This window comes from Chelon labrosus (assembly GCF_963514085.1).
Source record: "Chelon labrosus genome assembly, chromosome: 3".
Taxonomy (NCBI): Eukaryota; Metazoa; Chordata; class Actinopteri; order Mugiliformes; family Mugilidae; genus Chelon; species Chelon labrosus.
The window spans coordinates 9,711,349-9,948,110 of record NC_140339.1 but is presented as its reverse complement, the minus strand read 5'-3'; the positions used below and the strand labels follow the sequence as shown (position 1 = coordinate 9,948,110).

The 236,762-nt window shown below is 40.6% G+C and overlaps 7 protein-coding genes across 17 annotated transcripts in view; 4 read left to right on the top strand and 3 right to left on the bottom strand.

Annotated features, from left to right (window-relative positions):
* Positions 1-3,723: 3,723 nt before the first annotated feature.
* Positions 3,724-51,506, bottom strand: itga11a (integrin, alpha 11a). The gene is made up of 30 exons (XM_084540837.1): positions 50,564-51,506; positions 43,450-43,564; positions 31,638-31,750; positions 30,944-31,035; positions 30,551-30,665; positions 30,301-30,428; positions 29,633-29,781; positions 29,405-29,549; positions 28,717-28,882; positions 28,191-28,261; positions 25,458-25,602; positions 24,452-24,600; positions 22,055-22,198; positions 17,828-18,031; positions 16,358-16,488; positions 16,028-16,194; positions 14,165-14,304; positions 13,546-13,656; positions 13,318-13,403; positions 12,981-13,191; positions 12,422-12,520; positions 9,040-9,116; positions 8,706-8,789; positions 8,440-8,530; positions 8,246-8,359; positions 7,797-7,880; positions 7,594-7,704; positions 7,379-7,474; positions 5,864-5,977; positions 3,724-4,946 (listed from the first exon to the last, which is right to left on the bottom strand). Exons 1-30 carry the CDS (start codon positions 50,634-50,636, stop codon positions 4,869-4,871), a joined length of 3,603 nt encoding a protein of 1,200 aa, XP_084396963.1. The 5' UTR covers positions 50,637-51,506; the 3' UTR covers positions 3,724-4,868.
* An 18,901-nt stretch (positions 51,507-70,407) lies between these two features.
* coro2ba (coronin, actin binding protein, 2Ba) lies at positions 70,408-114,485 on the top strand. 3 transcript variants are annotated; one of them, XM_084541640.1, is made up of 12 exons: positions 70,408-70,546; positions 95,981-96,181; positions 103,188-103,304; positions 103,958-104,107; positions 104,272-104,436; positions 106,448-106,564; positions 106,662-106,766; positions 108,037-108,133; positions 108,506-108,618; positions 110,161-110,251; positions 111,663-111,802; positions 112,498-114,485. In XM_084541640.1, exons 1-12 carry the CDS (start codon positions 70,532-70,534, stop codon positions 112,630-112,632), a joined length of 1,446 nt encoding a protein of 481 aa, XP_084397766.1. In that variant the 5' UTR covers positions 70,408-70,531; the 3' UTR covers positions 112,633-114,485. The 3 variants fall into 3 exon arrangements, with proteins under 3 accessions (XP_084397766.1, XP_084397768.1, XP_084397767.1); XM_084541642.1 differs by lacking the exon at positions 70,408-70,546 and adding an exon at positions 93,653-93,749; XM_084541641.1 differs by lacking the exon at positions 70,408-70,546 and adding an exon at positions 93,657-93,754.
* anp32a (acidic (leucine-rich) nuclear phosphoprotein 32 family, member A) lies at positions 112,728-121,797 on the bottom strand. Its single transcript, XM_084541643.1, has 7 exons — positions 121,145-121,797; positions 118,206-118,355; positions 118,004-118,126; positions 117,718-117,916; positions 117,520-117,635; positions 117,385-117,439; positions 112,728-115,953 (listed from the first exon to the last, which is right to left on the bottom strand). Exons 1-7 carry the CDS (start codon positions 121,196-121,198, stop codon positions 115,886-115,888), a joined length of 765 nt encoding a protein of 254 aa, XP_084397769.1. The 5' UTR covers positions 121,199-121,797; the 3' UTR covers positions 112,728-115,885.
* Positions 121,798-142,456: 20,659 nt separating this feature from the next.
* On the top strand, positions 142,457-190,357 carry glceb (glucuronic acid epimerase b). 2 transcript variants are annotated; one of them, XM_084541810.1, is made up of 6 exons: positions 142,457-142,633; positions 162,126-162,230; positions 170,728-171,257; positions 178,024-178,269; positions 185,234-185,526; positions 185,885-190,357. In XM_084541810.1, the coding sequence occupies exons 3-6, from the start codon at positions 170,741-170,743 to the stop codon at positions 186,614-186,616; spliced, it is 1,788 nt and encodes a 595-aa protein (XP_084397936.1). In that variant the 5' UTR covers positions 142,457-142,633; positions 162,126-162,230; positions 170,728-170,740; the 3' UTR covers positions 186,617-190,357. The 2 variants fall into 2 exon arrangements, with proteins under 2 accessions (XP_084397936.1, XP_084397937.1); XM_084541811.1 differs by lacking the exon at positions 142,457-142,633 and having other exon boundaries at positions 161,885-162,230.
* Positions 190,358-200,819: 10,462 nt separating this feature from the next.
* Positions 200,820-211,536, top strand: LOC311485622 (membrane progestin receptor gamma-B-like). Of its 2 annotated transcripts, XM_084541162.1 has the most exons (8): positions 200,823-200,891; positions 201,250-201,377; positions 204,814-205,019; positions 205,342-205,468; positions 206,869-206,913; positions 208,058-208,154; positions 209,371-209,515; positions 210,342-211,536. In XM_084541162.1, the coding sequence occupies exons 1-8, from the start codon at positions 200,838-200,840 to the stop codon at positions 210,620-210,622; spliced, it is 1,083 nt and encodes a 360-aa protein (XP_084397288.1). In that variant the 5' UTR covers positions 200,823-200,837; the 3' UTR covers positions 210,623-211,536. The 2 variants fall into 2 exon arrangements, with proteins under 2 accessions (XP_084397287.1, XP_084397288.1); XM_084541161.1 differs by lacking the exon at positions 206,869-206,913 and having other exon boundaries at positions 200,820-200,891; positions 210,342-211,534.
* A 443-nt stretch (positions 211,537-211,979) lies between these two features.
* On the top strand, positions 211,980-222,851 carry LOC311485501 (kinesin-like protein KIF23). Of its 6 annotated transcripts, XM_084540959.1 has the most exons (23): positions 211,980-212,035; positions 212,725-212,791; positions 213,535-213,663; positions 213,914-214,019; positions 214,250-214,386; positions 214,517-214,629; positions 214,737-214,907; positions 215,573-215,685; positions 216,048-216,169; positions 216,359-216,461; positions 216,570-216,649; positions 216,753-216,872; positions 217,071-217,230; positions 217,367-217,528; positions 217,713-217,879; positions 217,959-218,132; positions 218,369-218,575; positions 218,814-219,116; positions 220,761-220,994; positions 221,196-221,284; positions 221,957-222,017; positions 222,123-222,163; positions 222,255-222,851. In XM_084540959.1, the coding sequence occupies exons 1-23, from the start codon at positions 212,022-212,024 to the stop codon at positions 222,268-222,270; spliced, it is 2,889 nt and encodes a 962-aa protein (XP_084397085.1). In that variant the 5' UTR covers positions 211,980-212,021; the 3' UTR covers positions 222,271-222,851. The 6 variants fall into 6 exon arrangements, 5 of the variants coding, with proteins under 5 accessions (XP_084397085.1, XP_084397084.1, XP_084397087.1 ...); XM_084540958.1 differs by lacking the exon at positions 211,980-212,035 and having other exon boundaries at positions 212,488-212,791; XR_014698965.1 differs by lacking the exons at positions 211,980-212,035; positions 222,123-222,163; positions 222,255-222,851 and having other exon boundaries at positions 212,487-212,791; positions 220,761-220,892; positions 220,954-220,994; positions 221,957-222,001.
* A 12,621-nt stretch (positions 222,852-235,472) lies between these two features.
* LOC311510047 (uncharacterized protein) overlaps positions 235,473-236,762 on the bottom strand; it is a 5,316-nt gene continuing 4,026 nt past the window's right edge. For both annotated transcript variants that reach the window (XM_084574977.1, XM_084574976.1), the window contains exon 3: positions 235,473-236,185. In XM_084574977.1, the coding sequence (XP_084431103.1) occupies positions 235,678-236,185 (508 nt within the window). In that variant the 3' untranslated portion in view covers positions 235,473-235,677. The remainder of the gene's footprint in view (positions 236,186-236,762) is intronic.

Sequence of the window (236,762 nt, the reverse complement as noted above, 5' to 3'; positions counted from 1 at the left end):
AGAGCAGCTGAGCGGTGACATCTATTTTTGGTTTGGTATCTGGAGCACTATTTCAATAAAGACTGAATGAATCAGGCAGGAATAATTCAGGAATATACATCGATCAGCCACAACATTAAAACCACTGACAGGAGAAGTTAATAACATTGACCATCTTGTGACAATTCAATGTTCTGCTGGGAAACTTTTGGACCTAGCATTCGTGTGGATGTAACTTAGACATGTAGCACCCACCTAGACCAGACCAGGCACCCCCACCCCATAGCAATGACACTCCTTGATGGCAGCAGCCATCCCCAGCAGGATGCAGCCTGACACAGGCACACACACAAAAACATGAAGAACAGGGCAAGGTGTTGACCTGGCCTCCAAATTCACTAGATCCCAAACTGATCAAGTATCTGTGGGATGATCCACAGAGGCCCCTCCCCTCAACACATAGGACCCAAAGGCCCCCACTAATAACATTCTGCTGCCAGACACCACAGGACACCCTCAAAAGGCCCATGTCCATTCTCTGATGAGTCACAACTGTTTTGGAGGCACAAGGGAGACCTACACAATATTAGGAAGGTGGTCATAATGTTATGTCTGATCAGTGTATATCTTCAGCCATGCTCGATCAATTGGTTTTCTATTGACTTCAGCTGTAAGACGTATTTAGCTTCATCTGACTTCTGCACTCTAAGAGGATTAACCTCACTTCTCTGACATTTAAAGAGAGTACGCACATACTGTAGGCCCCACGTCACGTATAATATACCGTACACAAATATTTCATCAGCTTCCGCGTAGCTAAAGTTGGAGGCGTTGACTTCAAGACCTTTTGAATTGTGATTCAGTGAGTGCAGACTAATGAGTGTGTAATCATGCTGCCAAGCCATATCAATCAGTGCGCAGCAGGCATCCATCTTGAATTATGATCATTATTTCCAGGGTTTTATTTGTTTTTCTTGTTCTTGTAGTTCTGGCACTGAACAGATACACTTGAAGAAACAATCCGAGCTTGAATTGCATTCATCTTCTTGCATTTAAGTCTATTAAGTCTGTAATGACATTCAGCACATAATTCATGTCTACTAATCTGCACATTCTTATAGTCTCTTTATGGTAATATATTCTAGAGCATGTTTATATATTCTTGCATTTACTGCTTGTCTTTAATTGTGTTTGTTTGTCTGCTTTCCTTCTCTCGGTGTCTCTCGTTACATTTGCATCTGCAACAATCTGATCCGCCCTCAGGGATCAATATATTTTCACGGAAGCACTGTCAGCGGCAGATGGTTTGCGCTTGTCAGCTGGCTTAATTACGGCTGCATCTTTCCACACAAATGACTGAAGAAGATCACAACACTGCATGGGAACCCGCCTTAATTTACGAGACATGTATACGTGTATATTATTTCACTGACAGAATTGGAGCCAAAACAAAATAGTCTTGGTCAGCAGGTGGCTCCACGGTCAGTATTGTGTTTGAAGACAGATTGCTCTTTGTAATATGGAAAATAATGAGGTGGGGTCTGAAGTGGGATCCATGTGGCTTTACCAAGACCTGGCTTTAGACCACAGATTTATTGGTTATATTCAACACAAAGCTTTAAACTCACTTGTTCTGTGCTGAAATAACTGACCAGAAATAGTTTGTTCATTTACTCCTGATCGTTTTCCAGTAAAATCTGCTTAAAGCTGTGGATACCCTAAGATTATGTTGTATACTGCTGTTCACTGGATATTTATATAGTCTACAAACGTATTATTATCATCCACTATGATTATCTGCTGATTTAATACTGGACGAATCAAACTTACTTAGGCTGCGGTTCAGTTTGTTCTCTTGACAAACACTGCCTCCTACCGGTGAATACAGGCAATTACAGAAATTAACTTCAAGTTATTTTTGTTGAAGGGCCGTTTTAAATCCTTATATTGTACAGCAGTTCTTTAAGTACATTATTAATAAGCTGAGGATATGTGAGCTTGAAAGATGCTGCTTGTTTGCATTATGGGAAATGTAGGAGTCCCACACCTTGATTGAGGTGGAAAACAGAGTTAGTCAAAGGTACTGCTTCACTTTCTGGCAGATAGAGAATAAATATGTTGCTAGAATTCAGTTCAATTAGCACCCACTTGTGGCCTGGTAATCACCTAAAAGCCTAAAATCCTCATAAAAATCCTCATTAAATGGGAATTTTGTTACACAAACTGACATAAAGTGAAGTTATGTTAAAGTAACAAGCTAACAGCTGCATAGGGGTTTATGTTAAGCTATGCTAGCAGCTCGTTAGCTCACGAATGAACAGGTGTAGCACAAAGATCTGGGGCCCGTACAAATTGTGTCTGAGGGCCTCCCTTGCTATGGCTGGGTTTACCTCATGAGAGGAGGCCCCTAGCTGGGCAGAAAAATAGTTGTTGGTGTCATGGTGTTGGAAGTGCATTGCTGCGCTAGAAAACAACAACAACAACAAAAAGGACAGATTTCACGTTATACATTATAAAGTGATACTGACCTGGTTTTCTTTTCTTGCCTGGCTGACTTTTCTGGTTGGTTTTTCATTATTTCCTGTTTTATTTTGAAATGCTCCCTTCAACTGTGTCTTTCAGGTCGTTGTACTTCCTGTCTTTTGATTGTTTGCTCCTCCCTAATTGGTCTCACCTGTGTCTTGTTTCCTCCTTAGCTCTCAGCATATAGTCCTGCCACTTCCTTTATCACTACGTTTTTCTTACCCTATCTGTACTTGCGTTGTGACTTTTGCTTTCTCCATTGTAAGACACATTAAACTGAACTTTATTATTTGATCCTGCCTTGCCTCGTCGCGTGTCCCCGCACCTGTGTCCTCTCTTTCCTCGGCCGTCCCGTTTATGGGCTATGTGTCTGTTTAATGGTTTCCCCTGCCACCCAGAAACCAGCCTGCACCAGCAGATTATTTTGACTTGTTATATTGGGGAAAGCACAGGATTATTTATGGCTCAGTTCCATTAAGTGTCTCAGTAAAACCACAGTGAACCAGCAGGTACAAAACACAAGACCTCCCTTAAACAGAACACAGTATGACAAGTCAGAAGGTTAACAGATAATTAATGGCAAGGTTTTCACATTTTTCAAAAACAGAAAAAATTAAGAAGATATGCTTGTTAGGTTCACTGGTGATTCTAAATTGGCCGTAGGTGTTAGTGTGAATGGCTGTCTGTCTCTCTGTGTTAGCCCTGCGATAGATTGGTGACCTGTCCAGGGTGTAACCCACCTCTCAATGACAGCTGGGATAGGGTTCAACGCCTCCGCGACCCTCCAGAAGACAAACGGTTATAGAAAATCAATGAATGAGTAGAGCAAACCTTGATTACTGTAGCCACAAAGGGTCTGGGGAAACTGTCTCTGCAGTGGTCAACATCAGATTATATATGAACCCTCTTTTCTGAGCATTTACAGCATTATGTGTCTATTCTTCAGGTCTTTCTTTCAGGCCCTGTATTCCTGTTTTCGTTTCAGCAGTGCAGGAAGAAAGAAAGAAAGAAAGAAAGAAAAACTATGTTATATTCAGGGCTTCAGTTGCAGTTGAAACTCAGACTTACATTAAAAGAAAAAAAACCAAGCCCACTTTGTAGGTGCACCATTGGCTCTGATCTATATGTGGATGTTTCTGATTGGTTGTTTTGTTTTAAGTTGAACATTTCTGTTGCTGGAGTTCATAAAAGAGAGACACTCGGACATATACACTGTTTTATTTGTAGGCATATTGCAGCTCATTCACACCTCATCAAAATAAGACATTCTTTGGTAACACCAGGAATAACTTGTATCCCCTGGACTCACGTTCACGGCATCTGATTTTCATTTCGTTACAGTCCCGTTTAAAATGACTTCTCATCAGAATCAGATCTCGCTGCCGTATTTTATGCACGCCCTTTGCTCTGATGCAGTGCATGTTAAAAGGCATGCAACCGTCTCATGCTCTGACAGGTTCAGTAACAACACAGCTGACTTGTTCAGTTTAAGTTACAAAGTAATGCCATAAACCTTGTGAAAAAAAAAATACTAGAGACCATTATGATACTGAAAGGGTATACAAAGGTATTTACAAAATTCAAGTTAATTTTGTACAACGTAGAAAGTGCATCAATGTTTAAAGACCACCCAGTATGATTTCCAGGATGTAAATATTAAAAATAGAGGATGCTAATTTAGAAAAAAAGTCTCTGAAGGTTAAACATCATGAATCTTCTTTGTACTCTGGTGACTTTAGTTCAGCTTTGTTTCTTCATAAATTATTATGCAAGTCAGGTGAACATGTTGCAGATAGCAATCGAATTCAATATACAGCATAACAACTTTACATCTGCGGTAGGTTTCGGATGACAAATCACCCTTGAGGTTTTTCACGTATTTCAAAATTGACTGTAAGAGATAAATAAATACACATTAGGAAGAGACAAAAGAGTTATTGACTAACATTCGCCTTAAAGGCAAAGAGTGGCCTGAAATTCTTGGCACAGGCTGACAAAAGCTCGCTCTATTCTTCTCTACAAACAGCCAGAAAAAGCACCAGAGCTCCAGCCCGAAGCCAAGAAAACGAGAGCTCCAAGATCTGTGAAGGGACGACATTGAGGGCAGTGGAATACGTAGACAAAGAAGGCCCTGATGTCGTAACAGTGCAGGAATGCTAAGTGAGTGTGACAGTGCTGACTCTCGGGGGTCAGGGGTCGTGGCGTGGGACAGATCCAGTGCACTGAACAAGCCTTGCTTCAGCGATCATACGGAGCCGTTTATGCGGTGCCACTGTGGCGATGGGGAGGCAGGAGGGGAGGTGGGTTGGTCCCTGAGTGTCGGGTCCCCTGTGGAAAAGGTGTCTGCTGGGGGCCCTCAGCCTGCGTTACCGCTCTTCGGCCACTTTCCCGTTGGCCTCCTGTTCATCCTCATCTCTTCGCTTCTGCCTCCTGAAGAAGCCGAGCTGAGTGGGAACGAAATCAGACAAGTGATGCAACAGCCTCAGACCCCATCATAGTGTAAATTCATTTAACTGCTATGCTACACACAGACTAAGTAGTTTTCTTGTGATATCAAATGCTGTGTAGGTTTAGCAAAATTCAAATGTATCTTAACAAAAACCTCATGGATTAAGAGGCTGAAACCATTCTTGCTGCTCTGTGATATTAGAAACAACTTCAGAAAGCAAAGGTCATCATGCTAACATGCTAATGTTTACCTGATACAATGCTGACTATGCTAACGTTAGTGCTAGGCTGATGGGAATATCCAAATGGATGCAAACGATTCATCTTCTGAGTGCAATGAACATCTGTACCCATTTTAATTTTTCAGGAAATTTATTACTGTAATTGCGGGAGTAGCTATAATAGTCTGATTACATTTGTTTTTAACCAACATTATAATTATAATGCTCTAAACACAGACATCCGGACTGGTTTGGGGTTCAGTGTCTTGGTCAAGGATGCATCAATTATGATTAATAATAATTATGATTTTTCTTAAACACGTCAAAGTAGGTAGAACAGACAACCTGCTGTATATACAGTATTTATATACATATATACAATATGTACAATGAGTTTGCACATATAGTGCAGCAACAAACAAAAAACGTGCACATCAGCATCGTCACATGGACAAAAGTCATTAGGACGTTGGCTGTTTACAGGCGTTATTTCATAACCCTACACTAAAGTACTGATTTAACTATAGCTAATACTTGAGGAGGGTTTCATATGATAATATTTACCAAAAGACTTTGTTTGGTGCTAGACAAATAGTCTGCTAAAACTGAAGGTAAACAAAACAGTCTACCAAAGCAGTAATAACTTTCTCTAATAAGTCTGATTAGTAGCTGTGCATGGCATGATATCTTACCTTCCACAGAGCGAGGCTGAGCAGGGCTAACAATAAGAGTCCTCCTAGCGTGCTACCAATGATAATCCATGTAGGGATTCTGTAATCTCCTTCCTTCCTGATCTCCAGTATTATCTGTCAGACAAAATGAGATGAGATGAGACCATAGAAAAATATTTTTCAAGACTAACACTAAACTGTTATAACACATAATCAGTTTGTTCATCCTGCATCAGTCACAGTGAAGTGAATAACACCGATGAGCTCATTACAATGCAATGTCCCTCTGGGAAACCTGGGCCCTGGCATTTATACGGATGTTACTACAACATGCACCACCACCACCTGAACATTGTTGCAGCATAAGCACATCCCCATGAAAACTGGACCGAGGCGTTCAGTGCATCAGTTACCAAGCTAAGCGACGCACCCACCCATTCCAATGATGTGAAGGAAAATGTAATGCATCAGAGTAGTCCAGCCATTGGTTCATGGTCCAGTTCTGATACTTATGCTCCCATTGAAGGCACCTTCAGAACTGGTAAGCCCCCCCTTATCTAACACTGACTGGTATCCAGCCACAAAACAAAGTTCTGAGACTTTCTATCAGAATTTGAGCAACAGTTGCTCCTCTGTTGGTTCAGAACACAATGCCTCAATGAGCCTTTCGTTCCTTTCTTGGACCATTTTTGGGAAAACCACACAAGAGCTGCACTTTCAGAGATTTTCTGAGCCTCTCGTCAAGCCATCAAAACATGGCCCTTGTCAAAGTTGGTCAAATACTTCCACTTGCCCATTTTTCCTGCTTCTAACAAATCAACTTTGAGGACAAAATGTTCACTTGCTGTCTAAAATACAACGAGCTAATCTGTGTTATTCAGTTGACCAGTGTTACGCAACCTAAGAGAAATAGAACAAGCCTTTAAAAAAAGAACTGAAAACCTTTCAGCAATCGTTCTTTCTTAGCAAATTTATTCAAATTCAATTAAAACAAAACTTTCATTCTCCCCTTTTTCTTTATATCAACAATAAATTTATTATATCAGCAAGTATTTGCAGCATGATGAAGAGCTACTATATGACTGTCTGTAATGGCCAACAGGTGGCAGCAGAGAGTGGTGTTTGAGTTCAGACTGTTACATGTTGTGCCGCTGGTCCTTTCGGTCCCTAAGCACCACACTGCACATGTGCTCCAGTACCAACCTTTACTGTGTGATTATACACCACTCTAGTTATGCACTGGCATGCCCGCCTCTGGCAGAAAGTAGTCTCATTTTAAAAGAAGAAGTGACTGCTGCAAAATATGTTCTTGACTGGTTTTAAATGTCATATTTTAATACTTACAGTCCAGACATAGACTTTTTGAAGGCTGATATAAAGAACAGACTGTTAACACACATGGTAAAGATAAAAAACAACACAAGGACCAGACTGTGGCTAAATATAATCAAAGTATGAAGTTGCTGTGTTCTCAGATCTGAGTCGGGTCAAACCCAGGGCAGAGGCAGTTTATAGCGTTGGTTGTTGTTGACTCACATGTCTAACAGGCCTCTCTTCATGTAAAAACATGGGGCTGGAGGAAGGGAGCTCCACTGATGCGCTGGTTACCAGTTCCAGGATTTTAAACTTCAGCTGAAATCAAAACAGGCAACCGGTTCACACAAACACATCACACAGCTGAAATCAAGTCACAGCAGAGCAACCGTGAGGTAAACAGAGACATTGCATGCAACTTTTAGTTTTATACTCACTGCATGTAGGGTATCTATTTTCAGTGCTCCTGTGATTCTAACTGTAATCTCTCTGTAATAAGCCACATTGACCGTGCACTGGATTGGCAGAGTTAGCGTGTTGGACCGGTTCTGTGACGAGAAAAGGGGAAGAAAACACACAAACCTGAGAATGAAACTCATATTTCTTATTCGGGAGTGGATTTATTTGGTTTGCGCTTTACCAGGCGAGAGAAGCGTGAAAGGTCTTCAGGAGACGCCCTGCTCTGGGCCACATGCTGGGGTGGTAAACACTGTGTGCCGTCTCTCTGAGAGTTGACATGAGAGTAAAAATGCCCATTAGTATGTTATAATCTTATTAGTATTAAATTACAAACACTAATTAATATTGTTCTGTATTACAAGGAACCTGCTGAAATAAAAAAATACGAGAAAACTAATATAAATCTCATGTTTGTTTGTGAAGTAGAAGTCTGTTGAGCAAGCTAGCGACGTAGTGACAAGGTGAGGCCACTGGGAAAACCCACATTTCCTTTAAACACGTCATGAAATTAGGGCATGACTAAATTAACGTATACTAACCATCCACCTCCACCATTTCCACCATAAACTTAGACCGCTTTCCAGTTATTCACGAGGGATTTACACGACGCCATGTGAGGGCAGCACTCACCTGGTCAATGTGGAATTCATTAATCTGCAGGAGCTGGTTTCCATTTTTTGTCATTTCTGGGATCTCGATGTTCAGCTGCAGATCCTTAACTGGAAAGTATCCAAGGTTCTGGATCTGAGAGACGGCAAGGGGTTAAATCTTCCTGCGTTAATAAATAAATGTTATTCTGCAGATAACGTCGGCTCGTCTCTCACCTGGAAAGTGAAGTTGAAAGGAGGGCCGATGACGCCGGGCTCCTCCAGTGACAACTCTGATTTGATATCATATCGAGTCGGATTCGAATCCCTTACAAAGTTAAAAAATAAACACGTAGCGCAGGTTGTCAATCAACCACACGATAAAGTCTCCATCACACCTCCAGCATCAAGAGCTCATAATCTCCTCAGTACTTTATTATTCAGTATTTTACTGATGAAATCGAATTACTTTTAAAGATGCAGCAACTGGAAACTTGACAAACCTGGTGAAGAGAAGATCGGCTTCATATTTCAGTGAGTAATAGATATCGTTGAAATTATCAGATGTGCTCAGTTCCTCGCCATCGCTGTTGAGAGGACAAAAATATTCAAGGAATGTGAGTAATGATGTTACAGAGGGACTCTTCGGCTGAAATATTTACCCTTGGAGCTCAATTTGTGTTATCTGGAGCTCACCGCGTGTTATGTATCACACTTCATTATTATTTTTAGAACGTCTTAGTTGGTCCTTAGTGTCAGTAAGGCTACAAAGCACAGACCACTTCCCATGCAAACACATAGTTTAAGCATCAAATAAGTTTAAACTGATGTTCCCACCTGCTGGCTTCCAGGATGACCCTGAGGTGCTCGAGGAAGACAGTGCGACTGAACTCAAACTCCAGACGAAATGATACCTGCACAGGAAGAAAAATAAGAATTAATAAATCCGTCCTTTAATGTTTAGCAATCCATTATTTTATTTTCAATACAAAAACAAAACACAAAAGCACCAGTCAGAAATGTCTTTAGAATCAAAATGCTGCTGTATATATATATATCCTCCCCAAGGCCCTGCACCACGGATTAAGGAAGTAAAGTCTGCAATAACCTGCTGTAATTCCCCGGGCTTTGGCCTCAGCCAGCTGGTTGCACAGTTGGTGCTGCCTTAAAGATATCCTGGGAATTTCCCCTTAGTTGACACACAAATATCCACAAGAGGCTAAATGTGAGCAGAGCAGTCGAAAGGGGACAGAAAAAGAGGAGGCGTGTGAAATAATAAAAAGGGAAGCTATGCAGGAATCCTAAACAAAAACCGAGGGAGAACCTAAGCCTGGCGAGAGGAGGAGGTTTGATTGGCAGCAGGAATCCGATCAGGAGGAGCAGAGATCGTTGTGCCGTAATGAAATCCTGACGGGCACTGTCTGACCCGAGAGAAATGCATAACAAGGGTTACTGTAGCTTCCCTCTTTCGTTTAGATGGACTTATCCATGAGAGCTCACAGATACGGCTCAAAAAATGATGACCTCTTTGTCTATAATCATATCCCAGTAGTGAAAAATATTCTCTTTTGTTCTGAATACAAGAAAAATATGCTTAATCTTTATTCCAGGCTTTGCAAGATAATGATGTTGTTTCAGAAGAACATTAGATGAAACACACACACACACACGAGAATGCACAGAGACACACACACACACGCATGTAATTGGTATGGGTTTGGAAGACGCGATTGTCCGTGGCTGGAGCACGTTAGTGTGCCAGCATGAGCGGCAGAGCATGGAAACTCAGACAGCGCATGACGCTACTCTTCCTCCTCTGGGTTGCACGCAGTCTATCCGCCTCCTCGAGCCGCATTCATTGTCAGTCGTCAAACAACTGATTGCAATAATTAGTCAGTCTCCCGTCTCTTGCATGCACCCACAAAACACATTTGTCACAACCAATAAGCACACAGAATGAGATTGCTAGACCTCGCTTTGTTGCAGCAGTAGTAAAGTTTACAGTACAGGCTTGTTTTACGCAGGTCAAACGCAACCGGAAAAGTCAAAACAAGAGTGATAAGTGGCCCTTTCAAAAAAAAAAGTTCCTTCAGCTAAACAGTGGTCTGAGCTGGTTTGGCAGCCTCGTTGAACTCTTTGCCACATTTTTTATTTATTTTTTTTCTTTTAATCGAAGGAGATCTGCCTTGTGGCTCTGGATGCTGTTCAGGCTGAATGAGGAAGAATGAATCACCCGGCGGAGAGACCGGGCTTTCTCGGTTCAGTTGTTGGGGAATGTTACAGAAAAATGTGGTAATATTTTTGTTGCCCTGGAGATGATTATTGTTTGAGAAAATGACGTGGTTAGGACGCGCCATGAACTCTTTCAGGCACCTTCACTCGTTCATTTCTAAAGCATCCGTACAAAACGCAAAGACGCCAATGGAAAAACACGGCTTGCACACAAAAGACGACGGTGCGACGGCTTTGAATTGAGCCGCGTGATGAACGGTCGGTGCCATCCCCATCGCCGTTCGTTCAAGCATCACCCTCTTAAAAATAAAACGTAATGTCTCGCTGTAAAATACACTGGAAAGTGCAGTCTCATAAATACTGTTGACATTACAAGCCTGTGGAAAGGCTTGGTAACCTGCAGAATTGGATGTGAGAATGAGTACCAGATGAGAAGAAGAAGTACATCCCAGTGTCTCCCACTCAGTCTCACCTGCTGCACCGGGATAAAGAAGACAGGACGGGAAAGGCTTTTTGTGTTGTTTACCCTGTTGCTAAGACTGCTAAGAACAATGAAATAACCACTAAAGAGCATAATGTGGGAGGCTTTTACAGTGCAATGAAGAAGAAGTTCAAAAAACATGCAAAGCCACTTAGTGATGGCTCAAATATGTAATGGCCTCTATCCTAGAAACTCCATTGTACGTTTTTAGTTACACAAATGAGATTTCCTTCGTTCTGTCTCACAGTGCGGAGGTTAATTTTTGACACATACACATAAAAGATAGCCACAAATATTACATAACAACAGGAAAGAAATTAAATTAGCTAAAGAAACACAGAAGTAAACACACATAAACACCAGTGATATTCAAAATCTCTTATCTGGCACAGATGTTAGCTAAAGAAACACAGAAGTAAACACACATGAACACCAGTGATATTCAAAATCTCTTATCTGGCAAACTGAAGCAAGTTTCCACTACTTTAATGGTCATGCACCTTATTAGTCTTGTGTTTAAGTCCCTAAATTTAGAGACTGGCAAAATGTGAACGTGCAACCTAAAGCATCCCCCCCCCCCCCCACTTTGTCCCTTTTGCACTTCCTGCTTGGACTGTGCAGCAGCTTGAACTTTAAAGTCTTCAGATTTATTAGCACGTCACTGGTCGGGGAAACTGAATAAATATTATGCTTCAACGCTGTAATGGTCTTTGTGATTATTACTGTGAATAATGTTGAGTTACACATGAAAGCTTGGAGGATCATCATTTTTAATGTGTTGTTTTGTCTTGATAAGAACTTTAAACTGACATAATATTAAAATACGAGTTTCAGCCATTTACATTACAGCCGCTCCCCTTCTTACATTTGTTGCATTTATAAAGATAATACGGACGGACAGTTTAATGTCAACACTTTGACGTCAGACTAAAAAAGAAGGGATTTCACAAACCAGAACTAAACCGGGCTTTTCTGGTTGGTTTGTGGTTCTTCCATTAACCAGTGTGGTCTGTCATGGCCATCTAAAGCCTGCAGCGTGTGTTTTGGGCCCCTGCGGTCTAATATGGCCGTGTGTTCTCAGGCACAATGCGAGCTGTAGGATGACTCAGACACGCATCCAGATTTTTATTTAAAGCAGAGCTGCGAGCATTTCAGCTGATTTTCACCTTATTTGGGAATCAATGTAAAAACTGTATAATGAATCCAGCTTTTATGTCTGCTTTTCGCTCTGTTAAATAAATGAAAACAAATAGTGTCATCTAATACATTCAGCATTTTTAAAGATATAACACATGAATAATCAGGCACAAGTGTGAGTCAAAACACAGGAAACCGTGTTTTGATTTTTATGTGTTTTCACATAAAACCAGCACCACAGCCAACACCACCTTCATCTAATTGAGCTGAGGAGAGTTCATTATTGAGGAGCATTAAAGTCACTACGCCATAAAGTCAACTTTAAAGCATGTTAAGGCTTTTAAGGGGTCAGAAGTGTGCTCATCTCACCTGTGATTTGGCCCTCATGAACGGCGCGCTGACGTTGCAGATCTTCTCGTTCCTCAGCTTGTCCTCCGTGTGACACTCAATTTTGATGTCAGAGTTGTCCTGATTTAAAAAAAATAATAACAGCAGAATTCAGTACTGTGAGCTTCCACGTAAAATTTGTCTTATTGTGTGGTTAAACCTGTAGGTCTGCATTAGATCTACTCTGTATTTTAGATTCTGTGTAGCTTGGTGACTCTTCCCAAGAAATGTGATTACAAGTCCCAGTGACACAAACTGCAACAGCTGTGATTTGTCCTAAAAGCATTTTCTTGTCCACGTGTCTTAGTGAAGGCCTCCCTCCGCCTCCTACACATCACCTACTCCAACATATTTTCTCTGTTGTGCAGTCATTTCAGTAAAAGGAACTATAACTTGCCGCCGTTTTGAGTTTTAACAATGGAAAAATGTCTGCAGAAGCATATATGCTTACCTATAACATAGGTATCTTGTATAGAGTTTGACATAAATCTACTTTAAAATCTGTCCTCACAAATCACAGGATGAGTTTACACAGATTTACCTTGACTATGAGGCTAGAGAAGCGTAGATTGGGCGTGTACGTGATATTGAGCCGAGCATCGTAGGCATTCTCTCCTTTGTTCTCCAGTCGGACGTCCACCACCATCCTCCTCCTGTTTCCCTCGAGCACCCGCAGAGATCCCTCCGTCCCTCCTTCACTTTGGTGGCGACAGAAAGCGCCGCGAGACTGAACGGGGTGAGCGCAGAACTGACTGAGAGGCAGTGAAGAAGGGGGACACAGATGAGTTTACTTGTGCTGCAGGCGTATAAATACAGTTATATACGCAATTGCTTGTGTGTGCGCGCGTGTCTCGGTATGTTTTGTGATGAATACTTACTTTGGCGTCATCAGGTCGGTCATACTCTGCAGCGCCAGGTCAGGGGTGCAGCGGTCGTCTTCGTCACAGCCGTTCCAGAACGGCAGCTTAACAAACCAAATGATTTTTATTAGGGATGCACTGAAAATTTCCGGTGCATCCCTACTTTTTATTTAAGTCACAGCAATCATTTACATTTGTCACACAATTAGATAAAAACTTAAAGACAAGATGAACTGAGTCTCTCACCTCAGTCCTCACAACAGTAGGCCAGCTGTCGTCTAGAACCGGTCCCTGCTCTGGATCTTGAAGCCCCACTTGTGCAGCAAACACTATAGGCCTCGCGTAGTCTGTTGTCTCCTAATATATAACACACATTACATCCAGAAATTAGCCTGTGGATTTGCTCTGCCATGGCTCTTTAGCTATGGCATTTTTTTTTTCTCCTTTCAAATGTTTTATACAAATGTGCAAGAAATGCTCAGAAGACATAATTATAATCTCCCTGAAACGTACAGTGTGCGTGTTGGATTTAACCAGTGAGGCAGATCAATGCCAGTAATGATGTTTTAAGACTAAGGTCTGTTAAAATTTATTAGCAGAAAATAAGAAATATACTTGAACTGAAATGATCTGACAGGAGAAAATCATCCAGAACAGGATTTTAACCTATGAGCTTACATTTTCCACAGAATCCATCCCAGTTGCTCATAAGACGAGTAAAGCTACGGGATTCATTAGTCTTGGAATAAATACTTGATTGACTGGAGAACATTGACACAATTACATAAACAAATACAAGTTAATTGTGAGTCTCCAACGTCTTTGCAGACACTGGTCCTGAGGTTTTAAGTGACGTGGTCCTCACCATGACGTGGAAGTAGATGTGTTCGCAGGCCTCTTCTCCGGGAAGGAGGGTCAAGTTCTGAGGCTGCAGCTTAGCCGGGTTGTCCATTATGGCCCGAGGATTAAAACGACGCTCCACAATGGAGACGTTATACTTGATCACTAGAGGGTTGCAGAAAAAATGTTGGCGTTATACCTCAACATATGCAGAATGCAAAACAATGAGTTGAAATGTTAGGAACATAGATGGGCTTCTGTTCTTAGTTTAGTGCAGACTAATCAACAAATGTCAGCAACACTCTATGGTAAATGACATCACTGTAGCAGTGGGATGCAGTGTTAGCTTGACTGTGAACATATGATGAATGTGTGACCAACATGTAGAGGAATCCAAACCCTCTGGCTTCAAGACCGAGCCATTTCCAAAACCACATTGTTTTAGAGGCTTTCCATTTATCGGCATGTGTTTTCATGGCATGAGGGAAAATCTACTAACTTATGCATGTGTTATGTTTGAGGTGAACTAAAGAATTAGAGAGCTGGAGAAGTCCTAATGTGTTTGTCAAACCGATCTGGGCAGATAACGGGCACTATATTGGAAAATTGTCTCTATATGTCACCACGTCACGATTATCTGTGGCAACGGAAAAGTATTACCTTTCTTTTGATGACAGAAGCGCTAAGTTACACTTTTTCATTTGCTGTCAGTAAAATGCCTTAAATTCTTGCAAAAGTAATCGAAAACCGAGTTGCATTCATATACACTAGATACATATTTGCATAACTAAGCTTTACTTAACTGAGATTTAAAAAAATTAAATTATATATTATGAAACAGACCACAGCGATCTCACAAACACCAGCACATCTGCCATGCATTACAAGCCAGACACGACAATGAGAGTAAATTAAATAAACATGTTCCACTGTATGCAACCATGGAAGACATGATAACTCCTTCTGTTTTTCCTCTGCTCTGTTTTGGCACATCTAATAGATTTGATAAAGATGTCAGCGGGTCATGAGGTTAACTCGGAACACGCTCCCCCGCACCCCTGCTCCCCCCTCACCCCAAATACCCTGAGAAACCGGACCCTGACATGATAGCTCCTAAAACAAATTGTAAGCAGAGAAACCCTGCACTTAGATCCAGGTGGGTTACTTCTGGTGGCACAACAGACTTGAGTTGTGCTTTCTCCACTCCCAACTTAATTTTACTCTCTTTTGAACTGCATTCCTATCAGCGTTCTCACACTAAAAGGAACATCTGATGGCACCAGAATTGTAAAGATATACAGCTTTTGAATGCAGCAGCACTGGCAGAGAAACAGCAATGAGATCAGAACCTATTACTGCCAGTAAACATTTCGCTTTGGGGCCACTCCGAGGGAGGCGTCACAGTTTTTACAAGCAGCAGTATGCTGAAAAGTCTATTTGTGCCAGGACATGAAGGATATATATTCAGAGGGATGAAACCAGTCACATTTGATCTTGCTCTGCACCAGACACCAAACAACAGATGAACTATATTGCAACTACGGATTAAAAAAAATAAATAAACCACTAAGCAATCAGTAAAAGTGGCCTGTTAAAGGTCTGAGAATGTCCAGATGGCTTACAAGACAGCTGGATGTGTAAGTCTCATTTTCTTCACATTTGTTCCACATTAAAATCAACCAACATGCATTTTTTTCTTTTCTTAACGCTTGCTTTTAATATGTAGATTTGATCGGTTGTGCAATTAGTAAAACGTTGTGGTTTACAAATAGACCAATTGCGGTTTTATTCACTTTGGGAAGATGACAGCTTTGGACAAAGACACAAGGAGAAACTAGGAAACTTGACTGAGATGCTTGACAGCAGTGGATTATTTTTCCTGGCTTACCAATTTCCTGTGTGGGAGGAATGGCTGTCCTGGCAGTGATGTTGAAACATACAATGGCTGACATACAGGTCACGTCTTTGCCACCTCTCTGACAGTCTTTCACAAAGATGTTGATCTTACTGGGCTCAAACCTGACGGTGGTATATATCCTGACAACACTCTGTGACCTGTGGGAGCAGAAAGGTGTGACAGATGAAGTGAACCCATGAGCTTTGAAGCTAAAGAATATTTCTGAAAATACAGGTCTCTATAGACAGGATGTATTACTTTAAGTAAATTCATTGGAATAGCTACAATAACGTAATAATAATTATTGGTTGAAATACCAACCAAAGCAGAACGGCTGCACCAAGGGAGCCTACTGCCAGGTCCACTAAACCATCATCATTCATGTCCATTGTGCCGTGGATACTGCGGCCAAAGTACTGCAGGCCAGGAGCCAAGTCTGCTGCTGCTATTCTCTGGAAAACAGACAGGGTAGAGAATCTGAGTACACAAGCATCACAGTGACGACAAGCACAGTTTACAATTATATTCAAATTAAAAGAGCCCTCATATGTGCACTTTCCCTGTCATTTAAATATTTGTAAAATACAGCGTGTAAGTGTACAATTATAGTAGTGAAAGATCAAGATCATGTCAAGATTAATCTCTAAACCAAAAGTTTTTGTGCAACTGTCTCTGGAGTACATCGCTGACTCGGGTTGTTTCCCATAGGTACCTGTATTATTGCTGCATAGTCTGTCTCAGGTTAATTAATTTTGCCCATTATTTACATTTCTAATTTCTGACAGTCACACAGATACTTTTATTGTCCACCTGTGGAGAAGCAGCCCTCAATGTATTTCCATCATCTCAACAGACAGATCACCTCCCCACTCCCGCCTGCACACCTGTCCCTTATTCCCTTATTAGTCACTGTGTGAATTATCGTACTGCAGTGGAATCTTTAACTCTACTCTATGTTTCAACCTTGTATTGCCTCTTGAACCTTGTCTGACGTTGTTTGACCTTTCTAGGTTGGACTGCTTTACTGACCTTGATCCTGATTTTTGACCAAGTAAACACCTCACACACTTAAATACAGAGCTGTTAGAAGGGAGAAATAATATTTTTTTATATAACCATACTTGGATAAAATTTAAATTAGTCGTAAATTACTACATTTAGTGGCAACCAAACGTAGAAGTGCCACAACCTGCAGTTCCTCTAATGTCCACTTGAGGCTAGCTCAAAAAATTAGTCAGTCCCCATAGACAAGGGAAAGGGCAAACGTTTTGGCTCAAGGGCCACACTGGGACAAATGGGCCAAGCCAGTAACAGATGTGAGTAGAGACGAAAAGCCATTAGTGTTGGGATCAAATAAAAAGCACGGTATTGCAGGATAGATGCAAAATGAATGCGGCTGTTAACGGCAATTTTATAAAAGCTCAACAGGCCAAATGAAACCGGGTTGTAGTTTGCCCACCTCTACCGTAGAGCTTCAGTCTATGGCCTGGGGTCCATTCATACTTCTTTGACCATTTCTGAATTAGCCAGGAGTTAGGGAGTTAGTCAGGCAATGCCAAGATGATGAGAAATAACTAATTAATTCACAAAACCTATGGATGCCATTGGAGAATTGACATCCTTCTATAGAGTCTGTGCTTAAATCAAATGAAAAACATAAATTATGCTTTGGACAATGATCAGTAGCAATGTGTACAGATATATATAGATATAACCGGCAAGTAAAAGGATTAAAATGCATCAAAATTGTCACTGTTTTTTTTTTTATTTGTACTCTTTGCACTGCCCTACCTGTTTATATTTGCGTAATATTCTGTTGTGCTGGCTGAAGAAAACATAAATGGCTCCTTTGTGGTCATCCTCCAGCGGGGCTCCCACCACCAAGTCATTGAAGCCGTCTCCGTTCAGATCAGGCACAGGAGCTAGAGATGAGCCAAAGCGGGCGTTCTGTCCACCATTGTGGATTTCCAATGCTCCTTCGAAAACGAAACGATTCTGAAGGATGAAGGGGAAAATAAATATATATTAGTTGTATATGTTACACAAAGCATCGTTGTCTAAGTGTGTCTGAAGGCAAATCACGCTCTGAGGAATAGCTTAGCGTGTTTTTGGCACAAGCATTTGTGAGTATACACTCTGATACTGATGCTGATAAACAGACATTAGCGGGGGATTCCCGGGGCGGATATCTGGCGACTCATCTCAACAATATGAGGAGCAACAAACAGGGTCAGTGAACAAAAACACTGTTAAAGCACAACACAAGATGAAAAAAACCTTTCATGCATATCCAAAGCTTGATTTTCCTCTCAAACATCTGTTAACGTGCAGTAATAACAGCTGGAGTAAATGCTGCATCTTGAGAACTAGATCTGTTTTATTTTTATAGTTAATCGGTTATCACTGTACTGATATGATAACTCAACTAGAAACACATAATAATTGCTTCAGATCTGTTCTTTTAAAATCCAAGTACTGTTTTATTTTGACCATCACCACTGATTCTCAGTTCTTCCACCAGCCAGGTAACTTGCCACAGTTCACTCTAGAGCATTTCGGTAATAAACCTGCAAAAAGCCCCTTTGTTTGAGCTTCTCAAATAGCGTTCAGATTGGGCTGAGGCTTGTGTTTGTTTGGTTCCATTAGTGCCTGTTGTAGAGCTTTTTCCAATATTTGTGTCTGCTATCCTGGTTTACTGAATGTTTGTATACTGTATTATATACACTGCCTGGCCAAAACAAAAGTCACCACCTGGATTTCACTAAGCAAATAGGTACAAGCCTCCTATTGGATAATTACTGCATGGGTGATTATATTTCAGCTGACAACAAGTTATTTAACCTCAACTGATGCAATGAGTAGCTTCTCATTTCTTAAACAACCATGTTGAAAGACGTCTATTTGAGAAGGGTCAAATCATTGGCATGCATCAAGCAGAGAAAACATCTAAGGAGATTGAAGAAACTACTTAAATTGGGTTAAGAACTGTCCAATGCATTATTAAAACTGGAAGGATAGTGGGGAACCAGCGCATCAGGGTAAGAAGAGAGGCAGATGAAGTGATGCACCCATCATGTCTAGTGTCTACTGTACAAGCCTGTGGGGGCAGTGCTATGATCTGGGGTTGCTGCAGTTGCTCAGGTCTAGGTTCAGCAACATTATGTGTCCAAAGAATGAGGTCAGCTGACTACCTGAATATACTGAATGACCAGGTTATTCCATCAGTGGATGTTTTCTTCCCTGATGTTCACGGGCATATTCCAAGATGACAATGCCAGGATTCATGGGGCTCAAATTGTGAAAGAGTGGTTCAGGGAGCATGAGACATCATTTTCACACATGGATTGGCCACCACAGAGTCCAGACCTTAACTCCATTGAGAATCTTTGGGATGTGTAGGAGAAGGCTTTGCGAAGTGGTCAGACTCTCCCATCATCAATACAAGATCTTGGTGAAAAATGAATGCAACACTGGATGGAAATAAATCTTGAGACATTACAGAAGCTTACTGAAACAATGCCACAGCCAATGTGTGCTGTAATCAAAGCTAAAGGCTGTCCAAAGGCTGTATTACGTAGTGGAATTGGAAAACTGGCCCTTTGGCACAACTTAAGAAAAAAAACAGCAACATAAATATACTCCGCTTTTGTTGATGTAGCTACCAACATGTTCCAGAGATAATATATTCCTTTTTCCAAATGTTATAATGTCACTCCATCAGAACTGATACCAGAAAGGAACTCATTGCTTCTCAGAAACACTGAATTACCCTTTAAGGGTTTAAGAATGCCGTATCATCCTGTGCACGTGCACAGATGACACAGAGTAAGCATTTATAATACACATTGTGCATAGTATGAATACATACACACATACAGGCTGGGCAGCACAAAAGCCTCATTAGAAACAGAAGCCAAGAGGACATTTTTCAAAATACCACATTTATTGTTTGTTAGTTAAAAAAGACCTACTCTAATGTATGGCCTATTTATCTATGCCTCCTGGCGCAGCGAGGCTTTCCACTAAAAGGACCGATCTGTTCGTTAAGCGATCCAACCATCAGTTTATTTTGACATCTCACAATAAAACCAACGAACTTACTGCCCTCCATCCAGTCGGGTTTGTTGACTCAATTATGTGAAAAACATCTTCAGACAACTAAACACGCTGTAGTTTACACAGGAAGAGCAACAAATAAGATTTAGAAAAAAGACAAATAGAAGTCAAAGTTTGGATCAGCTTCTGTGTTTTCCTCATAGTCCTTTAAATCCTTCCTGTTTGAACTCAGATACCTCGAACATCTGGCAACAAAAAAGTGAGGAATTTTACCTCCGGGTAGTAAAAGAACTGAAGAATGCCATATAGGTTTAGTATATTTATCTTAAGTTCTATTCTTAGCGAGTGTTAAGGCCGATGGAAGATATCCACGTCTTTGAAAGCAACGACTCAACTGGAAAAAATGTTCTGGGGAGCAAAATACTTCAGTCCGTCAGTAGTCGTGCATATCATTGCTCCACTTGGCATCCCGCTTCATAATATAATTTAGGGCTGGCAGACGGAACATGAGATCACTTGTTATTTCAGTCGAATAAATGGGAATGGAGTTGATTTAGGAAGGTAGCTTTTACGTCTCGGCTACCTGATGCGTGCATATGCGACAAAGAAGGAGATTGATGGAGAAGCAGGAAAATAATATATTCAGCGTTAAATTTGGAACATATGGTTTGTGAAGAGGCCGTGAAGGTCACAACCAGTTTGCCTTGGCTGGGGAGTAGCAACTTCTCGATGCGTTAAGACGGCGAGTGGAATTTTATTTTCGCCCAGCTGCCAGACTTGAGGCAACTTTGTTTGGCTTTTGACTGGGTTAATATCCCTCAAGTTAAGGTCAGAGCCCTCAGTGCTGTACTTATCCTGTACTTAAAATCATCTTCATCATTTGTTCCGGCTGCGTCCCACATACATTTCTCATAAAAGAAGTTATCCTTCCTGGGTAATAAACGAGATGGAATCAAAATCTACATACACCATTCAAATTTCTGCCCACGGTGGAATATTAAAACTGTCGTAAAAATATAACAGAAGAAGAAGCTTTCTTCCCAAATGCATCGGCAACCCTGAAACACTTATTGGAACAACTTTTTGTGTTGCTACCTCAAAAGCGCCGGAGCAAACTGCACAAGCAGAGCACATCCAGTACTGTCTTGGAAGATGTAAATTAACTTTGGCTTTGTTTCAAATCAGTATTAAAAAGTAATAAGAAAAAACGCAGAGAATCAATAACCGGGCCAAATTGTAGTCGCCCGCCCCAACTCTATTTTTATCTACAAAATTAGATTCAAAACCGCAGAGTCCAAACCCAAGTAGTTTGCCAGACCCGTATTCAGAGCAGCATCTCCAGCAGCACCTGAATCAACCACATCAAGATTATTAATTGCCTAGAACATGTGGTATTTCTGTCTTAATGGTGATAGACACCTTTAATGAGTCACTTCAGTTTGTGTTTTGTTTTCAAGCTGCCACCTTTGATGTGATGTGGTTTGGGCCACGCGAGACATTTAAATCCCTCGTCTGTAGCCTGCCCAGCGGATTCAAAACAGACATTTATTATTCCAAAATGAGCAAGACAGACCTGGAACATCGGCAAACGGCCTTCTATTAAGGAAAGTTCTCGCCTCCAAATACTTTGGTGGAAATGGGTTTAGAAGGGGCAGAATACTTTCCTCTTGAGTTCACTGTACACGTCCAATAACGTCTGCACCCTGGCATGGCAGCGTTTTCTCATTTGATCTGCGCATTTAATCTGGATATGGTCAAATGTCGAATGTCTGCCTGCAGCATGTGGCGCTGGTATTCAGCAGAGGGGTCTGGTTCGGTGAGGTGTGTTAGAAATTACTGGGAATGTCTGGAGTTTGAACAGGTGTTAACCCAGTTCCATGTATTGCTTGGCCCGTAGTTGATTAATACCTGTATGTGGCCAGCCTCCGTGTGTTTGTTTAAGACTGTAGAGTTTATACCTACCAGCTCTGTTACTCTGTAGATGTAGACCTTTCCTTTCTCCAGGCCTCCGCTGAAGAACATCGGCGCTGCCACCAAGAGGTTGTCAGTTATCCCGTCTCCATCAATATCCACAGGCGCTATCTCGCTGCCGTAGTACGAGCCGATCTGAAAGAAACAACATAAATAAATCCATGAAAATGTATTTATGGACGCAATAGTATCCGAGCTAAAAATTATTTCTAAAGGATTTCTTTGCTGCGTGCTGAACCACATGCTGTCAGATGATTTGCTGCTTGACTCTAGTGTCTTTTAAGCTCGAATATTGTGTGCAAATGTTGGCCTGCGTTGAATAACAGCAAGTGGTCGGCGTCCTGGTGCTTTTGTAGATGCTCTGCTCAGACCGTGAGAGTTTTACAGACAGTTTGGATCAGTCACTGGAATGGATAATACATTAACTATTGGTTTTCAGATTAGAAACATCTGCCCTTAAAAAAGAGAAGCTGCTTTGCTCAACAGTTGTGAGATCAAGAAAGTTTTCTGCAGGAAAACATCTGCTGTCCTGGATGTGCTGTTGCTGACAATGGTACAATGTACGATCACTTTAGGACCGTGGCCTGTGAACAGTTGCCAGTTATGAGTGTAGCGGTCATTAACACACAGAGCCACTTCCCCTCGAAATAATGACTGCTTTTAAACTTAATGTGATTCAGACAGAGGGATTTAATCCCATCAAATGATTTGCTGTAAACTCAAAATCTTAAAGTCGACATTTTATAACAACAGCAATAAAAAATTTACCAGATACGAAATCGCACAAAAACATAAACCCTAAAAGAGCCCGTGGCCTTTCATATGCAGGCATTTCATCTTCATGTCAACCTGCTGCATCAGCGCAGTTTGTTATGTGAATGCTGTTTGGACTGCTGCAGTGGAACACAACCATTTTCATTAAGCTCAAATTTCATAATGAAAATCCTTTTGGCTGTCGGCCTTTTCCGCTGAAATATACAACACGTCATAATTACTTTTCCAGGTACTTTATTCGTGCGTGATTTAGTCTAGTTTAGGAATTAGTCTAATGCTTTCTAAACACACACTGTGATCCTGGTTTATATGCACATTATGTAGTGCACGAAGAGATGCCTCTTGAGGATAGTCTTATTTCTTTTCCTAAAAGCCTACTATAAATGTCTAAAATATGACTGAAGCACCTAGACAGGCATTTTTTTGGAATAAAGATCTGCATAGAAAAGAAGCTTTCCATTGATAAGTGATGAAAATGTATAGTCCTATTGGCACGGGACTAGTTTTATCTGGGGACCTCTGGTAATTTGTAATAGCTGCGGAGGTCGTCTGTGATGTTAATCCCGTGCGAATCGGCCATGTCCATAATTTGTAAGAATTACACCACAAATTACCTACCTTATTTCTCGTAACACAGAGCTCCTGTGATAAAACTAATCCAGTGCGAATTGGCATCTCTGTGATTTGGGGGTGTCTTTTGTTTGATTCACAGCTTACTTTTCTGCCTCTTATCGCTTAAGAATTGTGAAGGATGTGCTGTAAATCAGAGTTTGGATAGATTTTAGGGTGACAAGTCGAGATGTCGCTGACCCATTCATCCATTGAGATAGATGAAATCATTAAATCAAGCACTAATTTGTTCATCAGCAAAGGTGGGGCTGATTTAAATACTGCCAAAGAAATTGAAGCTGTCAGAAAGTGTAAAATGTCCTCTGACACACAGTGGGGTGAAGCGGAAAGTAGCAGAGACATAACTATGGACAGTAAAACAGAGTTTGCTTATCCTGTGCAAATGCACCACATGAAACACAGACGTAGGGGGCTAATTTCTAAATCACATGACGTCCCCAGGTAAAGCTTATTCCGTATGAATAGGTCTTAAGTGATAAACTTAGACAAAGGAGCTATAATCTGCTGGTTTTCTTTATAGTAACCAAACACAGTTCTGTTTTTAATATTTTGTGCAAGTGTCTTCATTTAATATAGTTCATCTTTATAAATGTTATTTGACTAATAAATTTAAAGCGACTATGAACAAACATAATTTGATGTGCTTTGTTGCCCACTCGAGGGACAGCATCAAAAGTGACAATGTGGCAAACAGCAGTGTTGCTGAAGGGATGAAAAGACCTTCTGTCACACACTGGTTTTACAAAAAAAAATAAAAAAACATATTTAACTAACTACTGGGATGTTAGTGAATAATTACTTGAAAATCCACACATGGGAGCTTCAAAGACTCTAATAATTAACACTCAGTGGAAGTGCACAATATTTTATGACATTCCTTGAAGCCCTGTGTTGTACTTCTAAAGCAGACTTGAGGCCTGCATCGGCGTGCAGCTGAACATGGAGCTGATAAATTCTTTCCTGAGAAGCTGGAGGCAACAGTACCTGCTGGCCTTTGAGGGAGTGCAGGATGGTGAGATTGCCCGAGTTCTTCAGAGTGAAGATGATGACTTTGCCCGTGTGGTTAAACCGCGGCGCTCCCGCTACGAGCAGGCGACCGTTTCTGGCCGACACCACAGACGTCACGGTGTAGCCTGGTTACATGAAACACACACATTATTAAAGCTTCTATTCAAGGGCGACACAAATACTAAAGCATGTAGATTTGTCTTTCCAGTCTTCACCAAACTATAACATGTAGGATGTTTTCTGCAGTTTACAGTGGATCTGCAAATTTCTGCTAAAATATAATCTATCACACATTGTCCTGCTCTACACTTTGCTTCAATGTTTCTGTGTGAGAAAACGGATGGACCTTCAGGCCTAGTTTTATAGCAGTGATTTGCATGACACAAGGAAAAATTGTAAAACGTTGTAATCTGAGGAGTTAACACTCAGTAAGCTGCATTCAGTTACTTGATGTTCTGGTTTCTCAGGTTCCTCAGATTTCTTCTTCTATTTCCTTTACTATTAATTTTCCTATTTAAAAAAAAAAATCCACTTTCTCCCTTTATGTTTTTCCACCTTCATCTCTCATCTTCATACCTCTTTTTTTCCCCCCTAGCTTTAACTTTCTCCCCGTCTGTCCAAAATTATACTTCTGCACCTCATATTACTACTGAGAACGGCTCCCATTGGCAGCTCGGCGGATAAGCTCAGACACAAACCGCTGATGGTAAAAGCAGAGGTCTGTGGTGGGGTGACATGGGGTTGGATATGATGGGAAGCCCTCGAGCAGCGGGTACACTTCAGTGATGGGATGAGGCTAGGGGAGCTGGTGCTAAACCGCAGGTCTCCTGCCAGCACAGCCATACATCTCGCCACCAAAAAGAGGATGTAAACTGAACCTAAATGTTGATCCCCATGAGAGCATAGGCCTTGAAACATTTCACTGTCCCTACATTTCTCTGTTTAATCATTTTTTTTAATATTTCTTTAGGGTGTTACTCACCCAAGTAGGCACCGTGGTTTTTTAGCTCCTCTGGGAACTCTTGAGTGTAGGACGACTTAGGAGGAACCACCTTCCCCTGTCGAGTTTCCTTCAGCACCGCTCCATTCCAGTCGTAAGCCCCGACAGCACCCACCAGAATCCCATCCTGTAGGTGACATACGTTTATATGGTTACTTCTATATTTTGCAACAACAGAGTCACGAAGAGAACGATCCGATTGTATTGACTGTGCTGCACAGCCACACAGCACGGTAATTGCTGTGCATAATGATGATGCAGTCATGGAACATAATACCCTCTAACCACCGTTTTGGAGCACAGCCTGTGCGTTTGGCTCACCTTAGTCTCAGTCAGATTAATGATGGTGTGTCTCCGCTTGTGGTGAAATGTAATCTTGGTAACAGTGACACACACAAACTCTGAGGGGGGTTCTCACAAAACAGTTGCATTACTTTATAAGGATATATTTCTCTCTCTCCAGCAGGCCATTAGTTGTCTTTCATGCAGAGGCAAAAATTTGTCTGAATTTTATTTACGTCTCCCCATGGGCCAACCCTTATGGAGACAATAAGAGACCTTGAAAAACCTGGATATTTGTGGGTAAACAGTGGACAACTAAACAGGCAGTTTCCATTTTGAAGGACGCTCTTTTTAAAACAACTATTTCAGGTAAATTGAGTCGCTACACAAAAGATCACAGACTTTCCCATGCAAAAGGGGGTGAGGAAAAACCAAATTACTCTCCTGGATCACTCATTGGATCAGAAGTAAAATCTCACTGATGCATACCTTCCTGTTTCAAGAGTCACGACAAGTCTTCCACTCAAATGGACGTATCTTCTGTTACTGCTAAGCTAAAGTTAAAAGCAATAACTGAGGCATTTGCAGATAATAATAACAAACCACAACACCAGCGATCATATCTGCCTCAAAGTCTGTTATCAAACTGCTAAATGCAGCTCTTTGTATTCTTAACTCGTCATTCCACAAAAGAAACAAACCAGCAAGTGCAATTAGCCGTAGACACGAGAAAGGATAGAGGAGGGATTTTCTATATTCCATGGTTTGTATCACTGACACTGTAATTGCAGGGTTCCTCTGCTTAATGAGCTCAGGTTTTTTTATTTTTTTCTTGCCGTACACAATATGCCGACAATACACTTTCCAGCGTTTGAGCATGTGCTGGAAGGTTTGCGATTACTTTCCGAAAGATGGAACTGAGCGCTTACCACGCTCGCACTACGTCACTCGCTAACAGCAGCATTATGCCGTTGTGGTTATCTGTTTTGGTAAAAATGGTCTCCATGGCGAACGAATGAAGCCCCAAAACAGTTCAACCTCATAAGACAGAGACCTATTTCTGCTGCTTATGCATGTATGGACATATGCCAGAGCTGTGGTTCTACATAAACACACAGCAGTGTGTAGGGGACATATGCTCTTTATACCAACTCAGAAAAAGTATTTTATGAATGGTGATAAAATTTAAAATCCGTTTATGAGCTCATCTATCACTGGGCCAACATTAGACAGATCTCCAGGCTATCACAAGGCTAAAACAGAGAGACAAACAACAATTCATACTCATTTACTTTGCATACAGCCAGTTTAAAATCAACAATTAACGTAGCATGCATGTCTCTGGAATGTGAAAGGAAGCGTACCCAAAAAGAGTACCCAGAAAAAAAACATTCATGCACAGGGAGAAAATCCAAAAGTTCAAACCCAGAACTTTCATACCACTGTGCCACTGTTCCTTGTCTAAAATCTATGTTGCAAAAATGCAGCAAGCTAAACAATTTCCCAACAAATGTGGACATAGCCTTGAGAGTATTTTCTTTTGTTGTTTTTTAGTTTCAGTAAACAAACATGGAGGAATGTCTATGGATGTATGCAGAAGCATGAGAAGTCTGAAAAGTATTTCACATAATCAGCCCTCAGATTTAGCACTTGTCACATTCAGCAAAGCCATCTGGGCCTCCGGGTGTTTTTCTCCTTTAAAGCCCCGGCATTCTTTCCAGTAAGTTATCCTGCCCTCAAAACTCAGGTTGGTGCTGTCGAGCATCTCTGGAATCTGGCCTTGTGGACAAAGTTTCCAGCCATTCCTGCCACCCAGCTGCAAACGCTGCTATGTATTTAATCTTCATCATAAACTGGATATATTTATTTCTCCCTCGACAAATCACGCTGTGTAGGGGAACTGGAAAATCAAAGCGGTTGCATCAGCAAATGCCTCTGAAGAGCCAGAGAGAGAGGAATGAAAATCAGCGAAATGGTATGCACAGCGGCCAGTACAGGAGAGGAGATGAGGCTTATCTTCTGCTTCCAGCTGTTTCATCATGAAAGCCAGCACACCTGTAACCATTTGCTCTCAGATGCAATCAAAAACTTCTAGGAACGAAGAAGAAAAACAAGCCATTCTGAAGCAGAACTGTCTCAATCTCATCTCAGCTTCTCTCTAATATGTTTCCCCGGGGAACAAGTGGTGTCTTATTTCCCATCACCGCAGGGCTGAAGTGGAAAAATGGCCTGTTACCCTTGTCAGGGGCTCCTAAATCAGGATGACCTAAACCTTTAGGGGCCACACAGCAGGAACCTCAGGGGGCACAGGAGAGTGATAAATGGCAGGTTGTGGGGAGGAGTTATTGATGCACCAGAAATTGAGACAATGTGTGTTGTTCTACATGTTGACAGATGGTATGAGACGAACGTGGTAGCCGGAGTCACACTAACCTCAACGTTGTGCGCGGAAAATCCAGCCTGGGACATCTGGAGGCCAAACGCTGTTCCATTCTTACTGGTCCCTGTGTAAACAAGTCAGTCATTTAGAGTTCTGAAGAAGTGCAGCAGGAGAGAAATGTGATCGTCCATCCATGGTCACTCTAAGAAGAATTGAATTGGAGCCTCAATGTGAACATTTAAAGGATATTTCAAGGTGAACACTTGGACAGGAACAAATGATCGCTTTCATTTTCCATTGAATGTACCTTGCTGATAAATCATTTAACCAACAAATGTCAGGAAATGGCAAATACAACGAGCAATGTGACATTTTCGAAGTGTTCAATATGGTAACATTTACAAGCTTTGAACAGCATGTTTTAGTATTTTTGCTTCATCGATAATTCAATAGTTTAAATGTCCATCCACTGTATTCTTCAGTGAATCTCTTTTTAGAGCTTATTGAGGTCTACGTTTCTCAGATTTTCTTCCACACAGTGGTATATTTCTGAGCTGCAAAATTAATCTGTTGCACAACCTTCTAAACTGAAGATGCGTTCCCCAAGTGCATCCACGATATCCTTCAGCGCCGACTCATCTGTCACATTAAAGAAGTGTTTGTCATCCGGGTCGCTGGCAATGTACTTGATTTCATTGAGGAAGGCCTCGGGATTGATTCCTCTCCGGTTGTAGTAGCCAAGCACCTGTGAAGATAAGATTAGACGATCTGTCACTGTGCACATTAAGTACTTGAATGTCAATGAGTCTATTTAATCTGTCACATTTATAGAGGCCTTTAAGAGCTTAACATTGGCTCTCTTTGGGAAGAGTTCAGAGGATTTTGCTTTTCTATGTCAGTGCCAGTGCTGTCACCAATTTCCAGTTGGAGTTCAAAGTAAAGACTAGAACGTTTTGGCTCAGATGCATGTTTCCAGATCAGTCATTGGAAGCAACCAAGTGTGACATTGGCTGTACCAGCAGTGGCACAAACCAAAGAGCTATGTGGTCTGGAGGAGATCATTTGCACCTTTAACTGCACTTCCACTAAGTGTATGTTTGGAGCCGTCAGATGGGTCCATTCTGACTCTTGAGAGACCTGCTTTACCCCATGAAGTCACCTCATTAATGTTTATGGTGCTTCAGTGGAGCACAGGAGACGTATTAGCCATCAGAAAACCAAATTAAAGCATTTACACTCAGGTGAATAGTGGGTGTAGAAGACTCACAGCAATAGCGTAACGGGTGATGCCATCCTTCTCACTGTCCTCAATGACTTGCTGGAGGTCGGCGCTGTCATGTGACTCTCCATCAGTTATCACTATCATCACCTTCTTGGCGCCACGCCGACCTCCTTGTTTGAAAGCTTGTGAGCTGTGAGAACATGTTTGATGGAGTTGGTAAAATGAGTTACAGAATGGACTAGCTGCTCATTTGTGTGAATTTAGATAGTCTACCGTGCCGTGTTGATGCCAAGAGCCGTGTTGGTCTCCTCTCCACCTCGCTGGTCGATACTGCGCGCCCTCTTCACCACCTCCTCCACTGATTTGTAGTCGCTGAGTTTGAATTCGTGCACCACCTTCTCGCCATACTGAACAACTCCAACCTGGCCAAAGATGCACAAGAAGGATGAACTATGACAGCTAATGAGAGCTTGGTTTTCTTGCAGTTAACTGCAGTTTTAACTTAATTAGCATTATTATAACTTCAAGAACAAGACCATGACTTAGCTATAAAGATGAGTCTAACCCCTGCTCTCTTTTTCTTTTGCTTCCTCTTCCTTCTTTGATTACAGAAACCAGGAAACCAGGCCTTTCAGAATTGTCACTCATTCTTTCCTTTCGACCCCTTTCGCTCCATCCCCTCAAATCTTCTTGTCCGTTTTTCAATTTCCCTCAGGCCTTTTAAATGAATAAACTGCCTCTAATCAGTTAAAGCAAGATTTTCTTTAACTGAAAATTAAGATTGTGATGGCCAAGAAAAAGCCAACTTTTATGAAAGAATCACGAACACAACATACACCAGACAGAATTTGCTCAAGTAAAAAAGTATAAAAAGAATTACAGGGTTTGGTTATAGCCGACATATCTTATCTTCCTCTGGTATTCTTTCCTTTATTACACACCTGTATTTGACCTGGCCCAATGTAGAACTTTTGAAGAATGTTGATGAGAAAAGCCTGCACTTCATACCAGGGGTAGATGGAGTTGGAGCCGTCGAGAACAATCACTATGTCCATATAGGTTTCACATCCTGAAAAAAATGAGACTTAATCATGAGAGACACGTGGAGAAAACAGATGTTCGCAAACGAGGAAATAATCCCTAGCTGTGGACTTGAGAATCGTGTCGAACACGACATATTTGAAAGCTTACTCTGAAAGGCGGGGGCAATCGTTCTGGAGAACTTGAAGCTTGCATTGACTCTGGAGCATATGCCAGTGCTGTAGTAAGAGCTGCCACACTCATAGGACCATAGCGGCCCACAGGCCTGAAACATGAAAGAAAGCATTTATACAAGCAACATTTTCAACCTCAGCACATTAGGAAAGGTCAAGCTTAAGCTGTCTGGGAACTTATGTAGGGAGAGCAGCAGTATGACAACCGTATAATCAAAAGACGATCTTGTGGGATTGTTCTTTTTCCATTTTGAAGGCGGCAGTGTTATTAAATGTGTTCTTATTTAAAAGGTTCTGCAACAGTAGACAAATACTGTACGTCATTATATATCATGAAAATGAATCCAGTGAGTTTCAGTGTCATTCTCACCACAAAGCTGTTGTCTCTAGGGTTAGATGTGAGCGTCATTCCCAGCCTCATCTTGTCCTTCCGCTCTGATACGTTGGTCAAAGATATCCTTCCTTGAGGGAAAATGAGAGGATCTCAGATGCACATACATAAATGCATGGACTATCCCTCAGAGAACAAACACAAGTTCCACCATCTGGGACTTGGGTTTGTTATTGCTGTCTGGCCAGCCGAGGCAGCGTCTACATGCTCAGATCTAAATGTTTACTCGACAAAACTTCATGTGAGTACCTAACCAACACAACACGTGCGACCCGTATGAGGAAGCACGCGGTAAAGTGTGCGGTGAAACACACATGTGGAAAGGTACATAAACCTTTTTTATTAAAATAATAAAGCGTGGAATGACTGGTATGGTACCCACACTCCTGTCTCACATATGTCACCATGATGCTGACAGACACTAGTGCAGAAATTTTACTTTTTTCCAGATTCTATCACAGTTGGACAACCAGGATTGGTAAAACAACACCTCTATGTGTCACAAGAAGAACATTTTAAGCTTTTATAGGGGTACTTTTTACTGATTAAGCAACATATATCTTCCAGGGTTTTGATTTACTGCTAAAAACCTGAATGAATACACATTTACCCAAGAGTTGTACGTATGAAGTGTGCTTTGGTAAAAATGGAGTTCTGTTTTATGACACCATACCTAGGTTGAGCTTGGAGCAACCATTGCCGTTGGTCCGTTTGCTCAGCGAACATTTATACACATCCCCCGTCTGGTAAGGGCCATTCATTTCATACGGAGCTCCCACTAATAACCTGCAAAAATACAGAATTCAGAAGTTAGAATTGTTTTATTGCTATTTCAGAGTGAGTCTGAGGTCTGACTCCCAGTCGGAATGTGACTGTTAACATCAGTGACCCACACGAAAACAAACCGGCTGACCTTGAAGTTCTGCACCTTTTTTCCAGGGAAGTAACCATGTTTAATCATCATCCAGCAGCACTTGCCTCATATTCATAAACAGTCCCACACAGGCACACCCAGTAGCTGGCTAGTGCAGCCAGTCGTATCTTGGGAGTGATATTGTCATCATACAACTTAGATAATTTATGAAAAGTAGAGCCAGAAATGTCATTAACATTTAATCATGAACAGAATGGAGTCACACCTGGATATCTGTCAGCTGCTTCAACTGCGCATTTCCTTCAGTGATCATAAAATTAAACATGCTAAAAGAAATTCACCGCAGCTGGAGTCTCTATTGCCTTCAATATTGGCAGACGTACGGCTGAAGTCAGCTGGAAGGGAAGAGAGGGTGTCTGTCATGCACAGCTGCAGGATTTCAGGATGGCTAAACCTGTTCAACTACAGCGCAGAAAATAAAATAAAAATAATACAGAACCTGATTTGTGTGTCCGAGAATAGACAAGTCAGTGAAGAGAAACAGTACCAGACCATAAACCTTTTTACTGAAATTTGTTCTAGTGCAGCTGGAACAAATTTCAGTAATGATGGTTCAGTTCCAGTGAGAAAGTCACGATATGGAGCCAGGACACGGGAACTACCTCACCTAAAGAGAAGACAGTTGTTTCATCATTTATTCTGTTCATTATTTATTCTTTTCCTGCTTTGACAGGCCAAATGTCTGCAGTGATAAATACCAATAAAGAGAGACACTAGTTGGCTTAAGTTGCTGTGGTAACTGTATCAACTATTTCCTGTATTTTAAACTGCAACCTACTCTCGTACAATGAGTTTACACTGGGTGGATAGCAGCGGTCTGTATATAGTACTGTGTATGTACTAACTGTAGGATCCGAGGTCATGCTGTCAATGATTCAGATTACTAAAAACAGAAGCTGTTGGATGACAACAGCATGAGCAATTGTCTGAAACCCTGAAAGACTTTCACTTAAGTTACTACAGTTTATCCCGAGGTGACTTTTGAACCAAATATCCTTCTGATTCATCCAAGAGTTATCGAGAAACACATGTCGGCCTCAGTGGTGCACTTCAGGAAAGGTCAGGGGATCGCCAAAGTAGGACTCATCCTCAGGTCTGTAAGATTACCCAATTTCATATCAATAAAGCCAATTTTTGTAACTGCCTCACAGTCAAGGAGAAGACAGGCAACCACTTAAGCCAATAGTTTTTCATCCCCTGGGGAACCATATATGTGTGGATATTGTTTCGTAGTAAGCCAAGCCAAAAAAAAAAAAGCGTGGGATATTTCAGTGGACAAGTATGTAAGTGTTTTGGCACCAGTTGTAGTAAAGAAATGTAAACCTAACAATATACGATGAATAACACTCAATAGTTGTTTATGAATGTTGACTGCAGGTGTCGACTGCTGGATTCAGCCGTACCTAAGAAATCCAATGACTCCATTCTCTAAACTCTCAAGGTCTAAAGGCTGCTGCAGTGATACTTTCTTTGGACGCTTTGAGGGAAACAACTACTGTATTTAACTCCACGGGCCCTGTCAGATCAGATTAATAAACTGATATCCAAGGAATTCTGCCGTAACAGACGACCACAGGATTTAAATGTCCTGAAAGAGCAGTGCAGAGCCCTGGACATTCTTTGCACATGACGCAGCGTTCGTGAGGACTCAGACCTTAACTTGACTTCACAATGGGGTTCTCGTGCAAGGCCAGTGTGGCCTTATAAATGTCACTAAAAGGTTTTAGACATCTTGATGTGATGGAGAATTTAAGTCGTCTGGAGTGTTTACTTCAGGGCTGATGGAGGGCAATAAGACGTGAAGGGTCTATAATTCAAATATATTTCAGAGATAAGGACTCTGCGTTGCGTAAACATGGGAAAGTGTGTTAATCCTGTTTTATTCAATTTGGAGGATATACTATACTTAAGATGTACTTTCTTGTTATAATACTTTCTATTTCTAATCCACTATGTTTTGGAGGGAGACATTACCATAATTAATTTGAAAGATTTTGCACAATTAATTGTTATTGCAGCATTAATTTAAGACAGACTACTAGTATAGAGAGTAATCAGAAGTATATTTAAAGGCAACATGAAATTAATTAATAATTATGATTTGATAATATACAATTCTGAAAGGGGTTATTGATAGTACTTTTAATTTACTCAAACTATATTTTAAAGTTAATACTCTCGTGTTTGAATATGATTTTGAATGCAGAACTTAACTGTAACAGTTAAGACTGTTGTAAACACTGTAGTATTCCTGCTCAGTGATGACCTTTGGGGTTTCCAGCCATATCTTGTGATGTGTTTAGATTGAACGGCTCACCATTTCTACATCCAAACACTGCCTTGTTATCACAAGGTTAACAATCCAGTTACCCCAGGTTTTAACACATCTCAAATACCATAACACAACTATAATGCCTTCAGCTCCATCCCTCCGTGGTATTTTTCATGTGCAGTGCACACAATAGAACCCATAGTATACATATATACAGAAATAAACTTGCTACGCCTGAAACGCAAATAGATAAAACAACATGAGTATTTAAAATTATAGACACGCCATAAAATCACACTGAGTTATCTGAAGCGGTATTGTTTCATCCTCTACTATAATAAATCAGATCTTAAACAGCAAGTTCATAAAATGTTATCAGAGTAAATCTCTGTAAACAGTTATGTGCGTATGGATATGTAGAATTTCTAGGAAAGAGACAAGAAGCTTTTCTTGCTTCTATTTGTATTCCCAGTAAAATTAACAATGACATTTGCCTTGCTTTTTAACACTGTTATCTGAGTTTAAACTGTTGTCTCTCAACCTCAACTCCACGTCTAAGGTTATTAGTCTGACTCTCTATCCCCCGTCCTATGCAAACGCTGCCATTTACCATTTAAAGGATACTCACATGCTCATAAAGTAGTTTTTATGTTGACCTAAAGAGGGGCCACCAATGTGTGCACTGGAATCAGTATATGATAGATAACAGTAACAATTTTGGATCATAAGTTTAATGAGTTTAATGGAACTTTTTTGTCTTCACTTGATTTCATTAATATTTTTTTAACAAAAAAAAATAAATTATTAGTGTCCTTATTTGTGGTGAAATTGGTACTTGATAATATCGAAATTAATTGTAATGACATTAAATTAGATACATGACTTTTTTCATATAGGAAATAGCAAAACCTTTCTACAGGTTTCACATGAGTTTTAGTGAGGCAAGCTTCAAACTGCAACTTGTATCCTAAACTAACTCCTGGAAAACCTTAAATGCAAATAACAGTGCAGTCCAAGTAAAAATCGGGGGAAAAGCGGTGAGCAAAGGAGCGACTCCCAGTTCAGTGGTGCCCCATGGGAAGACACTCGACACCACTTTATTGCAAAAACAGACCACAGCCAACCTCCCGCGTAGACTTCCAGGTCAAAGGCTAATAATTAAAGAAAGACAGATCTTCAGCCAAAGGATTTCTAAGTCAGGCTCATGATCCCTAGAGTTTCCAGTGCACATTGAGAACTGCGTATGGTTTGCATGACATAATATGGAGTGCATATGAGTGGAAACCAAAATTGTTCAGGGGACATTAATAATATTAAGTATTTATTGTTGTATTGACAGTTGCCAGGTAACTAATTACAAGTAAATAGGTCTCAAGAGGGAGCTCTCCAAAACAGTGGATTGTCCAAAATATGCTTTCTTTCTTTCTGCGAGTTAGCCTCATGAGTACAGCCTGTAATAAATGAAATACTGTAAAAGAAATATTTTTATTTGGACACCGGATAAAGGCTTTATGATACTACTATCCCGATGTTTAATCGACAATTAAATTCAGCATAACACTTTGACCTTTATGGATTTCTTCTATGGCGGCTGCGCATGTGATGTAAGCTTATTGTAAGTCGAGGGCACACTCACAGAAAGTTCAGCACCAGTTATGATTTGACATTTTACAGCAGCAACTGAGGACAAGGGGAAATGTTGTTTCAACAGTCCATCACTGCACATCAAAGACTGACTCATATGGAAGTAAGCTTCGTTGTTATTGCTCCTGAAGCCAACTTTTAAAGTCTCACAGACTCTGGAAGTTGTTTCACCACAGCGGTTCCTGCAGTGCTCTTATTTTCATAGCTATTAATATCATGATTATTACTTCAGTTATTGCTATCCCTTGGCAAGAGCAGACACTGCAGCCTAGGTTCAGGTCAGGATACAGTTACCTTGATGAAAACGGGACCACTGTTGCCTTAGACTTGGACGCCTGCCTCGCCACCTCCTGAATTCCACCAGAAGCTGTTTAAACGATCATGTTCAAGCGCTCATTAGGGTCAAACTCTAGCCTCGGTCCATCATCTCTGCAAGAACGGTAATGACATTGAAAGAAATAACTTGACACGAGATGAACGCATGGACATTTTCTACCATGGTTACCACGGCATACAGGATTTTGGGGTTTGAGGAAGTGCCATCCCAAAGCACAGGCTGTCATTAATGCGGTAATGTTTTTCATATTTGGACGGAGGAGATGTATACGCTGTGAAACCACATCCCTGCACCAAACATGAGTGTGCTGCTCCAGTGTCACGCTTGTTCATCACATTCCATTCATCTGCATTAATCAGGATACGTGTTCTTGTATTAATGCTGCCTCATAAATCGGGGGAGTTGTAATAGTCACATAATCATTTTCAAGGCAAAGGCATTCATTTTGTACGTCTACTTCACCCGGGAGCATTGAAAAGACAGTGACAGGCAAATCAGAAGAAGAGAAATTTGAAGAAGGGCGCAGTAGTTGCTTTAATTTATTTTCCTTCCCTAAAGCACTTTTCAGCTTGTTCCTTTCATTTTTCATTTTTTAGATCAATATTTTTAGTTACATTAGTGGTATAACTCTCAGAAAAGCGCTGACATTAGTTTGCTGCAATACTCTAGACTCAAGTTTTTCGAACAAATATTTGATGGATTTATAGACTTTGGTAATCCTTTGTCTTTTAGCACCACCAGCAGGTCAAAGTTTTTACTCACGCAGTAAACTACCTCAAAATCTACATACATGATGCCCTTGTGGCTTCACAATTAAGATCCCGACCTGAACACTTAATGTCCCTGGTTTGAGTTCAGCCGAGATCTTTGCCGAACCTGAATGTCTAATCTACAGGGATTACCACAAATTTGCTAATAGACATTTATGGTTCTCAGATGATAAATCACAATGACTTTGGTGGTCCATGAATTGTCGTTGACATTTGTGGCAGCTGAATCAACAACTAGTGGATGCATTGTCAAATAATTTGGTAGACTAATGTTGCTCCTCAGGATGAAATGTAGTATTTCTGCTGATCGCTTAACTTTCCATTCATTGACAAAGTCATCCATTTGTCTAATAGATTGGTTTGTGTCCAAATACTTAACTTGCAGAACAAGTGACCTTCCCATTAGCATGTTGATATGAGCATTAAGCTACTATCTGCAGCATCAGAGGTTGTATCTGAATCACTCCATTCATGACTCCTTATATAACGGCTATTCACTAGTTCACTCACTAGTGAGTCAGCGAAGTGAGAATTCACACACTCACTCATCTTTTTGCATCAGCATTGTTAGCTGTTGAGTCATTATGCGGCCTCCGGTATAAGATATGCTGCAGCGCATAATGTTAGAAAGTAGTCTGTGGATAAATTTAGTACACATGGAAATAGAATGATTCTGGACACAGCCACAGCCCAGTTTTTTATTTGTTTTATTTTTATTTTTCTGCAGCCTGATCTCTCTCTCTCTATTTTAAATGTAGAATTTATACTCGACAATATGGCACTGTGTCTGAGCTAAAAGCGAATAGAATGAATTCAGTCAAGCTAATACGCAGAGCCTAGCGGCGTAGCTGACAGAAATGTAACTACGCGCTGCGGAGATGCAGAGCACAAAAGCTGTGATAGGGCCGCTTGGTAGTAGCGCGTTTCCGCTTTAGTATTTCGGCTGCTTCTTCATCACCGCACTTTTTGAATTGATTGTTTTGGATCAATAAGGAATCGGTAAGGTTAAATGAAGAGGTTTGGAGATACAGACATTTGTATGGCTTGAAATCTCGGCGAAAGTTTCAGTCGCCATTGTTGCAAGTGAAGCAGGAAGTGGAAACAAAAATTAACCCGACTGGCAAAAAAGACACAATGCCGAACTATAAATGACTCGCACCGATGTAGGCTACATGCGTAGGTCTTTAACTTTCTCAGGGCAGTCAAAAAAATGGGAGCATTATTTCAGGCCAGTGGTTAAAGACTTCATACACTCCCTGTCATTGTTTGTGGTGTGCAACTTTCAACTGAGGTAAGGAGTAAAGGTCAGGTCTCAACTGAGGAGACCTGGTACAACTATAGAAAAATAAACAGCGGAATACAAAGAGGGAGGCTTCTGTGGTGTGCGGCTAAAGTATGCAGGCCCGTGTCTCCCATCAGGTCTAAAGAACCAAGCTCTTCACCAGTTGGAGGTGATGTGGGCTCTGGTCGGCTCCCCAAAGACTGTCTGCTCTGGCAGAGTGTTTAGAGCGCCATAATGTTGAGTAGACACATGAGGAAATGGCACATTCTTGACATGTGACCTTTCCTCATCTCGGTAGCCTCATCAGCAGTCGTAGACAGAAACTGTCGACAGGCACGAGATGGCTCAACCGTTTCATGTCTCTTAAGTCAAAAAGATGGAAAACAGTAATATTTCCAGCTCACTTAGAAAATACTGCACACAGGCTTGGCTTAGGGGAAAAACCTAAAGACTCAAATAAGCCTTCCTTTACACGCGCTGTTGTAATGTCACTGATAGATGAAAGCTGTGGTAAATAATGAAAAATATATCATCAACTTTTCTAATTTGATATTCAAAGCAAGCACTTTAAATGTAGCTGCGTGTCTGTCTTACTTCAGGTTTGGGTCAAAAAAGCTTTTTTTTTTTAACACAGTCATTTTCCAGCTGTGATCCAGTTCTTATGCAAACACACACACACGCAGACACAGCTGAGGGTTTTTTAGAAATCAGACAACTCTGGAAAAGTTGACAGCACTGGAGTTTGGCACAGATGCTCATGGGAAACCTCAGTAATTGTTACAATTTCAATTCTCTTGAAAGCTCAGTTGAGGTGAAACCACTTGACGGCAAAGTAGAGGTTAGAAAGTTAAGAGGCACAAATGGCCAGGGACAATTCAGACTGTCCAGTGCAATAAACAGTGTTTGTATGCTCTGAAAAACCTTTTTCTAAATCTGTGCTGCACGGGCTGTCGGATAACAGAAATCCCCCCCGAGGTCCTGACACTTGGTGCGCACATGCTCATCTGCAGTGTTGTGGTCTGAAACTTCAAAGACGCGTCGTCATTCTACAGATTTTGTCCTAATCTGCAGAAATATTTGCATCGTCGACACATTTGTTGCAAGCAAAACACATAAATTCATGCCAAAATTCGTCGACGCACATGAAGATGAAAGACTTACACCGAAGTCATCACTGCCAGGCAAAGCTTCAGGGGTAGCACTGATCTGATACTAGAGGTAGAAATGAGTTTCGTCTAAATGTACCCCTACTTTGGCAAATTTAAATCCCTGTCCATTATAACCCACACCTTTAGGCTACTAGTCTATTCTCTTTGGATATTACCATTTTATTTAAAACATATGACTATAATACAATCCTATAATTTAATTTGACAAACATTATATAAATCAGTTCCAGAGAACAGCATTCACTGTAAGGAGGGCAGTCAGCATAGCAAGCGGTTAGTTTTGATACTATTCTGAAGAAAAGGAAGACGGAAGACGCTCACATTCTTTCGATAAGCTACCACTGGAGACTGATAACACCACCCTTGCTTATCCTGTTTAGAGCGTTTGCACTGGTCTGTGGAGCAAGCCAGAGCGGATGAAACCAATCAAGGCAAAAACATGTTTTGCCCATTTCAATGAAGCTTTAACGACCAGTAACGCAGCCCTTTCCCATTCACTCGGAATTAAGCAACATTCCTTAGTCCAGCTGAGAGCTGTCAAACAGCACACACACTCCCACAGATATCACACATACAGATATACAGACAGCCCAGGACAAGTGGTCTTGCAGCTCATGCAGCTGTTGGTTCACGGTTTACATGCCTACACCTACGTACCCTGCTGCACTGATACTAAAATGTGACGACTACATTTTCTGCAGAGCAGACAGGCGAGTCATGACCCATAGAAGTAAACGTGGTGAGAGGATCAAGAGCTGAAGGCCACAGTAGGTTAAGGATATTCAAGCAACACTTAGCGGTAATATTAACAGATAACACACGAAGCAGAAATCTACAAACTTGCTACCATGTTAGCCATCTTCCACCAGATTTTATTCCTTACAAATAAAATGATATTATTATGAGGTGCACAGACAGCTAATAAAAATGCCAAACTCTGATCCCTCCAGCTTCACTTTCACTTGGACACTACTAAGCACGGATCTGGGCTGCCCTCTTCTTCTTCTGCAGCAAATGTTTCCACCTCGTTCTCAGACATTTACCTCAGCTGAGTCAGGGCCTCGGGGGACCTTTACTCCACACATGTCAGCCTCATCAGACCTTTTCAGATCTGGCGGATATGGTTGACTGACAGTGGCTCAGAAGGGTGAAGAAGTTGGATTTTACAGTGTGATGGACAATGTGTTGCAGAGGAAGATTTTGAGTTTTGGTGTGCTGACAGCTCTTACTAGTTTGTCATTCCAACCGCATTCTCTACACAAACGGGACAATGTTTGCATTTTCATACTCCATGCTTTTATCTTGCTTATTGCTTCCTGAAAAGTAAGGTCCCAGTCTCATGATCAAAAACTTGCTTTCTATCAGCTTCTAACATCCCTGACTTCAAGGTAACGAAGAGAAATTGTGATCTATGCTGGTATCGGGTCTGATTTTATCAGCTAGTAGAATATTGGAGTTATTGCAATTCTAGCTAGAAAATCCTAAAGCTGCTTCATGTGAACACAACACTCTCTCTGTCTTCGTACACTCACTCACCACGTACAACACTACAGGCATCATAACCCTGAGTGATGGAGGGCGGATAACTTGCCAAGAGGAACAGTAAAAACTATCACCATGGGACAGTACGTCCAGTATGGTATTTACTGCGTACATTGGTGCTCTTGTATTAGAGTAAAAGCACTGGCATGTAACCACAGGTTTGTACTTTGAAGGAAATAATGGCCAATAATTCCCTAATGAGTTAAACCATACAGTTGTTGGAACATTAATTAGATTAAGCGTATGTTTTGATTACGCTGTCGGAGCTGCAAGAAAAGAAGAAAAGAAGAAAAGAAACGGCAGCATCGGTGTGCCAAAAAACCTCAGTTCCTGAAATGGCCACTTGAGGCTGACTCCAAAACCCATGTCACCATAGACCTCCATGTTAAAATGCTGAACTTTACAGCAGAAATAAACATGTTTACAGCCTGACAGTTTGGTGTTTGTTGCATAGTTAATTATGCAGAGTTACTCATCCTTCCAAACTATATCAAGGCTTATAGTTATTCACAATTAATGTAGTGGCTACTTTGTTACTACTTTGAAGTAACCAAGTGACATTTTTAGGATGCCAGGAACTAATTTTGGCTACCACATGGTGCTGGTTGGCCTAATATTAGTGTGAATCAGCAGTCAGTTTGTGTTTGAGGTAATATGATGAATGTGAGGTATTCGTCTCAGGACTACAGTTTGTTTTCCAAGCACAAATTAATGGGAGGAAACTTTGAAAGCCACAGGAAGGTACAGTAGATCACTATCTTTCCAGGGGGAAAATAAAGGAGACATCTCACTCTCTCTGCCAAGACAGATGCTCTGTCAGCACTACAGCTTGTCAGCATGTGTTTTACTGTCGTAATGTTCTTGACCTCTAAATCTTGGCCATTGATCACTAACGTAATTCTGGCTGTTTTACAGGAACTAAAAAGATACGTCACACAAAGAGATACAGATATAATTTCACATCATAAAGTACAAGTGTTAAAAACTAAAAACTTTAAAATCTAGCTGCTAGTTCACAAATATAAATTGCTCATTTATCCATGGGATTGCTGTTCGTGAGTGATTTGCAATAACCACTGATTAATGATGTGATTTAAAGATGGAGAGAAGAGAAGAGAGACGTTCTGATGCTCAATGTGGGCTTTGGTTGTCACCATCTTGGCAGTGCCTGACTCCACATAATAGGCGGTTTAGGCTTCTGCGTCAATTTGGCACCTTAGGTATTTTTGAATTGATTGTTTTGGATCAATATAGATGGAAAACATTGAGGAAAGGTTAACTAGGGAGGCTCGGAGATACCAGCAGGGAGCAGAAACAAAAATTAACTCGTCTGACAAAAAAGACACAGCACCGACTAGTGTTTGGGTGGCGTTTTTACAGAGTGAGTCAGTCTGACAAGCGCACAAGTATAAAGCACCGGTGTAGACTATGTGTGTAAGTTATGGCGTCTAGCCCCGCAGTACTTCAATGAGCCTTAACTTTGACTGGTGGTTAAATAGGTGCACCGTGTGTGGAGCTGAGGCAGTCAATTCAACCCCTGTACAGTTGTCATGAATGAGGAAATTGGCGATACATACCAAAAAGTTCTTCTTCACCAAGGTTCCAGATTCATGATTCTTTACCGTCACAATTCATGTGCACCATTATGCAATAAATAAATATGTAGAAAAAGTTTAGAAATGGAAAAATAGAAATCAGTACCTATGTACACACACATTTACACACACACACGCTCTCATGCAGACACAACACATATCCACTGTTCATTACACACGCATTGCCATCCATCGTATGCACTGCAGCCCTTACTGCACAGTAGTGTCCATCCTGCTCATGTGATTTCAGTGTATCATTAAGGATGGTGATGACTTGGGAGTTGAATGTTTCTACATCTGGTGGTGCGTGTTTATATTGGTAGCGCCTTCTAGAGGGCAACAGAGGTGGTGGTCGTGGTGGGATAATTCCCTAAGGATGCCGTGTGCCTTCTTCAGGGAGTGGGAGGTGAAGATATCATCCAGGGCAGGCGGCTGTAGTTTTTTGATGTGTTCTGCCGTCATAATTATTCTCTGCAGTGCTTTTTTCTCTCCTGTAGTGCTGCCATACATGATAATGCTCTCTATGGAGCACTGGTAGAAAGACACTTGAATATGTTTTGACAGGTTTTCCTTCCTGGGCACTCTCAGGAAGTACGGCCACTTCTGTGGTTTCTTAATTAATCAATGCCATGGTGTTTCATGTCCATGAGAGTCAGGATACCCAGGAAGTTAACGGTAGACCAACTCAGCAGTAAACATGTTTATTATGGTTGTAAAGTTGAGCATTTTAACATGGAGGTCTATGGGGACTGACTCCCTTTTGTTATCATTTCCAAGTGGCCATTTCAGGGACTGCAATGTGTTTTCCAACACTAGCACATTAGCTTCATTTATCAGTACAGGAGGTTGCCCCTTGGCGACGATTCAACAATGGTTTGATTTAACAGAACACAATCCTTGCGAAGGTACATACGAGGAACCCATCAGGAAGCTCTCTTACCATTTTTCTCCCCCAGCAGCCACATGTTGCTGAACAGTGTATCCAAACTGCGCTTGCTTGGGGCCTTTGATGATCCTGGGTTTCTTTATGTCGATATTAAAGCAGTCGTGGAATCCTTAAAAGAGAGAAGACAAATAATAGTCAGCAGTCGTGCAGGAAGGACTGAATTCCTGACCATCTAGGTTTCAGTGTCAAATAGTAGCATCTCAGCAGTTTTAAGGATGCCTGTGCCAAATTAGACCTCGGCATCTGGCCTTAGTGCAACAAACAGCAGTGAAAGTCACCCTTACTCATCCTTAAATAATCCCCCCATCTTCGCTCCTGTCTCGTTTGCCTCCTGCTCCAGCCTAAACACAGACTTCCCTCACAACGAAACAAATATTATTCAGATAGACCGAGATGTCTGTCACTTTTGACCGACATGTTTCCATCAGGCATGTGCAGACCCAGAGGAGTTTTTGTTAAACAGCCTAGTATCAACATGGCCACCTACACAGCCAAGACGTCTCTGACAAACACCACTGTGGCTTACCTCATCGCATAAATATAAGTCTAAGGCAAATATGTAAAATCTGTTATTTACAATTCAGCGGTGAATTCAGCTCAAATACCGCAAGAAATTTCCTTTTCCTGTGAAGAAATAGAAAAGTGCTGCACTATATTGGTTCCTAATATATATTGCAACTGAATACTTGGCAGTGAGTTCTATTTTGTTGTTACAGTTAATAGATGGTGAAGCGTAACCTTGTGTCTTAAGAGGGTAAGAAGTTAAAGCTGCTGTGGGACTTGATCAAAGCAAATCTGTTTTCCCGATTGCACACTTAAGTTTCTCTCACATCTGCAGGGATCTTACAAAGGTGGTAGAGGAGAGCGGTGAGGGTCTGTTTTCAATTAAAATACCAATCAGAGAAGGTATTTTTTTTTTATTCTTTGTATCACCAGCTTACCCTGAATAGTTTATTAATGTTGACAGCATCATTTGGCTTTTAAATTTCCATTGAAACAGGAGGATCTTTGCGCGAGGCTGACATGGAGGTGATGAAATTCTGCGTTTGGCAAAGAAGAGGGGGAAAAAAAATGTAATCGTCTATGAATCTTGACTTCCTCCCGGTTCATCTCACTCAGTTCATCCGTCTTGCACATAATCCCCTGCTGATCTCTGTTTGATTAGCTGCCAGGCTTATCAGTACTGTAAGTGTGATTTGTGTTGCTTCATTGATGTTTCAGCTACTGTACGTTCACGGATCACTTCAACCTTTACACTGCCGCTTACTCGTATAACAACTCACTTTTCGGAGCCAAGAAAAATGCATAAGGATAAGAAAGTACGAACGGAATCTCCCTTGGTGCTCAATGAGATGCAGGGATTTGTTTTGTAGGAGATTAGTGTTTACAAATTTAAAGTGTTTTCTCACAGTTTCAGCTGAGAGCACCGAGGCCTTCGCTTTTAACCACCACAAACTCCCCCCACTTCTTACATCTCTGTGGTTCTGGTCCATTCACTGTTGGGTTTATTCGCCCTCACGCTAAACAGCCACGCTCAAGGGTCACTCTCCATCTGTGAGACTTTGAGGTCAAATCAAGTCAAGTGAGCCTTTTTTTCCCCTGCTCTGTGAAGTTTAATGTAAGCCATGAGGCGAAGAAATGCTCAACATAGTTGGACATGTGTAAAATTCTAATTAATCCAAAACAAATAACAGCTGAGTTAAAAATGAAGACAGCTGAGCAGATGATTGTCTCATAATGATCTGGAGTCAAACTCGATGAACTTTCTTTGGTTTGTGGCAGCAAACTGATTCTACATGCAGTACCTATTGAACAAAGTTATGTATTTGTACCACATCATTAAAACCCCCCACCTTATATGACCCTTGTGCCTCCAAAACAGTTCTGACTCATCTGGGAATGAACATGAGCATATTGATTGTGTCCTGTGGTGTCTGGCACCAGGACCTAGGACTCTGTGCATCAGGCTTGTTGCAGTGCATCCCTCAGATAATCCATTAGCAGGTTGAGATCTGGAGAGTAAACACCTTGAGCCATTTTTATCTAGTTTGAGCTTTTCAGACCACTATTGTCCTGCTAGGGGTGGCTGCTGCTGTCAGGGAGTGTCGTAGCAATGGGGTGGGCAGTGCCTTGTCAGCAACAACAAGGTTTAGGTAGGCAGTACACGTCTAAGTAACATCCACATCAATGCCAGGACCAGGACCACTTCATCTGTGGTTTTAATGTTATGCCTAATCGATGGAGATAAATATGGAGATGAAAACAACCTTGTGAGTTACACCAGTTATGGAAAGCAAACATGTTGCTTTTCAATAACCAATAAAAATCTATTATGAGCATAGTGTCTTGTCAGTTGCATTGCATAAATTAACGCTGGCTAAAGTTGAGTCATTTTCAACACACCATTCAGGGAATGATTGACATTCTTGGCTGTCCACAGAAACCAAAAGGTTTACCACTCTCTGCTATAAAAAGACAACAAAAAACTCTAATGGCAGAGATAAAGCTGGAAGTTCAGGTAATTAACTACTACAGTACCTCAAATCTGAGTCCTCTTTTGAGCTTAAGTTTCAGAAATGACATATGTAGATGTGTCACAGCTTTGGTTTGGAACCAGGTCAAATAAAAGAGTTTGTGGTTTAATTTAATAATCAAGGCCAGTCTTAGTTGTTTCGCTGACCCCGAGTGTGATTTTAGTCTCGAAACCACCCCAAATTTTTCACCACCCTTACAAAACCGTTGACAAATTGTCACTTATTTTATTACATCTGGAAAGCTCTGCTGGTAGCCTTTCCCCTGGCTGCTATCTTTGGAGCTAACAGTGACTGATAGGAGTTGAGTGATGAGAGTCTGGATGGAACACAGTATTTCAGACATGGTTTATTATACGTTATAACAGATTTGCAGAACAGTAGGATTATTACCACTAGTCACTCTATGATGATGATGACCTTTACCGTTGGAAACCACTAGTTTCATACCAGTTACATACATTTATTGTGTTGAGAATATGGGGTTAATATATTCTACCTTTTCAGAACATAAAAATCTGTTTCCTTTCAGTTATACATGTTGAAGAAATATGCAGAGCAGCTTAAACTCAGCTTCAATTTGCTGCACAAACGATTTATTTGTTTGGCAGTGCAGCTGCATGTGCTTTGAGATGCAGAGGAGAGGTGACATATCGAGCAGCTGGTTTCCTTGAAGAAAAATTATCCTTTAACAGAAATGTGAGGTTGTCTGCATTCCTTAGATAGGGGATATTTAGGAGTGTTAAGAGGTTGCCTAAACAAACAGCAAACCAAATACTTACTCCCACTGTTTTTGTAAACCTGGGACAGAAACTGAGAGCTTCGGGGGCGGCATGCAGCATCAAAATTATCAAGACCACAGCTTTGCCACAGCCATCATGTTACTTGATTGCCAGCTACCGAATGAATGAGCCATTCATTTATTTTTTTTTTCTCCTGTCAAGTGACCACAAGTGTATCGCACCTTGATTGGCATGACCATAGACCATTTGTTCTGCTTCATGAAAACCTCCATTAAAATAAATGGCCATCTCTGCCATGCGCACTCTTCATGTAAATATTGACACATTCTCCATATTGCTCATTTCCCGTCGTATGAATGGTCCTCATGTTCAGCTGAGAGGCCTTTCATCCTATCCCCAAACATCCTCCTGATGTTTCTGTTTATCTAGAAACAAGACTGAAAATAGATTGTTGGGAACAGATAGGTGTATGAACAATAAATAAAAAAATCAGTGGAAAACTGTTGACGGTGTACTGGAGCACAAATCCCTTCACAGAGACTATACTTTGGAGTCTTTCCATTATTCATACGAAGAATTTAGATGTTAAGTCTTCTAGAAGCTGATTTAGTGCTACACTGACACTTAGGGATTGAAAATAACTGTCCCCGTGACACAAAAGAAATCAGGGAAAGTGAATAATATCTTGTATTTTGTAGGGCAGGGACAAGGAGAGAAGTGTCAGGGTGAAAGCATGAGAACGGAGGTTATGAAGTTTCCATTTGAAGCTACTAACGTGGTACAGCAATTTAATATTCCCAGTAATATCAGCAGCTTCTAACGCAAGGTCGGAGGCTTGCTGGGTTTCCTGTGTACCGGCTCTCGTGCCCAGATAAATAAACCTCAGGCCGGTGGCTGCCGGTGCAACCCGCATAAGTCCGCTGCTGCCTTTGGCCCGACACCAAGCCCCTGGAGCTCCACCACAGACCCACTGACACACAGCAGCCGTGCGGGTATATTGTGAAAACGGCCTGCTTGGAGACATCCCCAAATCAGATTTAGGATTTATGAAAACATACAGCGTCATGGTATTTGCTTTCCTTTAGTGTTTAACCATATTTACAATAATGTTCTGATATGAATATGCCAGCGTGAAAATATTGCATGTGACTGGTGTTACAGGGCCAGTAGCATGAGCTTTAATATATGCGAGTCTTCTCACAAAAATATAATGTCATGAATTTCCATTGATCTATTTCAGGGTTTCATTCCAATGGTTTTCTCTGGAACGATACAATACTTTAAAGTGGACAATATACTTTCAAACATTTTGGCACCTTATATTACTATTGCCCTTTGCCAAAGTAAATTCTCTGGGAGGTACATGGTATCTAAAACCAGATGTTCCGAGTACACAACAGCCAACTGGGCACTGCTTAACAAGCTGTTAACCCTCTGAGCCAACAAAAAGCCCTGCAGGGATTCAGACTGGGTCTCAGTGGCAGGACAATACACGATACCTACTGTCAGCTACCATATACAAATACTCAAATAATGACACCGACAGAGTTACTAAGTACTAGGTTTGTTAATATACTAGCAATATGATATGTAATTACTTATTCGGAGGTATGGTATTAATTGCTTTTGGCAGAGTCACGTTAATTAACTCTAATACTAAAACTTAAACAGTTTTAATATTATGAATAGAGTCACACAAAACTAATAAATGATTAATGAGTAGGTATTTTCAAACTACCTGACTTTAATTCAAGCAGTAAAATTGCTTTAATAAATCAATCTGATGGGATATTAACTACTCCTGGAATATCTGTTGCTAACAACATATTTAATGTTGATGAATGCTAACAGACCAGCCTCCTTTGGTAGAGACAGCTAAGCCAGCTGTTCCAGCAAATCTTTATTTGTTCAGCACTGTTCATTTTCATTAGAAAAGTGCTCCACAAAGACATAAAACTTCAAAACGACAAACAGTAGGTAGCACTTAGCAGGACATCTCATCTCTGCATAAACCCACACATACCTTAACCGAAGCATTGCCCCTAGAGATGATTAATATTTGTATATCATCTGTGTAATATGTGAAATCAACAGTATGTGTTGTTCTGGAGGGAATCTTGGTATTTAATTATGTAACCTAAGGGATATTTGTCTACAATCTACAAATCACAAGCTAGTGAAGGCAATGGAGCACTGTGGAGATGAAAAGGTGTATTTTCCTCAGGCGTTTGTGAAGTCTCATATTCGTCAGGAGCAAAATTAATACTAGTGTTCTTCCATTAAATGCAGTTTTAACTTCGATATCAGTGCTGTGCAATATCAACTAACTTGTGGCTTAAAGACAGGGTTATACAGACAACAAAACTTATATGTAGACGATGAAGAAGTTTCCTTTGAGGCTCACCCAGTATGGGTGCTGACATCTATATTATGTGGACACACATAATATATGTACACCTCTTGGAGTATTGCTGTTTACTAAATCCAGACTGTAATATTTGTCATTTTCATTTTTCTTGGCATCCAGTTACAGTTAATTAATTGAGATAATGTCCCTAATTGGTTATCTTTGTCATTTGCTATGCACTCTTCACCTTTTGCTTCAATATGGAAGCCACTGTGGGAACTTTCTGTGGCATCCAGATTATCCCTGCATGAAGAGACCCCAGTGAATGGCTCCCAAAAGAAGGACAAAGTTCTCATAAGAACTTTTACACATGAGATATCTGTGTCTGTAAAAGACTGTGCAAGTACTCAAAGTTGTGTGAACGCGATCGCTGGTCCAAATGTCCCCAGAGTCCACAAACAGCAGACTGAAATCCAGACTCCTTCTCACGTTCTATCCAAAACATCTTCCACCACAACCAGCATCAAGTCTTTCTCCACAGACTCCAGCTACAAGGTCAGCGTCTCCCTCACTGGTGGCGTCAGTCCAAAATTGTGTTCCAGCAAATTCCAAAATAAAACCAAATATTTACAATAGAGATTTCCTCCCCTCCACTCCTTGGTTTTGTATTATTTACCAATATGTCTAAATTGCAGAGTGATTAATTTCTTCTTCAGAATAGTTCCCCTCAACATATAGTGTTCAGCTATGGTGACAAAATGCACACAACATGTTTGAACTATGTGGTTGTGGTTCACAGTATGCTGAGATCAGAATCATACAGATCTCTACTGTGGCACAGCATCATATTAATTTATGAGTCTCGTGTTAACTTTGAAAAAACACATACAAAGGCTTTTGGTTGCTTTTATTCACTCTGTCTCTTCGCTCTCCTGCCTTCATCCTGTCTGAATGTGTTACTGTTAGAGTGATTTCACTGGCAATTGACCACATTTCTGGCTCAGCACCAACAACTCTCCAGTCGCTGGAAACTCGACTTTGAAACGATAGCACCGACTTTCGTTTGAGCGAATATGCGTAAGCACCTCTGCGTACCAAAGAGGGACTGAGCTCTGCCTTCCTGTGCCTGACCGCAATACTGGGTCAAGATGTCAGATCATGATGCCATTCACATAAACAGCCATGCATTCACTTCAGATGTTACACTTCTAGTAAATAAAGAATACGCATGTCTAGATTTGCAAGCTAAATTCTCACAAAAACAGCTTTTTAAATGCAGTTCCAAGCAACAGTCTCAAAGTTTCCAGTAGCTGTTGGAACAAGTCAAAGTATAACCAACAATTAGGGAACCATTATTATACTGGGCAACAACGTGGATAAAGAAAGAAGGTCAGAATCACACACAAAAATAACACAAGCTTGGGAAGATGCATGCAGCGCACACACTTAAAAACAATAACTCGCTTACACAAACACCTTTCACTCACCTAACTGCTGGCTGCAGATCCAGAGCAGGAGGAAGCAGTAGTACTCCATATGTTTGCCGGTGCAAGCGAGCATGTGATGCTGTGTGTGTGTTATGACTGCTGTGAGTGCGTATGGGGAGGGGAGGGGGGGCTGAGGCACAGAGACCCAGTGGTAAGCACAGTTAAAGGTCCCACTATGATTGACTCTAAGTCTACGTTAAAGCTCTGCCTATATCTCGGAGAAGTAGGAGGGGACTGTAGAAGAAGGAGGTCCACTTTTGAGACAGCAGGCAGGGATACTTTGTATCTCACACACTCATTCAGCTCAGTCTGGATGAAAACTCTCAAATGACTCATCGTTAGGCTGCTGCTTTAGTTTTTTTGTTGCAGACACTTCCCATTTGGATATTTATGACGACAGACGTTTAAGGGGAATCAGTCTTTAGGCTTGTTAAGGTGTGAAGGATTAAATTATATCTACTTTCCCAAAACTTAAAAAAAGAAAACAAGAGAATAGTCACATCATCAGTGTCACACCATCATTTCAAAAGATATGTGAAAATGTCTAACAGTAAACCTAAAAAAAATACACAGTGGCTCAACAGCACTGCCATTCCTTTTCCCATTACAAACCTAAATCGTCCTGGAGCTACGCACTGCACATACCATCATCGTGGCACAACCACAAACTAACCAGCGTATTAACAGTGGAACGAAAATGTGGGGTTTGTATGTTACCTCATATCCTTGCAGTTGAACCATCCAGTCCTCAGTGCAGAATCTATAATGATCCCATTTACGTAATAAGACATAGTTTGTGTACATTAGCTCTCCTGAAATCAATCTGTGGTCAACTAGTAGATCTTTGCTTCGCTACGTAACCACTGCATGTCACACAACTGCTCGACATTTCTTTATATAGGCCTCGTTTCGTCTGGAAATTTTTTTACTCCTTGCAATGTTTGTAGACTATGTTATGAATAAAATACATTAACACCTGTTTTAGGTATTATACTGTACCTATACTCAAAAAAGTACCCTGATATACAAAGTATATCAACTTGGGAGGGGATGCGTCTGCAGATGACAGTGTTGGAGTGATGTAGGAAGTAATAGCAAGTCTGTAAAAATAGGTTTCTCATTGTGCATTATTCAGCAAGTAGCTCTAACACACTGTCTGTGAGGATCTAGAGTTACCTGGTAAACCGATCAGGCATAACATTATGACCATTTTCCTAATATTGTGTAGGTCTCCCTTGTGCCTCCGAAACAGTTGTGACTCATCATAGAATAGACATTGGGCTTCTGAGGGTGTCCTGTGGTGTCTGGCAACAGAATGTTGTTAGTGGGGGCCTTTGGGTCCAATGGGTTGAGGGGAGAGGCCTCTGTGGATCATCCTACAGATACTTTATCAGTTTGGGATCTAGTGAATTTGGAGGCCAAGTCAACACCTTGTGCTGTTCATGTTTTTTGAGTTGTTCCTAAACTGTTTTTGTGTGTGTGTCTGTGTCAGGCTGCATCCTGCTGGGGATGGCTGCTGCCATCAAGGAGTGTCATTGCCATGGGTTGGGGGTGCCTGGTCTGGTCTAGGTGGGTGGTACATGTCTAAGTAACATCCACATGAATGCCAGGTCCAAAAGTTTCCCAGCAGAACACTGAATTGTCACAAGATGGTCAATGTTATTCACTTCTCCTGTCAGTGGTTTTAATGTTGTGATTGATTGGTGTATGTTTCCTGTTTTATCTTGAAATGGCTCTTGATTAGTTCCTTGAGTTTATATATATACTCCTGTCTTTCCCTTTGTTCTCTGTCTATTTTTAGTTTTTTGTTTCTTGACTCTCTTTTGTTTTTGGATTACTTTGTTTCTTCAGTTGGATTATCTTTTGTGGATTGCACCTTTTGTTGGACTTATTAGACTTCCATGTCACTGCAATTTTCATTAAGCTTTTTTCTTTATTTTCTTCTCCTGCCTCCTCCTGTGAGCTTCATTTGGGACCTACCAGCCTTTTGTTCAACCTCAAACGTAACACTATCCTCATCAGGTCCTTGCGAAACTGGGGAGAGCCTGTGAAACTCATCATGGAGTTCATCCATGATTTCCGGATCTGATTCCTATCTCATGAACAGCCGTTATTCTGAAAATCAGCAAAACGGATAAATCAACATCTTTGGCTCTGACACGCACTTCCTTTTAATTTGCAATCACAGCCTAATTCCTTTTCATCACACGACAACCACAGATCACGCAAGTCAAGCCAGTGTGTGTACTGAATCTGCTTAAGAAAAAAAAAGTCAAGACTTGCTTTAATTAAGAGTGCTTAAAAGCTCATTGGATTTATTCCTCTTTCATCACTTCTCCGTAGACTAGTGGCCCCCTTGTTTTTTCTTTTAAGTCAGGAAATTAAGGCCTGTGCCTACTGTGGCACTGCCTTGAGGACTATTTGTCCGCACAGTAATTCTGGTGTACATCTTGGAATGACTGCTCCCTCTTAGGTGAGTGAAAGTAAGCGATATTCAGTGGTCGGATATAGCCCAAATGGTCTGCATTTGTTTTTTTTTCCTATGTCTTAAACTATAAAAACATCAATGTGACACTGACATTATGATGTGCTTCCTGCTGATATTATACTGTTTGAAGGCAAAATCAAGTCTACAGGGTATACTGGGTTACATCATGACAGCAGAGTCATTTCCTCAAGCAGACTAACGAGACAATACAACAAAGGAATGTTTTAAAAGGCAGCATTCCTTGCCCATCAAACTTGAAGGGAATAAAACATACCCTAATTGGAGGGGAAATAAAGAATTTATAGAGGTTTGGCAGTGTTTACGACATAAAAAAAAAGTTCGCCATAAACATGAAAAGTTTCATAACAAGAATTGTTTCATTCAGTTTTGTGGGTTAAAACACACAGCTCAAGAATCTCCTTCTGTCAGCTTGTAAGACAAATGATATATATCGGAGAGGAACCTGCAATTAAGATTAAGGCCTGGTGCTCTCAATGGAGGCAGTGTGCCAGTGGCGTTTAGGGACTCTTTCTGTCAGAGTTTCAAGACCAATGAGGGTGGTAAGCAGTTCTCCCTAATGCTTTGCTGCCAACCACAATTGCCATGTAGATATTCTTTACTGTGAAGGGGACTGGGTTTATGGGGGCGAGAGGCGGACTTTACAGAGTGTGAAGAATTAAGTTTGGAAATTCTATTTTTTTTCCTACTTAAGACCATTTGAGTCATACAGAGTCCCTCTGTGGAGCGCAGCCTGAAATCAATACTGAACAGGAGCTACACTTTCCTCACCTCTGCAGGGCCCTCCTCAACACCATACCACAACTGCAAGCAATTACCTCAATCACCTCTGGATTATCTGTTTGTGTGTGATACTTGGCTGTCTCCTCGGGCTAGAATGGGACAAGTCCTCTGGGATCAGACAAAAAGAAGCAAATGGCCAACCCTCCTCAGAGTTCAGGCTGCGTGCATGGCTCATGTTAAGACCCGGCACCTATCAGACAATGTCATGTCTGGGAGATTCAAGGCCAGTTTCTGGGACTTTGTTCAACCGCTTCTGTCTGAGACGTCATAGCATTGGTTCGACAGCCAAGTTCAGAGTTGAATGACTTGTGAATGAATGAGATTTTTAAGGGCCACTAAAATTCACATGTAACGTCTTCAGATTTGATGAAGCGCCTGGAACTGTGCTATTGCATTTTCACAGTTTGGGATATGAAGTTCATTAAATGGCAGGTTGGCAGCATTTTAAAACTGCATCAATCGATTGCTTACAAATCCGCATTAATATCTCAACAATTCCAATAAAACAAGATGGAACTGTTTGAATGTAAATAGTGCTGTCCATGAATACTCTTTAGAATAAAAGACATTTTCTCTCAGCCCAATATACCAAAGCCAAACAGACACAAAGGCTTTTGTTGTGAACTAAGGAAACTGTTTTCCTTTTCTCTGCTTCTCTCTTACATCTTTTTTTTTTCTCAGAGGACGGACTTCCCCAAAGGAAATAGGATCTTAAGAAGCAAGACAGTGCGATAGATTGTTCACCAAGTGACTCAACGCGATGAACCAACTGCGGGGGCAGGTTCTGGGTGTGAAGCACTGACCATCTCCTGATACTAGAAGTTCCATATGAATTCTCTAATCCCAAATCCCATATTTAGTTGTCAGAAGTCATGTGCAGTTCTCTGTTACTGTCCAGTATATTCCTTGGAAATTGTTCCTCAAACATTCAGTTGTACTTCCGAGGCTTATTGTCCGTGGAGATGTTACTTTCCATAAATAACAGCCAAGCAAGGCAGGAGCAGGATGAAACAATGAATGTTTTTTAGGCAATAGAGTGCTCAGTCAAAGCCCTCCAAGGAACTTTCTCAAACATTGTTTCTGTTCCAGCAGCTTGTTTTTGGCCATATCATCTGGTGTGAGGACAGCAGGGAGAGATTTCTGCCCTGTTCCAGCAAGTAGCCCTGCACAAACCATTAACCTGGAGAAAGTGTTGAGAAGAGCTCTCAGTCAGGCATTATGTGCCGCAGGATACGTGAACCAAGTGAGACCCCATCGATTACACACACACGTGCTTTTTCCATTTAAAATGACTGGTTAACATGCCTTAACGTTACGATGTGTGTGCATTATCACCAATTTTATTATGAAAAGATGACTAAAATGTAAATACAGCATTGGACATGAGAACAATCTCTATGCCGCATACAGTAGACTTAACATCTGGCTTTTGTCTTCAACGCAAAGGGTACAATTAGCATTAACTTCTAGGTCAAACGTTTCTGCAGCAGTCACTGGTATTTATTGGCTAAAGATTTATTTGGTCACCCTTTCCTTTTATGACATAACACTATGACACAATGAAGGCTTATGCCCTCTGTCCATAACCCTGCGGTACTCATTTCATTCAAGTACCACCTGTTCAGTTGGTAAGAAGAGACAAAAATAAAATATTCATGGGAAATAAATCGAGCGCCTTTTTTAGCAGGTTTACCTGCATTTTTTTAAGCATCTTCTAATCCCCCTTCTAGTTCAATTACAACTGAATGCATCACATGTACATTAAAGGTAATTTAAATATATTGTAATAAATCTAATAGAAAACTGTTCTTTCACCAAGAAAATATTTATATATTACTGTAACAGTGTGAAACTGCTTACCTCCTGTACACATGCCAATAAAATATTTTAAATGCATTGAAAAAAATAGGCTTTAATGTCCTATATTTTAATGCAGATACATAATTTGCTGGTCTTGTTCAGTTTAAGCTTTATGGTTGGTATGACACATTAAGCATTAAATTGAGACTTGTAAAATCAGGATTCAATAGGTACAAAACAGTGATTGCAGGAAAGAGTAGAGATGCATCTGAATGTTAACTTTTCGGATAAAAGAAAACCTAAAGTTGCACATGTTTATGCTTAAGATGCTAAAAGCTAAAATTCCATATAGCATCGGTTTCTATAGTTGCCCTAGTAATTATGGTTACATATTTAAACCTGGGCTTTTTGTTTTCCAAAAATATTACATTGTCTTTCACCAGTTGGAGGAGATGGTGAACCAGTGATGAAGCAATACAAATCAAAGCAATGTGAGCCGATTTGGATGAGGAGAACTTGAGTGACAGAGTGCAGGCTGGGAGAAATTCAGTGGTTTTTGGGCCGCCATGCAGAAATCCTATTACTCTACAGAATGCAGACTCTGTTTTTTGAATTAACTTTTGGGGTCACAGTTTGTCTTTAAATCTTTCTTGCTGTTAGTGTGTATTGTGAAGATGCATTCGAATCAAAATGATTCCTCTGTTGTAGGAAAGTGGTGTGTATTCCACATGTAAGCAAGCTTATACTTTTGATGAGTAAATAAACAGAGCTGGGGACTCTTTTCCTCATGTGTGTGTTAGGCAAAAACAATCATTGCTTTGGCTGTTCTTTATATGCTCTGTGGATGTTTTCTAAAGATGGCATTTTGAATAAACAGTCTATCATGGATGTAAACTCAATCTGAGATCTATGGTTTAGAGCTTCAAAGAAGGTCTACCCACAGCTAAGCTGAAGTGGAAACATGTCACGCATCCCACGTATCATTATGTGCAAGTCATTGTGGTATCTTCTGGGAATGGCAAATCAGAAACACAGAGTTATACCGTAGACTGAGTTTCTGTTCATTTAGAGGTAAACAAGCAGAACTGGCCAAAAAAATACAGGCACCTTACTCCCATCATTGATTTTCTTTCTAATTATTCCTTTCAGCATCATGGACGCTTGTCTGATTCAATCAAATATCACCAAGCAGTCAGACCTATAGTAAAATGAACGCGCTGTGTACTTTATAGTAAATTTGTCGAATTGAGGAGAATTTAATTACCAGTCACTTCCATTCAGTGGTGATTTTTTTCTACAATGCATTCATTGGTCATTAGAAGACATGCATCTTGTTATTTTGTTTTTTTATTATTGCATCTAGGATTTACAGATGTCCTATCATCTAAGCATCCTAGTTGGGCAAAGGAGTATCTGAAGAGGTCAACCGCTCAGAGCTGGCTCAGACGGTGGGACAGAGAGGATCAAACACTGTGGAAACTGTAAGGCTTCAGCAATTATTATTATTAATTCATTATCTGTTCCGCATATCCTCTAGAGCAGGAGCGTCCAAACTTTTCTGATTGAGATCCACATGCGAAAGAATAAACGACAGACCGGGCCATTCAGGAGTCAAATAAAAGTACGTAAATTTTGGTTGATAAATGAACATGCTTAAAGAAAAAGAAAACTAGCTTACATCACAGCTTTTAACATGTTTTAATTTAAATTTTTTGTTTTTGTCTTGTTTTGTGGAGAAGCTGCCTTGTTTAGGGCAGTATCTTCACACAGCTGGCCCTGCCTTCTCTAGACAAGTCAAGATGGGGCTGGAGCCTATCTCAGCTGTCAACTCTATCCCAACTTTTGGACCTGGTATTCATGTGGATGTTACTAAAACATGTACCACCCACCTAGACCAGATAAGGCACCCCTACCCCATACCATAGCAATGACACTGCTCGATGGCAGCAGCCATCCCCAGCAGGATGCAGCCTGACACAGACACACACACAAAAACGCTTTAGGAACAACTTAAAATAACATGAAGAACAGTACAAGGTGTTGACCTGTCCTCCAAATTCACTAGATCCCAAACTGATCAAGTATCTGTGGGATGATCAACAGAGGCCCCTCCCCTCAATCCATAGGACCCAAAGGCCCACACTAACAACATCCACAGGACACCCTCAGAAGGCCCATGTCCATTCTCTGATGAGTCACAACTGTTTTGGAGGCACAAGGGAGACCTACGCAATATTAGGAAAATGGTCATAATATTATGCTTGATCGGTGTATATGTGTAAAAGCTTGGCTCACGTTCAATTGTGCCTCATTCTTCTGTCTCAGTCAGGTGTATGTCAGGACTATGTCAGTTTGCCCAGTGAAAAAAATAATTATAAAGCAGGTTTTTCAGAACTTTACTTCCTTAATGTTTTATCCAAGTACCGGTCCTCATAATGTAATGTTTCTGGACACAATAAATTAACGTCTCAATTTGACCTTAAATCCCCAAATGACAGTGTGATTGACGCTGCATTATTAGCCAGGTGAAATAAATACACCAATTTCAGTGTCAGAGGACCTTGCTCAGCATATTTGGCCAGTATAGAGGTCCCCCTCTGTTTAAAAGTTTAAAGGGAAACTCACTTTAAAGGGAATTATCACAGGGCACAAAGATCAAAGTCAAATTTTTTTCACCAATATTAACTTTACTTATGTCACTAGGACACAGTTTGACTGCTTTGTCTCATTATTTGGTAACTGATACTATCTCATTAATAGTTGAATACTGATGGAAAATCCCAGTATACTGTATAGTAAAAATGAACATATTAAAGAGCCACATACAGAGAATGAGAGAAGTGAATGTTTCTGTCTGAGCTTGAGTGAGTCATGCTAACTTTTCCAGATCTCTGGCAGTGCTGTGTGCAAGTTGAGTTGTGCCAGTAGCAATAGTGGGAAATAGACTAATGTGGAAACTAAAGCCACACGCCACAAGATGGACGACAATGGAACGCCGCAAAGCTCACACATCCAGATTCAAGGCAAAGCCGTCTCTCGACACCCAGTTTAAACACATAGCCCTGGAGCACATGTGAAGCTACTTCCACAGACGTAATGTGCTATATGTCAGTAAAGATATTTTCACAATCTGTTCCCTAATAATGGATGTAATAATATTTGTTTTTGAGTGAGAGATGGTATATACTGTATAATATACAATCTCTCTCTTAGGGATGTCACACTCTTGTAGTGCAGGGTAGACACACAAAAAAAAAAATTAATTGTCGTCACTCACCACAATCCTATATCCAATCACGCAACTCACAACTCTAACAGAGACTTAAGTCATACTGTCTTGTGGTCTAACATAAACTTCTACCTAAGTCTTCATCATGAGAGAACACATACTCCTGTTTCATTGCATTTGGGTTTACGTTCATTGTGAGACAGATGGATAAACTGTACCGGGCTTTTTTCCTCCTTTTTGGATCTCAATGGAAAACCAAAATGTCTCCAATTTTCTGCTTGTAATTATTAGGTTTCAGAACGCTTATACGCAATTATCTGTTGCAGGTTGACCACTCATACACCAAGTTAAGCCTCTCTCACAGACCTTTTAAATGCAAACCTTATGACAGCACATCAACGGTTAATTTGACACATCGTGTGGCGTGGTGTTTCCAACAGGAAAGTCTATGTGTGACGGTATTTTCTGTTGTTTTACACCCTGACAGCTACTGTTCCAATGAGGATTTAAACCCTCTGTTTATTATCGTACCAGGCTTGGCAGTTCATTTACTCAAGAGAAGACAGATTCAGTTTCTCTAACTATGTTTGTATTTTTCAAATAACTATTTCATTTGGCAAGCGTGGAAGGTGTTTGCCCTAAATGGGCTTTAATGCAGTTATAATCTGGGCTGTGCATTGTGTTTAAAAACATCTGCCAAGGCTGATTTTAGATGAGGGGCCTCTGAAGGAGAATAAGTTGCATTCAATGCTTAAGGGGCATACACACAGGAAGAGTGAGTTAGCAGTAATGTGGCGAAAAGAGACCATAGATTTTTAATCAAATTCAGCAAGTTGTAGTGATGATAGGTGGAAAAAACGTTTGGTAATGTGAAGTAGACATGTACCAAGTTGAACTAACCTCAACTATGAGGCAATGCAATTGAGGAAAAAATATATTTAGTTTTGATTCTATTATTCTATTTATTCTGAGCCTGCAGCAGTGTTGCACATATTGTCACTTTATGATATTTATATTATTCATATGAGTTATTTTTTCATTCAAAGAAAACACTGCTTTATGTTCTGCTCGTGGGTGCAATATCTGTTTTGCACTAAATAAAAGCTTGTGCAACTCACAGATGGTTGGATCTGCTTTCACTGGCTTGGCTGTGCATTCTCCCTTCTCGTACTTGGGGATGTTCACTGGGCGTCCAGCGTTTTCATCAAAGTATGCCAGGTAGAGTCTTTGGAGGAAAAATGTATTCAACAGGCATAAATTAAATGAAAAAAAGTTCATATATGTCCACAGACACAAGGCTTACTTTGACAGAGTGAACAGGGTTAGTGCACCAGCTCTTAACCACTTGTCCCCTGCAGTCCATAGTGGAGGCAAACACCGGCAAGGAAACAGGATCTTCATGTGTGTATATATTGTACATGATTAAGAATTGAAGTCCACTTTGTTACACTCTGGTCCTGCAGGGGAAAAAGAAGAAGCGTTTTCATTTATGTGTATATGTATGTTTTGTCATGAAGGGTAGCGAGGTATGGGGGTTAGGACCCAGATGCAGGACTGAGAAGGCTGAGGCAGGAGTTGGCGAAAAGGTATTTAATTAACAAAAAAAAAAAAGACAAAACTTAAAGCGCTGCAGACCTGGCAGGATATTCCAAATGTGAGAAAACAAAAACTTCATTGAAATATAATCAACAAAAAAATTAGCTACATGCGACAAGACAAAAACTAAGACAAGACATGAATGACAAGAAACAAGAATCAGGCATGAAAACGGGGCTTGGAACAAGTACGACCAAACAGGGAACAAAGGGGAAGGCAGGGTTATATATACACACAGGGGACAGAGGGACAACAAGACACAGGTGACACAAATCAAGACAAAACACAAGGAGAAACCAATGACCTAATCAAAAACGGGAAAACACAGGGAGTAACACAAAACAGGAAACCAAAAACTTAACAAAATAAAACAGGAAACTGAAAACAGAAAAACTTAACACCAAACCATGACTGTAAAAAAACAAGAACTTAAAATACAAGAAACAGAAACCCAGGAAAACTAATCACAAAACATGATATGTTTAAGATAAGATTGATCCCTGTGGGGAAATGAAGGTGTTAGTTACAGTTAGATACAAAACAGAAGGTAAGAGAAGAAAATTATGTAATAGTAAATATATTAAGTGTACAGAACATATTTACAAACTGGATCAAGTTTTAAATACCATCTAACTAACTAATAACAATAATAACTACAGTATGGTTTCATGTCTTTTCCTATCAAATGTTACAAAAGGCTACACACTACTCAATGTTTTAGACAGGTTTGACCAGAAAAAGCTCTTGTTCTTGCCATTCACGAGCAAATAACTGACTTTGTAACATAAATGACTGTCAAAGAAGGTATGAAATGCTTGAACGGAGAGCTGTGCCTTGAATCACAGGCAGCTGCAACCTGTTAACACCCCCAAGCCTTTTCGCAAAGTAATCGTATGGATAAAAGAACAAGAAATCACAGAAATGCCAAGCCACAAGCATTAGAGCACTAGAATACTAAAATATGTTAACAGAGATTCTTACACAAAGACTAAGTAGCACTCTATCAGTTAGCAGACAATGGGCTAAATTGGTTTGCCTAATGGTCCACAGTAGCACATATGGCTAAATAAAAACATAATGACAACACCACTATAGCTAAGCACCAGCAGGTTAACAAACACACTTACATACGGACACACTGAAAGCGCCCTTTGGCCAAACAACAGATGAATATTGAGCACGTTTAACACTGCCCTAACATGCTAACTTAGCTCTGTGGTTAGCCCTGCTCCACACCACCGGGTTAGCCCCACTAGCAAATTCTTAAAGTAACCATATTGTGAAGTGTCACGCTCACAATTTCTTTATTAAAAAAAATAAAAATCACGTTAGCGCACACAGACTGTAAGCTATTAACCTCAAGTATGAATATTAGCGTTAGCCGCTCCAGTTATAAGATACCAACCCAGATGTTGGTGTTTCTTTCAGAGTTAACCGAAAGAAACAATTTATTATTTAAAACAATTATGTTTATGATTCTCCTGACACTTGGATTCGGTGTAAAGATCTCTGTATTTACAGTCGCGCACAGAGCAGCTTGCATGCCAGGACAACTTCACTGTCGATGCTTGCTGGAGGCGGCGGTCTGAAGCCTGGCTCACAGGCAGTCTTATGCAAAGAACTAACTTTCTATGTAGAAACTGGCTCAAAAACAACCCCTACTAAATGTACAAAAGGCTACAAAAGTGAGAATTTTATCCAATGTCCCCTTTAAAAATACTTAATGAACATTACATAGGTTCCAAAACAAAGTCTGAAAATAAAGTACTGAAACCCAGCATAGCTACCAACACCAAAAACCACTAATATACTGTGCGATATACTATATACTATCAGGCTGGTGCCCCATTTTCACTCTGCCAAACAGCTGGTGTCCAGGAATGAGATGTTTAGCTGGAAATACCAACTCAGACTTTTTAAAATTTTCAACAACCCCTACTTCTCTGTGATTTACTGTAAGGGGACGGCACGATTCCCGAGGCAGGTTCCAGAGCTGCACAGGGTCCCTGCATGCTGAGTGTCTTTCTTCTGCCAGGAACAGGTAAATATGTCCCCTGTGGATGTCGACAGTGGGAACTCGCTGTACAATTACGCAGTTTACGAGCACTGACTCACTTATGTACCTGAAGATGTCTGACAAACAGGGATGTTACAAACAGGGTCTTCAGTTTCATAAACTGTTCTTGTGGCTCGTGTTTTGATCATAAACTCAACCAAAACACATTGCTGGTCTTCAACCCAGAAAAAAATGCAGGCCTTTCATCCAATTAGTGTATTCTCTCTCACACAGCTTCAAATGCTTGTTCCTAACACCAGCTGTTTCCACACAGATGTCAGAGTGCATATGCGCTATTAGCTCTAACACATTGAAGCATTAGAGGGGGAAATACACCCTCATAAAGCAAAGCTGATTGCAGAGGGACAGTCTTACTCACAATGTCAAAACAAACGTGTTTAATCTGTTTTTCATCAAACATGCCTCATGCTATTCGACAACAACAGACTCTCCAACTGTTTGCATTTCTCTCATTTGTCAGACTGGAGCAAGACTTGAACATTTGAAATGTTTATTTTAGTTATTAAGTCACTTACATTTTGACCAAGCGTGTTCACACTCTCCTGTGCGTACACAGAACATAAATGCCCATAATGTATTCAGAGAGTACATCACCTGGAGTAAGGTTCTGATTGTGTACTGTAATATCTTTGTGATATACGCGTGTCTTCCAGGGAGGTTTTAATATGATCCAGTACCTCAGCTGTACAAAAATTGCATCTAAATTGCTTCATGTCATACTTAATCAAAGCAACTGCAGAGACTGAACAACAGTGTGTACTTGTTCCATGTGGTAGAAATATGCCACTGGTTTCAGGCGGCTGGCAGCAATCAGGCTTTTTACTGTATGTGTTCCTCGTTTGATTACCAGCTCAATCAAACACAGTCAAGAGGAAAGTTGGGGTGCAATCAAACCCTAGCAGTCAGGATTCTAGTATATCAGATATAAACAATGCAACATGAACAGAAAACAGAAGGAGCCACAGAGCAGAAAGAAATCTACATAGTTAGTACATTTTCTTTTACAGATCACAAAGATATCTGTCAGAAATGTTGGTTTTTGTTCAGACATTTTTAAGCTTCTAAGTAACTGACCAGATTTTTGACCCTCAATTGCAGGGAAACACGATTAAAGAGCCTTTTGCTTTCACTTTTGGCAGCATACTGCCAAAGGTTCAATAGCATTCCATGGCTTTTATGATAAGCCACAGTCTGTTAGTGCTAAGCTTGGGAGTGAAAACGTCAGGCTGGCCAACAAGCTGTGTAAGCAATGACAGGAGCTGCACTAATTGAAGAAAGAGCATTGGACTTTTGGAAGTTAGCCTGTCTACCTTTGCCGCTTTTGAGATAGAAAGACCACACAATCACCTCAAAACCGTCTCTGTTTTTGTTACACCAACATCTCAGCAGAGGATCGAAACAACGAAGGCCCATCATTTTTGGACCAATGGAGGACAAAATGGGATTCAATGGGATTATGACCCAATTTTTTAATACACATTTTATTTCAAAGGATATGTTTCTAATAAAATCACCATACAAATGCAGGGTCTTACTCTTGCCTAAAAGATATTCAGATGCAGCTCAACCAGGCTTTAAAACCTCTTCAGGAAGACGTGCCGACCCGCTGGCTGGAAAAGCAAATACTACGGTTCAATGGCATGTGGCATTATGCTACAGTTACTCACTGAGGCTGCAACTGGGAAACTTTGATTCCAAATGTGAGCTCCTGAAAAAGACGCTGCCTAATCTGACTCCATTTGAGGAGTAAATTGAGCTATGATTCCTGCTGAGAGCATGCGTCACAGACTTCTAATCAGAGGAACAGATGAGGACCACGGAATCAAATCCATGAAAGCAACTTTAGTTGCAGTTGTTAAATGACGCTTCACGGCAATGCAACTCTACTAGTATATACCAATGTACAGTTACGTACAATACCCTTATATCAGCAAGTAACGGAATATCAGTATTTGTACTCAGTCTGATAAATTGGTACATCCCCATACAAAAGGAAGATTAACACCGTTGCTGAGTCATGTATCATGGGTGATTAATCATAATATCTTTCATGGCTATCGTATTTCTTCATAAATTGGTGAATGTCTGAGTCATCTGTGACATATATGCCTGCCTCAGCAGCTTCATGGCATAAGAAAAAACTCTGATATAAAGAAACAAGTTTAAAAGTTGGTGGTGTGGTACCCTTTAACTTGGCCCCAAATGGAAACCAAATGGACATAAAATGCACTTCAGATTCATTGGATTCATTGGTGGGGACGGAGCTGACCAAAGGATTATTTAAATGTCAAGTGCTTGCCAAACTGACTCAACCGATCAGTTCAGTGAATGGTCTTCAGGGACTTAGAACATTTGAATGTGTTTTCCCCTTGCTTATTGAATTTTACGAGACCCAAATATATAGACTTTGGCTATCGTAAAGATAAAAGGATTGAACTAGAGCAGCGTGGAAGTTTCTTCTTTTCATATAATGAAGTATTTATACCAGAACCTGATTAAACGTATGGAGCAAAAGGTATCTCTTTCTTCTGTCATATTGGTGCGGTGTGCAATTTCCAGTCATTTTCTTCTTTATTTTATGTCTACTGGATTGGAAAGGTCTGCTTAACTGCTACCACATGTTAAGCCTTTGTACTGCTGTCACTGACTTAACTGAGTGTGTTGTTTTCCAGACTCTGTGTGTGGTGGATGTGTATGATAGAAAAGAAGCAGATATACAATGACAAAGAGAAAGAAATAAAGAAAGAATATGTTCATGCGTCTGGTTACTCAGTTTGAGGCTTTTTCCGAATGGGAGCAACACAAAACCCTGAATCACCTCACTCCTTAAACATGATAATCAAATAATTAATGACTTTCTTAAGCTTTCTGAACCTTTTCACCGTTACAAATGTCAAAAATAAAATAAAAAAGTAGGAAATTTTAAGGACAGCAGAAGAGGTGCTGAAGCGTCTCACCTTAACACTGACATGATTCAGACTCTTGGAAAGTCTTGGAGTGAAAGCAGCGTTTTTTCACCAGAGGACTCTAAATCTGCCCCAATGACCGGCAGGTGAAAAAATAGAGTAAATGAGAGGCCAGTGGAAAATGACTTCAAGAGAAGGCGAGACTGGAGCAATAGGTTCATGTCCTGGGTGAACAAACCGTGGAAGTGTCTGCTCATGGTTGAGCTATTCATCACCTTCACAAAGTGAGACACGCTTTTGAGAAATCTGGAGAGTGGAACATTTATTGATTTAAAACTCAATCACTCGCTTTTTGACTTCTCTCTGTTTCTGTACACCTCTACTCTATCAGCTGCCTTCTTTGGCTCTACATCTTGGCCCAATGCATGCCCTCCCCTGATATTCTTCCTCTTCACTTTGCCTTAGATAGACGAAGTGGTTTGTGTGCAGACTGTGGCTGGCTGGAACACTGTACTGTGCACTGGGGAAGCCGAAATTTGAGCCCCTGTGCATTAAATGTTCCACTAGAGCAACAATTTCTGTGAGGGGAAATCATGCGGTGGTCTAGTGTTAGAGGATACGAAGGAGGAGGGGGCTCACTCAGGGTACAAAGGAGACACAGAGAAAGTTGGGCTAACGGTGGGAATTGCTCATTACTATAAATAAGAACTTGGCCATCCTGACGGTTGAGTTGGTTTCGGTACACGCCATATACCGTAGAATGTGGATATAAAAATCAGACCACATACCTTTGCTGCATATCATCATGTCCTTTCTCTTGCACCATTCCTATCACTCTCTCTCCCTCTGCTGTCAGATGGCAAGTAGAGCAGAAAAATGAAAAGAAAAACTGATGATTCTGTGGACTCACATTTCAGGTCACAGAAACACAGCGCCACCTGTGGATATGCTCTGAGACATATTGTGTTTGGATCACTGTCAATTTACAAGGCTCAGTGTGGATTACAACACAAGGGTCTGTTAGGGAACACGTTATTAATAACTACTTAGAACTATTTCTCTTGATAAGAAAAGAACATGTTAGCACATATATATCCTGATTGATTAAGAGGAAATTATAGCAAAAACTTAAACTGCAGATAGAAACCATTTTTAGTACAGCTCAGTTTCTGGGATGCCACATTGGACGTTTCAACCCAATGTGTCAGCCTCACATTGAGCATTAAATTGCTTTAACACTTCATCTCTTGAGTTGCCTCTTCAAGCCGCCTTTAGTCTGGAAGATTCGTCATTCCACCGACTGTTATTACAATGTGGTTTTTCGAATGGTGCGTCAGCTGATGGGTTAAGGAACAGCAGCCCCTAGGCGAACTTCTTGCACGTCTTTTCCTATTTTCTATGAGAGGCAGCCAGTTTGAGGCAGCGGCACAGTGGTTGGTTTCATCTGATTATTGTGTTTTATCTTTTGTAGCAGTCATCTGCTGAGCGGATGGATTAAATAATGCCAACATAATAATAACGCTGCTTCGCACTTAAGTTAGAGAATGAATCATGTGGGATTCCACTGAGCACCAATGTGCGTCAACGGGGATAATGATCATGTACCAGTGTATTGTGGCTTCTGCTGGCAGAGGTTCGGGTTTCTGGAAAGCTAACAACATATGTTATTGCTGCCAATTGTTATCTTAAGTGATGCAATTTGGGGTTTATCAGCTCTGATGAACTCAGGGGCTGTACTAAGGGATAGATAGATAGATAGATAGGTAGGTAGATGCCTTGTTTGTTTGACTGTGAAAATTTGCCAAAGAATCGTGAGAGGTGAGTGATAACTACACATAATCATAATTAATCCATAAATATGAATTGGCTGGATGAAAGACGCATATGAACATGCAAGCCTACACAAAACTTGATATAACATGTGTCTTGAGGGTTTGCTAGCTCTCTTCATCTGAAATATCAGATGTGATGTAGCCTAACATCTGGATTTAAGAAGCTAGATGCAGTTACACTACAATGAAATTCCTCCAGCACTATGAACAAAACTTCAACAAAAACTATTTATGAAATCCTGTTTTGATTATAAGCAGCTAATGGTTAATTGACGAGTCTTTCTAAGAATAAAGCTTGTAGGCTGCTAGTTTAGCTAACATTAACAATATTAGCTTGTGTGGCTTGGATTATTAGCTAGCTAACTAAATGCTAAAGATGCTAAATGATAGCGTAGGATACAAAATAAAAACAAAACGTTTCCCTATTTTCTAAGCTTGTGCTTCAGTTTTAACAGTTATTTTTAGTTTGTTCTGATGTTTAACTAATATACAACACAAAGATAAAACAAGACAAAAGTAATTTTGTGACACCTACCTGTATTCCACAGACAGTTCAGGTGGTTTGAGGACTCCGCTAACAACCTGAAACAAAAAACTATCACGTAAAAAAAATTCCAACTTTTCTTATCACCGTGAACGTATCATTTGTCACTTCCGGTCGCCATCTTTTTTGAAGAGGATCATCTTTGAATTTCATCTTCATCTGCTGTAACAGCTTATTCCTGTTAAGGGTCTTCGAATTTCCTACCAAGGAAATTAGTTAAAATGCCTAAAATGCCTTTAAAATAGCAGTAAGTATTGTCAAATGAGCTATTATTATTTTCTGGATAAGATTTGCTTTTGCTAATGACCAATGCCCTGATTATTGTCCCCACAATAATATCTTTCATTAACTGACGTTGGGGGATGATGGCAGATTTTATTTCTCGCATAGAATTCGCACTGTACTCTTTGTAGAGTAATATTGTTTTTTATTGCCGTTTTTTTTACTGCTTTGTATAATATAAACTTACTCTACATTAGAAAATAATTGATCAGAAAGTAAGAGATAGAAGCCCTATTGTTATTTTGTCTTAAAACCAAAACTACTTCATAGATTTAGGCTACATCCTTTTAAGGTAATGATATCATTCTGCCACAAGATGGCAGCAAACTGTTAATTTTGCTGGGTTCCTTGTGGTTATAAAGCTGTCTGAGACTAGTAAACAAGGAGCTGAAATCCCTAATCCAAAACAGACATTGTATAATTCACTGGAAAAGAAGAGAATGATGGATGTCAAGAATAAAGCTAAGCCGGATAATGAATGTTATTTATTAAAATGAATGTGTTTATAATTTATAATTATAATTTTCTGTTCTCTCCTTCCACCTCTCTTTCTTTGAATAGGAGCATGTAGGCATGTGGTGGAACATATGAGACATGGTGGCTCCTCCAGGTCTGCAGGTTCCCACATTTGCCACCTCCACCCTGCGGATGATGTATTTTCCCCCCACACCTTTTTAATGGTGTAAACTGGAAAGATTACGTACGTGAATCTGTATTACGGCAAAACATGTAAGTTTCAAACTTGTGTGTGAGAGAACAGGTCAAACAAATGCGTGTTTTGTTCTTTTAAATGCCAAACCTCATCAGACTTTATTGAATTAGGGCCAATGATCTCACAATCAGCTTTAGTAACACATTGTATTCCATGTATTTTCTCATAGATTTTTAAGACATTCTCCCCTCACCCATAGCATGCAATCAGACACAGGAAATAGTATTGTTCCAGACAGGAAATGCTGAGAATGGGGCCCAGATGACACTCCTAAAGATGGTGCTTTAGAGCGAAGTGACCACTGAATGACAATATGAGGGGCTGCAAAAAAACAAAAACAAAACAAACAAACGAAAAAAACAGAAAGAAAACCATAACACTCTGCCTGCAATGGACAGTGACCTTTACTCCAGCATGTGCAGGCTCTTACAGTGCTTTTGCAGTGCTTACATGTAGATGCACACAACAAAGCCAGTATTGTGGGTTGCAGCCACTAGAGAAGATTCTCACTCAGCTGTGGGAAGTTAAGCCATGGTAACTGAGTTGGAATCTTGGCCTCTCTCGAGCATCCCTCTTTTCAGACAATTATTCTGTCAAAGATGTGTTACACTGTGAGTGTGGCTGGATACGCTTGTGAGGGGAAAAAAAAAAAACAAAGCAAAAGACAAGTACTCCAGAATGAACGTGTCACACCATATCTGCTTTGTTTGAGAGATTAATCCAGATATAGACATGATGACAGCATTTAAAGTAAAAGTACATGGTTGAGCTTGATGTTAGTTACAGTTTGCACTGTCATCAAGTGTAGGGTACATCAAAATCATCAGTTGGTTTCACAGTTTGATTCCAATGCCATTTTGATGAGCGATAACATCAAGACTAAAGTAAAGAGTTAGGTTAAAGTATGCATGAAGAAATTGAAGGTTACGGTAAATTAAGATTAACTAAAGAGTGTCCACATAAGAACAGATTTCAATGTCCAGCTGTGTGTGTGCGTCTTTTGTGCGTCCATTTGTACGTGCCCTTGTATGCGCCTAGTTCCGAGAACTGTTTTTCAGTTGTTGTCTCTTGTCTCTTCTCATTAATGCACTAACACAGCCACACACACACACATATATGCATACACACCGGATGACGTGCAGCTAGCTCCATGCCTGAGCAGCAGACTGCGACACAGCGTCCAACTCCCTCCCTCCCTCCCTCCCTCCCTCCTCTCTGTTTCTGCAGTCCTCTCCTGTCCCAGGCAGTACTGATTCCTCCTGCAGCCCTGCCAGACTGCTCATCAATAATCTGTATTAGCCCATCACTAATCATATTGCGAGAGACGCTCTGCCGGGGAGAGAGAGGGAGAGAGAGAGAGTAGGGCAGCCAGACTTTGAGTGCATCATCACTGTGCGTGTGTGCAGTTGGTGAGGGAAGAGGGAGGGGTGTATCCTAGCGGGGAGCTTTTCCCTGTTGTAGTAACCAACCGCACGCCGACTGCCAGCCATTACTTCACTGCAGCAGCAATCTGCCCCTCCGTACTTAGTGAGCCAGACACTCTAACCTGTCTGTCCCCTCCTCTTTTCTCTCTCTCTCTCTCTCTCTCTCTGCATATTCAGCAGCGCTGCCCTCCTCTCCTCCTCATCACTTTGCCACTCCTGCGGCATTGCTCTTTGCTTGTAGGGGACACCGGCCCTGCTCCTCACTCACTGATTCTGCATGACTGTCACAAAGGTAAGACCGCTTGGGATGGAGAACAACTTTAAGGATGTCACTGCTGATTTTAGGTCAGAGTTGCAACTGTAAAGGTTATTTTAAGAGCTATTCTCGTGTGTATGGGTGTGTTTGTGTGTGTGTGTCTGTCAGTGGGCGAGTTAGGAGGAGTTTTTAAGCTGTGTTGGAGTTCCCGTGTGGAGCCGGGTCATCAGACTGCCTGAGGATGTGTGTTCATGTGTGTTCGTGTAGTTGTCCTCTCATTAATAAGGCAGCCCGGTTGTGATAAGACCACAATCAATTACATTCTCACATCTGCAGTGTTTTACCGGGTGGTGACAATTCATTCCGGACATGAGGAAGTTATTATTTTATGTGCGTAGGAGCAGTTTAAACTTTATTTTATTTTTGAATCAGGCCTGACATCTGAAGACAGAATTGGAGCTATAATCTTCTGCATGTTTTATTGTAGTAATATTGGTAATATTTTTTGACTGTTTTGTTCTTTTCACGTGTTTAATTCATTTGTTTCGTCAGATAATCGCTTCCATTCTGATTTGGTGTTTTGTTCATTTGCAGAGTCTTCTAAAGCTTTCGCAGCTTAGACAAATTGTGATTTTATGGCACTAATTAACAGAAATATTATCATATGCGAACTGAGGACAAGTTCTTCGCACAGAAACAAAGCTTGAGTGTTTCGGATTTTGGTGGAGTCAGTGTGCTACTGCGGTGTCTGCCTAATGAACAGATGGAAAAGTGACACACAAAACAGTCACATTGTAGAGACTGAAGCTACATAAGGGATTAGAGGGAGGCAGACTACAACTTTTGAAGCTTAAGACTTGGTTTTGATCAATCATAAATCAGTCTGGTGAAAATGACGCTGCGTCCAGTGTAGATATAGGTCATTGCAGTCCTCTCTCAAGGGAGAACGTCAGCGTTTGTGTGTGTGCATTAGCAGTCTCAAGCTGGTCTTAGTAGTAGGGTGAGTGTTTGTGTACTCAGGTGTGCGTTGGTGGTCGTAGTCTGTGCTTAACATGCAGCAGCCAGTTGAATCCTCTTAATCAATTAACAGAGAGAGAGACTGAGGAAACTGGCGCACCTACTCCTATGTAGAGAATTAACTTGGACCAAAATAGATGACCCACTGTAGGCACAGGACAATGTCCTATTTACTCATATTTATGCCAACAGCTGCAAAGTTTCACCCAAGTTCTTTTTTATTGGAGAATGGTGAGAATCGTTTTTCCAGGCTGCAATCCTCTGGCTAATTCACAGACAGTTGCTCTGAAAGTACAATTTACACACTGCTGGTGTGCGAGCGAGATCATGTGGGAGGTGTGTGTGCTGCTGCGTGGGTGGACGTTCTCCACCGTGAGAGCTGGAAGAGGAAAAGGTCAGGTGCTCATGTGCTGGCACCGAGCCTCAACCCAAATCTGATTATAGACAAGGTCGAAGGCAGCCTTTGCTTGAATTTTGATTCCTACATGCAATTATTGAAATGAGCAGAGGAGGAAGGCATTTAGTTGTAAGAGGAAAAAAAAAGAAGGAAGACTGAAACACGCTTTGCCATCTTCGTAAAAAATAAAAAAAGGTATGAAAGCAAATTACCCAGTGGTGTCTGATAGATGGTGTGTGGGAGAAGCAGAGAGAGAGTCTGGCTCTGCCTGCCAACAGCAGGGAAGTCACCTTGGGACGGATACAGGACAAGAGCTTCTATGCTGACAGGGCTAAACAGCCTTCTTCCCCTCTGCACATAGACACAGGCCGACAAGAGAAAGGCCCCGCAATGATACGTCGTCAGTATCAGATTAAGGCTTGTATTGTCTGACCTGACCTCTTCTTGTTACAGCATAGATTTGTAATGGGGGCATAGACATTTACACAATGATGCTGCTGTCATCTCTTTAAAGTAGCCACAATGTAGCATGTACTGTTCATGTTGTGTTAGCTTATGAGCATCAGTCAACTACAAACAACACAAAAGTACAAATTAGTACATTTATGGGAGAACCTCCACTTTGCATGATGAAAAATTCATGGGACAGCACCAGAAAAATATCTGTATTTGTCAGGAGTGTCAACGTTAAGGTATTAATGCAAAGCTACGCTGATCAATGCAAACATGTTCTCTTATTTTGACCTTTGGGAAATCAACAAGTGATCAAAGCAGCAGAGTTGATCAGATAAGAATATAAAAAACACGGAAATCGTACCATTACTTCCAATTGTATTTCTATTCCCAGCCTGGGGATTTGTCCAGATACTGCAGCTGTTGGACACGTTTTGAGTATTGTTCATGTCTAAGGGCGCACCAAGCCAATGGTTTTCTGGTGTTGGGCTGTCGGTCAGCGTCCGTGGCCCTGGTTTTTGTGGTGTGTCCAGCACCGTTGGCACTAGTCGGAGCCATGTCGCTGGCTTTGATTTGGAGGCAGAACAAGTTGAGAGATCAGAGAGAGCTCTCTGATGGCCTTTTTACATCTTAGAGAATCAGGGATCATTTTTGAGCTTCGTCACATCTGAACATTAGAATACACAAACATTTTCATGACGACATGATCATCCAGAATGAACAAACTGCGGAGCTTCCTTTCATGCAAACAGAAAACATGTTTACCAATAGGTTTTTATTGTCAGTTTGGTGTTTCCATACCTTAAAATGTACATCCAGGATTAGAGTTGATGAATGCAAACCTGTGAGCATGTGCAGAACTAGAAGCTGATTTGATAAGCTGGCCGAGACAAGCAAACATTTGCTCTACTAAAAAATAAATAAATAAATAAATCAACACTGACGGAGGAAATAGGTCACTGCAAGTTTAAATCCATTGCTTTTGCTTTCAAGCACGGCCCAAGTCCTCAGTGAGACAGCACTATAAGCTCTTTAAGACCAACACTTTAGTCTGCTGGCAGTGATGTCTTGGGGCCCGGAGGTTTAGCCCGTATATTGCCACCAAATATCGTAATACCTCAAATTGAAAATTATAATATGATTTGTAAAATACCTGGAGCTACTGCTTCCCTAGATTGCTGGATGATGTCATTATATTTTATATTTATAACAGAGGAGCTTCTAAGAACTTGGATGATCCACAGCTTAGTGGTTTTCATCAATCAAAATAAAAAGTAATGCAAAGACTGTCCTTTTTAGAGATGTCTATTCTTTTTAGTACATGGCACGTATGGTTGCCCATGGGCGCTCCGTAGCATCCCACAAATATTTATTCTCTCTGGACGTATTCAGTACTTGTATCCTGACTTATGTATGCCTGTTTTGTCCCTAAAAGAAAGTCAATGTGTGCAGTTTTTAAACTATTTTAATTTGATATTCACTTTCAGCTCCACTGAAATCATCATTTTGCAAATACAGTAGTCAGTTATCCTATCACTGTGTGTACATCTGGACCAAGGGAAGGGCTGTTGAGATTTATCGTAGCATATCTACAAACCACTGATATCTAAAATCTTGTGGTCATGACGTGGAATATTGCAAATGAAAATTAATAACAGGATATGTGCTTCTTGAGTGAGGTGCTTTGTGCAGCACAACATGAAATAATTAATACTATATCCTGCACACTGTCTTTGCATCTGCTTTGTGATTACTGTGATTACATGTTTGTGTGTGTATGAGTGTGTGGACATGGATGGAAGTGGCACAAATGTGACTTGGCAGACATATTATGTGTAGGTGGGTGGATAATGCCCATTACTGCTAAATAGGCGCAGAGTATGAGAGATATTATGACACCAGCCAAAGAACAAACCTGCTTTTCTGCTTTCTTTTGACTTAAAACCAACTGAATATGTGTGTGCATCCACAGGCCTGTACAGTTATAGCTTGATCACATGATCAAATGAAAGCCTGCATCTCAAAGCTGCTCTTTTAAATCCAATAAGAAGGAGCAACAGTATAATAAAAATAACCAGCTTCAGTTTGTGCCATAAAAGACCCCCCTCCAACAACACAGGGGGCAACAGAAGCTGCCCCTAGCATTGATTGTTGCCCTGCGTTACCTTCCTGTCAGTTTTAGTTTCGCTCACAATCCACAGGCCTCAAGGGAGAGGCAAAATGGCCACAACGGGACTTCTCTGTGAAAGAAAGTGACCTCTCCAGAAGACTGAGGTCACCCAGCCCAGAGTCTAACCAAACTGGCTCCAGCCAGAGACTTTGGGCAGTAAAAGCACAGAAGGACTGAATTTTATTTCATATTAAGAACCATTTCCAAGCATTTATCAAACTACTCAAATGTGCCATAAAGCATAATGGCAACTTGCTGGCACTGAAATAGTTGCACAGACCATTCGGGCTGTTCTATTGAATACCCCCTTGATTAGAAAGCTGCAACTTGCACAGCGACCCCTTAAATGGTCCAGTTGTTTTTGGTAGGATACCACAGAAAGAGCAGTGTGCCAGGGCTGGAGATGGAAGGGGGGAGGGAAGAAGGACAGAGGGACAGAGGGACGCTGAGGGAGGAGAAGAGTGACCATGATAAGGAGGGGGAGAACTGGCCTTTGGAGTACCCCCTTTTTGTTCCTTGAGACACCAGCAAAAACGCTCCCCGAGGGATTCCATGTGGTGATAAATGATGTCTGTTCCCAGAGGACACACACACACACAACCTTGTCTAAAACCCGGTCCTCACAAAGTCCAAGAACACATGCACATAAATGCACGTTTCTTTCCAGCAAAGTCTTTGGATTCAACCCACTGACGAGAATCCTATATAATTCAAAGTAGCATTCCAGCTGTGTTGAGTGTGTTTGCAATTACATATCTGCAAACACCCCAATTATGAAGGAGGCCCACTCTGCTCTGATGTCGGGCACACATATGTGGTTGGAAAGACGTCTGAAAGCCATTTTCGGAGTGTTTATGGTACAGCTTCTGCTGTTAACTGTAAGGCTGTTAAGACCCTCAGAGCATAAAACTATTCAAGATTAGATCCGAGATACAAACACTAGCTATTCTTCTCTTGTTTGATATGCATTTATATTGAGTTTATATCAAAATAAATTAGAAAACAAACATTTGCTGTAGGTAAGCTGTAGACATTCAAGCAATGGCACACTCAAACTGTCTAGATTCGTTATTCGGTGCACCTCGCCCACCACAAATCTTCATTGAGTCTTATTTAGATCATTGATAGTCATAGATAGACTATTAAGCTATTTTTCAAGCTTAATGTTTACCCCCACGCTCTCTCAGACTCACATTAAACTGAGAGCTAAATCACTAACCTAGCAACCCAAAACCTGCTGGTCTCGCAGTGGGAAAATCCACAACAGCTAAATCCAGAATTAAGCTTTTTTTGTTTGTTTGTTTGTTTATATTTGCTCTAAATGGCGTTAATAAAAGAATCAGTTGTAAAGAGGAGGACGGGCGGACAAAACGTGTGAGTAAAAAGAGGGGGAATAGTTGTGAGAAAGTCACAGAAAAGCATTCACCACAGGAAGACATTCAGGTCTCATGAGCTCATTGCCTGTCAGAAAGCTTCCTTACCCTGCTCAGTGTGTTTGAGTGTGTGCGTCTGTGTGACTCTGTAAAAAAAATCTACTTTACAATTCCATGTGAAAAATCTGAAATGTACTTTCACAAGAGTTGGGAAACTCTTCTTTTCCTTGTGCAACTGCATAAATCATTCCTCCACTGCGAATGCATTCACACAGTGCAGAATCCTGAATAGGTGATAGCCGTTTGCCAAAATATGACTTGAATTCAGCGAGGGAAGCACACAGGGGAACGCTTTGTTGTGGCTTTTGTTGGATGAAAGTGCTCATTTTTGGATTCCCCTTTGGGAGAGTTGCTGAAATGAAAGAGGAGGAAGGAATCATGTGAAATTATTTGTGAACCTCCCTTAGAGGACATAAAAACACAGAAGAGGGTGAGCATTAGTAGCATTCCCCTTTAGCTGAGATTAAGTACACGTCCTGTGTGTGTGTGTGTGTGTGTGCTCTTGTACAGCTATCTTTCTGAGGACCAGTTTTACACCATCCGAGTGAGGATACTTGTGCAAAGTGAGGACATTTTGGCTGGTCCTCACTTCTTTACAAGGCTATTTGAGGGTTAAGAACTGGTTTTAGGGTGAAGGTTACAATTTGGTTATGGCTAGGATTAGGATTAGGTTTAGGCACTTAGTTGAGAGGGTTAGGGTAAGGGGCTAGGGAATGGATCAATGAATGTCCTCACAAAGATAGCTATACAAACGTATTTGTGTGCAGTCTGTACAGTCAGGACATAGGATGTGCTTCCTGTTTGTGGGCCTGGGGACAAAGCAATAAGTTCATCATGAAAGATGGGAGTTTTACTTTGTATGTGGATGAGTGTGGGATTCTGTATATACTGACACATACTGACTGGTGGTAAAAAGTATTTTAACAGTGTATGATCGGCTGGTACTTCCAACATGACCATGAGATAATAGATGAATCCCTCCACATCTTCAGTACATTTGTAGAAAATTATTTTGCACAATTGATGGAGTTAATCACTGCCCTAGATGGTGAGTTTATATGTTAGAATTTAGTTGTATACAGTTTTTTTCATAATTTTTATAATTTCCTTTAGGGATATGCTGATACTACCAGCTGTATCCAAACCTTTGCATTTCAAACATTACGTTACCAGCTTATCTTGCAAAATTGTTAGCCTCATTGGCTTCTAGGTGCCAACAGTTGCCTAGCAGCAGTGTTCTCTCAACTTACGGCTGATGTTATCACTTGAAGGTCGCCGCACATTTTGTGTACACGATTTCTCATGATGTAACCACAAGCTCAGGAGGTCCTCGTGGCTAGCTTCCTGCCATAAAAAACACATGCTGCCTTCAAGTGGGGTCCTGTTTGTTGTGTTCACAAGAAAAGTCCATATGAACGGCTCCCTTGTGCTGTGATGTGTGGTGAGGAGGTGGAGGTGAGAATCCAGATAAAAGGGGAGACAGAAACAAGAAACAAACAAAAAAAAACTTTAATGAAAATGTACTGATTCTGGAACAAAAAACGGTGCTGGGTAGGCAACGTATCCAAAAACAAAAGCGAGACAAGAACAGGGAAGAAACAAGGAACGGAAACCAGAAACACTAGAAAACATCAATGGTGGTAACCCCACCGACAAAGAGAAAGGCAGGACTATATACTAGTGATGAGAAACTAAATTCTTTTTACTGACTCAGGTTCATATGAGTCACTCACCAAAACCATATGGGATGCCCAACCAAGCAAGAAATATAGACAGTAAGTCGATTAGACAGGTTTAAGAAAAAAATTGATTTTAGGCAGTTTTAGACCGCACAACGGGATTATTCCATGTGTGAGGGAGATTCAAAACATGACAGAAGCTACAACCCTCAGAGCACCGTCAAGCCTGAAAGCTCATTGGATTTAAAAAGTATAACGCCTTGAAAGAGCTGAACAAAAGCGAATTCATACTTAAGATGTTCCAAATGGAGGGAAAATATTGCAGAAATAGCACGCATCTTTGATTCCACTAGTTTTAAGTAAAATTGTTTTTGAAACTCTAAATTAATTAATAATTAACATTACATTTAGACCAACGTCTTGCTTCCTCATCCTTCCCTTTGCAGTGCAGTTACAGATGTGCTGTACCTCAGGTTGCTTACTGGGTTCTTTCCACTAAATAAAGTGGTAGCTATGCTGATAAAAAAAAAAAATGGCAACAAGCGGGCATTGTTTACGCTCTCTTTAATTGTCACATTTCTTTTTCCATCACCTGGTGTGATGATGTTGCCACGTCCCAGATCTTTGAATTGCACTTTGTATTAAAATGTCCCCTTATGAGCAACGGGACCAATGACATAACTCAAATTTTAACATTTAATATAATCAAAATTGTACTATTTAGGAAAGACAGGCACAGAAAAAAATGTGTATCATCATGTTTCATCCCTAAAGTTGCAGTGGTGAAGCTGCAGTGTCCAGTGCATGTCAACGATGCAGGACATTGCAGTGCAGCCACTGCAGTGAGAATGAGGGTGGTCCATTTTCTCAGTTAAACAGTAGCTGCCCAGTTGGGACCCTTAATGAAGTGCCATGGATGATGTTATCCCACATCACATTCCCAGGCTTAGGCTGACAGTAGCAATGCTGCGTTTCCATGCAGCGTGTTTTTTTTTTATGTGTTGTAACATCACATTTAAGGTGTTATCATCAGTGCGGCTTAATGTGATTTGTTTATTGCTTGGTATGCTGTTGGTTAAGATGGATGCTCTGTGATGTTCTATGACATACATACCACATCTGGCATAACATACAGATTATGGATTTATCCTTGTGTGCATCATGCTGCAGGGATTTTACTCGAGGGCTATGAGCTGAAGAGTTGAGTGTACGTAAGAGTGCAACGTGTGCGCGTTGAAAAAACATGATACTACCACCCACACTCCCTCTCTCGCACACACACAAACTCTCAGACATCCGCATCAGAGTTCACCGGGGTCGGATTCAGCTCAGTATTTTGCCTATGGGCACTGAACGCTGTGTAAATATAGATGTTAGTATCTAGCAGAGAATACTTCAGTTTTGTCCTACCTCGCTTTTCTACTACTCATTCTTAATATCAGACATATTTTTAATAACCATGCAACTATCTGTGTTACAGTTAGAGATGCTCTAAAAAAATATATTTTACGGTGGGTCCTGAACAAACCGTGTTCAGCACATGAGAAGATCACTTGACCCATAAATACATAAGCCTCTTAAAAAGGCTCCAGGATATGGTGAAAGTGCCAGCTTTGAGCTGCAGATAAAGCCTGGTGTGTCAGCAGTTTGTATGATGAGTTTGGCCAAATCAATCCAGTTTAATAGCGAAACCTGTTTAAGTTCAATTGCAATTTGAGGAGATCAGGACCCAGGTGGTGCAGGAGGAAAGAGAGAGATGCAGTAGAATCCCAAGTGAGGTTCGGTGGTCTTTAAGACTTTGGGGTGTTGGTGCTGCTGTGTTGGCAGTGTTCACGCAGCGGGAGGGAGTTAAAGGATAGTTTGGTTTCTTTGAAGAGGGGTTGTATGAGGTACTTATTCATCGTCAGTGTATTGCCTACAGTATGGTGGTGGTTGGCACGCTCCCAGCTTTTGAGAAGCGGATGAGAGCAATGGAAGAGTGGACTGTCAGCACCTGATCAGGGTGAGAAAGTACTGTATATACTGTGATCTGACACTCCAAAAGCAGACATGAGCACAAACACACCAGTAAAAATAGTGTTTTTGGCAATGCAATCTAAATGCAATCTAAAATATTACCTGCTGACCACGTCCACAGCAATTCATTGCTTGACTTTCATGTCGGTACTCTTGTATGCTTCTCTAAAGTGGGAGAGTAAGAGTACCTCATGCAAGTCCACCTCAAAGAAACGACACTATCTCTTTAAGGTACTGAAGAGTCTACTTTATGTTACACCAGTGACTGAAAGTGGTCAGTCAGGGTGTTTTGCAGAGAGAAGAAGTTAAGACCGAGCATTTCGCCCTTTTTGTAAGCAGGTGGAAGCTTTTTATTGATCAAGAATCATATAACCAAATAGCTCCTTGAAGAAAGAAAGAAAGAAAGAAAGAAAGAACAAAACAATTTTAAATATTCTTAATCTTAAAGCAACCAGCCTAAATGGGATATATACACCGCTCAGGTATAACATTATGACCACCTTCCTAATATTGTGTAGGTCTCCCTTGTCCCTCCAAAACAGTCATCAGAGAATGTACATGGACCTTCTGAGGGTGTCCTGTGGTGTCTGACAACAGAATGTTGTTTGTGGGCCTTTGGGTCCTGTGGGTTGAGGGGAGGGCCTTCTGTGGATCATCCCATAGACACTTGAGCAGTTTGGGATCTAGTGTATTTGGAGGCCAGGTCAACGCCTTGTGCTGTTCTTCATGTTTTTTTGAGTTGTTCCTAAAGCGTTTTTGTGTGTGTGTCTGCGTCAGGCTGCATCCTGCTGGGGATGGCTGCTGTCATCAAGTAGTGTCATTGCTATGTGGTGGTCTAGGTGGGTGGAACATGTCTAAGTAACATCCACATGTCCAGAAGTTTCCCAGCAGAACATCGAATTGTCACAAGATGGTCGATGTTATTCACTTCTTCTGTAAAGCTTGAAACCTTTGTGTAGGCACAGTTTGACACTGCTTCACTGGGTTTGATTTACACAGGAATTCATTTCACAGTACTATTAAGTCCTCCTTCAGAGTCGTTGCCAGATATTTTTCATCACAACTGAGAAACGTTGGCATAAATGTCGGTCGGCTCTTATTTTTGGAGAAATTCTTATTAATTCCAGCTGTCTGAATTTCAATTGCTGCCACTATGGTAACACAGTGGGTATGTCTGTCCGTTAAAAAAAGGAACAGTCCAACAATGGAGACGAGAAAACAAAGAGCTTTTAGAAATTATTGGACATTAGTATTCATACTTCTCCACTTATGTCAAACACGAACTGTGCTGGCTGTAGTTGTGTACTCCTCAACATTTTCACACTGTTTTATAGCATTCAGAAAACACATGTGATAATAAAAGACATCGGTCTGCTCATTCATGTCAACGCCTTGTTTAGAAATCTACTCCAACCTTTTTTCTAATTTAGTGTCAAGCTTTAGGGCAACAAGAAATTGTTAAAAGGAAGGTCGACACACTTTGTGTTAAAGGACCACAAGGCCTGTTGCTCAGGGAAATCCTTTGGACTCCACATGTCCAACCATTGTATGCATTTTCCTTGTGTGTTATTGTTTACAGGATGGATTCACCAGCTGAGAGCCAGCTGCGTCTGCATTCCAGCCGCAAGCTTCTTCAGTGCGGGGGCCGACTGCAGCTGAGAGGCTTTGCTGAGTCTGTATTGACGTGCCAAGTTATTTTATGTAGATATTTATGTAGATTGTTCATGGAAAGGCATGTTGCAGAAAGGAAGAGAGAGGAAAAGAGACTGTAAGGACATAATATGGGTTATATACATTTATATTCATATTTTGTGACATAAGTAATAATGAATCTGCTCCAAGATTTTGGACCCAAGGATGAGATTTGAATGAATTTATTACACTTTTGTCTCTGACTATAAGAACAATAAGTTTTGAGTAAAATATATTTGTCAGTATAGTTGAATATAACCTGTCACGTAAAATGATTTTCAGTGCTGCCACTGAGAACAGACACCTAATTCTGAGCTCTTTGGAAATTTTAGATTGTTATTTTGCTGATGTTTACAATGTGTATCTCAACTGAGCCAAGGAGACATAGAAATTGTATTGTTATGATAATGCAGTAAGTAGACCAGTACACAGCCCGTGTTATTTCAAATTGTTGAACAGACAGTCCTTGAATTTCTTTTGTTTGCTAAACAGTGTAATCACCATATTTGCATTTGCTTCTGACAGTGAAGAATGAAAGCAGTAAACTTCTGAGCTTATAAATGAAGTTAAAATGCACGATCCTGCTGCATAAAGGGCAGAAAAGCACTTCTGAACTTCTGAAAAGGGCATTTCTGATTTTGAGTATATGGCAATGGTCCTGACAGATAACTGCTTAAGCTTTAAGGACCATGACAATGTCTGACCTGAGCATATGTGACTCTAGTTTTTGCAGAACGAGACAGTCAGAGAGATCACTAAGATTGGCTGTTCAGCTTAGAGAACCAGTGCACAATAAGAGAAACGGATGTGATCAAACTAAACAAATCAATGAAGCTCTAAGAGCGTAAAACAAATTCCCATTTTACATCTTCATCTAACTCCGGCTTCCTACCCACTGTCCAAAGACATGCTTGTTAGGTTAATTGGTGATTCTAAATTGGCTGTAGGTGTGAGTGTGAATGGTTGTCTGTCTCTCTGTGTTAGCCCTGTGATAGACTGGCGACCTGTCCAGGGTGTACCCTGCCTCTCGCCCGATTACTGGGATAGGCTCCAGCCGACACCGCGACCCTTAACAGGAACAAGCGGTTACAGAAGATGAATGAATGAATGAATACATCTTCATCTAATCTGAACATTAAAATGAACAAATATTTCCACAACAACCTGATCACCTAGAATGAATGAACTGTAGACCGATTTATCAGCATGTTCCAAGAGAGACCAGCACTGTACGACAGTTTGTCGTAGTTGCTCTTCTGGTTTCCCCTTTTGAATGTTGAATATGAACTACTGCCTCCTGCTGGTATAAAGTTATTTCCTCTGTACGAAATATGTGCCAGCTGGCCGTTGACTGTAGTCTTTGCAGCGTGTTCAAGCGCATCAACAGTGTCTGTACCATTAAAGGTCCAGTATGTAGAATTTAGTGACCTCTAATGGCAACACTGTAGATTGCAGCCGACTAATAATCGTCCTTGTCTCAACCTCCCTTTCCACTTATGTAGGAGAACATCCTATGACTCTGCCAGTGAAATTAGCTTCTATGGAAATTGCCGAAGCAGATGTAGAAATGTCTTGCTTTTCTTTATTGAACTTTGTTACCTCCAACTCCCTGTCTATCTAGTTTCCAACAAAAAAAAAACAAACCAACAAAGAACACAAACCATTAAACGGAGCACACCACCCACACAGAAAGAATAACACATAATGGCGTGTAGGACGTACACCGAACAAACATTATAGTAAATTATGTCCCTACACTAGTCCACTACACTGTTGTGCTTTTGAGCATTGTTCATCAGTTGAAGTAGCTCGTGATTTTTAAAGGCTGAAAAAAACAACTCTGTGAAATCAGAAAGAAAAAATTTGAACTAGTTTTACTACATGTAGACTGTACTGTAAATGCAATATAGTATAGTATAGTATAATATCGACGAATATGTAATTGTGGGAAACAGAAATTAATAAACTGTATCCCTTATTTGAAATGGGTTTTCTGCATTTAACCCGTCCATTTGAGGGGGTTAGGTACCTAGCCCAAGGGCTCTTCAGCCATGGATTTAGGGGGATTCAAACCACTTCTCTAAGATCCTCTGCCAATTTATTAGTTACACTTAAAATTAATGCAGGCTAATAACACAAACATCTGTCACTATCATAAAGTTAGATTTTAATTGCAGAACTATTAACAAGTTAAAGTATATTAATACAATGTGACTAGTTGAAGGGAGATTGAAAGTGCGTCATACAGATCATTTTATAACCTGCATGTCTTTGATCTGGTGACAGGTTTGCCATCCAGTCCACATAAAACAGTTCAATACAGAAAATCTGTGACACAGAGAAACGAGGATGATACAGATCACACAATAAGCTAAAGTATGACTTCGGAAGTGAGCAAATTCATCAGGGACTAGAGGGCTCTAATAAAGCTCCCCTCATGGAATAATATCTAAAATTAAATATTTGACTCCATAGACGATCTGGAAATTAGGTCTGTGTTTTACATCTGGCTTTTTAAACTAGGACACATACGCTTACTGTACTGTAGTTCAATTGACAGAAAGTCAATGGTTGGATCAATGCAACAGAGTGGAAAGATATGCATGAGTGACCCTACAGTAATTACCCCGCATATTGCTGTAGCTACCAAAGACCGCCATGCTCTTATATAAGCCTTATAATAAAGCTCTTCAGCAGTGGAAAATTTACATTTTACGTATGGAGACACGTGGAGGTGGGATGACAGAAGCATTAGCCCTGCAGTCCTGTGGTAGGTTTCCTCTGGGTGATCTCATCAACATGCTGACTTCTCAGAAATAGGTCAGATTCACAACACATTAACCTTCACCCACATATGGGAACACTGTCATTTCAAATGTGGCTTAGCGAGCTCACACATAGATGAGAAGGTGATTACTGCTGTCTATTTTTGTGTGTGTTTGTGTTTGTAGACATGCACTTTTGGTTGGCATTTTTTAATTACAACAGAAAGCTGAAGAAGACGGCAGTATTGTACAGACATTCTCAGTCAGAAATCCTGCGAGGTAGAGAGTATTATCTCCTTGATCATGTAATCTGTCAGATTTTAAACACTCTTAATGTTCTTAATGCTACCAATCTTAATATTTAATGGCTTGATTTGTCAGTGTATCATTACAAACAACTCACTGTAGTTCAACCTGCTTATTTTAGTAGAAAAACACATTAGGAGTCTTTCCTCTTGACCTTCTCCCTGAATAAATAGGAACATCTGGAGTTCCTCCCCCTCTTTAAAGCTGGCAGAGGTGCCAGAATTTCTGCAGCCTCTTGTACATTAACCCTCTTTGTGCCCTGCCCATCCTGCCCATGATAGCAGTCTGTTATGTCTTTCATACTCTTTTAATATTATTACATTTTTATTCCCGACCTCCCTTCTTGTCTGGTGACTCTGTGGTCCAACTTCTCCAGCATCAGCAAACCACAGCTCAGCTTGTCCGAATGATAAATTAAATCCATAATACGGATGGAAATTACAGCTCATGTCATAGAGCTGGCCACTACTCTATAGGCCCCGCTTTCCATGTGAATTGATTTGTCCATTAAACTGGAAGTAAGGAGATTGCAGAGTACTGACCTGGCACACTAATATAATATGGACATGTTCGAGGTTCAAGTATGAGGATGTTATTTACCTTATTGCCTTGGGTACCTCTGTCAGACAAACAGCTTTACTCAGGTATCCGGTATCTACACCTATTGTCAGCCAGTTAAGGTTGTTATACTCTGCAGAAGCGAGAAGTTTGTTCTCGTTCCTGTAGCCGCGAGAACAAAATCTTCTCCCACATCTCCCACAATGCTTAGCACATGTGACGTATGCTGCAGTGGGAGGACCCTATGAGGACTTCCTGGAGTTCGGCACTGGAGTTTCTCATCAAGCATAAATTACCTGGCCAAAACGGACTTTATTCTTGTTCTCGCAGCCCTAAGAGAGAGAACAAATTTCTTGCTTCTCGCAGAGTATTTAACAAGCTTTAGTCTCTGCAATACTCTGGTCCAGAGCAGAACATCTCAACAGCTACCAAACAGACCACACATACAACACTTTCATATTGTGATAAGGTCTCCTGGTGACCCTATGAAGCTCCAGTGAGACTTTGGACTCTTATTCTTTTATTTTTGTGTTCTTTTTTTTAACATATATGCAGTAGAACAGGCTTAACAAGGCACTATTAAAAATCAATTGAATGTACGATCATATTTTAAAATATGTGTTCAAATCATCTAAAAGTACTACCTGAAATGAAAACCACATATGATTTATATATTTTTTGGCATTTAGTTAGTTATACTGGAAAATCTGTCGATACATTTTAGATAGTTCTGTTCTGTTCCTTCTTGTATTAATTATCATATTACGAGAGGATCAGTATTCTAGCAGCGCAAGTGATTGTTGCCAAGGTTCAGACGGTCACTGTCTGGAATGGAGAAGCCCTCAGCTCGGCAGATGGTTTGGCACTTCTCTGTTTAGGTTTGCTTTTTCGCACTTTCCATCCCTCCGATCCTGTGAAGAGAGACAGAGTGAGTGAAAGAGAAAGGGAAAGGACATGGAAGAGAGGAAAGACGGAGAGAGCAAAACAGACAGTGAAAGATTTAGGAGGTAGGAATAGAAAAAGCGTGTTCAGTCCGTCTGGTCACTGACAAGCAGGATTGTCAGGATTATCATAATGTGGCTCTACAGTTCTGAACTTCTAAGCCTCGTCCAGTTTATGTAAGAAAGTAGCTTTTCTCAGACTGGTGAAAAACTGAATAATATATGATGTTCCGGAGAAGTAATGGCCATATTGTAGCACCATTATGATCCACAATAATGAGCCAGGTTAGGTCTTTCCTCAGAGGAGACATTTTGTGACACTTGTCATAGCAATAGAATTAACACATGTCCCAGTAAAGCCAGATTTATGCTTCTACACAGAGTCTACGTGACAGCCTATGCTGCTTCTATTGGCAGTAGTTCTGTAATTACGCTACTAAAGTGCTGAGCGACCGTTGCTTTTACTAAAATCACTGCAATGCAGAAAAGCCTTGATAGTTTTTGTAGGAGGCAGGACGATGGCGAATTCTCTGTCAGACGTTGACGAGGGAATGTATTTCAGAACAGCTGTCGCAGTCTACGTCGACACAAGGTGTGGTTTTATTTCTTGTGAGGTGCGTGTGAAGCTACAGCGTAGGCTAAGACATAGATCTGAAGTAGAAGCTTAAGGCATGACAGTACGACAGCGAGGCAGAAACATCCAACCCTCATTGCTTTCCTGCTGTGACTGAGATGCTGCAGTGCTTAACTTGCTCATAGGCTCGTTATTAAAATTTGTGGAATGATTGGTCACCTAATAACTGAAAAGAAAACAGACAGGATCATTTGTGTTGTACACTTGAAGACAGCAAAAAGACACAAGCACAATGAAAACAGCTCACCCACCTACAGTCTCTCAAGATGCTTTAGGCTACAACGTCAGACACCAGACAGACCTACTGTCTGTGTTAAACTCATAAGAGGGTACTGGCCCTCTTCAAGGACTGCGTTAAATCAACAATGATCCCGGTGCCTGGAAGTCAACGTGCTCCATCAGCAGTCACCGGACGTAATATCTTTACAGATCTGAAATCATAGCTCGCTGTCTGATCAATCATTCCACACAGCTGATGGATTTCAATAATCTGATGAAAGTGGCTCAGTGCCATTTTGTTTTCCGAGTTTGAACCGAGGCCAGAGCTGTTTCATTTCAGAGCAGATGAGATTTGTGCACTCAGACATAAATCAGCTTGCTTTCATGTTGCCCGTTTTTGAAATTTTCTCTTAAAACACAATTTCAATTATCTTTACTTAAAGGCTATATTCAAACGCATGCAAACTCCTAATGTTTTCAACATTTATATGTCGATAAATACTCATGTTTGCCTTGCATTAGCATTTGTGTATCAGGGATAAGAAGACATCTGAAGCCATTGCTGTCAGGATATTGTCCGTTAGAAAATAAAGCTTAAGTTCTTCAAGTGACGTTAATATTGAAATCTTTTTGATGCTAACGTTGAGAGTGTTTCAATCGGGAAAATATCAATATTTAATGGCGTTTAAATTGGCTCGGTGTGTAGATGTGTGTGTGCTGTAGAGCAGGCAGGTGGTCTGACAGAGAGGAGTTAATCTCTGTCTGGTAAGAGCCTCCTCTGCTCCTCCTCTCTGTCTGCTACTTTCTTTGTTCCCTTAAATATTTCATCATTCTTCGGCGGCCAGCTTGCCCTTTCTTCTTTTCTTTCCTCTTCATATCTTGTATTCTCTTTAACCTTATTCTCTCTTTTTCTTTATCTGTATGTGACTACTCTCTCTCTACCTTCCTTTGTTTCTTTGTCTCTCCTCTGGACTTTTCCTTCACCTTGAGTCCACAGCCCCCTCTCTGTCATTTAGGGTGAGAGGCCCAGCTTGCATCATTATGCTCCAAAAAGCATGTGGCAGAAACTCCTGGGGGGAAAGGAAAGGCAAGCACAGGGGAGATTATTAATTTAGACCTTTATGCTGGACTGTTAAGGACGACTGACCTTATGAGTGGAAATAAATGTGTCTCTGATTTGTGTTTAAATTTGGAAATATGGCATGCGTTAGTGAGAGGGATGGAGAAAAACTAGTATTTTGGAGCATATCAGAATATCTAGGAAAAAACATGGTATATATGATTATCAAACCTAACGATAACACTACTGCCACTGATAAGAAACCACTTTTACCCTCCGGGAGCGATGGATGGATTCCGGGACACCCACTCCTCCGTGTACTTGTTCTCTGATAAGTGCCCTTCAGCTGGGTTTCTGTGTTTCCTCTGCTTGGGTTGTGTGCTCTTTGCATTACAGCTGCTTAATGGGGCCTGGCTTAAGGCCTATGAGAGCTGCCATTAGTTGTGCTTCACCATCTCCTGTCATTATCTCTGTGTAATGCCGTATCATCATGAACACATACTTCAAAACTTGTGCAGCACTCGTTGCTGTTTCACCCTGCTCTCTGATAGAAGTTTGTCCACTGTTCTGAATAAGAAATTAACAAAGATAGATTTCCAGACTCTTGTTACAGTATATATATGCTATTTTTTTCTGAAATTGTAACGAGCCCACATCTGTAGGCCTAATACCACTGACTGAATTTTATTGACTAATATTATAGACTGTATAAATATGGACAAAGTGTCGCCACTTTTCGCCGTTGCACTGGCCAAACTGATGCTATTTTGGAGCCAGAGTCTGCGCAGTACGGTCCGAGATTGGAGCCACGCAATACCGCGATATCAATGACCTGACCACACAAGCTGTAAGCTCTAGAGCGATGGACTCACTTTTGAAGCTAACCTCAAGTGGTCATTAAGAGAACTGCAATTTTAGACTTTGGGATTATTCTTTAGACCTGGAGATTGAGACTGCTGGTTCATCAAAGACCAAAGTGTGATTCATTTTCTGAGGGCCATGTAGTCACTGACAGACCAACATAATTCTGCCTTTAAATGGGGTCCTGCTGACTGTGTTCATGAGAAACGTCCATATGAACAGCGCCCACGATCTCGGAAGTAGAAATTAATGGAAAGGTCGGAGTTCAGGAGTCGTGACGTGTTTGCTGACATTTTCAGCAATGATGGAAGTGAATATTAAGTTTACTTACTGCAATGTAGTTGCATAAACAGTTTTCTTTATGATTTTTGTGACTGGGTCATTAGCTTGCTAAACTGTTGGACCTGGTTGCCTAGCAGCAGTCTTACCACTTGACCACCTGTCATTGTGTGCACTAGACTTACATTTGAGTCCCATGTGAAGGCGACATAACGTGTCCCTGAGCTCACAATTGAACTACCACACCGTTAAGCAGTACAATGCATACATCACCTGTCATTGCCTCTGAAGTACTTTTATGTTTATGCTTGCTCTTCAAGCTGTCAAACATAAAGCAAGAGCCATCAGTAGCTACACTGCCACCCTCCACCTGCCATTTGAATACATGAGATACTATTAAATGAAGGGTTGACATGAAACCCTATTGTTCACATTGTGCTGTTTTACATTTTTTGCATTCTGGACATGTTTGTGCACGTTCTTAATTTTCTGAGAAACTCCAGAAATAATATAATCGACGATAATGGCCCAGATACATGAGAGTCAGTGGGTTCCAACAGCTCCTGTGACCTTCCATTTCAGCTGATTGAAATTAATGCAGGCTCAAATAAAAGATTACCTTTCCAGCATTCCTGAGCAGGCCATCTGGAAAATCTGACTCCAGAGGCACAGATTCAGTTTGGGCTGCTGGAGCAGGTGTGTTAAATCTATTCTGTTCGTTTTTATTGTCTTCCATTCGCCACTAAGTCACAGCTTTTATCCCGTTCAGCGCTGTCTGCGCGTTTCCTTCGCTTCTGATATGATTGTTTAGGCAAATGTTGTAGGCATGGCTTTTGTTTGAGTGTTAATAGTGTCTTTCCGGTCTGCACCAGGCATTGTTCTTCAGTTGCAGCTGATGTGGTCCGTAAGTGTGCGCAAGGTCTATTGTCTCATAGGGACATTTACTCTCTCCTTTAGTCCTTGCTCATATTTTAGTTATGGCTTACAGCTGCCAGACTTTGGCTTGATTAGTTTAATGTGTTTCTTACAGAGAGTTGACACATCCTGGCTAGCCTTTAGTTCCTCTAGTTTTTGCAACTCAATGCAGTCAACTCAGTATAAGTCTTTCTGAACAAATGAATTACGTTCCTGTCGTTTTTTTTTATTTTGTTGCTGCAAGAGGAGTTGGCATTCACGAAGCACTCCCAATTGTAGATTAATTCCTTTTTCAATTTTATTAAAGTGTCAACAGAATACTTCTGATTAACTGGATGTTAGAGGGAATACTCATGGGAAATATTTATCTGAGATATATAACACCATAAAAACACAGTCGTTGAAGAAGATGTGGTGAAAAGGAAAAAAACAACTCATGATTTTTATGCTGAAAATATTACAAATATGCCAGGTATGAACAAAATGAGAGTTCAAAAATTACAAACAAGGCTTTAAAACTTTATGGTATAAAAGAAAACTGCTGCTCACATGAAAACTCACAAGTGTGGCAGCGCAGGTATAAACTGTACTACATAATAACTTGGATGTGTTCATATCCATAATAATCTAAAGACAGACACCATTCATTCTTCCCTGTCCTGGCTTTATTGCAGACGCGACCCGAAGACTCGACCATGAACTTGTCTCTTTGTTGATGTTTAGCTTATAGAAAAATATATAATACCAACTCTTTTGCAATTCATACATTTCAATTGAAGAGTCTTGCTCGGACATTGTTACCAACATTTTAATGTTTGCATCCATAAGGCTTTAGGTGAAGCCTTACAGAGTGAAGTGGTCTGAGACAAATAACATGGTACTAATTATGTCAATGCATATTAATGTTTGATAATGCAATAATAAAAGTAGCAGGAAATGTGGCTTATCTGTATGAGAGGATTGCTGCTCTGATGGGGATTAATGCCAACAAATGATGCTGACTGTCAGCTGATAGCTAGTAAAATGCAAATACTTTGCTTTAGTAATCGGCAGCTTCACACCACACAAAGGCCTTTTATAACCACTACCGTTCCATGAGGCATTGCCATAGCAGAGTAGAAGAGATTCTAACACTTCCAGTCAAGCTGTGAAACTTCCTGTGTGAGTCAGAAATGGAGAGCCCACTTCACGCTGAGAGAGAATTTGGCCAACTGGATGTCACCCTTTTCTGTGAAATTTACTCCTTGCAGAGATGGGAAGACATCATAAATGACTGTACAGTATCGCTGCCAAGCGGGCGGAAGAAAAGACAGAACATGGCATGGTGGCTTGACAGGGATTCACTGTGCCTGAGTGACAACTGTGGATTTCCCTTTTGTGTCCATTGATGGGAGTTCAGATGGCCCTACTTCCTTAATTGGCGTCGACATCGAGCATTGGAATATTTTAACCAGTTGATTTGATTATGGTGCTGTTTGAATGGCCTTCATTGTGAGTCAGTGCTGTGTATAGTTTGAGAAGAGAGATGTTTTACTGCTGCTGGGATAATGGAAGAGTACAGCTGAGTGTGTAAATGTAAAAGCATGAAGCTTGACTTATAGTCGATCAAACCGCTGTGATTTGACTAAAATTAATTTCCATGTTCACGTGTCTCAGCGGCCGGACAAGCTCAGAAACTTCTCCGTTCTTCTTCTGCCTCCTCTACACCATCTACTCAGGTGTCTTCTCTATGAATGTGTGTTAAAGTGAACTTCAACACAACATGATGCTTAGTTTAACTCGTCAGTGGGTGAAGTACACAGAGAAACAACGAAACTTAAATTAATCATTGACTGACGCTCTTTGTAAACAGTCAATGGCATTACTAATGTTTTTATGTAGTTTGCAGCCGTTAGATAAGTGGTTTTATTATCTAACGATTCTTTTCAAATGAAAAAAAAAAATGAAGATCTGCTGCAGGAAAAAAAGATTTGAAAATTTTTCCTCTGTGCACGGAGCACCAGCAGTAGTGTCCCGAGGCAACATGTAAAAACACTCAATAACAGACTCTGCTCTCTGGAGTGCTCTCCCTTACAGCCATGAGCACTACAATAAATGTCGGTGCAAACAGACAACACATGGTCCGACGTGGACTTGCACTCAAATCAACACACACACACATGCAATGCACACAAGCCAAGAGGCCAAGGCAAACCTCCTTCACAGCAAACCTGCAGGGCTCCATCCACATTTCAAACACACAGTCATCAGGGGATGCGGTTTTCACTATAACACCTGCCTCGGTGTATCGACCTGACTGGAGGGTTGTTTTGGGAGCTGTCTGTAGTGAAGAAGCAGAGACTCTAGGGTTTGTCAGTTTGTCAGAGGAACAGGCAGTGATTTGAACAACTCCAGATCTCCGGCTCCATTAAATCTCTTAATTATTCATTGGAAAAGGAGGAGGAGAGTAGTTTTAGGAATTAAAGGTTCACTTGTATCATTTTTACAAAGCGTAATTATTGTTTCTGAGGATGCCCACTCCTCCAGGTCATGGTAAATCTGAAAACGAAGCTTAAACAAAGGCAACGAGACTCATTTGAAATCGTTTCATTACTCATCTAAGTTGCTAGGCTGGATGTCAGACTAAAGGTGGCCTGGAACCGCTCTGTTGGGACCTGATTATGCCCTGGCAAAGATCTGCCGGGGCAGTCGAATCCTTTGGGTGGGCTTCAACAGAAGAGTAACCACAACAAAGCCATCCACGTCATCTGAGCAGCGTGGTGTTGAATTTGTTTACAGCAAAATGGTTCGAAATGGGTCTTATAGAACCATTAATTGTACAAAAAAAGGATACCACGCAGGTTGATATCAATAAATACCTCTAAATTGCAAGTGAGTATTGGGTCGTTAACCGACTCTAGTTTCAGATGAACAGATATTCCACATAAAAACCTGAACTCGCCAAAGGTCACTTAGCGCTGAAGTAGACACTTGGATCATCGGGAAAACTCATACAAGCCCAGCTGCCTTTAGTCTTTAGCTTTGTTTTTAGAAACATAATTATTCTTCCTAATGAAGTCACCTTGCTAAATAGGAACAAACACTGATGCTCAAATTAACGTTCAGCTATTTCAAGTGTTGATGGCACTTTGTTGACACATTTCAAACCACAGTAACACAGTGACCATAATATGTGTTAGAGATGTTACGAAGCATGAATCAGACTTATTGTAAGTCACTTTTAACTTTTAATAATAATTATAACGATATATATGTGGCTTAAACATACAGTACTTGAGACTGAATTGCTGCAGCTGCCAACAAGGTGCACAGTTTCAGATAGGTGGGATCCATGTGTCTTTGCAAAAAGAATTAGGTAGTGAAGGTTTAGACTGAAAAGTGTGGCGATAAGAGATTAAGAGAAAGCAAAGGGTGGTGTTAGGAATCAGCCAGAAGAGCCTTGTGATTGCAAACAAGCAGCAGGTGGGAGAGGAAAGAGGATGAAAGGCTACTACTCTAACGCTGTTGCTCTGTCTGAGCTGAAGCTGCAGTGGAGACTGACAGAGATGCTGAGGGCTGATGGGAGAGTGGCAGGATGGGAGAGGAGGGTGAGAGGAGGAAGGGGCAAGTGCTAGGCCTACAGCTATCAGTACAAGTAGGAGGAGAAGAGGGTGGGAAGAGCGAGTTTAAAGGGGAGGGGGGAGAAAAACATGAGAGAGAAAGAAGGCAGACACAGGCCGCCTGCTTACATTCGAAAGGGAAGGAAGGAAGAGAGGAGATCCTGGCGGCCTGTTTGGAAAGGAGGGTGGATGTTTGCAGTCTGAGAAGGCCACAGCAACACTTGAGTGTCACCGTAAGGACACTGGTAAGGTAAGGTGACATTTACAGCGACGTGATTGCTACGACGCGAGAGTGCTGCAGAGATATGTGATGTTTATCAGACATGAAGGATGCACAAAACAATCTTACGGTGAAAATGTTAAAAAGGAAGGAAGGCCTCACAGTGTGCAGCGCAAGAGGGAATCATGCTCTCAGCCCACAAGTCTTGTGATGTGATGGATACAAGGCCAGCGCTTCTCTGAGTCGCTGTGTTTTTTTGCGTACGCCGTTCCTCATGATCCGTTCCTGCGCTGCGAAGCCTCGTGAGATGAGAAAGACACAAACACGCTCAGACAGACTTCCTCTCTGTGCCATAGCGCCGGTGACCAATGAATGAGCATCCTTGTGAAGAGGGCTCAAAGCTGGGCGAGCCTCCTCTAACTGTCCCTCGGGCCACTTTCCTGCTGCTCCTCTGTTTTGCATTAGTCCTTTAACAAGCTGACATTATGCTGCTCATACAGACATGACTTCAGAGCGGTTTGTGTGCGTTTAAATCGGATGAGTGCGCTGTTTACATGATGCTTTTGTAAAATTCTTACCTTTAAGACGAGCAAAAGGGACAAAAGTGTTTCAAAATAAAAATTAAGACAGATACAGTTAATACAGTTAATTCAAATTACTTCCGTGTGGTATAGGAGTGATTTTAAACATATATTCCAGTTATTCCTTTAATTTTAGATATTTTTTCTGCACTTCCTTTTGCTTGTTTATTGTCTTCTAAGAATTTCACAGCAGGTATGCAGGTGTATGACCATCATGCACCTGGGAAGGTTTACGGTTTGTTACTAGAAGAAGAAGGGTAGACGCAACAATTTGTTCTCCGTTTGATCGCTTAGGATAAATAATCTGCAGAAACATCTGTATTACAAATGGACTTGTGTGCATTTAATTTCTAAGATGAATTGTTCACTCATCGTATAACCAGCCAAAGCTGTTAGATGCATGTGGTGGAATAAATAGAGCAACGTTCAATGCAGTTTCACAGAAAATTCAGATACTCAACAGTGCAGCTATCCCAAAATTGTCAATCTAAATATACTTAGCCTGACAAGTGATTGAAACAGATATATAAAGTGATGATTCACACTCGCGTAGCCAGCTGGATGTAATTTCTACAGGCTGGTTTGCAACTGGGAAAGACAATGGCAACCAGCTTGGTAAGGGGATGTTTCTATTTGCATGCGTACACCACTCCCTCCAGTTCCCCTCCTTATCCAAAGAACAATGATGAATAGAGGATTTGCCTGATGTCATCCGGCATTGCTGCCACTGATCTGACCCGAGTCATAAATCCTCTCCCCGCCAGTTCCTGTCGCAAACTGATATAGTGCTCATCCGTAATGTCCCAGAAAATAACCTCATCCGGTTTCAAAAAAATGTCCAAACATGATGTGATTCCCCACAGCTTCTGTCTTTATCGAACAAAGGTCACTTCATTTCCACGTCCAGTGTCTGAGTCAAACTTTTGAGTCCTTGAGCGGAGACAGCTCATATCAAAAAATCAAGAGTGCATTCTTGTGGCGAAGTTACAAACTAAAGAAGCGTCTTGAGCCGAACACAATCGCTTCTCTTTTGTTGTGTGCGGTAGCTGCAAACAATGGCTGCTCTTTGTGCCAACCAAAATAGAGTGACAAACAACGGGGCATATTGAAATCCGCTGTGTTTGTCAGAAATGAATCATCTCGTCTGTGATTAAAGTTATTTGGAAGATATGTTTTTACTATTGCTCTTGCTTCCTGGTGCATTAATGTCTGTGTGCAATGTGAAATAGTGTCAAGACAGGTTTCACCCAGTTTTTCACCCTTTTAAAGTCTCACACCCATGACTGATTTGGACGATTTCCCACTACTGCATGTGTGACCGTTATCATGTCTGCACAGATGGGCAGCCCACCCTGCAACTGTGGGTTTGCACCATAGGAAAGTGACATTACACTTTACTGATTATTTCTTAGCAGCCAAGTCCATTCTTAATAAATCTCACAGTAAGAAGTGAGGTAGCTTCTTAGTCAACTTCTGCCAGATGTTACAAGAACAAAAGCATCTCAGAAAAAGAGGGACTCGTTTCCTTTTAGTGTTTATATCATTGCAAATCTGACATCTTTGGGGTTTGGACTGTTGTTGGATAAAGCTTCATCTGTGGTGGTCATTTTCCAGTGCTCTCTTTAGTAAATAAAACGATCTAAATGTTTGTCTTTGACGTTTTCTCCCTCCTCAGATGTCATGGCGTCCGACCTACCGAAGCTCCAAGTTTCGAAATGTGTATGGAAAAGTAGGCAACCGGGAGCACTGCTACGACGGCATCCCCATCACCAAGAACGTCCATGACAACCACTTCTGCGCCGTCAACTCCAAGTTCGTGGCGGTCGTCACCGAGAGCGCCGGCGGGGGCTCCTTTATTGTTATACCTGTTTCCCAGGTAACCGACACGCTGGATTTAATGTTTGTTGCCAACAAGCATCAAAAATGAATGGGGCCTTCAGATATTTTGCTGGGGTTGTTAGTTTCCATTACTGTTGGATGAGTGATTTTTGATTAGATGGCGTTAAAATACTTATTTGTTCTTTATTCCCAAAAAATATCTGAGTGTTTGAGCTTTGTAAGTCGACAAAATACACCAACGTTCAGGAATTATTCACACTCATTTAAAGCTTTTATTGTGGAATATCTCTGTGTAACGTCAAAGTGGTTAAAATGGCAAGCCTTGCCACTCGGCAGCCATCTTGGCGCCCCATCTTAACACACCCGCGGTAGTTATTTTGGTTTAACAAGACCAGCCCCCTATCTAAATGAATAGGCAGGGAGCCATAACTCCTACAGCATATCTAATAAAAATGCTTTAAAGGTTTGGTGGCTCTATAATACGACACATACTACACATTTCACCACACCAGCTTAATTTACGACTCATTTCAGGGTGCCACGATGTGACCATAGTCTTTGGCTCATGCCACCAGACTACTTAAATAAATGCCACGCTCATTTGGGTTATAGATAATGTAAGGCAAGAAAATTTTCAATATGTTGTGCAAAGTCTGTCTGCACCTGCTGCTGCAACCACACAACCAAGCATGGTTGGGTTGATATGTTCAGCTCTTATAAAGGAAACAATTGAAACTTGTTTGGGGGAGGGGTGGGATATGTAACACACAACACAACCGCCATCTGTGACAGATTTTTCTCAAAGATGTCTATTCTGGATTCTTCAAGTGGTTTGGGGTCTCCCGTTTACCGTATCTGGTAATGTACTCTTTTTTTCTAGCAGCTTCATAAAATTCCTCCTACTTTCAGCCACTTCACGGCGCAGTAAAATCTGAAGCTGCAGAACTGTTTCCACACAAATGAAGCACAGACAGTAACTGCTATTGAAAAGCATGCTGGTCTTAAATCTTCGAGCCAGAATCAAAAGCCAGCCTCGTGACTGGGTGGTGTTGCCAGGCATAGTGGTATTGCCCATAAATACAACAAAAGGACCCAGTTGTCTAAAAGGTGTGAAATTCTTTTTCTTATAATAGGAAAAGGAGAATAGGTTTCTTTTTTCATTCAGCGAATAAATTCTGCTTTATTGCTTTTTATACACTGTTGCTGATTTTAGCGTGGAAAGTAATTTTTCACCAACAAGACCACATTTTAATTAGTCAAGAAAGTACAAGAAAGTTTATCGATGATGGGATTCAAGGGGTCTAATTAATAGGAAGATGATGAATCACGTGGGATGGAGGAGTGAGATTCAAAATGGAGCTACTTCTCAAGAAGCTTCAGCTCCTGTAACGATGGAGGGAAGAGTGAGAAAAGAAACGAAAGGGTTGGGGTGGGCAGGGTTAGAGAACTGAGACAAACTGAGAATGAAGGGAAAGGCACACATTCACCGATCAGCCACAACATTAAAACCACTGACAGGAGACGTAAATAACATTGACCTTCTTGTGACAATTCAGTGTTCTGCTGGGAAACTTTTGGACCTGGCATTCATTCATGTGGATGTTACTTAGACATGTACCACCCACCTAGACCAGACCAGGCACCCCCACCCCGTAGCAATGACACTCCTTGATGGCAGCAGCCATCCCCAGCAGGAAGCAGCCTGACACAGACACACACACAAAAACGGTTCAGGAACAACTAAAAAAAAAAAAAACATGAAAAACAGCACAAGGTGTTGACCTGGCCTCCAAATTCACTAGATCCCAAACTGATCAAGTATCTGTAGGATGACCCACAGAGACCCCTCCCCTCAACACATACGACGCAAAGTCCCCCACTAACAACACTGTGTTGCCAGACACCACAGGACACCCTCAGAAGACCCATGTCCATTCTCTGATGAGTCACAACTGTTTTGGAGGCACAAGAGAGACCTGCACAATATTAGGAAGGTGGTCATAATGTTAAGCCTGGTCGGTGTATATTGGTAGGCACAAAAAATTCCATGTGGTGTGGTCTTGTCCCTGAAGTTATTGTAACTTAATTGTATGAACTGCATTTAACTGAAAATGTGGTCACATTTAAAGTGTGACCTGATAGTTTCTAATAATCATCTTCAGACACTTATCTAGTCATCAAGGCAAGTGAACAAGAAATGCTAGTATTGTTTTCCCTTACTTTGCATCCTACTCGCCTTTGACGACACCATTGTGGGCCTGAGAGAACGTGAAGTGCTTTGTCTCTTTAAGAGAGACTGTGCCAAGGTACTCGAAAAGCTCTTGGCTGCCAGGCAGTGTCGAGTCGAGCTGTTATCAGGCTGGAGAAGTATTCAGCAAGCTGAGCGGTGTGTGTTTGAAACAGAGCGACTTCAGCTGCATTTTATTTTAAATCATCATGAGCTGAGGTTCTCAGTCATTTGGGCGTTTAGATAGCTGGTGTGAATCTCTCTAAGGATGTCAGTCGTTTCCATGATTTTCTCAAGATTAGTTTTAGTCTCAAGCTAACATTGGTGCTCACTGAGATATCAGCAATCTCTGTCCTCTGTTCTCACATGTTGTCATTTTATATACAGACCAGTCTTGTGAGTCAGATTCACATACAAAACAAAAAAAAACATAAAAGAAGGTGGTAGTGACAGCAAAACGTAGTGTGTTTAATGTTAAATACATTTTCAGAATTAATTTCAGGAAAATGTATAAAAATAGTTTAAATCTTCACTTTAAAGTCTTGTCCCTGACCTTTAATATTATACTCTGAACATAAAATAATGGTTGCACATTTTAATTTTTCATGCTGTGTAATGACTTTAAACGTGAAAGGTCCAAAGGAAACCCGATCAATTTCCTCTGGGTCTCAAAGTATCGCACTAAAGCATTTCCTTGGGTTTCTGCTGAGCTGACAGGTTCAGAAATGGCATGTATCATATTCAGCAGCTTCTGTGTGATGATGACAGCATCCTCAGGTCTAAACAACAGATCAGCAAGACAGTCCACAAGGCTGAGCATTAAAAAAACAAAAAAAAAAAACAAAAAAACTTATTTTATGGTATCAATGATTAAATGAAGAGACAAACAAATAATTATTTGCTTTAAGAAACTTCATTATGAGAAAATGTTTATACAACTTCAAGACAATTATGTTTACTTTGTGATGTTGAAAAATTAAAGAATCTATTAATTCCAAATACAGCAAATTATAATAAGACATATTTACACTTTATGTGTTAAGGTGTTCCATACAATGCACATTATGCTAAATGAAAAAATATGCAATCTGCTCCAGTGAATGTGCTTGAATCTTAATTTGAACGTAGGTGGTATGTAACTGTATCCTTTCAGTTGTTCCTTCTTTACAAAAGGAACCCCTAAAATTTCAAAATGAGCTCCTCTTTATTCGTAAAAACAAACAGTCTAATTTGGCAGACATATCACTATGACAGCCGGAGACACAGCCATATGGTTGTCCACAGACGAAGCTTCTAGCCAGTAGACGGACTGCTGCTGGCACCAGCTGGTCCTCAGACAGGCCCAGAATCACAAGGTCACAAACACCGTTTCATGACCCCCGACACAGTAGAGAGACCAGTGGGTGTGGTGCTTTTTGTTATCACTGCCCAACACGTTATTCAGGCCAAAAATAATCTGTGCTTCCAGCTTCTTAGTTATTAGAATCTATTGTTGTCCCTTGTCTTATGTGACTGTAAAATAATATACTGTAGAGTTGACCTGGCAGTTGGACTCAACTCAACTCAGCTTGAGTGAACATCAACTCATTTATTCTCATTTTATATCACCTCGTCTCTACTTAATTTAACTTATCAGCTCAACTCAACTCATCTCAACTTCAGCTCATCACACCCTGTATGATTTAATATAATCTCAAATTAAGTAATTTATCAATTTATCTCAGTTTATCTCAAATTGAACTCAGCTAAACTCATCACATCTCAAATTATCAATTCAACTCAACACAATTCATGTCATCTCATCTCTCATTGTTCTTCATCAGAGTCTACTTTGATGACCATTTTCCTTCTGTCTGGTGACATTTTATAAACCAAAAATGTTAGCTGAAGCCCCTACTGTGCTGCAAAAATGTTTCACAGGTTATTTTAAATTGGTTAAACTGGTTTACCAGCATAAAATGATGTCATATTTGATATGATATTTGTATGGTTGCCTACGCTAAAATAAACCAATATACAGTGCATCCGGAAAGTATTCACAGCACTTCACTTCCACATTTTGTTATGTTACAGCCTTATTCCAAACTTCTACACACAAAACTCCATAATTACAAGATGAACAAAGTTTTTTTGAGATTTTTACAAATTTGTTAAAAATAAAAAACTAAGAAATCACATGTACATAAGTATTCACAGCCTTTGCTCAATACTTTGTTAATGCACCTTTGACAGCAATTACATCCTCAAGTCTTTTTGAATGTGATGCCACAATCTTGGCACACATATCTTCGGGCAGTTTTGCCCATTCCTCTTTGCAGCGCCTCTCAAGCTCATTCAGGTTGGATGGGAAGCATCGGTGCACAGCCATTTTCAGATCTTCAGTCAGATTCAAGTCTGGGCTCTAGATGGGCCACTCTGGGCCGATGTGAATACTTATGTGCATGTTACTTCTTAGTTTTTTATTTTTAATAAATCTGCAAAATTCTTAAAACATAACAAAATGTGGAAAAAGTAAAGCGCTGTGAATACTTTCTAGATGCACTGTAGAATGATGAACTTCAATTTAGTGATTTTTTATTGGTATATAATATGGATAAATAAATCCCAACAAGAAGTAGAAGGGATGTTATTCTGTCACAGTGTACTATGATCACCAGGCTCTGGTCACTATAAATAATACCCTACTGTACCTAGTGACCAAACCACAGAGTCCAAACACTACAGAGAGAACTGACATGTATAGACCAGCACGTGTCAGCGTGTATCAGAACATCAACGTGATATAAACCACAGCAGCAGTATATTCAGTCCAGTCAACTTCATAATCATGACTCAGCATGTTCCTTTCAGTTCACTGAGGCGTGGCAGGGAGAGTATGCCACAGAATATTTATAACAGCTTCTTCTAAGAGTGATGGTGTTTTTAATTAAGCTGCAGCAACACGGACATGCAACTGCACCATCAGAGAAGAAACCGACAATCACAGCAGCATATGTAATACAAAATTACAGACTTGAAACATAAACTAGTCAACAAATTAGTTGCTGAGTGAGTTTATCCTATTCTATAATTCATGAATCTGTTTTATAATTACAAAGCTCGGAGGAAATACAGGACACAGGTCACATTATCAAAGATTTACTGGGAAATTCAGATCGATAAATGTTGGTAGCAATCACAGCATGCTGCCCCTGGCATATTGGACATGTTGGTACCTGGCCAGCACATCTGTGCGTCACTGAAAGTACTCATCTGTGCCCCAGCCTCAGGAAATGAGCAGCACAAAGAGGCTTAATGTAGAGCGATATCGTTTTCTTGTCAGATAAACGCTTGCCGAATAGTTATCATTATGATTTTCTATTAAATTGTAGTGTGTGGTGGGGAGGTAGATGTTGAGACTGTGACATTTATGAAATCCAAGCTGTAGAGAGTGTTTAATTTGCCTTCCTCATTATACCTCGTGGACCTTCTGAACCCTAGATTTCCCAGTAGACGTTTCATCTTTGTAGGTAATTAGCTAAAGCAGCTAAATAAGGTGTCCCTTAGATCCCATGTTATTAATGTTTTGAGGCCGCGTTAAAAACCTCCCAGTCACTGAAACACTTGCAGAAAAATGTAATGTCAGAAGCTTTATTGGACATGTTTAACATTTAGACACATTTGATGTTGGCATTAAGTATAAAATTATATCTGACGTTCATTGAATTGCTCTGTCTTGCTGAGTCCGCTCTTTTCTTTTCCTCTCATATTGACTTGAAATGTCGTTCCATTTCACAGTGTCTGTGTTTTGGCAAAGGTTGATTTCTATTGGTTTTGGCCTCTGCCTCTTGATCTTGTTAGCAAAGCCCTCGCTGTCTTTGGCAGCGTGTTACCTTGGGACCTCAATCATTTTTCTGGCATTGGACTTCAGACTTCGCTGCCTTTTGTTTACTCTCTTTCTATTTGTATATCTGTTATGTATGTTGCTGTGATTATACTGATGTGAATCACGGCTCAGATTATGAACCCCTCTTTGTGTCCTCTTATTCATAGTTATCAGACTTGAAAAATTTTAATACAGCTAACCTCTAGTCTTACTGGATGCGTGTGATTCACCATTTTGCTTCCTGCTGTTATAAAATGAAAAGTTTTTCTTTTGTTTTTAGTTTGAAAATTCACGTTTCACCCTCTCTTTGCGGATTAAGGTGCAAATGCATGCAGAGGACTTGCATCATAAACATTTTTCTTTATTTCTAATTAAAAGTAGATTTTATTAGAGCTCCATTCATGGTTCAGTGAGAAGAGTGCATGCAAACACACACATACGCACTGAGGCATGGCCTGACGCTCCTAAACAAATCTCAGAGGAAATAAAAAACGAGGTCAGTGGATTGAAGTGGCATCAAACATTCATGACATCATGACCGACATTAAGAGGTTTCTGTCATCTGTTGCTATGAGCCAGTGCCCCTCTGTGGACTCTGTGGGTTATTGCAATAACAATTATTGTGCCTCAGACGTCCCTGTACAATAACCAGGTCTGCTCTGTTCAGCTCCGGCTTTATGGAGTCATCTCAGCAATGTGATTTCAGTTTTATTAAGTTTTATGTTCACATCAATAGAACACAGGAACGGTTTTGTTCAGTAATGTTCTCTGTAGATGGAAACAGATTATTTAGTTGTCATTTTTATCGTTGCTAGGTTACTATGTTCTGCTCTGTTCCTTTCTACTGTTGTTTTGGGTTTCAAGTTTTACTGAATCCTACTCCCACTTACATTGTTTTATATTAATGTTGCAGCAAACAGTAGTTCATGTGCCTCTGCCGCTCTGTTTCAGTCTGGCCGTCTGGACTCTCACTACCCAAAAGTGTGTGGCCACCAAGGCAATGTGCTGGATATCAAGTGGAACCCCTTCTTTGAAAACATCATAGCATCCTGCTCTGAGGACACCTCGGTAAGTCACCCACAACCTTTTATTTCACCTGTTTTTTTTTTTTTTTGAAGACAGTCAGTTCATGAGACACAAAAGGTGAAGAATTTGTCAGTTTATTGTGGTGGGAGGGTCCGTGATTCAGTGAGTTTGTCTGTGGTTTTATGAGTCAGTGGCTTGAAAATGACAAAACGACAGATGTGATAAAGACTTTGAGCAAGGCACAAATTACATTAGACTCATCAAATCTCAGTCACCATTACTCTTAATCTCACGTTTTACATTGTATACACTAAAACCTCTGCTTGGTCTTTTGCCCTAAGTACATGTTGCATTACAGCACAGTAAAAAGCCATAGTAGCACCGTGCCCTGTGTAGTGCTTTCACTTGTTGAAGGATAATCTGGTTCAACAGAGCCTCCAGCCATAGCTGTAATCCAGACTAATCCTGATGCAATGGTCTACATTGATAGCTTGTGCTATTTTTGATCAGACTGATCTCAGGCTGTGCCGTACTGATTGTGGTTTTGATCTCATAGAGTTTTGAAAAACACGTAGAAGCTCCTGACAAAACAATAACTTATAAAAACTTAATAATCAGAATAATCCTTCTGTTAAAAAAAAAGTCTGTATGTGTGTTTGTGTATTCATTTATATTCTGTGTGTGTTTATGAACAGGTCAGAGTGTGGGAGATCCCCGAGGGCGGTCTGAGACGCAACATGACGGAGGCAGTGCTGGAGCTGTACGGTCACAGCAGACGGGTTGGACTCGTAGAGTGGCACCCCACCTCCAGCGGCATCCTCTTCAGTGCAGGCTACGACTATAAGGTATCACATCGGTAGCACGACGAGTTTAAACCAACACAGACCCGCATCAGCAGCACAGTGATCGCATTAAATTTTTTATAGTCTATTACTGTAACTACAGAATTGCAGAAAGTTCAATTAACAAGGTCACAACATAATCACATCATCCCTCCTGACTGTGTCAGATCCTGATCTGGAACCTGGAGATTGGAGAGCCGGTAAAAATGATCGACTGCCACACTGACGTCATCCTCAGCATGTCCTTCAACACAGACGGCAGCCTGCTGGCCACCAGCTGCAAAGACAAGAATCTGCGTGTCATTGAGCCGCGCTCCGGGAGAGTCCTTCAGGTTAGAAAGAGATGGCTGATAGTTTATGGGAGTGTGTTAGACTGTAGTTGGAACAGTTAACACAGCTTTATGTACACCGATCAGCCACAACATTAAAACCACTGACAGGAGAAGTGAATAACATTGACCATCTTGTGACAATTCAGTGTTCTGCTGGGAAACTTTTGGTTCTGGCATTCGTGTGAATGTTACTTAGACATGTAGCACCCACCTAGACCAGACCAGACACCCCTACCCAATAGCAATGACACTCCTTGATGGCAGCAGCCATCCCCAGCAGGATGCAGCCTGACACAAGCACACACACAAAAACGGTTTAGGAACAACTCAAAAAACATGAAAAACAGCACAAAGTGTAGACATGGCCTCTAAATTTCCTAGATCCCAAACTGATCAAGTATCTGTGGGATGCACTGGAACAAGCCTGATCCACAGAGGCCCCTTCCCTCGACCCATAGGAACCAAACTAACATTTTGTTCCCAGACACCACAGGACACCCTCAGAAGGCCCATGTCCATTCTCTGATGAGTCACAAAGGAAGGTTATGCCTGATCGGTGTATGTCCAAAATATGTTTTTTGCTGGATGACATAAGAGGTGATCATTAAAATGTATTTTAGTTTTACTCAACATACAGTATGTCACTGTAATTTAAAATTATAGTACACATAAAGTAGTGACTGGCAAGTACTTTCAGCTTTAAGGACAGTTTCTTTTTTTTTTTAAACAATGTCTATTCCATTTCAAAAAAACATTTTTGTTTTAACAAATAATAAACCGGTGTATAATGTTTTCATGAAAAATAAGCTCTGAATGGAGGACATGAGAGAAATGAGGCAGGATGAGAAAACAAAAGTGGATTTAATAAGATTTATTGGTGGTAACAAAAAGATGTTGCGGTGATACACCAGTTTCACAGCAGACATTTTGACTTGTCAGAAGGAAGACACTGGGCATATTAATGATGGCTGGGTTCCATTAAGAGTGTCGGTAAGCTATGATAGCTAGCCAGCATTTATAAAAGCAAGACTCCTTGTGCTTTCTGGAGTGTGTCAAAATATCTGTCCAACGTCCCAAAAAAAAAAAAAAAGCAACCCAAAAATAAAAATAATCAAAAGAAGCCAAATCATAGAACAAGAAGATACCAGGGGATCCACAGCAACTCTTGGAAAACACATAAAGGGAAAAAGCAGCAGTTACAGATAGATCAACAACTCGGCAAAACAGATAAAGAAAGAGGGAGAGACACAAAACACAAGTGAGACTAATCGCAAGGGTGGTAAAAGCATGAGGGCTGGAAGTAAAACTAATTCACCAAGGCATCAGATTACTAAATAAAACAGAAACACAACCTAAAGTGGAATCAAAAACCAAAACCCATGACAACCGTGCATGGATAAGGGGAGGGAAAGCTTCACTGGCCTGCACCAAACCCTCATCTCAAACTCCTTTGGGATGAACTGAATTCAGTGGCTCGCCCTGCTCATGTGCATGTAGCAAACTCCTTCTGCCGTGATCTAAAATCTTGTTGCCAGCCCTGCTCAGACTTTAAATATTTGACCTTGGTGATGTTGGTTCTGTAAATGGCTTTAAAGGACACCTTCCTTAACTGTTTAAGCACATGCAGCCCATCCTTATTTCTTGCACGTCATCGTCATTTTTCTCTCGCTGCACTTTCTATGTCTCTGCTGCAGCTATGAGAGGAAGGCAAAAACTCCAGGAACAACGTGTTTAAAAAAAGAAAGGGCTTCTGATTAGGCACTTATGCTCTACCCCTGCTGCACTGAGTGGAGGTGATCAAGTAGGAGAAGCAGGAGAGGGGAAAATCATGAAAATGTTCTGTACCTGAAATACTGATTCCAAAAGAGGACAACAAACAGCTCTGTGTTGCCATCCTGTTTCAGTACAAGTTATGAGACAGATTATTCTCTTTGTGCAAAACTCTCCAACACTGCTATTCATTTTTGAGTCTTAAAGCCTCGCTATCTATCTCTGTCTTCTTCTCAACCAGCAAGCCAGTTATAAGAACCACCGTGTAAACCGAGTGGTCTTCCTGGGCAACATGAAGCGACTGCTCACAACAGGAGTTTCTCGCTGGAATACCCGGCAGATTGCTCTCTGGGATCAGGTCAGGCAACACCTCCATATGGCCTGCGTCTACACTGGCACAGTGGGTGGATGGGCAGTGCGTGTGTTTAAATCCCTGTATGTGTTGCTCTTCCCAGGAGGATTTAGCCATGCCAATTGTAGAAGAGGATATAGACGGCCTCTCGGGGCTGTTGTTTCCCTTCTATGATGCTGACACACACATGTTGTACTTGGCCGGCAAGGTAAGAAATAAAGCTCCTTGATGTGTTACACGGTTGGTTTTTACTGCTACTGTAATTGTTGTATTCTGCATATTTTCCACAGAATGAACACGTGTGAAATGTATTTTTATTTTTGTAGGATATTTGAACAAGATACAGGGAGAAATTTTGCACTGTTATGCAGAAGGACAGACCAATAGAGACCCCTAATCTGGTGACAGTGTGAAACACCACTTCTTGAAAATTGCTATACAAATGAAGATTCTTCTAATTATCTAAATATAAATATCTATTATTATTTCCTATGTGCAATAAAGCCAACCCCTCAACTGACACTGAGAACTGTTTACATATTTAAATTATCTCATCTCATCTCATCTCATCTCATCGTCATCGTGTTTTATCTTCTACTATTTTTGTGTTGTCTTGTCTCATCTCGTCATATCTAATCTCGTCTAACTCTCATTTTATCGTCTTATCTCATCTCATGTTGTTGACTTCTGATCTTATATTCTTTCCGTAATGTTCTCACCTCATCTCATGTCAGCTCATCTCATCTCACCATATCTCATCATTATCTAATGTCATTGTCTTCTTTCTGTAATATTCTCACCTCATCTTCTTCTCATCTCATTTTACCTCATCTCATCATTATCTTCTTCTCATCTCATATCATCTTATGTCATGTTTTTGTCATCGTGTCTTATCTTGTGCTATCTTCTTGTTTTATCTCACCTTGTGTTATCTTATCTTCTTGTTTTGTTTTGTTTTGTTTTGTTTTGTCTTGTTCATCTCGTCATATCTAATCTCATATCTCATTCTGTCTTCTTATCACATCTCATGCTACTGTCTTCTTATCTCATCTTCTTTCTGTTAATTTCTCATCTCATTTCATCTCATCTTATAAACTCTGTCTTATTTGAAGTCAGAAGAGCATAGACGCAGACAAGAAGATAGCTGTGTTTGAAACAAAAAGATAATGTGCTACCATTAATCGTATTAAGACAAATTACAGATAATATGATATATAGGTGATACAAATGGAATAAATGGGGCACAGTCACAATAAGAGATAATGTAGACTTACTGTGTGTATACATTTAACAGGTGTAATTAAAGTATACCTAGGTTTTAGGTAATTCTCTCATCTTAAATTCCTGTCATTCATTTGAACTTAATTTCAGTGACTTAAAGTCGTGGGTAAAGAAGCAGAGTCACTCAGAGCGCAGCAGCAATTGAGACGTCTTTCAAGTATTGAGAATGTAATAGTGTGATTCTGCTGCTGTGGCAGGGGGACGGCAACATCCGTTACTTTGAAATTACCACGGAGAAGCCATACATCCAATACCTAATGGAGTTCCGGTCTCCGGCCCCACAGAAGGGACTGGGTAAGTAATTTGTTGATGAGCAGTATGTGAATGAGAAACCACTTGGTTAGCAGCCTTTAGAGATGGAAGGAGGGGATGAATCACTGTGGCAAAAGAGGTTTTGCTAAAGGACTACTCTATAAATGGTGCTGCATGCCTGACAGGATACAATTTTAGAAGTAATAAAGAGCAAGATTAATCGAAATAATCCCACAATGAAGTTTAATGAGCTCCACTATCTTGTCCGGCGATGCAATTTTGCAGCAGGTAGATTTTTATTTTCATTTCTTCTGTGTTTTGTTGATGAGACTCCAATTAGTGATCAACTCTGGGAAGGTTATTTCCTGTTGTCAGAGGGATTGTTTCGCCACATGTTTCTGTTCTCGTCTGCAGGTGTGATGCCAAAGCACGGGCTGGATGTGTCAGCCTGCGAGGTGTACCGCTTCTACAAACTAGTCACGCTGAAGGGTTTGATTGAGCCCATTTCGATGATTGTGCCAAGGAGGGTGAGTGGAAAGGAAATAATGGAATGAACCGATTCTCCTCTCTCATTTAAAATCATATCTGAGCATATTCATTTATCCAGCACTTAACGAGTTAAGATGCTGTTAAGTGTTTGTCTGACTTTAATTAACATCTCTTGGCAACACTTCTACATACAGCGTTCTGGCGTGTAATCGCCAAAAACACAGAGCAAACTAGTCACAGCTGAGAACAAACAAGGACAGAGGGAATTTATCAGAATGTGGTTGGTAGACAAATGGAAAGAAGGAGCTTCTGAAATCAGAATACGAGCAAGGTGAGGACTGAGGCTTCGTTATTTGTATAAAGTTTCTGCAGATCAGTGCAAAGAAAATGCATATGACCATTTGAGTTAATACATAAAATTTAATGTAAAACACCATGCATGCCTGTTTATCCAGACTTTTAGATAATCAGCTGCATCAGATTAAATACACTCTGAATGTACACATGAAATTTATAAAATCCCAAATAGCCCTTTGTATGCAAACACCTTTAAAAATATATTTTGGTCTATAGCTGCAACATATGTGCACAACTAACTACCTACTCCTTACATATATGATAAACAGAGGAAATTAAAATGCACAGCAACCATGAAGCGCTTAAAACTGATTCACAGCTATTTTACAGTGTAAGGTAGCACAATGTTCAGTGTAGTGAGCTTGCACTAGGTCGTATCTTCTGGAGCTGTCAGAGGAAATCAGATTATTGAAGAAAGACTGTCTGCCTTTGTGAAAACAGTTCTACAGAACCACTGATAAAGATCATTTGATGGCAATTCTGGGAGTTACACACTCTCTACCATGATATGAAACAGAATACGGTATCATTTGTTATCCTGCTGGCACAAAGATTGATCTTGCTAAACTGGAAAACAGAAAAATCACACCAACACTATTAAACCTAATAAATGAGGTGGTGAAATACCAAGGAACAGACTCATTTCAACCCCCTACTTCCCATATCTGGCACTTAATTTATTTATGTACTTATTTATTTAGTAGTGATAATGGCATAATTTTTACTGATTATGTACGGAGACTCTTTGACGATTAGAGTTGCGAAGGCATCAAACGTAAGGAGGAGGGAGTAATGACGTGCTTCAATACCGGAATGGGTCTAGACACTGATGTTGGTGGTGAGAATAAAAGACTGGTGGAGATCTCTGTGGGATAAGGAGTCGACTCTAATGAGCTCGATGTGGAGACTGGAGGTGAACGGGGTGAACGATGGTCACAGCAGTTTCAGATTTAAAAATGGTGACTGACAGCAGCAGAGGAGAACATCTTTAATGTTTGACAGCCATGACATGATTTGCTGATTGAGGTTGTCTGAACAGTTAAGCTGGAGATGCCTACAGGGATGTTGGATAACTTCTGAGTATACAACTCTTGGACACTCACATGGACACTGAGAGACAAGTACAAACAATATGGACATATGTTTTGTTTTAAGTTAATAAATGAGTATTTTATAAAAAAATTATTTGTACCGAATACAGATGTGAAAATGTGTGTTTACAGTCAGACACATACCAGGAGGACATCTACCCCATGACAGCAGGAACAGAACCTGCCGTGTCCGCCAGCGAATGGCTGAGCGGCATTAACAGAGGTAAACTACACAGTAACCACTCACCAGACCCATTTTAATAACGGACACTCTCTGCCAAATTTGCATATTTTATATGATTCTGCTTTTCATCTGATGGGCTTGCATACCCATTTTATGAAAAGCAGGACTGTATTCATGAGCTGGAACTGAATTACCAGGTATGTAGTACATTAAGTTTAAACCTGAGAAGTAAAGCTGAGGCAGACCATGGTGATTACAAAACAGCCGACTGAATCTGTGTTTTCTTGGCTCGCATTGTGACCAAAATGGTAAAAACTCCCACAGATAGTGTCTTTAATCAGCGTTATACAACCTGAACTAGGCTTTTGATTTGCATTTCTATTCAGCTTTAAAATTTCAAAATCAGCCAAGGGAACATTGAATCCAGGAGGTGACTGTGTTTTTAGCTGTACATAGGAATATTTTTTTTTTCTTTTCATTACCCGAGTCCTTCGTGATCTGCCTGCTCTTATCATTAGTATACATCATAATAAAGGGGAAGCTCTGCTATTGATTAGCGACCTGTCCAGGGTGTACAACGCCTCTTGCCCGATGACAGGTTTAGGTGTTTACCAAACCATGCTGAAAATACAATTAGAAATATGATGGGCTTTAATTTGAGGGTATTCACATCCAATTAGGAAGAAAAGTGAACAATTTTTTAGACACAGTCCCATATTTTCAGGGCCTCAAACGTAATTAGACAAATGAACTTAATCATAAATAAAATGTTTTTTTATTTTATTTTGTTTTATTTTATTGGCCTTTGTGCCTTTATTGGGTTGTTGTCAGCAGAGAGAGACAAGGAGTAACAGGGTGAGTAAGTGGACGACATGCAGTGAAGGGTAGAGGCTACAATCCCCTGCATTAAACGCTATAGCTTCAGTTCACAAGTACTTTCTTAACCAGATGAGCTACAGGAACACCCCTAAAAGATTTTTAATATGTGGTCGAGAGTCAGTTGTGGGATTTGCTGGATCCCATGGACATAATCACAGATCGTGGCTCTTTCCTCCTTTAGTTTTAACTTCAGCTATACATGCTCGATCGGGTTCAGATCAGTTGACTGACTCAGCCATTGCCAATTGGTGAGGAAATAATGAAAGAATGTCCCACATCTGTCCACTGTATAGCTTCTGAGTGAAGACTCCAGTCCCTCTTGAGCCTATGAAAATAAGTGACCGTTTATATTCCTACATCTTTACATATTTTCTCCAGTTTGAATGTGAATCACCCTCAGGTTAAAGTCTGCACCTAGTTCCATGTTCATTAAATAACTGCAACGCAAATATAATTTGATAAACAGCTAAAATAACAAATAGATGTGTCAGTGTCCAAACACGTCTGGTTTACCGATGTGTAAACCTCTTGTGTTGGTTTTAAATTGTTTTATGCTCCTTGGTTCACACAGACCCAGTCTTGATGTCGCTGAAAGACGGTTACAACCGGCCAAACCAGTTAGTGTTCAAGGCCCCAGTGAAGGAAAAGAAGAGCGTGGTAGTCAATGGCATCGACCTGCTGGAGAACGTGCCACCCAGGACAGAGAACGAGGTGTGTGAAGAGCTAATGCTACGGTCGCTCACTGTGGTGTCCCTCTTTTCTACAAGCTCTTAAAGAGTTTTATACTTTGAATGGGTCTAATAATGCTGCAATTAACGGACAATATGTCTTTCTCGCACATTTGATTTCCGTGAAATGAACGGTGGGGGGTATTTGTGCTCCCTACCACAGTGTGTAATGCATATTTCCTGGACTATTTTTATTTATGGACCCAACAAAGAGAGCTTACAATAGAAAAGAAAACAGGAGAGAAATGGGAAATGAGAACATATACAGGACTGGTTGATTCATGTCGTCCCCCAGGTTCAACGAGCAGGAGGATTATTTAGTTACACTAGCGATCATATTGAATTTTACAGTTAAGTCTTAAACCATTTCATCTCAAGGTCCTTTTAGCAGCATTTCCAAGGCTTTCAACCATTTTACTTAATATTATAATAGTACAATGTGATGCAATGGTGTGATTAGATTCAGAAAAAAAGTCACCAAAATTGACTATTATTTTCAAAAAATGCAGAAGATATGAATCCACATAGCAGGTGCAATCCAGTTTTGAGATGGTGTGAGTGTAATGCCAACCTGACATAACTTCCCGAGTTACTTCTCCAAATGTCCTCATCAATCCTTTTTTCTAGCTTTCCTGCTTGCATGAAAGTATATTGGTGTTTTTGTCTTTCTTCACGCAGCTCCTGCGGATGTTCTTCCGGCAGCAGGATGAGCTGCGGCGGCTGAAGGAGGAGCTGACCACCAAGGATGTGCGAATACGCCAGTTGGAGCTGGAGCTCAACAACCTGAAGAACGTTAGCCCCAACAACGTCTGACCTCTCAGCCTTCTGGACTGGCAAAGCTGCTTCCTTTGCCCCCCTCAATATTTCTGACCTCCAACAAGCTTCTGAGCCCTCCCACCCTGCTTTTTTGATATACCACATGATATCATAACTTCATTCCTGCAGCCCTGCATATGCACACAATAAGATGCTAACTGTTGGATTATGTCTTAACTGATGCAATTACTGGAATATTGTAGTGGAGACCGGTCAGGGGTTGCCACTTTAACATTGAAGAGATGATAGGGAAAAATTAGAGATCAAGTCCGTTTTTATAAATTGATATTATTAAGTGTAATGACCACTTCTTGAATATTTTCAGCCACACCGCCTCGGTATTTGTCTTATTATGCCTGCCCTACTGTCCATGTGGCAATGCCTTGATTGCCTTGCAACAGTCCCCAGACTCTGGAGGATAAAAAAGACTACCACTGGCTCCTGTTTTTCTTTCCCAATGCCTTAGTCCCTGCTGCAGACCCACTTTGCAGCGAGCTGCAACATCATGTCAAAATGGAGGACGTGAAGTAGTTCTGCACCTTTCAGACGAGGAGAGTTCTGCAGACACGGGATCTTGTTTTTCACAAAGCTGCTCATCCTGTAACTTTTTTTTTCTCAGATACAAATATTGGCTATAAATTTACTCCACTGACACGTAGATCCCCTAAATGCAGTTTTTATTCCCAATGATAGCAGTAATTTTAGTCTTTATTTAAATAGTGGGAAAGCAGCAGAGGAGACGTGGAAGCACGGCTGGAAAACTTGTGTAACTAGAATAGTCTCAAGGGCAGATTTGCTGATTGCTTCTGGTTTTTAGGGCTAATCTTGAGGATGGGGGGGGGGTGTTAATGTATATTTGCTTCTATTTATTTCTCACCTCTTACCCTTTAAGATAATAACATGGATACTTGTTAATCCCACTGTTTTTGTACGATGTGGTCACGCAAGTGATGATTGTGACGCTTGATTTTGGTTTTGCTGAGTGTTTCTGACTGAAAAGGTTTTAGATCTTTGACGCATAACTTCAGATAAGTTACGAAGCTATTGCCTACTCCTGACAGAACAAACCGTAACAATTGCCATCCTTTTACATTTAAACTAGTAGTATATTACCATTACTGAGACGTGTATGCCTGTAGATGTGTTGCTCTTAGGACTTAAGGTCGATTGCCTCTCCTCTCCTCCACGTGTACCATCAACAGACTTAAATGCATCTTTATAAAAAAATAGACTGTTTTCCTCCAGCTTTATATTTAAGAGACATGAATTAAGTAACATTTAATTGGGACTATTAGAACAGCAAAGTTACCAGGAAGATACTGTGAATGTGTCGTTAAGTCATCAGTTTCAATCATCATATAACTGAGTCTGCTGTAGGAGGGGTTTAAGAAAAGTAAAAAGATGAATCCAATACATGCGTGGAACAATGTAATTTGTAAGTAACAAGTATGTTAAGGACTGAAGGTCGTAGTAGTGACATTATAGGTGCAAAGCTTAGCTTAGCTAAGCTTAGCTTCAGTTAAACTAATCAATGGTTAACCACATGTATGATGTATGTTTCTTGCAGGTAAAAATGAAAGGTTGCACTGAAGGTAGACAGTGGGAAAAGGATCTTCCAGATAGATGAGCAGCAGAGAAAGACATGGAGCGAGAGTTTCAGGGCCTTTGACGTAGGTAACTGGGGACTTAAATCAGCCTCTTAAATGTTTGCTTCAGGATAACAAGGCAGAAATGCTCTTATGCTTTTAAAATATCTCTTTAAATGGCATTTAAGATGGCAGAACTCCAGATTTGTCTGGTCTCTGAACCTTTAGGGAATCAAATAAACCCCGGCTTAAATTTGCTCAATCTTTTGGTAGTATTGTGGGTCTATACTGAACATTTAATATGATCTGTTTTGTGAAAAGTTCTTCCTGGATTGATTGATTGTCTGTGTGAAAAATGAAAGACTCATCGCCATCGATACCTGGAAACCTGTCGACACATTTCGACTTTACTGCTGCTGCACAAGGACCACAAACGTCAAAAACATATATAAAAGGGATTTATTGAAGTGAATGGGAGGGAAAAAAAAGAAACAGAATTTGGCTGATGACAGTGGATTTAACATAGAGTGAAAAATCACTGAGGTAGGCCAATTTGACCATTGCGTACACTAGAGAAAACAAAGTCCAAATAACTGACCGTTTTCCAGAGTTTACACTTTGAAACAAATAAATTTTCAATGCACATAAGTTGCGGTTGTAACCTCCATTTATATCAAGCACTTCTCTACACTACCACCACAAATTCAAACGTTGCCACCTGTGTGTCACGGAAAAGAACATGGAAAATAATGAGCTCTGATGTTCTCTTTATGGAAAGATTATGCATACAAAGTTATGTTCAAATTCAAGAAATTTCACACTGCGTATTTTTAGAATAAAGCAGCATACATATTTAATATCTTATTACAATTCATAGTTTCACCTCAGTTGTCTGTTCAATGTCTGCCGTCATCAAAGAGAATACAAAAAAATAGATTTGGTCATTATTTACAAGAACACGTAATTTCCGAACTATCAAAGCTGAGGGTTTGAGGAGGAGGAGCAGCTTTGACAAGGGCAGACATTTTTTTGCTATGATTTAAAAATATGCCCTGCGAGGGTCACACTGTGCATGTTCAGACACAAGTTTCACACCAGGACAGCAGAGAGTATTGGCATACTGGTGACACTACAAACACATAACTTACATTTAAAAAATAAAAATAAAATACAATGCAGAAAAAAAAAAACAAGTTTAAGACAAGGAGAGGACAGCCATACATGAAATCCAGTAGTTGACTTTAAAATGTATTAGACATGCACTCTTTTTTTGTTTCATTTTGTTGTTTTTTTAACTTTTGAAGGAGGGGGGGTCTTAAAATACATCAGAAACTGGTCTTACACAAAACGGTGAGAAAACAAAAACATTTCTCAAAAAAGGTTTTTTATCTTTGCTAATATTTGATATTACAAAACTGGTGTCCACAGAGCCGTTAAAAGTGGACCGTAAAGACTGGAACACAGGAGCATCAAAGGTACAGAAATTTTACTTTTTTTTTTTCCTTTTCCTCCAGGAAACCCCGTCTGTCTACCTGACTGGCCGATAACAAAAAGCACTCCTACTGCAATATGAAACTGGGGCGGGGCGGGGCGGGGGGAAAATACATGGGGTTGTTGGGAGATACGAGTTTAAAACAGTTCACAACTTAGCTTCGAGAGGATTCTCAATCGTCTTCGTCCTCCTCCCCTTCTTCATCCAGTTCCCTTTTTCTCTTCTGACCTCGCTCCTCTTCTACAAAACGGGACAAATTTAGAGACACAAATGAACATTTACAGCAAAGAAATAAGGTGTCTCACACAATAGATAATGGAGATTATTGTCCAAAATCCATCCTATATACCAGTTATATTATAAATTATACACTGCCTGGCCAAAAAAAGGGTTGCACTCTCTAATATTTCGTTGGACTGCCTTTAGCTTTGATTACAGCTCGCATTCACTGTGGCATTGTTTCAATAAGCTTCTGCAACGTCACCAGATTTATTTCCATCCAGTGTTGCATCAATTTTCCACCAAGATCTTGTATTGATGATGTAAGAATCTGACCACTGCGCAAAGCCTTCTCCAGCACATCCCAAAGATTCTCAATGGGGTTAAGGTCTGGACTCTGTGGTGGCCAATCCATGTGTGAAAATGATGTCTCATGCTCCCTGAACCACTCTTTCGCAATTTGAGCCCCATGAATCCTGACATTGTCATCTTGGAATATGCCCGTGAACATCAGGGAAGAAAAAAATCCATTGATGGAATAACCTGGTCATTCAGTATATTCAGGTAGTCAGCTGACCTCATTCATTGTCCACATAATGTTGCTGAACCTAGACCTGACCAACTGCAGCAAACCCCAGATCATAGCACTGCCCCCACAGACTTGTACAGTAGGCACTAGGCATGGTGGGTGCATCACTTCATCTGCCTCTCTTCTTACCCTGATGCCCCCATCACTCTGAAACAGGGTAAATCTGGACTCATCAGACCACATGACCTTCTTCCATTGCTCCAGAGTCTAATCTTTATGCTCCCTAGAAAATTGAAGCCTTTTTTTTCCAGTTAGCCTCACTGATTAGTGGTTTTCTTCAGGCTGCACAGCTGTTCAGTTGAGGTTAAATAACTTGTTGCCAGCTGAAAGATAATTACCCATGCAGCACTTATCCAATAGGAGGCTCGTACCTATTTGCTTAGTTAAATAAAGGTGGCGACTTGGCAGTGTATATTATACTTCTTGATTCTCACTAGAGAGAAACATAAATGGGACCAAGTCATTGTTTATGTAAGTCAATATTAAGTCAGATCTCAAGTACTAAACAAAGCTGAAATGCAGACAACTTGACTTGTACGAGTTTTCTTGAAGACGTTTCAGAAGAAGCTTGAACGAGTGATGAAACATCATCTTCAAAAGTTCATCTTCAATAAAATTCAAACAAGTCCAGTTGCCTTTGTTTGTTTCATTGTGAACTTAAGAGTTTTGTCCTACACAAATCATGTAATGCAGCTTTCAGCAAATCCCACAAAGCCACGGAAACCGGTACGCCAATTTGTGGTATACCAACAACACAGTTTATTATAAATATTGTGTTATTCACTTCACCTGTCATCATAATGTTCTGGCTGATCAGTGTTTATATATTGTATGGAGTAGGGAAACAGATTTGACAGGCTCACCTTCATCATCCTCGTCGTCAACCTCTCTGTCGTTCAGATCTTCTTCCTCTTCCTCCTTAAGATAAAAGACATAATACAGTTACTTCAAACATTTCTAATTTAAAAAAATTGCAATCTCATTTAGCCTTGTCCTACCTCTGCACTGAGATCCTCCTCTTCCTCATCTTCATTCTCCTCTTCATCCTCCTCGCCTTCTTCCTCCTCCTCGTCTCCCGGTGCTGCATCTTCGTCATACTCTTCCTCGTCTACATCTGGTTACAAGTAGTCGGTGGTTAATTATTTGCCAACATTACAAAGTTTGAAGAGAAGATGCAGGGAAACGGTCCAACTCACCGTCCTCGTCGTCATCATCGTCATCCAAGCCCTCTGCGTACACCTCGGCGTCGGAGTCCGGCGCCTCTTTGTCGTCTTTGTCGTACCCGTCCAGGTACGTGAGCTGGGGTAATAGCTTGAACACGTTGTCTCTGTATTCGTTCAGGTTTGTCACTTCACAGTTAAACAGATCTAGACTCTTCAGGGTCCCCAACTCTTTCTGTCAAAAGAAAAAATGAAGTCTGATGAACAAAACGTCCGGCTGCTTTGTATTTTTTTTCCCAAAGTACTTTGGGGTCTCACTCACCAGCGGTTCTATTGTGCTGAGGTCTTTAATCTTGTTGCCACTGAGATTGAGATGCGTTAGGTTGGGACACTTATCTGCCAGAACTTCCAACCCTCCTGAGATCCTGTTATCGCTGAGTTCAAGCTGTTGATCAATTAAACAATCAAAATGTGGAAAAGCCCAAAGTTGTACTCGTGTGTTGCGTGGGAAGAAAAACACCCACCTTTTTGAGTTTATTTAGCTTCGGCAAATGGGCAACTGTTGTCAGACCAACGTTGATTGTGCTTAGGAATTCCAGCTCCTCAAATTCGTCCGTTAGACCCTCGATCTTGCCTTCATTTGAGCGACAGTTGTCTAGCACAAGTTCTTTGACCTGTAGGACAAACAAATACATCTGGTCGGCATTTGTCAAATATGAGAAGTCACACAATGTAAAAAGGTCGAACACAGAGCAGAAGTATTTTTAATTTTCTGTCTGAATACGGACTGATTAGGCTAAAAAGAAATCTTGGGACAAATAACAATAGCTGCCTAATTTAGCTACCTCAATCAATTCAGACCTGCACTAATAACCATTTAAACACTTGATGTGATAATTTCGCTCCTCTTGGAACAAATCCAGCTTTTCTGAGCACCTTTGCCCCAACATCGGGTGATTTCTGGGAGGGACAGAAACACGAAACGAGTTGTTCAAACTAATCTTTGAACGGATGTACAAACCCAGAATCAATGTGAGCAGCAATGCTGAAAAATCTCAGTCCACCAAACCCACGTTGCTTGTGTCAGAAAAGTTTTATTCTGACTGATATACTGAGACACGTACACACTGTTGATGACTTCTATAGGCCTTTATTCCTAATGATGTTCAATTAGACTTTGGGCAATGTAGCCAGCAACTCCGTTCGTGGACTTTTCCTGCTTAGTCTTCTTATTTTAAATAGTTCTTAAGCAAATCAACAAAAGAGGATTTCTTTTAAAACCATATTGGCAGTCGACGTGGCTTACGATCAGCACTTTGCAACCTTTCTCTTCCACTCAGAGAGATATTGTACTTGTACAACGCATTTACATGACCACACTGACTTTAGTTATTTTTTTGTAAATACTAATTTTAAATATAATCCATTACAAAAATGTCCAGTCCTGCACATCGACATTTACATCAAAAATGTACAGTATATTTAATTATATAAATGGGTTATATAACACTGATTATGTTGTGATTTAAATATCAATAAAAGCAATGTAAATAAGATCTAACAGAATGCCAGTATACACTCACTTGCCAGTTTATTAGGAACACTATTGAAAACAAATATACCCTAATATAACAGTTCTGCACTAAATCTTAGCTTCAGGAAGGTTAAGTTATTCTGCATTTGTTGTACTTTTTTAGTACTTTCATTATGTTTTTATTATTTTGACAAACACATATAATTAGTGGGCTAGACTACATAACAGAAACACTTTCAATATGGTTTAACAACACCACAAACTACATCTTCCAAAGTGATCACACAGTTGAATCGCCACCTTTCTGACACCGTTTCAACATAAACTGAACATTATAACACTCATTAAGTGTTATAATTTAATGAGCAGTCCGATTTAGAGCCGGACTGTTCACTAGTGTCCCTAATGTTTTGGGCAGTCCTATCTTTTTTTTCCCCCAGTGTACAGTATGAGTATAAGCTGCGCATTGATATTTAAATATCAGGGTGATATGCGGTCACAGGTGCGCCGTTATCGGACATTTCACCTCGGCCTCGAACGTGACTCAGCCAATCAGCGGCGAGGACCGGAACTATATTCTTTGGAGAAAAAAAAATAAATAAATAAAAAAAATAAACTGTCCATCAATATTCAGTGGTCAGCGCACATATCGCGATGCAATGGCGCCGCTTCCGTTACGTAAATATCACATTCAGCTACTTTTATTCGGTAGAAACAGACAAAGCAGGGCGGCTGCGGGGGTTTTTGTTTGACCGGTGACCGAGCTGAAGTGTAATATGAGCGGCGCATTAGTCAAAACAAAGTGGGAGCCAAGCAGACCTACGAGTCGTGCACAGGGTCATTTGTGAGTAGGAGGGGCCGCTAAAGCCGATTAGATAGCTGCCAGGCAAACGTTTTCATTGTTGCTTGTGCTAAACAGTCGCCGATTGGAGTGACGGCGAGTATATTCTTCAATTATTAAGAAGGTATGATGAATGGTTCGTCGTTTGTGTCGAATAAACGGGAGGTTTTCGGTGTATTTCCAATTGCCTTTGTTTCTCGGTAAAATGGCGGCGTGTCCTAGTTCCGAGGGGGGGAGAGAGAACTGGAGCAACGGCTGCGCTGCTCCACAAAAAGAAATACGTTTCTGTTTTAATTAGTTGCCTCCGTGTCGAAAAACGACAAGCCCCCGATTAAAAACGACGGGTTAATAACGACGCGGTTTGTGTCCCGTCCCTGCGTGTTTCTCGACCCCCTCCCCACCACCACCACCACCCCCCTCCTCCTCTGAGCTTTGGTGGCCGCTAACGGTCCACACCAACGCCGCTTTATTTCGGCCATCTGTGCGTACCGTGGCGGCTCCAGTTGGAGGGCTGCGGGCTCCGCGCTTTGAACGCACTTCCCGCAGAAATAATAAAAGCACCCGAGCTGGACGGTCCGAGTAAACTAAACGTTGCAGGAAGGAGGCGATAATTCCAGGCGGTGATCTTTACGCATCACTGATAATTTCTTTTGAGTATCCGCATCCTTAACGCGCCAAGTGCGTAAAAATGTTAAGCCTTTCCCCCCCTCTAGTCAAAGCATGCGAGACAGCACACAAAACAAGCGGCGACTAACAACAACACGGATGCATTTGTGGATCAAAAGTTACAAATATGGCTTCTCATGCCGCTTGCCTTGTTTATTACCAAAAAAAAAAAAAAAAAAAAGCTGTGCTGCATTCTCAAACTGCACATCAAAACCGCGGAGCTGGAGCAGCACACAAAAAGTTCCTGCAGCACCTGCCCACTGTAAACACGACGGCAAAGCAACACCGTGAGCCGACGTCTCCATCAGCCTTTTAAACTTGCAAGAAACTTTGTGTCCCCACGCCAAGGCATCACACGGAATATTCTCCATTAGCTGAAGAGAGTGAAGCGTCAACAAGCGAAGACGTGAGGTCCAACTTACATCTGACGGAGTGCGGTTCCGCAACTCTAGGTGAATTCTTTTCTTCATGTCCATCCTGGATCGGCGCGCCCGCGACACGATACACACTTTTAATAATTACTGCAAATGCAACTACCACCTCCGGAGCAGACTGCTGTTGTTCATTCAAACTTGATCCGCTCGGTGGGCGGGAGCAGGGCGCAGGATTGTCGTCACCGCCGGCCAATGGGACGCGAGAAATAAAGAGGGAACGGATTTACAGACGCTCCGGCCAATGGAGCCGCCCTTATAAAACTGGGTGGGGTTTTGTTGTCGAAGTTTGGTTGTTTGTTAACTTAAGTTTACATGGAAATACTATTAACTGTAATGTTTTACACTGAGCGCCATCAATGCGTAACCATCACAAATAAACCCTCCACCTATGCCGAAGTCCGTGTGTTGGAGCTGTTGGGTTTTATTTGTTTCTTTTCACAACATGCACGTAATACATTTATTCATATATTCATGAAGCAAAATAATAAAACACATCCTACAAGGACATGCAAGGAAAGAAAGACAAAACTGAGGAATGATAGGGGTGAAATTAATAAATTACAGAAAATTACACTAAAATATGAGTGAAATACACAAAAATTGGCAAAAATATACAAAATTGACATTTTTTTCTGATAACTCCCATAATAAATATGTTAAAATATTCATAAAATAGGAACTAAAATAATTATAAAAACACATCCTACATGCACATGAAAAAAATAAAAAAAATCAACATCAAATAGTAGCCTACATAACACAAACAAACCTCAAATTTGAAGAATGTCATAAGACTATGAAAACCAAAATACCAGACATTTACACACAATATGAGAAAATTTATAAAAAATGCTATATTTCATAGAAAACTAGGGTGATGACGGTCATAATCCATGTGTTCCAATGCTCCTAAAACATTGAACACGGACATGCAGGTAAAGAAAGAAAATTAATGGTATATAACAAGGGGAAATTAAACAAAATAAAAACAATAAGGTGAAATTAAAGTTACACAACGATATGGAGAAAATAAAATGACCAGTTTTCCTGGTAACTCCCATAATAAATGTGTTCCATTATCATAGAACTAAAACTGAAGGATAACATGGGTCAATTACATTAAAATATGAAAAAATACACAAATTATGTAAAATATTGAGTTGCATAATATGATGACAAGATTGTATAATATAAAAAATACATAAAGTCCAGAAGTTGTCATACAGAAGACATACATACAGCCAAAATAATGAGAAAATCATCCTACATGGGACATGGATTTGAAGAGAAAAAAAATAGTATATAACACATACAAAACTATGAACAATGATGAGGGAAAAATACAGAAAATCTGTATATTAAAAAGGCCTAGTACACAAAACCACAGCAACCAAAAAAAAAATGATTTCACTTCTATCATGCACAGAAAGAAAAAACTGTTGAGCAAGACACTCCAAACAAATAAACTCATTCATTTGTGCAGTCAGCTCTCCATTGAGTAACAAGATAAACGATTAGCTCAGTCTGAGGCTGTATAGAGCTTCTCCACAAGAGGGAGGCAAAGCCACAAGTCTGGAGCAAGAGATCAACAGCAGGTTGTTGAAATCATCATTTTCAGCTGAACTCTTAATACAACTTCTTTGTTTAACTGGTCCAGAGTAGCTGCAAACACCCAGAGAGTAAATTAAAACCAACAGGAAATGATGGACTATATTAGCTTAAGTGAAGCTTTTGTCTTCCAAATGTAAAATACATGTTTGTGAGGAGGGAGGACCGTTTGACTTGTGTGATAAATAATGTGCATTCTCGTGATAAGAAGAAGACGTCAGCCAGTAACGGTCTGCATTGGTCTTGCCAGCCTCTGAGACAGTTGTACTTCTCCTCTCTGCTCATAGTACAAGTCAAACACAGACTAGTGTCGAACAAGCTGCATGTGGTTAATGAAGCTAATCTTGACGACAGGGAAGTGCAGCCATTTAACTTATTAATCTTTCATTAATTTGGCATAAAGGCAAAGTCGTTAGAAAACATGACTGTGTCTACTTCACCAAGACAAAGTCTACGACTAATAGAGGTGTAATCTGTTTAATGCAGTTTAATTATTACTAAATACTGAGTGAACAGTGAATTAAAGAGCCATCATTGGGAATCACTGGGATGTAGAACGACAACAAGGGAATAAAAGATTACCTCAAAGAGGAGCAAAAATGACTCCAAAGGAATTTATAATAAGTACCAGCAGAAATAGTTGCAAACCACGTGTTCTCTTGCACTAGGGTAACACTCGCTGCCACAGAGTCAAAATGGTTTAGGGACAGGGGCTTGAAAGCTAAGGTTCTTTTCACTGCTCAAATGTTTTTGGAGCATAAAAAGTCTGCCGTTGAGTGTAATCAGTTATCACTTTGTTTACTGCTCATTGATAGAAAAGCCAATAACTGAAATGTGTATGCTTATAGTACTACTACTTTTAGTAAAACTGCAGATGGCCGGAGTCTATCTGAGCTGGTATCGGACAGGACGCTCATTTTGTGTCCTGTCATTAATCTTTCTGTTATTTTGACATGTACCACCTTCCTAAGCATCGTTGCATACACCCTTTCACTGAAATCGTATAACCCGATCACGGTGGCCTCTTTAAGCAGGATAATGCTCCCCGTCCTGTGTTTGAGAAACACATCCATGAGTTTAAGGTACTGACTTCCCAAATTCGCCAGATGTCGGTCCAATCTATCATCTGTGTGACGTGCTGGACAAACAAATCCCAACCACGGAGGCCCCACCTTGCAACCTGCAGGACTTAAATGATCTGCTGCTAGGGCCTTGGTGCTAGACACCACAGCACACCTTCAGAGGTCTAGTGGAGTCCATGACTTGATGGGTCAGAGGTGCCAGGCCGACCTACACACTGTTAGGCAGGTGGATGTAATGTTATCACTAAGTAGTGTATATTGTAAAGTCTTCTTGTTAAGTAAGGCCTTTATACTCTCACACATTTGCCCCAGCATGGCTAGACAAGCACAGGTGTTACTAATAACATTAATGATGGCTCCGCTATATTCAAGTGTCCCAGTGAAGCATCCATCAATTATCTCTACAGCTGTCGCAGGGGGCTGGAGCCTATCCCAGCTGTCATTGGGTGAGAAGTGTGTCACAGAGCTAACACAACGAGACAAACAAGCATTCACACTCACGTCCGCACCAACGGCCAATTTTATAATCACTAGTTATCACTAGTAACATCCAGAAATAGTCACAAAACACCTGCAGAGAAGACAAAGAGACATAAATAAACACAAAGAGATGTAGAATCACCACATAAAAATGTATAATGACCCCAATAACCAGGCCTAATGAACTCAAGGAGACCTAAAATGATCATAAAGAGAACTGAAATTACCACAAAGCAACATAAAATGCACACAAAGATGAGTCTGATAACCTCTAACACAAGCAAAATAACCCCGTAGACATTTAAATGACCCCAAAGAGTAAAAAATGATCAGTGAGAGAAGTAAAGCAACCACAAACAGATGTAACCAGACAGCAAGGAGACATAAAATAAACACTGGGATGTAGCGTGACCACAAAGCAACGTAAAACGGCAACAAAGAGACTTAAAACAAACACAATGATGTAAAATAACCACAGAGAGGTCTAACCTGACAGCAGAGAGATGTAAAACAGCCAATAAGATTTGTTAAATAACCTAAAGAACAAGCACCACAGAGACAAAAATAATAATAATAATAATAAGAAGAAGAAGTATGCAAATATGCATCTTTGCATGATGGAAATATTAGACTTTTTCTAGTTAATCAGTCTGATATGATTAGCATTCTTATAATCCTTTCTCAAAATAGTATTTCTGAGGGACACTGAAGTCTGGCAGCACAGTGTGACCTTATACTGACTGAGTGGAGAGTGTGAGGTAAGGAACCTGCCACTAGAGGGCGACAGAGTCGTTTTCCAACCTGTCTAGATGAGATAAGATAGGTTTTGTTTGTCACACGCACAGTTATATATAGTGCAATGCACAGTGAAATGTACCTGCGGCCAGTAGTAAAAAAGTAATACAGAAAAATAAAATTAAAGGGTGGTAGCTCGTGTATACATTTAGGTCCGGTTAAGGCTCAGAGTTGAGCAGATGGATGGCAAGTGGAGTAGATAATGATGATCGACATGATGACAGTAGGGAGAAGACAGAGTGTCCGGGGTGACTGGGCTGTTCCAGGATCTTCTTGGCCTTTATCCTGCAACGCTTTGTATAAATGTCCTGCAGGATGGGGAGGGAGGTTCTGATGGTCCGCTCCGCTGAACGGACCACCCTTTAAAGGGCCAGGAAGTCCTGCCTGGTGCAATTTCACATCCAGGTGGTGATGCTCCCACAACAAGATGCTCTCTATGGTGCAGGTGTAAAAGTTCCTGAGCACCTTGAGAGGGAGCTTAAAGTCTTCTGAGGCGTCTAAGGAGGTATAGATGCTGTCTGGCCTTCTTCACGATGGTGTTCAGGTGATGAGTCCATGACAGGTCCTTAGTATCTGAAAGTGTTCACTCTTTCCATCTCAGAGCCGCTGATGCAAGTCCCTCTGCTGTTTCCTGTTGAAGTCCACTATCGGCTCCTTTGTTTTCCTGTCTGACTTCTAGACACATTTGGATGCCACTAATATTTTCAGAACAGACATATTTTTGTACTTGGATCATTTATAAAATTAAGAACATGTCATGTTCGCACTATAAAACAAATTCTGCCATTCTAGATGTTTTCTACAACATTGTCTAAACTATGCTGGATGTTTCTGTACATTTATTTGTTTTTATATCATTATAAATAGCTCAAATGTATTCAGTTTTAAATTCAGCTTGAAATTGATAACTGGGTAAAACTGATCCGTAGTAGAAACAAAAGCAACGATACTCAGACTGTGTTTATGTTAGTCTCTGTATGTTTTACAAATGACTGTCAAGATTCAAGATCAGCGGCACAGTGGTGTGGTGGTTAGAACTGATGCCTCACAGCAAGAAGGTTCTGGGTTCGAATCCAGGCCGACTGAGGCCTTTCTGTGTGAAACTGAAATGTAAACATAAATGTGACATATAGGCATTTGTGCAGGTGATGTGTATTTGCATATTTGTTTTAGTAAGTAAACCACCGCTTCACTTTTATACTGAAACCTTCAGATTCGCATTCACAGGTTTTAAAAACATCCAGTTGTGCTCCGTCACCCACTTCCTAAAACTGTCCAGCCTGTTCAGGTTCCAACACATGCTGAAAAGAGTTTAGATGTGTGTGCTGCATTTTTCATTTGCTTCTGATTCACTCATTTTGCTGACTCATTTGAACTCTTCTCAGGACTGTGTGGACATGTCCAGACTGAGGCCAAGGAGAAGACATGTTGACATGTCACAATAGGAAAAGTAGAGTTGGAAAAAAATGTCTGTGAGCTCAGTCAGATTACTAGATCAAATAAAAGTTGTATGTTTTACTGGAGGCAGCATGGTCGTGGGCACTGCCTGCCTCCTCAAAGCAACAAAGTTCTGGGTTTGAACCCTTCTGGAGTCTTGAATGTTCTCCTTGTCTGCATGGGTTTTGTCCAGTGGCTTCGGCTTCATCCCATAATTTAGAATCTGTTATATGTGATTCTAAATTGTCTGTAGGTGTAGCATGTTATTGGTTGTTTGTCTCTCTATGTTAGCCCTGTGATACTGGCAACCTGTCCAGAATGCCAGCTGGGATGAGATCCAGCCTCCATGCAGTCCCCAGGTAAGAAGTGATAGATAATGGATGGATGTTTTACTGAGACATTGTTGTACACCAATCAGGCATAACATTATGACCACTAACAAGAGAAGTAAATAACATTGACCATCTTGTGACAATTTAAATGTTCTGGAGGAGACGTTTGGACCTGGCATTCATTCATGTGGATGTTACTTAGACATGCACCACCCACCTAGACCAGACCAGGCACCCCCACCCCATAGCAATGACACTGATCAAGTATCTGTGGGATGATCCACAGAGGCCCCTCCCCTCAACCCATAGGACCCAAAGGCCCCCACTAACAACATTTCCTAACGTTTCCTTCAGTTTCCTTCCAACAATAATGAAGACTTGTTAATAACACACTTGTGGATGAGTTTGCGTACCACCAGAGGGAGATATTTGTTAAGAAGAAAAGGCTGTGTTGACCAGTACTTCGAAATAATCGAGATTTCTTGTCAATTTGTTAACCAATGTGTATTAAAATAAAAAACATTTTAAATATATTAAATATAATAAAGCAGGAAACAACAACAAAAAGCCTCGTGTGCTATTTCACTGTTGAGATAAATTCAACACACCTCCGGAAATCTTTAGACGTTTAAAAACATATAAAACTCATTTTAACAAGTGTGCGTGTTGTTTTCGTGCTGATGAGAGGGAGGAAGCATCACTGCAGAAATAATCAAGCTCCTCCACTTTTCTCCACATGGCAGCACTTTATGCCAGAGCTCACACACAGCAAATTCTTCATTAAATCTTTCCTCGTAACGTTACTTAGCTGTCGGTTTTAATTAACTCGTCTCCCACCAGCAGCTGTCTGCAAATTTAACAGAAACCTGAATTTTTAGATGCAGAAATCAGTCATGTGTGCCTTCAGTTTGTGTGTGTGAAGTCTAAACAGATGCTGTGCTGTCTAGATATCATTTAGGGACGTACATTATACTCCATGAAGCTCGGGGAATCATTCTGCTGTCAAAATAACACCCAATCTGGACATAGAAATCGGATTTGTCTACTCTCTTGGTATGTCGTAGATATTCTGAGAACATAATGGTTCATAAATAATCCTTTTTTCCAGAAAGGGGCAGATTTGTTTTGAACTGATCTGCATTTATGAGAATTCTGAGCGTATCCACTTGGCCAACTCATAGTCAATTCATGCATCATCTATGAACACTTATTCTGTAGAAGGTCGTATGGGCTGGAGTCTATCTGAGCTGGCATTGGACAGGACGCACATTCTGGGTATGTGGAGGTTATTCTGACACGTACCACCTACCTAAGCATAGTTGCACACACCCTTTCACTGCAGTGGTATTCCCCGATCACAGTGGCCTCGTTCAGCAGGATAATAAGGCTCCTTGCCTCAAAGCCAAACTGATTTATGAATGGTTCGAGGAACACGACAGCAAGTTCAACGTGTTGACTTGAACTTCCAACTTCCCCAGGTCTCAGTCCAATCGAACATCTGTGGGATGTGCAGGACAAACTGAGGAAGCTCCACCTCGCAACTTGCAGGACCTACATAAATCTAGGAGTTTTTTGTATATATCACCGTCAGCACCACCTTAAATATAATTTGAATAAAACCAAACCAAAACCAATAACACAAACATATGATATCAACTTGATGCATTCCTGCTGGTTGGATGTTTTCAATTGATACATACAGAGACGGTTCACATGTAGAGCCTCCTTCTAACACTGGACAAAACTCTTTGATGGAACTGATAGGATGCTATTTTTAGCTTTGCTAGTGGCATTGCTTTAGGAGAGACAATGCTGGCCTTTCAGGCAGTCCACCATTTCTCTCCATGAATGAGTATCTCAACAGTTAATGGTTAAATTGCCATGAAATTTTCCACAGATATTTATGGTTTGCAGAGTACAGAGTCGTCTATGGGCCGGTGTTCCTCAAGGCACCACCCTGGGGTTTATATTTTTGTTTTTAAATGATGATTAGATGATGTATAACTGTGAGGTCAGCATTTGTCGCTTTGGCTTAAATATCTTGATCGTTTGATGACAGATTGTCATGAAATCTGGTGTGCAGGCTGGGGAAATTAAGCTAACATGGATAAACAGTACCAAATTTTGGAGTTCCTCAAATGACTCCAAAAGTTAGTTAAATACCAAAGACGTTAAAATGTCTAAATTTACACCAGAAATAAACAGCCATGATACAATAGTTAAGTTAGTTCATTCATGACAACTGGCCTAATCAAGGACTCATGGGTTGCAAGGTGCCTCAGAGTCACCCGCATATCTTAGCTTATTTCACAGACCACTATATTTTAAAATTAGCCAGGAGGGAGGCGGAGTCAGGTACTTCCAAGATGGCGACGGCTGAAGCTGCCACACTGAGCTTCAAAACTGCTCTTCAGGAATCTATTTGTCCACCTTTATATGCAGCCAATGTTTATAACCAAATACCTGCAAAACTAATGACACTTACCTTTAGCTGTCCTTATTGTTTGGGGTTTATTAGCTAATGCTAACGCACACTGTGCTAAGCTGGTGAACTTAGCTCATTATAGCTGCTTAACCTCCCCAAGTTGGAAATGTCATTGTAAGCCTGTGGGCATGCTCATATTAGCATGTAGGTTAAACACAACGCTGTGCTTAAAATTGTTTTTCATTCCTTGATTTGTTTTGATTTAATTCATTATCTTACTGTAATCACTTACCAAATTGTCTGTAATGGACCGTATAAACATATTTGATATTTTTGGTCTCACTGTGCAGGATATAATTATTCTGAAGTAGCAGTAAAAGGCTGAATGTTTACTGGAGCACCGTGACCGCTGGTTAATGCCAGTTGTGTGTTGGCTCATAAGTGTGAGTCCTGCAGCTGAGGGTGCTGGAGCGTGTAAAGTGATCTTAGCGGGGCGAGTGATGCTTCATCAGTGGTCCTTGATTTTCGTGGATCGCTTTCCTTCCTCTCCTAGCTGTTGTGGTGCAGAGTGCAGAGTTTGAGGCTCGTGTGCGATGCCTTATGAAGATCTTCTACCTTTTATCTGTAAAAGAATTAGCTCCTTGTACCTGATGCAAAATTCAACCGCTCTGGATGCGGAGGAACAATGTGAGCTGGAACAAAATGAGCACTCAAGACCAACAGCGTCAGTAGGCATTCATTATTCATGTTAATTGATTCTGGCAGTTTGGAGACAGTACCTTGTAATGCAACACCCATCCTGGACAGGAAGACGATAAACACACACAAATCTCCTCCAGCGAGAATACTGAACAGGCCGCTTCCTGCTCATATGACTCCGTCTTCTCACATCAAACTGGAACTGTGACGGGCCGTGTGACTCAGGTTTTATTCTTAATGCTAGGAGTGTGATTTGTATTGTTACTGCCTATATGCGCAAGTCTTGAAATGCAGCCTCTGAGAATGGCTTTGGAGCGCTTTTTGGTTCATTGTTTTTAAAAATCTAAACTGTGAAATTAACTATGTTTTTTTTTTTTCACAAGATGGTTTCATTTAACCACACGCTGCCGAGCAGACAAGAGATGAGATGCACAAGCTCATTCGGTAGAAGTGAACTGGGGAAAAAGAAGGTCACATGCATCTTGATGTAGATGGCAATGCACTCAACATCGTGCCGCAATTAAAATTTAATGAGGCCTCTCCATTCTGCTCAACTAGAGCAGTCAGATGTTACTGTGCAGACTCTCCGCTTCCCATCACCCACAAGCTTTTTTTTTTTTTTTTCTCTCTCCCACTGGTGTGCAATTTCAAAACAAACCACTTGAAAAACACTATTCAGGCTTCTTTAAAAAGAATTCATGCATGGGCAAGTCTTTGGAGACGGTGCTTGTGTTTAATCTGCTGTAGGATTTTCTTTAAATTATCAATGTGAGCTCTGGTTCAGACAAGAAAAGGGAAAACCGACTTCTCAGAGACGTATGAGAAAGTTAGAAGTATTAATTAGAGTAAAAGCAACCGATACGTTCATCTACCCTGAATACACAACATGTTCTGCTTCATTTGATTCAAACTCACTCCCAAAACTCTCCATCTACAGTGTTGTTGTGCACATACACACACAAACACACACACACACGTAATCCATCTCTCTTTCTATCTGACTCACACACTTTCACACCAAATATCCCCGCCTGAGGCTAATCGTATTGCAGCGCAGTGGATGAGGCATAATTACATATTTGCCATGTGCTAATCTGCAGCAGTGTCCTCGTGTTAATTACGAAGCGGACGAGCGTTTGACACAGATCTGATCATCTCTACAGTGTGCTGGAATGAGGCTTGGAGGCTCCACTGCTGCAGTTAAAGCAAAGTGCAGAGTCTGTAGTTAGTGTTTCTAAGCACGCTGGCGACGCGGCTGCATGGATGGCAATGCCAATCGGACAGACTAAATTTGGATGATAATGACTTTTGACTCAGCTCGTGCCACCAGCACCTGTTCAGTGAAATATTAAACTGATGGGCACAAAAGATTGTATAGTTTTTTTTTATACTGCCTTTAAGTACAATTCTGTCTCTTATTTTATTCATTCATTCATCTTCTGTAACCGCTTGTCCTGTGAAGGGTCGCAGGGGGGCTGAAACCTATTCCACCTGTCCTCTTATTTTATTTTATGAAGTACTTACTTAATTTACCACATGAAGATCTCCTGAATTTTCCGTGGACAACTACCTGTACATAGAGGCCTCTCCCTTTCAAGGGGAGAAACATATCCTTTGACCTACAAGCCTGTTTAAAACAAGTCAGAAATGTACAATGATCTACACCGATCAGTCCTCTTAGTGTAAAGCTGCACCAAGATCGTGTATTGATGATGGGAGAGTCTGACCACTGCACAAAGCCTTCTTCAGCACATCCCAAAGATTCTCAATGGGGCTAAGGTCTGGACTCTGTGGTGGCCAATCCATGTGTGAAAATGATGTCTCATGCTCCCTGAACCACTCTTTCACAATCTGAGCCCCATGAATCCTGACATTGTCATCTTGGAATATGCCCGTGAACATCAGGGAAGAAAAAAATCCATTGATGGAATAACCTGGTCATTCAGTATATTCAGGTAGTCAGCTGACCTCATTCTTTGGACACATAATGTTGCTGAACCTAGACCTGAGCAACTGCAGCAACCCCAGATCATAGCACTGCCCCCACAGCCACAGGCTCGTACAGTAGACACTAGGCATGATGGGTGCATCACTTCATCTGCCTCTCTTCTTACCCTGATGCGGTGGTTCTCCACTATCCTTCCAGTTTTTAATAATGCGTTGGACAGTTCTTAACCCAGTTTTAGTAGTTTCTACAATCTCCTTAGATATTTTCTCTGCTTGATGCATGCCAGTGATTTGACCCTTCTCAAATAGACGTCTTTCAACATGGTTGTTTAAGAAATGAGAAGCTACTCATTGCATCAGTTGAGGTTAAATAACTTGTTGCCATCTGAAATATAATCACCCATGCAGTAATTATCCAATAGGAGGCTCGTACCTACTTGCTTAGTGAAATCCAGGTGGTGACTTTTGTTTTTTTGTTTTTTTTTTTGGCCAGGCAGTGTAAAACAGAGGGTTATTCCTTTGCGTTTCTTTGTATCTTAACGAATTTCAAAGTGAAGTGATTTTCCTGGATCAGCATTGTCACTGAGTAAAGCAGTAGCTCTGTTAGTAGAGGTCCTCTCAGTGGCTCTTCACAGTTTGTTACTTTAAAACGTTACTTAAAAAAGGCAGTAAACGCCTCAAAAGAAACAATTATAAACTGATAACCCAGTCACGCTTAGATGTGTTGTTTATTTTGGCAAATCCCCACAAATCCCCTTGACTTAAAGTGATTTGTAATCTCGAATGACTTCAATTTAATGTCCACTTCATCACACGTTATTTACCATTAATAAACATCAAATAAATAAAGCAAATCCTTGTAAACCACAGATTAGTTTCAGAAGTATGCAAAGAAATATATTTTATAAATAAACTCTGGCTGTAGTCGTAGCTCCAGCTTATTTTTTGGGGGATTTTTTATTCTTTATATTTGGTCAAACTTCTTTCACAGCAGTGGCCTTTGCTACATGACTGACATTTTTCCTCTCAGACAGATGCATCGTCTCAGAGTCCTCGGAGAACAAAAAAAAAAAAAAAAAAAATGATGAGCTTCAGTGGAACCTCTCCTGAAAATCACTGCAGTAAAAGAGAGGATCCGGGGAGATTAATTCAGTTATAATTTTTTCTGGTATGAAGAGCTTTTGTAATTTGCATGACTTCTCCCCGTGTTAATGTTTTTAAAGTCTTAAAGTCTGGCCCTCATTTGCATAATTTCCATTATGCCATAGGAAGTGGTCCCAGCTTCATAAAGCCACTCTGCTTTTTCTCCTCCTGTAGAAAAATTGCCTGCTCGTCTAATTTTAGTGTTCACGACGGAAAAAAAAGTACTAAAGTTATATTTTGTGATTTCAGAGACTTGTGTGTTGACGTGTTGCTTCCTTTTAGTCTGTTTCATGGTCCTTAGAATAAGTCTGTGATAAGTGTGAGAAGAAATTCCAAGAATTTCGAGCCAGAATAGATTGTATGAATTGTATTTGACCTCTCAGCCTCTTGCACGTGGAAAGAATTGACTGCTCTGAAGCACTGTTATTTAAATTCCTCACCGATACTCCCTCGGTGTCTGTATAGCTGCAACAATGGCAGCACTGATTTGCTGTCACAGTGCAGCTGTACCATCTCACTCTTGCTGTCTCTTGACTTCTCGCCAGTAGGAGGTAAAGACGGAGAGTAGGTGGAGAAATGTGTCAGGCTTGACAGTTGTCTCACCGCTGGAAAACTGGACGGAATAAAAGGAACTTATTATTTAGTAAAAGAAACAAAAACCAGCGACGCACTTCTCACTAACTGCCTCCCTTGATGGGAGATCATCTGCTCGAATGGCAACCATGTAATCAGTTTGTGTTGTGGTTTTGTTTTGTCTTTAGGTTATATGTAATGTTTTGTCGCCTCCTTGTCTTTTACTTCCTGCCATTGTGTTTTTTTTCCGCCCTGTTTTCATTATACCATCAGCTGCTTCGTGTGTTTCTGCCTTCAAGTGGAACAACACGGGGAGTTATGTATAATAAACGCACGGTGTTGAAGTGGTGTCATCAGCCCTCAAGTCGTCCGAAGACCGTTGCTAGGCGATAGCTGGCATCTAGAATCCAAGCTAACGACGGCCAGGTAACTTTGTGTAGCAAATGCAAAAGCATTATAATACGATGAGGCCACTGGTAATATCAGCAATTTTAATCAGACATTCATTCATTCATCTTCTGTAAGGGGGGGCTGGAGCCTATCCCAGCTGTCATCGGTACATCCTGGACAGGTCGCCAGTCTATCGCAGAGAGACAGACAACCATTCACACTCATATGCACAACTACGGCCAATTTATTCATTCATTCATTTATTTTCTGTAACCGCTTGTTCCTGTGAAGGGTCGCGGGATCTGCCGGAGCCTATCCCAGCTGTCATCGGGCAAGAGGCGGGGTACATCCTGGACAGGTCCCCAGTCTATCGCAGGGCTAACACAGAGAGACAGACAACCGTTCACACTCACACCTATGGCCAATTAAGATTCACCAGTTAACCTAATGAGCATGTCTTTGGATGTGGGAGGAAGCAGGAGTACCCGGAGAGAACCCATGCAGACACAGGGAGAACATGCAAACTCGGCCCATGGATTCGAACCCAGAACCTTCTTGCTGTGAGGCATCAGTGCTAACCACCACTCCACTGTGCCGCCTGACTAGATTTCAGTATATTAACTTACCATTAACCTCCACCATTTCTAAAACTGTCAACAAATACGATACATCTCCTGAGCTTGGATCTCTCTGAAAATTTTGTATGAATACCACGATCGGGTGCTGTTCATAGTTGACCTGTGACCACTGGTCAAAAGAAACTGGTGAGAATATGGTAAGTAACATGGGAAGTCGTGTATGCGCTGACCTTGCCAAACTGTCCACTTTTCAGGGTCATGCATACCCCAAGAGGGGGGCTTTCATATAACATGACCCCCTTTGCATATATTCCAAATGAGGATTAAACTAAAGGATCCTTGAATGTCAATTAGACTGACTCTTAACATAAACTAGAAAAGCTCCTTAAAGACTGTCTACTCTTCCACTATTACAGCAAAAACCACTGTGCACGTGTACGACTGATTCAAGAAGTTTTAAGTGTGTCTGTCACGTTTCCTACAGTCTCCGCTGTTGGTCTGTCGAGGAGGATGGAGCCTGGTGAGAATGACTCATGGGCTGAAATGATCCCCTTCCTGCATTATTCAAGTATCTCCCTGAGGTTTTTGGTGGAGCTGTAGCTGTGTTTATGTCCAAGAGCGGCCATTCACTTTCACCGTCGCCATGGGAATTATTACATATTTTAATACAGCGCTCTACATTTCAAATAAAGTTGTCTTCGCTGTCCTAGATCAGTGAAAATGAGGACTATAAGATGTATGCACCCTCTGAAAAGTGCACAGGCTCAGATTTGTCAAAGCACGCTTTAGCTCGGTGATGGATCGCAGCTGAAAAAGCTGAGCTATCATTTGGCTGTCAGGGGGAGCTGCCAGCTTCAGCACTTCTGAAACGTCTTTAAAAAATGAGCAGCTTTGTGGTCATTTCCTCAGAAGTATTAGGGTATGAAAGTTTCAACTCATGGTGTTAATTATTACCTGTTAATTTAGATTATTCTCAGTCTGACAACTCTTTTCTCTCAGTTTCTAAATCTGCAGTATAGTTAGCTGCAGTAATTTAAATTGAGAGAAAAGTGAGTGGGAGTGGATTTGCATATGTGGATAAAAAGATTAAATTTCTCCTTGGATAGTTTGCCTTAAAAAGCTTGTTTTCCTCACTCATCAGCCATCTTACTTTTGCATGTTCGCTGGCTAAACAGAACTTTAAGCAGGTGGAGGACGCCTTAAAAATATTTATAAAATCGTCTCTCCCTTTGTGTGTCTCTGCAGTGCTCTACTTAAAGTAAATTAAATAACACTGGAAGCCATGGTGCATGAATCTTTTATGATCCGGAGACAGCAGATAAAGTGAAACACAAAAGAAGCTCTGCTCATAGTGCATTCCGGACGCTGAGATCAATCAAATGTCAGTCGGACAGACTCATCCGTCTCATGTCTGCGAGGAATCTTAATCCCTGAGACGGTGACTCAGTGAATTTGAGGGGAGCTGTGTGCTGAAAGGACTAAAGTGCTGTTGTTTTATGCAGAAGAACGGTAATGACATGAAGTAAAGTGGCTGATCTGACAGTTGCTGAACTGGAGCTCTGTTTAATCGTCACATCCCGACGTGTTGTGTGTTAAATCCCAAGTGTTGATTCACAGATCGGAGACAACATCAACTGCATATATTCATGTGACATACATGTGGTGTGATCAGACTTGAGGATATGTCTGTAAAACACATCAAAGCTCTTTAACTGAGACGCCCCGGAGATGATTATGTTTATTTTTCAATGACAATGTGCATAATGCTTAGCACATAATCTTGATTATGTGACGCGATTCGTTTCAAGACAGCTGGGACCCGGACCAAAATGCAGCCTGAACCAAGCAGGAGTAGCATATTAAAAAACGCTGAGATGGCGATCATGGACCAAACAGACATGCATCATTTATGTCATGAAGTCTCGTTTGTACCGTGCTGCGTGGTGCATGAATGCTTCATCCAGATGTACGTCGATCATGCATAACATTATGACCACCTTCCTTGGGTTGAGGGGAAGGGGGCCCTCTGTGGATCAGATTTGTTCCAGTGAATCCCACAGATACTTGATCAGTTTGGGATCTAGTGAATTTAGAGGCCAGGTCAACACCTTGTGCTGTTCTTCATGTTTTTTTTTTAGTTGTTCCTAAAGCGTATTTGTGTGTGTGTCTGTGTCAGGCTGCATCCTGCTGGGGATGGCTGATGCCATCAAGGAGTGTCATTGCTATGGGGTGGGGGTTCCTGGTCTGGTCTAGGTGGGTTATGCATGTCTCAGTAACATCCACATGAATGCCAGGTCCAAACGTTTCCCAGCAGAACACTGAATTGTCACAAGATGGTTAATGTTATTCATTTCTCCTGTCAGCGGTTTTAATGTTGTGGCTGATTGTTGTACATATAAATTCATCTCATTCCTTCTGCTGCTCTCTTCTCCTCCCTCTTTTTTTCTGTCTCTACTCAGCCGCCCTCAAGCAGATGGTTCCTCCATTATTAGCTGGGTTCTGCTCAAGGTTTCTTCCCGTTGAAAGGAAGGTTTTTCCTGCTGCCGTCTTAGTATTTGCTCTGGAGGCTTCAGACGGTGGGTTCTGTAAAGCATCTCGACACAGTTTGAGTTGTTACTGACGCTATATTAATAAAATTTAATAAAATTGAACTGAATTGAACAGCAGACGGGAGCTGAACAGGAATTGGGTGCAGATCTGGTGGGTGGAGGCACGAGCTAATGACCGGGTAACTTAATGTAGGAAATGTGAAAGGCATAATGAAAGGATGAGGCCGTTGGGAATGTCAGCATTTTCCTCAGACATGTTATTAAATCATGAAAATGACTAAATTGCTCAATTACAATCTACAGCAATTTAACTCACCATCCATATCCACCACCTCTGAACGTGTTGGTAAACACGTCACAGATTTTGAACTCTGACCTTCCAGAAAATTTTCTCTTATGTGAATAGCACATTATTCATGTTATGGTCTATTCTTCTTCATATAGTCACAATGATGACGACCTCATTAAAAGGCAACGTGACTCTCAGTCTAACTTGATCATCTGCGCTCTGAAACACTCACTTTTCCAGCGGTAACTAACTCCCTCACTCACTTTGTTACGTGCTGTTGATAAATCAGTTTCACTTATAAATATAAAACAGAACAGCTTGCAGGCATATTAATTTCTTAAGCTAACTGCATCTTGGTCTGTATCAGTTAAGTCCCAGCGTGCCTTGTGTGAAAATTAGCATTTGATTATTTCCCTTTGCTCTCCTTCTTCTTCCATTAGCAACACAGCGTTGCTGTTCTCAAGGACTAAAAATGTAAATTAGCAATCTAACTAACAAACTGTTATCAATCCGAAGGGCCTCTGTGGGTTTCTGCAAAACCACTCTTCATTAGTGCAAATTGTGTTTCACTCAGCACAGCTTTGTAAGGTGCAAAATAAGATGTGGGCAAAACGTTAAGTAAAAATGACATAAATCATGACGCCGTATTGCTTTGTAAAAGAAGTGATTTAAAGAAGTTTATTTCATTTTCCCTCTATCTCTGTCCCCGCAGCGCTGTCTGTCACTTTATTTCTCTTTCTTGTACCCAAGGATGTACATATCAGATGCGACGAGTGACACATTAAAGTGGCACGCCTACCCTCCTTTCCCAAAAATGAGAAACAGACCTAGAATACAAATAGCTGTGGATCAAATGGATTGAAGGGATTTTCAGAGCCTTATCTCACTCAGTCAGTCAGCTTGGAGTTGGAACCTGTTACAAAGACCCAGAGAGGCTGACTTTGGCCCCAAAGATCCTCCCAGCTACCCTCCTGGCTGCTGGGTGAACAGATGCGTCTCACACACATATCATATTGAGTTTTGCCTCCAATATTTTATTATATTTTGACAGCTTCTTTAAAAAAAAAAGTTCTGTTTTCCACTTGGTGTTTGAAGTTTTTATTTAACAGATTAAGTGAATTCGAAATTTGATGTTAGTTTGAGCTGCTAAAAACACAACCAGAAATCACTTCAGTCGAAATGTGTTTAATCAGCCTTTCAAAGATTTTTTCAGCTTATTTCCATAAAATTTCTGTTTTTCCTCAGCCAGTGGGATATTGATAGAGAAGACTGCAAGTGCTTGTCAACCAGAAATATGCTTCAGCTCTGAATTATTCTCTGTCGACTGAGGAGTCATTTTTGAGTCACATATCCCCCTTTCTAGTTTTGCAGTCCACAGCAGAAGAAATGAAAAGAGAAAATGATCTCCGTCGAGTTGCCTCTATTTAATCCCAGATTCAAATTCTTGCGTCTCTCCTTTTGCTGCCTTTACATCTTCCTTACAAGAGCGGAAATGCAGAACATAGTCTGCATAATGGGAAGGACTAGCTTTGCATGATACTTGCAGGCTGATTTAAGAAATAGGCTGTGAGCAGCAGTAAATTATAGACGCTATAACGTTACATATGTTTGTTGATTTAGCTCAGTATATAGACATATGGCTGTCTTGACATACTGTTGTTACTAAATCACAGTACGTCACACATCACACACCCTAGATCTGATTACCCTCTGCAGCTCATATATTTTGCCTCGAGCAAATATCTTCTTGAAGCCTTTTTTCATTAATTTGAGAATATTATCCCACATAAAGAAACATCCAAGCTGCTTTTGTTCCTTGTCTCCGTCAGGAAATTCCAATAAGTGTGTAAAAAAAAGAAGCCCTAACTAATATAAAGTCTCCAGGCAAGCTGTATATAATCACTAAAGCCCTCACAGTCAGTCAGTTTCACACAATGCTTTAGGAATTAATATCACCAGAGATTTATTTGTTTTGTAATGAGGGGAAATTAGAGTATTCATAGAAGAACAACTCATACAAAAAGGCCAGGGAAATGTTAGAGTAAAGAATATTTCTGCATAAATGCATCATAACATCTCCACCTCCTTGACAAATTTTTGATAATCATCTTCATCCTCTGCACCCGCTTATTCCTGTTAAGGGTCGCGGGGATAGGAAGTAGGAACTGTCTTTTTGTAAATGTTGCAGTGGAAATCTGTGGTAATCTGGGTTCATTACATTCCAGTGCTGATCAAGTCTCTCTCTCTCATGAAGTAAATGAAAGAAGCTTTGGAGGATGCAGGCATCGATCCCACTACCTCTCGCATGCTAAGCGAGCGCTCTACCATTTGAGCTAATCCCCCATTGATAATCATCTTATTTGGCTTTTTTTTTTAAAGAAAAAAAGAACTAGCTGTAGGGCTGTTACAGGGCCAGTACAGCTTTGAGCTTAATGCAAGCATGCAAACATGTCATGGTTTGCAGGGTTATTGTGCTGACGCTTGCTAATTAGCCCTTAAATTAACTTACGGCTGAGGCTGGTGGCAATGTCATCAGATGTCTGCGGACACTATAGTAGTGGACGTTTTTTGTGTCTATAAAGAGGGATGCACGCTCCGTGATGAGTGACCTCACCTTCTTGGAAGTTCCTGACTCTGCCTAACCCTCAGTTAATTAACTGGGCACTTGTTAATGCTTTCGCCAACAGGTCACGTAGAAAACTTAGCACCTGAAACTGTGCAGAGGTTGGCAGGAAAAGAGCAACTGTGAAGTAAACCGAGAAAGCTCGTGGAACAACATCTGCAAATATTATTTATATGACTAAAACATGACCTGACAGAATCTTGAATTCTCCACAGTCCACACAGCTTTGGCAAACTACTGAACACCAGTAGACTGTGGGGAATCCATGCCTGCAGGTGTTAATGAGCATACTCACCTAGGACATCTATTGCTACTGTGACAGCATTACTGCCTGTTAACTATAGGGATATACTACGCTCACAGAGTTAAGTGTTGGAGTAGGGTTCTTTTTTTTTTGTCGGAGAGATGTTGCAGTCTTGCATCATGTTCTGTACTGCGGGTTCTTTTTGCCTGTGATGATATCATCTCCATTCTTTATTCTTTCTTATGGTGTATTTCATAAGACTCTGCATCAGCATATATTGAAGAGAGAGAGAGAGAGAGAGAGAGAGAGAGAGAGAGAGAGAGAGAGAGAGAGAGATTCCTCAGTTCTTTAAGTCTTTACAGAAACAGCCTCGTGCAAAAGACATTAAAGCTCAAATGAAAGCTTGAGATTGTACTTTGAACTTTTCAAGAGTGTTTCCTCATTCCAGCCCCAAAAAAATAATAATAAAAAAAAACTACAGTCAAGTCTGTCTTGTAAGTTGGACAGATACATTTAGTTCTTGTGTTCATTTTGCTGGGAGGAGAGGTATGTGTTGGAGCAAAGGACAATTAAAAGTATAGACAAGAATAAGTTCTCAGTAGGAAGTACAATCAATGTTATAAGCAAAGTATGATCAATTCCACTTTCCACTGTTCTCACACACACTGCCAAGAAGATAAACAAAGATATTCAGCTAAAGCGAGGACAGCAGAGCTGAACAAAGACATGCAGGGGCTAGAATAATAGTCTGCGCAAAGACAAAATAAAACACGGAGATGTGGAGGAGATGCAAACTAGACACAGAAACTCACCAAGTTAAGGATAATGAGGGAATGGCATGAAATACACTGGAAGACAGAATCAAATCATGCATCATCTGGGGATGCCGAGATCAGTCTAACTTTTACAACAATAGTGAGTGTGAAGTGATGGCTGCTGCACTGATCAAATGCCTTCACAAGACATTTCCTTCCCACGTAGGAATCAAACTTTACATGGTGAGCCTTTTAAGTTGGAGAGATACAATAAGATAGATTTGTCGGCCTGAACAGAGAGAATAATGCACCACAGTAAGGGACAGGATTACCATATTTATAAATATGTAACATACCCTGCTTGGTTAAGGTTACTCACTGAACTTGGTACAAGTAAACACACACAACTGGCTTTATCCGTACATTTTTACACCAATTAACTCACAACTCAATTCTCATATGATCTCATATATATTAAATATTTTCTCACTTGCATATCCATTATTGTTTAAACGCATTGCTCAACAGACTACATTCAACTACACATACTAATGAGAATTCCTGAAACTGTCCACTGAATGGAATCATACGTTTTGATAAGATGTTTTTTGTCTTTTATGCTCTTAATTTTTTAAAAATAAATATTAAAAATGTACTGTACACTTTTCTTTTTGTGCGTTTGTTTGTGATTATCATTCATTCATTCATTCATCTTCTATACCCGCTTAGTCCTGTTAAGGGTCGCGGGGGTCTGCCGGAGCCTATCCCAGCTGTCATCGGGCAAGAGGCAGGGGTACACCCTGGACAGGGCTAACACAGAGACAGACAACCATTCACACTCACATGCACACCTACGGCCAATTTAGAATCACCAATTAAGGATGTCTTTGCATGTCTTTGGATGGTGGGAGGAAGCCGGAGTACCCGGAGAGAACCCACGCAGACACAGGGAGAACATGCAAACTCCACACAGAAAGGCCAGACCTTCTTGCTGTGAGGCATCAGTGCCGCCCGAATGCAAACACAAGGTTGGAGTAATTATAAACTACAGACCTTGGTGTTTTCATAGTGTTTTGGATTATTTTCTCTACTTACATATAGATTTTTATTTTATTTTATTTGATTAACGGGATTTAACGCTTGATATTTAATATTAATTATTTATTTATTTTTTTTAATTATTTTATTTTATTTTATTTTATTTTATTTTACAGACAGCACCAAAAATAAATAAATAAATAAATAAACGCTCGGCTCCAGCCGGCTAATTTGATTGGTTCGTAGATTCCCTCGAGCTCTCGTTCTTTCTCGCGATACTGAAGAGTCTTCCTAGTGAGAAGCAGACGCTGAAGTGTATTCAGTCGCTGTTGTGGCTGAGAGGGAACACACTCAGCCAATGCTTTTGGGTGACCGTGATTCGGACCGAGGTAAAACGGGAGTCCTTTAAACTCACCGACTAACCGAAAACAACAACTGCTGTCATCTCTGAACAAACTCCGACTTTGCTCGAGACCTTTCACCCCGCCAGGTAAGGCTGCTATTTCTCCACGTCCTGTTGTCTGTTGGCTCCCTGTGTCCAGACACTCCAGAGCTAGCGGATATTTCCACAGTTGAGTTTCACATCAGTGGAGCAACATTTAAATCCCACCTGGCTGCGCTTCTGCTCGTGGCACGCCTTAAGTTACACTCGTTAAAACACTTTACCGTTAAGACTAAACGTCCAGCTCCTCGGCTCCAGTTAGGGGAACCGGAGGGGGAAACGCAGGAACTTCAAAGCTCCACTGTCGACCCCTGTCTATGGAATGCATATCCCCGTTAGCTTGTATGCTAACGATACATCTGCTTAGTATAAAGTAGCTTGGCTGCCTCACTAGCTAGCTGGCTGCGTCTCCTGCCAGCTCAACACAGTAATATCAGTTTTACACCACTGTCCTGTTATAGAGGCAGTGGTGAGGTGGCTACGCGAGGAAGCCATGACAGGCTTTTTTTTTTCTTTTTTTTTGTGAATGAAACTGACAAACTTAACTTATGCTACCGGCTAGCTAACGTCCAGGCATGTTTGCAGCTGGTTCCCAGTGCGTTATGACCCGTTACTTTTATAGCTGGTGCTCCTCGGTGTCTAAAGAATAGCGTCTGGTTTTAATTTGCACCGCACCCTCAAACGTTTCTGCAGCTGCCCTGTTATTACAGACTGAAGGTAAAGGACCACTTGAGTGCAATTGTGCGTTTGGGAATACAGTGCAATGAGAGATGCGGTGACACTAACTTATTAGTCTTGTTAGTGGACACAGGCTGTCTTCACAGACCAGTCCATGTCTGTTCTGGTAGCTGCACAGTTGTTAACAGTTGTGCATTGCTGTGGATCTTTTTTTAGTTGGTGTAGACTACTTTGATGGTGCTCATATTTTTTCCATTTTGTCCACCAAAGAAGACATTACAGAACTATATTAATGCTGATAACAGTTTGTGTGCTTATGGGCAATAAAACATTAATATCAGTTTAAGTAATACATTGGGTTTGTAGCTGTAAAACGGCAACTGATCCCCAACAACAGTTATTTAATAAACAAATTTAAGGGATACTTTAAAATGCTTAATGTCTATAGAAACATCATCTTAAACACTCACTTGCTAGTTCATTAGGTACACTAATGTAATAGTCCTGCAGTAAATCTGATCTTTTTGGTATTCAGCATTTGTTTAAAATAACTCAGAGCTGTTGGTTCAACAGTGTTTTCATTTTCGAGGCTGTGATTTGTAGTGCAGTTGAATTATATTGAGCTTTACCGACACATGTTTCTATCTTGAAGACCGCATTGTTGTCAGTGGGTTACGTTAACTAACAGCAATACTTTAGTGTTTAATTCAGTGTATTTTAACGGCACCACAAACTACATCCTGCATATCATACAGTTGAATTACTACCTTCCTTTTCGACTTAATGCAGGACTTTTATTAGGTTTTATTAGAACGCATTTGTTTTCACTAGTGTAGTAATGTTTTTGCCGAATGAGCCCCCCAGGTTTACAGCTTTGGTCTTATCTGGAATGAGCTAATATTGACCGGTACAGTATATCTGATTTATGGATCTCGTCTTATTGATCTTGTAGGCAATCATACTTAACTGATCAATTCTCTTGTGTGAGGGTTTTCTCTAAATGTCTACTTATCTAAATGTAAATCAGGCTATGGCCTTCAACCTTATTTAAATTAGAGGACTTGAACACATTAACAAGGTCCACATTGCCTTTGTTTATTCCCGTAAGTGTTTCTTGTGATGAAGGTAAGCTGAATTCTTTTTTTTTTCTTGGAAACACAGTAAATGAGAGAGCAGTTGTGTAACGTGATTTTTATTTTTTCAGTGGAGTTGCGTTAATATGGTATGTGACGTAATTATTTGAATGCATCCTTTTTACGCTGGAGCCACCCCAAAAATTTTACTTCTTCTCTTACTCATATTGTGTATATGAGCAATAATAATTAGATTAGGATCAATTAAGTTGCCCTGACTTTGGAAAATGTCATATTTGTACCTCAGGCTTATTACATATGAGGCTGGATTATTGCTTTGTCACTTGGTTTATTTCAGTATCTAATCATCTGGCACGATATCAGCTGCCAAATATGGACCACGTCTTGTTTAATTTATTCTGGGTAATGTGGTTGATTGTCACTTTCCTATATGTAGGGAAATCTTTGATTCTCCTACTTTGTATTTCTACTTCTTCTACAAATTGTTATAGTGGTGTCAGCCTGATTTACCGTGTCATAAATACTTTGTAGATAGTAAATGCTATATTTAAGAATTTGTAAAAACTTTCAAAAGTCTTTATTCAATTCTGGGCTGAAAAAACTCTTCAGCCTTTCTTTGTCTACCACATTGATAATCAAAAAGATCTTAGAAGGGGGAATTTACTCATCCTGAATTCACCTGCTTAGCTTGGTTTATGGATTTCCGTGCAAAAGACCATTCCCGACCTTTGAAGTATTGACAGACTCTGAGATGTGGTGGAAACTTGTGTAAATGTGCAGTTTTAGTTGGTTAAAGTTTAAAAAGAAATATTGGGAGCAATTATACAGAAACTTTATCGCTCCAGTTGTAATCTATGACATGATGGCAGCCATTCTGTCAACTTTGGCAACCGACATTGATCCCTGGCAACCTGCCTGGGCACCGTTTCTGAAACTTGCTGTTGGGCACTGTCTGGTTTTATTTGGTGCTCTGAATTTCTACATGAACCAGAAAGGCAGCAGAGTGAAGCAGACACAAAGCAGCTTCTGTCCTTTGTGGAAAGTGAGGTGGAAGAGGCTCACATTTTTGAGGCAGACGTGAAGAGTGACAGTTTTCATTGCACAATTATGAAATAATATTTATATGCATTGTTGCCCCTTTGTATTTAGCATTTCTATCAAGATGTTTTCTGCAAGCGGCCACACACCGATCTAGACACAAACACGGTGATTAAATAAATTCACTGATGAATCATCTTAATCAGAACTGTGTACACAATCTTAATGAGCAGTTTCTTTTTGGATTAAGTTGTCTTATTCAGATTTGACATGAGAGCCAAGTTACAGTGTGTGCAATAATGATGTTTTGCATAAATACACTTACCTTCGCTTTGTTTGTCTTCTACTTAGACAAAATCTTTGTTTATTCACACGCTAAAATACGCTCCTGTGCACATGTTTTGCAGGGATTTGCCCTCTTCTTTACAAATTTCTATCAGTCTATCAGATGTTTCAACAGAGCCTGCTGAATTAAAGCTATAAATGACTCACTTACTAAAGCTTCATTAAAGTTGATTCGATTTTGTGGCAGCTGAGTGGTGGTGAACAAGCGAACAAATAAATATGAATTAGTCAACAATAAAAAAAAAATATATATATATATATATATATATATATTGTTTGTGGATTCACAGCTCGCGAGGGTGTCGAGAAACGTGCCAACGATTGAGAAACAAAACTTTATTCCACGGATTTGTACTATTTTTGAGCGGCGGCAGATTGTGGGAACAGCAGCAGAAAGTGGCGGTGTGCCAAATTAGAACGGAGAGTTGAAAGAAATGCCTATAGACAGAATACCATTTCGATATGAACACGCAGGAAGAGATACAATACTTCATAGGAAGAGACGAGTCGGCGTGAAACTTGAAATACCAGCATCCAATTTGAAACCATACAAAGACCCCTGAAATCCATAAATCTCAGCACCTAGGAAAATAATCCTTTAGTCACCGGTATTGATCAACAACTCTACCCGCCCCTCTTGGATGTATTATGGCTATTTCCTGCTGTGCTGCAAAAGGTACTATTTCAAAAAGTTACTCCCCCAGCAGAAAACCCCATGCAGCATAATGTTTTTATCCACTTTCACACTGCTAGCTCTGTTTCATGCCATTTTAATGCATTAAATTAGACATGCTTTAACATCAATCCACAACGCCTTTATGATGGCTTTCTTTCAGTATTAATGACTGAGAATATGATATACATAGTCCAACAAATGTTTTCCACCGATCTCGGAGCATGTTGGTATTTTGTTCTCTGTTCTTGGAGTCTTTCAGTGGCACACAATTTTCAGCAAATCTGCGTAATAAATCTCAGATAATAAATACGCCACAGTGCTATTCTTAAGCCATGTCTAGACAAAAAGCTTTTCAGCTGTGTTTGTCACACGTCCATCTCACTATTTTAATCACTCCAGCTGTCTACACTGGCAATGTCATGGCCAGCTTGAGTATAATTTTATGTTTTAATTCTGGGTTTTTTTCCTGCCTCACATTTTGAAAGTACAGTGTTATTTTGGTGACCTACAGGCTCAGTGTTGTGTCTGAATGTGTCCAGTGTGGACACAGAACCAGCACTTGACCTGCTTTTTTTTAACGTGTTGTTTTTGCGGCACCTTCTCCGCGCTTAACTTCGTCATCTCCAGTAAATATTAAACATTGTGCCCTGTCTAGTGCTGTCTGCTAAATTTGGCACGCTGCAATTTTATGTGGTTGCGCTCTGATTTATTGTGGATGTATGTCCTTCCAAAGCCATTTCAGTCTCTTCTCTGATGAGTGCCCTTAATCAGCACATTTCACCACACCGCATGAAACAGTCGAGTGTCCTTGCAGCTGAAGTTCCCTCTTCTTGTTTCAAATGCGGGGGATTAAAACACTGAGCAACACAGCGGCAAAGGCTGTCAAATGGTACCAGTGTTTTATAGTGGAACGACACTACTCATTTCTGCCCCTTTTCTGTGGCACTAGTAGCACTGCGTAAAGTAGAATCCAGAAAAGCAACTTGTAGCATGCCCAGTCCATTATCTTTGAGCGAATTAATAAATACCACTCCCTGTTATTATACGGTTATGTCAAAGGATTTTGCCAAGCCTAAACACGCCTGCCTCTGCGTGAATCGGTGGGTGCGGTGTGTCACTGTGTGGTACTCAGTTTAAAACCCGTGCTGCCTGAGCAGGAATTGATTTCAGATTATCTGTTCAGCTTCTGCATGAGTCCTCCCCTGCAATGTGGTAAGTCTTATATTTTTTGGCTTGACTCTAGGAACAGTCTGTGTGATTAGATGCCAGCTGATATAGGTACTTTTCTCCTCCTCTTTATTTTAAGGTTTTGTGTATTTGTACTTGAGCTGCAATCCTTAAAACAATTCTATAATTAGCAACTAATTATAAACATATTATTTTATATATTATCTAAACACAGAAGGGAATTGCAGCATTTTTTACGTCTGTGTTTTAACAGAACCTCTTTGTAAAGCGTTTTTTTATCATCTTAATTAAGCTTTAAAGGAAAGGTCTGTGAGTCTTTTCTCACTTTTGAATCTTTCCCATCTGTTTACCACCAACTGCACAAACCCCACAAAGATAATGCAGCCAAATTATAAAAATGAAGATATTTAAATATCTTTGATTTATGGCTCTGTGTTGGCCTCAGCCTTCTGTTGTAGAACAAAAAAAAAAAACATCCCTGGTGTGCTACATTTAGAAAAGAGTGTGCTTATATATGTTGCCCTACACCTATTAAATTACTTGTCTTTTTCTTTGTTCCAGTTTGGTAATTATGGTAATTAATTGTTGACAGGGTTACTTAAATGTTGCAGTAATAAAACATACCATGGACAGTAGATTTTTTTTAGCTAATACCTATTTTACCAGCATATTTCTATCAAAGAAGCTATACGTTTAATACGTCTGAATTGGATCACTGTGGGAAAATTAACAAGGATGGCAGCTTTACTCTGAAATTGGATGTAAAACATGTCCATAGATAAATATCTTGTGCTTTGTCACACATTTAATTGATATGATCAGCTCAAAATAGATGTTCCTAATTCAATCCCCAGAAAATGTCTTATTACTAAACATGTTCTGATATACAGTACATCAAGAAATGTTATATACGTAAGACTTGATCCATATTAACCACCCTTTGTGGCAGAGACGAGGCGATCACATGTACTTTCTCTGTGATCAAGCTGGCAGATGGCAGCTATACTGTTTATCCTCCCTTTCTTGCTGAGGTTGACCAGAAAATCCTCCTTAAATTATCCACTCTCCTGTTCCACACACCAGCCACCTATCATGGAAGCAGTCAGACCTGCTGTCTTGTGGATATTGGTCCCTCAAGGCCCTTTTATTGCCACAATTTACTTCTTGAATAGCCTGCTGAGTGGATGTTGGATATTGATAAAACAGGCTAGTTTTTCTTCCAGCAGGAGGCTGACCATTCTGATGATCCTCTTGATGATCTGTCTCCTGTTTCTCAAGTTTTGAATAGCTGTCCAGATGGCTAAAACTGACATTTAGAGCTAAAAGTCATCTTCAATGACTGGGGGGAGCTTATAACCCGGGCGGTATCTTTTCAGTTTATAAATGGTGCGTGTAAAAATGAGCTCAATCAATTTAAAAAGACAAAGCAAAACAAAAACTGCATATGAATATTAGTGAAATTAGATTACAATGTATGTGTTCCATGCAGGGTGTTCTACTCTGTTTAGTATAACCACTGTCACCATTTTGTATATCCACATTACTTACAAAATCATAAGTAAAGTCTCAGCTTCTCTGTGCCACTTTACACTAAAAGCGCTGCTGATTTGGGCCTGATTCTTGTGAGCCGTCTCTTCCTTTAACAATGGTTTAGAGCACAAAGGCAACTGAAATGGAAAGGAAAAGAAGAATGTGGCCTTTTATTTGTTTAAGTTCTCTATCAGAAAAGAGCTATTTAAGGGTTTGTCGTCCTTCAGCGTGCCTAAATGACATGAATGGCTGCTGTAGCGGCTTGCAGGTTTGCTCAATGCTTGGATTTTTATCTTCAGTGCTTGAAAAGCCAGGCTGCCCGGTGGTGTTTGATAATAGGCCAATGGACAAAGTTCAGTCAGTCAGAAAGAGCTCCCCAATTGGCTGATCGTCTTAGCAAACCAGTGCACGAGAAAAGAAATGCAAGTGACATGGGTTGTAACTGCTTAGCCTCCCAGCTAATAGCAGCTCTTCCTGTTTCCCCCTTTTGAATGACTAATATTGTTCTGTAGGTGAAGAAGAACGTACGTGCCAGCTGGTCATTGGCTGTTGTCCTTACAGAGTGTTCAAATTCAACTATTCGATCCAAACACAACGCGATGTTGGTGTAAGAGTAGCGTCAATTTGTCATAAGGCTCATTTAAGGTCCTGCAGGACTAGACGCTCTAACCTCGATGTGTTCCATCTTTATTGATCCAAAGCAGTCAGTTCGAAAATTGGGGAGATGAAGAAGCAGCCGGGAATACTAAAGCGGAAACATGCTACAACCGAGCGGACCAATCACAGGTCTTCAGTTCAGATAGTTAGTTAGTCCTACCGTTACTTTTTGAACACTCAAATCAACTCAGCTTCAACTTCATATTGGCAGTTTTTGTTAGAACTGAGTCTCCGTGTTTTGGAGTTTGTACCCTGCATGCTTTGTTGTTTTAAGCTGTGGGTTGAGGAGTTTCCACGAGTCCAGTCTCTGCGGGACACTGCTGTTGCTCTTGCCCTGTGACCCCCTTAGTAGAGCCAACCTCTGCCTGCTTCAAAGGCAACACACAGACAGCTTATGTTTGCATACTTTAGAGCCATAACCCTCCCCCAGACATTTCCCTCTGCACCCCTCCTCAAAGCCAGACACCAACCACCCTGCACAACAAAAGAAAGCGTCCCCCTTTGCCCTCAGGCACGCGGACAACTGATATGGTCCTGCCTCAATATCCACCAGTCTTTTGTTTGAGAAAAATGTGCCTAACCCTAATCATGTATTGTAGAAGTAGCCAGAATTAAGAGCTGGTAGGTCCATACAGGCTTTGCGGGGAGTTGTAACACTCTTCGGGGTGCGAGATGCTGTGGTTGGTTGGCTTGTGATCATGTGTGGACTACTTGTGCCTTCACCTTCTGTCCTATCTGTCATGAGAACGCACTGTCCAGCTCCTTTATATTCATGGCTTACCACAGCCAGTAATGTACGGCTGTTCTTCTCAGAAGTCCGGCTCACAAGTTGCTATTCATTGACAGGCTGAATGCTTCACACTTCATTTTCTACACACTAATCATTTCCTGTGTCATTCACTTGTTCAAACAGTCGTAGTCTGTAATGGAATTGAGGTTAAAAAAACTTAACTTGGCACCAGCCACACAAACGGCCTTGTTTGTCTAAGCTGTCCATGATTGTTGGTATTTGTGCCAGTAGAGTGTGTGTATTTGCTTTTCATTGTTTTTTTTTCCGCTGCTTTGCATTCATTAAGCATTTAAAGTAAAATTTCTTTGTCTCTAGCTGGGTTATATTCACAAAATAGCTACCATTATAATTCTGGACTACTGCTAATTGAACACGCCTCTGTGGTATATGGACTGTGATAAATCATAGCTGGGTTGAATTTTCCAGTTCAAATCAATCTTGATTTGAAAGATCAGATATCGATTTCCTAAAATCCTTGGATAGATCTTTTTAAAATATACGCCATTTCCTGTATCCTCTTATTAGAAATCTCATTGCGGTCTCGTGAGTGCCTTCGCTCGACAAATCTTGCGAAACCTCAATGAGATTAGTCCACATGTGAGGGAGATCCAAAACATGACACAAGCTTCAACTCTGATAGCACTGCCAGGCCTGAAAGCTGATTGGATTGAAAAAGTATGACAACAGAGAATTGATATTTAATCAAATGTCAAATGTGAATTGGAATGATTCAGGAAATCAGTAGGGATACCCAGCCCTAGTAAAACGACATATTTCAGGAGGCAGTGCATTTTCACATAAATGTGTTTCAGGGACAACTTGCCCATTAGCTGGTGCAGTCACACACAGTTAGCATGGCCCACAAACTTGTTTCTTTTATCTTATTTTGGTAAAATACTAATGCTTATTATTCACAAGCCAAAGTGAAATTGCACCAAAATATTCTGGAACAAAAATTGGCAACAAATGGCTTTTTCTCAAGAAGCATCTGCAGGAAGTCTTGGCATTGGTGTCAATGTTTGATTTATATTGAGACAGTTGAGCCTAACAAGAGCTGAAACAAGAGGAATTATTTATCGACATAAATAAATTGCAGCAGTTTGTCAGTCAAAAATACCAAGTGGTTTCATCTTGCCTTAAATTTAATGTCACATGAACCGTAAGTCCATATGATATTGTGCGCAATATCATGCAACACTGTCGTATAGTTCTTTGTCCAAAGAGAAAAGCAGTTGGCCAATGGAATAAGGTCACAGACGATATTGTATTATGAAGGACTTCTTTTCCATTCAGTTCGATAATTGAAGGGCTCAGTGCGTTAAACTTATGTCGTGAAATGTCCCTGGGCTACCATTTTGCATTCAGTCTCATAAGAGCCATCCACTCTTACTTTCCAGTGTGGATAAAGAATGTCTTAGTTAATTGTTTTAATAGCCATCTTTACTTCTCAACACTCTCCGGGATTGCAAAATGGGAAGGCTCAAGAGCTGTCTCATCTTCCCTGAACAGAATTAGCCTTCCATGACCCTCCTTTGCTTTGCCCCTGTGATATTCACACTTGATTAGGCTTGCAAATGAAGTTTCCCTTCTTTTGGGGTTGGCGGTGCGACCTTGACCCAGGAGACCTGTTAAGTCTTTATTGGATTAGCTGGACATACTAAGCTTGAATGGCATCCCAGCAGTATTTAGCTGCAACCACTGCACCTGTTTTATCTTCACTTTTTCCCACCATTTTTCATGCTTTGTGTCTCAGCGTTTGGTAGCGTCCAAGTATTTAAGAGGAAGACTAACTACTTGGGGTGAAAAGTGCCCCCGTTTGTCAATTGACTCACATTAAGGCTACCCACTCTGTCAGCTGGCGTGACTTAAATTGACTAATGGGGCAACCAAATGTTAACAAGGCATCATTAGAGTTATTAACTATACCTGCTCTTGCATGGCAGTGGAGTTTTTTAATGCTTAAAAGATGTCATAGTTTGTAAATATCTGAGTTGCAAAAGCATGTGAACCCTTGTTCAGTCATCTACAACAGCTTGGAGGAATTCCTGTTGGCCTATTCCTCAGTAGAAAACAATTACGTTCACAAGTAAATTTCATACTTATGAGAAGCATACAACTGAGCACAGACATTTGACATGACATTTCATTTCATCAGCATTTCTGCTAATGAGCTTCTGTTCAAACTGGGATTTAAATTGGAGCTAAGTGCTCAAATTCAAACAACCTTTTACAATAATTATTACCACAAAATTAAAAAGGCATTTACAGCACGACTGAGCTGTACAATAGTTCAGTGGTAAGCACTGTTGCCTCTCAGCAAGAAGGTTTAAATCCAATGGCCTCTCTGCATGAAATTTGCTTTTTTTCACCATGAGTAGGTCCCTTCTTGCACTCGAGTTTGCTTCCACATCGTAGAGACATTGAGGTTAGCTACATGAACTGTGGGAGAATCTCTGTTGAAATCGGTCAATTGTGGCTGGCTAGTGCATCATAGAAAAGATGGGTAGTGGCTGAAGACTGAGATGTAAAAGTGCCTTTGTTCTTGATGTTTTTTTAAAGCAGGCTTTATTCGACCAAGCAAACACAAAGGGATTGGCTTCAAAAGACGAGAACAAAGGTTCGTCTGATTTGTTAAAAACATGTAATTTTTGACTTTTGAAGTCAGTGTCTTCAGCTTTTAGGCTTTATGAAAGAATAAAGTCAAAATACAGTAATGTACATTTTATGTCAGATGTCATATAATATCTCTATATTCCCTCTTTAGTGTCCAGCTAAAGGTTTACTGATTCAGTTTTTTCTTTTTATATCTGACTTCTCATTGCGAATGCATCCGACTACAGAAAGATGAGTGAATTTGCTGTCTCTCAAGAGCTTCATTTATGAAGAAGTGCAGCTGAATAAATAAGCTTTGCCGTAACACCAGGGTACAGACAAGTCTCCTTTCCTCTGCTTCATTGCTTGCTGCATCTACTGTGTATCTGTACCCATGCCTGATTAGCACATTTGCAATTCAGCTCAGCTCCGATAACTCTGATCCATTTGAGGGACCGTGGCTGTTTCGGTCGTCTTCAACCCCTCAGATAGTACAACCCTCTGAAGGGCCTTGTTTGTTTCAGATGTTGATACTGTACATATGGATGTGTAGACATGAACAAAGTAATGGAGCACAACTGCAATTTGTAAATGTAAAACTTTTCCAAAGTTTTGTTTAATGGACCTTTGGAAGTATTTCTTGGTTTTGCATCATTATTTACTACAGACCCAGTTTTCTGACTTAGGGAATGCAGTCGTTGTCTGTGTATTACGTCCTTGAGAGCATGTTTGAGAAAAACAAACACTGACCTATAATGACACAGTTTTGAGCCATTAAAGGTCGGTGTTTGTTTTTTCCCCCCTGTTGCACGAATGCTAATTTTGCATGCTTAAAATACAACACATCGCAGTGTGAGATTTTAAGTTGATAACGATGGTAGCGGTGTACTTTCCCCAGACACAGGTGCTATAAATAGCCACATTTGTGTGTGTATAGACGGCTGTTGGGGCATTGTCAGAGAACCTCACCAGTGTGACACAACTGGTGAAAATATACTCTATTCAGGATTAACTCGGTATGAAAGTGTCGTAGTGCATGTGACGTGTTTAATTACTCGGAATTTAACTAAGCTACACAATGAAAGAAAGACTTATGAAATGCTTCCAGTAGACATTTGGACTGTGACAGAAGTGTTAAAGCCAAGCCACATGGACGCTCTGGGTTACAAACTGAAGATGATAGACTTACCGAACAGTGCCAAAGAACCAGCACAGTCTTTTTGTACAGCTATAAGATAAAAATCCCCTCAATTACAAGCAAACCATAGTATAATAACCATGGAGCTTTTAACATTTCTATACTATACCACAGAAACGCATCTCATGTAAGGACAACGTTGAAAAAGATGGAAATGACCTAAAAGCTGCAGAGAGAGAGCCTGAAAAGATTTATCCAAGAGCAATTACGTTCAAGAGAGAAAGCAGAAGATTGGCAGGACACTGCCGCCCTGACGGGAGTAATAATTTGCTTTGAAAGGGCAGTTAAAGGTAAACCTGCAGAATATAGCAAGACAAGGTCAGCTGGAAAGAGACATTTTTTTTGAAATCACCTCAGGGTTTATAACTTTCCCTCTGAACAGCTCTTCCCTCCACTGCCAGACGTGTTCAACCTTGTTGCTGGATGGCCTATACGCTCTTGACATTTCTGGTGAATTCTTAAGCTCTGTGAGGCAAGGTGCTTTACATATTAAATTGCACTATGTCTCGATTACCGCTACTGTGACTCTTTAGGTCTTCACCAATCAACACGTGCCACACCAAAAGAAAACATTAATTTCATGAAGTACCTTATCTGACCTTAGATTCCTCCAGAGAATAAATCATAGCCAAGTATTTCCAGTCTCTGTCCTGCCTCCCTCCCCTCTTCCTCATCTCCAAACAGTATCTTTCCATCCCCAGCTGCTTATTATGGCTCCCCTCCCAAGACAAGAATGATTGGAATCAGAAACCGAATTTTCCCAGTGACATTACCGTTGCGTTACAAGGCTTGGTTTAGTTTTCTTTATCTCCATCCATTTCATTTTTTAATGCCGAGAAAAGCGGTAGGGGTGACAGGCATTAAAGCTCAGAGCAGCGCAGACAAGTAGCTGACTTATTAATGATCTAAATGTGCTCTCCATTTTTTTTGTACTTCACTGGAAGAGAGACAACAGAGTTTGCCGTTCTTGAGTGTGCCTGATCTGATAAATGACCTTAAAATATTTTGGTGTCCCAGTTCCCTCTTTGTGTTTCTATTTCTGTCTCTCTTGCTGTGTCGCCATCTTTTCAGTCAGAAGTCATGACATTTCAAGAGAGGGACTCTGATTGCAGAATAATGACATATGCATATGCAGAACCCTGAGAGGAGAAGAATAACCTCTCCCTTCCTCCTCCCCCCCAGAGCTTCTTTGTTGCACAGTCTTTATTTTTTCGTTCCATCATATCTGCTGGAGATTGAGAGATATATACCATCAAAGCCGTTTTGAAGCTTCCCACTCCCTTCCAAAATCCTTTTGATTTCCAACAGCATGCACTGCTTAATATTCCAAAGTAGTCGGTGGCCTTTTCAGAGAACTAACAAGGTTCTGAAGATGCAAGTCTTGTCTTCGTGTGAAAGGCAGCTGGGGCACAGCCCTCTTCTTTTTCAGAGCTCACACTGAGGTGTCTGTGCTGCTAACAAGTTCAGAGCTGTTCGTCAGATACAACGAGGCCAGAAGGATATGTTCTCATGTCATTTGTCTTTCAATACTGGTATGCAAGAGTACCCATCCTTTGTCCTTTCAAAGACACTATTTGTTTTTCTAGGTCTCTTCATTCATTTTTTATTTTGAAGGTGGAACGTTAGGATGTGTTACTTCATTTGTTTTTTTTCTGAGCTTCTGTTGATTAATTGATCATAAAAGAAAATTAATTGCCAGCTATCATGATTATTAATAACTGGTAATAATTTAAATCAAGCAGAAATGTCACGCATTCACCAATCCCAGTTTTTAAATTCAAAAGTGTGCTGCATTTGTCTGTTTTTTTTTGTTATTCTCATTTGGATGTCTCCTTGATTTGGATGGCTGATTGGAAAGAGCAAAAAAATGTTTAGATGTCACCTTGGGCTCTTTTCATCATTCACATCTCATAGAGTAAAACAATCAACTGTGGAATAGAATATTTTTTAAATGACAATAGATGTTACAGCATTTTTAAGACAAATCTGAACGGCTCTAGGTGAGCTGCACTGAAATATATGTAGTGACGTCTCATGTGGGCACTTCAATTTCAACGTAGTGAGATAATGAATAATCTTTTTGCTGTAGCTGGCTTATTGTTGATGCTAAGTGCTGTTTGTGTGTATTTGTTTTCTCGTTCTGCGACTTATTGCTGGAATCTGAAAGTGTAGTCGTCTTGTCGCCAGCTTTTGCCTAGAAGCATGAAAGCAGAGTTCACTACAGAGAGCACCATAAAGTCTTGACAGGCACCATGGGTATTTGCTCAGCTTCCAAAAACTCTCAAACTCTTATTTACTTTCATCTTGGATTCCTCTTGCAAGTTCGCTCCAAGACTTATCCTCTCAGAGAAGCTTCAGTTTTTAAGTTTCTCAGTTTTGTTCCTTTTTTTTTTTTTTTGGGCCACGTTGACTCCACCTGCCTCTCCAGAGCCTGTTTGTTCTTGTTCTATCAACCTGTATTACTCAGACACTGATATCACTACTGTTCAAAAGTGCAGCCAACTTAGTAGGCCGTGTGGGAGAAATGTGGAAGTAGTTTTATATGGGGTTTCACAAATGGAAAATGGATTGTGCATGGGAAAGAAGGGACCAAACAAAGGGTGAACAGCTGCACACAGTCTGGTTTTAAGTTGGTACAACACGCCCACATTTTTTCACAGGCACAAAACAGAGTGACAGAACCCATAAATGTATGCAAAGCACCGCTCAGTAACACCAGAATTTACTATCTATATTCCTGAACATTTGCGACAGCCACAACGCATCTCTCAGCATGTGACGCAGGCTCACTGAAGCCCCCTTTTGTTTCCTAAATCCAGTGTGAAAATTACCCTAATGTTTTGAGAGCTGGGAGAGGTTGGCATGGGACTGGTGCTGTGGGAGATTGTGCCTAGCGTTTGTGACTGGCTTTGGCCCGAGAAGATTCGTAGCTTTTAATGTGTGCTCACTGATTAAGAAAAGTTGTCTACAAAAAATGTAAAGATTGGGACTTTTAGTTGAAGTAAAGATACTTGTCTAAACCAATATTGACATAAGCCACATTCAGATCTCGTATTAACGTTCTGAGTGATCAAATCGCAAGTATCCGGTTTAAGTAAGTGAGTGAAGGCTTGATATTAAAATTCATCTCCACACACGCCTTGAGTCAATACTCGAGAGCCGATCAGAGTTTCTCCCTTGGTTTGCAAATGATCAGCAACATCAGTTGAGTAGGCGGTCTGTCAGCTTGACCAGGATGCATTGTGTGTCCACACCACTGAAGGAATGTGGTCACAAGTGGCCCAGACCACCCCCACGTGTGGGCTGAGTCCTTAGGTGTGTTCACATGTACTTTTAAAATGGTCACAAGCATTTGGATCGCTCAGGACACAAGTTAATAATCGGTCTTTACAGGGCTATAGATGCATTTGTACATTATTTGCAGACAATGCGGCTGTATCCCAACTCACTTCAGTTTTATTGTTTTATACTGGTTATTGTGGAGGAGAGAAGTGCATGTTTTATTTAGTGTAAAACATGCATAATGTAATTTAGCCTGAAAAGATACACATGCCATCCCAGACTGAATAGTAGATATAGCTTTCTCTTTGTAAAACTGGGCCATACTTTTTATTATATTGGTTTTAGTATTCCAAACTGTTATTTCTGATAATACTCTATTTGTTCAGACAGCACTCGGAAAAAGGAAAAGCAGTTTTTAAATAGAAACCACCTTGGCAATGGCTATAATTTAATGCATGTCTTGGTACTTTTGGTTTATGTACACAGGATACACGGGTTTAATCAGTTCACTTCGGCTCTGCATGCAGAAATCTCAATTAACTGAGCTCTTCACTTTGCAGACTCAGAATTCTTGGATGTAGCTCTGGGCATCAGATGGTCAGTGATTGTTGGCACCATGGTGGCATCAGTGGTGCGATCATTCAATGTTTGGCCAGCCATTGACTCCCCAGAGAAAATGAGTGTATTATGAATGTCCAACAGATGGGTCTCCATCTCTCTTGTTACCCCGACTACAAGTCTTGATAGATGGGCGCATGTGTCAAGATGGCAGCAAACGACGAGCAACTGGAATAATTAATTGCCTAATATCATTCTCAGTCAAACCATCGTAAAAGTAATATCCTCGGCCTAATGGTCAAAATGTATGCACAGGAGAGAGCCATAAAGTTGATGTTCATGATTCATATGCACGATGTCGACCCCTTGCTTAAGAAAGGTCAATTGGATGGGACAATATGTAAAGGCTGTGAAAATGATGTCAGCGCAGTGCTAAGCTTGGAGAGCCCCGTGCTAAACCACCTTGAAGAGGAGTTAGAGAGCTGCCTGGCTTTCACGTGATTGCACATATGATCCCCATCATCCTCAGAGATATTGGAAGCTTCTTTAAATATAAATTAGAAGTGTGTTTAGCTTTTTTGCTGTAGTGAGTAGTCTATACTATGCCGGTGGTGCTTGTGAATCAAACTTCAGCACATCAGGTTTGCAAAGTCATTTAAATAATGTTTTAACAGTTCTGTCTATATACGGGCTTTAACAGGAAATTGGTGAGTGGAAATCAGTCACCCGCGGAGCTCTGTCAGACGCATCCAGATGCATCCTCATCTCATTATCAATGTAGTAGTCGCTTCGCTAAGTAAATATGTCACCTTAGGCGTGTGATGTAGCGTCACCGATCATTTTCCTTGGAGCTTAATGTCATATTTTGCGAAGACCTTCATCTTTCATCTGATTTAAGCAGAGATGCTGTTTTTCCCAAAGTGTGCTGGCACGAGCATCAAATGCACTGAGAAAGCCGGCTAAGATTTGTATTCGTTTTAATTTGAAGCTCAAAACGTAAATTATAAACGCAGATTATCTCATTAGCTAAATCAGTAAAAATTGGGACACTGTGATGGCCATTTTGGATTAACACCGAGATTCATACGTTAAGCCCAGAAGACATATAAAGCTATTCACTTGTCACCGATTGCTTTGTGGCTGATAGCTGGTTGCAAGTTGGTGTTCAAGGCACTGCTTGCCTTGGTGACACTCTAGGCAAGCAAGAAAATGCCGCCAGTGCCACCGCTCCGTCTGGATTCAAGCTGTGCTCCAAGCACAAGCCATCATCATGGTGAATTTGGTGGTAAGAACCAAAGGACATATGCTGATCAACTTTATTCATCATTCCCATTGGTCATCATCACTTTAAAGCTGAGTTTGAAACCCACCCACGTAGGTTGCCAGATGTTTTTTGTTTTGACTATCATCGCTGCAGCTCACTGAATTACTTTAAAATGCAGTTTCCTCTTAATGCATCGCTGCCGGTCTCTTCCTGTGTGTTACCTCCATTTACTTGTGACCATCTAATTTTGGCTACTGTAATAATAGATGCCTGTGCAGGTAATGGACTGAGATACTTCTTAAAGTGACTTAACACTAAATCCAGATGTTCAGAGAGAGAGAGAGATAGGAGATATCCAGAGTGAAATGTTGCTGAGAAATGATGGCAGGAGCGGTGTAGGATAAGCTTTGGGAAGAATGAGTTGCTTCAGGCGGATGTTTACTCTCATTTTCCACTTCCTACCATCTGCCTGCAGCACACCTGCCTCAGAAAGCCTCGGTACCCTCGTACAGTAGCCAGGGAATATTGATTAAGACTGCTGACATTTCTGCTTCCTTTTCACTCTGGCTGGGTGGCAACGTGGGATCTTTCAGGCAAAAGCTGTTTTTGCTCAAAGACCAACACACCCACACACACACAGCGCCCCTCCCCTTCATCAGAGTTTACATTTTTGTTGTCTCTGAGTTAAATTGTATACACAGGATGCGTTTGCAGATTTTGATCATTTTATTACTTTTAGGAACGGGAGTAAATCTGAAAAAAGTGAAAAAGCTTGGAAAGCTGGTCCCTCTGTATCTTTTATACTTGTTGCAGATCAGCATGTTTATGATGAATAGCTGTCTTTATTTTGTGGTTTTGCTTTGCGTCAGCACTTGCTGTCTACTTCAGATAATGCTGAAATAGATGGCTAAAATGTTTATTTCATATAAATCTTTGGCGTTAATTGTGATAGAGGATACGTCGGGTAGTTTAACTCATCCCTAATTACTATCCAAGTATTATGTTGTGAGATAATAACGTTGCTTTGTCGATATTCTTGGCCTCCTCTCCTGTCTGTTTTTTTCTCTGTTAGTGGACCATGCCGTGACAGAAGGGAGCCCAGCTGGTTTAATTTCTACAATATCTAATTTAATTGCTTTGTCAATAAGCACATTTCATACAAAAAAAGATCAATATGTTCTCTTTGATGTGGTGATTTAACGTCTTCTGTAATTTAATGGCTTGTTTCAACAGGGGCTAGACTTGAATGGGTAAGATTAATTACAGAGTAAAGTAGCCATGTAACCCTCTGCATACTCGCACTGATAGATTGGCTGTGCATTAATGACCCGGCTGTTGAAAAGCCAATAAATTCGTGGCTGCAATTACAAATATGCATTTGTTTCCTCATATTAATTTATTGTGCATCAGCGTCAAAATACTCTGTGGAGTATTGATTTAAGGCAATAATTAGCCAAGCTAAAAAGAATTGCAGCAATTAATTTGGTTTCCCTCTGAAAAGTTTGTATTGAAAAGCTGCTTAGGAGCAATCAGTCATAATTTACCTCCGGAAACATTTAGCCTGTTAAAGGATTTCATGTGAAGGATGTAGAGCCTGCTTAAACCACCGATCAGGAATTAATTCCTATGCGCGATAATCAACTGATCAGCAGCTAAACCTTAATATGTGAATATTTTACTTGAACTGAATCTGCAACCAGCAACACGTTCAGTGTGTTTCCTCTCACACTTCTTCCATTGTGAGCCTGGGTAGCAATAAGCACACATATTGGGAATTGAAGAAAGGCAGATGGGCAACACACATTTCCAACACCTTAATCCAATGAGTTAGTCTTTTATAATGAATGAAAAAAGACTTGAGTTCAAATGAAAATTTGGGGATTATATACCTTCAAAAACGAGACACAGAAAAATTGTTTCAGAATAAAATTACAAGATCTATACACCAATCAGTCCAGGGTGTACCCCCACCCCCCTCGGCCAGTGACAGCTGGGATAGGCTCCAGCCCCCCACGACCCTCCAGAGGACAAGCGGTTACAGAAAATGAATGAATGAATGAATGTACACCAGTCAGCCATAATATAATGACTGTGCCAATTGTAGGCGCTGTCAGCATTGGACAGGTCAGCATGGACACCCCAGGGTGAACCACTTTTGATCAGTACTTACCGAAACCCACAAGAGCTGCAGTTTTTAAGATGTCCTGACCCAGTCGTCAAGTTGGCAAAGCCGCTTAAATCCTTCCACTTAGGTCCCCATTTTTCTTTCTTCTAACACATCAGCTTGGAGGACAAAATGTTCACGGTCTTCTCTTCATATTCACAGTCAGATAAATATGCATTACTGAAAACAATGCAAACAGGAGAACCAATATGTCATCGGATATTAGTTTATTGCAGACACATCTGTATTGTCACAACCATAATATGTTCTGTGGACATTGTTGGCATTGATTGCTTGTTCTGACATATCAGAAGATGTATTGTATTACATATGACAATATTGAGGTATCGGCCTCAGATATAAATATTCACGAGGCTCTTTTACACATCAACACATGCATTTGCTTTCATATCGTGCGTAACATTTAAACGTATGGTACCTTGGGCCACAATATTAAAACGCCATGTTTTCCTCTTTCATGTGTAGGTGCTGAGAAAAGAGCAAGAGGAGCGAGTTGTGGAAAGACTCTGCGGTGAAGGTCGGCAGGATGTTCAGTCAGCTGTTCATTTCTTTGTGAATGGATTAGAAGAGGTCAGTATCCTTACACCCATCACACTCAAGAGCCAGGGTGAGAAGTGTTTGAGGTCACACTCAGAAGAGAGGTTATTCTTTAGATGAGTGTAAGCAGTTTTCTCATGCACACTCCTTTATTATTCCATTGGCATTTTCTTAAATGAACTGACACACATTCGTTCACAGCAACCTCTCCAGCATGCATGTTTGTGCTTGACTTTGTTACAAGCACAAATGAGATCCATGAATATCTGCTGTGAAGAAGTCCTGTCCTTACTTGTGTGATTAAATTATGAAGCATATCTGTTACAAGCCGCCTTAAGCTCCACATTCCTCGCATTCCTCCTCTTGCCATCAATGAATCATTTGCAATAGCTCAAAGAAAGACTGAGATCTTTGAACCTCTAGCTTCATTAGCTCATATACCCCGGGTAATTGTGTGTCTGCATGAGGAGAATCCGCTAGACTCAAGACTCTGAAACACTCCCCAAATCACCACTGTTACAATCTCTGGAGAATCACACATAACTGGTGTTGAAGGCTGTGTGTATTTTGGAACCTCAGACATGCAGATAACACATGCCATAACCTATTAACATAACTTAGCACATGCATTTCCCTCCTAACTTCCAGTGTTTACCTGGTCCCTATTCTTGTTGCAGAGCTTTAAGGTCATGTGAACCGAACTCTTATTCAACATTATTTGGGTTTATGCTCTTCTTCATTTCCTTTATCTTTTAAGAATTTCTTAAATACACATTCGTTCCCGTGTTGCTGTGGTACAAGCACCTGGCATGACCCGCCTCTGGGACTTTATTTCGTTTCTTGTTTCCTCTCTATTTGATAAAGAGTTTGCTTAATCCCTCAGTTACAAGCTTTTTGGTAATGACCTGTGTAATCCCCCCAAGTAGAGATAAAACACACTGCAACATCAATTCCAAAGGAGTGTATTAACTTAAATGCAGCCTCTAAACAAAGCTGTGTTGTTGTGCATGATGCATTTACAGTACCTTTTTAAATAGTTGAAGTTACACTAAGGAATGTCAAGGACCACATTCAACCAAAAGCGTTGTTACCAAATTTCAGTCAATAACTCGATTTATAGAGAACGAATCTAAAATTAAAGTCATGTCTCAAGCAAACACTCTCTGGTTTCAGTTTCAGTTATAATGATTTGCTTTATTTTATTTCATAGAAAGCTGAATAACAAAGCTCCTGACTTGTGGGTGGACACACAGCATATATGCTTGACAATGAGTCCCCAACACTGCCCCATGAATATGCAGATCTCTCCGCTCACTGTGGCTGCAGCTCTTTGCTGTCAGTTAACATTTTCTTTACAACCCACTCTCTCAAATGCCATGCAGTTGCACCTCTTTAAAGGTTCAGCAACAACTTGAATGTAAAGGTAATGAGTCTACAACTAAAGGGAGTGTTAACATATTTGGTGATGGACAGGTACTATTTTATTTTTTTAATGGCATAATGTACAAAGCTCTATGTCGTGAACTTTATGTCATGGGTAAAAGGAAATTTATAGCATTTTAAACTGTTGTAAGATAAAGATGTTTATTTTTTCCTCTGTCAGTTGTTTCCTTGCATTCACCCTGGTGCCTACACAGTATCATAATCAGAACCACAACAGACACCCACAGTGCATATGCACACACATACACCATCCCATCTCCACAGGAGCTAACATGTCTCACAGCTTCAGCATAAGCTGATAATTTACCGGCAGTCTCAAACCCCCACCTCGCTTCACCCACGGAGGAGGGCAGTGAAATGCCATGAGTTTAGTTCTCCACCTGCACCTCACACATACCAGGTTTCTCCTCCGCTAGATCCCCAAGGAAAGCTCATGAGCACTCAGGCTTTATTGCTGTGATGATTGCTTGTGATTTTTACACCAGAGCAGATGAAAATGAAAACAGAAACAAACTGCAACTATATTCGCCCGCCACTAAACTCACGGCTGTTATAAATGTTACACATTCTGCACTGGAGACCAGGAAGGAGATTAGCAGCTACTTTGACTTGAACTTGCAGTTGAAGAGATTTGATTGTGTGAGACTCTTAAAGACGCCTAACCCTTTGTCTTAACATTAACAAATTGTTGCTGTAGCAGTTGCCTTATTATTGATGATGTAGGCTATAAAGTCACCAACCATTGGTGTTTTTAAAGATGAAGGCATCACTCACTGCATCATATGTTACAGTCAACACTGCTCAAAGGCACATGCTCACAATCAAAGCTTAAAGCCTTTGATGATTTGCACTGGCAGCAGAGAGGCTGTGTATTATTAGACATGTGAGTGCCCCGGGACCTGACGGGGATTCATGGCTGTGAAGTCGCTCAACCTGTCAGTCTTTGAAGCCGATGCTCTCTCAGGCCGCTACAGTGTAAAGCTGTGAGAAATCACATGTAAGAGATGTCAACTAGTTATCCTTCAGTCAGATGTGATTTAGCAACCCTTTTTTCATCAGCAGTGCTAATTATACCACTGTGTTTTGTCTGATGATTAATCATTTATTGTAGAAAATCAACAAAGTAATAAAAACTGCCAATAACTCAAGATGATGTCAGACAAAACTGAAAACTCAACGACTAAACTGTTTACTTTACATTGGCTATTACAACATTACACTGGAGAAGCTGCATTGTTTGTTGCTTCTGCAAATAAAATACTAAAATAAATATAAATATAGCAAAGGTTTCTTTTATTAGATCAATATATATGTATTCACGTTGGCCGTACTGCAGGAATGAACAATTGCAGTTCTTAGAACACGCAGTACTAAGTACTGCAGCAGCTACTTTCACAACACAACAGGAGCATTGTGTTACAAAATTTCAATTAGATTAAATTAAATTTTATTTATTAATTTTATTACATTTTATTACATTTTATTACATTTTCCAAATGGTCTCAAGATGCTTCACAAAACCCTGAACTTGAATCCTCCAGAGCAGCACTAAGGCGATGGTGGCAAGAAAAACTCCCCTCTACAACAGGAGGAAACCTTCAATTTGCTTTAGGCCGGCTGGGTGGAGAGCCAGATAGTAGAGAAAAGAGAAGAGGAGGAGAAAAATAAACCGGAAACAACCTGATAAATGCATAAATGCAGCATATTTTCATAATTCAAATGGCGATGCGTGATACATGGGAGATTGATAACGGATAAAATTAATGGGTAGATCCAGCGCTCTAAGTATTAATTTTAGGAAAGCTTAGTGTGCTCATAAAAAGTGTGCGTTGATTGGGCGAATGCATGAATGCAGCACTGGCAAGTATCATTTTTAAAAACCCTCATAACCATCTTAGCCATTAGGGCTGGCTTAAAATAATCGAATTTCCTATTCAGCGTCATCTTGATTTGAAAGACCCCGTATCAGTTCATAAAATCATCACATCGCTTTTTAAAATGTATACTATTTTCTGAATGCTCTCATTAGAAATCTTGAAACAGTCTAACAAGATTAGTCCATGTTCGAGAGAGACCCAAATATCTCTAAATGAATTTATATTGAATCAATTCAGCAAAAAACACAGAGAAATGGACCAACAGTGAAATTACATAGAAGTCTCTTTATCACCACTTCAGTGCGTCTATTGATAGTACAAATACATAAAGTAAAAAAAGACCTTGAAAGTATTTTGGGGAGCCCCCTGAACTGTTGGGTACAAAAACACTTCATGCCTAAGATCATTGATGAGCTGAAAAGTATAGTTCAATATACAAATAACACACTTTCCCAATGTGTTTAGCTGGACAACATATCATCAGTAAGATTTCCTTCAAGAAATCATCAGCAAATTGCAGATTTTTCAAGTAGGTATTATAGGTAAAGTGGTGGCTGCCAGAAACATAGGGTTTTGTTGAGATGGTATGGAAAACAATAAAAATGCAGTAAGACAAAAAAGAAATTATAATAAAAATCATCCCTTCCTTCATCTCTGCTTTGCATTTATCAGTGCACATAGTGAAGGTTAAATCATGTAAATAGTCACAAAGAAAGATGCCGTCATATAAAAATGTCTCAAGAAGTACGTACGTGCGATTGCCAGCACTTTTCAATTTTCAGAGGCAGGGCACCGGGAGAATGTAAGCTGAAAAGCTGCTTTTGTTTTCCAGTGTCTTTTACTTTAATCTGTCAAGCATGCAAGACTTGAGCATCTGTCTTTTTTTTTTTTTTTTTTAAATATATATTTATTTGATTTCAGTTTTCCATCCAGATCAAAACAGTCTTGTCACCAGGGAGGATTATAGCTATGCAAAACCTCCAAAGCTTAGGTGATAACCAGCAGCATCAACGCCAATCTGCATCATGTAAACAATTTCTCATTCTTAAAAGACAAAATAAAATAAAAACAAATCTTAATCTCTGAAACTGCTTGGTTAAAGGTTAAGAAAACATGGTAAGATGTTGGAAAGACTGGATTTACGATAAAACAAATGAATAAATAAGATGAATGGTTGAGACAGGACTTTGTCCAGTGATGTGTTTCCACTCTTTGTGTTCCCACCCGTCCACCCTGACTTCCTCTCTCATAACTCATGCAGTCATACAACACATCCTCTGTCTTTACCACTGATTTATGACTGTCATTTATTTACTCGTCACAAAGAACTAAACACAACTCATTCTAAGCCCTTGAATAAACAGCCAGTGCTGTTGTTTTGATGTTGAGAAGAGGCTCGAGAAGGATGTAAGTGAATTTGGGTCAAAATACACCAGAGACAATGCTGCTACTGTCTGCCGAACCAGCTAAATGTTATGTGTTTGGCTAGTAATTAACTGGTGCATAGCAACAGAAGAGATTTATGAACATCATCATCTAGAGGAAACGGAGTCAAGAGGATGTTTAAAACGACTGAATAATTGTGTCATCTTAGTTTACGAGGTGTAAAACAAAATATTCTTACTTTGTGTTTGGTTTTATAAAGACCGGCAGAGTAAATTGCCTCCGTGATTCAAACGGAAATCTACTCTGCGTTAAAACAACAGGAGGTGATCTGGGTGTGTTTTGTTTACTGTCCCAGATTAAAAGATGCTTAAAGGATTTTAAATTGCAAAAACATTGTAGTTTTTAATGTTCATACACAGGATATTACAAAATGGAAAGAAACTTCCTCCTGTCATCTCACCAAACACAAGATGAAAGGCCGAAATGCACAGTGTGCATCATTTATGTTGACGTAGTCGCAGTACTTTAAGACGTTATTCATTTCTACTCGTAAATACAGAATGCAATAGCAACAGTGAAGCCTAAGCGCTCCGACCTTGTATCTGCTCTATACACGATATGGAACTAGTTAATAAGGACAAACTGCAGAAGCCGATTAAGAACAAAAGTTTAAACTTGAGAAACCACTTTCTGTTGGTGAGAAAGTTGACGCCCATTTTCCAAACACTGTGAACCTTGTCCAAATAAAACCAGCCTGAGGTTTGAAAGACACCCTGCCAAATATTTCAGCATTTCTAGTGACGTCTAAGCTGCAGAGTTTATCAACTGGTATGAATTTATTGCAATGAAACATGGAGCAAATATAGTTCTGTTTCTTTTCCTTGGTCTGTTCTGCTTTTGTTAATTTTACCTTTTAGAGCATCAGGCTCATGGCAAGTGGGCAGATGGTTATTTGTGTGTCAGATGAGGCATAGTGTGTGATCTCCTGAATCAGAACATTCATGGTTTCGGATCCATAAACAAGCAGCAGACCTTAACCCCATGTATACCCACTTTGAGCCTGAGCTCAGTACAAGCCAATTATTTATCGTCGGCTCCATGACAGGCCTGGTCCTGCTTATCTTTCAGGGTGAGGCCCTTCCGCCCCACATTTTACGCATTGCCAACCTTCCTATCAGTCTAATCTTTCATCACTGCAGCATGTGTCATTTCTCTAAATGTCTGTTGTAGTTTTTATGTCTAAAAGACAACACCAAAATGTTTTAAAGTTACAAGATTCATTTCTTTTCCTTGTCTGGTTTAGGGATCGTGTTCTTCATCTTTGACAACTTGCACATATGCTAATTTTTCTATTAAATGCTAAGATATTAACTTTGTTCAAAAGGCTACTTCAGTGATAATTTGACTTTGTCTAGTTTACTGTTGTCCAATTAATGTACATTAACTGAGGTGACCTTCAGTCGCAGCTCGTTGGAGCCGAGTTAAGTGAAACAAGAGTAATGATTTTCGTTCTCTGCCTCCTCTGTCATCAGAGGATTGGGCTCTGTCATTACTGTAATAGTAAATTCTATGAGCGGTAAGCTGTAATTAGTGTGGAGGAGGAGACCTAAGGATGTGTATTGATTTCTTATTTGCCCGGTGAAAATGTCAGGGAAACACAGAGGACATGAAAACATGAATCTAGACTGATTGGTCCGGTAACAGGTCTGATTGGCTTGATGCTTTGTAATTCAAATCCAGATGGTTGCAACAAGAAATGTTAGATTTATTGGCCGAGGATGCACAGAACACATAACCTGATATAGAAGATAAATGATCATGTAGTAAAAGTAACCTTTATGTAGACCAACTTTGAAAAAGATATGTCTTTAGATTGGATTCAAAACTGTCAGGTTAAGACATGGTTGATGATGAAAACCTTTTGAAAGGGTATCTGGGAGTATCTGAAGCTGCAGTATAGACTGAGCCAGGTCAGAGATAAAAACAGCAGGCACTCTTTAAAACAAAATAAATTCACTGTAAAGGGAATTTTTGATTTGTCAAGTAGTTCAATAATGGACGCCAGGGATGGGAAGATATGGTTTGTTTAGTCAAAACATCTTGAATATTATTTCTTTAAACTAATTATATGACATTTGGGGAAGTGTGTGTTTTTCTGTCTTGCATAAAGTTGACAAGATTACATAGAGTAAATATACATCTGGAACTAATTGTCTTGAAACTCGAAGCAGTGGGGATTCGCTAATCTGGGCCTGCTTCTGTACCAAGTTTAGAAAATATCCTCCTGCAACAACTACTTGATAAGAATCCTTAATTAATGAACTTGCTTTGCTTAATTCATACAACAGCAACAATGAAAGATGAGCAAAGGACAACTGGCTGTTTTATTATGAGTTATACTATATGTCTTGGCCAGTTGCAGTAACTTGTAGGAAACCCTTGACAACTGCTTATGGCCAAGGACTATTCTGGTATATTTTTAAACTTCTCTAAGATTTAAACAAGACACTGTGTGGTAATTAGTGAGATTTAAATGTTCTGCTCGGTGGAATCCGTTTCCCTGTTTCCAGACTTTGTGTTGCTAGCTGCAGCTTTCAGATCACTCAAGCATGTTCCCCAAAATGTATTAACTAGCTCTTCAGTTTCAGCCAAATAGAGGAGTCTGTGAGTTGTAATGAAGAGCAGTTGTGACTTGACTGAACCCAAACCCCAGCTCAGAAACAGAACAGAAAGTGAACATCAAGGAGTGGATTAGCTGCCAGCTTCAAACAATGGTTGGTTGTTGGGAAGTTGCTGGGAGACACATGCACAGACAGGCAATCAAAGCAAAAAACCCCAAACTTCTTAATGATCGCAAACGTCTGCTTCTGACTCATCCACAACTACACATTCTCCTCACCAAACTAAAAGGATAAAATAAAACTGTGGGGTTCTGGACGAAGTACAACTTGTCATCTATTTAGGGAAAGTTCCAAATCGGCTTTCTCTCAGGTTTACATAGCGCTTGATGAAATAATGAGAGAACAGTTGTACTCTACACTCTACACTGTGGCTCATAAACAACGTTGTTTACAATGCAGCTAATTTGAGAAGATAGAAGATATTATAAAAGATCCCAGCAGTTATTTCATTCATACGCATTAAAGTAGCCAATTTGCAGTCAACCTTCTCATATATAAAGTGCTGCGGCATGAAAGGACTTGACTACTCGATGCGTCCATGTTTTCAAATAGTCATAAGCCTTGTTCACATATATTCTCTCGTCGACCATCGCTTAGTGGACATACCAGGCTCTGGTTGTCCAGGTTACCGTCTTGTATATTCCCCACTCAAAATATTTCTAACATAAAATGACTGCTAGTGTGTGGACAGAACTAGCTCTCGCTGTTGACGATGTTTCCTTGTTGCAGTAAACATTTAGGGAACTCTGTGTTTGCGCTAAGATGAGATGAGTTTTTCTTTTGCTTATCATCCCTACATCTGGCTGAATTTAATTAACATTTCACATTTATCCTGTGTATTCATCCCCTAACGGTGGCACAAAGTAGTCCATAGAAATCTACATAAATTGGTGCACTCTCTGTCCAGGGTCTGTCTTCATTGCACTGTGAGTTAAGAACCAAGATGAAAATAGGCACCTTGCAAAGCCTTGGCTCGTAGTCAGAAAGGTCGAGGAGGCATGCTGCATTGTAAAATCAGATTGTAAAGAGACCAGATCAGCATCATTAAATTCTGTAAAACCCTTTTCACCTTTTTTAATTGTTCTGAAAGTTGCAGAAAGTCGTGCGTGCTTCTAATGCATCACTTGTCTTTGTGTCGTTCAGGTGGGTTGTGACCATGCGCTGCCTAGCTGCTCGGGTGAACTACAAGACCCTCATCGTTATCTGCGCCCTCTTCACACTCATCACCGTGTTGCTGTGGAACCGCTGCTCAAGCGACACCTCCATACGCTTCCTGCCCCGCGCAGCCCAGGTGGCTCCGAGCCCCAAGATCGGGGATGCTAGCATCAGCAGCCAGCAACATCCTCCCCAACCCCCAGAGCCCCCGCCTGTTGTCGGGGTCGTCAGCGGGATCAAGTATGAAGAAATTGACTGCCTGATCAATGACGACGCGACGATCAAAGGCCGGCGAGAGGGTGGCGAGATCTACCTGCCCTTCTCTTGGATGGAAAAGTACTTTGAGGTGTACGGTAAAGTTGCGCAGTACGACGGCTACGATCGCTTTGAGTTCCAGCACAGCTACTCAAAGGTTTACGCCCAGCGAGAGCCCTACCACCCCGATGGAGTCTTCATGTCGTTCGAGGGATACAACGTGGAGGTTCGGGATCGTGTCAAGTGTATCAGTGGAGTGGAAGGTAAGAGTTTTTTTATTAATATTCATGACAGCGTGGTATGAGAATACACGCAATGTCAGATCTTAAATTTTGAGTAAGTGTTGTTCCAGTGCGAGGTACACAAAACAAGAGTCGCTGTACGACTAAATATTATTGTTAAGAACCTCTACTGTGTGTTTAGATACTGCAGAAATAAATGTGAAAGGCTTTATGCTCTGGAATTCAGGCTTTTCAAGCAAGTAGTGTCAGGTGTGTGTATCTTATATAAACAGTTCTGTTTCATAGGAAAAAATCCCCACACACTGACAAAAACAAGAGGCACATGTCATAGAAATAAATGTGCAGAAAGGTGAGACGTACGTGGCAGGGAAACTTGATTTTTCACATTCACTCCTTGTGTATTAAACTAATTCATTTTGCATGTTAACAAGCTTTAGCAGCAATTTTTCTTCCGTTAACTATCCAACATGCAAATACACACAGTAAATTTACAGCATAAACATGCGAGACATTTAAACAAGTACATTTTCTGTTATAGTTTGGATTTGCTTTTCAATTACATTTTTCTTTTCACGCAAAGTAAAACAGGGTTTCCACATTCTTATTGTTGCATGCTCTGTTTGGCCAACATTGATTTAGTGTATGTACAGTGGTTTTAATCATAAAGTTTATCTCATTACTTTTTAAGGAGAACCCACCACCATCAAAACCGCTTAGTTCAAAATGCTATCTGCTTTTCTTTCACAGTAACTCTCTCATGTCCGTTAGTAACATTTATTTTCGTCACTCAGACACTGTCAATATTTCTTTGTATTGATAAAAACAGCTGGATGTCTGTTAAGTGAGCGTTTCCCTCCGTGTTCCTTCACACTTCGAGCCGGTCCTCAAAGTTGTTTTCTTTCCAGGGTTCCTTTTAAAGTAATTGCCAGGAAAGATCAATAGCTAATTTTAAAAGGCTATTAGTTGAAACCACATTGTCATCAATATAGTTCGGTTCCCCACTTTCGTGAAGAAGTGGCCCTGTATACTTGGCTGAAATTGCAAAATAGATATTCATTATCGTCCTTTTATGATCATATAGCAGTAAAGGAAAAAAAAATCACACCTCACACCGAGAACTCAAAATATTGGCGTCCCTCAAAAAGGTCCGTTACAAATTTATCAATGTCGTCGCTGAGTGAGTGTGTCGTAAAGCAAGCTCTTTTTTGGCGTAGAAATATAATAAATGAGGATATATTTCCTGGCAGTTGACAAGGTTAGCTTGATGAGTAGTGATAGCCAACGTCTACAGGAGCAATTTGCCGGCAGAAAAAGTTTTTACTGAGGTCGATTCTGCATTTCCTACATTGATTTTCTTTTTTTTTTTTTCTGTTTGCATAATGATTAGTTTTGGTTCATAACACAAACAGAAACGCACGTTAGTTCAGTTTATATTAAACAAGGATGTGTGCCGCTCCTTTAGACACTCTTTTAGGTATTGTGCTACTAACAGGAAATAATAATAAGTAATGAAATGACATGGCTGAGATGTGTCAGGAAACCACATTAGAAGGATGATTATGTTTGGTTATGCTTGTGTTTTTGTAGTCATTAGACCTGAAACTAATTGGAGGTTTAGGCTTCTGCGTTAATTTGATGCTGTAGGCGTCAGCCCAGACCGTAGGCAGATACTGATTCTGTAGCCTGACGTGCACCTCCCCAGAAATGTAACTACAGGCCGCGGTGACGCAGACCACAAGAGCTCTGATTGGTCCCCTTTGTAGTAGCACGTTTCTGCTTTAGTATTTCTGGCTGCTTCTCCATCTCCGCAATTTTCGAACTGATTGTTTTGGATCAATAAAGATGGAACACATCGAGGAAAGGTTAACTGAGGAGATTCGGAGAAGGAAGTAGAAACAAACGGACACAGCGTCGACTATTGTTTGGGTGGTGTTTTTACAGAGTGAGCCAGACTGACGAGCGCACAAGTATAAATGGCTCGCACCGGTGTAGGCTCTGGCGTCTGGTCCTGCAGGACCCTAAATGAGCCTTTAGAATTTGTTTCATTTTATTATTATTTTCTAGTTTTGTCTTTAAAATTAAATTTTCAAATAGTTGGCTTTAATGGATGAGAAGCCCAAAAGCGTTAAAGAATGAAAATGATTTCACTCATATTATTAGTTCTCCGTCGTATAAGGTCAAATATAAGGCATCCGATAATCACATTTACGAAGCTGCAAACCATATGAAAGCTTGAAATATGACTGATTGTCTGTTGACATATTTGGCCATTTATATTCTATTAACTGACTGATCTTTTGCAGCTCTTATTGCAGTTTTACTTGAAGTGTACACACACAAAGTCGTTTAGGGGTGACAAATTACAGATTATGCGAGTTACCTCACCCTGCTGCGACGGGGAAGGAGCATAAATAGTAGAAAATAGGTCAGACAGGAATCTAGCCAAATCTCAGCGCTGTGCAGTTATTCTCACCCTCCCATTTCCTGCATGCTTCTTTTAGTGCAAAATTAAGGACACAGTTCTACGCTCTCATGTACACAGACACACACAATTTCCTGAGATCTATTAATTAAGCCCAGGGCTCCTTGCTATTTAGTGCGGCACATGCGCAAGTACACACACACACACCTCTATTTAACTTAGCATATTTTTATAGGTGAAAATAGCAGTTCATTAATTAGCCTGTCACAGTCAGAGCTACCGCAGGGCTCCAGCAAGGTCATGGGAGCATTTCTCTCCCAGTGCACCCCGCTACCCACGGAAAAAGTTATTTAACAGGACCCTCAGCAATATTCATTAAATGACTTAATGGCCCTTTTACGTCTCTCCAGCCTCGGCTGTATTCTGTGAGCAACTCTGTCTCAACGTTGGACACTTACCCAAATTGTTCTGATGTCTCAAGCTCAGACAGTCATCGACTGCGGCCAGGATGAAAAAAATAATGCTATATATTGAGGGACGTGTTATTGTAAAATTTACCGGCAGTCTTTTAATGCAAATTTATGCTCTCTGCATTTTTATTGTTAGTCGTAAAACCACAAATACTACACTTTTATGTGTCATTAACAGTCACATCCCCTGTAGGTCTTAAGGTTTTATAGTGGAGGTTTAGATATTGAGCTCTTTCTTTTCCTTATTGCACCAGAGCCTCCATGAAGCAGAGAACAGTAGTTGACAAAAACCAAGCTCAGGTAGCCGCTATCTAACATGGTGGTACTATGATTAGTTGAAGTGGTTAATCCGCTCTGCAATGACATCTTAAAAAAATTATCTGTCTCATTTTTCTGTATCCTCGCTTTTTTTTTGTGCCATATTTTATAACCTTAGAGATACCTGATGAAACGCACACATAATCTCACTTACGCTCGCTGCTCAGACACACACCTGGCACGTGATCTCTCATCTCTCTTAACCCAACACTCTCAACCTTCTGACTGAGATGGATATCGCACTTTGTGGTGGAATCCGAGGAGGGCTTCAGGCAGAAATAGAATCCAGGACGTTATTGCGCAGCGTGGTGGAAACGGTCAGGTTAGTCGACGCCACAAAAGCCGCAAAATAATTGAGTCAAGTTGACAACACGTCGATCTTAGTTCTGTCGGTGTCGTGTCAAATTAGATAAAATTGTGGTTCAAAATAAGTGTGAAGGCATTATCTTTCTCATCTCTGCTGCTTTTCCTGTAAGCTTACACCTACAGTGAAGTGGGCTAGAGTGCAGGCAGCTGCTACAAGGTTGTCAGTGTCAAATTTATGAAACACTTTGTACAGATTAATGTGTTATGTTAGGTGTTTTATGATATACCCAGCTAGAATAGACTTCCATAGTGCAAGGCAGAAACATCACCTCACAGAAACCCAAATAGACCGCTGCTTTATGACTTTGTTGTGTTTGCAGATAAAAAGCATCATTAACATCCCATGAGCCTGAGGTTTCTCACAACCTGGCCTCCTTGCTCTACCTGGGGCCCCAACCAACTCCTGAGGAAAACATCTGGGCATCTATTTTGAAAGTGCTTCGCTGCTTCATGTTAAATTGGCACGGTCCGAGTTTGTTTCCTCATAAAACAGGTTGTTTAGATGAAGCTAAAACCTGCAAAAATGCTTGAATTCTGAGTGTGTTCTGCAATCACACGACTCATTGCAGGCCTTTGTTTCACTGGTAATATTAAACATTTCTTAATGGAGCTTTATTGGCTACTCAACAATCACCCAGATGTTGGATTTTCCCTGACCTGACAGGTTAAAAACAAAGCTAGAGATACAAACTAATGAAACTCAATTGACAATATGATGGTGTAGCAGTTTCAATGCTATTATTTCCAGTAGGCCGACAGCCTCGAAGCCTACCTGAAATGGCAGAAGACCTAGTTTTTAAAGTTGCCAGAAGACTGTGCTGTCTGGAGTCATGAAAATATGTCGAGGCTTAACAGTCAATTCCACGTGGATTACTTGGTGTTATGCAGTGTGTAGCACAGAGTTACAGTGTTTCAGGATTTTGACAGTCATTTGACTTAAGTTGTCAAGGGAAATGCCATTAACAAGACAGGCAGGGAGAAAAATCTGGCGGTTGAGGGGAAGTGTGTGTGTGTGTGTGTTTGTGTGTGGGATGTATGAGTTTGTGCATTTCCTTTCTATGAGCACGCTAATCAAATTTGGCAGCTCTCCATCAGAGCTGTGGTGACTTTAGTACTTAAATATGGCATCAGTCCATGCAGTGCATGTGTCCCTTTACATATACACATTAAAATAGACAAGTAATGAAGAGTATGAATATATACACCGATCAGCCACAACATTAAAACCACTGACGGGAGAAGTGAATAACATTGACCATCTTGTTCTGCTGGGAAACTTTTGGACCTGGCACTCACGTGGATGTTACTTAGACATGTACCACCCACCTAAACCGTACCAGACACCCCCACCCCTTAGTAATGACACTCCTTGATGGCAGCAGCCATCCCCAGCAGGATGCAGCCTGACACAGACACACACCAAAAACGGTTTAGAACAACTAAAAAAACATGAAGAACAGCACAAGGTGTTGACCTGGTCTCCAGATTCACTAGATCCCAAGCCTGATCAACAGAGGCCCCTCCCCTCAACCCATAGGTCCTAAAGGCTCCCACTAACAATATCCTGTTGCCAGACAACACAGGACCCCCTCAAAAGGCCCATATTCATTATCTGATGAGTCACAACTGTTTTGGAGGCGCAAGGGAGACCTGCACAATATTAGGAAAGTGGTCATAATAATATGCCGAGTAATATGTTTGAGCATTCAGCTTCTGTTGCCTCTGCCTATCAGAGAAACTTAGCTGATTTATAAAAGGTAAAACTCCACTGTGCCGTTCATTCATGCAGCACATGCGGTGGCTAAGCATGCCTCCCATGGATGAAATCAAGTAATTAATTTTTACAGGAAAAAAAATGCACAGCTTCAGCTCTGCTTGACTTGCAGCAGCGAGGAAGGACGGACTGCTCACACTATGTATTGATGACCGTTTCTAGGAAAAGGAGAAAATCACTGAACAATCTTTGTGGACTGGAGAGAATCTGTACGGTTCAGTGATTCAGATAGGCTGCGTTCATTGTGAACACTACAGGGAACAGCTGAGGATTTTGTGACATCTTTCTAATTCTGCTTGTCTACATGAACAATAGTTCTTCAGGCCAATATAAATCATTCTGATCACAGATTCCAGCTCAACATGAACCCTAAATAAAATGCTGTGAATTGCCACTTGGATCAACCGTTTACACAGTTAATAGGCACTATATTTTCATATTTAACGGATTATCAACAAGCTAACACCACCCCTCTCAGTCTAATTAAAAAATATGTAGTTGGGCCAGTCTGTGGTTACATGAGGCATTTTTATTCTGCTCATTATGAGAATACTAGTGTCCATGTAAACGTAGCCACTGTGAAAAGTCGATATAATTCTTCACACTTTTGTGAAATTGCTGTGCATTAGGTGAGGTCAGGAACCTGTGGCCATCTAATCTATCGTACCTTTGTGTTTCCATTAACTCCCTCTGTAGATCTGAGGAGTTCATTGAGGTTAGCTGATAAGTTTGAAAGGAGGTGATGCACTGTCAGCGCTAATCTGACTGTATTTAATTCTTCTTGGAAGGATGGGGCCTGGGTAGCACACATGCCCATCCCTGTCACAAGGTCTTAAATTGAGCTATCTGTTAATCGGAGTGATTCTCTTGCCTGAGCTATTTCTGGCTGCGTGAATAGAGAAGCTCGCCCGCGGTGAAATGCGGTAGATTAGCTTAGATTTCACCACACCAGCCAGTCATTTACCATAGCTGGTGGCGTTTGTTTTCTAACCCTTTTCCTGCTTCTTGGTTTATTTTTTATTTTTCTATTTTGCAGTCATCACTTTCTTTTGTTGTCTGAATTCACAGAGCAGACCCATATTTGAACCACTCTCATCCACTTACTGGGAGGCTTTAAAAATTGTATCTTTGTTGTCAATAATTTATTTTGGAACAATTTTTTTATGGTCTGTGATTATGAACCCGGTGTGACGCTGCACTTAACAGATTTAGTCGCTCTTCGAGTCAAAAAGAAAGCTGTTATGACAAGTGCCATCTAAAATAGGAACATCTGCTTGAAATAGACTGCAAAGAGCAAAAAGGAAAACAGGACAAGCTAAAATTTAGAAGCATTTCAATACGCTATAAAAGTAACAACCAGACAAAGAGATTCGTGATCTTTTACAATTAAAATCTGTATTTATTTAACAGCAGTATCCTTTCTCTTTTTCCACTCAGGCGTGCCTCTGTCCACTCAGTGGGGCCCTCAGGGCTACTTCTACGCCATCCAGATTGCCCAGTACGGTTTGAGCCACTACAGCAAAAACCTGACCGAGCGCGCTCCCCACGTGGAGGTGTACGACACAGCCGAGGAGAAGGACAGCCGGGCTAGCACAGCGCCCTGGGGCGTGCCGAAAGGTTGCGGTCTCAGCCGCGTCCACGACAAGACCAGAGCTACCTCTGTGCGTCAGTTCAGTGCTCCAGGTATGTAAGCCCTCCATTTGCCCAGATGGCCTCAGGGCAAGCAGCTTATCTCCTGTTAACTGTGGCTATAAGCAGGCTCTGTACGCAGCTACACCCTCAGGACAGGATGATAGTCTGCGGTGAGTCACCACCAAACTGTGAGAATACTGGCAGACTGTCTTGGTCGACAGTGGACCCACATTCCTAGAAATTATTATGACTGAAGAACGAGCAGACATAACATCAGACAGATTTTGTTGCCTTAATCAGGCATTGTGTGAGACAGAAACTGTTACAGCTGATACCCCGACATTATAATCAGTCTTTGAAATGATAACTGTTATTTCCAGATGTTCACACCTGTTAAATTAAAGTTAATTAACCGTCTTACACGATCACACATCTGAAACAAAGCTTAAACAACGGAAACTGGACTTGTTTGAGTTTTGTTGAAGATGTTTCACCATCATCCAAGTGGTTTCTTTAGTTCTAAATGACTGATGGGGTGTTTATGTTTTTAATTGGGACAACTACTAATCGTGCCCACTAGCAATCAGTGGTATCTTCTATGCGCAGGTATTTGTTTCATATATGTATATAGAATATCCCCAGTTAAACACTTATTAATCATGTTCTTATTTTAATCAGAGAAGAATTAAACAACTCTTGCAGTTTGCTTTAATAACAATTCAGCAGTGTTGTAATAAAATGGATTAATAAAATATGAAGCCAAATAAGGTCTTAGGGATTTGGTGAAATTTAAACGCTGCAGTGAGAAATCTAAAAGTCCTGTTGAATATTATATATGTATATAACTGTCTGTTTCTCTGTAAGTGCCTAGTTAATAGGCCTTCAGAAAATAGCCCTTCATCAGTAGTAATAAAACTGACTGAAGAATGGATCTGTCCTTGCTGCCATTTTGCACTGTCTCAACTCTGAGGAATGTAATTTAATTCAGCTAGCTCGGTTTTGTATCAAAGGCTCATATGGAAGCGAGGACACTGCGCTCCAGCCTCCCTCAGACTGTGGAGTCGTTTATTGTATGCAGCCTTCTCCCTTATGCATCTAAAAATTGATCTGCGAATAGAGGGGGAAAAATGAAAGAAATAAACCTTCTCCCTCTTTGTTCTTTTCATTTCGCGCTGCAGTATGTGATGCAGACGCTGTGAGTTAGAGAGGTGTTTAATTCCCACTGATTGACTGAATTAGAAGACATGAAGCACAGTTTAGGTGGATGATTATCCAAAGAATTGTCTTGCAGTTATGTTAGCAGCTGTGGTCTTTTATATGTCCAATAAATTAATTGTGGGGTAATGTAGGCCTGAACTTAGTCTCTTAACAGTTTCTGCCAAATTTAGCTGGTAAGTTGCAATCACAACAGTCCTGGTTAAATTACATTACCCAAGACGTATTAAGGACATTTGACGGCCGATGACTTATGTGCTTGTGACCACATTCCTCTTGTAGCATGAACCCACAAAGAGTCCCGGGCCACATTGATGGACCACCTACTCAAAATAAGCAGACTAATTTCTTTCAGGAAAAAAAACCCCACACAATTACTGTTATAAATTATCAGCTGAAAAGAAAAAAAAGGACAGTAAATGATGAGAGCCGTGTAAAACATCATGTCTTTGTGGTTGTTAGCTAACTTAACAAATAAAAACATCCACAGAAGAATACAAATTAAACTGTTGAATAAGAGTAGGCTATGTGTAATTCTGTTATGAAATATGTTTTAGCATTTAGCTAATTACAGATGTGATTGTGTTGATTTATGCAAAGTAGCCATGTGGAGTTCAGGCATATGTCTTTGTTTACCTTTATTACCAGAGATGTGCTGCAAACAGCTCAGCGGTGACATTACTGCGTAAATGGACAGAATATTTACAGATCTATACAAAAAATAACCTCAGGATGATATGAATAAATAAATAATAATGTGCGCTTTCAGTGAGTTAGTTAGAGAGACTTAACGAATCACTATGTTCCACAATTTGTAGCATGTCCTCATGTTGGGACGTACACACAACAACAGCGCTGTCCGTGGTTCTGAAACAACAATAGCATCCATTACAAACAGAAGCTGTTGTTTATTATCACACCTAAAACGTGAAACTGCATTTGAATGCCAGGTGTGAACACATACTTAAAGTTGGCCCATTGTGATCTGATCACTCAGGACGCATGTTAAAGGGGAACTACTGTTTTTTACAACCTGGACCATATTTCTGGCATAAAATACGGTCATTTACTCACCCATATAACTATTGTGTAATTTGTATTCCTTTGGGAGATATTTCGATTTGCGTATATCCATGTAGTGGGAGTGACTGGGGCACCGAAACACAGCCTCTAATAATCATTTCTCCATTATTTTGTTATGGTACACTAGTGCTATTCTATTGAGTCAGGAGTTAGCTGTTATCATCATGATGTCTTCTGACCTGAATGATGTCGTCTCTGAGCACCGCGCGCACCCGTGACGGTCAGCTTGTTTACCTGTAATTTGCTGCTGCTATGGTTCGTCCACAACCTCAGAATTGGAAAAATATTCCGCCTGACGACATCATCTGAGGTCTGTAGATTGACCTACAGACCCCGGATGATGATAACAGGTAACTCCGAACTCAACGGGGAATAGCACTAGTGTACAGTAACAAAATATTGGTGAAATGAACGAGTTTCGCGGCAAATAATGCGTTATTTAGAGGCTGCGTTTCGGTGCCCCAGTCACTCCCACTACATGGATATACGCTGATCGAAATATCTCCCGAAGGAATACAAATTACACAAAAGTTATATGGGTGAGTATACGACCGTATTTTATGCCAGAAATAAGGTCCAGGTTGTAAAAAAACAGTAGTTCCCCTTTAATACCACCCTGTGTACGTTTATGGCTCTTTTTTTTTTGCTTTCTTTTCTGTGTTAACAAGCTGAATAATTGCCTCATGCCACTTTCACATTATTTTGCAGGTAACTTGATAGTTGTTGAGTGTAACACTGTAAACAGACAGCGAGCATATGCAGAAGTTTATCACTTTATCTATCTTGATTTAGTTTTTGCTCACCTCGGCAGCTAGCAATATTTTATAATTTGGGAAATGTCCAAACAATACATTTTAATTTGAAGACAAGTACAAGACAGCTGCTGCTAGAAGCTCATAGGAAATAACGAGTCAGAAAGATAACAGTAAGAAAGATGCTTGTTTACCTCTGCAGTTATGTACAGACTGTGTTCTGCTGTCTGGAAATCTAAAACTGACTATTTATTACAGTAGAGACTCCAAATCTGGCCTAGTTTTACAGCTGTAAAATGAACAAGGCCACAAGATAGTTGTCAAAGTTATTTTTAGAATCGGAAGAAGTCAAAATCTTTTACCCACAGCTGACTGTGAGCTGTCTTTATTCTCCTCTGATCTCCTGCTGATTCTTCCTCGACGCTCTCTCTTGCTCTCTCTCTCTCTCTGTCCTTTGTCAAGCTGCCTTCTCTACTGTAATCTCCCCCACCTTCCTAATTCTTCCACTTTCAACCTCTCATCATGACCAATTTCTTTTCATTTCACCACTTTACACCTTTCCCCCTCTGCTCCTCGCTCACCTTTTCTCCTCGCAGCTCAGCTCGCCATCGTTGCGCTCTCTTTCCCTGACACCATCATGTTTTCATCATCGCTCCTCAGCCCTCCCTCAGCAGCTTTCGTTCTCCATTAATCTTCCCTCTCTAGCCCAGATATCTGTCAGTCTTCCACCTCTGTTTACGCATTTCCACCCACTTATCACCCCTCAGCACTGTAGTGCTTCCTAAACAGAGCAGCCGTATTTGCCCATTTTAATTCCTTATTCCGCTCTTTCATCAAACTTTCCTCATTTTCTCCTTTGCTGTCAGTTTCTCCTTCTGTCTTTGCCTCCTTTCACTTCCTCCTCCTCCTACTACTCCCGTCTTCTTCCTGTTTTGGTCTTTTTTCCTCCTTACTGTATCTAGGGCGCTTGTGTTGAACAATCTCTCAAAGCCTCTGACAACTGGATCAATCGTCTGTCCCCTGATAATAACCCACCATCTACCATCTGCACATTTCTGTCGAACACTGTCTGCCACTGAGCACCTTTATTTTCTCAATCCCCTTGCGGCTAGTTGATAGTTCAAAAATGCTTTTTTTTTTTCTCAGTTTCCTCAGATGACATTCACACTATGGCTGAAAAATACATTTTTGTGCTGGGCTCAGTAAAACACAGGAACATTCAAGGTTCACATTTGTTGAACTTTATCCCAACTTCTACTTTCCTTTGTGCCGGACTCTGATCTTTTTAGCATTTTTAGACGATATTTAGTTGCAGATTAATACATATTTGGTGTTCGAGTGAATGTTTACTGTAACGTTCACTGGGCTGTGGCTAGACAGGAAAAAGTAATTGTTTGTATGCATTATTTAAAGACACAACATCACAGTGTGTAAAAAATGAAGAATAAGTATGTCAAGCTCCCCCTAGTGCCTAGCTGTGGTATAAGTCACAAAGCCTGTCTGTCATTTTCGGTGGTTAATATAATGCTGATGCGTGTTCAAGTGTCAGTTTTTTGGATAGGTTTCGTTTTAGTTAGTCATTTGACGGTATAGAAACGGGATGTGACATAATAGCGTCTACCAGTTGCTATGCCAACTGCTCCATAAAGCAGAGAGTTGTAGAAGAAAAAATGTGCATCAAACAAGGGTCATCGATATCGTGGCTCCACTCTCGGACCGTACTGTGCAGACTCTGGCTCCAAAGTCACAAGATGGCGCTGCCCGTATCCCCAGGAAAATAGTGTCAGTTTACAAGGAAGTGGCGAGACGTTGTCCATATTTACACAGTCTATGGTTGGAATCACCTTTGTGAATTTAATGTGCTTTTTTCTAAGTAATTTGATACCTTAAAAACGGGAAAGGACATCGCGATGGCCGCTGCCATTGATTGAAGTCGTCACAAAGTTTCTTGGGGATTTCGAAAGATGCCACTTTAACTTTACATAACTCTAATGGTCTGTTTCAAACAAACTAAATCAGTGGCTCTTGCAGTAAACTCTGACCGACCAAAGACTTGAAGTTGCAGTTTGTTGGTACTTGGGTGGAGCATAGTCGCCATACTTCCACCATCGAACACTACTGTGGTTGCAAACAGTCAAGATGGCACTATCTCTATTCCCAGAATTTTTTTACTTCACTCTGGTCAGTGGCAGGAGGTGGGGATGCATCTTTATATACAGTCTGTGATATCTTAACTTGTAAAACTACTCGTCATGTCAGTCTCTTAAGATGAAATTTGCAAAGTCTGCTGTAGTTGGGAGCAAATGACGCTTAATCATCATCATCACAAGTGATTTATCCATAATTGCAGTCATGGTTCAGACACCCCTTTTTAAATTGTGCCAAATTCTGCTCAGAAGACGTCCCTCATTATGCCACGTTTGCCTAATGCAGACGCAGTGTGTGCTTTCAGAACGAGCCTGCAAAGCTTGTGTAAATACCTCAGCTGCGGGCGTAAAGGCACAAAAGCCAACCCCCCCCCCCCAATACCTTCTCTGTGCCTTTCATACAGAACAACACTGAAGGATAAAAGCATCTTGAACAGTGCGCTGGAGAGTGTGGATGAATAATCACCCGTTCATCCGCTGTCTCGTCACTTGTCGCACCTTTTGCATCTGCACATGCACAGCAGTCCCATGTTTCTAAGTGTTCCTCTCACTCATGTATATAAGCACGGATTACACTGACATATTTCCAACAGCATGTCATCTCTGTCTCCAGACGTATTGCTAAACAGCTAGAGAACAGAGCCGAGGAGGTGGAATCTCGTCTATATTCCCTACCCATCCTTTATTGATGGCAGAGTAATCACAGGGCCAGAGTACAAATCCACTTACTCTCTGCATTGCCTTAAGTAATGGATTTATGAGTGCATTAAAGAGCCGTAGTCATCCAGAGGCCCCTGCCAGACTGTCTCTCTCCTTCATTCTCCCCCGATCGACTGTCTTTGTGTCTCAGTCGGCCTCATCTGCTTCTGCTTTCTCAGCTCGTGTCACGTGAGCTCTCTCTATCTTCTCGTTCTCAATTGTCCGCTTACCATTGGCTCATTTTCACCCTCTCCGGTCTGTGCTTTGTCTTAAGAGCACTTGTGCAACCCATCATTCCATTACCCTCCTTTTTTTTCCCTGACTCTTACACACTTTCTTCTCTTTATCCTTTGGGAAGCCTTGATTGGGAAAAAAAAGTTCATTTTTTTTTTTTGCCTGCGCTGACCAAATAACAAGGCCAAAGGAGAGAACACTGTAGAAGCGGCTGGTGCTTCAGGGGCTTGAAATGAACTGCAACTGAAGTGCTTTAACTGAACTGGCACAGAGTTGATGCCGTGTAAGACGAGCAGCGGCGGTGTGTAATATCATCTGAGTTTCTATCTCTTGAGTTTAGTAGGGAGAGAGGTGTGGAGTTGCAAATGAAAAAAAAAAAAGTTGCTGCAGTGCATTCGTTCCATCCTGCTGCTGCTGCTTTTTTCTCCTCAGTTTCTTCCCTCCCTTCTGTCTTCCTAATTAAGCTCAGTGTGCAGTGACACATCTGTACTGTACATCCCACGAGAAGCTTGTCTGTGTGTGTGCATGTCTACTCTCTCTCTCTCTCACACACACACACACACACACACACACACACACACAGCAAGGCACTCCACAGAGATGATAATAATACAAGACTCCAGGTAATAAAAATACCAGGGTTTTGACCAGAGATGGACTCTAAAATTGTCTGATGGTTGTTGTGCGTTTGACAACAGCAAAGGAAAAGAGCGACAGATTAAAAGATAAAAATAGTCCACTGTCATCAAATCATCTTTAGAAGTCCTTAAAATCATCACTCGCTTTCATCTGGTCCCACGCGCTTGACAAAATCCTGTAAAACATTCCTTTTAAAACGCTCTCCGTTTTTCTGCCGCACCAACCCTACTCACCCTCCCACCACAGAGTCCTCAGAAGGCGTGTCCCTCCAGCTGGGTAACTCCAAAGACTTCATCCTGAGCCTGGACGTCAAGTTTGTCTCCAACGGCAGCGTGTCCGTGATCCTGGAAACCACAGAGAAAGGCCCGCCCTTCACCATCCACTACGTGACCAGCACGCAGCTCATCGCCTTCAAAGACCGTGAAATCACCTACGGTGTCGGGCCGCGAACCGCCTGGAGCACCCTGACCCGAGACCTGATCACCGACCTCAGGAAGGGCGTCGGGCTGTCCAACACTAAGGCTGTCAAAGCCACAAAGGTCAGTTTTGGTGAAACCATTGTCTGAAAGCTGAAAGCACCTTCAACTGAACACCTGTGTTCTTGTATCTGTGCAGAAAATAAACTGGCAGCACCTTGTTGCAGCTTCTGAAATTAAATTATTTGCTTTATTATTTGGATTAATTGATGGCAAAAAAATATATTTGCAGCGTTAAACTGGACGGAATCGTTTTAATTTATGTATGAACTAATGTTTGATAGTATTTATTATTATTGCAGCATTATTTTTTAACATACATTACAGTATGTAGAGGTGATAAACACTATTACTGAATTAATGAGTCTTAACTCTAGTCATGAATTATTCGGTCTTCCTTTGTGTCTGGTTTTCCTGACAGATCATGCCCAGGCGGGTGGTGCGGTTAGTCCTACACGGGCGGGGCTTTGTTGACAATGTCACCATCTCCACCACTGCCCACATGGCCGCCTTCTTCGCTGCCAGCGAGTGGCTGCTGCGCAACCAGGACGAACGAGGCGGGTGGCCCATCATGGTCACCCGTAAACTAGGGGAAGGCTTCCGGCCTCTGGAGCCCGGCTGGTACTCGGCCATGGCTCAGGGCCAGGCCATGTCCACCCTGGTGAGAGCCTACCTCCTCACAAAGGACCAGGCTTACCTCAACGCTGCCATCAAGGCAGTCGGACCCTACAAGGTGCCTTCAGCGCAGCACGGGGTCAAAGCCGTGTTCATGAACAAATACGACTGGTATGAAGAATACCCCACCACTCCTAGCTCTTTTGTCCTCAACGGCTTCATCTACTCCCTGCTGGGACTCTATGACGTGACCGAGACAGCCGGGGAGAAGCTTGGCAGGGAGGCGGGGCAGCTGTTCAGCCGCGGCATGGAGTCGCTAAAGGCCATGCTGCCGCTCTTCGACACGGGGTCTGGGAGCATCTATGACCTGCGTCACTTCATGTTGGGTACGGCGCCCAACTTGGCTCGCTGGGACTATCACACCACGCACATTAACCAGCTACAGTTGCTGGCATCCATAGACAACTCTGCCATCTTCAAGGATGTAGTCAAGCGCTGGAAAAACTACTTAAAAGGGATTCGTGCCAAGCACAACTAGACAGAAATGTAACCCACAGATGATACAGCTGAGATGAAAAGAGGATCAATATATTCTGTGTGTGAGACGGGCTTGGGCGATTGAATGAGAGGTGGCGATCACGTTGTGTCTGTTTTGAGGTTCACAGTCTGAAGGATGAGTTTAGTCAGCTGTCAGCAGCTCTCAATACCCAAACTTTCTCGCGTGCTCCTGTTGCAGGTTTTATCTTTTCTGCAACATCGACTGTAGCTCTCGTCTCCTGTTTTCTATTTTTTTTCTTCCCCTTGAAGCTAGTGTTTGTAATTATGCACAGACCTAGTTTCAGAGTGCGAGTGTTTGCGTTCAGAAACAGCGTGTGTGTGTTTAAAATACCAATATACGATGCTAGAGAAACTCCTTGAATCACATTTCAGACTTTCTTTAATTCGCCACGTTTCTCTTTCTTCAACTGTATTTTTTTACCATTTCATCTGAGATTTGCAAAGTTTATTGAAACAATTAAACTGTAAATAACAGAATATATTATAAATTATGTGAAGGAGAATGTTGCCAAAAGAATGAATTTATCTTATCAATATAAATACTTTTTTTTTTTTTTTTCTCTCCACCACAACATTTTAAAGGCCAGGAAGTTTTTAGGTGTGTTTAATCTGTGAGTTGAGGTCTATTTATTTGGCTCTTCCCCTAATAGAAAAGCTTCCTAATCAGCTCTTCTCTGAAGCCCTGTTCTCTAAAACGCACATAAATAATGACAAATAATTCTAGTGTTGCCATGTCATTAGTGAGCTTACTCCTTAAATCATTTATTCGCTGTCTGTTAAGCTGCTCAAAATCAGCTTAAGGAATTATTTGAGGTTAACATGTTGCAGCAAGAGAGTTCCTGTTGTGTTTCCTGGGATGATAATATCATAATTAATGCTTTACAATAATAGTTTGAGTTCGGCTCAGTCAGAGAAACATAAGTTTACCATTAGAAAGATCCAACAGAGTCAGTTTAACACAAGGTCATCGCAGACAGCTGATCACGGATCGCTGAAAATTAAGTGCGATCGATGGTCGTCCATTTTCCGTTGAGCATCTTGTGGCCCTGGTTTTTCTGTTTAAGCTTAAGAACCAGTGATTGAACAAGCTAAAATAATGACAGAGAGCACACAGAAGATCTTTATTCTAATCTGAACACAGTGATCGTGTGATCATCTACAATGACCAGCTGATCAGCACGATTCAGGAGAGGCCAGATCTGTACAGTTTTTTCTCGCTCTTCCTAGCTTCTTGGAGGAGTTATTTCCATCCCCTCAGACGGAGGGAACAACGCATGTTTCCTCTGGCTGTTGGCTGTAGTCACTTCAAGTGAACTTTTAGGAACTGGAAGACACAGGTGACATGAGGTGATGCCGGTAGTTCTTTGATGCGGGTTTGGTGTGTCCATACCTTAACAGTAAAATCAGGGAAAGACAAACAACGAAAAATCCATCTAAAGCTTGATTCAGCTGAATCCCAGTAAAGCCCAAGACTTTTAATGATGTTTAAGATATAAGGACATGACAGAAACTGACACTTCTTTTAAACTCTTTAAACCCTACCAATCAGTCTGTAATTTGAGCAGCAGCACCATTAGCTGTAGCTAGAGTTTCCCTCCTCTTTGAACGCTACAGATTGTTGTGTGCCCTCCTTCTATAACTCATACTCTAAAACGATAATTGAAGGATACAAGTGTAGGCGGTGTAGATGTCTGTGTTGTGTGTTTGGGTAGCTAGACGTGGGCGGCAGAGGCACAGTTGCGTTTCACCACCGTGTCAAACAACGCCAGGAGTTCTAAAGCTGAAGATGAACTCTCGACAAACATAAAGAGGCTGTCGATTCCCAGCAGGCCCGTCGTCGCTCCCCTTTAGCTGTTGTGAGTGCACAAACTCAGTGCTGTTACTCCAAGTGCTGGCCAGCTAACACTAACAATTCACCCGGCTAATAGGCGGGAGACAACCTGCGCATGGTAGCGTTGTGAGTCACAGATGAGTCAGCACACTCACAATACACAAAACAAACTCTGCATCAGTAAGTCTTTCATTAATCGACCTTAAAGATTGGAAATAAGAAGCAGGAGATTGGGGCAAAATATTTTCTGAGATCGGCTTTCAAGTTCTTATAGTGTGAACGAATAGGATGCAACGGTGGATAGAGAAACTGAGATTTACAGCTTTGTCTGTAACTCAAATACTAGAGCCACTGTTTGCATAACATTACCAGAAAACGACATATTCATATCCATTTATGTGTGCAATGCAGTAAAGAAAAGCTAAACCATGCACATGTAATCCAGATTACTCTCTTCATTCTCAACATATGGCAGCATTATTTATCAAAATAACACGCAGAACTGTGACTTTCATCTAATAATATGCCTCTATATTTTGTAATATGACTTTATTTCAAAGTGAACAGCCTTTTCTTTACAAATATTCAGATTTTATGGTTGAAATGTTACATTTCTTTTGTCTTTTCTTTCTTTCATCTCTTAGACAGATTTCCTTTTAGTTTATTTTTTTAGTTTTTTTATCTCTGTTTGATAATGATCCCACAAAATAGAAACGTATTCTTCCCATGAACACTTGCAACATTTATTCTTTGCTGTTTTGACGTGACAAGTAGAAATATGTAGTTTAAAAGGGAACATTCAGGAAGTGGAAGTTTTTGCATGTGAATAACGAGCTCCATGTTGTTTATACCAAAGTCATTGATTCAAGCATATTTGAATTTGTATATTTTTGTGCAAGCCGACTTCCATTCAGCATTTAATGATGTTAAGTCTCCTCGGAGATGACGCAGAGAGACACTGCCTTTTGAGAAATGCTAGTTTTTTGTTGTTTTTTTGTTTTTTTCAAATGTAGGTTGAATAGATTAGAGTGTAAAACTTGCTTAATGTAAAGGGGGTCTGTGCAACTAGAGATTAGCGTTTAGTCAGCTACTGTTAAATGGGAAATGAGCCAATAGCTGCAATTCTTTTGTGCTGGTAAGTGTGTTCATCTACAGAGGATGAACATACGTTTTAAATAGACTAAAGCACAACTGCCGTTGACTTGTCATTCGATTTTGTTTCTATTTCTTTTAAGATTCCTTTCGTTTTTCTTTTCAGGACAATGTGCAACGCCTTCATCAAGAAAGCTGCTATTGTTGTTTACTGTGTAATAATATGAGAGCTTCTTTTCCCTCATTTCAGTGGTGTTTCCTTGTCTTTCCACTGTTTAAAAAAAAAAAAACAAAAAAAAACTTCAACAGATGACCCCCCCACCCCCTCCACGAGGTCAAATGTGATTTATGCAATAAAATGTTTACTGGGGTCGTGACACGAGGAGACGAAGAGACCCAGAGCGGTTGTACAGACTTTGCAATCAAAGCACAATGTGCAAATGCTACCATTTTTTTAGTCCGAGGAAGAGAGGTGTTTATATACAGAGTAAATCTTTGTGCTTTAAGATTTTGCTTTTTAAAGGTGTAGGACAAAATAAAAGCATTTTTCTTAAACCTCTGGTCTGATCACATCTTTTATTCTTCTCAGCTGATGTATGAGTATCCATTGTTGGAGATGCGATTTGATGAATCAGTCTGTTATTGGTTGTAGCCATATTTTAAGAAAATGTGCAGCAGTCCTTTCTAATTTGATTAGAATTATAAAAAAAAAATCCCCATGTTTTGGGACAAATCCTGATGATCTCATCTATGGGAAGTGGGGGCATGTTTCACTAATTTAATTCCAGATACGCTCCACTTTTATATTTTAACATTTCAGCAACTTTAATCCCTTCAACTGACTTTTTAAACTCTCTCCCATCTTTACATCTAAACGCTTTCACCATGATGTCTTAATTCAGTTCAAATGTCCATATATTTCTTCAATTTACACTTCAGCTTTAATTTTGCCACGTATAAATTAAACTTTCTCTGTTATTTCTAAAGTCTCGTCTCTTTTCAGTGTTTTTTTTTTTTATTGTTACAGACTGTTTCTTTGTTAATCCGGTTCAAGTAATTTGTTTCACAGCTGTGATACTGGACGAAGCTGTGTAGATACTGGTCAGTGCTGGTTTGCGTCTATTGTTGAGCTGTGGAGAAACAATCTGTTCCCTCTGAACATCTTCTCTGTGAAACTGCTGAGAAGAAAAACAATCCTGATTAATAATTTAATGTAATTACGCTATTCTGATCCAGTGAGAGGCGTAGACACCTGAGAAGGGCTGTATCTCTTGCCACCCGCTTGCATTTTTCATTACCTTCTGGCATTAATACAACGCAGCCATAATTTCTCCCTCACCCCACGCATCACATTCCTCCTCTTTCCCCGACGCTAATGATATTACTGTCCCCCCCTGACAGCGAGTCTGTCTCCCGGTCCTGTAATTAGCCCTACATAAACCCGATAAGCTCGGCCCCTTCATGGCCTTTGTGTCAGCCTCCTCTGCAGCCGTTCAGATGCCTTAGAGATGGCTCTGATAAAATTACAGAGAATACTTGGTGCTCTGGCGTCCGTATACCGCAGGCTTTATGGTGTCCATAAATTCACCCACTTGATGAAATTAACACACCGTTGAACCCTGCGTTATTGGGTTTGTTTGTGTGTTGTTTGGGGCTTTCAGGGGAAGCGGGGAAGGAGGAACTGGCTGTGGAAGCATCTAGCAAAGAGAAAAGAACAGCAGCAATGCACCTGAATGCAGTTTTTTCAGTTTAAGTCCAAGAAACTTTTTGAGGTCTGTCATATGCTCTTCTTCTCTTGGATGAAGTGGCTTTCTTCTAAATTTCAGAATTTTAAATGCAGTTTTTATGTTTGTATTTCAGGCTACAAACCAATGGTTTATCTAAGCTTAGCCTAGCTTAGCACATAGCAAGAGTGCTGAAGTAAACAGCTGCAGCTCACATTAGCCGTGGCTTCTGGGACTATCTGCTTTTTGTAATCGAACAAAACACAATATAATATGTGAGGCCTTTAGGGCTGACACCAGGTTAAATATGTTAATTAGGGAGAGAGTTTGACTTGTTGTTTTTTTTTTACATTTTTGAGCAAAGCTAAGCTAAGTGGTTGCTGGACGTAGTTTGAGATAGATCGATACTGCCTTCAAATGGAATTAGTGAGCTTGTGGTTGTGACACGACAAGATGTTTCTACCTAATGTTTGACATCCAAGTGATAACATCAGCCACGAGTTGTTAGAAGACCGCTGCTAGGCTAACAGATTAGCAGGATAATGTGCAGTTAACTCAAAGTAGGAAATGTAAAGGCATTATGAAAGGATGGGTGCATCATTAATTTCCTCAGACATAATATTATGAAGAAAACTCTTTTGGACTAAATATATTAACTTTCCATTCAACTCTGCCATTTCTGAAAACATCCCCAAACATGTTGCAACTCGACAACTTGGACATCTTCGAAAATGTCCATTTACAAGTTGTGAATACCACAAGAGGGCGCCGTATGAATGGTGTTTACTCGTGAGCATAGCAATGTTCTCAATTCAAAAAGAGCAAGAACAAGCACATTTTCAGATTGAAATGGCACCCATTAGCCACCGAGGCTAACAGCAAGTAAGGCTAACAGCTACCAAGCTAATAAGATAACTCAGATGTCAACAGGACTTTTCTTATGAACACTGAAAGCAGCATACTATCTTGAAGTTTCAGGCCGACCAGTGACCGAGGTGCTCCTGACCAGTGATGAGCCTTTGAAATGACCTTCCTCCAACTCTCTCTGTTTCTCTCATTATGATGGGAAGTGCGCCTCTTTTTAACGAGCCGGACCATTTGGCTTATCTGTTCAACAAGAGCCGCCTCTTTCGGCTCTTCTTCATTTAGCACCACTTCTTGCTTTTGACTCACGATCAGCGGCTGTGGATGTACATGTTTTAAATGATTTAATGTAACTATGCTAAACTATTATCTTACTTTGGTATGAAAATGTTAATGTCATCAAATTGCAAATGCGTCTAATGTACTGATTGCTCTGAAGTGTGTAAGCGTGAGCATGGCCCCCATTAATCACAAGTTCACCATGGACAGATCATTTGTTTTTTAATTATAAACATAAAACCTTTTCCTACCCCCCGAGCGTGTCATTAAAAAAAACAAAAAAAAACTTTAAAAGTCATCCATCTCATTAGCTGCTACCTAATCAGTCGGCTGTTTGATAGAATCTGTCTCTCCGTATGCTCTGCAAAATCTTATCTTTGCGTCTGAAATGCAGCTCAGCCTCATCCTCTCTTCTAAATCAGCACCAAAGAGAGAGAAAAGAAATCATTACAGTAAAATAAAAAGATCTTTTGTCTTGGTTTCCAAACCAGGTAAATGCAGAATTCTGCTCATTTCCGAACAGATGGTGCACCTTGGGTTTTGCAGAAGGGAGAATAAAAGTGTTCACCAGTGTAATCACCAGCTGAGTCAGGTATGATGATGGTGCGGGAAGAGAACAATGAGGAGACAGAGCAGCGGTCGGGGGTAGAGTAAACGGTAACGATGATATGAATATGTACGGGGAGAAAAAGGCGAGCCTGCGGTGGGGACGTTTCTAGATTGCGCAAAGGAGGAAAAAGCTGCGAAAGTCTAAAATTCAAAGAGCGCATGGAGTCTCGCAACTATTAATAATAATGCACCGGGGGGGGAGGGGGGCGTCTGTCACACATGCTTCTCATTTGGAGACACAAACTACACCTCATCAACCGAAACACCGGGGAGCCACCGACACAGTGAGCAGCTGCAGCACAACAGCCCGGCTGGTGTCTTTGTAATCCCACACGAGCACAACACCAAGTCGGCACATCGTAATCATTGCTGTTATTGAAACTGGTAAGTGTGAAGCAGGATGTTTGGTGGAGGTGTTCATGCTAATTGTGTCTTCTAGCCTCGTGACGAGATGATAAAATACTGAACCTCCACTTCCGCTACATTTATTTGTTGTAGTTGCTGCAGTGACTGAAACACATCTTCAAGCGATGAGCCCAGGGTCATAGTTTGCTTCGGGTCTTCGATCGTCAGACGCTCTCGCTGGGGTTGATGAGCCCCCCGCCTTGCGTCCATGGATCGCCCCTCTTGACCCGTAGCCACCTTGATGATTTTTCAACAGCCTCAGTTATGTTTTTGGTGGTTCTTCTCTCCTGCAGCCCTTCCGAGGAGGATGAGTGATCGATGCCCCTGCAAAGCCCCGGCAGCTGACCTCGAAGGGCCCACAGCGGCCTTTCCATCCATTCCATCTGCACCTCTCTGTGAGCTCAAGATACTTGTCTAACTTGCTTTCATGGTTCCTCCTCCATTCTGTCCTCCCTGGGAACATGTGAGTCCTGATACGAACTTCTGCTGCTTCCGTAAATCGACCGGTTGAGGCTCCGGGCCCTGCCTTCTTTCTCCACCTTTGACAGTGCCGATGTTGTGCCTAGTGCGGAGTGGGTGTCTTCTCGCCTGAACACCTGCACATATGGCGTCCGCTACTGCCTTCCAGAGCTTTCAGCAGCACCTCACCATGCTAACACTTTAAACATGAACCATATGATCAACTTGTAAAATGCAGTGCTTTGATACAGATTTAACTCCCTGGAACAAAACAAAAGAGCAGAAATCAGCTCCGACTGCAACAGTAAGATGCTATTTCACATTAATGCATGAGTAATTACAACCCGTGAATGTAAACTCTAGTTTTAATCCAGGGTTTTGACTTGTAATCGAGAATTTGTATTTTCCAGAATGGTTGATTTTATTATTGATGCATTAAATAAAACATTATGCATGAGATTTTGTACACATCCTATTGTTTGTGTTTGTTTCAGAGTAGCTATAAAACTGCCTTTACTTTCACTTAAACACAAGAATAGTTTAAATCAAATTGTAAGATGGTCAAGCAAACTGATTGGTGAGTCCCAGCTGCACCCCACATCCCTGTATGCTAAACAACTACAGAGGATAGCTTTGGCCATTTTAGAAGATAGCCTACACCCATTGAATAGGGAATTCCAGTATCTTCCTTCTGGACGGAGGCTAATAGTCCCTAGATGTAGGACCACAAGATTTAAAAACAGTTTTGTCCCAGCTGCGATCACTCTGTTGAACAAACTGTAGATTACTTGCACATAACGCACAAGCACTTTGGTCATGCACTAGCATCTATTGTATGTTTTTAACATGTGTTTTGTGTCATGTTTTTATTTATGTTTGTACTGTCTGTCTATATGTTGTGAAGCATGATCTACAGTTTGTTTTACTTGTTCTATACTGTATGTTTCATGGTTTGTGTGGTGTATGTCATGTGGTGGTCTATAAGTGTAAAGGATGTCCTGCCTCTTAGACTGTAAACTTAGTTTACCTATGGGTACCAATAAAGTAACCTGAACCTGAACCTGAATAATGTGCGTATATATGTACAGCCATCAGCCATACCATTACGACCACCAACAGGTGAAGTGAATAAGGCTGATTATCTTGTTATCACGGCTCCTATCGGTAGGTTCGGTATATCGGGCAGAAAGGGAGCATTTTGTCATGACTGATGTGTTAGAAACAGGAAAAATGGGCCAGTGGAAGGACATGAGTGACTTTGACAAGGGCCAAATTGTAATGGCTAGACAACTGGGTCAGAGCATTTACAAAACTGCAGCTCTGGGGTACTCCAGGTCTCCAGTGTTCGGTATAAGAAGTGGTACAAGGAAGGAAATGTGACAAACTGGCGACATGGAGCCCCCCGCCACACAACCTACAGGACATGAGGGATCTGCTGCTAATGTCTTGGTTCCAGATACACCTTCAGAGGTCCAGCAGAGACCATGTCTAGTTGGATTTAGGACCTACGTAATATTAGACAAGTGTGCATAATGTTATGGCTGATTGTTGTATATGTAACGTAGATTTCTGTACATTTCTCATGTCTAGTCAAAGTGAGAAGTAAGCATTTGGAGCATCTTACCGTTGTCTGAAGTAAACAAAAGTGAAGTTCTCTCCAGACTGAAGAAAGGAACATTTGCATCAGCAACAACGACTCAATGAATGGTTAATGTGAGGAGCTACTTAGTGGTTGTGCTGATGTTACACAAACATTCAGGGCTTGCCACAGGAGGCTCAGTTTGGCTTGCATGAGAGGAGAAAGAGGAGGGGAGGGTGCTTTGGCCTGAGGCGAACTTGTTAGTTTTCTTCATCAACAGTCAATTAAAGTGTCCTTTCTCTCCCTGCAGCGATTCACATTTTAATTCCCTGTGATGTTTCCAAAAAAAAAAATTACGCTCTGCATTCTGAGGTCAACAAGTGATGAATGAATTAATGCCAAAAAAAAAAAAAAAAAGATCAGAAACATCAAGAAAAACTTTAATTTCAAAGATAAACTGCACAACTAAACTGATTTGAGTGAATCTGCTGCCTCAGTCTCTGGCTCAGACCTGTGTGAAAACACTGACACCCTGTGGAGAGAGAGGTTAGTAAAGTAAAGGCGTCAGCACAACTATCAGCAGGTACCGGATTAGAAAATGCTCAAGGATTGGTATTGGAAGAAATGCAAAATGCTTCTAATTATTCTAATTGAACGTTTGAGTGTTAATGGTGGTGAAGTAGAGAGCTGTTTCTGCTCATTAAACCCATGTGTAATAGTCTTTAAGTGATTCATGATCCGGTGGATGTAAAGGTTACACCATTCAGTAGTTTTTTATTGTACATGTAGCACCCACCTAGACCAGACCAGACACCCCCACCCCATAGCAATGACACTCCTTGATGGCTGCTGTCATCAAGGAGTGTCATAACAATGACAGAGGCGCGCATACACAAAAACAGTTTAGGAACAACTAAAAAAACATGAAGAACAGCACAAGGTGTTGACCTGGCCTCCAAATTCACGAGATCCTAAACTGATCCGGTACCAGTGGGATGATCCATAGAGGCCCCTTCTCTCAACCCATAGGACCCAAAGACCCCCCCCACTAACAGCATTTTGTTACCAGACACCTCAGGACACCCTCAGAAGGCCCATGTCCATTCTCTGACGAGTCACAACTGATTTGGAGGCACAAGAAGGTGGTCATAATGTTATGCTTGATTGCTGTAACAGCTGTTGTCACCGGCATAGTAACTTTACATTATCAATCTCCCACGTATCATGCGTCAACTAGCAACCGAGTTTTTTATTCAGGTATAAACAGTATGCAGCGCAGGTTTGTACAGATGCATGTGTGAATGTATTTGCTTCCTCAACCTTCCTCATGATCTGGTTCAAGGTTTCTTCCTGTTAAAGGAAGATCTGTTGGGTTCAGGTTCTACAGGTTTTGTAAAGTATCTTGAGACTATTCGGATTATTATTGCTGATACATAAAGGTCCATTTAGATTGAAATTAATTCAAATAAAATAGAATTTTCCTCTTCGAGGGCACAGACAGTGAACCCGGTGTTAAGGTAATCCCTGTCGGAGCCTCACTTGTTGGATTTAAATGACTCAGACTCCCAACGTTATAAAAAAAGAAGGCAGGTTATGATTTATCAGGCTTTGAGATTTCTGCCTTCGCACCCAGTTTGTCTGCAACTCACTGCAGTTTCATGGGGATAAAAAAAATGTTCATGCACGGTGAGTCGATATATTTTTAGGTTGGCATGTAATATAACAGGTCCACAGGTATGTATGATCAACATTTGTCCTCCCACCTTACACCTGAAGCTAGAGATGCTGTAGCACGAATACAGACGTAAAGCTGCGTTTACACACGGAGCATGAGATTGGAGTGGCTGGGTCAACTCTATTCTCCTTTGGTTAATGCTTCTGACCTGGACCTCAGTGATAAATCAAGATCACTGAGCTTTAGGAGAAGAATGTAAAGGTAGTAAGGTAGTAAATCAGTCAGACTATGACTAAATATATTTATTTTTTTTAGCTTTTATTTCCAGTTTGTGCTACTTTGTGCTCACACTGTTTTTGTGAGCACTTTTTGTACTGTTCAGGTGTCAAACAAATAATAAATACACTTCATTCCTCTGTTATTATCGTTTCTTTTACATGGCCGTAGTTTATACATGTTACATTTTCTTGTTTTCTCTGATATATACTGTTTAAATTCAGTAGCAGTAAGGTGACTGCTGGTTTCTCATGCCACAGGAGGCCTGTACGTTGTATCCTGCATAGTGAGACATGAATGTCCCTGAACAAACACCCAGTGACGATAAAACCCACCTTAATGTTTACAGTTCTTTGCAATAGATTTAATATTTATGGTAATGGTCCGTTTGTGACTGGATGTTGTAGAGTATTTTATGTGTGTTTGTATTTTATTCTATTTAAAAGCACCACTGTGATGAGTGTTTGCAATTTTGATGCACCCTGCATACAATGACAATAAAGGCTTTTCATTTTCACTTCATAATGAAGGACGGTGCAAGGTGGCAGTCAAACAGTAATCAAACCTCAAGATTTGTGTGAAACACTGTGGAAAAATTCAGTCAGTCTTTTTTACAGCAGCACAACAAAGCTCTCCTGCTCGGATTCAACCACAAAGAGACCACATTATGCTTCTGTTAGATGCTTATTACGCTGTTGGTATAATAGACTGAGTACAAAGGATGGCTGATACACGTGTTTTTTTTTTTATATTTGTTTGCTTGCATAAATGGCATGTGTTGTGTCCTAAACACACCCATCAGTAATCTGGACGGGTGTGTTTGGGTGTGACCAGAAAGATTTTGAAACGCTGTTTTTCTATCTTTAAGTTTTCCAGCGTTCACCGCTTACATTGATCCCTAATTTTCGACCTGCTTATTTTTGCCTTATATATCCGTATATTATTCCAGCCTTCTAACCTTTATTATACACCGATCAGCCACAACATTATGACCACTGACAGGAGAAGTTAATAACATTGACCATCTTGTGACAACACAATGTTCTGCTGGGAATCTTTTGGACCTGGCATTCATGTAGATGTTACTTAGACATGTAGCACCCACCTAGACCAGACCAGGAACCCCCACCCCATAGCAATGACACTCCTTGATGGCTGCTGTCATCAAGGAGTGTCATAACAATGACAGAGGCGCGCACACACAAAAACGGTTTAGGAACAACTAAAAAAACATGAAGAACAGTACAGGGTGTTGACCTGGCCTCCAAATTCACTATCCTAAACTGATCCGGTACCAGTGGGATGATCCATAGAGGCCCCTTCTCTCAACCCATAGGACCCAAAGGCCCCCCACTGACAGCATTTTGTTACCAGACACCTCAGGACACCCTCAGAAGGCCCATGTCCATTCTCTGATGAGTCACAACTGATTTGGAGGCACAAGAAAGTGGTCATAATGTTATGCTTGATCGGTGTAACAACTTTTGTCACCGCCATAGTTTTTTTTTTCTTTTGTGCTCTTGTTTATTCTTATAACAGTAACTTTACATTATCAACCTCCCACGTATCATGCGTCACCTAGCATGATGTGCTCTCGTCTACATGTGTTAACTGTAAGTTTTTATCCAGACGCATGACTGAATTTATCTGCTTCCTTCTCTTCTGTCCCTCCTCCCTCTTCTTCCTGTCTCGCTCTACCTAGACACCCCCATGTTAGCTGGGTTCCTCTGGTTAAAAGGGGTTATTTCTGTCCCCCATCGCTTTAGTGCTGCTCTGGAGGTTTCAGACTGTGGCTTCTGTAAAGCACTGTGAGACAATTTGATGCTATATAAATAAAAAAACAAAAAATATATTAAAAGAAAACACTACGCTTGTTCCTCTCCACTCAGCAGCGACTCTGTGTGTATTACGTGGTGAGTGTTTTTTTGTTTTTTTTTTATAAATTCCTGCAAATAACCTTGTTTTCCGTCCTCTGGGAGCACAAACCCTCCGCACTTGACTTTGTTTTCCTCTTGGCACTAAAAGCCTTGATGACTTACATATTAACTCACATATTAACTGACCCCGAGCCGGGCCACACTGACATCCACTCAGACATGCATCTCCTGTTGGGTAACTTGCTCTGGCTCCGACCTCTGAGAGACAGAAGCGAGACGTAGTCCCAGGGTGCTCGGCTGTAGTGCACGCATCAGATCATCACACTGAGCTGCTGTGATTGCGGGATGCTTCAATGAAAGCATGGCTGACGATTTGGAGATTAGAGCTGATTTCTTTGGCAGTACATAATCAGCTCAATACTGCTTAAAGGAACTATGTTCACTTTAAAAAATGATTGGTCAAGAATAAATTAGACTTGTAAACAGAAGCTTGATAATGAGGTTTAGGAATTGAACCAGGATCCAGATCCGTTGAGTTTTCCATCAAGTCTTTGAGATAAAGCATTAACCCGTTTAAACTTTAGTTACACTTTAATGTCTCCGAAATGCCAACAAAATACACTGCAATTGATTTTTACTTACCTTTGTAACACGAGCAATCAAACACACCACAAAAGAAAACATCTCCTACTCTCCACTTCCTAATTCTGCAGTGGCTGTAAGACATGTTTGCTTTCATTGCTGCAGAGTTTAAACAAGATAACAGGCCCGGGGAGCTCTGGCTGGGCTCGGCCGTTTCTCCTGGGCGTGACGGCTGCCGTCGGTCTGAGGGCAGATGGTGACATGTCGGTTTAACCAGGGGACCCGGCAAGAAAGTGTCACGAAAGGAGATTTGTTGACTTTTCTGCCACACCGATTCACACCCTTCATTCATTATATCGACCTTATCTGGAGCTGAAACTCAGATAGTGTTTGTTAAGCGGCTGCACTCGCAGACTTTCTGGTGAGAAAGTGGCTAAATATGTGAGCCTCTGCCACAGACCATTAATGTCAATCACAGCTGTGTTTTTTTTTTCATTGAAGGGAGATTTATTGGTGAGACCTGCCTTGCCGCTCTGAATGTCATCTCTTTGTGAGAGGAGGAGTGTGCAGTTACAAAAAGACGAGCTTTGTTGTGGTAACAACAGCCTTTGTGTGTGAATGTAAAGATGCTGTGATTGAAAACAAGAATAAGAGGCTCTCTGATGTTCCAGGCTTGAAAAACTTGTCTTTCTATTGTGTGGCTGACTGTACACCTGGGAGAGCATTCCCTCCACCTCCGGAGAGACAGCAGGAGGTGGAGGAGGAGGAGGAGGAAGAGGAGGAGCAGTTGCACAGGTACACTGGATATTCTCGCTGGGTTTGAAGAGGGAGGAGGTGAAGGGGAGGAACCTTGAGGACGGCATAGCAACACAAACCTTATAAAGACGGAGGCACACCCTGCAGCCTCAGTTCATCTCTCCTTTCTGGCCAGACGCAGAACCTCGTAGCCATGCTCAGTCTCATCAAACTGCCACGAGTCTTCACCATCAACCAAGTCCCCAAAGTAAGTTCACCTTCGTTGTAGCTTCACAGCACATTTACGCTTTTCCACAGTAAACTGGAATTAAAAAAAAATCATTCTGGGTTATTTCGTAAAACTTTAAGGTCGCACTCATGTCGAGTCTGAAGTTGAGCATCTGTCAGTGTAATTTAAACAAACTTGTGTATCTGTGACTATTTATGATCTTACATGATCACTGTGATATTTTGCAGATGTTTACACATGCAACACGTGTTCCTCTAAAAATTTCCTCTGCACAGAATAGTTGAAAGTTTTGTTCTCTCTCCAGAATGAAACAGAAAACAGATTTCTCAAAGCTGTCAAAGTGACTGAGGGCTTTATTTATTTATTTATTTTTAAGGTTTTCCATGAGGACAGCATCATTTCTGGGTACCGGCACCCCCGGAGCTCAGCCACCGACTGCATCCTCAGCCTCTTCCAGCTGACCAATGAGACGCTCAACATCTGGACACACTTCTTGCCCACATGGTATACCTGACATATGTTACTTTAACTTTGTTAAGCTTCGTAATTGTTTACCACCTGGCACGTGTTCAGTGGTTTGACAACACCGGAAAACACATGGGGGCATTAAGATTTTAACAGCTTTAGAGGTGGGTTGCCAGATCTGTGCGAGTGGAAAATGATCAGTTTAAGGAGTGACTGCAGCATAGTAAAAGACAATCAGCTCATACATCTAGATTTAGGAAATGGTCACAGGAGCGTGCAGAGTGTTTCATAACAACCAGAAGGAGCCAGGAAGCGTTGGCTGACTCATGAAAAAGAATCTCGTACAGCTTGTATAGCTTGTAGTTATCTCGAATTTTCTTACATAATGCCATTGTGTTGTTTGACAGACGGGAAGCGTCTCTAGTAGGAGTGATTTACTTATTGTCACACATTACTTAAAGACATTACTGCACACATCCACATTTACTGGCTGTGTGTTTATGATCATGGAACCAATTTTAAGTTTCAAGCAGTTCTGGGTATTATTATTATTAAATTAGTATTCACAGGACATACATGTGCCAGATGCCCTGACAGGACCTGGAGTCTTCAGTTTGACGTGAGTCAAGTAATACGAGCAGGACTGAATGTACGAAGTTTGTTTTGAAGTCGTCATCCAAGCAACCATGTGGGTTTCACAGACCTCCCGCAGACTCACAGCACCTCCCTTTCAATAGTCGTCTACGTATGACAGACCTGACACTTAATGTCAGGTCAAGTATTCAGATTTTATTATATTTTCTCAACGTTATCCCCCCACACTAAAAATGTACAGTCATTATTTGGCATAAATGGGGATTCAGACTTACGATTAAATGTTAGACAACGAAACAAGTTCAGTTAAGGCTGTATTAGTGGAAAGAGTGAGGTGTCTTATTGCCATGTACTCACCTGCCAGTTCATTAGGAACATTAATAAATAAAAAAATACATTCTAATGTAACAGCCTGCACTAAATCTGAAGGGTATAGTGTTCAGCAAGGTAACTTAGAGACCTGTTGATTCAACTGTTTTCATTTTGAAGGCCGTCTTCTGTCGTACTTTAATTTTATCGTGACATATGTTATTATTTTGACAGCCACGTTTGAGTCTTCTAACAGAAACACTTTTGGGTTTAATTCAATCCAGCTGAACAACACCACGAACTACATCCTCCAAAAACTATCATCCAGTTGAATTCTCTCCTTTGACGCCGTTTCTACACAAAGTGAACATCAGAACAGTAGTTAAGGGGGATTTACTGCAGGACTGTTATATGAGAATGCATTCATTTTGACTCATGTGTTTTGGCGAGCGAGTGCATTTTCAAGCACTTACAGAAAACTGCTGAAAACAAAGCCAAAGCAGAGGCAGCTGGAAGTTTTCTTGCAGATATTTTCACCACTCGGACAAGTGGCTTCTTCGGGAAGAGAGCGTAAGCTCAAGGGAACTCAATAAAAATCTTCTCCACAGACACACATAAAACCTCCTTTTTACTCATTTAAGATGGAAGCTCAGTGTGTATTTCAAATGAATCAGGATCTGCTGGTTCGTGTGTGATCGCTTAATATTCAACACAAGCAGTCAAGGGATCAGTCAGTGTGGTATGTGGGTGACAAAACAACTAAAGCATCCTCCTAAACTTGTGTGACAAACAACCACATGTGACCATGGGGGTAAAATCTCTAAAATCTCTTGTGGCAGCTTTGTAACTTCACATCTTGATGCAGTTATTGTTGTCAGTATCCCTGTGTGTGCGTGAGTGCGTGTTTATTTATCAACGTAACTCAGGGCTTACTACAGAGGTTACTGCTCCCACTCACCACACTTCCTCCCTGCAGAGATGCCAGTTGCTTTGACTGCATGGTCCAGGGAGAAAGAGTGTGTGTGTGTGTGTGTGGGTTTGTTTGCAATATGACGAGGCCACATGGGCGCTTGCGTCAGGGGGATTTGGTGAAGACGTGCAGGCCCAGGCATTAATGAGCAGATCTGTGCGCAAGGCTTTCTTGTGATTTGCGACAATTAGCTCTTAACTGCTCATTGATGAGGAAAAGCACAAATAATGTTGATTTGTTAATGAGGTGCACTGAGGCGTGCAGACACCGACTGCGACGCACCAGACACACCACAGCCTCCTGATAAGCTATTTGTGTAGAGCGGGTAGCTGTTATGTAACTGACACTCGTGTGATTTCATTGAGTGATACTGAACATTATACTTAATTATTAACATGTTCTTTTCCCTGCATTGACAGGCGCTCTGACAGGGATGATACTAAATACACATTTCTGCTTCTTTTTTCTTTTTTTTTTGTAGTTTAGCTCATTAAAAAGCGTCTTTCTGACTCGTTTAATGGTTCAGCGTTTCCTGTCACTTCACAACAAGAAGCTTTTCAAATGATCCACACTTATTTTATTTATTTTTTGCTCTTAGATGGAAAGACGGATTCCAACTCTCATGCCCCATGCGCTAAGTATGGAGCTGATAGGCAGTTAGCTTAGCTTAGCATGTAAGAAGCTGATGGAGAAAGCTGCACTATCCGTCTCTCTCGCCAGGTCAAAAAAAGGACAATACGTGTGAAGCTTAGTCGCCGAGCTGTTGTTTAATCCTTCAGCAAACAAAAAACTTACATAAATGTAAAAATACCATGTTTTTTTGTCTATTTTTTACCTTTCCTCTGCAGGCGCTTTAGTCTGGAGGGAAAAAGCCTGTTTACACTGCAGTAACACCCATATTCGTTGTACGATGTACAAATATCAGACACTGAATATTCAGTGTGTAAATATTCCAGCAGGGCCGACAGTCAAACGGCCGCGGAGCAAAGACTCGATGGTCACTCGCTCATCTGTATAGCAGAAGCCTGTTCATCATGAATGTGCATTTCATAACTTGGCATGCCAGACTATGATGTAACTCAGTGTTGAAATATGTGTTTTACATAAATAGGTTCTATTTTTAATCTCAGTTGGGCGGAGTATACAGGTACTATAAATGATCAGATGGGTGACAGGTATAGGACGTTTCACCTGAACAGCCACAGAGACGACTGTTTAACGCTGGAAATAACTTGAAAATCTGTAGTTGATGTTCTGGTTGTGAATGTTCCCACCATGTTCATACTCTTCTAAACAGTCATTTTGTCTCTATTTAAGTTTTTACCAATAATTTGTCTCAGCTCTGTTTCTTGTGTTGCTCCTGTTAAGTATTAAAGACACTGTCAGTTGTTTGACTGTGGGAATGACAATCAGGCTCTAAAATGTAATTACACGAGTGTGACTAAAGACACTCCTTGTAATTTGATACAGTTGTGTTATCTTTTTAATTCGATGACTCAGTTTTATTCTCTTCCTCGACTTGGCTGAGAATATTATTCCAAGAAACATTAATCCTGCTTCATCCAATCCAAGTCCAGTGTTGTAACCTGTCTCCCTTTGCAGGTATTTCCTATGGAAACTCGTGACGGTGGTGCTGATGCAGACAGCATGGCAGGACTCCTTCACTTGGCCTCTGGTGATCTTCCTGGTCTCCTGCTGCATTTATCCGCTGGCGTCCAGCTGTGCTCACACCTTCAGCACCATGTCGGCGCGAGCACGCCACATCTGCTTCTTTTTTGACTACGGTGCCCTCAGTTTCTACAGCCTGGGTGAGTGCACAACATCGCCAGCTTCAATGTTCAGTCAGTCACTAGAACCACCTCTCCACTCAGTGCCCAGAAATTGTATTGTTCTACTTTATGAGGTGGTGCTTACAGATGAAAGTGTGACAAAATAATGGACACATTTCCTCCGGTAGAACAGTCTTCAAATTAGGTGCAGACTAAATTAATTTGTAAGTGCTAGTGTTTTATTAGATTACATTATTTTGGTTGGGGCTGGAAAATTCCATCTTACATAAAACCTAATATCCCTACAAAGTGTCTGGACACATTTGCCTGAACAAACGTGCTCTCTTCTATCCCCCTGCAGGGTCAGCTATGGTCTATTCAGCTTACGTTTTCCCCGACAAGTGGGTGAACAGCTCCTTCCACCAGCTCTACATCCCCATCGCTGTGTTCAACACTGTCATCTGCACGTTCCTGGCCTGCTACTCCAGGTATGAGGAAATTTATTTCACACAGCTACCTCTAGTACGAGTTCCTATTGCGGAATGTTTATTTTATTTTTCGCTGGAACACATTCTTGTGAAAAGAAGAAGAGCAACATTTTATGCAGGTGCAACATTCAAAACATCAGAATGCCAAACATCAAGCTGAGGCTGGCCAACTAACTTAGCTTGATTTCACTTCCAAGTCAAAAAGTGTGCTTTTTTTTTGCTCCTTAGACTTTTACCACTACGTTTTTTTTTTTTTTGTCTCCAAATCTTCCAAAAAGAGTTGCATAAATATGAGCTGGGTGTGAAAAAAGAATCAATATTGCACAAATTGAATTTCCAGCAAAGTGTCTTTGGATTATGGAGGCAACTGCAACTTGGTAAACAAGTTTAAAACACTTTACCTTGAAGCCTCAGCTCTGGGCGAAAGGTGCTGCCTTTAAATGTGGTTGTGTTTATCCTAATCCAAAAGTCCACATGAATGTCCTCCTCCAGTGGTATTTCTTCATCTCCTAAATTTATCACTTGTTAGCTTGCTAACAGTTGCCTAGCAGCAGTGGCGGTCTCACAACTTACTGCTAATGTTACAACTTTAACGACATGCATTTTGTATTCACAATTTCCATTTGAAGGCAACATTATTTTATCTAGCATTTGTTTTTCTTTTCTTTTTTTTTGGTCGGGAAATGACAAAAATTTGAAAAATGTTTCAATAGATTTAAAATTTACTTTGTGACTTGAATGTAATCATATTACATAAGAGCAAAACTGAGGTTTGATATTAGCATGTTTGCGTCACAGCAAGCAAGATGTAACTCACTCTGTCTTTTGCGTTTTACAAGCGAAATGTTAGCAGGTTGACACTGAGTGGGTTTTGACATACTTGTTATCATGTTAAAATTAGCACATTAGCACATTAGCATCAAGCTTGATGCATATTTAAGCTGAATCTGTCAAATGCAGAGCTTTTTGAAGACGTCTTACTGAGTTATTCAGTTATAGTTTCATTAAATCCGCTACCTTAAGTCAGTCACATTCCAGTTGAACTTTTAATGAGGGAGATTTATTTAGGCACGGTACGTCAGAAAGTGGCTCTGGTCCACGACGACATCATAATGACTGCTCTCAAGTATTCGTCGGCTCTTGAGTTTGAATAAAAGAGCCACATAAATCTTGCCAAGCAGGCTGATCACGGCGGTCGGGATGTGAGGCACAAAGTGGTTTTCATTAAAGTATGAATTATTGCCACTGACATTAGAATTACAAATGAATGACTATCTGGGAATGCAAAGTTTGTCAGACTTTTGTTAATGAGTTGAAACATCAATGATCACATGTACTGGATAATGTTGGCTTGGTATAGCTAATGACTGTTCTTTCGCTCATCTCTCCCCGCTGCTAAGACTTGGCTTACCCTTTCTGCAATATAATCATGACGTCATAAAGAGGTAATGGAAACGCATTTGCTCAAAATCTACACTGTCTCTTCTATCTGCCATGTAACTTTTTTTCTCATGTAAAAACTGCTGCGATGTAATCATTACTCAAACGTAATTCCCTCCTTTAATAACATCCGGTTATGCCTTTGAATGGGATTTCAGTGATACCATTGCGCAACTCACGGTTAATGGGCGTTGTCTGGCTGCGACTACAGGTACCAGCCCTGAACAGTGATTGAGCCGGAGTGTAGTTTCAGCTGGGCAGGTTAGAGGAGTCAACAGAAAAGAGTGGCAAAACGTGTTCTGTGACAACCTGACTCATCAACTTTAGAAAAATCAAGATCTGGGTTTTCTGTCTTGAGTAGATTTTCTGTCATGTCATGTCATTAACACGCTTTTCATAAATGTGGGTACCTGCAGTATATTTACTTTATATTCAAACTCTTTAAAGTGTTTATTTAAAACAGATTTCTTGATTTATCTGTAAATGTCTGGCTACTGTAGTCAATTCATCACTGTATAAACATGAAACTGCACTTACCTGCCAGTTCATTAGGTACATTAATGAAAACGAGTGCATTCTGGTATAACAATCCTGCTCTAAGTCATGTTTTATGAAGGTAATGCTGTTAAGCATTTGTTTAAAATGACTGAGAGAGCTAATGATTCAACTTGTGTTTTCATTTTGGACGCTGTGATTTGTAGTACTATTGAATTGTATTATGACACATATTGTATTATGTCATATTATTTTGACGGCCCCAGTTGTAGTTTAGTCAATGGGCTAAATAACAGAGACACTTTTAAGTTTAATCTATTGTAGTTTAACAGCACCACCCTCCAAAATGATCACACAGTTGTGTTACCACCTTTCTTTTGCTAACAGGGACTTAATGCAGGACTGTTATATTAGAGTTTTCAGGTACACGTACCTAATGTTTTGGCCACTGAGCTCTTCTATTTCTGGAAAGTTCGAGCTGCTCTGGTCAATTCATTATTGCACAAATATGAACGTATATAAACATCATATCATTATCAATTCTTACATAATTATAGCATCATGGCGCTTTGCTACGTTCCACATAGCTACCTCAACAGCTAAAAACTTCCAAAAACCACTACTGCAAATAACACCTCTCATCTTTTATTTCAGATTCCCTGAGCACCAGAGTCCGAAGTTCAGCAAAGTTCTCCGTGTTGTGGCCTTTGCCTACCCCTACCTGTTTGACAACATTCCTCTGTTCTACAGGGTAGGGCTGCTTTAGAGCACACGTCTGTCACTGCATGCAATGTAGAGGATGTAGAGAGGAACGTGTGGACCGAGGCGCTTACATTTTTAGTTGACAGTTTCCTGTCCTGTGTTTGGAGCGTGCCATCCAGTAAAATCCCCTGCATGTCACGAAGTACTAAATCCCTTTCTCCAGGGCATTTTGGCTCAATACTAACACTTCTACGCTCACTAGGCAGTTCATTAGGTACACTAGTGAAAATGAATGCCTTCTAATATAACAGTCCTGCACTAAATCCTAGCTTCATAACTGTTATAATGTTCAGTTTATGTTGAAACTGTGTAAGACAGGCATGGCTAGCCCACTGAATACATGGGGTTGTCAAAATAATAGGAACATGTGTCAGTATAACACAATCCAATTTAATAGTATTACAAACCACAGTCTCCAAAATTAAAACACAGTTGAATCAACAGCTCTCACAGTGACTTTAAACAAATGCTGAATATCATAACCTTCTTTAAGATAACATTTAGAGTGCATTAGTTTTCATTAGTGTACCTAATGTTTTGGCAAGTGAGTGTATATACTTTACTTTTTTAGTACTGTCTGCGATATAATGTGGTTTGAAGTAACAATTTAAGACAAACTCTAAAACTTTAGCAAGTGTTTTGAGCGTAAATTTATTTTGCAGATTGTATCACTTGAAGTTGATTAAATTTGGTATGACATGATAAAATCTACAGTTGCTGCTGTAGACTAGCGGTTACATTGCTGGCATGTTAGCAGCTACTTTCAGACAGAATCATTGTTATCACTGAGCCCTCGAGCAAAACACAACACATAATTTAGCTCTTTGATTGAAAACCAAGACAAACACCCCGTGCCAAAGCCATTTATTTGCAAATGGGGTAAAACATTAAACAGGAGGTAAAATTTCGCCTGTGCTTAATGCTTGAGAGTTGCAAACTAACTTCAAACCACAGTCATAAAACAAATGAATCATTTTATTCGAGGTGGTGGCCTGATTTAGAAAGCAGCGTTTACTGTGTTACGGCATGACGAATTAAAGATTTACAAAGCCACTTACTTGGCTGACACTTATCTGAAAACCTTACTTGGAACTCCTCTGACGGCCATGACCAAGTTACACAGCAGCTCTGGTTTTCCTGTTCTGTGAATAAGGGTGTTTTCGCTGCAGTCTGTTAAATTTGTTCTCTGTGTGTTGTGTTTACAGGTGTTCCTGTGTGTAGGAGAAGGCTGCACAGATAATGATACCAACATCCTCCACTACAACCACATCGCCTTGGCTTTCCTCACAGCCTTTCTGTTTGCCACACATTTACCTGAGCGCCTGGCTCCTGGCAGCTTTGACTACATAGGTGAGAGGTTATTGTTGTCATCACTGGCGTGTTAAGGTCTGCTTTTTTTTCTGCCTCGCGTGTTATCCCCTGAGTCACAAATGACACATTCAAAAACATAAAGGGGTTGTTGTATCAAGCTCTGTGAAGAGAGGTGCACAATTTAATCTGTGGAAGACTTTTTCCATTATTATATATATTATATATTCTGCTTCTGTTTTCAGTTCACTTCAGCATGTTTAGCTTCCTGTAACTTTAATAACACATTTGTCTTGAGTAGATTTTCTGATATAAACTAAATAAATTATTTGTTGATAATGGCAATTATTGGTTTTATGCCAGGTTTAATTAAAGAGAAAAGTAATGTAGCACAGCATGTAGTGGAAGTGCTAAGACCCGAACTTAAACTCCGATTAATACAGGGAACAGCTTTAAAAACCTACAAATAATAGAGACACTATTAACATGCATTTTATGAACTTGCACCCTATGCACAGTAGCGTGAAACAAATACTCTGAATTAAAGCCATTCCTGTATGGTGCAATAGCTGTAAAGATTAATTCTCTAAGTCTGGGAGAGTTGCATTTGGGTCACTTTTAAATGCCAGACTTCAGATCTTAGACCATCACAAATAAATTCTCAACCTTTCATGAAACACTGTATTCCCACTGACACATTAACATGTATTCTGTCAATTGTGTTAAACATTGTGGAGAGAAGCTAAAGCATAACCGCCTCCAGACTTCGACTGAAACCAGTTGTCAGTGTGAATCATTTGCTCAGTGGTTTGAATTTACTTTTTGTCTTCCCACTTTGACAAACATGATTCGACTGCTCCCTCTGCAGGTCACAGCCACCAGCTCTTCCACGTGTGCGGTATCCTCGGCACCCATTTCCAGATGCAGGCCATCGAACAGGACATGATGACACGGCGCTCATGGCTCACTGAAAACTCCATCCCCATCACATTTTCCAACTCACTGGGTCCGGCACTGCTTTGTATTGTGCTGAATTTTTCTGTCATCATCCTCTACAGTCTACCTCTCCTCTGTGCTCCAGTCTGCCAAGAAAAGAAACACGATAGAGGCCCGAAGAAACCCTCAGCCAAACTCTGCCACGGCTGCTGAATCTGTGGCTTCATGAGTCCTGACTGAGGTGCTGAGCAGTCAGTCACAAGACTTACAGACATTTGTAAATAGTGCCTTATGGGTAATACAAAGATATTGTAAAGAACACTCCTGATCTATGATGACATGACGCAATGTTTAAATGAATCATGGTTGCATTTAGCCTTAAGATGACTGCTGTTAGTGTGTGGGTAAGCTGAAAATAAGGACGTGTACTGCAGTGGAAATTTTACAAATCATTTGTTACCACAATAAGTGAATTTAAATGTTTCTGAGGAAACGTTTTCCTGCATAAAGCTACACATGTGGCAGGCTAGCTACATTTTGAGGCATAGCTTTATATGTTTATAAAGATAGATGTTTATAAAGAGTCTAGTTTTTGCTCAGTTCTCTGATTTCACATGATGTATGAAGAGGCTGCAGGAGACAAAAACTGTACAATACAAATTTCAGATTGTTGTGCAGAATTTAGACTGTATATTTTCATATTTATAATTCATGTGCTTTGTACAGTCATTGAGAGGAATGAGTGCTTTGCTTTTGAGTTTGAGCTACCTGAAAAGCAGCGGCTTAATAAATTGAAGGTTCAGTTACTTTAGTTTAGTTAGTGGTAATGTCGATATCTTAAACAGAGCTAACGTTGATTTCCCTTGAATGATTGGTGTTTCTGTCCCATTTAGTACTGTTACATTGATCCTTTAAGTATTTAAGTACAAAGTTATTTATTATGAGTTTGTTTGTTTTTTCAAATAAATTATAAACCAAACTTGACCATGTGCCATTCTGATCGTGTGACCTTAGCTGGTGCTGCATGAGTATGTATGTTTTATAGATTTAAACACTTAAGTCATTAAGTTGTTTCTGTTTTATTACTCCTCATTAAAATTACTTGAAACGCAAATACAGTAGCAGGTATAAAATGCACTGTATAAGAACAAGATGAAACAATAAAATTACCAAGAAATCAAATGATAAAACTGCAAAAAAAATAAATAAAAATCAGAAAATTATTAATAAAACAGGAAGATTAAATTCAATAACATATTAAGATAAATAGTGTAGGTATTTAATACATTTGGAATATGAAGTTTTAATTTTTAACGTGTAATTTGTGTGAGTTGATTAGATTTAAATAATATACAATATAAAATGTTAATTTTAAACCTTATCCAAACGTGTATTCCGACTAAAATTTAAACGTGTGTTCAGCTGATCCAGGACCAGTAGCAGTCAACGCCGTAAACCCGGGACGAGGAGTTGGGGGCGGGACTTCCGCTTCCGGCTCTCAATCTGCGCTCTGATTGGTTAAAAAATCTGACTGTTGGTCCAACGTTTCTCAAGAGGGAATTTTTCAAATCGAGAAGAGGCGCTCCTGCTGCGGACATTAACAACACAAACAATGCATAGACAGGGGTCAGTATTAAATTATTTTACTTTAAGTTCGTTTAACAGTTAATGCGTTACTAAAACGCAGTGCGTTAAATAATTACCCCGGTAACGTACTTTAGATGCGTTTGATCACGTAGCGGCTGTTATCTGAAAAAAAAGTACTCAGGTTAAGGTGGTAGAAAGGTTAGCTACGGAACGTTAGCTTATCACCGCTTAGCCTGGTAGCTAACCAGGCTAACTGTCTGGTCAGCACTGTCGTATTAGCTTAGCATTCACTTTTAGCACTTATTTGTGACATTTATTTATTGAAACCGCAAACAAAGTATACACATTTAATGTGGCAAGTAATATGTTGGACTCAAGATTTTGGTTGATTATTGTTAGCAAGCGACACCTGAGCTAATTTAGCTAGCTAGGAGGCGTAACTGACAAGAGTTTGTTCATCATACTTTACCAAAATTTATATATTAACACCCCATTTCGAGTTATATAAGAGTATAATTTGTTCTTAACTTGTGTAAATTCCCTTTCTCTCTCAACATGATGGTAAACCACAAAGTTACAAAGAAATACCCTTTTTTCCAGACCTCAGAACTTGACCCAAGAAATGTCCAGATACTTTTGGCCATGTAGTGAATGGGTGAATCATGTAGATGTTTGTAATCCAGCCAAAGTATGGTGGATGTTGATTATGGTGGTTTTGTCACTTTCAGCAAAGGGAGGACTCCTCGGAGGCCTGGGCCAAAGAAGGCGTCCAGCATAGAGAAAGATCCCGTAGGAGTAAGTGAACATCATTTAATCATTGTCTTTAGTGAGAGGATAGTTGAATGTTATCCTGTTTACAATGTTTGATTTTTAGGGTGTCTAACAAACTCAATATCTTGATTCTTTAAGTCAGAAGGTGACAGTTTTTGAAGTCTGCAAAAAGATCTACAAATGTTTAGGTTCTTCGTATTTGAGATATTGTATTCAGATGGAACTGATTTGGATGTATTTCTTTAGAGCTGCTGCCATAAGTGAATTACAGGAAAATAACAATGGACATTCGAATATTGAACTTGCATCACAGTGGTTGGATTGTTACACCCACTGTCACAGGGTGATGAAAAACCTAAACACAAAATAACAGAAGCATTTGAGAAGATATGATTTTGTGGGAGATTGTATGTGCTAATTCCATCTGTGTTTTTCAATTGTTAAGCTTGATTCATGCAATGCAGGGATTTCAGTGAAAGTATGTGATATACAGAGAAACTCAAAACACATCTGTCTAGCTGCCGATTGGTGTAATGACAGAATGATGAAACTTGATGATCACTTGACTTTAAGAAAGTGTAACACACACTTTTCACTGTTTTCTGGGAGTTCTGGGACCAAATTATCAATCAGTCAATCAGTTAGTTGATATAAGAAAATTATGTAAAGATTTTTCAATGATGAGAATCAGTGTTGGAAACTACAGTTCACATATCATAGGAGTATCTTAGGACTTATTTAACATGTTTGTTTGTTTTCTGCTGTAGGTATACTGCCGTATTCGCCCACTTGGAGCAGAACATGATGAGTGCTGTATTGAGATGATCAGCAGCTCCACTATTCAGCTGCATCCTCCTGATGGCCTGAAAGCCAACCGCAATGGGGAATACAAGGAGGTAAGTGTGCTGCAGCCCCTCTGCTTGACAAGTTTCCCGAAGATGTATGTTTGATTGCACTGAAGACCTGTTGTGTCGAGAAGCAAATGGACATTGTATCTGACACCACAAATGATTTGGTTGGATATTTTCCTCGTCATTGTATTTCTTTCTCCTTTTTTGGACACAGATATGTTTTAATGCATTAATAATTATTGTACGTTTTGTCCAATAAGATTCACTGGCTGTTCTTTCTTTCTTTGTCCTTAAGATGCAATACTCGTTTAAAAAAGTATTTGGTATTAATACCTCTCAAATGGAGCTGTTTGAGGATGTTGCCAAGCCGCTGGTAGAGGACCTCATTCACTGTAAAAATGGTAAGTAGTAAGTGATGTGTACTATGCAGAATCCTCAGAACAAACTATTTATCCTCTCTAGCTCTTGAAGGATTAGTTGATCGACAGGATATTTGTTGAAAAACTATTTGTAACCCATAATTCAATAAAGTTAATAAAACAAATATTGGCAAATTCCAAAATGGTTTTCATTATTGTGCCTAATATTTTGGCATTTGGGTTTATGTGATTGTGATATCTCTTGTTCACAGGTCTCCTGTTTACATATGGTGTTACTGGAAGTGGTAAGACCTTCACCATGACGGGTTCGCCTGGTGAAGGTGGGCTCCTTCCTCGTTCTCTGGACATGATCTTCAACAGCATCGGCCCCTTTCAGGCCAAGAGATTTGTAAGACTTTCACTGATTATTTTTTTATTATTGTTATTATTATTTTTTTTTTCTTGTTTTTTTGCATTGTTAGTTTGCATGTGTAGTGAGGGGAGAGACACGTATTTGAAATGTTTTAAATCTGCTTCAGGTGTTTAAACCAGATGACAAAAATGGTATGGAGATCCAGAATCAAGTTGATGCTCTCCTGGAGAGACAGAAGCAAGACAATCAGCAGTCAGTGCCTAAAACGCCATCTTCCAGGTAGCTATGATTCACTGTACTTCACTTTTGACTTGGTTTTATATTTATTTGATAGAACTTAACTGAAAGTTTGTGCTGATTAATGTGTTTTTTTGTTTATTTTTTAGGCAAAGGGCTGATCCAGAATTTGCAGATATGATCAGCTCAGATGAAGCATGCAAATCCGAGAGCGTCGATGAAGACTGTTGTTACAGCGTATTCGTGTCATACATCGAGATCTACAACAACTATATCTACGATCTCCTTGAGGATGCGCCATATGACCCAATCAGACCAAAGTAAGGCACAGGATAACAGATCAGTGTGTGCTTTCTGACAGCACACGAAAGGTTGTTTGTTCAAAAGTTATTTTTTTTTATTCAGAAGAATTGAGTCATACAGCTATAAACATCATCCAATAGACGCTACAGATGTTTAGGTAAAAGTTGTGTATTACATGCATCAACACTGGGTTCCATGATTGAGTTGACTGTATTTTGCTCTGTAGTTGTATGTGTAAAATCCTGTTTTTGTTAGGTGGATCGGTGGAGCCACGCCTGTACGGAACAATGAGTTTGTGTATGTGGCAAGAAAAAGTAGAATTATGCAGCACTCAGTCTTAATTTGGCTGTAGCTTATATGTCATGTAGTCGTTTCCATCCAATTAATCCAGATCCCTCCCAAGTGTAGCTTGTACGGTTTGTGTGGTTTTGGTGGCTGTTGTCTTTAAGAGTTGGCTTTTAATTGTTACTGTTGTTGTGTAATGTTCTTGAATGGCTCGAGCTTGTATGTAAACCCCGTCTGCATGTGTCCCTGAATGTGTTTCCTGAGTTGTATTTCATTTTAACATTGACGCTAACATCCACTATTTGTCATTTAGCTTTTGCCGCTTTACGTACTAAAGCAACACATCATTAAGTTACAACACCTGTGTATGTTGATTTTCCGTCTTAACTTCTTCCAGACCACCTCAGTCCAAGATTCTCCGTGAAGATCAGAATCATAACATGTATGTGGCTGGCTGCACAGAAGTTGAGGTTAAATCCACCGAGGAGGCTTTTGAAGTCTTTTGGAAGGGTGAGTGTTAATAGTAACCGTAGTATTTTATTTACACATAAATGTTCATCATGATCATCTTAAATAAATAAACTATAGACCAACTGATGGACACGATTCAGGAGAGGTCAGTTTCATATGACATAGACGCAGAACTTATAGTCTTTGTAATATGTTCAAGTGTAATAATTTGGTCCAGACACAAATGATGTTGGTCAGTCTTCGTTGCTGGAATTTCTTATATATTTGTTTATCGTGTCCATACCTTTAAGTGCAGCAAAAAGTAGGAATAATTGGATTAGGTAATAATTCAGTTGATGTATTAAATTGCCTCTGCTGTGGTTTATGTCATACGATGTATTAATGAGCTACTTTCTCTCCAGGACAAAAGAAAAGGAGGATAGCCAACACTCAGCTCAACCGTGAATCCAGCCGCTCCCACAGCGTGTTCACAGTGAAGCTGGCTCAGGCACCACTTGATGCTGATGGGGACCACATACTACAGGTGAAATGCAGCTCTGAAGTTTTTTGTATGCAGAAATATTGCTGTTAATTTGATGAAAGCCCACCCATCCTTTTGATTAATACTTGAACCTAATCAAGCTGTGACACAAAAGCCACATGTAATGTGTCATGGAGGAGTCCAGCTGATGCTTTGTGATACTGACATGTTGTTGTTGTTGTTGAAATACAGGACAAAAACCAGGTGAATGTGAGCCAGCTGTGTCTGGTTGACCTGGCAGGCAGTGAGCGCACCAGCAGGACCAGAGCAGAGGGAAGCCGTCTGCGTGAAGCTGGTCAGATCATCTTTTTTTTTTTAAAGTTAACCATGGAAATTATTTCAGTGTATGCAGTGGAAACATTTATTCAGGGACCAAACATCTCTTGTCACGTCTCTTTTACAGGTAATATCAACCAGTCCTTGATGACTCTGCGCACTTGCATGGAGGTGTTGCGTGAAAACCAGATGTGTGGAACTAACAGGGTTGGTATTTTATCTCCTGGTCGTCACTGTAACTTTACCTCTGTTCTTGCCATGGGTAATTTTTCAGTTGGTACAGTTTCTCAGACTCATTATTTTCTTCCAGATGGTGCCATACAGGGACTCGAAGGTTACTCATCTTTTTAAAAACTACTTTGACGGAGAAGGAAAAGTCCGCATGGTTGTGTGTGTCAACCCAAAGGCAGATGATTATGAAGAAACTATGGTATGATATTGAATTTGTGTTGCAGAATAACTCAAATGTAAAATCTTGTCACTCATTTCATTCTTTGTGAGTGTAAACTGACTTTTGGTTTGCAATTAAATCCCAAACAACTAAATACACGCTCACCTGTTTTGGTGCACTGATGGGTGCTCTAAGGAAAGCACTGTTTCTCATATATTTCCATTTTCTATGCTGCAGCTCGTGATGCGCTTTGCAGAGATGACTCAGGAGGTGGAAGTGGCACGGCCAGTTGATCGGCCAATCTGTGGCCTTGCTGCAGGGCGACGACATAGACACCAGGCTTTCAGAGACGAGTTTTCCCGTCGCCTGGAAGATGCCGCTGGTCCCAGTAATGCCGGTAAATTTCCCTCAAGTTTGTAGCTTTGTTTAGTTGATGTTTTTCAGGGACAATACACATTAATTATGATCACTGTAAATGTGGAAATTCATGATGTTAGACAAACATTTGGATCACATTTTTATCCCCATCGTAGATGACCCAGTACTGCTGAATCAACTCATGGAAAGCCTTCCAGCCCTGCCTCCCTGTGAGCTGGTGGACCCAGCTGATGATCAGACGCTGCCCCGCCTGATTGAGGTCTTGGAAAGGAGGCATCGTGTCCGTCAGATAATGACAGAACAATTCAATAAAACTGGTACAGGCCATTTATCTACATCCCATATATTAGTATGTTGAATAGAGACCTGTTGTATGTCAGTGCTCAGAGTTTAGAAGCAAATAATTTATTCAGTACATGCATGATGCATTAATTTCCCCGTGAGGTTTTTGAAGCAAAATAAATGGTTGTCTGGTTACATGAATGTGTTTTCTTTTTGCAGCCAGTACACTTAAGACCATGCTTCAGCAGTTTGATAGTCAGCTCAATGCAAAGGAGACCTTCCTCCACGATCAACGAAGCAGACTTGGCGAGAAAGAAAAAGTCATCCTCAACCAGAAGTCAGAGATAGAGCGTCTGGAGAAAAAGTCCAAAACGCTGGAATACAAGGTGCTGTCTCCTGTCTACGTTTTATTTTACGTTTGATTTGCCAACGTTTCCGTCACTCACCACCAATCCTCCGCTTCAGGTCGACATCTTACAAAAGACCACAGACATGTATGAGCAGGACAAACGCTCACTTCAGCAGGAGCTGGAGACTCGGGAGCAAAGGCTGCAAAGAGAGCTGTCAGAGAAGAGACGCATGGAGCAGCGCATGCAGGGCATGGTGACCGACACCAGACTCAAGTGGGAGAAGGAGTGTGTAAGTGGAATCAATGACCGTAGTCCTTCCATTTACTATAGAGATATAGCATATACTCCTTATTATTGAGTTAGTTTACCAAATAATATTACTAGCGTGTGTTTTATTTATTTAAACGCTAATATAAGATTGTTATTTGGTAAAATTCCGGTTACTGTTCATTTAAAAATCAGAAATGTGAGTTTATATATTATTAAACAGCAAAACTGATCATTTAGTTGGTGTTTTCTAATTAGGAGAGACGTGTGAACGCCAAGCAGCTTGAGATGCAGAACAAGCTGTGGGTGAAGGACGAGAAGCTGAAGCAGCTGAAGGCCATAGTGACGGAGAGCAGCAGCGGTGCTGGTTGTCCCATTGAGCGTCCAGAGAAGCCTGAGAGGCCCTCCAGGGACAGAGATCGCAGCGCCGCCCAGAAGAGGTCTGCCTCACCATCGCCAAAACCTGTAAGTCATTTAATCTGATATACTGTCTTTTCCACCCGTGTGTGTACTCCATTAATCTCTCAACTTGAAAATTCTGCATGTTACTAATTATTATGATAATTTTAAATACAAATGTGAAGACTTCTATGCTTACTGGACACATCACCTTCTTTTACACCCTGCTATGTGCTGTGTACTTGTGTTAATGTTTCACAATAACATCCACAATACTTGGCCCCGTTGCCTCACCGCTTTTCAGGACTTGAGCCAAACTCCTCGCCAAAATCAAATTAGGGCAGATCAGGACTCCCCACCCTCCTCTGCCTCCTCTTCAGCCTATTCTTCAGTAGCCTCCTACATCTCTCAGTGGGAGCAGAGGTTGCCTGTAGACTCAAGAAGCCAGACTAGGTACCCTGGGACTCCCCATGACAGGAGCCGGACTCCTGCCTCGTCCCATGGCACCAGCAGCGTGGGTCGCAGGCGAGGCCAGCGCTGGGCCCCAGACACTGAGGCCCCTGCTACGACTGTTGTCTATGGGCTAAACCTTGAGGCAGGCACAAGGGTTAGTGTGTGTGTTAGAACCTAGATGTGCTTAAAAATATATTTAGTTCTTCTCTGCAAGCTTGTAGTTTAAGCCTCGCCTTGGTGTAGGGCTGCACCTGTGTTGTTATTAGTAGATATTAGAACTGCATCTAATTGTAGCGTTACATCAAATAGGCTTGTGTATCTCTCCGGTTTGCCGTGCTTGCAAAACCTCCTGACTTGAATCTTAAAGTCCGCATGAAACAGCTGCTTGAGTCTTGACATATTTACGTGTTTCAGGTTAATTTTGAGCTTGGGAGGCTGCCCCTGTTGAAATCACCTGACAGGCACCACCCATTCAGCGCATGTATGAGCTGCAAGTGGCAAGCTTTGGCCAAATACAGGCAAATACATGACGTATAATACAAGAGATCTAAAAATAGTTAAAAGAGAAGTTGCTCTCATGGGGACTTTAAGGTTTATGAGTAGTGATATGTTAGTTGTTCTGTACGTTGCCTGTTCTTTACGATTGCCTTGCATCCTTGTAGTATATCATCTCTTTTCATTATCACTTATTTAAAATGACAAAACTGATTATTGACATTACAATGAACACACAAATGCACGTCGGTCTGAAGAAATGATGACGCGTAGTAGAAGCAGTGTTGTTTATCGTAAGAGATTACACCCGAAATTTGTATTGTTAATTAATAACGGAGCATTAAAGTATAGGCCAAAAAAAAAAAAAATGGGTCGAGAAAAACTGAAAACATCGCTCGACTCTTAACATGCAGCGTAAAAGTTAGGGTTTGGTTAGTTTGTATACTGAGTGAGATGAGGATTTCTAGTGTACTTGGTTTGAAAAATATGCAGATCTCCCGCTCTCTCTAATTGTGATGTCTTTTTGCATTTGAGACATTTCTCAACGTATTTCACATAATAGATGTTATAAACAACTGCAATTCAGTGGCATGAAGCTGGATTTTCAGTGCTCAAATACAGTGTTTGTTTGTTTTTTTTACCTAAACTGATCTTTAACCCACCAAATTAAAACCAGCTGTTCTACAGAGATACTTTACCTCTTATAAAACTCACACATGTGCGACTGTTTGGACTTCTCATCTAAATCTGGCACTGTGATATGATTTCTAAAGTTTACTAACACGATCACTATGTTAACACCAAGACTGAGTGATAGCAGGAGTTATATGTTGTGGGTTTTGGGGGTATACAGTGCTCTCATCATAAAACTCTTCAAATCCATACTTCAATTTGTAACACAGCGTCCCTTTTGTTAATAGAACTTGTTTGTTTTTGCATGTAGTCTGTACTGCTTTTGTGCCACTTTGCATGCTAATTCTTATTCCTCTTTGCTTTTTAATGCATGTTTTTTGCTACATAATGAAAAGATGTATTACTGGAAGATGAGAAAAACGTTTACTTTTGGATTTGATATGACAGAAGAACATGGGGAAGACTACACCCTAGAATATTTCCTGGAAATGTAAAAACTATTTCAGATGACCAAATGCTCTGCCCATCTGTGTCTTCCAGTGATACATTAGTTTTCACGCCACACTAACACCTTTTAGTGATCAACCTTCACTACTAACCCCGACAAATGTCAAATGGTGTCACATGCGAGTAACTTGCTGGTTTTTCTTTCTCACGCTGGGATCACCAGACGGCTCCTCCAGTTCACCCAATGCACAGGCGCTCACACTCTGCGGGTGGGGAGAAATGGGTAGACCACAAACCGACTTCTAATTTGGACCTAGACACTGTCATGCAGCCAATCATTCCCAATGCAATCAAGGTGTCGACCCCGAACGAGAAAGCTCTGTCTAAATGCCAAATGTATGTGCTTAGACATCAAGAGCTTGCCTCAGATGGGGAGATCGAGACCAAACTGATCAAGGTAAAATCAAGTAATTACTTAATTAGAAATGTCTGATTTATGTCTTGCATGGGTTTGACTTAATTACTTTACTTCGATTTTGCACTGGGTTTCTGTTATAGATGAACACTTCTGCCTTATTTTGCTGTTGATCGATATGTGACATGTCTTCTTCTTGTTCTCGCCGTCATTTGTATGATGCGTCTTTTTAAACTTCCTCAGGGCAATGTTTTTAAGACCAGAGGCGGAGGACAAGCTGTGCAGTTTACTGACATTGAGATACTGAAACAAGAGTGCCCAACAGCACCAAGGTATTTGCCCAACCTCCACAGATAAAATATGTTTACTTTTGCTTGACGAGCCCAAAGTGGTTCTGCCGACTGTGAAGTGTTGAATCTGCTGGAAGTGTAACAAAGGAAGGGTTTCCCCAACTTTGTCATTATTTCGGTTTCTATCTTATCATAAATGGGTATAAACATATATTCACCTGACAATCTGTATCTGAGGAAAAGGAAATGATTATTTCGGGAGACTGGAAGAGTGAAAATATTTGTTTGTTGTAGGTTCACTTTGAACTTTTGTTTAGTTCAGTTTTTTTTTCTCCATGCACTGGGTCTCTAAGCTGACCGGTCCATAAGAGAGATCTGAAACCGCTGAAATTGGCTGAAAAGCTAGTGACGGGTTTAACTAGTGCCAACAGTGTTTGATTGGTGTGTTACGGCCCTTAAGCCATGTACCAAGGATTATTTAGATATTTATAAATGTTATTGATGGAGAAAGGACCGAATTAAGACAATATTTGTTCACTTGATTTAATTTATTTGAATGCCTAGAGCAATTTGATAGTCGGAACTTCATCTAGCCCCCGGTTTGTATGTGATAAGTTTCAATTACATCTATTAACCAGTTTATAAAGTGAATTTCAAGATGGGTGAATCCTTGTTTTATATAGAGAACCTAAAACAGTTATTTTCTTGTTTCAGTCGTAAGAGGCGATCAGGGTCTGCAGAGGGATCTGCCCAAATAGAGGACATTGAAAACAGGGTAAGATCTTATGGTGATGCTTTGTGGCTGTTTTAATTCTGTGATCAACTTTTAATTGTTTCAATCAATAATAACCCAAGTTTCTTTCTCTTTTCCTCCCCTTAGGCTCCAGTGGCAAACACAAGTTCCGGCCATGGGTATCAAAAGTAAGCCACAAAAACGACCTGTGTAAATCTGTGTGTTTGCATTATACGATTAGCTCTATTAATGATGTGGACTTGTTTCCTTTCTTTCCAGACGTAGAAAGCCTTGAGTCGCTGAACATGTGAAGGAACTTTAAATGTTGGCTGACTGAACAGAAGAGTGAAAGGAGACTATGCATCTTTTTGAGACTATTTTTCTATTCCACCTGCTCTTTTCTTCTGCTTATTAGGGTGCAGTTATAATTGAAGTATAGCCCAACAGTGTAAGCGATTTCACTAGCAGTTTGCTGAATTAGTGTGCGCTTTCTTTTTTTGAATGCTGGAACTATTTCTTAAAGACATGGACATACTAAATAGTCACATAAATATGACTTTTCCATAATATATGTTTTATTACCTGTCGTGTACCTCTGTCCAAAGATTAGAATATTTTTTCTTTATTTTATTGCTTTTTTTTTTTTTGTCCCCCAAGGGTTATTCATTTATTAGAAGCATAAACAAAAAAACAGATTTAGAATTACGATGTGTAGAAGTGCAACTGTAAATATTGGCCTTGTTATGTTGCTGGAATCGTTCTCTGACCACCTGTAAATAAGTGTCATGAAGCTTTTTACGTCAGTTTATTGAAACAACACCTTAAACGTGTAGAACACTATTCTTTTGGATGGCATTAAATTTATTCGAACACCAAGTCTCGTCTTTATTTACTCATCCGTGAAGAGAAAGGTGCTAAGTCTGGACTGGTGTGAGGATTTTTTAATGGGCATGGGGAGATAAAGCGTGTTTAGTTTTTCCGGTCTACTGTAGAAACATGGCTCATTCTGAGCTGATGAAAACAATTATAGTTAAACGTGATCATACGTAAAGGAAAATTAAATCGGGAATACTCTTATTAAATTTCTATTCTCCTAAATTCTGCACACTCGTCCTTTTGCGACCTTTAACGTAGCCTAAGGGTGTGGGTTTCTTTTACCCAGCTGTGTGGACTTGTTTTAGTTTAAAAGCTTCTTCACACACTTGATGCTGTTTTATCTTATTTTGAAAAAAAATGTATACAAAGAGGAATCCCAGTACTGAGGGTAATGGATCACCTGGAGATTCATTCATTTGATAAACTTCAGTAGTAACTTGATTTCCTGTCGTGTAGAAAGACTAAGCTCCACAAGCTAGAGATCTAACACGTCTATGATATGTCAAAGTCCCAGCCTGGGACAAGTGGACTCTTCATGCCTGTTAGTGCAACACTTCTGGTTTGTCAGCAAGCTGAGAAATTTCAGTCCAACCTCTGCAACCAGGTTTACACAAGCGAGTCTGTCCCTCACCGCTGCTAAAATCCCGTGTGCGGACTCCGTGCTTGCGTTTTGGTTGTGTTACATTCCGCCAGCGTTTCTTAACTGCTCTGAGGAAACATGCCAGTGTGCTCTGGCTGACAGACTGTTGCAGAATCTGGGAGCTGTGTGTCGTCTCCGATCCTTTAGAAAGCGCTAAATCTGAACATCTTTATAGATCAGAGCTGCTTGATCCTTTCATCCTGTTCATAGTGATGGTATTTCTGGTTTATTAATGTGGTTTTTGTGTCACAAAAGTGTAGCTGTATGTTTCTAATCTGTGGTCTTGGCCCCACCAATTGGCCTGTTGCCTATTCTTATCAATTCCTACCTTTAATGATGGACATAAATCTCCAAGATACCTTTGATGTTCATTGCCGCTGTTTTATGCTCCTGCGTCTGCTGCTCTCTTCTTTTCCTCTCCGTCTTTGTCTTTTGTGCACTGAGACAATTTGGACTGTTGTTGACGCTGCACATTAACAGGTGTGCAATCAACAAGCAGTGATTTCCACTCTAGAGGACACATCCTGTAGTTTGCAGTTGGAACAGCAGATGGCGCTAAATGTCTTTAAAAGCATACTGATTGTTTCTAATTGGAGCTCAATGAGGAATATGTGTTTTAAAAAAAAAAGTGATCATGACCCTATAATCTGCTTTCCTGTCTACGAGTTAATTTCCTGAATGTAGTTCAGCGACTACGGCTGCCATCTTTTTATGTTGGTTCAGCGCTGCCTGCTCAATCACCTCCGCTGACATTACACCGACAGCTTGTGTCACTTCACTGTGAATGCCTGGACGAGCAGGATGATGAGGTCACTGACTCGTTGCACTGCCTCTCTGCCCGGGCGATGAGCTGTCTTTAATGTCTCCCTCTGAATGAAACTGCCACATTTTCACTTCGAGGCAAATGAAGCTGAAAAGTGTGTGTGGTAATGGGCAATGTGCACTTGGCAAATTGACTGCGGTGGGCAATTTGGTTACTGGAACTGAACTGTTTGATTATTATTTTTTTTTGCACTCTATCTGAGGCCTGAAATTTCAGATTTTTAAAAAGCTGGAGTGTTATTCCTGAGAAGACTTTGTTGTTGCTTTTTCTTGTATGCATCTGATATGCTCCTTTATCTACTCAAAGGTCTGCTTTTTACAAGGTGTTCCTACGATATGTTAGGTTACATGCCACTTGATCTGGTTAGGTCGACAAATACGCTCAGAATCAGCTTTAAAGTATTAAGCTGCTTTGTTAATCACTAAAAAAATTAAGATTCCCTGCTATAAAACATCCAGTAGTTTCTTTCTGATGTCAAAAAAAAGAATAGTCCTGACTGAAACTCCTTCAGCTCAACCTTTTTGTATTTGTTCCAATTTAATTCACTGTCCAGAAGGATCAGATATTTGTTCACACTGGACAGTCTGTGGACCCTTCATAATCCGAAGAGCGCACTCCTCCCTCCTTCTAGCATCCAAAATGAACTCTTTCCAATTTTTTCCAATTTTTTAAAATTTGCATTGCACCAACCTACTGTATGTACAGGTTGACCATTGTCTAACTAAATCTGTCTTGCCTGAAAACATTTGGATTTGACAAGACACCTGAAAGCAAGTTGGACAACTTGGACAAGAAATAATCTCAAGTGACAGTTTAAGATGAGATGAGATGGGATGAGAAGAGATGTGCCCTAATCGATAACTTGAAGGATAACTTCAGGGAGACACAGCAGCAGCATTAGAATAAGAAAACGGTTTGAAATAGACAGCAGTCAGACTGTAATGATCAAAATGATTTAGGTACCTGATGTATTCATGCTGATCTATATGTTCACGTGCAATGATCTTTGTTATTTGTATGCAATAAATATGAACATATACAGTATCTATGGTAAATTATGCAATAATATAATAATATACAGGTTGTTTTGTTTCGATGAGGCTGATGACAGTAAGCGGCGGCTGTTGAAGTCACAGTTAGTTGAGGCCAGAGGTACTCCAGTGTGATGTGGCATCTGGGGAGACTGAATGGCAGGAACAAGCCTCCTAAATGTTATTTGAAGCTCGTGGCTGAATGTCAGCCTCCGCTCAGTTATTCCTGATGGCTTTCAGCTTCTCTCTTTCATCCTCTTCTCTGTCACTGCTTCCCCTCTGTCCGGTTCCATTCCCACCGCTGAGCTAGCTATCTTAACCAGTTCATTAGCGCTACAGGTCCCAATCACACCGTCCCAGTACGCACCAGTGAAGGTAAAACATCTGTATCAGCCTAGTGCACACATAGAGCAGCCTGTTCTGTTATTTCCTGTAGAGGGAAACACCGGAACAGTTCAGTTTAGTTTCTCCCGATCATAGTGTCCACTGTAGTCTGTAAGTGGTACATAAGTTGTGCATTTCTAAGTTAAAGCAGAAGTCTGAGGTGTAGATTTCAAATAAATAAAAATAGAATAAAAAATGTGCTTGTACTGTTTTCTGGGGTGTACCAGTTGCTTCTTGTTGAGTCCAATAAACAGTCTCTGTTAATTATTAACTAGTAGATGTGTTGGAATTTCAGTTTTAAAGCACCATTGCTGTTTCTAGCTGGATGTAGATGCTGTAAAGCATTAAAAGTATTGTATCATTTACTTCCTCTTCTCTGTCACTGCTTCGACTCTGTCCGGTTCCATACCAATCTCTGGATTAGCTATCTTAACCAGTTTGTCAGCGCTACTGGTCCCAGTGACACCGTCCAAGTACACAACAGTGAAGAAGATGGCACGGCCACTACAGACTGGTACAACATCTGTATCAGACTAGTGCACACATAGAGCAGCCTGCTCTGTTCTTTCCTGTAGAGGGAAAAAACAGAACAGTCCAGTCTGCGGTTTAGTTTCTCCCGATGCTGGGTCCCACACTGTAGTCTGTAAGTGGTACATAAGTGGTGCATTTCTGAGTTAAAGCAGAAGTCTGAGGTGCAGATTGCAAAAAATAAAAATAAAAAATGTGCTTGTACTGTCCAATAAACAGTCTCAGTAAATTATTAACCAATAGATGTGTTGGAATTTCAATTTTAAAGCACCATTGCTGTCTCGAGGTGGATGTAGATGCTGTATAGCATTAAAAGTATTGTATCATTTACTTCCACTCCATTTCTGTGTGTCTTAAAAGTCTGTTATCTCTCCACTCAGGTGACCCAGAGCAATGTTTTCTTTATGTCATTTCAACCGGCCTAAGGTTGGAAACGAATGTGTTTTTTTACTTTACTGGAAATGTTCGGTGATGACTAAGAGATGAAGAACAATCAAATGCAGGACTGAGCACAGCTGGTCAGTACAGACCATCCTAGAAGTCTACCCTGACCTGACATTTAAATCATAACCAGAGTCAGGGTTCTCTTTAAAAGAAGAATGAGGATGGTCTCATAAGAAGCAGAATTCATCACATTTTGCAAATTTCTCATTTAAACATATCCCACAAGAACCAAAAGGCAGAGGTTTCTGGTCTCCCATTCAGTAATACATTTCCAAAGGCCCATTGTGGTATAACTGAAAATTCGTCCTTCAGCTCTTTTATATTTATCTTGTTTGATCATTGCTTTCAGATCCTTTTGAGAAACTTACTGGACAAACATGTTTAAGCATGACAGACTACAATTTCGAGTGGCTTTCAGTGTGTAGACAAAAGTAGATAAACAAGAAATAATGGAGGAGTGGACTCATTTTCTGTCCTTTTTGAAGACATTATTTTTGACTCCATACTAAGATATTGACATAACTTAAGTAATAATGTTACTAAACTTTAAACACACATTAAAAACTAAAAATCAAATGTTATATGTCTCTAGTTGACATTGTTTTAGTACTGCACACTGAGACTAGTAAAGCTATAGACAAGTGCACCGATCAGCCACAACATTAAAACCACTGGCAGGAGAAGTAACATTGACCGTCTTGTGACAATTTAATGTTCTGCTGGGAATCTTTTGGACCTGGCTTTTGTGTGGATCTTACTTAGACATGTACCACCCACCTAGACCAGACCAGGCACCCCCAGCCCATAGCAATGACACACACACAAATTCACTAGATCCCAAACTGTTCAAGTATCTGTGGGATGATCCACAGAGGCCCCTTGCCTCAACCCACTAACAACATTCTGTTGTCAGACACCACAGGACACCCTCAGAAGGCCCATGTCCATTCTCCGATGAGTCAGAACTGTTTTGGAGGCACAAGGGAGACCTACACAATATTAGGAAAGTGGCCATGATGTTATGCCTGATCAGTGTATGTTGTGAATAGACCTTTTAATCTGTAATATGTTTATGTAGCTCTTGAAATATCACTTTGACATGTGCAGTAAAGCTATTTCGTCTCACCAAAAATAGCCATTAGCTGGTCCTTTCAGTCCGCGGTGATTTCTTTTGCCTGCAGGATGTCCATCCTGTCTTGTGGCCCAGCCAATCAGAAGACAAGCTGGAAGCGGAAAGAATTAAATACAAAACTCTGTATTTGCTGTGGGAAGCTTTTACTTTTCGGGGTAATTTTCTAATTTTTCAGTGTGGCACAAATATGATGTAGATACACAGCACTTTGTGCGTTGTGTTCGTCTGTGTACACTCACAAAGATGTGACGTGCAAGTAAACACAAAGGTGGAAAAACAAGCATGCTGTTGAGTAAAGGTTGTGGCCTGACAAGGTAAATACACACAACAAGGGCAATTGGACTGGAAACAGATGTTAGGAAAAATCTTATTAACATCTGTCTGCACCATTCACTGGCAAAAGAAAACAAGACTAAAACGTTGTTTGAGCTTGTTTTTTTTTTTTTTTTTAAGGTTGTTATCTTTTGGTGATACTCTGTTACTGCAGAGGAAACAACCACAACCAGCTTACTTTAATATTTATCTGCTTTAGGATGCATGTTCACATTGTTATGCACTGAAAATCTGCAGCCCTGCTATACTTTAGGATGTCCACCCACTACCCACTTCACATAAACTTCTTGAAGGTGGAGTTTACCACATCAAGTTTCTGTGAATATACATAACCATTAACCTCACATGGACTCTGAACACCTCTCACTTCTTAAAGCTAACATAGGAGATTTTCTGCACACACCCAGGCCAGACTTCCCTCTCAGCTACTGATGAACGTCTACAGAAGCACCACAGAAAGCATCCCGTGTCAGTGGTGTGGTGTGCCAGCTGCACAGCAGAAACTAGAAATGACTCAGCCCAGGTGGCAAAACAAAGCACAGAAGATAGAGGGCACTGACCTCCGAGATATGTACCCTGTGTATGCTAACCACCTGCACAAGAGAGCAAGAAAGCTAGCTACAATAGCAACGAAGAAATACAATGAGGAACAGTTTCTTCCCCAGAGCTGTAGCCTCCATCACCACCTCTCCTCACACACACCTGATAATAGCTACTGTGAAACAAACATGCAATAACTTTTGTACTGCTGGGTCGATACTCATCTGGTTATACATAGTTGTTTTTGTTTGTTTGTTTTTTGCATTATAAACTGTCACTATTTTATTTTACAGTAATCTAATCTGAAAATGGTACCCGTTCTCATCTGTACACCTTTGATTTCACTTGTTTTGGACTAGTTTTATGGTTTGGGGACTTGTCTGGAGGCATCCAGGCCTCAGTTTTTCTGTGATTTAGTCTTATATAATGAAATAGAAGACACAAAGTCCCAGTCCTTACTGCTGTAGATACAATATGTCTTTATGGACATGTCTGAATGTTTGAACTTACTGTCCTGGTACAGAATGAATTTGGGACAGTCAGATCCCTGTGTTTCATTTGATGGTTAAGATCCAAACGTCTACATTTGTTTTAGCTGTTGTCAGTTTAGGTGGTGATTCTCTGTGGTCATACCAGCCGTATGCTGTAGACACTGTAATGCACTGCAAGTGCAAACACAGTACATTTGAATTAATTCCACTGTACATGCCAGGTAGGGATCTGACCTTTTCATTCCTTTCATTTACCTTCATTGTATCAGAATGACAGCAGACGCTTCAACTCAGATTTCTGACTTGTTTATTTTCCATTTTACAATGACACACTTTTAAAATAGATTACACTGAATAACAGAGGAATCCTTGGGTGAAGTTGGTCTGATGACACTATGGACCTTGATTCGTTTGGGATCCCAGACACAATCCTCCTCCAAGCCGCTCTTCACCATCCCACAGTTGGGTGGCACCCAGGCAGTGTCGTATCCGTAGTCATGCCAAGTCTTCTGTTTTGGGTGTTTTTGACGATTGATGGCAATCACTTTTCCCACGTTGACCGTAACCCTAATGACGACCCTGTCATGCTCAGGGTGATCAACGGGATACCTTCTCGCTTTCTCCAGATCTCTGCTGAGGTAGACACCACGACCAAGCATGCCCTTTGCTGACTGACGAAAACCAGAGGCCAAGATGCTGTCAGCACAGGCACTTGTGGTTCCGTGGTACATGACATATGTTTTGTTATTAATGGGTTCTTCGAGCAGCCGTACTGCCCCTGGTGGCAGAAAGTCATCTTCATCCGACTCGTACTGTGACTCCCAGCTCATGTTGATGTTCCTGCAGGAAAGATGTTTATTATGATTTAAGGTATAAAATAACTGCAAATAACAAGATGACAGGAATGAAAAGTAAGAGTTCTTCATTTACAGTCTTTGCTTCCCTCAGAATTTTCAACATTTCTGCATAAAAATTATTTAAAACATCAGCAGATTTTCACACAAGTCCAGAAAGCAGACAGAGAGAACCATTCAAACAAATGAAACACATACAATAATATTGTAATATTGGCTAATTTTCCTGGATAAACAAGTAATAGAGCTTGGGTTAAAAGCCACTTATATTTGGAATATTTTTTATGCAGAAATATAGCAGCTTTGGGCGTGTATACCTTTAAGCAGCACTGTATGTGGCTCATCATTTGTCCTGAATGTATTTAACCTATCTTTGCATCCTAAGCTTTATCAAAAGAGAAACAATAGCATTTCTTGCACCTCTGTGACGATTTACTCAACAGTTTTTTTTAGATGTAAGAGTGCTGCTATTTTTTTTGTGGACATAATCGCTATAAACAATAGAAAAAACACAGTCATCTTACCAGCAATGTAGATATAAACTTTTTGTTTTTTGTTTACTTTTTTTTCCAGCGCCACTCTGTCAGCATCCCTGTTATGTCACTGGACTGGCTATCTTCTTGAAATTCTTCTCATTGGCACCAAAACCACCCTATCCAATATAAATAACTTCTCTATTCAAATTGACAATTCCCCAGTCTCCCCCTCTCCCCAGGTTAAGAGTCTGGGTGTCATCCTTGACACCACTCTTTCTTTCCATTCTCATATTAACAACATCACCCGTTCAGCCTATTTTTACCTACGCAATATCACCCGTCTCCGTCCATCCCTATATATTATGCTTGTGTGTACTTTAATTGTGTTTTATTTTAACTATTTCGTGTATTTGAATTGTGTTTTATTTTAAACAATTTTGTACTGTGACCTTGAGTGTCATGAAAGGTGCCTATACACACTATAGACACAATAGACAATGGACAAACCTTTTGCACCTACTTACCGGACACTCTCATTTACCATGTCTGTCTACCTCTGCTACATCTGGTGACTGTGATTTTCATTCATTTTCTCCCATTTGTAGCTCTCATATTTATAAAAAAAAAAAAAAACCCTTCTACTTCTACTGGTCACTTTATATTTATATTTCTAACAGGTCACTTTATATTTATATTTCTAACAGGTCACTTTATATTTTTAACATAGTTTATAGTTGTATAAACATTTTATTTCTAGTCACTTTCTATTTTTTATATAGCTTTTGTATTTTATGTTCAATGTTTGTAACTGCTATTTTATGTTCAATGTTTGTAACTGCTATTTTATGTTCAATGTATGTTACTGCTACTGGATGCTTGAATTTCCCTTGGGATTAATAAAGTATCTATCTATCTATCTATCTATAAATAAAATGTATTATTATTATTATCTTCACAAGAATAAGGAAACTATGTATTACTAAGAAGTATATCATTGCAAGGCTCTGTGTTGAATGCTAACAATATGGAGAGAATTTTGTTCCTTTATTATTCAATCAAATAGAATAGATTTGAAACCAAAAAAGAGATTTGAGAGCAAAAAAGAGTAAGTGGCAATCAAAAATATTTTTTTGAGATCAAAACAGAACAGGTTGCAATTGAAAAAAAAAAATATGAGAGAACATATTTCTTCAATACGGAAGAGCATTGCACTCACTGGATAAAAAAAAAAAAAAAAAATAGACACCTTATCTCGTAATTACGAGAAAAGATCTCGAAATTACGAGAAAGAAACGAAGACGTAATTACAGGCGTCTTCTTAGACCGCTCCGTTGCCTTAGCTGTACTCCTTGAGGGTCTAGGATTTTTAACAGGTGCCGTACAGTTCTCTGAGTCACTACTAAACCAGATTGGATGCATTTCAAATGCATGAATTTGTATCCATGAAGCATCCCGTGTTGGTTCAACTGCTCCTGCAGGAGCGACATCCAGCACGTCAGACTGGGCTTTCCGCCTGAACAGTCCTAAAGACTTGAGATGCCTGCGCAGTGTTGATATACTAACATTAATACCATCCTCATTTTTAAGAAACATTAATATTTCCCAGTGTCTCAAACCGAGGAGGAAGTAATAGCAGATTAGCTACGATAGCGCCATCATTGCCACTGAGAGAGGATTTACAGACGTTTCCTTTTTCTTTATCTTTTCTCGTAATTACGAGATAAGGTGTCTAATTTTTTTTTTTTATCCAGTGAGTGCAATGCTCTTATGTACATTTGCATTTTAAACACAAAGTACTTTTCTTGCAGTGCCACCAACTACTACAACCAAAACTGTTAACTCTGCTTCCTTTCAGTTACATGAACATAGTTTTCCAACCCTGACCTTATAAAAAATACTAAATATCTTGTAAAAACACAGTTGAAATATGTGGTCGCTTGATCCTACAAACAGCAACATAAGTCCTACTACTAATTATAGACATTTTAAAGGTGTGCCCTGTTCACGTACCTCTCTCTGGATCCTTCCAACAATGTAGGCTGAGTCTCACTTTGCTTCATATAAAGACCTCAAGCTTCAACAGGAAATTCCATAAACTGACATTATGGTTTTGCTTTCGTTTCATGTCCTGCAATATATCTTTCAGTTACAACCATACCTGGCCTTATTCGTAAGGTGTGGTTGACACAGAGTAGTGTCATAATCCATTTGGCACTAGATTGATTCTCAGTGGGCACCTTGGTAGTCATTTAGATCTACTTCTGTGTTGTGGGTCTTTATGACTATATTGTTTCTGTCTTTAGGCAATTTACAGTTGAAACCAGATGTTTACATACACTGTGTTAAAAGACACAAACATTTTCTCCTCACTGTCTGAAGTTAAATTAGAGTAAACCTCTCCTGTTTTAGGTCAGTTAGGATTACTAAAATTATTTGCTAAATGCCACAATAATGAGAGAGAGAATTTCTTAGAGAATTTTTTATTACTTTCTTCAAAGTCAGAAGTTTACATACACAAAGATTACTATGTCTTTAAACAATGAAGGAAAGCCCTGATGATGATGTCATGGCTTTGGAAGCTTCTGATAGGTTAACAGACAACATTTGAGTTAATTAGAGGCACACCTGTGGATGTATTTTAAGGCTACACCTCAAACACACTGCTTCCTTGTTTGACATCATGGGAAAATCAAAAGAAATCAGACAAATTATCAGGAAGAGAATTGTGGTGCTCCACAAGACTGGTTCATCCTTGTGTACAATTTCCAGATGCTTGAAGGTGCCACGTTTATCTGTTCAAACAATTATACGCAAGTATAGACACCATGGGAATGTCCAGCTATCATACCGCGCAAGAAGGAAACGGGTTCTATGTCCCAGAGGTGAACGTGTTTTGGTCCGAAATGTGCGAATCAACCCCAGAACAAAAGCTAAATACCTTGTTGTTATGATGGCTGAAGCTGGTAAGAGAGTGTCATTCTCCACAGTGAAATGAGTCCTGTACCGAAATAGGCTGAAAGGCCACTCAGCGAGGAAGAAGCCATTACTCCAAAAGAAACGTAAAAAAGCCAGATTACAGTTTGCAAATACACACAGGACATGTCCTGTGATCTGATGAAACTAAAGTGGAACTGTTTGGCCATAATGACCATCGTTACATTTGGAAGAAAAAGAGGGAAGCTTGTAAGCCTGAGAACACCATCCCAACTGTGAAGTATGGGGGTGGTAGCGTCATGTTGTGGGGCTGTTTTGTCGCAGGAGGAACTGGTGCACCTCATAAAATAGACGACATCATGAGGAAAGAACGTTATGTGGAAATATTGAAGCAACATCTCAAGACATCAGCCGGGAAGTTAAAGCTTAGGCGCAAATGGGTCTTCCAAATGGACAGTGACCCTAAGCATACTGCCAAAGCAGTTACAAAGTGGCTTAAGGAAAACAAAATCAATGTTTTGGAGTGGCCATCACAAAACCCCGATCTCAATCCCATAGAAAATTTGTGGGCAGATCTGAAAAGGTGTGTGCGAGCGAGGTGGCCTACAACCCTGACTCAGTTACACAAGTTCTGTCAGGAGGAATGAACCAGAATTCCAGCAGACTATTGCGAGAAGCTTGTGGAAGGATACCCAAAGCGTTTGACCAAAGTCATACAGTTTAAAGGCAATGCTACCAAATACTAAGGAAATGTATGTAAACTTCTGACTTTGAAAAAAGTAATAAAAAATTCTCTAAGAAATTCTCTCTCTCATTATTGTGGCATTTAGCAAATAGAACAAATTTTAGTAATCCTAACTGACCTAAAACAGGAGAAGTTTAGTCTGATTTAACTTCAGACAGTGAGGAAAAAATGTTTATGTGTCTTTTAACACAGTGTATGTAAACATCAGGTTTCAACTTTCACATTGTTATGCACTGAATATCTGCAGCCCTGCTATACTTTAGGAAGTCCACCCATTGCCCACCTCACATAAACGTCTTAGAGGTGGAATTTACCACATCAAGTTTACGTGAATATACATAACCATAGACCTCACATGGACTCTGAACACCTCTCACTTCTTAAAGCTAACATAGGAGATTTTCTGCACAGACCCAGGCCAGACTTCCCTCTCAGCTACTGATGAACGTCTACAGACGCACCACAGAAAGCATCCCGTGTCAGTGGTGTGGTGTGGTGTGCCAGCTGCACAGCAGAAACCAGAAATGACTCAGCCCAGGTGGCAAAACAAAGCACAGAAGATAGTGGGCACTGACCTCCTAGATATGTACCCTGTGTATGCTATAACCACCTGCACAAGAGAGCAAGAAAGCTAGCTACAATAGCAACGAAGAAATACAATGAGGAACAGTTTCTTCCCCAGAGCTGTAGCCTCCATCACCACCTCTCCTCACACACACCTGATAATAGCTACTGTGAAACAAACATGCAATAACTTTTGTACTGCTGGGTCGATACTTATCTGGTTATACATAGTTGTTTTTGTTCGTCTTTTTTTTTTGCATTATAAACTGTCACTATTTTATTTTACAGTAATCTAATCTGAAAATGGTACCCGTTCTCATCTGTACACCTTTGATTTCACTTGTTTTGGACTAGTTTTATGGTTTGGGGACTTGTCTGGAGGCATCCAGGCCTCAGTTTTTCTGTGATTTAGTCTTATATAATGAAATAGAAGATACAAAGTCCCAGTCCTTACTGCTGTAGATACAGTATGTCTTTATGGACATGTCTGAATGTTTGATCTCACTGTCCTGGTACAGAATGAATTTGGGACAGTCAGATCCCTGTGTTTCATTTGATGGTTAAGATCCAAACGTCTACATTTGTTTTACCTGTTGTCAGTTTAGGTGGTGATTCTCTGTGGTCATACCAGCCGTATGCTGTAGACACTGTAATACACTGAAAGTGCAAACACAGTACATTTTAATTAATTCCACCGTACATGCCAGGTAGGGATCTGACCTTTTCATTCTTTTCATTCATCTTCATTATATCAGAATGACAGCAGACGCTTCAACTCAGATTTCTGACTTGTTTATTTTCCATGTTACAGTGACACAGTTTGAAAATAGATTGTCATTTATTCATTATCCAAATGTATAAAAATACATCTGAACATACAAAGTTTATTATTAACCGCTCATGGACTTTACATGTAGCCGTGTGCACCATATCCAGAGGGGTTCTGGGTTGAGGTTGGTCTGATGGCCTTCTGGATCTTGATTCGTTTGGGATCCCAGACACAATTCTCCTCCAAGCCGCTCTTCACCATCCCACAGTTGGGTGGCACCCAGGCAGTGTCGTATCCGTAGTCATGCCAAGTCTTCTGATATGGGTGGTTTTGACGATTGATGGCAATCACTTTTCCCACGTCGACCGTAACCCTAATGACGACCCTGTCATGCTCAGGGTGATCAAGAGGATAGCGGCTCGCTTTCTGCAGATCTCTGCTGAGGTAGACGCCGCGACCTAGCATGCCATCTGCCGACTGACGAAAGCCAGAGGCCAAGATGCTATCAGCATTGGCTCTAGTGGTTCCGTGGTACATGACATATGTTTTGTCATTAACAGGTTCTTGGAGCAGCCGTACTGCCCCTGGTGGCAGAAAGTCATCTTCAGCCCACTGGTACTGTGACCCCCGGCTCATGTTGATGTTCCTGCAGGAAAGATGTTTATTATGATTTAAGGTGTAAAAAAACTGCAAATAACAAGATGACAGGAATGAAAATTAAGAGTTCTTCATTTACAGTCTTTGCTTCCCTCAGAACTTTCTAAATTTCTGCATAAAAATGATTTAAAACATCAGCAGATTTTCACATAAGTCCAGAAAGCAGACAGAGAGAACCATTCAAACAAATGAAACACATAATATTGTAATATTACTGTAATTTTCCTGGATAAACAAGTAATAGAGCTTGGGTTAAAAGCCACTTATATTTGGAATACTTTTTATGAAGAAATGTAGAAACTTTGGGCGTGTATACTTTTAAGCAGCACTGTATGTGGATCATCTTATGTTCTGAATGTGTTCATCTCTAACAATAGCAGTTCTTGTACCTCTGTGATGATTTACTCAACAGCTTTTTTAGATGTAAGAGCGCTGCTATTTTATTTTTTTTTGTGGACCTAATCGCTATAAACAGTAGAAAAAACACAGTCATCTACCAGCAACGTAGATATAAACTTTTTGTTTTTTGTTTACTTTTTTTCCTGCGCCACTCTGTCTGAATCCCT

What these genes read in the sequence shown, in the direction of transcription:
- itga11a (XM_084540837.1), bottom strand. Translation starts at nt 50,636, where the DNA reads ATGCTCGCTTGCACCGGCAAACATATGGAGTACTACTGCTTCCTCCTG. An exon ending in GATTGCCCCCGCCTTTCAGA is followed by an intron (nt 30,429 to 30,550) that starts GTAAGCTTTCAA and finishes CATTTTTTTCAG; the next exon opens with GATGTGAAACCTATATGGAC. An exon ending in AAGAGAGGCCTGTTAGACAT is followed by an intron (nt 5,978 to 7,378) that starts GTGAGTCAACAA and finishes TTTGTCTGACAG; the next exon opens with ATAATACTGGAGATCAGGAA.
- coro2ba (XM_084541640.1), top strand. An exon ending in GTGCAGGCTACGACTATAAG is followed by an intron (nt 104,108 to 104,271) that starts GTATCACATCGG and finishes TGACTGTGTCAG; the next exon opens with ATCCTGATCTGGAACCTGGA. An exon ending in CACCCAGGACAGAGAACGAG is followed by an intron (nt 111,803 to 112,497) that starts GTGTGTGAAGAG and finishes TTCTTCACGCAG; the next exon opens with CTCCTGCGGATGTTCTTCCG.
- anp32a (XM_084541643.1), bottom strand. Translation starts at nt 121,198, where the DNA reads ATGGACATGAAGAAAAGAATTCACCTAGAGTTGCGGAACCGCACTCCG. An exon ending in GGAACCGCACTCCGTCAGAT is followed by an intron (nt 118,356 to 121,144) that starts GTAAGTTGGACC and finishes TTTGTCCTACAG; the next exon opens with GTCAAAGAACTTGTGCTAGA. An exon ending in AGGAGGATCTCAGTGCAGAG is followed by an intron (nt 117,440 to 117,519) that starts GTAGGACAAGGC and finishes TTTTATCTTAAG; the next exon opens with GAGGAAGAGGAAGAAGATCT.
- glceb (XM_084541810.1), top strand. Translation starts at nt 170,741, where the DNA reads ATGCGCTGCCTAGCTGCTCGGGTGAACTACAAGACCCTCATCGTTATC. An exon ending in GTGTATCAGTGGAGTGGAAG is followed by an intron (nt 171,258 to 178,023) that starts GTAAGAGTTTTT and finishes TTTTCCACTCAG; the next exon opens with GCGTGCCTCTGTCCACTCAG. An exon ending in GCGTCAGTTCAGTGCTCCAG is followed by an intron (nt 178,270 to 185,233) that starts GTATGTAAGCCC and finishes CTCCCACCACAG; the next exon opens with AGTCCTCAGAAGGCGTGTCC.
- LOC311485622 (XM_084541162.1), top strand. Translation starts at nt 200,838, where the DNA reads ATGCTCAGTCTCATCAAACTGCCACGAGTCTTCACCATCAACCAAGTC. An exon ending in TTCCTGGCCTGCTACTCCAG is followed by an intron (nt 205,469 to 206,868) that starts GTATGAGGAAAT and finishes CCCGCTGCTAAG; the next exon opens with ACTTGGCTTACCCTTTCTGC. An exon ending in TGGCAGCTTTGACTACATAG is followed by an intron (nt 209,516 to 210,341) that starts GTGAGAGGTTAT and finishes CTCCCTCTGCAG; the next exon opens with GTCACAGCCACCAGCTCTTC.
- LOC311485501 (XM_084540958.1), top strand. Translation starts at nt 212,687, where the DNA reads ATGGTGGATGTTGATTATGGTGGTTTTGTCACTTTCAGCAAAGGGAGG. An exon ending in CCTAAAACGCCATCTTCCAG is followed by an intron (nt 214,630 to 214,736) that starts GTAGCTATGATT and finishes TTTATTTTTTAG; the next exon opens with GCAAAGGGCTGATCCAGAAT. An exon ending in ACCTTGAGGCAGGCACAAGG is followed by an intron (nt 219,117 to 220,760) that starts GTTAGTGTGTGT and finishes TGGGATCACCAG; the next exon opens with ACGGCTCCTCCAGTTCACCC.